We start from the raw sequence: 256429 nt of genomic DNA, 5'->3' as shown, positions 1-256429 counted from the left end.
GTTTTAAACTCACCTTCCACTTGACCTGGCTTGACCTTTGAGACTATAATTCGTGGTGCTTTACATATTTAGTCAAGTACTGAGCTCATGGGCGTGGCGCATTTATAATCTAAGCAACGAAATATCCCACACGTGATGAGCCTAAATAGAGCGGCATTCCACATATTTACAGGGTGAATGTCCCCGTCTCCTTCCCTTCACAGCCCGAAGATGCTCCATTGAAAGCCTCCATTGACAGCGCCGGGAAGCTTTTCGAGCACATCTGTGCTATCTTTTAGCTGAAATGAGCGTTTTCTGGAAGTAAATGGGTCGTCTTCGACTTGTGCTTTCATCTATGGCTCACGGGAGTCTAATCTTGAAGGAGCCGTTCCTCTAAAACACAGCTGGCTATCAAGATTAAAAACAGAGCCGCTTTAAAAGGAAGGATGAATGCGCCGGCATGCCAACTGCCGCCAGTAAAATGGCGATGTTGAAAAAATATCATGGATGGATTACCCATTCTGAAGCTAGTAAATGACTAGACGTCTTTCCAAAACCAGATGAGGGATATTTTAATGCAATTTATATGAAGTAGGAAATTTTCTTGAAATAAATGAAAATAAAGAAATGCTGCAAGTGAAATTCATTAAAAATATATATTTAACTTGCCCACAGTAATAAAAAACTATGGAAACTGATGAACAATCACTGAAAATTAATAAAACGAAAACGTCTCCGGATCCCGATGAGAACGACCGCTGAGTGCTACTCCCTTATCGTCCGCAGACCGATTAACGTGGAGGCATTATCGTTCAATTCCTGGCCTAACGACTCACCTAACTCTCCAGTTCCACGGATAGTATTTTTGGAGCGATTGCCACCGGTCATCACCCCATCAGCGGCCTATTATTTCGTGTCGATCACCGGTCACTGCCACTATAGTTCAGTTATGTGCCGGCACGGTTCGCAGGGGATTGTGGTATCATCCTCCAGCCACTGCGGGACTGGTCCGGTCCAGGCTGGTCCGGTCCGGGCCGGGCCACTTTTAGTCCAGACACGGCCCGAGTATCGGTCAGAGCTCAGCGTCCACGTCTAGACGACTAATGGAGTGTAACGCGCCACTTCGATCGGCCGCTGCGGCATAACCACGAGTTTAAAAACGACCACCGGCGGTGCACTAACTTTGGATGGTGGAAGTATATCAAACGCATGCGAAATGGCACCACTAAACAGCGTCCGAGAAATGTGGCAAATTTTGATAAATAGCTACATATTTCCTCATTCATTAACCCGCGACCGCCTGGGGGGGGGGGTCGGATCCGACCCCCCCCTCCGTTTTTCTTGAATAACTCATGAACCACCTTCGCTATCTACTTGAAACTTGGCATACCTTCTCCCCCATCAATTTGACGTCTCCTGTGCAATTTTTAAGAAAAAAATTCCAATTTTTTTTTAGATATATCGATTTTAGTGATGTAACTACATGGCGTTTTTAGTAAAAAAATGGTAAATGTTTAAAAAATCGCCAAAAATCAGGGTTTAAAGCAAATTGCAAATTAAGGACATGAAAAGACGCAGCTCAACGAGTTCTTTAAAATGGCTATCTCGGATTTTCCATAAAATGCGTTTTTCACCCCTAAAAATTCAAAAAATATATTTTTTGGAAAACAGCTAATAAAATCCAAAATTTTAGGAATTTCCAAAAAAACGGACTATATGTTGTAGAGCTCTATTAGAACATTAGATGCTCCAAATTTCAACTTTCTATCTTGATTTTTGACCCCAAATTGTAAAAAATAGCTCCAACATGTATAGGGCATGGTGACGTCATAAGCATTTTCGTGAATTAGAGGTACTTCTGAACATTGCATGTGAAAACAAATGGCACCACTAGATTCCTGGGACAAAGCTCGTCTAGAAAAATGCATTTTTATGTCAAAAATAAAAAGTTGAAAAATTGACCTTTTTTCTCAGCCCTCGTATAGTATAAACGATTTTTTATGCTTTCAATGCACACTTATCACCAGCACAGTGACTTGGGGTCACATATAACCATTACCATCGGATTCGGCGTGAAAAATAAGCCATAAAACATGTGTCGCACGCCCATGTAGCAGAAATTGAAAACCGTGACCTTTCGTGACCTGACCTGACCTTGACCCGTACTTAGTATGACCCCTATACACACATGGTACCTTCACTAGGCCTTTGAGGTCATTTTTGGTGAGTTTCGAGCAGCAGCTATCGATTCCGCTGTCCGTAAGCCTAATCATGCAAAACCCCTGAATTTGACCTTTGACCTGACCTTGACCCGGAAGTTGACCTCAATCTTAAAATCTTAAGAGTGCTTTGGGAAGGTCTCGTAGAGACCTTTCGAACGCCGCCTCGCGGGGCTCGATACGACCATTGGTTCTCGAGATAACAGGGGGGGGGGTCGGATCCGACCCCCCCCCCCCCCGGCTGTCGTGGGTACGGAAATAGCCCAGGCGGTGCCGGGTTAAGCACAAGAAATGGGTCATAATGTATAACTCGTGTCTAAATATATCTCAGATCCGGATATTCAAAGCCGCCAGAGACGTTTCAACATATGCACTGTTCAGCATATGTATGGAAAATGACCTGCAGTGGCTTATCTGTCGTTGTAAGGTGTCCATGTATCGTGGAAAAATTAGATTACATTGACGTCTGCAACGCTAAAATGACACGTTGGCGACGGGTGTGTCCTATGAATATGCATACAGACATGAAACGTGACACTGACGTCCAATTTGAAATGTCAATACTCTCTAATTTGACTTATAATTTGTCTTCACAATTTAGCCTTACATGCGAGGCTTAATAAAGAAGGACTGGCTTACTTCGTATTTCAAACGAATTAACCCAAATACAATGTGGTTACGGAGCGAGCGAAGCGAGCGGAGTCTTACGTAGAATAACGGAAATTTCTGAGTATGAGCGGCCGGCCGGCCGGCCGTGGTCACGCTTTTACGAGGCTTATATCTCAGCAACCACTTGACCGATTTACATGCGGTAATTTTTGTGGGGTAGCTTCATTCCTTCTACCAAGTATTGGACTATTCCCGATGCATGTGGGTGACCCCTTATGCACGTGCCACGTGCAAAACGAAGAGGTGTCACTTTTGTAATTGTTGCAATATCTCGGTAACTACTTGGCCGATTGCGCTGAAAGTTGGCATGTAGGTAGGCACCCACTAGGCACTGCATATCCATGTGCCAGAGTTGGGGTGCTGCTGCACGTGCGCACGTGCAGGGGTCGTTTCCAGATCTCGAGAACGGCTCGACCGATGGCGCTCAAATTTGGTACATGGTTAGGGACCGGTTAGTAGGGTGCCGTGCAAAAGTCAGTTGGGACCCATTTTGCACGTGCGCACGTGCAGGGTGCCGCTTCCAGATCTCGAGAACGGCTGGGCCGATTGTGCTCAAATTTGGCACATCGCTAGAGACCGGTTAGTAGGGTGCCGTGCACAAGTCAGCTGGAGGTACCCCCTCGAAATTTCGCACGTGCAAGGCTCACCCTCTCGCTCGCTCCGTTAGTCGCCCCAAAAGGCGCTATACTGGTCGTAACATGACTGACCATCATTCCTGCCTTCAAACAAAAGTTACAATAAAAGCCCTACTTAGAGAAACTTCAGCTTTACCAAGCCTATAAGAACTGCAAGGTTCAATCTTTGTATCTCTCTCTCTCTCTCTCTCTCTCTCTCTCTCTCTCTCTCTCTCTCTCTCTCTCTCTCTCTCTCTCTCTCTCTCTCTCTCTCTCTCTCTCTCTCTCTCTCTCTCTCTCTCTCTCTCTCTCTCTCTCTCTCTCTCGCCCTACAAGCACTCGTAGTAAGCTTTTAAGTTGTCGTTGATGAGCCTGCTCTACTGCAGCTACACCCCATCGACAGTCATAAGCCGAATAACTCGGTTCGTGCAGGGTTACAGTCGCAACTAGCAAGTACCGCGCGACAACACTCGATTCACGGAGGGGTACAGTAGAGGGAGAGAGAACAAGGGCGGCGCCACCGTGGGGGCAGTGGGGGCAGACTGCCCCCACTGGCAGGAGGCCGTGGGGGCAAGACTATGTTTTTGCCCCCACAAAATTTGGCTGATGTTGAAAAGGGAACGGAAGACCAGTGCAACATTCATGATAAGCGGTTATAATAGTACGCCTGTTTTTGACGGTCCCCGTATCAAGTGCATCAGCAAAACGTTCGTTCTCGGACCGTCTGTCGCATATCTCCTACTCCCACTCATTCTCCTACTCATGTTCATTCACCGTGATTGACTCCCGACAAATCATCGGCGTCACTTGCTGACTGTGTGTCCAGTTAGCGATGGACATTGGGTACAGACTGGTTGGCCTCAATCACCCTTAATCGTCGAGAATGGTCACGTGCTGACTAAATACCAAGACGTACCCGTATCGGAGACCTCTATGTTGCGGCGTTAGCCGTCTCTGTAGGAAGCGGGCTCTCTAGCAAAAGCTATTTTGTCTACAGAAATTAGTTACTGTGGAGCATATTGCTACCAGCCATGGCAACCACGTAAGCTCAGTTACGAACCAATTCCAGCGTGCCTTTAAGCAAGAGAGCCTATAAACGTAACATTTAGGTGAAAACGAACTTATGGGACACCCATCTCACGTGCTTTCAAGCATTTTTGGGATGTTTCGGTTGGTTTCAGGTTCAGTCCGAGCTCAGTCTGGGTTTCGGTGGTTTTGCCCGGTGTGTGCCCTCAGCTCCGTTCATCCAATTCTGGCCCAAGGCAACGCAAGAGCGCTGCCGGCATCTAGTACCTAATTAAGACATGTTTTCCCATCATTTAAATGAATGCTTAGAGCAAAATGGATGCCAGAATCGTGATCAGTGGCTACGAAATCATCACAAAGGACTTTTCATGTGTCAAAGTCAACCAAAGGTCATTCGAGGTCACATGAGTACCATAATAATTTTGAATGGCAACATCTAGGGGCAAGTTGCTCATGGATTTTGCAGATTGGCGTATCAGACAACAGTCGGGTCACCTCAAGCTTGCCCCCACTGGCGAAAATTCGTGGCGCCGCCACTGAGAGAGAAAGAGAGAGAAAGAGAGAGAGAGAGAGAAAGAGGGAGAGAGGGAGAGAGGGAGAGAGAGAGAGAGAGAAAGTGAGAGATCTTAGAAATATTGCTTGCGCCTTTTGCTCAGGCATGTTTGTTTGATAATTTATCAATTGCAAATATGCCAAAAAGTAACGTGCCGTTCATTAAACTTGGCGCACCAACATACCAAGACATTGTTCAAAATCTTCTATCCACAAGGCGGTCCGTGACCAGGTTTTCAGAGTCTCGGCGAAATTGGCCGCAATTCCGTGGAGCGCTGACACCTGAGAGGCTCTCTGTCGCTCGGAGCTGTCCGGGGCGACAGTCCGGTCCACGGGAGAAGTCTCCGCTGACCGCCCACACGCGGTGGTCAGCGACGGCCGCCACCACGCAGACCAGCCCCGCCAACATCCATTCGTCTTTGGCCGGCGATATTGCGTTCGTGTCAGCTGCGTCGGCAGTTCCGCACTCTCAGATCGTAGTTTGGTGCGCGCTCTCCCTCCCCAGCGGTCACGATATCGATATGTTCTGTCGAGCTGTGGAGGGGGAGCGGCAGAAAGTGTGGCATTTGGTTTGTGGCATGGTTTGTTTGGTCTAGTTTTCAAGTGCTGACAGTACATGAAATAAAGAAGCATCATTGCACCATGAAAATGTTCGTTTAAGAAGGCACATCGCCTCAAGTCTGGCAAAGTAGAACAAATAGTTCATAATTTCGAGATTTATTTCTGCTTCGGTGCTGCAGACAGTGGATGACCTAGAAAGCATGGCAGCCACGCAATGTTTTCCGGACGTCTTTAATGGCTAATGCAGTTCTGCAGTAGCGTGTTTTTCAGCAGTTCCGCAGCAATATCAGTACTATGTTGTCGATATCGGCGACTTGGTGAACACGGAGGTGCGACAGTCAGCCACGGACTTTTTCATTTACGGTCGGTGGGAAACAGTTGGGAACATGTATGTTTGTCTGTTGATTATACAAAAGAAAGCCGTTATAACGGAAAACCATTTAAGTCATCAATTGCACGCTTTGATCCAAGAGCACTCAAAACATGACATCAGGGCATCGTTTGTAAAATGATTAGGTTTGACTGAGCTACATAACTTGAGTCAAATTAATGACAATAATTGTGACATCTTTTTCTGCTTGTTCTATATTTGGGTCACATACATAACAACAACTCGTATAGTCTGAGGCACATGACTATTGGCTAATGATGACACATTTTAAGCACATGATGCATGCCTAACATATACAAGCACTCTTTACCGGCCTTACGATCGATACAACCATCAGTCTAAAGGGAGCAACTTTGAAGGCATGCGCTTGCCGGAACACTTACCGCTAGCATCACTGGTAACTATACTAACAACTAACTAAAAGGAAGCGATGTAGCACAAAATACTGCTGTGGGTAGCGCGGCGCCCGGCTACACTCATAAACTACGCTTTCCCTCGCCATTCATCTCCCTCGCTCTCCTCATTCAGTGCAATGATTCCCGTCTCACCCACTTTGGCTGGCCAAACCTTTTCATTTTCTCTCCCGTCCTCATGGATGCTCTACACAGCATTGTCCTTTTTAGCTGCCTTTTCATCTGCTCTGGAAATCACCAACTTATAAGCATTGTCACTTTTCCCTTTGGTTGGTCCCTGCGCTCACTCTCCTGCTCCTTGCACTCTTCCCTAGCTCCGTCAGATTTTCCTACTTCGTTGCAGCCCTCTCTCCGCGCACCACTTTCTACTTCGCCAACTCCACTTCTTTGTTTCTCATGTTCTTCACACAAGCTCTAGCCAGCATTCTCACCTCTCGCGCCCCTTTCATTGTCCTGCTGCTAATTGCGTATCTGCTCTGCCGATCCTTATCATCCTTTCCCTTCCCTTCCCTAATCTCTCTGTCCTTCTCTTTCTGTCCAGTTCTGATAGTGTTCGCCTCAGTAGGCCCTTCGGGGCAGGACCCGTGGTCCCAGGTAGGCTCTGTTGGTGTAGCTTCCGGAGGGCTCCACAAAACTGGCTCTGTTGGACACCTCAGTCACCTGAAACAAAACAGACATGGGCTCTGTAACATCCATATATCGCCATGCGGTGTGGAAACTGGATGTGGCTCCACTGCTCCGTTACCCGTGAAATTCAGCCTCTTCACTGCAGAATGTGCATCGAATCCGATTTAAACCGAAGCCTGCCCATTTTTCGACAACATAGCTCAATGGATTCTTCTGTGATTCCGATTTTTTGTTTACTCATTTCGGTTCACGAAAGGAGACAATAGATCGGTACAATATTACTACGCCTGTACTTTCCAGCCTATCCACTATGTAGGTAGGAACTACATGGGGGCCAAGGCCGCGAGGGAAGGTCGCGGCAGACCTCCTCCGCACCTAGCAGGGGGAGGGAGGGGGAGGGGACTGCGGGCCGCCGCCCTGCCATGTCACATGCATCCATACCAAGGCGGTGCGGGTGCATGTAATATGCAATAACTTCGGCCATCTGCGGGTGCCACCAGCCGTTTAGGGGACAGATTTAGACCCGATGCTACGCAAATTTGACAGCTGACACTACTGATAACAACGGACATGCAAAACGTTTACCTTGGCATTTATCATACTCCCTGGATTACAATTCGAATGAACAGCGAAAGCTTGAATTATAAAAAGACGCCCAACGTACGTACAATCAAATAAGCATACCTATGTCTTTAAAAAATCAAAGTCAGTTACCTGATATGAATTGAGGCGAATAAGGATTAAAGGGACCCTCCCACCTTAACATTAGTTTTCAGTTGAGATAGCCAAATTGGTGGCCATGGCCTGAAAATACCGGTTTGGGCATTCACAACATCGAAAAATGCTTTAATTCGGAGATATGGAATTTCAAACTTGCAGTTTTCGGATTCTAAGGGGCTAATGCATTGGTATGCCCCCTTAGAATTTGTGACGTCAGCGGAGATCTAACGATTTTTAAATCTTTTACTAAAACGTTTGGCAGCACGCGGTGGTATATGCTGCTTTGCGCGCAACAAATGCCGCACTTTCAAATAAAGTCGCTAGGAACAGCGGAGATCCCAAAAAGTAAACAAAAGTAAAAGTCTAATATCTTGAAAACCGGTGAATATTTTTCGATGAAATTTGGTACATATTCATTTTTGCTCTTTCTGAACCGAGCGACATCACTTTCATGCCAATTCATTAACTTTTTTGAAGGTGGGAGGGTCCCTTTAATATTTTTATATTTAAGGTTCATCCCTCGCCCATATAGGGGGGGAGTCGAACGGACCCCCCCATGGTTTTTCGCGAATAACTCGCGTAAAAAGCGGCCGATCGCGACGAAACTTTCAGTACCCTCGCGTTCATCAATTTAACACCTACCCTGAAAATTTCATGACCCTGACCCAAATGAACTTTGACCTGTGATCTACTTTTCGAGACCATGTTTGGCTGGAATCGCGATTCGGCGTATGTCGGCTCGCATTAGCCGCGCGTTTGCAGTCTTTTCGTGGTTTCAAGCGTTCAAACATGTGATATGATGTTGCCCCCATGCATTAGGGTGGGTGTCAAGGTCACCTGAAGGTCAGGTCAGGTCATTGACCTTTGATGACCTCGGTTCACTTTTTCGAGTTTTACATGTTTCTAGGCCAGTTTTTGGAGCTGAATTCGAATTTAGCAACCATATGAACATTTACGAAGTAGTTTTGGTGCCTCCGTAACATGTTACGAAGCTGTCTGAGGCGGTTGCCACCTACTACGAATACCCTTACTGGTTGACCTGACCTGACCTGACCTGACCTGACCTGACCTGACCTGGCCTAAATACATGAATACATCATCTGTGATCAAAACTAACATGATATTCGTGATCAGCACCCCGAAAAACCCCATAGCAGCCACACTTTACGACGTTCTAACAGGTCCCGATTTTCCCGCCTTTGGGGTCATTGACCTGACCTGCAAGGTCAACCAATGACCTAGGACCTTAAAATTTTGGGTATCATCGGCTTCCTCTCGTCACGGGCAACACGCTCGTTTTTTCTGCGAAGCTCTAGCTCGATCAGAGGGGAAACGGCAAGGGGGGTGTCCAACGGACCCCCCCCCCCTCCTTATACGTTCGCGGCTGGAAAAACACCAATACGGGCGAGGGTTAATATGCCGTCGCATCGAGCTTACTGATCTCAAATAGTATGGCCATGTATGGCTCCGCTCACGAATACAAAGTAAAGGAGCACACAGACAGGCTATATGTACGGTTCTCCAGGGTATTAGTCGTTGGTCGCTCGGCGAGCGGGAGGGCAACCAGTTCCGCCCCTGTATCGCCTGACCCCTTGCTCCGCCCAGTTACGCACGAGCGTACTCCACGCCGCGTAGTAGCGTGGGGAGGGGAGGGTTAGAATGGTGGCATGTGTAGAGGCTAGAACCGGTTTCCACCGCCATGCCACCGCCCAGCGACATGGAGCGGGGTCAGTGACCAGGGCGCAGGGAAAGGTCAGAGGTCAGCTTTAACGTAGAGCTTTGTGTCTCCCTCCCCTCCGTGTGTAACGACCGCACGACAGCGGCCGGCCGCCGATCAGGCTTGACATGTCAAGGTCACCCGCAGTCAACGGACTCAGAGGGTTGGTCGAGTGCGAGTCCGTGGCTGACGACAGTCTCGACCATGTGCTATGGTGCCGATACACTAGCGTGGGTAATAAGTTTGTGTTCAGTGCATATGGCTGCTGGGGCGTGTCCTCTTGATATGATGCTTTGTAACGTGTATGATACGCTTAAAACCTCGCTGGCAGTGGCCGAGAGGAGAGGGGGGGGGGGGGGGGGGAGGCGGTTGCCGCCTCCACATGTTTATTTTTGTTGATAGCTGCGAGAGCTGAAATTTGGCAAGCCTGACGTTTGATTCAAGCTGAATTTTTATGACAGCAGCTGTATTTTCACCCTCGCCCATATTGGTGTTTTGCCAGCGTCTATCGTAAAGAGGGGGAGGAGGGTCCGTTGGACCCCTTTGCCGTTCAGCCCCTAATCGAGCTAGAGCTTCGCGGAAAAAGAGCGTGTTGCCCGTGACGAGAGGAGGCCGATGATACCCAATTTTAACCCTCGCCGGCACAGGGGGGGGGGGGGGGTTGATGTAACCCCCCTAAGGTTTTTCGCAAATAACTCGCGTAAAAAGCGGCCGATCGCGACGAAACTTTAGGTGTTCTCGCATTGATCAATTTTACACCTACCCTTAAAATTTCATGACCCTGACCCAAATGACCTTTGACCTGTGACCTCTTTTCCGAGACCATGTTTGGCCGGAATCGCGATTCGGCGTATGTCGGCTCGCATTAGCCGCGCGTTTGCAAGCTTTTCGTGGTTTCAAACGTTCAAACATGTGATTTGGTGTTGCTCCCATACATTAGGGTGGGTTTCAAGGTCAGCTGAAGGTCAGGTCAGGTCATTGACCTTTGGTGACCTCGGGTGACCTCGGTTCACTTTTTCGAGTTTTACATGCTTCTAGGCTAGTTTTTTGAGCTGAATTCGAATTTAGCAACCATTTGAACATTTACGAAGTAGTTTTGGTGCCTTCGTAACATGTTACGAAGCTGTCAGAGGCGGTTGACACGTATTACGAATACCCGTCACAACCCCTACCGGTTGACCTGACCTGACCTGACCCGACCTGGTCTAAATGCTTAAAGACATCATCTCTGATCAAAACTAATACGATATTCGTGATCAGCACCCCGGAAAACCACATAGCAGCCACACTTAACGACTTTCTAACAGGTCCCGATTTTCCCGGTTTTTGGGTCATTGACCTGACCTGGAAGGTCACCCGATGACCTAGGACCTTAAAATTGGGTATCATCGGCTTCCTCTCGTGACGGGCAACACGCCCGTTTTTTTCCGCGAAGCTCTAGCTCGATCAGGGGTCAAACGCGAGGGGGGGGGTCGTACCAACCCAAGTTGGCTACTTGTGCTGTCGAAGGACGCAAAATGGCCTGTGCCGGCGAGGGTTAAGGTCCTAGGTCATTGGTTGACAGGTCAATATAACTCAAAAGTCGGGGAATCGGGACCTGTTAGAGCTTCGTAAAGTGAAGCTGTTAGGGTTTTGCGGGGTGCTGATCACGAAATTCAAGTTAGTTTTGATCACAGATGATGTTTTCGTGCATTTAGGCCAGGTCGGCTCAGGTCAGGTCAGGTCACATCTTACGAGTGAGCCAAAACTACTTCTTAACCCTCGCCCTGGCAGGGGGGGGGGGTCGATGCGACCCCCCCCTAAGGTTTTTCGAGGATAGCGTAAAAGCGGCGGCGCGCAGCGCCGCCAAATTTGGCACAGCCTATGGGGCAACCTTTTTACATATGACCTGAAAATTTCAGGTCCGGGTGACCTTGGGTCAGGTCACCAGGTCAGAAAAACCGGTACAAGGTCATGGTCAAATTTCAATTTTCTTTTTGCACCTGTCCAACTCACAATTTTGCACTGATTTCCTTCAAACTTTCAGGATGTGCTAAGGTCACCGAGTTGTATAACATATATTTCGGGTTTTTTGAGGTCACTGACCTGAGGTCAGATAGAGGTCATAACGTCGTAATGTTAAGCCTATGGGAAAATACTAAATTCGGAAAATACTGGAGATATCCGCTTCGTTCTATCACTTTTGTGCTTTGAAACCACAGTACTTAACAGCAGGTCACTTGGTGCTTCTTTGTTTGGTGTACTTATCCATGGGTCAGGTCAAATGAGGTCAACTGAGGTCAAATGACGTTTTTGCCAATAACTTGGCACACAATGACGCTAGAGCTTAAAAAATGGTATCATTGTGTTCCTGGTGATCAGCCGAATCGAATGATATGCGATATGATGCAATTTAGTTAACTTTAACTTAATTTATTAATTTAAGTTTACTTAAAATTTAAGAAAAACTTAAAGTACACTTAAGCAATCTAAAAAGTATATCATTCGACGCGCCTTGACGTGCTGAGTTCACTGGTGCTTTTCGTTTTGCTCTATCTTAATTAGATCAAAAGTTATAAGCGAAAAACTTTTGACCTGTTTTTAGCGAAATTTTTACATTTATACCCCCCAAAACCCCCCTAAATATTGACCTAGAGCAACCAAATTTGCACAGGGGCGAGAACTCCAGGGGGCCCACCTACCTACCAAATTTGGTGTTTCTAGGTGCCATAGGAGCCAATCGCGAGGGGGGGGGGGTCGCATCGACCCCCCCCCTGCCAGGCCGTGTTATGAAAAATGCCCTGCCAGGGCGAGGGTTAAACGTTCAAACGGTTTCTAAATGCGAAATCAACTCCATAATCTACCCTAGAAACATGTAGAACTCGAAAGAGTGAACAAAGGTCATCAAAGGTCAGTGACCTGACTGATCTTCACGTGACCTTGATACCCACTAGAATCCATGCGATCAACATCCTTTCACATGTTTGATCGCTTAAAGCCACAAAAAGACAAATAAAACGCGTTCTACTCGAAATACGCCAAAACGCGATTCCGGCCAAACATGGTCTCGGAAAACAGGTCACAAAGGTCTTTTGAGTCAGGGTCATGCAAATTATTGGGTAGGCGTAATATTGAATAACTCGAGGGTACTGAAAGTTTCGCCGCAATCAGCCGCTTTTTGCGCGAGTTATTTGCGAAAAACTGAGGGTAGGAGGTCTGTCCGACACCCTCCTACAACTGCGAAGGTTAAGGTCAGGCCGTTGACCAATGGCGTCAAAAGTGAACCTCTGTAAGGCCCCAAAATGTCGCGACGTCGCAGCACCCTTCGTGCCAGGGGACTTTTCAACGGGGAATGAAGCTTATATGATCTAGTACTATCTCCCAGAGGCCTCACAACTTGTATGTAGCTATCTCGTATTTTTCTTAAGAGTCACCTGAAGTCAGGTCGGTCACGCAACCTCACGATTATTAATCAATTGGGAAATATGAAAACTGTTATTTTGGTGCCGGGAGCCATCTAAAGCTGTCTCAAGCGCATGAATTCGCGATTTTATACAATTTTTGCAAGCCCCAGCATTCAATTTTCCATTCTTAAAGTTAGGCGACTTCATTTATGACGTCACTAAAGTCACAGGAGATTTCACCAAAAAGTCCCGATCAAATTGAGCTGGCGAGTCTGGAAGCCACCAGACACCAGTGCAAGTGGACTTGTAAGGACCTACCGCATCGAAGAAGCGATATGACCTCCTTGAGTCAGCCTCGTGGCCTGAGGGGCTCTGCCCTGACATGACCTAAGGTAAACACCTTAAATTGACCTCAACAAAAACAAAGCGTAAACTATTCGACGCGTTTGAGCATGCAAAACTCTTGGCTCTGTAACCACTTAAGGTGAAGTTGTTTACCAAAAACCGATCCCGCGACTTGGAGCACTTATACTGACTTCAGAGTTTATCGGTGGACCTGAGATATTCAACTCGGGTACCAGTTGCTGCATCTCATACGACGCACGCGCTCAGTTTTATCCGCAAGGCGCTAGCTCAATTAGGGGCAAAAAGACGGAGAGGGGTCGTAATCGCCCCCCCCCCTCGGCCGGGGTATATGCAGAAAACCCAAAATTCCGTTGAAGGTTAAGCACTGAAGTGATATATTATGATGCAAGAAGGTATAGGTAAAAACAAGTATGCACACGAGCGGATGTGAATTAAACTGTGTTTGAGGTATGCCTTTTTTATTATACATTCGATTTGCTCTAGTTGTTGGTAAGAACAGATACAACCAAGAATAGCGCCCCTGAAGAAAAGGTGGCGCACCGGACGGGTGCGATTTTAAGGTCCAAGGTCAGTCGGGGACCTCTAAGTTCGGATCAAGCGCTGCATGTTAGGGTTAAAACTTAATAAAAAAAAAAATAGGAGCAAACAAGCATCCCAATTTTGGCAGCATCGTCATGCTTTGTCACGGCACTCATCCACTCCTTCGGCCGAAATATTAGTTCCTTTTTGTATGAGTTCTGGCATAATCCCGCACATTATGCTGCATGTTGTTTGCCATGAAAAAAGCATGTTCAGCTACGTTCTACGCAGTACGCACTAGCCTAACCACCATCCCATCATCCACCAATAGCCACCATCCCGTTCTGTGATCCGTTCCACCCCACACGAATCAGCCGAGATACTAGTCAGTCGGGCTAGCGCTATCCTCCCCTCCCTTCCTTGACTGCACAGCGCTAAAACCCAGAGCCGAGACTTCCCGAGCGCGACCTCTGACCCCACGCGGTCCGAAGGGTCGGCCGATGCCTAAGGGCGCGCCGCGCGCCGGCCACCCGGATAGCCTCTGCCGAGTCTCCCTTCCATACACCGTTTACTACGCGCTCGATTCATTCATGATTCTGTGTTTCCGCGTCCCTCTCGCTAGGTGGCACCATGGATGTCATAGGCGATCCCAGGAAGATTGCGGCCAGAATACCCCAAACGGCAGAAAATGAGGTTTTTGGTGGATATCTCGGAAAGTATTTGGCATACAACGATGAAATTTCACAGTCTCGTGGTAAATGTGCATACACATAATCCGGGTTGATACTTATGCATTTAAACATTATATAGGACCAGATATGTCCGAAAAAGCAAAACCAACAAGGCTTTTACTGGAGAGCCGTACATATATGTAACATCCATTGTTCTGTTTTGCGTCCAATGCTATCTCCTAGCCTGTCCTCACTCCTCTCGTCTCCCAACCCGTACCTTCACCGGAGAGTTGGGGTTGGCGCGTGGGATGGACGGCGGCCCATCCCTGTCCAGTCCCGGCGAATGGAACAGCACAGCAGCGTCCTCCTGGGTGCCGAAACTGAGAGCCGCCTGGCTCTGTGGACCTCCTACCAGAGTGGCCACCGTCTGCAGAGGCGGGGCCGGGTGCCGCTCCGTGGCAAACTGCGCCAGGCTCACCTGGGTCTGGCAGGGAAACGGCACAGGTCAGGGGGAGATGTGGACATCAGGGGGTGAGCGGGGGTCAGGGAGCAGCAGGGATGATGCAGGGCTTTGTGCGGTGGCTGCTTTTGTGATACTAGAAGTTGACGAATTGACGATTGAACGTTTTATTTTTAGCTAACTAAATAGCTAACGTTTTATTTAACTACCTATGTTGCTGTCACTCTAGAACTTCAGGAATAACAAAGAAATCGACCCATCTTAATCAGCACTGTAGACAAACGCACCGGAATCAAACTCATTGAGCATTGCGATAACAGTGATGCGAAACTTGACCCTAAAAACGGACCACCACCAAGCAGATGCGCCATATCATAAGGCTTCACGCAATCCACGTCCCAGATAGCGTGTATAAATAGACCCGGACGTGGACGGCTCGGCGTCGATGGGCTGATGAATTAAGTCGGCCGGTCATTATCAGCCACATATCTCGGTGATAAAGAGCCGATCTAATGAACTGACCCGGCGCATGAGTGCTTCGCATATGAGGGTAGAAATGACCGACTGAATTGAGTGCTCGGTGATTGGGTTATGGGTATCCTCTAAGAGTTGTGCGTAGATAAAACGCATTGATGAAACATTCCATGGGACGACTCGTACATGGACATGGATTTGGTATTGGCGCAATTCTGATATAGGGGAGAGTGGGGCAATGGCGGACGGTGGGTAATGCCGGCCACCCATCTCTAGTGAGTACTTTGTCCATCACTAATCAGCTGATGTTGTTTACATTTCAGTTGAGCGCCATTCTAGCACGTGGTGCAAGTTTTGTCACGGTAGCTCCATTATTTTCATTTTTATAGCGTTAAATGTGTTTTTCGTATCTGATTTTTAATTTTTGTTGCATCTATTTGCTGACTGTGAAATGTGTTAACGCATTTTCAGAAGTGCTGCTTTGCAATGACCTTCAATTAAGCCTTTCTTAGGCGACTGCTGGATGTGAGGCGTTTGCGGCGCAATGCTTTTGACTGCTGCCTGCTTTGTTAAAATAAAGCTGACCTCGGGGTAATACCGGACACGTGTCCGGAATGACTCCACGCGGTTTTGTTTGCGACTTCTCTCGTTAAAGCTCAACGTTTCGGGTTGCTGTGTTTACGGCTGTGTTAGTTTGCTTGCTGTGTTAACGGTTGTGTTAGTTTGCTGCTCTGTTGGCGCCGCGCTGTTGTGTTGCAGCGAGTGCAGTGTTGTGTTGCAGTGCAGTGTACTGTTAACTGCTGAATACAGTTGTCGTTTCTTAATTCTCACTTAAATTTCCATCGAAAGAACGGTTTAAGGATGAATACCAGTGACGATATTTCGACTTTTGTGCTATTGCACTTAGTGGCCGGCATTGCCCCTCGCTTTTTTGCACCTCCATTTTTCACCACATTTTTGCGTAGGCTCTGAATCTGTCATCAGTGATCTGAGATACTAAAACTGGGTGCTATCTGAAAGCCTATTCCTTTGGCTATAACCACAGTCAAAATCACCATAAAATAGCTTCAAATAGCTAAGCTATTGAGCAAAATGCTTATGGTGTCGCCATTGCCCCACTCTCCCCTAAATCAGTAAATAAATTTCTGTAAATATCCAAGAACGTGACGCGGCTGAAAGGTTTACCGTACCGAGACTGATAAATGATTTATCGTAACAGTGCGAATTATAACATAACATGCCATCATTCTGAGCATCACCCTTCGCTGCAGCATTTAATTAACTACCTACTAACTTTTCCCGAGCCCTCCTTCCTTGACCGACTGATCGACGGCGGCATTTAACCGGGAGACGGTCGAGGAGCGGACCCCACGTCAGGGCCCATCCCCTGCCAATTCACCAGCCGCCGCCTTCGGACACACTCCGCCGCCAGCTCCTGTTCACACCTATTAGCGCTGTGTGTGAGATCAATGTCACCCTCCCGCGGGCGGCATCAACACCTGCTGGGGCCGGACGGCGATAGGGGGAGATTTAAGGACGGTTGGGTTAGTCTGGGTCGATTGGTGAAGGTCAGGCATGACCAGTCCGCGGGCTTGCGCTGGTTGATTTGGCTTGAGATGTGCCCTGCCACCACTGCATTAGGTGCCAATACAGAAGCGCTTTATCCTGACTCAGCCCGCAGATCCATTTCAGAGAACGGAGACGAATACGCCGCTAACGAAGCCGACTTTATTTTCGACCGAGACCAGAAAAAGGCCTGGAATCTTCTGTCTTTCTCGCCTTTCCCATCAAATGTCTCTATCATGTCTTCATCCCTCATTCCTTCCCTGCTCTGTCCTTCTTCGACCCGCTTCCCATCCCTCTCCCCTTTCTTCCCATTCCCTCTTTCTCCCTTGCCCTGACACTATCCTCGTTCGTCTCACCCTCTCCCTAGTCCTACCTTCTCCCTCCTCGTTCCTCACTCCTGACCCTCTCTCCTAACACTCACCAGGTAGACTGCCACCAGTGTTCCGATCAGGTATCCCACCAGCAGGTCCGCCCAGCGCACTTGGAACGCATTCAGGCTGCCGATGCCGGGAGTGACCCCTCCCAGCAGGCTCAGGAAGACCAGCAGCGGCCGGGGAGTGACCAGCCGCCTGAATGACGTCATCCGGTGCATGTAGGCGGCCAGAAAGACGCCACAGAAGGCTGCTAGTGCGCCGTGCTCAGAGGGGAAGCTCTGGAGCGCGTCTGTGAGCGCCCGTGGCCCCGCCTGGCAGATGGTCTCCGAGGGCAGGAACATAGCCGAGGTGTTTAGGTGGTCGGTGTAGATGTCGCCACCGCAGGCGATGTAGAGGGCGGTGGCGTTCGGCTGACAGGCCGCGAGGAAATGTGGCCGAGGCACGGCGAACATGTATTTCAGCGTGAAGACGAGCACCGTAGTCAGAAAGTAGCCGAACAACAGCGTACCTGGAAAGGGAGATCCACTGTCAGGAACCGAAAAGAAAAGAGCTGATCTACGACCAAATGAATCGAAACAATCGACAACATAACAAAATATGATTTTTATTTAACCTCGCTCGGTCGAAAAGCACCATGAGGAAAGCAGTCAACTCTCAGCATTGTCAGACACCTTCTCATGGGATGTTCTACCAATGGACCAGGACTAATGACGTCATTCATTTTTATGGCAATCATGGGGTCTTTGATATTACACCCCGGACCGAAATGCCTTAACTATCGTTGTTCTTTTTATCATATCGGTAACCATACCACTTTAGATTAAAAAGCGATAGGTAGGTAAATGGCGCGGAGTGGTCACGCGTTATCAATGCAGCTTGGTCATTGATGCGTTTATGATAAAACTTTTTAGAACATACGACTGCCCGAGAAATTGACATACAAACCGCTCACATTTTGCCAAACTACAAGAGCTCCGAACATTGGACCAAAGACGTTCTGAAAAACATTGGTAAAACGTTGGTTCTTATCTAATTAATCATGTTATTGCATTCTACACTAAAATGCAATTGCAGCCTTGTGGTTCGATATGGGTTGTGGTATTTTATTACGTCAAAAACAAACATTGCGCATGTAACCTGGCCAAATACCACGACCTTGACCTATGTATGCTTCACTGACTGCTGCTGCTTTAGTTTGACACTCAAGTGGACAATCCCGGCCAAGTTTGTGACAAAGATACACAGTGCACCAAGTTTTTTTATATTGGCTAGCCTCTATATTTTGCATTTGACCTCACCATGACACTGGCCAAAATTCAACTTTTGATGGCATTTCTAATATGACAAAAGCACTCCGCTAAATGCCCGTCGCCCGTCCTCAGTATCCTGTTGTTATGTGAGTCGGCGCACATTAACATCCGGGCACTCAGTCGCCACTCCACATCTGAACATGGCCTTCAGACGAGCCGACTCGCGTCTCCACTCAAGTCCAGCGTCTGCCCTCCCACTCCTCTGATAATCACCTCAAACGAATACCGCTCCGGTATGTCGGAGCTTTAGGCCGTCTGCTGTCGGCCTGCTCTCAAAACAGGACACACGTGTAATCTGAACAATGACAAACACTCCCTCTGATATCCGTATCCGAAGTTGTGTGGGACGGGTGTGGGTGGACTTACGAGTTTGTTTCGAGCTTTGATGTAGCCTCTCCCTGCCTACGATCGAAAATTGAGCCAATCTTCGCGGGAAGGTGTGGGTGGACTGCTCATTGTTTTCCGGTGTGTGATATTTCCGCTTGGATAAGTGCACCCACTTTGCAATTGTTGAACGATGGTCCGTATCGAAATCGCAATGCGCTTATGTGTTTACTTGCGACTTAGCCAATCATAAATCATGACTCTAAACGACCTTACAGTGTCGCAAGATAAATCACGAACGAAGCTTCACCTTGCGCTGCGGTTCTGCATGCCTTTGATGCCAGCATCCTCATCAGTTAGACACGTGCTTATTCAGCACACGCACATAACAATATATGGAAGAATAAGACAGGTAGGTACTCCATATTCTGATATTATCAAAGGTCAGGTCAGCAGTAAAGGTCCAGGCACCGCCATGGTCAGAGGTCAGTTGTGTTTTGTTAATTTCAAATGGATATACAGTTAGCGCCTCGTTTCATCAAATTGTTCTTCCATGCTACTTGCCATTACGTAATACGATACGAACATAAAGCTTGTCTTGTAGCATAATTAAAAATCAACAAGACCTGGTGAGGAGAAACTGAAGTTTGAATCAATTATCAAACTGTAACCTTTCAACATCGCTCTGCTGAATCGCTAGGTGTTTCCAAAACAATTTGTAAACGCAGCGCTGCCTTCTCTTACCTACGATTCGGATGACGCGCCGCGTGAAAAAGTGGAATGTCCAGTTGGGACAGGCGGCCACAATCGCCTTCTTGCTACCTTGGTAGAAGAACCAGTGAATTATCTCGAAGAATATAACCTGTAGATATAAGGTAGCATCATGTCAAAACACAGATTTAAGTCATTTTATTAGTAGGTCTATACGCTGACATAAAAACAAATATAACCCATTTAGCTACGGTACGAGATTTAAGCATACGAGTGAATAACATTAGGTACATATGTACTACGGATAATCTGAGATCGAAATATCTCAACGAGATAAATTATCCGCACAATATGCAAAAACAGCGAACAAAGATCATAATTAGTTAGTGCTTTCAACTGAACGTAGATCAGGAAGTATAATTAGAATATATGACCTTCTCCTCGGAACGTAAATCAATAAAAAAAGCACATTTTTTGCCAAAATCGCTTGTTTTAGCAGTCCCTTATGTGATAATCGTGGCTGATAGTCAAAGGCTCATCGCCAATACATGAGATAAGCTCATCGTCCAACCGTTAGTATTTAACTTACTATGAGAGTAGGTATGAAGAAGCAGGCGGTATAGAGGCCTGGGTCGGTCATACTAAGTGGTAGACCTTTCGTGTCCTGGTAATATGGATAGGAGATCCACTGGATATCTGTGCATGGCAGTGGATACCGGCGATCTTTGAAGTTGTCCAAGTATCTGTGAAAAATAGTTTGGTCATATTACGTCTTTTTATACTGTGCAGTGTGCAGTGTGCATGGTAAATCAACAGCCCCTGGAACTGAACGCCTGATAGGTAATCATGAAAGCACATAACGTCTCTTCCATTCTCTCTCTCTCTCTCTCTCTCTCTCTCTCTCTCTCTCTCTCTCTCTCTCTCTCTCTCTCTCTCTCTCTCTCTCTCTCTCTCTCTCTCTCTCTCTCTCTCTCTCTCTCTCTCTCTCTCCCTCTCTCTCCCTCTCTCTCTCTCCCTCTCTCTCTCTCTCTCTCTCTCTCTCTGTCTCTCTTTATATCTACATCTCTCTACCGCTCTTTATTCAATCTCTTTTTCTCCTTTGGAATTTCATGTTGTGCCGAGACATAAAATGCTACTCTTAAAGTATGTGCATCGAAACGGCACCTGTTCGACAGCACTACGAAGTCCCACAACGCGTCGTACAAATCGTTGGAACACCATGACGTCTTTGTTGCTACGTCATGAGGAAATTTCCTAGGGCCGGCACAACGCAGTGCAGCGCGGCTCAATGCTAAGTGACGTAAGAAAAACAAATCCCAGTTGGTATCGGACACTCGTAAACGAAATCCTTTGTTGGAAGAGCTGTCACTCACTTGAGATAGTAGAAGATGACTGCTAGACAGCCTGTGACGACTGTCTCCAGCAGAAACAGCGGCACCAGCAGGTTGTTAGACTCGTACTCTCCCATCCTTAGAGATGGAGGTGAGCCTGCTTCACAGCAGGAGTGTCTGGAATGGACGAGCGGAAAGCATGGCTGAGAGATGTATAATGGTTTCGCGGTATTTATTCGCAACATGAAACAACAAGGGCAATACATCAAAACAGTGACCTCCTTCGATGTGAACCTTTTCTGGAGAAGTGTATAATTATGCGACGAAAGTGACAATGAAAAGACAAAGATGAGTGCCCTACATACAGCGATCAACAAAATATGTCCCAGCAAACATGCCCACATGGTTCCCATATGGGGCCCACATGGGCCCCCCACCTCTTCCATATGGGTCCCACATGGGAATGGCAGTGGGTGACACGTGGGACCCATATGGGCCAGCCCACGTAGGCCCCATATGGGACCCACGCGGCGCCCACATGGGACCCATATGGGTAGCCCATCTGTAGCCCATGTCCCACGTCGGCCCATCTGGCCCATGTTCACCCCATATGGGACCCACATGGGATGCCCATCTCCAGCCCACATGCGTTTGGCCCATCTGGCCCATTTTTATCCCATATGGGGCCCATATGGGTAGCCCATCTGTAGCCCATGTCCCACGTGGGCCCATCTGGCCCATGTTCACCCCATATGGGACCCATGTGGGCATGTTTGCTGGGGTGTGGGGCTGCACTAATAACATTTATTTCGAGCCTGTAAAATACTGACCTTTTTGTAAAGAAAATCATTTATAACGGGGCAACTTTGAATCAACCTATGACACTTTATGATACCGTTGCCTATTACTTACATAATTCCATTTAAAACGGCCCCATTTCTAGATGCTTAGCTCTACGGAAAAACAAAACAAAGTGCACGACAAAAATAGCATTGAGCAAATTGCTTTGAAGTGCCATGACAGAGGGTTCATTGTGCCGTATCCGCCTGTGCATATATAGAACATGAGGGCGACTATCTCAGTGCCTGTCGATCGATACAAATCGACACTTCAGGTCCTTGAACCGACCCCACCCAGCCCTCCATTGATAGATGGGTCGTGCGATGGTCCGGTAGCTGACCACAGTAGCCGATCTGAGTTTGGTCAGTATCGCAAATAAGGTATCGCACGGGGATATCAGGTGTACCCTTCGGTCACATATTCCTGACGTAACTCTCCTGAGGAGATTGCAGTGAGTGTCTTACCACAGAGTGAATCAGAGCATCGTGACGATTCATTGAAGATTACCCGACAACAAATTACCAAAATCATTCATTTTTACTCTTATGGCACACTTAAAACCAAGATATTTTTAATGGTATAAACTGCAGTGCATATATGTCATATTTGGTCTCATATTTCAGAGTTTATCGTTTTCACTAAGGTCAACATTCCATATAAGCCTAGAAACAAAAGTAATAAAGTTTGATATGGACGGTGCTTGCGCTTCCTGATGCTTGGCGCGCATTGCACAGTTATAGGCTGCAACATTTAACCACCATTCCAACTTATGCAAAGCTAATATTGCGTCCTTGAACAAACCAACTTCAGTATTTCGAAAAAAAATACCGCTATTCAGCAGCGCCACCGAGGTCGAACTGAAACTGCCATATCGCGCAGAGACCCGCGTATTGCAGCAAGAGCCCTGACCGTGACGCGTTGACATGTCCGCGTCGGGGCAATCCGCATCCGGATCGGTCACGACCCGTGAAGCCCGCGGAGGCCCGTGACGCCTGCCCGTGACGCTTTGGGAGCGAGCTGGACAGGTGGCGAAACAGCAGGGTGAACGGTGCTCCTATAAACGGACGGCTGAGCTGGTGGATGGCAGAGCAGTTGTGGACAGCGCAGAGTGCAGTGGCAGCTAGCAGTGTGCGCTACCTGAGCTACATATATCCCAGAGTGGTGTGTGACTCAGTAGTGACAAAGAACAGTACCAGCAGCCGCCATGTCGCCAGTTCAGGTGTGTGTCTGCGCTCTGCTGGTCAGCGCTGCTGCAGGACAGCAGCACAGCTCTACCGGCTCCCGGCTGGCCAGCTGGGCCCGGGACATAGCCGAGAGTCCGGAGCTGGGACCCACGGTGGAGAAGGCGCTCTCCCGGGCGCTGGGTGTGCCCCAGCCGCGGCTGGCCGGACTCGGCACCGCTCTGCAGGGGCTGCTCGTGTCCCTCACCCCGGGTGGCCTTCAGGCCAGCATGGCCGCCATAGCGCCTGCGATCGCCACGGCTGCCTTCGTCATCGCCGTCATCACCCTCTTCAAAGTGTCTATCCTCTACAACAAAATCGGACTGAACCCGTTCGAGACGCTCTTCGACATCTTCGGTCTCGGCCTGATCAAGCACGACCTGGTCTCCGAGTACGACGGTCGTTACGAGCCGACTGAGTACGTCCATCACGTGCCGGAGTACGACTACGGCTACAGCCAGCACGGCAGCAGCTACGGCCACCACGACCTACACGGTGACGTGGTCGGCTACGCCCGCAGCCACGACCAGAGCGTCCACCATTCCGGACATGAGAGCCGGCACCGCGCGCCCACTAAGACAGTCAGCTTCAGCCACGACAGCAAGCACGGCGACAGCTTCAACCATGACAGCAAACACGGAGACAGCTTCAGCCACGACAGCAAGCATGGTGACAGCTTCAGCCATGGAAGTCAGTACGTCGAAACGACCTCCAAGCCCGGTCGCGTACTTTTTAGCTAAATGAGGAGCGGTATTCAAAGTAATGTTTTCTTCGGCTATTAAAAATCTTATTACCATAACATGTGGGGTGGTCGAGCTGCATTGACATTACAACTGCACTATTCATTTGTAAATATTTTGTGAGGACAAACGGGTTCGATGGTAGTGCAACGTTTCGATGGTAGTGCTCTACAACTTATGGTGTGCATGCCTAAACGGCTAAGTCATAGTTCACTTGGAATACCGATCAGGACTCGAGTTGTTGAGTTCTAGCGACTCATGGATTTGAAATTGTCACATTTTAAGCTGAAACTAATGAGCAGCTTACGTTCCAAGGGCTCATGACCATGACATGAGTCGGTAAAACATATGGGTACCATGTATGTAACCGTACAATGTATGTGAGTACCTAAGCTTGTCTTTCACCGCGTACTGTGCGATGGGCAATGTGCATGCATGTTTGAATACTGCAGTGTAATACAAAGAAAGTAAACAACCTGCAGGATTATTGCAACAAGTAATGTTCACAACACAACGGCTAATGTTAAAAACGCAACAAAACCTGGCATCTGTGCGAATGCGAAGACCTTGTCCAGACAGGCATTCCATTACACCGCGAGCTCCAAAAATGCGTGGCGACCTTCGTGCTTTCGCCGAGGGGCGGGTGGGGACAATACACTGATTACGGTAACTGTACGCACCTCGTATGCCTGGGCTTCACGGCGAGTGACCAATAATGACCATGCAACTGCAGGCTGCCAGTGATGTTACGCCAAAGCTGCATGGATCAGGGGGCAGAGTGCAGACAGGTGATATTGCATAATTCATAACCGTGTTGAAATTAGCTAACACGTCAAAACGTAGCCGTTCGCAACAACAGCGATAAACATCTTCGTTAGTGGCCATTTGCATTTGGTGACTCCATTCGCCATTGTTTTATGTAAAGTGCATGAGGTAACACGTACATGTCGAAAGCATTGCAGATATCACTCTCTCGGTATAACACTTGTGTATTGTATTTCCATGCTGCAGAAATGAATGTATGCGTTGAACGGTGATATGTCATATGATTGCATATAGTTAGGTAGGCATTCGGTAACGGTCAACCCAGCAGAAGAAGCAGAATGCCATGAAAAAATGCCGATAGTAGAAAGTAACTGCTAGTTTCAAAGCTGGAGGGTTCAAACCATATTCTGAAGCTGTATAATTCATCGATCCACATCGAAATCGAGTTCAGAGTCTTAGAGATATGTAAGTGCTGTTTTATGCTTGCGTGACATAACGTCTTCATGCAAACACCGCAAGTTGTGACGGACGTGACGATAACGGTTAAATGCGTCCTCATTAAAATTGATCACATTCCACCAGTTTCATCCTCGGCGCTAAATCTCACCTCGCTCGATTTGTTTTCACACATCAAGACGGTCCACTTCAGGTAGTGCGGAACTGTCGCGGCGGTAACGATCGAGACCCGACAGAGCAGAGATTGCCGCCATAAACAGCGCTTCCATATCGCACACCGAGCTCCAATGGCCCCTCGCAGATACGTACAGACGCCGCACTGCGTAAAGCCCGGATTACATGGCAATAAAACTTCGTTAAAGGTCTCATGTTCTCACACTGACGCGGTCTGTACGGTGTCTATCTATGTATTCAGCAAGTTTAGTACACAAACATGGATAATGAGTCAAATGCGCTTAGATGCTTTCTCAAACACGGGCCGAGATAAGATAGTTTTGTGATATACGATGAATGAACAATGAACTTGCTTCGGAGATGGAACAATTCCTCGACCCTGAACACCGGATCTAGCGAAAATTGTCCCCAAGTCACATGGCTGTTTAGTGAGGGGGCGTATTGGAGCGTTGCGTCGTTGACCTTTGTTGCAAATCATGTGATAGCCTGCATCCGATTACATAAATTTTCATATTATAATTGCGAGAGTGAAAAAGGAAACGAATCCCGATTCTGGATTCTTAATCAATCCTCAGTCCTGCATGAACTGCCTTTAACCGCACCTGTCGCGGCGGAAGGGGCAGCGGCTACTGCAGAACGCTATCTTTCAAGAGTTCGGTTGGTCAGATCCGCGTGTAAGCCATTGGAACAGAGTGCCGTTGACACAGGTTGGACAGGGCCACGACACGGTATTCAAGTGGCAATCGATATCAGTGCACTCTTTCGGACAGTACGCCGGGCGAATGGCTGTGGGGTCTGCCTGACTACTGAGTAGCGGACCACTTGGGGACTGGGAATTGAGATGTGGACTGCAAGTGCAGAGCCGTCGAGATAACTGAGTTAGACGGACTTAGAGGACTGAGTTAGACGAGTAGTTAGAAGGCTAGTGGGTAGTTTTGTCGTCCTGGTAACTAAAGAATATCGCATCTAGTTAAACCTTTCCTAACTCCTTGGATTTCTAATGCTTATTGACATATCCTTATATCATATCTTGCATACTTAGTTGCATGCATCGATTACATAACTAGGTATCTAATTCATGCACATGCAAACGTACTAGCCGGCTGAGAGGAGGGCGAGTGCAAGAACCCTTGGCATTTCGCTCCTAATAAAGCCAGAGTTTCGCTATAGTAAACAAGCGTCTCTAACATAGCGACACACAGCGAATGGTAACGAATCATGACAGGCGGTGCAAATATCGCAGAACAACCGACCAACTGCACGCCTCGCGGAAACAAAGCGTGTATGCCGTTACGAGACGCAGCGACTTGCACCTGGTTTTCTATGTAGTTGCAGACCAACCACTTACCTATACATATGAGGTAAGATCAACCTTTTTCAGGTTGGGGTCCAATTTTTGGTAAACAGTTTGCCAAATATGGTTGCAGAGCCGCATGCATATCGTAGCCGTGATTCTCAGGCACGTCAAATATCTTACGTTTTGTTTGGGAAAGGTCAGTAAAAGGTGATGACCTCAGGTCAAAGTCAGGTAAAAGCTGTTCAGGTTACGAAGCTGGTCGAAAAAAATCATATTGCGTGTCTGTCAATTTGGCTGGTCGTTTCGAGTCTATTGACGGCTTTCTCGACTCGCTTGCTCAATCTGATCGGAATGCATAACAAAAAAGTCCGATGGCTTCAAATTACCCTAGTGACGTTGCATGTACCTAATGTGTAAGTTCCTAACGCTAAAATGGAAAAGCTAAACATCAGATCATGTAACGAGTGCATGGAATCACCATTCCATGTGGTTAAAAAGTATCCAATCAAGTTAATTCTTGGCAAAATAACAGTTTCCATGTTTCCCCTAATTGACTTAGTCATATGTTCAGGTCACGTGGCTCACTACCTCCTGCAAGCTTCATCTTGCTGCGGAGGATTCGCTAGCACTTCGAGTTTGCGTCGAATCTGCGACATTTCTTTGTTGCAACGTGCAGAGGCTCATTTATAACGTTGTATAGGTCAGTGACCTGACTTGACTTAAAACTTCAGTTGGAGTCACAAGATCTAGCTGATATCAAAGGTCAGGTATACCAGCTTTCAGCTTTGAGGCGCTTATGGGCCTGAGCACTCGTTAAAACACCATAAGTAGGTGGCAACAACCCTCCTCGGCCGGCGAGGACTAACGACATCACCCTAATTTTCAGTTTTCCCGGCAAGCAGCTATGTAGGAACTCTCTTGCAATGGTCTAAGGCAGCCGATTAACTAGTGTCGTAAACGGGTAACAATAGCCTCTACAATTCTATCCGCCATTCATTTACGTGACACACCTATATTTCATGGTTTGAATCGACATTTGGTCCTGAGCCTGCAACATGTCTCTTAGTGTATTCAGAGTAAAAATCGGTACAGAGTTATGCGACACCGGTCGCTCACCTCGATCCAAGAAGTGTTGCTGTCGTTCCCTTCCTGCCGCCACCGGCGTCGTTCGATCAGAGCACACCTCTGTCACTCTCACCACCGGGCCACCACTCTGCTCACCCTCCCTGAGACGCCTGCTCGCGGCTGACTGGCTGCCCACCGTGACGATCTGAACCGTCACCCTCATCGGGTCCTATCTGAACAATGCCGGTGCGTCAGTATCGGCCTCTTTCGGACCGCCCCCGCCGCCCGGCCGAGCAGACATGGAGGCCGCCGCTGCCGCTGACGCCGAAACGCACGCCAATCACACGGGCTTCTATCAGAGACGAGATAATCCGCTCAGATAGCTGGCGCAGCTCGGCTCAAACGCGGCGCGCGCTGCGCCATTGCACGCCGCAGAGTAAGAGTGCAGCGCGCGCGGTGTGCATGCGCTATGCTAATCCGGCCATGAGTTTCGAATCGAGCCGGAGATGTCAGTAGCATATATCAAGAGTAGACGCATCCGGTTCGACAATGTGCTTACGTCTCTTGGCTGCCGTTTGGTGCGCAGGAGAAATATGATGTCGGCCGTTGACCTCCCTCTAACCGCTAAATTGCAATGTTGCTTCAAAGGACACTTGTGATTCGACAAGTCGACAAGTGTCAATTGTGATTGTGTAGTAGGCCTCTTTCAATTTTCCATAATGAAATGCAATCAGCACTGATTGCTGCGAAGTGTTTTGGCCGTGGACATTCCGCATTCTCTTCATTGATTCATTATCACTTATGGTAGTGAGGAACACTAAAAAGAACTGATAGCTAAAGATTAGGTACCATTTGTTTGACTTTAAACTTGTTCTGGGGAACGTATGTCTTTCTTAAGTGTGTTTTACGGGATCAAACATGAATTGGTGCACTTACCGAATGACTGATGACAAGGGCAGAAATCAGCGATGCAGAATAACACGGCATATTACGAACATTACATGCCATGGGAGTTACATAATTGCTCTTGAGTTCAATGGCAACTAAAGAAATATCTCCATCTTACGCAGGACATATTTTCTCATTTCTTTTTTTCATGCCATTATGGGGTTGATCCCGGAGGAGGAGGAAACAGTTTTTCCACTGGTTGGAGCCATGGCGGGCCATCTGCCGTCTCACGCCAGTCGATTGGCTGACCTACCTGCGGGGCGGCCCCCAAAAGCTGACTTCTGCCAATCCGAATCGGTGTGGAGAGAAAAAAAAACTGTACGACGAGTGCTGAGCCTGCCGTAGAAAAACGCTGGAAACATTGCTGCGGTCCTGTCAAATTAAAACTAACAAGTAACAACTACCCTCGAAATATATAATAGACAAATACATAAGGTTGGCGCCAAGCGAAGTGGACGCGGGGATCAGCTTCAATAGAAAGAGACACGATTGGTGTCAACCATTGGCAAAAGGGCATTGCAGTCTCTCATTGTCCTTGCATAAGCCTATACGTGCTGTTTTGCTCTTATCTGGGGGATAAAGACTCAAGATGCAGCTGACAGAGCATAGACAGTACTATCGCCTAAACACACATCCGCTCTTCAGCTATCGGTCAGTATTCTTGGAGACCAATTCAGCTAGAGGCTAGAGTGTTCCGGCCGGCTGTCATGCAAGCGTCAACTCACAAATCACTCGGTTGTCGAGCCGCAGCGCACTTCACGCACATGTTGAACTTGGTATGTCCGCTTTGCAGTGAGCGATATAGGTGTGACCGACCCCCACCGGACACGATTTGGTAGCCGAGGTCTGTGACGTCAGCCGGGCGTGAAGTTTTCCCTTCACCATAGGCTTCACACACAAACCGGCCGAAGTTCATGCCAGGATAGCCCCGCTTGAAAGTGCAAAAATGATTAAATTTTGCCCTCAATAGATTCATTGCTTCATTTTATAACTAAAAACGTCCGTTATTAGGACTCAATGAAGGTAAAAAGTACTCAAAATCGAAGTTCAAGAAGATGCTGTCCGAGCACAATCTGGTAACATCACGTGACCTCTTTTAACCCGCGCCCTGCTGGGGGGGGGGTGTTTGAACACCCCCCCTTGTGGTTTTTCGCGAATATCTCAAAAACGGCGGCGCGGAGCGCCGCCGTTTTTGGTATACCTTATCACACATCAATTCTACACATGTTGTGAAAATTTCAGACCAAGGTCATTCAAGGTCAGGTCACCAGGTCACTTGAAGTGACCTCACCTCATAAAAACTTTCAATGTCTGTCATAGCTACACCGAGTGACCGATCGCTTTGAAACTTTCAGCGATTGCTAAGAGCAATAGCATGTACAAAATGTATATCTCAGAATTTTGATATCGATGACCTAAGGTCAGGTCAATTTTGCGACCTCCCCATTATAAGTCAATGGGAGAAAATTGAAATGCGCCTCTTTTGGATGAAAGACATTATAAACACTCCCAAACACCGAATTACAAGTGGTTTAGACACACTGAACTTGAAAATGGTGTCCGTGACCCTTGTTTATGCCCTGAGGTCATCTTAGGTCACGAATGGTATCTATCAGTTTTTCGCAAATAACTTTTGATAGAGGCATGCTAGAGCGATGAAAACGCCTTAGATGTGTTCAGCTCGACGATACGGATCGACTGATATGCAACATGACCCTTTCCGGTCAGGTCATGACCTTGACCTGAGGTCAAATTTTCAAGTTGACCTTTCAAGGTCAAGTTATAGTTCATTCGATGCGTCTTGACGAGAGGAACACGATGCCGGTAACAGTAAGCTCGTACAAGGCTTGGGTCAAAAGTTATTGCAGAAAAACTGTTTTCGAAAAAATCGGCTATTTTTGCAGTTTTTGCCCCCTGCAGGCAAAACCGTTGACGTTAGGTCAAATCTGAGAAAATTATTCAGAAAGGGCGTTAATAGGGCTATCGAATGCGCTTTTCCGCGGCGCTGTAGCTCTATTGGTTCCCGAGTTATGCGTTGGCTTCTTGGAAATTTTCGACATTCGACCTGGAAATCGGCGAAATTTTGCCTTCAATGACCTCTGGTGACCTGACCTTTGACCTGACCAAAAAATTGACCGAAGTGATTTCGTCATTATTTTTTACGCTCTTTCGAACGCCGCCTTCCGCGTATCGCTACGTGGCCCAGAAGCCGAGTTACAAGGGGGGGTGTTCAAACACCCCCCCCCCCCAGCAGGGCGTGGAAATCCAGGACCCCCAGCAGGGCGCGGGTTAAGCAAAATGTATATAATTCAAGGATGTTATTACACGATTGCTGCCTAAAACATCATAAATAATACGCTTGTAACATTTATTGCTTCTGTTTAAGTCATAACATTGCGAAACGCAAAGTTTATCATGGAAGTCACGTGACCAAAGGTATAGCAGGGGTTGGGACAAGCACTCAAAGGATTTCAAGTTTTTTAATTAAGTTATATAAGTTTCATGATGAATTTGATAGAATGTATTTTTTCCGAATGAAATACAAATTTTCGTATGTAAAATATTTTTCTTATGGGCGAAATTCTCCATATAAGAAATGTCAGTGACGTCACCAGGGCTTTACGTGGGCTTTACTCAAAACATCGGACCTACCTGTTTCTTATAGGTATCTTGGGTGTGACATTCCACACATCTACGCTACGGAGAATCGTTCTAGGAAGTACAGATAGATGAGCGCAGAATTTTCAGTACATTAATGCCATGTGATTGTTGATGAAATGTTTGCAGAAAGGAAGGTCAATTGAGACGAGCACGATTGTTAGATGTACGAGCATACACGGAAATGCATTTGGCTTTTCATGTGCGTCATCCAAAGACGATATCCTGTCTCCAGAATATCGAGTTCGAGAAGCCGCGATGGGTTGATGTGTGAATTACTAACTCAAGCTCTTGATCACCGATGACCTCGGGGGTAAAGTCACACATCCAAATGTTGGGTTCCCTTTCCTGAATATCGTCAGAACTCAGAAAATGGATGAATGCATATGTAATCGTGTATGTAAGATAGAATAAAAATTCTGTCACAATCCTTTTGTCGTAATTTCACTGTCCAGACGCGTTGAATGACATGCTGCCAAAATAGTTATGGGCGATTGCTTCGCACACATTTTTAAATAACTAACGTAAACATCACCAACAGCAATGACTAATTTGGTATTTGCAGTTTTGCTTAATAAGATATTTGCTAACTGCATGTCAAGTTTCTGATAGCGATGACGAGCATATACAAACAGCTTGTAGCATGAGGAATTATTTATGAGTGTTTGTCTTTCATGTAGCATGTTGTGAAGGCAGACCAAAGATACCTACTTATTCAGTAATTACGTTGAATGGATACCTACACTCTACAGTGTATTATCATGAGCCAACCATTCCCTTCAGCTGGATGTCTGTCAGACGCCAATTCAATACACCATTTGCAGTGCATTACGCTAATGAATACCAGCGGCATTGGCAGCACTGTGCTGCGCAAACCCGCCCCGGTGAAATATCGCAACGCTGTTTGCAGTGTCCCCACCAGTCCATTAATGGCGTTGACTGAAGTCAGCTACAACAGCAGCAGTGCTCACCCTCGTTTCGAGCGATCGACTTGCTGACATCCAGGTAACGCCTGTCTGTGTCAGTTCGTGGTGGGCGACTGCTGTCCCTGCAGGGCGTGTTCAGTCGGCTCAGAACCTAATGAATAGCAGGTGTTCGGTGAGGTGAACATTCAGTATTTTGATCTTGCTTGCATTCGAAGCTGTATATTCTATTCAGTTAATTATTTAGATGTATAATTGAAGCAACTTATAACATCTAGATGTTTCAAGATATCGAGGACAATTGTTGAACACCCGTGTGCGAGAACAGCCAACAGTTGACAACTCGACTTCCTCGACGAAAGTCACAGGCCAGAGAAGACTTCTAAAACCTCAAGGTACGACTTCCGTCACCGCCAGCGATGGCACGCGGCATCCACCGTCTGCTGATGCACCACATCCTGATGGTCGGCGGGTGGCTGACGCTGACGGGGTTCCTGGTGCGCCGCCCTCCCGTCTGGCTGTGGGCACTGCGCACCGTACCGATGCTCTTCCACCTCCTGACAGCACTGGGAGCCGTCAACCTGCTCGTCCACCTTCCCAGCAAGGTGCGGGTGGTGTACGGTTTGGCCGTGTACGGGTTCTTCGTCCAGACGGCAGTCGCCCTGGTGGTGCTGCTTTTCGGACGAAGTGAGCTGGACACGCTGGAGAGGCAGCTGGAGGGGCTGGAGAAGATGGCCACCTGTAACTCCCCGGTGCTGCACCGCAAGATTTTGACCAGGATCGCGCTGTTTGTCACCCTTGCCGCTATCAGTTGCGGGCTGTGGATCAGCTTTCCGCTGGTTGTCGGCGAGTTCAGGCACGGTAACTACCATATTCAGGTTGAGCTGCCGCTGGCTCTGCAGACACAGACGGGCTACTGGTACTGCTTGGCGTTCCAGGTCGTCACCGTGGTGCTCGGCACCATCCTGGCTCTGACCTTCGACTGCTGCTTCTTCACCTGGCTGAACACGGTCGCCTTTCATCTCTGCACCATTAGGAATATGGTTCAGGCATTAAACTCATCACAGGGGTTGACAGACACTCCCAAAGTCAAAGTCAACTCTTCGCCATTGATGACGATCGCTGCCAAGACAACCTCGTGGAGTCTCAACTCAGTGCTAGACGAGAAGGAAGAGAGTCCGAATCAAGAGCTTCAAGACCTCCAGGACAACAATCGACGAGAAAAAACAGGCTAACCTGGACCAACTCTTTGTGGGAAACGCGTCCATTGAATTAGAAAAGGCAGTGGAAACATGTGATTCAACCGAGACCCTCAGGCTCATCGACGGTTACTACAGCCAGATCGCATCTCTCGCCAACAGTATCAACCGTCTGTGCGGCCTGCCGGTGCTGATCACCCACGCCGCAACCATGACCGTGGTCCTGTTCGGCGTCTACGCCTCGATCCTGCTGGCCTCGGAGCCCTCAAAGCCCGGCCGCGGCACCCAGATCACGGGATTCGCAGTGTTCATCTTCATCTTTGTTCTACGCATCATATTTGTGTCGTTCGACGGAGGTGAGATCACGGAGCACTGGGAGGAACTTTCGGCATCACTGGCCGCCATGGAGTGGCTTCACCTGCCGCCAGAGGCCAAACAGCGCAGGAAGGCCCTCTTGCAGAAGACGGCGCAGCCCCTCTGCATCAGCGCCGCCGGCGTGTTCAACATCAACAAGATCAACGTGCTGAACATCTTCAGCTTCGTGCTCACCTATCTGGTAGTCATGGTGCAGTAGAAGAGTGACAAAAGCTACAAAAACATCTCCGTCGGATCATCTCTAGACCTGTCAGTGCTATACCTGTATGTGTTAGCTGAAAGGCAGTGTCGTCTCTGACTTCTGTGTAGTTCCCTAGCAGCACGCGCGCGTGGCAAACGTCGGGTCCCCCGTTTCCAGACCCGGGCCGCGGCCGTGGCGGCGTCCCGGCACAGCATCCACGCAAACAGCACCACATATGTAGTCTAGCGTTGTTTTAATTAACACTGTTCTCAGTCAGATTCACTCGGTCATTAGGTTAAGCGAAAATGGTTTCTTTCTAGTGGATGGTACTTGTAGGAATGTCATCCCCGTTCCATCCTTCTCAAAGACATGTTAGCAGTAAACTTGAAGATATCGACACCTTTTTTTGAACCCCACATTTGTTCTCCCGTGAAGTTCAGACAAGTTGTTAAGAAACCTTCAAAAAAGGTACAGTCACTCGATTTTTCTCAAATTTGTCTGTCTTGGCAGATCAAGCAATGCCAGAGGCAGCTTACGAACACACAAATTTGATCAGGATCAGACGATTGGACACTTCTAAAAAGAGATCTTTCGTGCTTCTCGGAAATTCACCGGAGAACAGATGTGGGGTTTAAAAAAAGGTGTCGATATAGGCAACCTGTATAGGCACCTATCATTTAACTCTACAGTTTTCTCCGGTGTCACAGGCAACTTTAAGACGCCAGTGTCAATAAATGCGGGAATTAGATTACCCGTTGGCTCATCAGGGTCACCCATGTCCAAGAGCTGTTCGCGCGGAACTCTTCTCCACATCGTGGTCCACTAGGATAGTGCTTGTGGATTTGCTGAACGTTCAATCACTCCAATCGTTAAGGCGGAATCAAAGAATAGGTACAATGTAATCCGCTTAACCCTCGCCGGCACGGGGGGGGGGGTTGATGCAACCCCCATGAGGTTTTTCACGAATAACTCGAGTAAAAAGCGGCCGATCGCAACGAAACTTTCAATATCCTCGCATTGATCAATTGTACACCTGCCCAAAAAATTTCATGACCCTGACCCAAATAATATTTGACCTGTGACCTCTTTTCCGAGACCATGTTTGGCCGGAATCGCGATTCGGCGTATGTCGGCTCGCATTAGCCGCGCGTTTGCAAGCTTTTCGTGGTTTCAAATGTTCAAACATGTGATTTGATGTTGCTCCCATGCATTAGGGTGGGTGTCAAGGTCACCTGAAGGTCAGGTCAGGTCATTGACCTTTGGTGACCTCGGTTCACTTTTTCGAGTTTTACATGTTTCTAGGCTAGTTTTTGGAACTGAATTCGAATTTAGCAACCATTTAAACATTTACGAAGTAGTTTTGGTGCCTTCGTAACATGTTACGAAGCTCTCAGAGGCGGATGACAGGCATTACGAATACCCGTCACGACCCTTACCGGTTGACCTGACCTGACCTGACCTGACCTGACCCGACCCGACCTGGTCTAAACGCTTAACGACATCATCTGTGATCAAAACTAACACGATATTCGTGATCAGCACCCCGGAAAACCCCTTAGCAGCCACGCTTTACGACTTTCTAACAGGTGCCGATATTCCCGATTTTTGGGTCATTGACCTGACCTGGAAGGTCAACCGATGACCTAGGACCTTAAAATTGGGTATCATTGGCTTCCTCTCGTGACGGGAAGCACGCTCGTTTTTTTCCGCGAAGCTCTAGCTCCATCAGGGGCCAAACGCGAGGGGGGGACGTACCAACTTGTGCCGTCGAAGGACTCAAAATGGCCTGTGCCGGCGAGGGTTAAAGCTAGATCCAATTTCTTTGCATAAGTGGACTACAAATAACACGTAGCTATCAAACTGCTATCTCAAGTTCTCAAAATTTTGAAATTTTTGAAAAATATGTTTTTACAATTACGTACAAAAACATATATTTTTTGATTTTGTAAAAAAAAAATGATTTTTCGCAAAACCAGGAATACATGTGATAGAACACACACTGATAAACTACTCTAGCAATTTTTAGCCCAATATCTTAGCCAAGTTATTTGCATTACTGGCAAAATTTTATTATTATATATTTTTCAAAACCATTTTTAAGTACATTTTTTTGACATCGCACAGCAATATAAATGGCACCACCGTGCTCCTGAGCTCAAACTGCATCTGATAGGCACATTTTTTGTTAAAAAAATCATTTTTCAAAATTTGACCTTTTCTGACCTGAAATATGACCTGACCTCAGGTAAATTCAGCTGAAAATGACCTTAGATGACCCAGACGACATTATGTTTGAAATATACGTGTAAAATGGACCATAAAACACGCGTCACGTGACCAATACATGATATACAAATTTCGTGACCTAGGATGACCTTGCCTTGACCTGAAAAATTCGAAGTAAAAGTTCGGTACCCTCAGGGTAATTAAGGCATATATCAAGGAGTGCGTAAACAAAAAATGAGCCTGATCGGACTTGTCAGTCGGCGGCCAGAGCCTAAATTGTAAACAAGCAAAAATGTCGATACTTTTTCTTTGAGCTAATCTGTGACGTCATCAGTGACCTTGTGGTTAATGAAAATAGCTTTCGCTCGACAGTTTTCCAGGGCTATCAGACGCTGTTTGAATTTTGACGATCGGCCCAGTAGTTTCGGAAATAGGAGGGGGGGGGGCTCTGGAGAGCCCCCCCCCCCCCTCAGTCACTCGCGTTATGGAAAATACTCCAGTCATTCGCGGGTCAATGAAAATGGCTACTCCGGTTAATAAAGTCATCGCTTAATCAATCCAAAATGTCGTGTTACCAAGGCGGATGTTACTGTAATAACTCATATCTCCCGGTCCCCAGGAGCCCGGATATTAGCATGGTGTTGCGTTCTATCGAAGCAGACTCATTTCTGTTTCGCTGTTGTCGATTTTGTGTGACCTGTGCCCCGCGTAGTGCGACTGAACGTTCCCCTCACTCCTAGGCCGTAGGCGTGGACAAAGTACACAACGTAGCCCTCCTTAAAGGGACCCTCCCACCTTCAAAAAAGTTTATGAATTGGCATGAAAGTGATGTCGCTCGGTTCAGAAAGAGCGAAAACGAATATCTACCAAATTTCACCGAAAAATATTCACCGGTTTTCAAGATATTATACTTTTACTTTTGTTTACTTTTTGGGATCTCCGCTGTTCCTAGCGACTTTATGTGGAAGCAATAGTTTGGCAGCTGAAAGTGCGGCACTTGTTGCGCGCAAAGCAGCATATACCACCGCGTGCTACAAAACGTTTTAGTCAAACATTTAAAAATCGCTAGATATCTGCGCTGACGTCACACATTCAGAGGGGTATTCCTATGCATTAGCCCCTCTGAATCAAAATGCTGCAATTTTGAAATTCAATATTTCCGATTTAAGGCATTTCTCGATGTTGTGAGTGCCGAAACCGGTAATTGTGAGCCAGGGACCCCATTTTGGCTATCTCAACTCAAATCTAATGTTAAGGTGGGAGGGTCCCTTTAAAGTAGGCTAGACACTACGAAGAAATAGGGCTAATTTTATTTAATTGATAATTAACCCTCGCCGGACCTATTGGTTTTCTACATACGCGCCGGCCGAGGGGGGTGGCGGGTACGACCCCACTCACCGTTTCGCCCCTGGTGGAGCTAGCGCGTCGCGGAAAAAACGAGCGTGTGCACAGTTACGAGACGCAGAGATTGGTACCCGAATTTAAGGTCCTAGGTCAACCGGTGACCTCTGAGGTCAGGTCAAGTGCCCCAAGGTAGGTACGGTTCAGTTTTTGGTGAATAACTTCGCAAAAAACGGCCGCAGAGCCGCGATTTTGGCAGCATCGTGTTCGCCTCGCTCAGGCGCGTCGAATAATATACTTTTTGTTCGGGTCAGGTCAACTTGGGCTGTTGACCTCAGGTCAAGGTCAGGCCAGCACCCCCAGGTCACGAAGTTGGTCGAAAGAGGTCATGTCGCATATCATTCGATTTGGCAGGTCTTCCTGAGTCCATTGGAGGCTTTCCCGACTCGCTAGCTCAATATGATCAAGAGTTATTGACGAAAAACTAATATGACCTTGATGACGTCATAAATGACGTCACGCAAGGTCAACATTGCAAAAGTGACGCATCTAACCTTGCAAGGAGTGCATCAAATCACGATTCTGTGTGCTTGAGATAGTTGGAGATCGTTCGCGGCGCCAGAATAGCATTTTTTTATTTTTCCCCATTGACTTATAATGGTGAGGTCACGAAAATGACCTGACCTCATATGACCTTTAGGAAAAATCCGAGATATACAAGTTGTGAGACGCATAATGTATACTAGATCCTGCAAGTTTCATTTCCCTGTGACATCTCCTCTGGCAGTGAGGGCGTTGCGAAGTTGCGACATCTGAAGACCGTGCAGAGGTTCACTTATGACGTCATAGGTCAGTGACCTGATCTGACTCAAAAATGTGGTTGGTGTCAAAATATTCGGCTTGAATCAAAGGTCAGGTATGCCAAGTTTCAGTTCTCTATCGCCAGCGTGTTCAGAGCTATCGCGAAAAAACCCTAGGGGGGGGGGCGGCACCCGCCCCCCCTCGGCCGGCGAGGGTTAACTAACAATTTCATAAAGGGGTTAGTATTAAATATCAATTATTTTATTAATCTAATTGATTCTGATATAGAAACGACTGGATCTCCAGCGTACATTTTTTGTGCTTGCGAAAACATGCATCATGTTGGGGATGTCGGCCCCAAAGCGTTTTCTTGTGATCGTTTCTGTGAACAATTAAAACACATTTTTGGTACAACAAAGGATTCCCATGAAGGCCTTTATCATGAAACATTTGGTAGAAATGGCAAAATTGATGGTATGCATACAGCAGTGCAGACAAAAAATAAACAACTAAGTCGCCCGTGTGAGTGTACACTGTCACTGTTCAAACATCCCACCATGCACGAAAGTGTCAAACTCCGAACTGTTCGTGTCGATTATCGAGTTCTGACCTCAATGGCCTCGGCAAACCTCCATAAATGTCTGCTCAACAAAATGTATTCGCAGCGCGGGCACTAGACACTCGTGCAAACGGAAACAAGGCCAAAGGCGACACAGAACCGGGTACAGCCGCGCGACGACATACAATGACGCCACTCCGACATCACACTCGATCCCGACAGTGACGCTCTGACGTCACACCATCAGACACCCCATGAGACGCGGATACGACACCAGAATGGGGTCCGCCGCGCCGCCTCGGCGGCTGCCGTCCCATGGACTCTCACACACACGCTTATACTCCCGATACTTCGTCATGGCTGCGCAGTGGAGAGGACAGTGCTAACGCTGCACCGTTCCTCGGTTACCAATCGGAGGGATAAGTCGTTGTCGGATATGCAGCATTTTAGGGCGATCGTGAGCACTGGACCATGTTTGCACCAACACAAGATAAACATGATCCGGTGAAAAGACCGATTTGGAACAATAATTCGATAATCGTAATTAACGTACAGAGTACCGAACTTGTCGAACTTTTCCTTCCTGTTACAGACTGAGCTGAATCCATAGGCAGCCGTTACCTACGATTACGGTTGCGAAGAACGTTCACAAATGTAGGCATAGACTGCCGACCGCGACGTGCTTTGTTCCCTGGGTAAGACAAGTATCCATAAGGTCTCATAAACTGCAGATGTTTCATTGAAATTCACGGGGGGCCAGAGCATACATCGCCATCGTCCACATCGTCACACACATCGTCACGTTTCACCGCATTCTACATGTGCAGACTATCGCCCTGTGCAGGCTAGGTGGCGCGTGCTCGCGACTGCTGCAGTGCTGTCGGTGAAGGCTGACGGTGGTGCAGGGATTTGGTGCAAATGTTGGTGTTGCTGCTACTGGTGCTGTTGCTCGGTGCTGTTGCCCGGTGCTGGTGTTGGTGCTTTGGGTTTGGTGTCCTAAAATATCGGTACAAAATAGCGAACGTTTTCTCGGTGTATGATCGTCATCACATTTCAGTGAGAATAAGCCACTTTCTGGTAAAATAAGGATGCTTTTAGGTTCAATATTTCGGTAAAAATGATGCACATTCGACTTTCGAGCAGATGCTACATCAAGATCAGGCACACAACACCCCAGCAACTCTTTCAATACTTCTGGATGAATCGTTTCTCACATTCCCATCGCTTGGTATTCGTACTGTCTTTACAAAATGAGTAAATAATGACTTAACTTTTAACGACTTCACTCAGCAATCACACAAACCCTCAAAACAATGAACGGTCATTCCATTATCATATGCAATGCACCCATGGTCCTGAAGACATGACGAGAACGTTCATTGGATAAAAACAGATGTTTCTCTATCTCATGTTTTAAACTCGTCCTTATTTTTATCGAGCACCGAATAAGCGTTAGGGTAAACCATCCAGATGAACCAGACATGCAGAACAAACAGCTTTCGCATCGTCGAAAACGTTATTGCTTTCCAACTCGTCCCTGGCAGAAACAAGCATTACGTTGTTAGAATTGATTTGAATGTAATGGAAATCAGATGGAATAGTAACCTTTTGCTCATAACTAATGTACCTAAGCCAAAAACAAATCCAAAATATATTTTCGGTGCTGGACCTTCTTTAGTGGAATCAATTCCACTGAAGAAGGTCCAGCACCGAAAACATATTTTGGATTTGTTTTTGGCTTACATTAGTTATGAGCAAAAGGTTACTATTCCATCTGATTTCCATTATAATCATAATCATGCTCAAAAAAACGTTTCACACCATTCAATCATTGATTTGAATGTCACGAATGTTTCACCAAGCATGGTGGAATTGTTGATAACTGTCTATATGCACTTGTCTCTGTTGCCAAACTGCAGTGAGTAGCACTGAAACCCTGAGTTGTGGTATAGTGGCAGGCACATGCAAGCTGTTTGATTTAGTTCAGGTCTGGTGTTCTATAACTTAGAAAATGCAACCGAAGAGTGTGAAAATGATATGCGTTCGTGTCCTGCGTAAAAATGAATAGAAGAGACACGGTTGTGGCTCGTTGGCGCTTCGAATCGACTGATTCATCGCATCTAACATGCATTACATGCATTCACTCACATTGGAACTGACCTTCCAAATACGCACATTGTCATGGCTCACTGAACTCCCCATTGACAGCATATCAATCACCCCAAGGAGATTCGTTTCGTCTCCCACGTAACTTGTCTAACCGGTGGGGCCTCGGACCGTACCGCTGCACACTGGTCGGAAACGCTCCAGCGAGAGGCCAGCGGCCTTTCCGCAAAAGTTTTTTGCTTGTTATTCCACAACTAGTGAAGCAAACTTCATAAAACTTTGCATACCTTCTCTGTCATATGTAAGCTATCATTTGGATGTCAAGCACTAAATATATGACGTGAATCTGTTAAGTTATGACGTCATAATTGAGTATAATACAGGATCTAGCACCACTTTAAGTCAACAAGGGAAATTGGGAGCTGCTATTCGGGCACCGGGAATGGTTTCATGCACTCCTTGCAAGGTCCAGTGCTTAACTTTAGCATTGTTGACTTTGCGTGACGTCATTTATGACGTCACTAAGGCCATGTAAGTTTTTCGTCAATAACTCCTGATCAGATGGAGCTAGAGAGTCGGGAAAGCCACCATTGGACTCAGGAAGACCTGCCGAATCGAATGATATGCGATATGACCTCCTTCAACCATTTTCGTGACCTGAGGGGCTCCGATATGACCTTGACCCGAGGTTAACACCTTAAGTTGAGTTCACCCGAACACCAAGTATAGCATTCAACGCGCCTGAGCTAGACAAACACGATGATGCCAAAATCGCGGCAGTGCGACCATTTTTGGCAAAGTAATTAACCTAAAACCGAGCCCGTGCCTTGTGGCACTTACCTGACCTAAGAGGTCACTGGCTGACCTAAGACCTTAAAATCGGTAGTACCTAATTTTTGCGTCTTATAACGGCACACAAGCTTGTTTTTTCCGCGAGGCTCTAGCTCAATTAGAGGCGAAACGGCGAGGGAGTTGTACCAACCCTCCCCGGTCAATGTAGAAAACCAATCGGTCCGGCCAGGGTTAAATACCGGAATTGTGATCTAATGTTAAAAGACGGCCCAAGGTAACCCGACGTCAGTGACAGGTGTCCTATATTTGCAGCGTCTTATATTCACGAAGGTTTCAATTTCCACTTTCTTCAGCCGAGTGATGGTTGTCAATAGCAAGGCTCTCTAAATGCAAGCCGTAATCGCCACGCAAAATGTGGAAGGCTTTTGATGTCAATACATACATAAATGCATACATAAAACGCGCTTTTCACAATTCATAAACTCAAGCGCATCTGTTTTTAATGTCCAGTCAACTACGCATGGATGCGTGCAGGCCACACAGGTCAGCGTAAGCCGGGCGCGGCGGCCGAGCCGAAACTGGGGCGGGGCGGGCGGTAATCGGGTAGGAATAGCGGCTCCTGCAAATTTTGCGCAAATATGCGCAGTTAGCTTTTATGTTGCCCTGGTGTAAATTTAAATTCTACTTCATCTCACAAAAAATCAGAGTGGAACTAGATGGGACTACCTGTTGTTTCCTTACCTAAACTTTGCAGTTATATTCCAGAATCACTGTAGGAGAGCCTTCATAAAAAGCTATAGTACATCTTAGTTAGGGAAAAAGTATACCAAAAATTTTGCACTGACCAGTCGGCAACTTCATAACGAACATTTTGATGCATAATATGTGGGATTTCAATTTGGTGTCTATCAGCAATAAGACTTTGAATATCCGGCTCAAGAAACCTCTTGCTCCGCGTCAGTTTCCGAGTTCTGGGATACCCCATCTTCGGGGGCTGATTACAGCTATTTTTGGTCACCCGGATTAGTTTTTTTGGCCTAAGTATAATAATTTGATCATTTTCAAATCGATCTATATAAAAAATAATCCGAAACTCCGGAATCGCCCGTGGCCTCTCGTGAGGGCGTTTCCGACCAGTGTGCGCTGGTGCCCCTCCCATGGCACAGCCGTCACGGCAACGACAAGAGCGCCACCTACCCAACTAACCATGCATACGCCGCGACACACACCAACATTGGCTAAAGTTCACTCCACAGAGAGCGCAGTCCTAGAATTTAGCCATTTTTGACTGCGCAATCTCCGCGTACAGGCCACCGACATGGTGAACTACCTGTCAACGGCACAGATTAACATATGACATATCGACGAACGACCTTGGGCCACTACCAGCACAACGTCCTCGGCTACCGGGAGGAGACACTGACAGCCCGCACGCCGGAAGACATCAACACTGACCGCTAACACTAGCTAAGCCATGGCGTCGCTTGGACGCTAGATGTCTCTGATGTGCTCGACCAGATTGTATAGAGGGCGCTGAACTTGCCGGTACCGTCGTAGGACGGCAGCGCGTGCCGCCGAAAACATGGCCGCCGACGAGAGAGAAGACGTGTGTGTGTGTCATGTTATCACTGGTTCTCGGGAAGCACAACCAGGACCTTCTGCAGGAGACGAGTGAAGGCTCCTGAAAAGGTGGTGACAATGTTAGCGATATCTAAATATACAACTTGATTAGTGCGATTTCTCAATTTTACTCTTGGGCACGGGTAATAGGCGCCTGGAGATGAACTTTCGTCCAGGCCATTACGCGTAACAATGTGCTACCATTAGCAAAAAAAACAACACACTTGACCATAAAGATGTAACTTCAGCAAAACATACTAAGGTACGTTCATAGAATTCCAAGCACAGAAATGCGATAAAACACCTCCAGCACCTAATAGAAGTCATAGCTACTGCGCTCGTAGACCTTATTACTATCCCTGAATACCCCATGCACGTCCAGGCCCCCATACGGTAGTATCAAAGGTTCCAAATTTATTTGGGCTTCCATTCGCTTCTACTTTCACTTTGACATAAAAGCATAACTTTACGTTTGCCCCGTGCATTAAAGTGTTTCTTTTTAATTAAAGCATGAATAAAAAACAGAAGCGAGTTTTCAGAATGAAGGCATGAGAAACATTTGATTCATTCGCAAATCGTATTCAAACTTGGCGTAAAATGACTACCGCAAAATAGTTTAGCTTGTTTTCGAAACGCTCTGCAAATACGAAGTGGAAACTAAATGTGTTCTTTCTGGAACCGTCCCCTAGTATAAGTATACACCGGCATTGCCCAATGCAATCAAGCCCCGTAACGCTCAAAGCACGTGCTGGACAGTGGACATCAGTGTTCAGGCAGCATTGATAACACTACCGATCATCAGCGATTTTCTCACTCCAGCTGCTCCAGGCCATCCATACAGAGACATGACTAATTGAAATAACGAGCAAAAAAACATTGACAAACCATTTATATCCTGAATAAAAGCTTGAAATATAACCCATCTCGTATCTAGATTACTAGGGAAATGACGCTCCTTCAGATACATTTATCGTTTGACAACAAAAGAAGTAGTTTTGAACAATTACTTATTACTTATTAACTAATAACAAAGTAATAGGAGTAAAGCAGAAGTTTTCTACAGAAGCGGTAATCGATTTTGTGCATTTCATTTATCAATAAAGCTGTCTGCATCTCAGCTATCTCGCACGTCCACCTTCCCTATCGACCTACACCGATGGGCGGCTCTCCCCAGCGCGCGGCCGGTCGGATGACCGCGGGTCAAACAGTGTGTCTGCTATTCCTCCCCGACCACCATCATTAGCTTCTGAACCTGACGCGTGGCCGCCGCTAGAAGAGAGGGAGACACAGAGGACGGGCACACACGTCAGCAAGCGGCGCACCCAGGTGCAGTTCCGAGCCCCACCCATAGCGGGGCGGGGCAGAGGGGCGGGTGGTGCGCGTGCGGGTGCCGCTAGTGACCCAGGCGCGGCAGGGAGATAGGGAGAGCGGGAGATAAAACAGGCATGGTGTCATGGAAAAAGGAGCTTGTAGGTACGAATTTCAGGCATAACAGAAAGCATAAATGAAGAATATTTATTTTACTCCTTTTTAAGAAAAATGAATGCCGATATGTATAGGTAATCATCGGTCTGTAAAACGCTTTCCGACCGGGGGAATGTGAGAGCTTACCATAAAATATAAAGTAGGTAAATGGTGAGAACTGCTTATCTTTCACCAGTAACAACAAAATAATATCACAATGAGTTTGATCACGAAAGGCGGAAGCATATCACGAGAGAAATTGATGTAATTGTTTTAAATGAAAATATGCTGAAAAATATGTGGAGCCATGGAAGTAGGTATATTGGATCGGGTAGGTCACAAGAGAAAGACAAAGAGTGAGCAGGAACAGTCAATGTGGGCAACCCCAATTAGGCACACATCTCAGAGCAGTATATATACAGGCACGCGGTTAGATGAAAGCAGGCAGCATTCCTCACTAAATATTAACTACTTCTGCAGGGGAAAGGGCATCAAATAAGAATGCAAGGCCATGGTCCCGAGTGATAAAAATTAACAGAGATTTGTGGCGAACACACGGTTTTCCTTGTGGGAACATGTATTCTTCATTACATTGGCAAGATTGTTGTTTGGGCGGAAAGAACAAACAGCGCTGCAATTTTGACAAACATATGTTTTCAGTAGCCTTATCAGCATGTTGCCTATTTTTTTTAACCCAAAATACAGTGATGATTGCAATTTACACTAGTAAATTTAATGCCTCGAAATATCACATTTCAATGGTTTCAATAACACCAGCCCAGTCAACTACACCCGTTGCATTAGTAAGTTAGAGGTTAGTTCAGCCCGCCGTTCCGTGCCCGCTGTGGTTCCGGCCAGGCCCCATCCCCCACTGCGGGGCGGGGGGATGGGACGCCCCTCCGCTCGGGCGGGCCGGGCCATGCCTCGGACACCTCTCACACCTGACTTATAGAAGCGAGGCTCGGTCAGAAGGGTTCTCTCCGAGTCGACACGACGTCGATTCGAACCTAAGACCGCATCGGGCCGTTAGTAAGAACGGAACGGGGAACAGAACAGCCGGGAAGAACGCTAGAGACAAAACAGCTCGGCCGGCACAGCCCGACAGCTCACAGCGTGGCACAGACAGAAGAAGGAGTTAAAATAATGACAAGTATAAGAGGTATCGAAGGCGCGATGCTAACAGAGCAAACGAAGAAATTGGTGGGTTGAAAGCAGCTAAGATTAAACAAAGCGTTATGAGGAAATATAATTTTGATGTTAGTGCAACATCGAGGGTATCTGCCATAAAGCAGTGTCACAGGGCATAGACAGGCATGCTAAGGCGGTCAAAAACGAACACAACAAATAGGCGGCAAAACAAACACATATACAAACACAGCAATTTAGCAATCGACGTCATCAGTAATCTAAGCGAACATCACAACAGAGAAAGCAAAGTTTCTAAAATATAATAGAAACGCTCCCAAGTAAAGAAAGGCTGCAATGCTGAATAAAATAAAACCCAATTGAGCTGCGGACAGCCGAGCACGAGACAGGGCGTTCTTACCGATTGACTTGTTGATAACTGCTGGCTTCTTCTTCCACGCAATGCACACTAGGTAGACGGGCACGCCGCTCAAAATGATGATGAGGCCGAACCCTGAAGCAAAACAGGACAAGTAAAAGAGGTCAGAGGAATCATTTAAGCCACTTCGGCACTAAAGGAGGGAGATGATTCATAACATAGGTACCAACACTCTTTGCTAATAACCAATGACACTCTCTGTATAGCGCTACGAGAGGTATTTTCACTGTGGTGAAGAAATAATGAGTGAAATATGTCAAGATAACAAATTATCTTTTTATACAAATCGACAGCACAATTTAACGTCGTCGGGTACCGGCGATGGCTCGTGACGAGCCCAAAGCTGACCGCTGCCAGATGCCTTGCCGACTTTGATTTCGGTGGCGTAAACCAAGGCGTCTGCCATCACTCAACAGGCCGGACGCTGTCAACCGACCGTGATAACATTCTCAAGATCACGAGAGCCGAGCCCTTTGCGGCAACGGAAAGATTCCAGCATGCATTTACACCTCATCCGACCGTGCGTGTGCTGTGCATTTGATCTGGGATAACCTCGCGATTCATTCAGTCGGCTTCAATTATATAATTCGCACAGATTTGCCCTCTCGCATAGTCTGGGCTCACACTAGGAGGCGAGCGGGAGGCTTTCCTCATATTATCACCTTCCATGGCGCTACCCATTCGATCGTTTTTATTTCGTAAGTGTAGATATGTGAAGATGCAGTGAAATGTTATCCCCGAGGTGTTGGGAAAGATGGAAGAGGGATGGGGTGATAAGTTTTTGGTAGTCTCTTAGCGGCTGACGGCTGCGGAGTGTGAAACAATCCGACATTGGTTGATCGGAGTGGCCTCTTGGCCGATAAGCGGAATTCGTCAGTCTGGCAGAATAGCATTTTCTCAACTTCTGCAACTTCTGAACTTTACCAACTGCTGATCGAAAACAGTTCGCCAAAGTGCTGCCCTATATCCAACCGCTCTGAACAACAAAATCTCCTCATGGCCCCACCAAAGGTCTGCGATTGCCTTTCATTTTTTTCTTTTTTACGGGCGCCCTAACGCTCTTCCGTCGTCCTTCGGCTACCCCCGTTCCATCCCGCTCCATTCCGAGTTGCTGATGGCATTGCCGTGTTCGCTCTTCTGCAGGCGGTCGGAGTTGACGGAATTGTGCAGTGGGCTCACAATAGGCCAATGACGGCCGCAACGCAGCCCGCCGACGAATGTCAAAGGCAGCCAGCGACGGCTGATGAATAGGGAGGCAGACGTACAGGAACCCAGAGAAAGACCGCACCGAAACAGAATGCAACTCTACCGGAACTCTGCAATGGGGCCCTCAAAATAGCAGGCCAATGTTGAAAGTTGAGTTTGGGGTTCTCAGGACATCTTAAAATTCCTGTTGAAGATATTTTCCCTTTCAAAAATTGCTAGGAAATTATCAAACTAACTCAGAACTTCCTAGAAGCATCTGCGTGACTTAACATGACTTCTCTTGTGCAGGAAATAAGATTAGTAAGATTAGTAAGATTCGTTGTGCTTCAAATTTCAAACTGTGAAAAGACACGTCCGCTTGCTTCCGCTGTAGCTGTAGCTTGTGCATATATTCCTCTTTAGCCTAAAGTGTCGGCGGCGGAACAAATGACGTCCATCATCCCTCGGACGCGGCACATCCGTCAGAGCACTTCATTACAGCGTGGACTCATCTCAGGCTGACCGCACCGCCAGCCACACAGGATAGTGTTGTTTGCCGTAATGAGTTCTGGCGCTACTGAGAGTCCACGACCCCGTCAGGCGTCAGCAACAGTACACCCAAACTCGTCAACAAGCCACAAGAAGGCACAACAGGGCCTGTTCTTCCTGCGGATAGTGTTATATCCTCCATCTCGCTACCGAGTCTTTACACGAGAGTTTCACCAGACCAACCAAATCTAACTGCTCGCCCAAAACTGCTTTATCAAGCAACAGCATTTGTCTCCCGCAACCTCGCCTAACGCCCACTACCCACTTATCCTGAGGGCTCCTGCTGTCAGCACTCAAGCGCCGACTAAATCACGGAGAACTGGATGGTAAAGAGGGTCGGGCGACTTTAAGCAAACCATGAAGAAAGGTCATGAGGTCACTGTGAAGTGGTATATTGTGACCCAGGGCGGAGGCCGTTAGTTAGAAGCAGATAGTAAAAGCGAGTGGCCGTCAACCCTGTATGAATTGTAAAAGCTGGCCTTTATGGACACGCTGAACAAATGAGAACCTATGGGGAACCATACGAATATTGGCATAGCACTTCCTAACTGGGTACCAATAACTCAGTTCTTCGATTTAAGGATAAATGCATAGTTGCACAATGTGTATGCATAAATGCTCGCATATACGATGGGAAGCTTCCAGATAATACGAACACTGACAAACTGCACGCAATCAATCAGTAATAGCTGAAAATGCGACTATCATTTAAAACGTTTCCAATATTGATTTCCAATACACGATATCGACGGTAGCTGTTTTATGCGAAAGACCAAATCAATTAGATTATTTGTCGTTTTTTAATCACTCCTCGTTTGGCGTTCACTCGATCCACTCGATACCGCTGGGGGGCCTCGGCGAGCTTTGGTCATAGATCGGTCCCTGAGCGACCATGTGGGCCGACCAGTATTGGCTGACTGCCACGGCACTACGGGGCACGGCAGGTCGATTGAAGACCGTCATACGAGGCGGAATCAAGTCCCGAGCATGATCACGCTGTTGACAGGGTCAACGCAAGGTTTACCGATTGATAACATCATGGTATTCGATAAGAGTGCGTCAACGCATACTAACTAATATCATGACCGTGGTCAACAGGTTCATTGAACCCCCAGCGGTCCCCATGGCCTTGATGCTGCAACCCACCTGTCTCAACGGGCTTGGCGATCATCGGCATGATAGTGATGAAGATGGTGGCGATGATGTAGATGATGGGCCAGAAGAGGTTGACGCGGATGGGTCTGACCAGGTTGGGCTGCGTCCAGCGCAGCACGGGCAGACAGAGCACGCCAGCGCCAATGCTCAGCTGTGGGTGCGGAGAAAGAAACAGCCATAACAAGTGCGGTTAGTCGAGGAATACGCATTGCGATAGAGGAGCACCTTGTTTTCTGGGTCGTGAGACAGAGATAAAGATCGCACTTTTGAGTGGGGATCATCTTGGCCTTACAAAACAGCACGATAGATGGGTGAATGCTGATACATGGTGTAATGTCCTCATTGCATGGTAACTAATGTCACCAGCATGAGCAAACAATGATGTAAAACACTGCAATAATTAGAAATGTGCTTTTGGAAAGCATCTTACCCATGTCGCGAAACCGACGTAGTTGATGAGGGCGAAAATATCAGATGACGTCAGGTATACGAGCGAGAGCAGAGCCTGACGACAGGAAATTCATGTCAAATATTTCATCACTAACATGCTCCCTGCAGGGGCAAACCATGAACAAATTGGCACTAAGATACATATACAAAACGTCCTCTGGTGAAATTCTTCCGCAATACTCACACCCCCAAACGGAAATTGAGCAATAATGCCAAGGTCGTTTCCTCACATCCATTGGACTGAACGACCCCACAACATTGGATTTCGCCATATTGCTGGTAGCCTGTCGTCTGCCATAGTGTCTCAAAGTGCCGTCCTAGTACTACTTACTGCAATGCTGACACATTGACGCCCCCAAACGTCCCAATGCCCCCCCTTGCCGCCCCAGAGTCATTTCAGTAGAGCCGGCAAGCTATCTCTGGGGTTCACGCGACACGTATACGATAGGACAAACACGCGCTTCATTGCCACACTCGGCAAATGTCAAGCGATGCCCGTCAGTTTTGGCCAAACAGGGCGCACCCGAAGGAATAACAACGTGCCACGGGTAAGGCGATACGGGTGAAATCTGCATTGGTATACTGTCTGAATGCATACGTGCTTCCAGAATCCAGAGCGGCAATCCCATCTAAAACTTTGTCCTAAAAAGATTTTACATTTTAACAAAAAAAAAGTATCTAAACCATTGTTGCATATCATTTGTATTGTGTTTTACTCCCCGAAGCAGGTTCGAAACCCCCAGCCGCCCGAAGTTTAGTAGCCACTCACCACGAATAGGACAGCGGGGGCCGGGGTCAGCCGGTTGACCTGGATCATGGTCAGAATCTCTGGCATCTGGCCCTCGCGAGCTCCGGCATAGAACAATCTGTCAAAGAGAAATAAACTGATCAGTGTCTGTCGCTGTAAAGTGTTGGGTAACGCACACCACTCCCTGACAGCAATAAATCGGTACTCCCAATAGTCGACATGTATACCATATGGTATGCGGACATAACTTCATTAACACATTTCAACGCATGGATTTGATTGCATCATGTCATTGCAGCAGCCAATGGAAACTTTTTTTTTTGAAATGTTGCATTATCATGAACTTTGAAACGTTGTTTTCTGGGAAATAAACATTCATATTATGCGACATGCGGCATTAACCCGCGAGTTGCTGGGGGGGGGGGGGCGTTAAACGCCCCCAGTTTTTTTCGCCAGGCCATAGCATAAAAACGGCGCGCCGCAGGCGCGCCAAAATTTGGGTACCTGTAGAGAATTGATTGAAGTTTAACGTGAGATGATGTTTTTCGTACTCCAGCGTAAATGGGTAGCTATACGGCTTCCACGGTTGACAGTGATGACATCAGTCATCTTTTGCAAGCTCGTTAAAGATTTGGGCTGTACGGGGATTCGAACCCCGGGCCTAAATCTTTCGAGAACCCCGAACCCCGAATCCCCGTACAGCCCAAATCTTTAACGAGCTTGCAAAAGATGACTGATGTCATCACTGTCAACCGTGGAAGCCGTATGGCTACCCATCTACGCTGGAGTACGAAAAACATCATCTCACGCTCTCAGTCCCAGCGGATAAAAACAACACCTAAGAATGATTGAAGTTTATTGTGACAAAGTTTCAAAAAAATCGGTCGGAAAATTTTTGAGATATCGAGGTTTTAGTGACGTCATGATTTCTGAGTTTTCCACCAAAAATAGCGTATGTTCAAAAAATCATATAAAATCACAAAATAGATATATAGACATGCCGTAAACTACATTAGACTGCCAATTTCATGATCAATCAAATGGCTATCTTCGATTATTGATTATCGTTCCGCATGTTCCATAATCTTGAACTGAATCTTGGCAATTTCTCGTGACTACTTCACGACCATGATACAAGCATTTCTTAAATTGAACTTTTTGAGCCAAACACGTACACATATGATAAAATGAATGTCACCATCGTGTTCTAAGCCCCAAATTACCTATAAAACATGTGTGACAGGCTGCGAATATCAGTTTTGGTTTTCGGGGATATGTGCCTACCCGGTTGACCTGACCTTGACCCTGACCTATGCTTGACTGACCCCTACATGGAGCTGACACTCTTGTATGCCTTATATGGTGGATTGTGCACCGTTTTGACAGAGTTTATGACGTGAGGCGCCCATTGCGAAGTCCTGAAGTCCATGCTACTGAAAGCCCGATTTCAGGTGTTTGACCTGACCTTGACCCGACCTGTGACCTCAAAATTCAACTTTAAAGTACTCATCTGAAGCGTCTCGTCTAGAGTTGCAAAGTTTCCCCCAAAGGCTGCTACCGGCACCGCCCCGCCCCACAAATTTTTTTGGGGATACCGGCATGCTACCACGCCCAAAGCAAAAACACCACCAAATTACCGGCATACTAAAAAACCTGCATTATTGATTCCAGTTTACCCCTACAAGAGATGCCACATTTTCCTCTTAGTGTCCAAAGTTTGAATCATATGCTAATAATTTTTTTGTGCAAAACCAAAAATACCGGCATGCTACCGGCAAGACATGCCAGATACCACAAAAAAACCTGCGGTAGTGAAAAATTACCGGCATGCCGGTAATGCGGTAGGGAAACTTTGCAACTCTAGTCTCGTCGCGTTCTTTCGTTTGCCGCCTAGTGCGTTTCGCTGCGCCTATTGGTTCTCGAGTTATCGGCTGGGGGCGTTTAACGCCCCCCCCCCCCCCCCAGCAAACGGTGGGTGGCGAAATACCCCAGCAACTGCCGGGTTAACGCAGAAATTAGCGAAGTAGCCGATATTATTTGACTGGAGAAAACCCCGAATAAATACCGGTTTCAGTGTGTTTCTCTGTCCGTTCGGCCTCAGTCTCATATCGGGTTATTGAGTAAGACACCGTCTATGTCTATAGCCTCCACCGAATGCGCAAGAAATTATTCTCACCTCGAGCTGGTCAGTAGGATGCCGTTCTCACTTCCAGCTAATAAGCAGGATACCGTTCTCACTTCCAGCTAATAAGCAGGATACCGTTCTTACCTCGAGCTACCGTTCTCACCTCGAGCTGGTGAGCAGGATAATGTTCTCACCTTGGTGTGCCATTCTCACCTCGAGCTACCGTTCTCACCTGGAGCTGGTGAGCAGGATACCGTTGAGGCCTCCGAAGGTGGACATGGCCACAAACATCGGAATTATCCACGCCATGTAGCCGTAGTGCACCTGAGCGAAACTCTGTGAAACAAACGAATAAACGAATGATTAATGATGTGCAAAAATGAGCATGTGTGCATACATAGACCACTATATATCAATGCATACATACATAGACCTAAATATGTAGTGGTCTATGGTGCATAGAATACGGTATTTTGCTATTGGGCATTTATATTCGCCAGAACATGTTCGGGAGAGTCGTTATTTAGAAAGTCAAAGTCATACATATGAAACGCAAGAAGTGTTCATCGACCAAATCGGAGTATTTGCGAATTGCCTTTTTTCGTGTCATTGATTAGATACCGTTTAGATTCAAAATGCGCAAGATTCTCTGTCAAGTCGAAATCCTATAAAAATGGTAAGATAAACGGTGAGAAAATGAATCAAATGTATCTTCTTTTAACTTTTTTTTTAGTTACGACCGAAAAATCTAAAATGGCTACCTCACCCCTTGAAGCCATTATCGTCCTAGGTGGTGACAGCGCCTCTCCGATGGGAATTCCTGTCCCCACTCAACCATAATACTATCAATCTTGTCGGCTTGTCGTGTCAAAGCGCGTCTGGAAGGCGTCCTGCGGCTGTCACACCCGTCACACGCGTCACAAGATGGCGCCGCCGGACCGCTGCTCCCTCGGTACCCCTCCCCCTCCCCTCCGCGGAGATGGGGGCGGAGGCGCGTGCCCCGTGTTTATGACTGCCCGTTCGGGCTCAATCATCCGGCAAAGCTGGGCATAAATAAGGAGTGTCGAGAAATGCAATGCATTCCATGCTCTTATAACGGGGAATGCGGTTTATTTTAGAAGGCTGGCTGAGAGAAGTTCAATATGCAGTTGACCACACACACTGTAACCACACTGAGCTAAAAATAAGAAGGATTGCATTAAACATTTACAATTTTGTCATTAATCGGGTTAGTTGAGTGCAGAAAAGTATATCTGCTACAAACAATCTGATTAAACATTCGGTTGGTGAAGTATGTCGCACATAGAAGTTATAAACAACAAGCAATGATTCTGTCTCAGCACTACACAGCACAACGAACCCTTTAGCATTTTCTCATTTGCTAGAAGCAATTGTATTGTCCTAAAGTCATCAGGTCGCATTGTTGCGACCGAGCGACGTGGCGTGCCATTCCCGTCGCACCGATTTCATATTTCCAGTCGAGTGGGCGTGGAAATCGGTCGTTGGGGGGAGTGACTCCCGCCGATGAAGGCCTCTGGTTTACCCTCCCTTCCCAGCCCCGCCTAGCGATGACAGTGGTCAATTGTGGGGCGAGGTCAGCGTTTCGCACCTCCGTACACATTTACATACAGCTCGCAGCTACCCGGAACATGCTCCCTCGGAATAGTGAGGCGCGGGAACAGAGCTCTTTAGACCCGTCAGTTCATTGTCATGTTAAATGATATACACCAGTATAGCGCCTTTTGGGGCGACTAACGGAGCGAGCAAGGGGGTGAGTATTGCACGTGCAAAATTTCGAGGGGGCACCTCCAACTGACTTTAGCACGGCACCCTACTGACCGGTTTCTAGCGATGTGCCGAATTTGAGCACAATCGGCCCAGTCGTTCTCGAGATCTGGGAGCGGCACCCTGCACGTGCGCACGTGCAACATGGGTCCCAACTGACTTGTGCACGGCACCCTACTAACCGGTCCCAAACTGTGTACCAAATTTGAGCGCAATCGGTCGAGCCGTTCTCGAGATCTGGAAACGACCCCTGCACGTGCGCACGTGCAGCAGCACCCCAACTCTGGCACATGGATATGCAGTGCCTAGTGGGTGCCTACCTACATGCCAACTTTGAGCGCAATCGGCCAAGTAGTTACCGAGATATTGCAACAATTGCAAAACTGACACCTCTTCGTTTTGCACGTGGCACGTGCATAAGGGGTCACCCACATGCATCGGGAATAGTCCAATACTTGGTAGAAGGAATGAAGCTACCGTACAAAAATTACCGCGTGTAAATCGGTCAAGTGGTTGCTGAGATATAAGCCTCGCAAAAGCGTCCGCACGGCCGGCCGGCCGGCCGGCCGGCCGCTCATACTAAGAAATTTCCGTTAATCTAAGGAAAGACTACGCTCGCTTCGCTCGCTCCGTAATTACCAGTATAACGCCTTTTGGGGCGACTAACGGAGCGAGCGAGAGGGTGGGCCTTGCACGTGCGAAATTGCGAGGGGGTACCTCCAACTGACTTGTGCACGGCACCCTACTAACTGGTCTCTAGCGATGTGCCAAATTTGGGCACAATCGGCCCAGCCGTTCTCGAGATCTGGAAGCGGCACCCTGCACGTGCGCACGTGCAAAATGGGTCCCAACTGACTTGTGCACGGCACCCTACTAACCGGTCCCTAACCGTGTACCAAATTTGAGCGCAATCGGTCCAGCCGTTCTCGAGATCTGGAATCGACCCCTGCACGTGCGCACGTGCAGCAGCACCCCAACTCTGGCACATGGATATGCATTGCCTAGTGGGTGCCTACCTACATGCCAACTTTCAGCGCAATCGGCCAAGTAGTTACCGAGATATTGCAACAATTACAAAAGTGACACTACTTCGTTTTGCACGTGGCACGTGCATAAGGGGTCACCCACATGCATCGGAAATAGTCCAATACTTGGTAGAAGGAATGAAGCTACCCTACAAAAATTACCGCGTGTAAATCGGTCAAGTGGTTGCTGAGATATAAGCCTCGCAAAAGCGTGACCACGGCCGGCCGGCCGGCCGGCCGCTCATACTCAGAAATTTCTGTTAATCTAAGGAAAGACTACGCTCGCTTCGCTCGCTCCGTAAACACAGGAAACTCGGAGAGATTTTAGATATTTCAGGATGCCCAAAATATCATTGGTGGTGTTCGAATCATGAATATGGTCTTTTTCACACACAGCAGGCATACGTGTATTGGTATCCATCGATGGAATGTAAAATACAGGGTACCTATAGACACAAAGTGTGATTAACTTTCATCAGACCTTTCTGAGGCAGACGTCTGCACATATGCAAAAATTTCCTTTGCCCTTCTCTCTTGCAGCTGCAGCCTTCGATTAGCCCGCGCCCGGCTGGGGGTCCTGGATTTCCACGCCCTGCTGGGGGGGGGGGGGGGTATTTGAACACCCCCCCTTGTAACTCGGCTCCTGGGCCACGTAGCGATACGCGGAAGGCGGCGCTCGAAAGAGCGTCAAAAATAATGACGAAATTACTTCGTTCAATTTTTGGGTCAGGTCAAAGGTCAGGTCACCAGAGGTCATTGAAGGCAAAATTTCGCTGATTTCGAGGTCGAATGTCGAAAATTTCCAAGAAGCCAACCAGGGCCTCGGCTAACATGTTAACTGGTGGGCCAAATGGCCCACCAGTGACCCGAAATGGCCCACCAGCCTCAAAGATTTGGCCCACCAGTAATTTTCCGAAAAATCGAAGTTTTCACATTTTTCACTTTTCAAATTTAAATAGCAGATCATTTCGTACATTTTCAGGCTGTAAAGTACCCATCGGTGAAACATATTCTTGTGAAAAAACTTCAACCTATTGTTTGCAATATCCTCTTGGGTGGACTATAGTACCCACAACTTTAAAAAAAATCCACCACCTACGTCTTTGCTGTATGATTTTTACTTCGATTTCCATGTGACGTCACAGTGCTTCCGTGTCCGGTGGTGTCCGGTGTGCTCAACCGGACACCACCGGATATGGAACGGATATTAACGGATGACAAACGGACATCACCGGACGCTGACAGTTCTCGTCCGTTTCTCGTCCGTTGGTCCAATCCGGTGAAGTGTGACCGAGGCTTTAAATTTTATGCAATAATCGTGAAAGACGTCTGCCTCTGTCAATTACAGATATGTAGTGTCGGCGGCTTCCAGCCGATCGAGGTCTGCGAAAGTTCTTGCAAGCTTTCCGATCGATCGAGTGGTTGCAGTCACATAAGCATCTGCTGCAGACAGTGGCGTAGCCAGAGATCAGCGAAAGGGGGGGGGGGGCCATGGTGCTCGAGGGGGCGACTTTTTCCCTTGAGAGGGGCGCCATTGTCAGCTAGTGACAGGGGTGTCAGGCTAAAATGTAACGTCATGTTCATGCATGATTTACTATAGGTGTTGCAAAATACATAAGAACCAGCTTTCGCTGATTTTCATTAAGTCCAATTAATGCAATTTGCAGCCTGGTGTTTTTTTTATCAAAAAACCTTGATCTAGATGAATTTTTAGCATGATATAGGAAACGAGCTCAGGCTACGGACATTTTATTCTCAAAATACGCATCCATGCGAATTCGAAACGGTAAAATAACTATACGTTGATCGATAGGCAGAATCTTTATTCTTTGCAAAAAAAAAGAAAAAAATATACGGGCTCACTCACTGATCCGAAGTGACCTGTGGGCTGCAGCCTGTGGTCGACCGGGGTTGCCGTGTTTAGAATATCAGAGCGCACGTATGTAGGATACACGCTGCGACTTATTGCCTAAATTGGAATCAAGGAAAGACTTGAACAATTAAGACCAGTATAGCGCCTTTTGGGGCGACTAACGGAGCGAGCGAGAGGGTGAGCCTTGCACGTGCGAAATTTCGAGGGGGTACCTCCAACTGACTTGTGCACGGCACCCTACTGACCGGTTTCTAGCGATGTGCCAAATTTGAGCACAATCGGCCCAGCCGTTCTCGAGATCTGGGAGCGGCACCCTGCACGTGCGCACGTGCAAAATGGGTCCCGACTGGCTTTTGCACGGCACCCTACTAACCGGTCCCTAACTGTGTACCAAATTTGAGCGCAATCGGTCCAGCCGTTCTCGAGATCTGGAAACGACCCCTGCACGTGCGCACGTGCAGCAGCACCCCAACTCTGGCACATGGATATGCAGTGCCTAGTGGGTGCCTACCTACATGCCAACTTTCAGCGCAATCGGCCAAGTAGTTACCGAAATATTGCAACAATTGCAAAACTGACACCTCTTCGTTTTGCACGTGGCACGTGCATAAGGGGTCACCCACATGCATCGGGAATAGTCCAATACTTGGTAGAAGGAATGAAGCTACCCTATAAAAATTACCGCGTGTAAATCGGTCAAGTGGTTGCTGAGATATAAGCCTCGCAAAAGCGTCCGCACGGCCGGCCGGCCGGCCGGCCGGCCGGCCGGCCGGCCGCTCATACTCAGAAATTTCCGTTATTCTACGTAAGACTCCGCTCGCTTCGCTCGCTCCGTAACCACGAGATCCACCATGAGATCCCAACTCATTGTCATACCAGCAGCGACTGCAGTCAGAGGCGACCGAACGCTGACATACGTTCTGGATTTTTTCTCCACACATCCCCTTTACAATTCGATGTCTAGTGCGTGCAGCCCCTACTTCTGGACATGCATGACTGCCTCCAGTGACTGACTGCCACGCCTCCAGAGGGAAACAACTCCAAAAATAACAGTTTTTATTAAAATCGTTTTCTGCAATAGCTTTTGACTCAAGACAGTGACGACATTTATTTTGCCAGCATCGTATTCCTCTCGTCGAAACGCGTCGAATGAACTATACGTTGACCTTGAAACGTCATTTTGAAAATTTGACCTCAGGTCAAGATCATGACCTTGATGGACAGGGTCATGCTGCATATCACTCGATCCGTATCGTCGAGCTGAACACATCTGACGTGTTTTCACCGCTTTAGCAAGTCTCTATCAAAAGGTATAGCCAAAGAAATGCTGGTGACCGTTCATGACCTGAGATGACCTCAGGGGCACACAGAAGGGTCACAGGTGCATTTTATCGATTCAGTGTGTTATGTTTACCTATGTACCGATGTTTGAGAGGGTTTTGAACCACATTCGTCCAAAAGAGGCGCATTTTAATTTTCTCCAATTGACTTATACCTAATGGAGAAGTCGCAAAATTGACCTGACCTTAGGTCATGGATATCAAAAGTCCGAGATAAACATTTTATACATATTCTTAGTCTTATCAATCTCTGATAGTTTTAAAAGTGATCGTTCCGTCGGTGTGGCGTACGCTGGGGCGGCACCGCACTGCTAGGCGGGGGCGGCATCACAATAATGGGGGGGGGGGCAATGCGCTGGGGGCAGCACTTGCATTGAGGGTTTTTTTCTCATTTGGGCTGAAGATGACACTCAAGAATAAGAATGGATAATTTTCCACTCTCACATTTTGGGTGGCTAGAATTTTCCACTCAGACACCAAAGAGAAATCTGAAGTTTGGGACACTGTTCACCAAAAGCGTACATAACTTAGTTTTTTAGAAAAATATTAGGGTTGCACAGTGCGCTTGGGCTTTTGAGTCAATTCTTTTCCATGCGACACCAATAGCCTTAATGATCATTTTCAGAGATGTTGGGGCTGCTGCTACAACCCCCTTTTGGGGTTCCTGCTGCAACCCACTTTACTAAAGCTGCAATCGTGCTGTTCACAATTCCTCCCGATCCACCCGACAACGCCCGATCCCGTCCGACCGCTTCCGAATCTCCGACTAGTCGGCGAGCGATCCACTCAGGGCTCGCTGATTTTGAACATCCGACCGACCGTAAGTTATTGTCCAAAGTTTTATCTGCGTCAATATTTTGTGCATACTTGTGCGATTTTATGTGCACCGCCGGAGTATCACCACTGAGAGGGTTGTGGGTCCCTACTCTAGGTACTCTCTCCTCTCTCTGAAGAGTCGGGGGAGGGGTCGAGGCCCGTTTTTTTTACATTTTATATGCCATCCTGACGTTTTTTTTTTGCAGAATAAAGTGGTCGAAATCTGGGGAGAAATCGAAAATTGGGGGGGGGGGGCTTTGGCTACGAAGGTCAGTCCATGTCGCTGCCCAAGTGGCCCACCAGTCAAAATTCCTTAGCCGAGGCCCTGAAGCCAACGCATACCTCGGGAACTAATAGAGCTACAGCGCCGCAGAAAAGCGCATTCGATAGCCCTATTAACGCCCTTTCTGAGTAATTCTCTCAGATTTGACCTAACGTCAACGGTTTTGCCTGCAGGGGGCAAAAACTGCAAAAATAGCCGATTTTTTCGGAAACAGTTTTTCTGCAATAACTTTCACGGAGAAAATTTAAAACACTGCTAACGATGTAAGTGGTTAAACTGCATACCCACGGATGTTTTTGAAAGGTGTCAGATAACACTTATATGAGCGTCAAGATACACCATTGAACTATCCCTAAGGGTGTCCAGTTTCTGTACTGTGGTGTCATACACCCCAGACAAGGGTGCGTTTCGACTCCCCTCAGACACCCTATTTACACTTATAATGGTGTCACCAAGATAACACCCGTAGGGATACTGGGGGGAATAAGCGCTTGGGTGTGTGTTAAACTGCATACACACGGGTGTAATTTAAAGGTGTCACAACGCTTAAAACGGTGTCACCAAGTTGACACCCATAGGGATACTGGGGGGAATAATCGCCTGGGTGTGTGTTAAACTGCATACCCACGGGTGTAATTTAAAGGTGTCACAGCGCTGCTTACACTTATAACGGTGTCACCAAGTTGACACCCACAGGGAGCCCACAGGCTCCATATACTCCATGACACCCTGTGGGTGTCATGGAGTATATGGGCGGCTCCAGTGGCGCAGTTGGTACACGGAGAAAATCTAAAACAACGCAAATTTAAATTCAAAATTCCAAACAAGTCGCATGGAAACATGGTTTCATTAGGTTGCATGTGGTGGGATTCAATCGGATCTCAGATCCTGATTTTGGTTTGTTATAAGATGCAATGAGATCATAGATTCAGAGATTCAGGATACATTTTCTACGTGGGATACAATGGGATTATAGATCCAAGCTTGTCGTTTGCTTTAAGATCCACTGAGATCATGGATCAATCACTCGGATCCATGCACATGTCTACTACATACCAGCCCCCCTCCTCCCTCTTAAGTCCGTATCAGTTCAGTGTTCACCGAGGTCGCCGTAGGACGCTAGCTCTCTCTAGCCCTATTCACACACTTATTTATTTATTTATTTATTTATTTATTTAGCAGATCTTTGTGGATTCCAATATACAATTGGCTGGTTATTCCACAGCGTCATACAATGCAGGGCTGCCGTCAAATTAGATGAAAACACAGTGCATATTATACAGTACAATACAGTCACTACTAACTTCGTCATACAACACTGGATCAAAGACATTCTAAAAAGACATTCTACTGTTTGCTGAGATAAAAACTCTTGACTCGTTTCTTAACCCGCGACCGCCTGGGGGGGGGGTCGGATCCGACCCCCCCTCCGTTTTTCTTGAATAACTCATGAACCACTTTCGCTATCTACTTGAAACTTGGCATACCTTCTCCCCCATCAATTTGACGTCTCCTGTGCCATTTTTAAGAAAAAAAATCCAAATTTTTTTTAGATATATCGTTTTTAGTGATGTAACTACATGGCGTTTTTAGTCAAAAAGTGGTAAATGTTTAAAAAATCGCCAAAAAATCAGGGTTTAAAGCAAATTGCAAATTAAGGACATGAAAAGACGCAGCTCAACGAGTTCTTTAAAATGGCTATCTCGGATTTTCCATAAAATGCGTTTTTCACCCCTAAAAATTCAAAAAACTATATTTTTTGGAAAACAGCTAATAAAATCCAAAATTTTGGGAATTTCCAAAAAACCGGAAAATTTGTTGTAGAGCTCTATTAGAACATAAGATGCCCCAAATTTCAACTTTCTATCTTGATTTTTGACCCCCAAATTGTAAAAAATAGCTCCAACATGCATAGGGCATGGTGACGTCACAAGCATTTTCGTGAATTAGAGGCACTTCTGAACATCGCATATGAAAACAAATGGCACCACTAGATTCCTGGAACAAAGCTCATCTAGAAAAGTGCATTTTTATGTCAAAAATAAAAAGTTGAAAAATTGACCTTTTTTCTCAGCCCTTGTATAGTTGTAGCGAATTGATATATTTTCTAAGCAAACGCGCTCAACACATCACCCAATAATCCACATTACTTTCATTCACTTCACTCTTCACGAAAACTCTTCACAACCTCCAAATCGCCATCAATGCCCCAATAGGTCAGACCATCCTAACGCAAGATAATATCACACTCGCGTGCGGCGTATTACTAGGCACCGCCCAGCACAATAGTATTAACGATTTTGTATGCTTTCAATGCACACTTATCACCAGCACAGTGACTTGGGGTCACATATAACCATTACCATCGGATTCGGCGTGAAAAATAAGCCATAAAACATGTGTCGCACGCCCATGTAGCAGAAATTGAAAACCGTGACCTTTCGTGACCTGACCTGACTTTGACCCGTACTTAGTATGACCCCTATACGCACATGGTACCTTCACTAGGCCTTTGAGGTCATATTTGGTGAGTTTCGAGCAGCAGCTATCGATTCCGCTGTCCGTAAGCCTAATCATGCAAAACCCCTGAATTTGACCTTTGACCTGACCTTGACCCGAAAGTTGACCTCAATCTTAAAATCTTAAGAGTGCTTTGGGAAGGTCTCGTAGAGACCTTTCGAACGCCGCCTCGCGGGGCTCGATACGACCATTGGTTCTCGAGATAACAGGGGGGGGGGTCGGATCCGACCCCCCCAGGCTGTCGTGGGTACGGAAATAGCCCAGGCGGTGCCGGGTTAAAAGTACAGACGCTGCCGCAGTTGCGCATCCCTTTGTCAAGATCGTTCCATGCAGTCAGTGAGCGGACGGGCGTCGCCATACGCGTTCTTTCCAGTCGGGCGCGCGGCACATGGAGAAGATCGGCGGCGGTCGCCCTAGTGTGCCATTGCTAGCCAAGAATAGCTCACCTTTGCTAAAACTGGAGCTCTTCGAGTACCAAGACACCACTCACGATCACTTCTAACTCACTTGCACACACTAATACTCCCAACACACCGTAATCCCACCAGCGCCTCCGCCCGCAGTCGCGCACGTTTCAAACTAGTATGGCGGCCGGCCGCATGGAAGCCAACGGTTGAACATGGGCTACTAGGGCTGCATTATGTTCCCAATATTTTCCCGACGCGTTTTCTTTGAAGTATTATATATGAATTTATTTATTTATTATCGTGGATTTGTTTATTTGATGTAGTTGAAGCAAATCCATTAGAATATAAATGCAAACTCTGTACACCATACAGCACAGCAGCGCCATCTACCCAACTGCACCCATAGGGAATTTCAAGGGTGTCTGACACTGCAAAGACAGGCTGACGAAGAAAGACGAACGTCTTTCGAAAGCTCCCGTAACTAATAAACGAAGCTGGTAATTTGAATATTTTTATGCTAGAATGTCTCTGTCCCAGCTTAACAATAACATTTATAACTACATGAAGTACCGAGAGAATACGAACGGTGTTAGTCATCCCCGAAACACTGACACTATAAAAAATGGGTACATCCCAAGTCACCAAGTGTGCTTTTCAAGTGTCGTGTGACACCATAAACGGTGTTTAAGGGATGACATGGCACACTCAGTACACCTAACGGGTGTTATGTTTTCTCTGTAACACCAAAAAAGGTGTTGGATGGGAGTTGAGACACCTCGATTACACCCCAAGTGTGTTATTTCAAGTGTCATGTGACACCTTAAACGGTGTTCAAGCAATGTCATTACACCAATAACGGTGTTCAACGGGGTAATGACACTGCTATGAGTGTTGAATGGGAGTTACGACACCTCGATTACATCCCAGGTGTGCCAGGGCCTCGGCTAAGGAATTTTGACTACTGGGGCAAATCGTCAAAGTGTGTTGGCGCCCTGCTGGGGGGGGAGGGGGGGGGGGGTTGAACAACTGCGGTTTTTCCTGCGGTTTTTCGCGGATATCTAAAAAAACGGCGGCGCTCCATCATCCATCAATTTTACACGTGTTGTAAAAATTTCAGACCAAAGTCATTCAAGATCAGGTCACCAGGTCACTTCAAGTGACCTCACCTCATGAAATGTTTCCATGCATGCCGTAGCTACACTGAGTGACCGATCGCTTTGAAACTTTCAGCCATTGATAAGGGCAACAGCATGTACAAAATTTATATCTCGGAATTTTCATATCGGTGACCTAAGGTCAGCTCACTTTTGCGACCGATCTATTATAAGTCAATGGGAGAAATTCAAAACCACCTCTTTTGGACGAAAGTTATTCTAAACACTTTAAAACACTGTACGTGGCTTTGACACACTGAACATGAAAATAGCACCCGTGACCCTTTTTTATGCCCCTGAGGTCATCTCAGTTCACGAATGGTATCTAACAGTTTTTCGCGAATAACTTTTGAAAGAGGCATGCTAGAGCGATGAAAATGCCTTAGTTGTGTTTGGTTCGACGATGCAGATCGACTGATATGCAACATGACAATTTCCGGTCAGATCATGACTTGAACCTGAGGTCGAATTTTCAAGTTGACCTTCAAGGTCAAATTGTAGTTAATTTGATGCGTCTTGACGAGAGGAACACGATGTCGGATAAAAGAAAGCGCTTGCATTGGGCCTTGGCTCGTGCAAGGCATGAGTCAAAAGTTATTGCAGAAAAACTGTTCCCCAAAAATCGTCTTTTTAGTAGGTAGTTTTTGCCCCTTGCAGGCAAAACCGTTGACGTTGGGTCAAATCTAAGAGAAATAACCAGAAAGCATGCTAATATGGCTATCAAATGCGCTTTTCCGCGGTGCTGTAGCTCTAATTGGTTCCCGAGTTATGCGTCGGCATCTTGTAAACTGTCGATATTCGACCTGAAAATCGGCGAAATTTGGCCTTCACCATGACCTGACCTTTCACCTTACCAAAAAAGTGGCTGAAGTAATTTCGTCATTATTTTTTACGCTCTTTCGAACGAAGATGGATTATGGGGTGTAAAAAGATATGCTTGCCAATGTACAGTCCACAGCAGAAGTAATGTGCGGTTTCAGTCATGGGTATGTTCTGCTTCTGAAGCTTAGGAACGATTAGTCAGACTACAATGAAACTTTGAATGTAGCTTATATGATCGTCACTCTTGCAGCTGCAATTTTAGCTATTGACATCTTCTTTTCGATCACTCCGCATTAAACAATCTCCAGTCAAAGCCAATCGTTGAGACTGGTAAAACCCTACATTACTTTAGCGGTGGGCTGTACGCCTATGTTTTTGGATGGAAATTGAGGGTGCAGCTGCACACCGTGCACTCCCTCCTCCGCCGCCCCTGATTTCTTGCCACAAACGTCTTCAACCGCTCCCGAATGAAAGAATGTACGTTAATATTGATATATTCTCATTTTGTGGAGGTTGGGCAAAGCCTGACCACTACTGGGGCATTCCTCAACTCTACTGGGGCATTTGCCCCAGTAGTTAACATGTTAGCCGAGGCCCTGAGGTGTGCTCTTTCAAGAGTCGTGTGACACCTTAAACGGTGTTTAAGTGATGACATGACACTTTCAATACACCCAGAGGGTGTTTTGTTTTCTCTTTGACACCAAAAGGAGTGTTGAATGGGAGCTACGACACTTCGAGTACACCCCAAGTGTGCTTTTCAAGTGTCGTGTGACACCTTAAACGGTGTTTAAGGGATGACATGGCACCCTCAGTACACCTAACGGGTGTTATGTTTTCTCTGTAACACCAAAAAAGGTGTTAGATGGGAGTTGAGACACCTCGATTACACCCCAAGTGTGTTATTTCAAGTGTCATGTGACACCTTAAACCGTGTTCAAGCAATGCCATTACACCAATAACGGTGTTGAACGGGGTAATGACACTGCTATTAGTGTCATGATACACCATTAATGGTGCTTAACACCCATAATACACTAATAAAACACCCGACCAGTGTTTTATATTTTTTCAGTGTTTTGACCCAAGCTACGTACGAGCTTACTTTTACCGGCATCGTGTTCCTCTCGTCAAGACGCATCGAATGAACTATAACTTGACCTTGAATGGTCAACTTGAAAATTTGACCTCAGGTCAAGGTCATGACCTGACCGGAAAGGATCATGTTGCATATCAGTCGATCCATATCGTCGAGCTGAACACATCTAAGGCGTTTTCATCGCTCTAGCATGCCTTTATCAAAAGTTATTTGCGAAAAACTGTTAGATACCATTCGTGACCTAAGATGACCTCAGGGCTTAAACAAGGGTCACGGACAACATTTTCATGTTCTGTGTGTCTAAACCACTTGTAATTCGGTGTTTGGGAGTGTTTATAATGTCTTTCGTCCAAAAGAGGCGCATTTCAATTTTCTCCCATTGACTTATAATGGGGAGGTCGCAAAATTGACCTGACCTTAGGTCATCGATATCAAAATTCTGAGATATACATTTTGTACATGCTATTGCTCTTAGCAATCGCTGAAAGTTTCAAAGCGATCGGTCACTCGGTGTAGCTATCACAGACATTGAAACTTTTTATGAGGTGAGGTCACTTCAAGTGACCTGGTGACCTGACCTTGAATGACCTTGGTCTGAAATTTTCACAACATGTGTAGAATTGATGTATGATAAGGTGTACCAAAAACGGCGGCGGTCCGCGCCGCTGTTTTAGAGATATTCGCAAAAAACCACAAGGGGGGTGTTCAAACCCCCCCCCCCCAGCAGGGCGCGGGTTAACCCGCGACCGCCTGGGGGGGGGGGTCGGATCCGACCCCCCCTCCGTTTTTCTTGAATAACTCATGAACCACTTTCGCTATCTACTTGAAACTTGGCATACCTCCTCCCCCATCAATTTGACGTCTCCTGTGCAATTTTTAAGAAAGAATTTCCAAAAAAAATTAGATATATCGATTTTAGTGATGTAACTACATGGCGTTTTTAAGGCCACTTCAACAACCATGTTGTTGGATCACCGCAAAATAAACAACCCAAACACACTTGCTCTAATGGTGAACACAACAAGTGACGACGCAAGTCACTGTCCTACCCAGGGCTGCGGAGTCGGAGTCGGAGTCGGAGTCGGAGTCGGTCGGAGTCGACAGTTTTGACCGGAGTCGGAGTCGGAGTCGGAGTCGATATTGGAAACCCCAGCCGGAGTCGGAGTCGGAGTCACCGAAAATCTGTCGACTCCGCAGCCCTGCCAGGTGTGCGGAGTCGGAGTATGGAGTTGGAGTCGATCGGAGTCGACATTTCTGCCCGGAGTCGGAGTCGGAGTCGGAGTTGGTTTTTGAAAGCCGGAGTCGGAGTCGGAGTCGGAGTCGCCGTAACTCCATCGACTCCGCAGCCCTGGTCCTACCGTTATGCAGACACGTATCATATTTCATAGACAAACAAACGCTTGCCGCTTAGCGAGGGCTACTTGGGTGGGTTATGACTAGAGTTGCAAAGTTTTCCCTATGGGCTGCTACCGGCACCGCCCCGCCCCACAAAAATTTTCTGGGATACCGGCATGCTACCACGCCCCAAGCAAAAACACCGCCAAATTACCGGCATACTAAAAAACCTGCATTCTTGATTCTGGCTTACCCCTACATGAGATGCCACATTTTGGCAATTTCAGTTACCGCTCCACCCAGCAGCCACCCATTGTCCAACCAAAACTCCAGCAGCCTGATTTTGGCTGAGTTGGCCCCACAAATACCACAATTTTGAAACTCAATTCCAGTTTACAGCTGTTAAAATATCAACTGTAATCAAAGAGGTATTGCCTACAAAAAGCCTACACACATTCATCAAAAAAGCAAGGTCAAAAAGAACTTGAATTACTGAAATGTGTTCCTGAAGACTGCACAGTGAGCAGCAATCACATTTACCACAAGCGTTCTTATTTTCCACATTACCCTAAAATGAACTATAGCTAGTCATAAATCACAATATAAAAAAAAAACTACAGATTTGGCCATGTTCCTAACTGAGGAGTGAGGAAGCGAGATCAACATCTGCTTTTTCCTATCCGCCATGGCTTGTTGGCTCGTGAGTAAGATACGAATCATGTAAAAATATGTGTTAATAACTCACTTGTCCTGAGAAGTCACCAAATAATATGTATAAAAACGATATAATATCCTCTCCCATCTCTAACGCGGGAACAAACACAAGGCTATAAAGGATCGAAACAGATGCGCCATAACACAGTTTTTAACCAGCTAATTAAAACCCTGCAAAAAAAAAGTTTTAGGACTGCAAACTACTGCCTCGTGAATGATTTTTTTTTTATAAAAATCATCCAACACGATATTAAAATCCAATAAAATCAACACTGTGAGTGTAATTCACTACAAGAAGATCCACTTCTCTTGAGTAATTCAACCAAAAGGGCATATGAATAAATATTACGTCATCAGCTTACATCCTTTTTTAGGGGACAGAGGATCTTAAAAGTCAATCCTTGGTTGCTTGATCAGCTGATCATATTGCGCCACTTTGTATTCATTTGGTCTGCATGTTGTGTTTTCTTGTAATGATAAGACAAAATGCCCAGTTTAATTCATTTTCATTTCATTTTGGGGCCGAAGCTAGGCTCAGGGCTTCCTAACACCTGCCTTTTCAGCTGGATTTTCAGTGTCAAATTCTTTGTAGCAGGGGCGTCGCCACGGATTTTTGAGTGGGGGGGTCGGGTTTCCGGTCTTCGTCTTGATGGGTAGGGGTGTTTTAGCCACACTCCCGGTTTTTTCGTGTGCCCGGAGAAAAACCTCGGCGCGCAGCGCCGCGAAAGCAGCGGTATATCTTATTGCACATCAATTTTGCATCGTGCATAAAAATCAAGCACAGGTCACCTGAGGTCAGGTCACAATGTCATGTCAAGTTCAGTTTTAATGCCTCTTAAAACTGCAATCTTGTCATTCCTATAGATTATCTCCTGACTCCTATAAGTCTGAAATTTGGTGTAATGAATGGGATTATAAGTGCCAACAGTGCATGGATCTGGGATTTTACATCTGAGAAGTGAAGGCAGGTCAAATAGGTATGTGACCTCACCAATCATGATAAGATATGGGAAAAAGCACGATGCCTTCTGCTTTGAAAGAATATGCTAAAAACGCTAGATACTTTTGTAGCCATGGCACCTTGTTCATTTTAGAGACAAGGTGCAGCTAATGACCAGTGGTGACTGGAATGGTCAGTGATTAGGTCATCAAAGGTCTCTAACACATTTTCGACAACAACTTTTAATGGAGACGTTGTAGAGCGATGACAGCACCTGGAGTGTGTTCAGCTCAGTAACACAGATCGATCCGTATGCAGCAGGTTCTTTTCTAGTCAGGTCATGACCTTTACATGATGTCAAGCTTTCTATTCAAGTTCAAATTGTAAGCTATGCGACGTGTTTGGACGAAACAAAAACGATGGTGATAACATGAATATCATTCACATTCACTGAATCATAGGTTGTTACATAACAAATGTTTCGGCAAAATCCGTCCGTTTAGCTGTTTGGACTCTATGGTACACAAGCCATAGACCCGAAGTCATATCTGAGGCGAAGTTGGCGAAAGAGCTTTAAAAAAGCTATCGAATACGCTTTCTGTGTTGCTGTAGGCTAGCTCTTATTCATATTTTACGGGTCGCTAAGGTAAAACGCTTACCAACGTAACGCTAAGGCATGCTTTCGGCCCCTGATCGAGGTAGAGCTTCGTGGAAGAGCGAGAATGCTGCCCGTGATGAGATAAAGCCAATGATGCCCAATTTCAAGGTCTTGGCCCGGTCATCTTAGGTCAACGCCCAAAAGTAGGAAAAATCTGGCCGCCTGCTAGAACTTAGTGAGCCGTAGCTGTTATCGGGGTCCCGAGTACGAGTTTGATGTAAGTCTTGAACAAAAATGATGACTCCATGCATTTTGGGTAGATCGGGTCGGGTCAGGTAAGGTCGACCAGCAGGCTTCCTGCCGGCCATCTAGAGTGGGTGACTGACAACCACCAACGATAGCTTCGTAATATGTTACATAATCACCACCATTTATCAAAACTACTTCAAACGGTTCAAACGGGCGCTAAACTCGAAATCAGCCCCAAAAACCACACTTGTAAGTGGAAGCAAATAAAACTCAAAAAGTTAACCAAGGTCATCCATATTCGAATCAGGGCATTTTTTTAGATTAGGTGTAAACTTCATTAACTCGAGGTCACTGGAAGTTTCGTTGCAATATACTCCTTTTTGCGCGTCTTATTAGGAAAGCCCCAGAGGGATCCACCATTGACCCCATTTCCCCTATGCAGGCAGGTCCGAGGGTAGCAGGGCTGAGGCTAGCCAGGTACCTCGTAGTTACTGATACGTCATCCGACGAATCGACTGCAACCATTATTTTGACAATCAGACGAACGCTTGGGTCAGTTTTGACGCGCTCGCTCATTTGAGGGATAAAAGGGGACTAGAATCATATTGTCATGCTGATGTTCTAGCCCACAGCTTATTGACCTATAAGCAATAGGGACTAGGGAGCTCTTGAAGCGATTCTGAATCTGACGTTGTATTTGTTGATGTTGATGACGCCAACTTCCCTGACATGATAGCTAAAAAAAAGCATACTCAGCATCGCCAAAAGTGGGGGGGTCGACCCCACCGGTTCTGACGAGTGGGGGGGTCGCGACCCCCCCGACCCCCCCGTCGGCGACGCCCCTGCTTTGTAGAGTATCTCAGACCACATCTCAGGACTCAAGGCCAGTTTCCAAACAATGTGTTTTGTGTTGTTTTGATTCTGCCTTTTGCCTAGGTAATGTTGCCATTAACATTAATTTATTTTATTATATTATACCTATTACCTACCATTAGACTTACTAATTGGTTGTGCTTTTGCAACATGAATGAGTATTCTTCCTTTGATAGACCACAGTAGATTCTTGAGTCTTGACAATTCTTATTAGAGCCAAACCTGTGAAATGCTGAGGTTCATGTGTACAATTACCCTTAGCAATGGAACTTCTACCACAAAATGTATTTTGCAGTGGCTAAGATTGCTGTTATTACAATTCAATAGCCTCTTAGTGTCCAAAGTTTGAATCATATGTTGATAATTTTTTTTTGTGCAAAATCAAAAATACCGGCATGCTACCGGCAGGATATGCCAAATACCACGAAAAAACCTGCGGTAGTGAAAAATTACCGGCATGCCGGTAGTGCGGTAGGGAAATTTTGCAACTCTAGTTATGACACAATAAACGATGGCGTGTTCCATTTCCACGAATTTTGTTTATGGGGCGTAGAGATCTGTCGCCTCTGTAAAACAGTCTCTGTGCCGCCTCTTAGCTCACTTATGAACACTTCCAATGCAGAGTGTGCACTGCAAACCAGAGTTTGTGGACCATTTGGCATTACCGTTGGTCAGTTATTACGGTCTATCGGATGATATGTATGTTTTTGTCTTACGACTGTATTTTGGACGGCCGAAGAAACCTGCTGCATTCTGATGAAAGCAGCTGTTTTTCTCTCGCACTGATGTAAGCAGCACAATCCACCATCGTAAAGTTGAACCTTCAATAAGGCATGCGATCAAAAATAAGCATCGTCCCAGTACAGAGCCATGGAGGCCGCTGCACTCCTAATGAAATAACGGTCTGCCCAGCTGGACCTCTGGCCTTGCATTGCCAATGAACCACACACCACCAAACCACCGTCCCACCGCGATGCTCCACCGCTCGGCACGGGTCCAATGAGATAGGATCGTCCCAGCCCACAGTCCACTCTCCACACCCCTCATCACCTTCATTACCATGCAGGCCACGCTGCCTGCTACAATGCACCACGTGCTCTGTACTCGTGGTTTCTCCCCCGAGGAAGGGGTCTTCACTCGGTTGTATGGGCCACATGGTGGGGTGCTGGGTCCGAACAATGCCCAGCCCAGGTCAGAAGGCAACGGGTGGGCAGGGTGGGCTCGGGTGGTGTAAATGGTTTTATGGTAGGTAGTGAAAATATGTTTGTCATTTATCAAACGATATTATTATCGTCTGAATTCCTGACAAAGGATTCTTGTGCAAAAGGGGTACGTTTAATAGGATGGTCCATTTATAAATGTGATGATCCATTCATGCAAGTAGTTGATGCGTCAGCCACGTAAGCCAATAGAAATTGATTTACCCACAGATCCCTGACTGAGCATCCCAAATTACGGCATAGGATACTACCTGACTATCTGGTGACGTTGAATGGAAAGCGGGATTCGTGATGCACGTCTTCAGCCGTCCATCGATCACTGGGCTGACGTCGATAATGGCCTAACGGTGGCAGCGATTGAAGTTTGGAAATCCATGGGGCAGCTCTCACAGCTAGGACGGGAAAATGAGCCAGAAATAAAAACAAAACTAAAAAAGGTGCTGTGTGTATCTAAATGAATGTCAGAGGTCGAGTACCGCGCATTATGGCAAAAATAGGGACGTTTTGGACCAAAATATAAGAAGAACCAGCCAATACAAATCTGCTTGCACTAAACCTGACCTTCTGTTTCGTTTGTACCAAACACCTAAGTCGTCTACGACCCAACAGTCCCTGACACGACCTCTGACAGCCAGCGACCTGGCACCGACAGATCAACACGATGACGCACCCAGAGGCTCTACTAAAACCGACCGAGCTGATCTGCATCATGGTGATACACCAGCAAGCACAATTCAGTTGTCCTGGCGGGGGGCCAGGGTGGGCCACAACGTCCGTCACCCGCCGCGTCCGAGTCACGTGAGGTCATCAGGGGTCACAAGGTCCGGACAAAACCCGACCGGGTACGGCGCATTCGACGCTGAGTCGCTGCCAATGCAGCAGTCGCCAGAGGTTACAAAAAATCCCCCGTCTGAGTTAGGAGAAGAGAGCCAGGGGCCGGCTTAATAAATCACTTAGCTGCGCAAAAACTCACACAAAAATCCTCTAAAAAGTTTCCAGAGCAAGAGGAAACCCTCAAAGAAATTTATTCTTACGATGGCATCTACCTCTGGTACCTATACACTCAAGTCATGACAGCGGCTCAGCATAGGTACAGGTAAGGTAAGGTAAGGTAAGGTACAGGTGTAGGTAAGTAATATGATAATATAACGGCTCAGCATGGGTAGTTAGTTAAAGGTAGTGTGCCAGCTTTCTTGGACCGTATGGAGTTAATGGCCCAGATAAGGAGAACCGGATTTTTAGAACTTATCCATACCTTCAAAACTCATGGAAACGTCTTAAATTCTTCAAATTTTGAGTACCCCAGTGCGAAATTCGCCCCGACGGGTTGTCGGTCGTACCCCAACCACATTTCACACCACTATGAACAATAAATGCACACACTGAAATCGCTATTACCGATATGCTCATCCAATCAAGTTTCGATAAACCCGTTCATCATCATCTCCTGCGGTTTCGAACACGCCTGTTAGGTGGCTTCTGATGCTCGTCGAGGTCGGAATTTCCAAATACGCGTGGTGCGTCGGGCCGCGCGCTCTGACTTCGGCCAAGAAAAATGCGTCAGCTGATCATTGTCATTTCTGCCACTTGCGTGTGGTGAAAGCGTATTTGGAATTTCCGACCTCGACGAGCGTCTGTGGTAGAAAACCACCACTTTGGTAGGGGAAACTACTGCTGTCTGCTACAATTTGCACTGCATGTCAAGCTATTGTAGCGACATCTATGCATATACATTTCCGACCTCGACGAAAATCTCGCGGCGCTTCGCGCCGACCCGCGCCGCCCATTCATACTGGAGACCAAAAGAGATTATGAGTTCAGAGTTGTGACAAATACCTAAAGCAACCACCAGTCACCACGTATGATATCATACGTGTTGGATTACAATGTTGGAACTCTACTTTTATCAATATTGTGAAATCAACATCGTGACAATAATGTTGTAGGTAGGTAGGGGAAGGTGGGGTAAGACGGCCCAGCGGGGCAAGACGGACCACCAGCCCTCCCGGCTGAACCGCTGCTGGTATCTACTGCTTTATGCACTCACTATGTTTGTTTTCCTTCGTAACAATGGCCACCTTGAGCTCATGCTGCTAGGATGCATAGCTTTTGAGTTATTGAGAAAAATGTTGTTTTTCGTCAAACCGATCTAATATAAGAGGTCTACGGGTGATTCAATTACGGCGCCTTTCTTGCATGATTAGTTTCTATTTTGCACTTAACTGTGAAGAACAAAGTTATAAACTTAGTTATAGTCACACTTTAGGAAAGGCAAGGTTTTGCAATGTTGGGCTATTTGACATATACGTCATGATAATGACATAATTTAGATTCGGGGCAAGACGGACCACTGTGGTCCATCTTACCCTGTGGTGGTCCATTGTACCCTGCATATGGAAAGTTCTTTTCCAAAACATTGACACAAGTTTAAGTAAGCTATTTTTTCAGGAAGAAGTCTTTGTTGCATGTGAGCCATGCATGCAAGTGCTCAGTTAGCATGCATTCATGCCAAACGACAATCAACACATATGTTCCTAGCTTTTAGCTGCACTTCCATCACACATGAGTAAAGAATAATGGCTCATTTTGTTATTTTACCATTCTGGTTACTTTTTCTTACAAGAATACAGAGCAGAAGTGTAACACACATGAACGGATAGCAGGCACTGCTGGGTGGTCCGTCTTACCCCACGTTTTTTCTTGTCTGAGTTTTTGACATGTCCCTCTTTAACAGCATCCACCACCTAGATGTCTTTAATTTGAAATTTAGTCTTTACACATATCAACAGAGGAAGGATTGAGCATTCCGAAGACTATAAATAATATGAATTACGAGAGCAGTGTAGCAATATATGCGGCCTCAAACCTTAGCTGGTCCGTCTTACCCCACCTTCCCCTATCAATGTTGAATCACAATGTTGAAATTTTACCTCTGTCGATATTGTGAACTCAACATTGGGACAATGTCGTATCGATGTTGAACTACAATGTTGAACTTCAACTAAGATTCGACAAAGCACAACCTAATATCAACGTGATATCAACGTTGAATCAATGTTGAATTCGTGTTGAAGCACCAATATTGACAATCAACCTGATTTCAACATATCTCGATGTTGTATCAATGTTGTGTGCTACTAGGGATGTATACATTAACAGTTAACTATCAGATTGACGGCATGTGCCAACAATTATACCCTGATAGAAGACCGGAGGCTCTGTATACCCGTGTAAAAAATGAATACTTCAGACGCGTACCGCGTAGGAATTCAGCCCAGTATCGTTGAACAGATAGTGCATCGGCCTGAAAAAGTACGGTAACGATACCTAATTTTGGGTTTTTAGTCGGCCGATCCGTCCCCCCTGTCGAAAATCTGTGGCGACGCCCCTGGCACGTAGGACAAAAGTACGTATCGCAAATGTTCGTACATATTACATACAGTATAAAGTACGCATGGACAAAACTACGTCAAGGACAAAAGTACGCATGTCAAAAGTACGTACAGTATAAAGCACGAATGGATAAAAGTACGTCAAGGACAAAAGTACGTATCGAAGAAGTACGTATAGGTGCATTTATAAGTACGCATGGACAAAGGTACGTCAAGGACAAAAGCACATATCGTAAAAGTGCGTACAGCATAAAGTACGTATGGACAAGAGTACGTCAAGGGCAAAAGTACGTATCGCAAAAGTACGTCGAGTATAAAGTACGTATGGAATAAGTACGTCAAGGACGGAAGTAGGCGTAGGTTACGCAGAGGTAGGTACGTACAGTCTGTCTTAAAAGTACCGCGCAAAGTGACGGTGGATCCATCAAGTCTGACCGATGAAGGACTGCCAAATTGGAGTCACCGAAGCAATGGACATCCTCGTCCATTCCCCAGCTCCATTGGTTCGGTGACTTTCAAATTATAGCAGGCCCTTCCTCGGTCAGGCTTGATGGATCCACCGTCACTTTGCGCGGTACTTCTAAGACAGACTGTACAGTCTGTCTTAAAAGTACCGCGCAAAGTGACGGTGGATCCATCATGCCTGCCCGAGGAAGGGCCTACTAAATTTAAGTCACTGAAGCAATTCGCATCCTCGTCCATTCCCTAGGTCAATTGGTTCGTTGACTTTCAAATTATAGCTGGCCCTACCTCAGTCAGGCTTGATGGATCCACCGTCACTTTGCGCGGTACTTTTAAGACAGACTGTACAGTACAAAGTACGTATACCTAGACAAAAGTAGCTACGTCAAGGAAGAAAATACGCATCGAAAAAGTACGTAAATTATAAAGTACGTATATCGCTAAGCATAGATGTCGCAATCGGTCGCAACTACAGCGAGACATGCAGTGCAAACGGTAGCAGACAGCAGTAGTTTCCCCTACCAAAGTGGTGGTTTTCTACCACAGACGTTCGTCGAGGTCGGAAATTCCAAATACGCGTGGTGAAATGGGGTCATAACTTATAAGACGGCTTTTTCATATCAATTATTTTACATAAAATCATATTTCAAACCATAAATAATGTTCGACAGCCAAATAAAAGAAACAATACCAATACGGGCTTACAGTTTAAGGCTCGACATTGTGTTGTCTACGATTAGACAGCTGATAACTCATTCCCGTACGTCGTATGGTAGTAACACTATAATGACCTTTGCTTATTGTCACAAGTGCGCCGCATTCGCGATTGTTGCCCGACGCCTGTTTGCAGGTGAGCCCACTACAGTTGTTATACATATCTAAAAACCGAAAAACTTTTAGGCGAAAAAGGCACTATTCCAGGCCCATTTTTGATTTTTTTTTGCGATATTAGGTAAAAACAGAAGCTTCTTATCCTAGGAAAAATAAAATGGGAAATCTTTCAAAGGTGGCACACTACCTTTAATATGAAGAACCGTGAAAGGCGAGGGCACTCACCACGGCGACAGCGTTGGAGGAGAGCACCTCCATGGGGCTGAGGGTGGTGTAGAAGGCGATGTTGGTCAGCACGTACACCAGCGTCACCAAGATGATGGAGATGGCGATGGCGCGCGGCAGGTTACTGACGGTGGAGAGAAACGGAGGTCAGACTAATGCGCGAAGACGTTCAGACGAAGACAATTAATTTCATTAGACATTTGCGCTTCAAACAAGTAATGATTGATCGCGTTACTTCTTCAGTTAGTGCCCCGTTCAACAGGTTTATTTACGAAGGAAAGAATGCATAAGCAGTTCCTCCAAATAAAGTGCGAACGGTTTTGTCCCGACATTTTCTTGGGACTGATGAATGTTTAATGAAATACCTAAGTATTAGACACTATCGCAAGCAATAGGCACGAAACATGCAGTGTTCTCGAACGAAGCTTACCGGACAGGATCCTTCAGCTCTTCAATGATGAAGTTCAGGTAGTTCCTGAAAACAAAAACAAAAATAGCGTTAGCACCGTTTAAGCAAACAAACATCAGCCAGAAAACGAATCATTTAATTAAATGAACTGGCCATTCAGGTACGTTATTGCTATCGGAAACAAATAGTTGCAATGTCATCTTAGTCTCGTCAGTTACATCGCAAGTCATAGTAGTCTGGAGTCTCAAATCCTCGTCAATCCCATGCATGGTTCTTATGCCTTCAGCCCTCCCGCCATCTTTTACCACCCTCGCCTTCCCTTGATTTATTCGTACTGCCTGCAGCCCGTCTCAGACCGGACCAAACCAGTGTGACCAGATCTGACCGGCTAACACGGGGAACACACTCAGGGCTGAAGAACCCGGAAGGGTTGGTTCCGTGCACAGCGGCGAGCTTCACGGTTGAGCTGGCCAGACGCCAACACAACACGCTCCGTGACTTGGTGACAGCCGGACAGCTTGGACCATGGATTTTCCGTGACCCCTGTCCTCTGGTCTCGGATCGCTGACCAGTGACAGCTCTACTGTCCTCATATCGTGTCGGTCCGGTGCTCTATAGGCGCTGCATTAGCTGTTCCACGGCATCGTTCGCTGGATTCTGCAGGACGGAAAGTTTTTGGCAAAATTATAGTAGCGCATTTTAGCTTAACCAAAATAATTGACGGTCAGTGGCGCAGCCAGGATTTCGTTTCGGGGGGGTCATCGCCCCCAAAGCGGGCCCCCTAGTGTGCGGGCCCCCCACTCATTTTTCAGAATCTCTCCATATTTCATACACATTCTGCTGAGCGGGCCCACTTTACCTGCACGATAACCCTGAGCGAGTATGAATCAGAAAATTTGGATAGAACAATAGCTCGGTAATCACCCGGTGTTCAATTTTTACGCAAATTGACCACAACAGAAATATGTTACTATGACGTATGAACTCGTATCTTTGGAGGCCGAAAAGTGCCCCTTCCGCAATATGCATAGCATATATGCAATCGGAACTGTTGCCTGATTCTGTCGGACAAGATTTAAGTAGGCTCATATGCCTGTCCTAAGCCATCTATTGGCTGCTGTAGGTAGTATGTAGATTATGCCATTATTATTCTTCATTACGTGAATTCGCTCACAAAAAGTTTTAACCCTCGCCGGCACAGGGGGGAGGGGTTGATGCACCCCCTAAGGTTTTTTTTTCGCGAATAACTCGCGTAAAAAGCAGCTGATCGCGACGTAACTTTCAGCACCCTCGCGTTGATCAATTGTACACCTACCTACCCTAAATATTTCATGACCCTGACCCAAATGACCTTTGACCTACTTTCCGAGACCATGTTTGGCCAGAATCGCGGTTCGGCGTATGCCGGTTCGCATTAGCCGCGCTTTTGCAGTCCTTTCGTGGTTTCAAGCGTTCAAACATGTGATTTGATGTTGCTCCCATGCATAAGGGTGATGTCAATTAGAGATGTCAATCGGATACCAACTTTTTGGTATACCGATACCAAACCGATACCAACTTGGTATTTGGTATTTCAATCGTAATGTGTTTGGTATTTTGTTGGTATCATAAACCCTCACTAATGTATATGAGACTAAGAAATCGGTAAAAAAGTTGGTATTTCCCTCATTTTCCCAAGTTGGTTTGGTTTCGGTATTTTCCCGTGGTTTTGGTTGGTATTTGGTTTGGTATCGGTATTCCGATTTTCCGTAATTGACATCACTAATGTCAATGTCACCTGAAGGTCAGGTCAGGTCAGGTCAGGTCAGGTCATTGACTTATGATGACCTCGGTACACTTTTTCAAGCAATGCATGTTTCTAGGCTAGTTTTTTTTAAGCTGAATTCGATTTTAGCAACCATTTGAACATTTAAGAAGTAGTTTTGGTGCCTTCGTAACATATTACGCAGCTGTCAGAGACGGTTGACACGTAGGTAGGTACTACGAATACCCGGCAGGACCCCTACTGGTTGACATGACCTGACCTGACCCGACCTGGCCTAAATGCATAAAGACATCATCTGTCATCAAAACTAACATAATACATGTTCGTGATCAGCACCCCGACAAAAAAACCTATAGCAGCCACATTTTATGACGTTCTAACAGGTCCCGATTTTCCCGACATTTGGGTCATTGACCTGACCTGGAAGGTCAACCAATGACCTAGGACCTTGGAATTGGGTATTATCGGCTTCCTCTCGTCACGGGCAACACGCTCGTTTTTTTCCGCGAAGCTCTAGCTCGATCATGGGCCAAACGCGAGGAAGGGGGTCGTACCCTCCCTCCCTTGTGCCGTCGAAGGACGCAAAATGGCCTGAGCCGGCGAGGGTTAACGCGCTCACATGGGTCATGTATTGCCTTGGGCCAGGTTTGTTGTGGTGTGGTGATGTGGTGACGTGGATTCTGTCTGTCACCGTGGTCCCGGCATTGTGTTACTTATCCCTGGGTAGGTACAGGCCAGACCGTTGCACCTACATAATGCGCTGAACTTTGCGCAACTTATAGAACAAGGATGGGGATTGGGGAACGTGCCTGTGAGGAATCTCAGCTCGATCGGGCCGGTGGTGAGCACATGGCGCGTGCTCAAAAAGTGCAAATTCGCGTCATAGAATTTACATGTATAAATCGGCTTGCAAAATTGGGCGAAAATGGCTAAATTTGCCCGACACGGGTTCGGTCCCTGTGCAGTATCTCGGTAACCTGGGTCCGATCGGCATGGGGAACACAGTATCGTATATGAGGATCGAACGGGCTATCGAATGGTGAGCGGTGCAGGGATGACACGCGCCACGTGCGCCCGTGAGGGCACTTATGCTTGAAAAATTGACGTTTGAGACGGATTTTGGACTTAATGCTATTTTCGGGTGACTGTCAGACGGAGCGGGTTCAAACAACGCCTGTTGGCAAGAGAAATGTACCGCCTCTCTAGGAAAATTTGTGAAAAGATAATTGATCAAAAACAATGTGGAACAAATCGCTGGAGAAAATGGTATTTGTTCATGACTTACTTAATTACACGACTTTTGCTGCATAACCTGATACGTTTGACAATTAAAAATGGCATCGTTGGAAAGAGCATTCAATTTTGTCCAAGATCCAATCATCGCTTTTGCAAGATGAGCAATAGTATTCTTAAAAATATAAATTTTTCAAACCTCTACATGGCAATTCATCTATGGTTCTCATTTTTCAATGACCTACGTCAACCTATGCTATAAAATACACTTGGCAAGTTCTATAGTAGACGTATGGTTATCAGACACGAGCACCTCGATGCGATGGATGTTTTTTCCCAAACCAAAATGTTTAGCCGTCAAAAGACAACCGACCGAAATGTATAAATGACCCACGGACACAAGACCAACCAAACGCCCACTGATCGAAAATATCCCTTATTCGCGTTGCGGAGCAAGCGGGTCACCCTAGCTGGCCTCATCCACCCGGGGGGCCCGGGCCCCATCCACAGGGGGCTGGTCCCCGTCCACACGAGGGCCCGGGCTCCGTCCACCCGGGACTCCGGGCCCCGTCCACCCGGGGCTCCGGGGCCCGTCCATCAGAGGGCCCGGGGCCCGTCCATCAGAGGGCCCGGGCCCCGTTCACCCGAGGGCCTGGGCCCCGTTCACCCGAGGACCCGGGCTCCGTCCACCCGGGGCTCCGTGGCCGTCCACCAGGGTCCCGGGTCCCGTTCTCCCGGGGGCCCGGGTCCAATCCACCCGGGGGTCCGGGCCCCGTCCACCCGGGCCCCGACCCTATCCACCCGGGGCCCGGGCCCCGTCCACCCGGGGCTCCGGGGCCCGTCCACCAGGGGCCCGGGCCCCGTTCTCCCGGGAGCCCGGGTCCAATCCACCCGGGGCCCGGGCCCCGTCCACCCGGGGCCAGACCCCATCCACCCGGGGCCCGGGCCCCGTTCTCCCGGGGACACGGCCCCATCCACCCGGGGGCCCGGGCCTCATTCACCCGAGGGCCCGGGCCCTATCCCCACGGGGGCCCGGGCCACGTCCACCTGGGCTCCGAGACCGGGCCCCGTTCTCCCGGGGGCCCGGGCCCCATCCACCCGGGGCCCCGGGCCCCATCCACCCAGGGGGCCCGGACCCATCCAACGGGGGGCCCGGGCCCCATCCACCGGGGCCCGGGCCCTATCCACCCGGGGGCCCGGACCCATCCAAGGTCTCTCTCTCTCTCTCTCTCTCTCTCTCTCTCTCTCTCTCTCTCTCTCTCTCTCTCTCTCTCCTCTCTCTCTCTCTCTCTCTCTCTCTCTCTCTCTCTCTCTCTCTCTCTCTCTCTCTCTCTCTCGATCGGGCCCCTGACAGAAATTTCGGGGGGGGTCAGCTGACCCTCTGACCCCCCCTGGCTGCGCCACTGTGACGGTGGCCTCAATTGCAGGTCAGACAGCGATTCTCAGCAGTCCATCTGTATAATAATATAATGTGTGATGAGGTTACCCATACCATTATCTCATTCAGAATAACCCCCAGGGATGGTCCCCGATGTCCGAGCGGGCGGCTCTAAGGAGATCCATTGCCGCACAATACTGGCGAGCCCTGGGGACGGGGCAGCCACAGCAGGCCGCCCACTCGCCCGATCCCCAGCGTCGCCGGACCATCGCCTCAGGCGAGATGATCAGGTCAGCGGCCACACTCGGGGACACCACGTGACCGCCATCGGCACCCTACAGTCGAACCACGTGACCGACCGGGGCTGGGCGGTGGGCCGGGGAGAGGTGTTTTGATGAGGGACCTCAGGGCGTTCCTACGCGGCGCGGGAACGACCCGGGAACGGCAAACAGCGCTGCTGTCGCAGCCATCGCCGCCAGAGCGCCACCACTGCCACGATCGACGCCGACGATGGTGGGGACTTCATGTGAGCAGTGAACCATCGGTAAATCGATCGACCCCAGCCGCTGGCTGTCCACACTTCACAGTCCACAGCAGGTCGTAATATCCTTCCGCGAAACGGCGATAGTTCGCTCCGGGTACGGCGCAGCACGCTCCTACGGCGTGGACGGACGGGGCGTAGCCCGAGAAACGCCTCTGGAGGTGGAATGATGGCGGAAGGGGTATCGTTTTACTACGGGCTGAGATCAGCTGGCCACTGCAATCATCAGTAGGGGGTTGGGTGGGGCGGGGAGGGACGGAGATAGTACAAACTACGAGCCGAGTCATCCATTTGGCACAGGATATAACGGTTGGAGAGAGGCGGAGTGCATGGAGTGGTTACGAGAAAGAGGAGAGAGGAGAGAGAGAGAGAGAGAGAGAGAGAGAGAGAGAGAGAGAGAGAGAGAGAGAGAGAGAGAGAGAGAGAGAGAGAGAGAGAGAGAGAGAGAGAGAGAGAGAGAGAGAGAGAGAGAGAGAGAGAGAGAGAGAGAGAGAGAAGAGAAAAAGAGAAACAAGGGAGAGAAACACTAGGTTGGGAATAAGACAATGTGGCGCAATAGGCCGAGAGGAAGACGGTCGCAGTGGGAACTGCGCAAAAAAGCGACGAAGATCGATGCGTGGAAAGTTGGCGAAGGCGAGCCGCTGGAAAATATGGAACGTGAAAAGACGTGAGTAGGGAAAGAAGAAAGGACGTACTAACCAGAACAATTTTTATGATCATGATATGGGTAGCTTGCAGGTAGATGCCGCTAAACGATAGATCAAAATAAAAATGATCAAAATAAAAGGTATACCATTTGGGTATGCTAAGAATTTGGATTCAAGCGCGTATGGAGCTGCTGTTTACGTGTAAAGAAGATCATCTTCCTTTCCCATTTTCAGACGTTATTCATCGTAAATTGGATCTACAATGGAAGCCTCAGAAGCGGCGTGGAACGCTCCTCGCAGTGAGCCAATTAGTGCTTGTTGTGCTTATGGAGCGACAGCCAATTCCCACTTCCGGCCAATCTATTTCAATTGGCGAGCCCTCATCCCGCCGACAACGCCCACTTTTAGCGCACAGCCGCCCCAGCTGGGCCGTCCGCGGTACCGTGCGTGAGCGGCAGCACCGCCACCGGCAGGGGAGTGTCAGGAGGGGTCGTTGGGGTCAAACTGGGTCATGTGGGAGGGTGGAGAGGGAGTGAGTTCCAACCGCAGCGAGGCAGAAACCGTGACTGGACTGGGCGGCGGGCCACGGGACGGGGTGGACGGGGTCACTGACCCCAGACAGCAGTCAGGGGGCAATCGGATGGCAGCTGGCCGTCACTGACAGACCGTGTCAGAGTCGAGAGGTGCCATCAGGACCGGTGGTATCTGGGGGTGACGGTCACAGACAACTCCGTTCCGACAACTGCGCGGAGGGAGCGGGTGGTAGCAGTTCCGAGGAAACGGTTTGTGACAGGCCAACGATTCGTGAATGGAAGGACGGTACGAGTGGTTTCCCGGAAGAGAGGTCTATCTTTGCGACTGCCTTAGTCCTAAAGCAGTGAAAAGGCCGGAACGGTAATTATGTAACATTTAGACCTTTAAAGGTAGTGTGCCAGCTTTCTTGGACCGTATGGAGTTAATGGCCCAGATAAGGAGAACCGGATTTTTAGAACTTATCCATACCTTCAAAACTCATGGAAACGTCTTAAATTCTTCAAATTTTGAGTACCCCAGTGCGAAATTCGCCCCGACGGGTTGTCGGTCGTACCCCAACCACATTTCACACCACTATGAACAATAAATGCACACACTGAAATCGCTATTACCGATATGCTCATCCAATCAAGTTTCGATAAACCCGTTCATCATCATCTCCTGCGGTTTCGAACACGCCTGTTAGGTGGCTTCTGATGCTCGTCGAGGTCGGAATTTCCAAATACGCGTGGTGCGTCGGGCCGCGCGCTCTGACTTCGGCCAAGAAAAATGCGTCAGCTGATCATTGTCATTTCTGCCACTTGCGTGTGGTGAAATGGGGTCATTACTTATAAGACGGCTTTTTCATATCAATTATTTTACATAAAATCATATTTCAAACCATAAATAATGTTCGACAGCCAAATAAAAGAAACAATACCAATACGGGCTTACAGTTTAAGGCTCGACATTGTGTTGTCTACGATTAGACAGCTGATAACTCATTCCCGTACGTCGTATGGTCGTAACACTATAATGACCTTTGCTTATTGTCACAAGTGCGCCGCATTCGCGATTGTTGCCCGACGCCTGTTTGCAGGTGAGCCCACTACAGTTGTTATACATATCTAAAAACCGAAAAACTTTTAGGCGAAAAAGGCACTATTCCAGGTCCATTTTTGATTTTTTTTGCGATATTATGTAAAAACAGAAGCTTCTTATCCTAGGAAAAATAAAATGGGAAATCTTTCAAAGGTGGCACACTACCTTTAATTCGGTTGAGTTGAATTTATTCGGTAATTTAATTGCTTGAGAGAAACAGGGGCGCGGGAACTACTTTCCGACTGGGGGGGCACACCATAATAGAGATTAACCTAGGGTACCCCCAAATCTAGTTTTCTCACCGGTTTTAGGCCACTTATTTTTCACCCCTCGGCTTTTTCAACAAAAAAAGAAAACATTTGCAAAAAAAGTGTGGTATTCCGTCTCAAAGCTGTGGGGGCACCGCCCCCACGGCCCCAGAGTTGGGGGGGCAAGCTGCCCCCACTGCCCCCCCGGCTCCCGCGCCTATGGAGAGAAAGGTGAAGATATAAAGAGGACGGGAATGACTATATCCTGCAGTGCAAATTGTGGCATACATGTTTTGCTGTAAACATTTTTTAACCCGCGCCCCCCTCCCGTTTTTCTGCAATAACTTCCAAACCACTTGACGTATCGACGCCAAACTTTCAGTTCCTTCGGCTGCATCAATTTGACACCTTGTGTCAAAATTTGAACTTCGTAGCTACCATAGGTCGGCCTGAAATGACGTCAGAGTGACGTCATGTTCGGCCGATTTCGACGCAAAACATTGAACCACGGCAATCGCTCCCAAAAGCTCAGTTTTTAAGCTAGATAAAGTTTCTTTGCATGAAGGGACTCAAAATTGACTGTGCTATCAAACTGCTATCTCAGATTTTGAAAATTTTGAAAATTTCGAAGATTTTATTAAGTAACATTCAAAATTTATATTTTATATTTTTTGCAAAAAGTTTTTGACTTTTCGAAAAAAAAACGAAATATATGTGACAGAACGCATGCTTATGACCAACTCTAGCAAGTTTTAGCGAAATATCTTCAAAAATGGCCAAGTTATACGCATTATTGCAAAAAATTCACAATTATTAATTTTTTAAATCAATTTTTCAGTACGTTTTTGACATCGTACACCAATATAAATAGCACCATCGTGTTCCTGAGCTCAAACTGCATCCAATGGACACTTTTTTTGTTGAAAAATTTTAACTTTAAAATTTGACCTTTTTTGATCTGAAAGTGACCTGACCTAAGCTAAATTCGATTCAAAATGACCTCGAATGACACAGACGACATCAAATTCGCAATATATGGCCTAAATGGACCATAAAACATGTGTCACGTGACCGACGCATGATATAATATTTCCGTGACCTGTGATGACCTGACCCTGACCTGAAAATCAAAGTACAAGTTTGGTACCCTCAAGGTATCTAGAGCATCTGTTCAAGAATGTGTAAACCAAAAATGAGCCTGATCTGACTTGTAAAACGGCGGCCAGAGCCCAAAATGTGAACAAGCCGAAATGCTAATAATTTTTACTTTGACCTGACCTGTGACGTCATCTGTGACCTCGAGGTCAATAAAATTAGGTTTCGCTCGACAGTTTTTCCAGGGCTATCAGACGCCGTTTGAATTTTGACGATCGGCCCAGTAGTTTCGGAGTTAGGAAGGGGGGCTATGGAGAGCCCCCCCCCCCCCCCCCCCCCCAGTAGGGTGTGTTATACGCAGACCCCAGTGGGGCGCGGGTTAAACATAAATTTGTCGCGATGCGAATGGAGCGTATCCGAAATACCATTGAACCAATATAATCTTAGGAATTTGTTGTTACTGTTGACTTAAAAAGTTCATATTTACAACCAAAATCTTATATTGAAAACGATCATAAGACAAATATTGGTTGGTCAGTGATCACACGATCAGGCTGAATAAAGCGCACCACGATAAAAATTAAACTACCATGACATTAATCACTGCTATAGAGTCAGTATCTCTCCCATCGTCATTAAAAACACATTAAATACCATCAAAGGCCGTTGTGTATACGTCAATTCGCACCCAAGGGCGAATTATGGCCGTATCTGTTTCCCGCACCCAGATAAACCATGTCAACACAGAACAGCACCGGCCAGTGAAACGACGCGCGACGGGAGCCAGACGCTCGTCGGGCGCCCTCCTTCGTCAGCAGCTGTCAAATGTGTCCCCCAAACGCACAGACAGGCGCTAATTGGGCCATCGGAGGCGGCGACAATGACACCTCACTGATGGACACGAGACCATGAACAATCCAAACTACATCGGCTGGGAGCTGGGACGGAGCGGAGGCACTATTTCCGGGACGGTCGCACCGACAGACCGACGGGACAGTAGGGAAAAGGGAGGCGCGTCGAGGAAGTCGATCAGAATCAGCGCCGACCGCCGAGCCATTGGGCATTGTTTCTATTAGTGGGAACTGAGCGGAACTGATGGAAGATGCCACACCGCAGAAAGCACGGAACGCACCCACGGTGACGCAACAGCCCGAGGGTAATCGCCGGCGCAATGTCAAGTCATGTTTGATTACCGTGTTTGTCATGTGCACGCTCCGGTGGGTAACGCTGCAATTAACTTTGAATGACGTTGACTTTCAGACGCTGACGCGTACAACGCTTGCCAAGAGCTTCGCATTTGCAGACACAAAAACAAAAACAACGCCACAGTTTCCAGAGTTACTACGCATCGCAACGTGTTCTGGAACAACCTCACGCGTTACAATCCATTAGCCAATTCACGACTCACTCACGACTACCGAGCATAAGGGTCAGGTTGGCTGAAATGGGACCTACTAACGCGACTGAAGGATGGACGCGCTACTCTAGTCACGGCGCGAGGCGCGACTCGTATCACGGTACAACACGAGGGAAGCACCACGGCGGGCTCCATTGCGTTTCAATTCGTCCGTGGTGTGTCATGAGACTGGCGGCGTTCCGGACGATGAGTTGACTGAGCTGCGACCACCGTGACACAGGGGTCACCGACGACATAAAAAGGCGCAGTGTGGGCTGCCCCAGGATGGCAGTTGGCCGTGGGCCAGGTCATGTGACCCAGAGGTCATGAGGCAGCTGTCAGATATCGTGAAGGACCTACGCGGTGGCCGTCGCGCTACAAAGAACCAGATGTCGCAGTCAAAGAAAGGGTTAGCATTGTTGTAATGCCGCGCTTTGCCAGCTGCGAGAAATAAGTGCATCACTGCAGGATTCATGGGATCCAGTTTTATGCTGTGTAATCTTACGATGAAATGCTTTTTAATTTGTTTATCGGCAATAATTTACAAAAGGTTGTAAATCCCCGTAAAACCCCGTGAGACCATGGAATTCGGCTCCATCCCCTACCTACCTGCACTCAAAACTTTTTTACTACCTCCTGGAGGATTCATTTTCATCAAACCAGCAAGATAAGAGTATCTTGAAAGGGTAACTCTTTGCTACCATTATGTGCATAGTAACGGTACGTAGTTAATATGAACTTATTCGCCAGCGAAGAGTATTATTACCATGTAAATATCAATATTACTCTCGCGATCCAGAACATCACGAAAACTCTTTCCTTCTGGGTATCGTGACTCGTGTACAGATAGTCGTTTCATGCGTGGATCTTGTTTACTCTCGTGAAGATGATATTTGAAATGGAATCACTCAGCCAATCAGAAACGAGATCGGCCGTTTGCGGTTTGAAGGCCGCGCGCATCTGTCAGTTTTCGGCCGTTGGTCTCCGAGAGCGGATGTGAGCAGTGTCGGTGCCGCGCGGCGTGGCCGTTGGTGATTGTGCTTGCGTGTTGTTCATCGCCTATAGAGCCTCTGTGGACATTTTATTGTAAGTACCGATGTGCTAGAGCATTGCATGCCGTTGAGTGGTGTTAATTTGACCTGGTTAACAGGACCCCGTGCACGGCCACGTGGCCTAGGTTGTGAGTACGTACATTAATTTTGTTGTGATGCTACAAGTTTATGCATTTTGTTGGTGACTTTGAAAAAGCCTTGCACTGTAGTGATCCAGTCTCATTATCTCACGCAGACGGGCGACCACCCAGGAACGCCGTCGCTCTCTTCAAATATTGTGCGCTGTGCCTTATCCAATATGAGGGCGCTGAATGTCTTGTATTCACATTCAAAGTGCATTCAAGTTGTATCGTGGTGTTTATTTACCGCTTGTGCATTGCTGAAGGCTTCGTATAGATTCGTATGCATAAGTGGAGAGTCTCACAATGTTCATTGCTGGTGTGCCCCTCGTATTGTTTGTACGGAAGCCAAATATACATTGTTGCTCTTGAAGCATGTTTTTTTTAGTTGGTGAGCAAATCCGGACGTTCAGAAGCTTCGTGAAGCTTCTGAAGCAAGCGTCTGTGAGTCTGTTACCATCCTCTTGGGGGGTTTACACTAAAGGAAAGAGTAAACATTACCATGTGACAAAGGGTAGGCCAGAAGAATATACTCTCTGTAGGAGGGTAAAGCACAGATTAGATGATGCGTTACTCCCTAGAAAAGGGCTCCGTTTAAGATTTACCCTTTCAAAGAGTGTAACCCAAAAAATGTTACACTCTAGACAAGAGTAAATCAAAAGAGGTAACCATTCAGAAGATGGTAAAAAACGTCTGTGTGTCATGTTACCCCTCCCTGGCGAGTTTACTCTTCATGAAAGAGTAAAATTTACCATCTGGAAGGTGGTAAAAAACGTCTGTGTGTCAAGCTACCATGCTATGGCGGGTTTACCCTTCAGGAAATGGTAAAAAAGTTTTCAGTGTGTTGACCTCAAAATGAATATGAATAAATGAAATGAATAAATGAATAAATGAATATCATTTAAAACATTGAAAATACCGAAAATACTGGATATATGGATATACTGATCTGAATCTTCTCGCGTGGTTTTACTCTAGCTTCTTGAGCAATGCAAATGTTCGTTGCAAACGGAGTTCTGGTCGATGATTAATACAGACTCCGCACGTAATGCGCACTTACTGCGCGTAAAAGCACATTAACTGGCTAATGTGTCTGGGCAAATTGTGTGCAATGTGCATCTCTCATATCAACTAACCCATTTGTCCCAAATGCGGAAACTATTACGATGATATGAAGCTCAGAGGTCGCCTGATTCCATCCCGTCTGACAGCGATGGCCATTGGCCATCTAAGCCCCCCCCCCCCCACCCCACAAATGAAATGGAGTGTCGCATACTATCTCTAGGCAAACGCCAGTCCAAGGGAAGCTCGAAATGACCCTAAGGAATTGGCCAAGCTACCGCACTGGCAAACGTCGCCGAACTTGGGAGATTTAACGAATAACGAAGTGAAAACTTCGGCGACACTAATGTTGCGTCTGTTTTGTTTAGAAGACGTCAAAATTAGAGAGTGAATCAATTGCTACAGTTTCAAAATAATATGTCGTATCAGCCTCAAGCTCGAGGGCAGAGGGAGGGGAAGGGGAGGGCAGAGCGGGGAGGGGTAGGGAGAGCGATGTCAGCAGCGGATCCGGTCTGACACTTGGCGGTGGGCGATATGCCAGCTGTATGTCACCCCGTGCCCCCCCCCCCTCCCCGCCGGTCGCCAGGACGACAGATCCGCCGACTGACCACTCGTGACCGACCCGAGCCCAGCAGCGTCATCGGTAGGACGTACCCCTGTCCCGTCAGCAAGAGAGAAGCTATAGTTAGAGAAGAGGAACACTCACCAGCCATTATATGCAAATAAGCCCGAGTAGAATGATAAAGCGATCTTGGTGACATCCGTCTGAGTATTGTCCCAGGTGAAGTTAGCAGTCTCTCCTGTGAAAGCGAAAAATACGTAAATTTCAGCCGAAGTCAAGCTGCTCGATACAAATAAAGTAGTGCACAAAAGTGCATTCTCATCTCGAGGCGATCAAACATCTGAGATCTGCAACAGGAAATATGATTAGCTTGAGAACACACTATACCTAACTGTAAAAAAGAGCAAGACACTTTTTTACTTAACCTACGGACTACGGTTAATAAATTTCCAACTTTCCGCAGCTGAGATGCAGCGGATCGAGTTAAACCCACTGTGCCGCCCTTGCTCGCCGCTTGTTGTTCCGACTGAATGTCATAGTGGACACTGAATGGATCAATACCGACGAGCAGTCTGTTCGGTTCAGGTGTTGGCCACCGAGCCTCAGTGACAATAATGGCGCATCAGCGCCACCGGCGCGCGCCACAGGTGTATCCAGCATGTCCGCTTCGGAGCAGCTTAGCGTGAAACAGTGAACCATTTTTGAGCAGTAATATGGAAAAAAATGTTTGTGCGCCATATGTGTTATGTAATGAATAATGTAATGAATCTGCGGTAAATGAATATTTGGTGGTCTAGAGCCCCATTTATTGGCCAGTTTCCAGGACCCAATGCCTTCAGTATTTCAGTTCAGTATTTCGAAACGTTCCTAAAGTAAGAGTCTCCACCGTTTTGCTCAAGCATGCCTTTCCTGGTATCAACACAGACGAAGCGAGACGGCAGCCCTCCATGCCCGAATTATTCGGCTGAAAAGTTTCGCAGTAAAAGACTGTAAACAAGAACACAATGCCAGTCTTTGAACTTTTAAAAGCCGCTCTTCAATGCACTTTACTTTTAATATTTACCTTTCAAATGGTGCCTACCAGTCTATTGATCGTGCATCAGCACACGGCCGTAATATTTTGCTAGGCTGATGCGCTGATTCACCCTCTCTCAAGGACATGTTAGAAAAGATAAAAATTACAAGACTCAGGGAGCATTCATCCTAATGACCTCACCAAGGGTCTCCACGATACTCCAAATGACCTCAGTGACCTTGCTGACGCCGAGCTGCTCGAAATCATCCCCTGTCGCCGTGACTTCAGTTAGACTCTGGACTGTCGGGGGGCACCCGTCTCCTCTGCTGTCCTCCGCCCTGACTCCACCCCCGCCCCGCCCCGCCCCCGGCGCGACCCGCCCCGGCACGCCCGCTGCACGGCCCCTGGGCGTGCACGGTCCGTTAGGTACGACCGCGCCGTGACCGGCCGCCGTGGACGCACCGCGCTGGACGTTCCCGAGTGAGTCAGCTCGGCGTCAGGTCGCCACTGCTGGACTAGACGCTCAGTGGCAGTGATGGACGGTTGTGAAGATTGGCAGGCGTTAGTGCAGTGTTTACCAGAGGGCCGTCGCCGGCCGATGCGGCACTGGCTCATGTGGAGCTGGACAATGGAGAGTGCTGACAGGATGTGCTGGTGACATTCACTGAGCCGTGAGGTGTGACAAATTGAAATGTGATTTTGGCTGGAGTGTGATACGACTGCATAAATAAAGATGACATGAATGACTTGCACTACGAAAATGGAAAGGTCATCATGCATTGCTAGCGCAGTGTGTTTCAAGACGAGATAGATCACTTCACATCATTAACCCTATTAGTGGCAGGGGGGGGGGGGTTGTTTTTATCCACCCCTCAGGTTTTTCGGCAATATCTCCGAAACCTCTGAAGCTACGATGCTGAAATTTTCTGACTTTTCCTAAAACTAATTTGGGCACATTCCCTGAAAATTTCAAGTTCATACCTTTACCAGGGGCGGCTCCAGAGCACTGGGAATTGGGGGGTCCTATTCGTGAAGCGAGTCATTTGGGCGAAGATCACGATGCTGCACCAGTTTTACGAACAGTGAATGAAAGGTATCATGTGATAACATATACAAAGTTATTGTGCATCCTCTTTTGACACGTTTTTGCTATAATAGGCGGATCCAGGCGTCCAAAAAGGGGGGTTATTTTTTACCTCCCAACATAGGTGCCCTGACACCGCCTATGCATGACCAATACAATTTTAGTCGTTCTCTCATAAGAAAATTGTAACATAACAAGACCATTGCCACCCTTTTTAGAAACAGTACCAACAAAAACCTTATTTACTATACTTTTTGTGTACCCCCAATCTCAATGATCTGTATCCGCCTATGATTTTTGAAAATGCATATTTTTAGGATCCATGTGAATTCCTGGTTCATTCTCTATCGATCAGCAAAAGTTGCGTTAAGATTGGTTCAGTAACCTGGCCGTGATAAACAGTCTAAAATGTATCTGAAATTTGCCCGTTTTAACCCCCTCTACCCCCTATTGACACTTTTTAATTTTTTTTAGAAATGTAGATCTCGTTGAGCCAAATCGAATGCCGTTTGAATTTTGAAAATCGGCCGGTTAGATCTCGAGATATCAAGGGGGGGTCGTAAACAGCCCCCCCCCCCTGCCACTAATATGGGGTAGCCAGGAGCCTGCCACTAACAGGGTTAATATGTCAATAACATAATTGCGAGGTAGAGCTTGTTGGTAAGCCTGAAACTGCTACTGAATAGATTGGCGACTACTTTTTTGCGTTGAAGCACGACTATCTCTTGAAAATGGGTAGGTGGCGAGGTCCCGTACAAATTACAAACTCGCAGTTTAACCAATGCTAACTAGTGTATCAAAATTTCCAGGTACATCGTAAAACGTTGCCCATTGGAGAATGATGGATCTCCGTTCCTTTTTTAGCCCGTTTGCCAACTAGAAACTCCCGAGGCGTACCCGAATAACAGTCGGTAGCATCGACTGCTTGATCGGTATGCCAAGACTTGCGACATTCATAACTCTCCAGTGACAAATCGTTCCACATTAAACCGCCGACTGTGTCCCCTGACCCTACTCCGTGATCATGTCCTTTCACCTTTGACCCCTCCATCCCAATGACCCGTGACTCCGTGATCCCGTGACCCCAGTGACCGCCACTGACCCAGAGCCAGCATGTAGATGCCGGTGATGATGATAATGACCAGGGCCAGCAGCTTGGCGAAGGTGAAGATGTCCTGCACGCGCGTAGCCCACGTCACGCTGTAGCAGTTGACGAACGTCAGCACGCCTGCGAAAAGAACAAAACATATGGTCAGAAAGTGCAGGGATTTACAACCCAATTGAGCACATGACTAATGGTATAAGGTGCTTTGCTCTTATTTGGGTTTGTAGTCGGAACTGAACCGTTTGCATAGTAGTTCTTTGTTGTGTCGTCTCAGACGCTAAGACACTGGCCGTTTAGTGCCGTTTCTTTTATTTCATAAGAATGCGTTGCATTGTTACACAGTTACTCATTGGCAAAATGGACGCATACTCATAACTTAGGTATACTTGTGAACAAGGTCACATATGCACCGAAAACAGCGCGACGTAACATCTCAAATGCAAAATATCCGTTGTTAATGGGATTAAGCGACATGTTTCATTCGAATTTCGAGCTGATGTTTCTCCGTAACATTGTGTGATAGAAGAAGCTCACTATTCGCAAATTCCTCTAGCAAGCTCATTTGTCCCCTCTGAGTCGCCGACAAAAAGTACGTGGAGCAGCAGGCTTCATCAACTGACATATTTACTCGCTCGAGACCAGCTGTGTTCGGCGTCAGTCGCCGCTGCTAACTGCTTGTTTTCGGGCGCGGGGAGCAGCTGCGTTCATCGCTACCCGGCTAACGGATCTCGGCTCCGCGCCCTGTTGACATCAGCGCGGCTTAGCGATGCTTTACGGTGTGACAGATGACCGACACCGACCCACAGTCCCCCTAAACACAGCCCGCGGGACTGCAGCGGTCGGAAGGCGGCACAGAGTCAACAGAGACTATTTCCCACGGGTCTCCTCTGTCGGGCCGTCTGCCGACCGGCGGGGGTGTCACTGTGTGCTCCGAGCTCGTATACTAGCGAGTAATGAACGTCGTGCGCGGAATAGTGGGCCGATGACGTCAGCACAGGCCGCGATAAGCTATGGCGATTGGTCACCAGCTGACGGAGCAGACCATTCCATCTGACTGCCGTGGGACGGCCGCCATCCTAACTGACCTCATGACAGAGTATTTCGTGTGTGATACGATCCCGGCGGGGTGAATTTGTTCGACGATATTTGAAAGAATCGCTTGACGTTATGTTTGGTGTTTACTTATTCAGCCTTGCTAGCAATCAAACGAGAAGTGTGAAATATTCCAGGGTGGAATAACATTGCAGATAAGAACATAATTATACAGCAGCTAGGATCAGACCTCTTGGAGGGACGTGTATTGCGCGAAAGCATGATAAACGGTCTCGCTCAACGTTCTTCGGAAATCGAGTCACGTTCAGTTTGTGCCGGAGAGAAAATCCACGTCCTGAAATTAAAGGTCATCGAGGGTCGTATTTACGTCAGCAGCTTCAATTACGGCTGCCATTTACAGCCGTACGTGACTTCTGAACCCGAAATTGATTAAATACTGCCAAATAAATCATGCTGCATATAAATAGCGGTTGTCGCATTCTAATCGTGAAATAACTACCTGAATTTAAGTTATCAATAGACAATAAATCAATAAGTCACTTGGAACAAAACTTGTTATTCCAGGCTGAATCCATGCATAAACATAAGCCAGCATTCAAAGCTATGCTCAACTGCAAGTATCACTTTATTTTAATTCAAAGTTCATTTAACAACGCCTCTTCATGAGAACCTCGACTACCAATATTTATTTCCACGGACAAATCGTCTACCATCATCCCAGGACACACGATCCATCGTTTCCCGATCTCACATAATACCGGTGGGCTCACCACGAACAGAGATTTCAGAGGATGACATCTACCATCACATAGGACATCTACTATGATGGATTCCTTGCCAGGCAGGCCATAAGTGATTCTCAAAACAACAAACTTCACTAATAGTATCCAAGTGACATCCTTTTTGTGTGTGACATTTTAATTAATTGGGGCTCTAACGAATTATGAGACAAATCGCAAAGTAAATCTGGATTACCTATAGAAACGCTACATGGCTAATTACTTTCCTAAAACAAAAAGTGTGCTGTGATTTGACTTCGTTTTATTTGACGAGTGTCATGGCCGGGTGACTGGCATGTGTACATAGACAAGTAAAAATGAAGTAATATGAATTGTGAATTATGAACGAACAACCTTTCCTCAACGAATACGAGTCGGTTGTCTCCGATTGAAGATCGATTCACTCGTATACGCCAAGCGAACACACACAAAACCCATTTTGCCCTAACAATGCCCGAATACGTCTGACCGCACTCATTTCCGTGGTCGCCAGGTCGCCGGCTGAAAAAAAAAACAGCTCATCGATCGAACGGTCCTTCGGCGTGCAGTCTATGGCGACGAGTTGTATTGAAAGGTAGTTGTTGCATTGGGGCCTGTGATATTACAAAATATATAATCAAAAAGCTCGGCATCCAGATTGTCATGCATATCAGGGAGAATCGTGCTTTGAAGCAGGGTGCAAAAGTTGACGCCGCCATAAACCTTCAGAGTGTGATGTAAAGGAGTGACGTGTAGGTCTCGTGCCTGAACGAAGGAACGGAACCTGCGTGTCGGCTCCGCGTTGTACGCCTCAGTTTTACACCGGGCGTCAGTGTTGCTGGCTGAATAACAATGAGCAGGACAACACAGACCCTCGGGAAGTAATGGCTGGGGAAGCTCTGATGAGCACATTCCGATGCGTGCCTGAACCTTCATAGATTTGTACGGCAGGGTAGCAAGCCACGACGAGGATGCTGAATACTTCTTGGTAACCTCATTAAAAAATAATAATAACATCTATTGCTATCAGAACAAAATCTTATGGGTAGCGAATATCACTCGAATTATTCCGCAGAAGTACCGGGTTAGCTATTCAGGCTTGTGCGAAAGCATTATTTCTATAGTCTTCTTCTTTATGACAATACCGAAGTGATTTCAGCCGAAAGGTGAACAAATTCAAGTTTCAACAAATATGGGCTTTATCCTTCTTGTTGCATCATATTCAGAATCATTTCCACATTTTTCCAACTCCACTTCGGCGCAGTTCCTGCTGCGTCGCGATCGTCGCAGAGACGCAGTTGTGATGACGTCACAGGGCTACGAGTGCGCGCGGAGGCGGCGACGAGGGTGGGGGCGGCGGCGGCGCGTCGGTCGATGGCCGTCGGCGGCGACGGCGGCGACGGCGGCAGCGCGAGCGCTCTATTTCTGGCGCAGACCACGTGGTCCCAACTGCGCCGGATTGGTCGCCGAGCGGGCGGTGCCTCCGGCGTCACGGGCTTCGGCGGCAAGGGGCCAACTGACCCCCACCCGCCCCCGCCCCCGCTGGCTGCCCTGGTCCCGGCCAGTTTCAGATGAAGAAGCTCCCCAGCCAGTCCACATGTCATTGATCATCCTGGACAATGCTGTCATAGCTTCCTACTGAAGAGGTGCGAGGAAAGAAAACGGGGAACATGAGGATTGAAAACAACTGTCTTGACTCATTTTTGTGCGTATAAAATATAAACAGCATGCAAAGAGCAGCAAACTAATTTTGAACGATTTGTTTGTGTTCTGCTCAGTGTTCATCCAATAGCGATATCGGCATCACCAATGTCACTGATCAATCAGTGCTGGAATTGTAATTCGATATTTCCGGGTCATGGGCGGCTGAGTAAGGGCAATATTGGCCGACGGCAGTGACAGCTCTCTCGCTGTGCCCAGAAAGTCGGATCGATTTCATCTGAGAGAGCTATTTGCACCCCGTGGCGAGCCAGATCGCCGACCGGGCAACAACCGACGCTCCGACTCCTCTGCCCACTGCTAAAAACCGTGACAGCCGCCTCCACCCACAAAAACGGCCGAGTCACAGGGGTGTATTTTTATCCGACGAGATGTAAGTCAGCCGGATGTCGGGGCGGGCCGGCCGGCCGCGTCGGCAGCTCTGCAGTAGACAGACAGACACCCGCGTAATGGGAAGGCTGTGGGTGGATACGCCCTCGCCCGTTGTCCCAGATAGCCGGAGAAACCGATGGGGCAGATATAGCCGCCAGTTGTCGACCAGTCAGTATACCGAGGTGAAGATAGGCGTGTCGGAGCAACTGTCTCAATAAGGTGGCGCCGGGGATATGGCGGAAATCAGCTGTCAGATCCTCAAATCGATTAACGATGGACAGTGTCCAGCAGTCTTGCTGCGGGCAGTAAAGCTTCTTCAGCGCTGCCCGCTCCGATGCAGAAGCACGAGACCAGCCCTCTCGGTCTTCAGCCGTCTTAGTGGGAAGCACGGGACCGGTCCCTCGGGCGCGAGGGCGTCACGTGCCGTGTAAATTTATCGGACCGGCCGCCGGCCTCATGTGTCATGTAAATTTATCTCTGGCAGCCGGGAAGCGATCAGCTCGAGAGAGTGTTTGTTCCCAGCCTCCTCCGCGGTACACGACGCTCGCATTCCGGACAGCTACGGAGGGCTGTGAAGCGTCGACCCGAGGTCATTCGTCTGTGCCGCCCCCGGCTGGAGAGGTCACACAACGGCACGAGCCACTGTGACAGTTCGGCCAACCGCGCGAGGCCCCCAGCGGCCGTCTTGGCATATGATACCGGAGGTGACGCGGCAGCGCCCGTTCCGGGTATCATCTTCAGCTCGTCTCGACGAGACCCGGCAACGTCTCGGGTCTCATGAGACGGCCTCCCCGACCTTCGTCTCGGAGCACCTCATGTCTGAATTTGGAACTGTCTATTTCGAATGCGTCAGGCGGTATTTAAAAGAAGACGATAGGTAAGAAGTCTGGCCAGGTCACATCACCGACTCATATCTATCCCACTTCAATATCAGTCTCTCAAATTTCATTCATCGGTCTTTTCTCATCAAGCTAGTCTTCATAGGCTATAAATTATCTTTATCTAGTGGTATTTCCTTTCGTTCTGCACTCCATTCGCAAACTATCAACCCTACACCATGGTCTCCCGTTGCCAGCCAGCCATGGATGTTGATTCCTTCACTGAACAGGATTGGCTGCTCCAACAGTGCATCGGCCAGGCTATTTTTACCCCTGCATGACTCGGCAAACCCAGTCCGGTAGTCGGTGCTGGGAGGGCGATCTTAACTTTAGCCGGCCGGCACGACACATAAAATTTCTAGTGCTATTTCACTACAACCACGCGGAAGCTTCTGAGGCAGCATTTTATCCACGAAGGCTCAGTGTGTGTAAGCGAGTAAATGTAAGTATGCCGAGGCCGAGGAATCCTTTAGAACGGTTGAAATGTCGAAATACTCACTGCGGAGTTCTAATGACGAATTTTCCGTAAGCCGTGATGTAGTTTATTCTGGCAGTAAGCAAGGCGTCAGACATTATTGCACAAGTGTATAACCGACGGGTTCGTTACGATAAAAACCGTCATAGAGTGTAAATTGTTTGCGCTTGGGGAGCAATAAGTTTGTGGCGGGAGATAAATGCATCAGGAATGTGTATATCAGTCTTCCTTGCTTGTAAATTAGCTGTGATGTAAAAATGTTAGCCATTAGTGTAATTGGTGTATGTTCTCTAAATTACCCAGTGCACTGCCCGCAAAATCTCGCTGGTGATTCTAAATAGTTAGGCTGCCTTATGATAAAACATATGTGTACACTGCTGAGTGCTGATGCATGCTGCTTAGGAATTAGGAACAAACGTTCTCAACAACAATGAAACAACTTCACGTTTAGCATCGTAAACAAGTTATTATTTATGAATGTTTCGATGCCGCGTGGTGCACACAGATTTTGTCATCGGAAAAAATGTCATGAGAAACAAAAGTATAGGAGAAGATAGGGAATACAGACTGATATTTACCCGTTGCTAGTTGTTACTTGTTGATTGCTTTACATAAATGTTTATCATCGGTCTGATGTTGAATACAGAAACGTATAGCCAGAAATGTGGAATTTTTACTTTCTGAACAAGGCAGCCTTGAAACAAATACCAAATTATCAATGTTGTACTATTTTAATTTCGTTTTCTTTCATTATTTGAGGGTTAATTCATCGACATGCAAGGCTGACGATAATCTTCTTTTGGCACTCGTGCAGTCACCAGCGTAACCATTCCCCAAATATCACCGTCAGCAACGCCACTGAATCTAAGCAGGCATGCTTCCAATTTTGCACGCTGCAAGGGACATGTGGCTGCCTTTCAACGAGCCTTTTATGCCACGCTACGTCAGCAGCCCATCAATCTGAACGTCCGCATTTATTCAGAACCATTCCTTCCCGATAAGTTACAAACTCGTGTCTGTGACCATTGGCCATGCTGTTCTTGCATGGTGCACAGCAGAGTCTGCTGTCTGGATCGTGTGGATCGGACGACCATATCGAGAAATCGTCTCCAAATTCTGAAGGGTGTCGAACCCATTGGCCGGTGGCACTGGCACACTCAAGGCCAGAGGTATGATGGAATGTATGTGCCCCGGGTCACCAGCATATCCTCACGCGATCATCACGAAATGCTGGCGGTAAAACACTAAATAAACGCGCAGGAGAAACATTCTGACAGCTGCTTTGAAGTTGAAGAAGAAGGGGCATTTCACCTATGGTTTAGAATTGTTTAAGTACTTCAAATTATATTTCATTCGGATTCCTACACAGTTTTTATCCTCGGTAGATCGTATCGCTTTTTCTCGATAAATGTGATCTGTGAAGAGCAGCTTTGACTACCCCTGAGCATTTACTGTGCCATCGCTGAAAACCACTTATTCTGCGGTCTTTTCCCTCCCAACTCCACACACCAATACCACTACCATTACCCCTATTCCCTCCCGCTGGCGATACTCACAGATGCTGACGGCAGCCAGGAGCGCAGCGCTGGTGTACGGCGGCTCGCAGGTCGGGTAGAACGGCTTCAGGGCGTAGACGGAGAACGTCAGAGCCACGACCGTCTGCGAGCACGGTCGGACGATCATGCACTCCACCCAGAGTCGCATGAACGCCAGGAAGGGGCCGAAGGTGTCCATAATGTAGGCGTAGTCGGCGCCAGACTTGTTGATCATGCAGCCGAGCTCGGCATAGCAGTAGGCGCCCACCATGGAGAAAACGCCCGAGGCTACCCAGACAACCAGCGAGAGATTGATGCTGCCCGTGTTCTCCAGCACGCCAGTCGGCGAGATGAAGATGCCGGAGCCGATGATGGAGCCCACGATGACCTGTGAGGAGAGAGGAAGGGAGGAGAGAAGGAGAGTTATAACAGGAGGCGTGAAAAACGATGGTTGACGATGTTTTGGCATAGAGAAGTTGGCGCTGCATGACCGTGATGCTGTACGTGCAATGTGGCAAACATTAGGTATGCACATAGTACACCTGAATAATAATAAAAAAAATAGTAAGATATTTTCCGTGTGTAGTTTTCCCTGGTAACCGTTTAAGGTGGTTACAGTAGAATCCACTAAATAAATCCACGTAGGTGACACGGCGTTTTGGATTTATTAAGCGGTGACTTTATCAACCGGAGTTGGTTATGCCTCTATAGAAAAATCCGAGAACAGCTGAAGTGGCCACAATAAGCGGCTGGATTTATTATCTGAGGATTTATTAAGCGGATTCTACTGTATAAAATGCATGAATATTGACGAATGACGGATTATATGAAAAAGATACTTAAGATAAAATGCTAACACTCAGATAAAATCTTTGCTATTTCTAGAAAAGTGTCTGTAGAAAAGGAATGATTGGTATAACCGGCAACCACTGTTGAGGGACAATACAAATATAATCTAAAAATGCAATACAGTTTTCATATTTATGAGACTGTGTCCTAGTAAGTTAAGAATTTAGTATCCTACCGAAACCAGTCGGTCAACTCCGGACATTTGTCTAAATAAGTCGGGTCTGGCCGACTGAGCATGACGGAGAATGCAGCGCCGGCAGTAGAATATAACACTAGATGGCAGCGCGTGACATTCATGGCAAGTTATGAGAACCTTCGGTCATAAAACATTTTTTAACGATTTGGATGCAATGTTTTGGCTCGTAATGGCAGCAAGGTGTAGAACCGAAAATGTATATTTCTTAGAATAAAGATCTGCTGAAGCAACTACTTGGAGTAAATATTACATTGTTTTCAATATAAGATCTTTTGGTGACTTCAATGTCGTTTTCGTTATTGCAGCCATTTCACACCGATCAGCGCCTAACATTTATACATAACTCGCAATCAGAATTATCCAAAATTATACTTCCTTCCTCTCCAAATATACTAATGCGTACCGATGTACAATTTTATAGCATAGTGCATTTATAAGCATGCAGGCTTCATTTCTTTTCACATATGATTGAATATATCTCTTTAGAAGATTGGGAAGACTGAAGAGAAAATAATCACATTCTGCCCTTTTCGGGGTCATACTTGAGCTAAATATAATCGAAAAAAATATTTGCGTGGTTCGTAGCTAGCGAAATAACGACATTTCATTGAAGATAATTCATCAACCGAGCACGAAACGGATATATGTAAAGAAGAAATGAGTTATGTCTATGTGAGTACAATGAAGCTCATCCTGGCCTGATGACAGGGTTTAGGTACATTCGGCTGACAATTGACGCCCGATGAGGGGAAGATGTGAGGTAAATCATGAACGTCAACAGCACCAATGTGGCGATGTCCGATATCTTTCGGTATCGCAAATATTTTTGCGCTTAATTATGTGCAATAAATATACGTTCAATTCCTATATATTGCTATGCAAAATATAAACTAAATTATGGCGAAACTACCGTTCATTTTCCCAAGCATCTTCCCTCGCTCAATCCACCCATAAGCCCCCATCCAACTCACCGTGATTCCATTGAGCAGACTCATCTTGGCCTGCAGCTTGACGCCCTTGCTGTCGTCATCCTTCTTGTCGGCGGCGCCGCCTCCTTCCCTGAGGGGCAGCGAGTCGTACTGGGATTCGGCCATGGTTGGCGGCCGTTCGGGGGAGAGACAGGTGCAGCTGACCCGGTCACCGACGCAGGCGACAGCCGGCCTCTGCTCTGTGCTAACGTCGGACCCGCGCCCCGCGCTCGACCCTCGGCGACTCCCGACGCGGACTGGGACGGTACCGACGCTGCTCGTGCCCCTCGTCGGCTTGGATCGATAGGGGGTGGTGACGTCATCGGATGACGACATACGCGCAGAGCGTCATCGGTCGGCCGGCGGGGGCGGTGATTGGTGGAGAGAGAACTGGTTGGGTCACCGGTCGGAGAGGGACAGTTATATGGAGAGAGGGGCAGAGAGGCGTGAGCTGGGAGCGTGGATGATGTGCTCGCTGCTCTGCATAATATGCGAATTGACCGATGCATAGTAAAGTAGTGATGGGAAGGCCGGAATGTGGTCCATGTATCACACCCGACCATCAGGTGAAGTGCGCTTGAGCGAACGTAACCGGTTACAACTGGAACTGTCTGGTTTGTCGCCCAATATGCGAAGAATTGCGCTTGCGTGACGCGCACGTATGAATTTGCATGAACTTTACAGAAAATAATCGATTAAATTTTCAGCATAACCTATCGAGCTACAACCGAAATGTGAGTATGGGTACGCGTTTGTTATCATATCGACCCTATCCCATCCAACGCAGCAATCACTCGCGAGGGGGGAGAGGGAGGGGATGGCCACACAAGCGGTCGGTTGTCGCCTGTGACGGCCCACGCCGGCCTAGCCGACAAACAGATGGGCATGAAGGGTGGGAGAGGGGAGGGTATGAGCAGGTGGGAGTTATCAACGGGAACACCTGGGGCTTTCCGGACGGTGCTGTTTGCAGTGTATGACAACATACGCTCACACAAGCATGGGACCAACTACCAGCCGTAAAAAACGGTACGTGCCGAGTCCTCTCATTTCTCAGGCTCAGCGTGCCGGAATTTTATGGAATGGAGAAGGCAGCCGGCTACTTGAATAGAACTCTCCGCAGTAGACGAAAAAGTCCATGGCGGCACATTGAAATACTAGTTTAGCACGGTGTCAGATCAGGTTCAATCCAGTTCGAGTCTCAGTAGCTTGCCAATACTAATGGCAGTACCTTCCCCTCACAGTCACACCCAGTGTGTCAGATGACCTTCCCTCCCCTCCCCGTGAGGATGCTGACCTAGCCAAATCATGACCGCGCCCCCGACCACGTGTTTGGACGTTCCCCTGGACGTGCGGCACTGCCGCCGACAGGAATCGACCAATGACGGCTGCCCGGGGGGGGGGGGGGGTCAGGTGATGACTGCGCCGGCGCCGAGTCTTGCCAGCTCCTGCTCGGACTTTCGTCATCTTTACATCAGACCGCGGTACGACGTAAATGCAGAGACAGCAGCTGCTACGACGGTTGGTTGCAGGAAACGGCAGGATCGTAATCGAACGCCGAAGTCCCACCGTCGCGGCGGGGTGAAAGGGGCGTTCAGTTCACCGTCCCATGAGAGGGGCGGGGCAGAACCGGTCCGTGATTGTGCAGAGGCGGAGTATGTACAGGGCGTGCACTCACTGTAATACGGATGGGCGAGATAGGAACGGTCACCGACTGTGCAGTTTACAGGGCTGCTCGGTCAGTCGATATGGATCGATGGGCCCTAGTGCGGTTCCTGCTGGCTGTTCACCCACATGGTTTCGCCTACCCCGGTCGAGCCCCACGTGGTAATGATTCGGCGAAGGCAGTCGCATACCCCAAGTTTGTCCAAGTGTGGAGATATTTGTGCTCGCCGAGACGAAACATGTCGCGTTGCATCTGAACCGATTCGGTTATGGACCGCGGAAAGCTTCGAACATGGGTCATCTCATGGATAGCTTGTTCGTAGTACGGTGGTGATGCAAGAAATGTCGCACGGACTTCGGTAGACGGATAAGCCAGACAGACCTGGAAATAACCAGTGAGCCTTTGGCACGTGACACTTTCAGCGGTGGTCAGCTGTTGGATGGAAGAGAGGGCCTCAGCGCGTGACATGCTCCTGTTATGACACTGGCACGGCCATCGGTGGGGGGAGAGGCGAGGGATGAAGTTAAGTCCGTAGAACATGAGGCATGAGTCGATATCGTTCATATCTACTGGCTTGTAAGGCGTGATGCTGAAAGCAGTGCAGTGCAGTGCATTTACGTTACACGGTCCTCCAGTGCGGATGGGAGAAGATGGGCGTCTGTAAGGCATAGGTTGCGATAAGAGGGGATTGTGAAAGCTACTCGATAAGAAAAAAACTTATCATTTACAGCCGGAATGCACAGCGCCGCACCGAATCTGGAGGCACATCGCAGACGGTTAGCACTTATCTACCGTGTGTGAGAATCTACGTACTTACATACATAATCAATGCACGCAAGCTTACAGCTCTACTAGGCGCGGACTCACTTTGCAAGGTCTTCTTTTTCCATCTCACCCACTCGGCGAAGCTCTCGCAAAGGGCTCACAAAGCCAGAGCTGACAGCCTCCCGATGCCACACGTTAGAGTTGCACACACGCCCAGCCCGTTCGGCCGTCCCGGCACAAACCAGCACTCGCGGCCGTTTGCGCCTCGTCTGGACCCTCCACCACCAGAGGACTGACCCGGGACAGCCTCGGGCGAGGTCAGGTCACCGACTGGGACCGTCCACCGTCTGTGCCCCACTGCTGGCGGTCTCCGAGCCCGACAACGAGGCGAAATACCGCCAGTGTCTGGGCACGGGCCAAAGGTGTGGCAAGTGACGAATATTCTATACGTGCCCACTAGCGGAGCTCAGAACATATTCATTGAACGTGCCTCTGAACTGCAGAACACGTCCTGTGTACTCGATGTTTGTGTTGGGTGTTTTAAATGACTTAGCTATGAATCAGCTGTTGTTGCTTTTATTCCTGCCTAGAGCATTCGTATCTTCTGATTAACCCTCTATCTCAGATAAACACTCCACTTTAATCTGCAAGAGAAATGACTGCCCATTACAAGCGCACTTCCGCCCGACGCTCAATACGAAATCCCGAATCCGTCTGTAATGCAAATTACTCGCTCAGGTATTTGCAAGACCTGCGACTTCGGGCATGTAACCAATCCTTTCCGATTTTCAAAAGATACGTTTAATGAACACGAAGCATATACATAACGACTCTGTATTGCAGAATCACACAAATTCTGTACTCCGTAACACTCAGTTCACACGAGTAAAAAAGTGACGGAAACAGGCGCCAGCATCAGCTGCACTTGCCATAATAACACGTTGAAACAAACCAGACTTGCTGCGGTCACCAGCACCGCAAACCCACAACTGAAACGCAGATCCTTGTCCATCCCGCGGTACCAACGCATATCCGCACTTCTAGTCGCACATTCCGATAATGCACTTGCGCCACCTCGCCTTTGGCGAAACGCTGAGCGTGGTGAAGATCTGAGTAAACCTGACACAAAACCCACGGTGAGACGCCTCTTCCGGACTAGATTAATGATCGTAACGGTTTGAGCAAACGTGCCCACATCCAGTCTAAGAATGAAATGTAGGTGCAAACGCAACAAAAATGCATTGATAATGCATACCTGGCTTCCGTCAACTCGTTCGAAGGCAGCATGAACCGCGATGAACGAGTACGGAGATCAAAAAGGTAACAAATTCAAAACCATCCTGATTATGAACACTAAACGTACCAACAAGAAAACGTGAACTCTAGAAACCACATCCCTGATAACAAATCATATCACAACTCACCACAGCCGCTTGGTCCCGTGAAACGATTCTTCTGCCGCTACATCAACGCGTGGTGCTGCCTGCCACCACGGCATCTTGACTCTGAGAGGTGACCTCATCTACATCCGCTCCAGGGGCTCGTAGCCCAGTAGCTCGAAGTAGGTGTCGAAGACGATCTGCGCCGCCTTCAGCAGGTGGATGCGCACGTGCAGCGTGTCCATCAGGTGCTCCAGAGGCGGCTGGGGGAGAGAAAATCGATATGTGAACGAAGCTCGGATCCCAGGTAGCATAGGACACTAGTGACATTCGTGGCATTTGTGCGAATGCCAACGTTTTGATAATTCAAAAATGAGTTAGAGCATATTTATGCCAACAAATTTGACACAATACAACTAATTTGTGTAACGATCAGTTAGCTTCTAGCAAGATTCTCAATGACAACGCTAAAACACGACATTCGGACATCACATACCGACGGCGCCGAGTTCTCTCTCGTCTGCCTCCGCCGCTCACCGTAAGAACGTGGGTACGACTGTAGTAGCGACTGAAGGTGTGACTGAGAGCCTCCAGACCAGAGCAGAGGCGATGCAGGGCCGGTCGGCCGGCCAGCGACGCCTCGGCACACGCCTGGACGAGGCCGGGGAACGGCAGTAGGTGGCGCCACACCAGCTCCCACTCGTCCTGGGGAAGGAGAAGGGAGGTTAGTGTGGGGGGGGGGGGGAGGTGGCAGATAACGGCGTCACCGCTGTCATACATCCTAGTAGAGGGAAGGGGGCTTCAGGAGAGAACAACAGGAGGCAAGCAGTGCAGTGAGTCACCAAATGCTAGGCATTAACTTTAGATAAGACAGCAAAAGACCAAGGTAAGTAGTAAGTACAAACTAGCAGCGAAGTCTGTCAAGAGTTGAGTCTCGGGTTTCGAGCATCTCAGCGGGCTCTCACGGTCACACAGTAAAGAGACAATGCTTCCATCTCACCCCGTCTACTGAGGAGGACCAGTAGGGCCGTCTCCCAGCGCCTCACCTCCGTGCTGAGAGCGCTGAACTTGTGTCCGAGCTGCGCCACCGGGGGCAGCGGCGGGTACTCGCCGGCCGCCACGCGCTCCTCAAAGCCTGCCAGCAGCGCGCGCAGCCGAGCGCCGTTATAGAGCGCGAACAGGGCTCCGTCGGCTGGTCGCTCGCCACAGACCGGACCGGTGGCCACCCGGCACGGAGAGCCCACGGACACCTGGAGCAGCTGGTGGGCCACAGAGGCGGCGGCTAGCCGGGCGGCGCGCTCCGGCGAGCAGCCCCGCTCCCGGCTCCGGCCGGCCGACAGCAGCGCCGCGCAACGCCGTCTGGCGGGTGAGGGAGAAACAGTGGTTAGGAGAGGCGCCACGCACACGGACATTTCAATAGCCACACCACACTGCTCCATAAAGAAAATCAACTCTTGTGTAATTTTGGCTTCAACTTAGAGGTCATTCATGATACCAAAAATCCATACAGTCAGCACAATCAACACTAACACCAACGTTGGATATCGGTAGGAAACCTCCCAGGACGTAATTGGTCAGGTCACCATTTGTCCCCACAAGGGTCCCCACTGCCTGGCAGAGCGCCGCCGGCTCTGTTCCCCGTCTCACCTGCGCAGCTCGGCGGCAGTCAGCTCTAGCTCCTTCCTGCCCGTCTCCGCGCTGACCACCGGCTCCACCACCAGCCGCGCCGCTCTCCTCTTCTCCTCCCCTCTCTCCGTCTGTACGCCACTCCCGTCACCATCACCCCTCTCTCCGGACAACGGCAGCCGCGGGTGGGCCGTCACACAAACTAGAGGAGCACCGTCGGAGGCCGGCGGACAGTCGCCGTCCGAGTGGGTGACGTCATATCCCGCCCAGCGCAGCAGTCGGTCGGTGACGTCACGCGCGATCAGCTGTCGCTCGGCTGTGAGGGTGACGTCCGGGCCGCCCGGGGGCAGATTCAGGTCCAGATGCAACGTGACCGGCTGTGGGGAGAGGGGGAGAGGGAGAAAGAGAAGGGGTAGAGTTATAGTGAATGTGACGAATGTGATATCTAGGTTCTGACAAGGCAGAGTGACATATTGTAGTGAATGTCTCATATAAGTATCTAACACCAAAACTAATAGATCTTATCACTTTCCAGCAACACATGATATCTTAAAATGATAACTTATCAAACTGCTGCCATCATAACACTCAGTGACAACAAATATGAAACAAGCATACACATGAGGGAGAATGAAAGCGGTGAACAAATTCATGAATACAGATATCATCAAAATTGAAGGAAAATGTGTAAGCACAGACCTGTCTTCTTCTTTTATCTGATGGAAGCATGGCAACAGTCTGAATTGCTCCAATGGACACACCAAGCCTTGCCATGGTCAGCATGATCCTTTTGGACTCCCTCTCAGCCGATTCTATTTGGTATCTCCAGTCTCTGGATACCTTGGGTAGAAGCTCACATAGCTGAAATAAATAATGAGAAAAAGTGAATGCCCATTGTTTTAGTTGACATGAAAATATCCAAATAAACAGATAACTAAGAGATTATAAAAACAATCAATGGTACTGAACATACCACTACATCAAGAACATTCTTCACATCAACATACATCATTCATACATCAAAAAGCTGAAAGTTGCATCTGTTAAAATAAGTCCAAAACAACCCAGTGGAACACCAACTCTTAAGCAGTTCTTATCCTACCTGGTCCAGATCATCTTCAGATATCTGTGGAGACCCAACAAATGGCACAAACATCAGACTCAGGTCCCATTTCCCAGGTAGGTGCCGTTTCTGAGCCACATCCACCACAGTCTGTGCTTGGAGACCCTCTGATGTGATGAAACCATCCACAAACTCTTTCAGCTCACTCTTCCAGTGGTCCCAAGATAGTATCTCCATTCTGAGTAGGTAGATGCTAATTTTGTCTGTAAGAAGTAGATGAACAGTGAACACAGCATCAAACCATGACACCAGACACGCAGCTGATAAAAATTAACAAGCTGTACAATATGTATCTTTTTTCTAAATAAAATTACTAAATACAATTATACTGCAAAGATATGTGGATAACTGGTTCAGTTGTTTCTATGGGCTAGACCCACAGACTTCTCTATATATAGAGAAGTCTGTGGCTAGACTCATAGAGGTTAGACAGCTCATTTGTTTCAGTGGGAAGGTTATAATTATCAGAGGAAATCAAATCACAAGTCATGCTCCTTTTTGTACTGCTCTCCACAGTACAAAAAGCTACCATTGCCCAAGATGAAGAGTCTTGAAAAATCCTGGCACTGGCAGATGTGATGATGTCTTCGGGGTATCGCCTTAGCATCGGCACCCCTTGAGAGCCCCTGGGTTTTGGGTTTGTCCAGGCATGGTCTGGGGTACTGTGAGTGGATACATACAGGAAGGAGTGTGCCAGCTGTCGTCCTTGCTTTTTCGACCATTATCTTCTGTCTGGCTCGCCATAGTTGGTACAGCCACTCCTTCCTTCTTACCATCTCCCCAGATCAAATATGGTGCACTTGGGGCATTTATTTCCTCCGCATTGTGAAAAGTTATAGCAATTCAATATATGATGTTTTCCTCGCATCTCGACAACTCAACAATTCTAATAAATCTTAAAAAACTTAAAAAACAGCAGCATACAATGTAGTGTTACTGATATCCAAGAAGTGCTGGAAAATAAGACGGTACCCCAAGCCCAAACCAAAACCAAAACTTTCAACCTTTCTGTCAGAGAGTGAGGCATCAGCAACCATTTCAACTTAGATTGTCATGAATATGGTCCCTAGGAATAGATTGCTGACCACATTCTGGGCCCTGGGCCCAATCTTACCCATGCCGTAGATAGGATTTGGCAGCACTGGCCGGAGTTTACACACTAAAGGCGGCCGCACACTAGGCCATTCGGCGGGCGACATTCCGCAAAAACGCAATTCCGTGGCGACATCAGGCCCATGTCGTCCCCTATCTCTCTGCGTGTCCACTAACACGAATGACGTCACGCATGTGGGCGGAGCTATGGGCGGAGCCTAACGCACGCGGCAGTCCAAGCCGCCATATTTGAATTTATATTTTAATAGAATCTTGCCGATATTTTGGGTGAAGTCAATTTATATGGATAGCTTGGTGACAGTTAAGCTATACGAATAATAATTTATTATGGATGTGCGTATATTCAGCTTGGAATTGCAATTAAAGTTCCGCACCGCATAGATTCGAACTCGGGACCTTTGGAATACTGCGCGGGCACGCTAACCACTACACTACCGCGACCGCGCGGCGGCCGGCGGCAGGGAGGCTGCGGAGACATGGGGGGACATTTTACGCTTTTGTGAAAAAAGCAAAAGATTTAGCGAAAAACACGTAATAGATAACTTGCAGAAAATTGTCTGCTCTTTCAGATAAGATACTTAGGTTTGATATATCTTGTGCAGACTTCATTCTACAGTGCTTCGAAAATCGCTCATTTACATGGGGATTGAACGGGGCTTCGAGACTTGACTCCAAATGACGTCACGAGCTGACGTCACGAAAAGGTAGAATCGCCGGACGACCCTACCTGGTATATAGGGCCTTGGGCGACATTACGCTTTCGTGGACGCCGAATCAGCTGCCGAAACGACAAAATTATCAGCCGACCGCTGCCAGCTAGCTGTCCGCGGGTAGAGTGCGCATGCGCGCGAACAGCCGCGGAGTTGCGGAAAAAGCTGGACCGGTTCGGCCCCCTCCCAACAGATATGGCAGCCCGAGCTAGTCTTGGGATACAAAGCATACTAGGTCCATAGACTGCAATGATAAATTGGTGATTTTTAGGACGGTTTACTGGAAAATTCTTGACAGAAACTGGGAAAGTCGAGATCCTATCTTGTTGGAAATTTCATGTTCTTTTGTCGCTTTTGGAAGCGTATTTACAAATTGCAACCGAGCTCCGCCGTGGGGTAAGGTGGGCAGGGGTTTTCGCACTACGGCTGCGGTTGAACTACCGTCTGTGGTAGAAACTTCAGGGCGATGGCGCGTTTCATACGAAATGTGGCGCAATGTTTGTTTGCTTCTGAACTTGTACTGTTATTGCTGTGAATTCTTGAGGTGGGAGTGTTTCAATAACAATTTGTGGATTATTTGAGTTTCTTTATATAAACATAGAATAGTATTATGAAACATTGTGTGGAAACTGCAAATACTGATATGATCAATTACTTAGCTTGGGAATTGATACACATTTTGTTGAGATTTGTCTGACAAATTGAAATGGTACGTAACAAACCTCAAGCATATCATGATCTGAAGCTGTTGCAACAAATCAAAATTGCTTTGTTGGAAAGACTGGAGCATGGTTCAAGATGATGTGTAAAAATTCAAGATTTGTGGGAAAGCTTGTGACTGTAGAACGGAAACAGATCTATATGATGGCTCAATCAAACATGGAAATGGACGACAAAAGTAGAGTTTCAACATTCAGCATGTGAGAATAACTTCAGAAATTCAAAATTCTTGTAGTATTGCATTCTTCTTATGTACAGTTATAGGTTTTGTTAGGGTATTTGAAATTCATTGTGTCAGTTGAGATATATAGGGCCTGTTCCAGCGCCTCCAGAAACCTCCAGAAAGCTCCAGAAAGCTCTAGAATCCTCCAGAGAGCGTTCCAGCGCCTCCAGAAAGCTCCAGAAAGCTCTCGCCAAAGCTCCAGAAACCTCCAGTAGCCTCCAGAGAGTTGAGAGGTCCAAATTTCTCTGGAGGCTCTGGTCTACAATTATGGCGCACATGTGACAATCATGAATGTAAACAAAGGACTTTTGACTGATTATTTTACAACTTGAATGCAAATAAAATTACATTGCTATAATTTTGTTAATCTTTCTTAATAAAATTGAAAACAAATTTTGCGTTTCAAGAGAGAGCAATCGTCATTCTTTTGGTATATGTGATGCCAATCTCCAGAATTCTCCAGATTGCGTTCCAGCGCCTCCAGTAAAACCTCTGGTAGAGCCTCCAGTCAAGAATTTCTACTGGAGGCGCTGGAACAGGCCCATAGATGGATTGCGGACAAATTTTAGAATCATTGCATGGAAGCTAGGTATAAGGTACTTGTTCGGTAGAAAGGTATTGATGATTGCCATGAGAAGGTTTTTTATGATTTAATATATGGTCGTTGTTGTGCCTACAAAAATGCAAGCTTACTAGCAACTAGTTTCTGAATCAAATCGAAAGTATTTGCCATGAATGTAAATATGTACCTGCAAAGTATGTCAATAAATTTGTGTGATGTTGACCAGAGAGCTTTATCATCTGGGCATTTATGTCGCTTCTTCCATTAGGTGTTAAGCATAGTAATTACGGATGAACTTTGTGCTAATACCTATCTTCAATGCACAATGTATGTAGCATGTCTACAACCCTCACTGGTCCTAGCTATAGACATTTGGCACCAGCAAGACCAAGAGCATGAACTTCACAGTTGCTCAACCTTTTGTCATGTACCACCAGTCACTTTTTTACTTAGGTGCACATAGCAGTGCACACAACAATGTGCAGAGGGCCTACACAAAAACAACATGATTAGTGTGCACTATGCACAGGATTGTACCCTGATTATTTGAATATTTTGATAACTCAACAGTCAACAGTCAGGAGTAATTATTGAATATCACATTTATTATACATCACTTGTCAAACAAGAGCATGATGACACACATTTTGACAAGCAATCATGGTAGTATTTCAATAAGTTGGACAGTCATCTCCCTGGGCGTCATTTTTCCAGGAAGGTACACTCGGGGGCAGATTGATGTTCCACCACTCCCTACCCATCGGGCTCCCATGGCTCAGCACTGGCTGCTGCCAGTGGCAGCATGTGGCAGCACTGGCACTGGCAGGCAGTGCTGAGCAGTGCTGAGGGCAGGCAACACTGGCAGCAGCCAGTGCTGAGCCATGGGAGCCCGATAGGTAGGGAGTGTTGGAACATCAACCTGCCCTCGAGTGTACCTCTGCACTCTGCAGGTGTTGTGGTAGGCTAGGTTGAACTGGGTCAAGTTAGGCGAAGTAAGGTGGTCAGGACCCGGTCGGACCGTAAGGCCTGGTCAGGTTGATTTTAATCTTTCATTCTAATTTGACATAACCTATTGGCTATAACCTATGTTTTTGCTCCAGCCTGAATTTCATTAGGTAATGAGTTAATTTTGCTTTGTTTTTATCTGTCTTGTTTTGTGTTTTTGTCCCTTATATTTTGCCCCATAGGCAAGGGTGGAGCTTTTCCAGGGAAGGTGGTGGAGCATGATTGGAGGCGCTCAACCAGACGGCATAGGAGGGCACGGTTTCTGAACGCGCACTGATGCCTGATTCAAGCCACGCTGTCTTCATGCGTGGCGGCGCGCTACTTAAAAGTCCCTAAAAGAACGGGAAGTGATGCCGATAGAACCTTCAATCATTCTGGGCTAACGCTTATGACTTGGAAAAAGTCGCGATCCCAATTCAATCGAAAACCTGTGGGCTCTTGTTCAGCAGGCTGCAGGAGGTGTATGAAGCGCCACCCGCCATAAGCACTGCTCAACCGCAGGCACAGGTTTAGACGGCGTTGGTCCGCATCAAAGCCAGTGTGCTGGAGAATCCATTGGCTGAAATGCTCCAGAACATTCGCCACTGTGTGGGTTCCTCATTTCCTCTCTGACTGTCCTTTGAAACCACTCCAAAGATATGCAGAAACCAACGAGGTGAGTAAATTGTGTTTTTATGAAAGGTGGCTACAAGCTCAGTTAAAAGAAAAAGTACCAGATTGTTTTGCTTTTACAGCGGGAAGAAAGGTGTCTGGATAATTTCGTTACACCTGCTGTGATGTTCAAATGGTTGCTAAATTCGAAATCAGCTCCAAAAACTAGCCTAGAAACATGTAAAACTCGAAAAAGTGAACCGAGGTCATCAAAGGTCATTGAGCTGACCTGACCTTCAGGTGACCTTGACACCCACCCTAATGCATGGGACCAGCATCATATCACATGTTTCAACGCTTGAAACCACGTGAAAACTGCAACCGCGCGGCTAATGCGAGCCGACATACGCCGAATCGCGATTCGGGCCAAACATGGTCTCGAGAAATAGGTTACAGGTCAAAGGTCATTTGGGTCAGGGTCATGAAATTTTCAGGGTAGGTGTAAAATTGATAAAATCGGGGGTATTGAAAGTTTCGTCGCGATCGGACGGTTTTTACGCGAGTTACTCACGAAAAACCGATAAAGCGCACCCAAAAAGGCAGAAATAGGCACATGCGATATCCTATACTGCGAAAAAAGGTGCATCATTTTCGAACGTCGCCGACAAATTGTAATTACCCTAAGCTCAGGCAGATGTATAGTAGAAAATCCCCCAAGTGAAATACACTACGGCGGAAATAAAATACCCTACGGCGGAGCTCGGTTGCAATTTGTAAATACGCCTTTTGGAAGTGTTTTTTGATTTGGGACTGCTAAATCGTGTTCCCAAGAGACAGAAGGTAACCATGTTTTACATTGAGTCAATGGCAGAATTCTGATCTACTACGCTCAATTTATTTGTCATCTTGTACGAAATAACTAACTGTATTGCACTTTTGAAAAGTTCATAAGTAGCTCAATGTTTTGTCTGTGGACTACTTTTCGATTGCATGCGAGGAAATGATGTTCCCAAGCCTTTGAAAATAGGCATATGCCTCAGCAGCGGGTTCGAATCCCAGCGCGATCAATGTTTTTGTGTATGTAATGGGTGGGAGAAACGCAGGCAAACGAAATATTTGAGAAATGGGAGGCAAACGAAATAAGGGCTACGAAGCAGGGCTGCGGAGTCGATGGATTTTCGGCGACTCCGACTCCGACTCCGACTCCGGCTTTCAAAAACCAGCTCCGACTCCGACTCCGACTCCGGGCAGAATTGTCGACTCCGACCGACTCCAACTCCCGACTCCGACTCCGCAGACCTAGCAGGGCTGCGGAGTCGACAGATTTTCGGTGACTCCGACTCCGATTCCGGCTCGGGTTTCTAAAATCGACTCCGACTCCGACTCCGACTCCGGTCACAACTGTCGACTCCGACCGACTCCGACTCCGACTCCGACTCCGACTCTGCAGCCCTGCTACGAAGTCTATGGATTTTCAGTGACTCCGACTCCGACTCCGGCTTTCAAAAACCAGCTCCGACTCTAATTCCAACTCCGGACAGAACTGTCGACTCCGACCAGGGGTGGAGATCTGTCAAAATGTCAGGGGGGGGGGGGCCAGGCCGGGCAGATGGAGGCGGGCTGGATGCAGTACCATTGACTTACATAGCAGTAAGTCGTTTTCAGGGGGGTCCTGACCCCCCCCCCCCGAGATCTCCACCTCTGACTCCGACCGACTTTACAGCCCTGCCCGGTCTGTGGAGTCGCTAGATTTTTGGTGACTAGCGACTCCGACTCCAGCTCCAGTTTCCAAAATCGACTCCGACTCCGGCCATAGCTGTCGACTCCTACCGACTCCGACTCCGCAGCCCTAAAAGTTATATATCCTGCTTTCGAATGGTTCATCTCTAGAACGGGTTCAATTAATATTTTGTGCGCCCGCCTACGACATCCTGTAAAACGCGAATTCACAACGGGTGGAGCTGACGATCACCCCCACTAGAGGATTAACTTCTATGGAACCTAGAAACGCCAAATGTTCGGCATTGGTGACAACCCTTATGTTGTTACCTCCGTGTTAGATTGACGACTATCCCTATCAATTTTCTCTTTTATTATAACTACAACATTTAATGTACTACAGGTCACCAATCAATGTTTCGCTTAGGTAGCTTTTTGGCGCCCGGCATACACCTTAACATGGTCACAAAGGTATGTAGCTTTAAAACATTATGCATTGACTTCACAAAATAACAATGGATTCTCAAACTGTGCCGGAATCGTAGCTCAAACTACTAGTTAGGTCCCTCAAACGATATGGGTTTTCAATTTGCATGGACACCTCCGATAAGTATCAGCACGTTTTTATGCCCGTGAAAACATTTTGCCTCCTCTTGATCCTGAATCAGTGTCATAAACGGCATACACACGCTCAAAACGTCCCCCATCTTCAGACCTGAACCGTCAACCACGATATCGGCACCTCTCCGGTTAGATGCCATAGGATACTCAAGAAACGCGATATGTCGCTCATAAACCATAATCCAAAATCACGGGGTCGGGAACTCTGTGATATTTTCCTCATTTGCACATTCGCACAATCATTAACGGCCGAGGACACCCATTCATTTACACTTAGGTACATTTATCATCACGAAGGATCGAGGACACCCACATATATAGGTGCATCTATAAGTGGGCGATGATGTCGAATCAATGAGTGCATTTAGCAAAGAAGAAGACAAATGACATCGCTAAGACAAATGCTACAGCAGGAGCAACACGCATTGGCACTCATTAGAGCTAACGGACACGTCCGAGATCATTGGCAGTAGCAAATACAGCCTTTAGCAACACATGCTTCAGGAAACCTTTACCACAAGAATAAGATGTGAAATTCCACACCAGAAACGTTAACAGCCCGACGTGACATCAAGTAGCGCCATGAACCAAACAATACGTTCTATTAAACAGACGATCACAGTCATCGCACTCACACAATGACGCTCACCATCTCCCGCAAGTCCACGCCCTTAGGACGGCACATACTGGCGACGCTTCCTTCCCTCCCGTTGCGCGTCCGAGCTCACTCGGGCTCGGTGCTTAGTGTTCAGCCTCTGCAGCTCTATGAAAGTCCGCACGCGCGCGAAGACCCGGCGGACTTGAGGCGACGTCGCGTACCGGAACTTGGACTCCAGAACCGCCTCGAAGTCGCGAACCACTCCGGGCCTTCGGCTGAGACCGTCCGGCTCCATACAGTGGTGCACAGAGAAGGCGGCGTCCATCTGGTCAAAGACGTCCATGAAGTCAGCCGTGGGCACGGTCAGCCCGCCCAAGCTTTTCAGCCGCGTCCACAGGGCTCCCATCGGCTCGTCCTGTTCAGCGCCGGAGGACGCCGCTGCCGCTCCGTCTTCGGCCGACCGCTTCCGCGACACGTAGCCTGCGACGTATACCTTAGCGCTATCTCTGGCCGACACGCCCGTCTCCAGATCTCTGGCGCCGGTGACTGCTCCGGAGGCGGGCGGTGCGGCGGCTGGCGCGGGAACCGACCTGAGCAGCTCCTCCATTTCGGCCAGTTCCGCTTCGAGGTTGTCATCGGCTTCCGGCTGGTGTTGGCTCGGAGCGAACTCCCGCAGGTCGGCGGCCATCTCGTCATCCAGGGCAGACTGACTCAGCTCCTGCTCTAGTGGCGCCAGCTGCGCCAGCCAGTCGGGGTCCCGGTCGTCCGCCTCCTCTCCGCTGCTAGGCACCGCCGGGGCAGGCGCAGTCGGACCGGCGCCGCTCAGCGGTCGTACTCCGCGCTGGATGGCGAACAGCAGCGTGAGGAGGCGCAGCCTGGAGCGTACTTCGGTCGGCGTCGGGTTGAGGTTCGACCCGCCGCCGCTGCGCACCATTCCGAAGAATCCCTCGAGTCTGTCCTGACTCAGCCGGCGCGTTAGAAGATAGGTCTGCTCTCCGAACTTGGCCTTCAGGTCCTGGAGCAGGCCACGGACTGAGGACACGGAGAGGATGATCCCCTTCTGGAAGGGGAGGAGGGCATCCTTCCGCGGACACACTCGCAGTTCCCGGGCCTCCTTCTCCAGCGCAGTCAAGGCGGACTCCTGCTCAGTGGTGCCGCTGTAGCCTCGCCGCAGGGGCTTGACGTCCTTGGGGTGGATGGCGTTCAGGACATCCATGCCCGAGTCCAGGACGCGCAGTGCACGCACCTCCTCCCGCCGTCCGAGGTGACGCTCGATGGCCAGAGCGACGGTGGCGCTCAGCAGCTCCATGGCCGGGCGCACCTTCTGTCGGGCCATGTTCTTCACCTGCAAAAAAAAAAGTTTATGCCAATCATTCCTTCATCATTATTTTAGGTGAAAATGAAACGACGAAATTGAACTATTGCGTAAAACGGCTTTTATTAGATGTTTTAGACATTCTGACTTCACATATCTACTCATCCACCAGAAATAATTCAATTAAATTAGCCCGCGCCGTGTTGGTGGCCTGACTTTTCCGTGTCATGCTCGGGGGGTCACGCCCCCCCCCCCATCTAACTGGGCTCCTGGGCCACGTAGCGACACGCAGTAAGCGGCAATCGAAGGAGCGTCAAAAATATTGGCCAAAATGCTCGGTCATTTTTAAGGTCAGGTCACTAGAGGTCATCAAAGGTCAAATTGTCTAATTCAACAATTTTCGAAACACTAGACGGCTAACTCGGGAACCAACAGAGCTATAGCGCCGCGGAAAAGCGCATTCGAAAGCTCGTTCAACGTTCTTTCGCCGCCATGTCCTCAGATTTGACCTCAGGTCAACGGTTTAGCCTAAAGAGGGCAAAAACTCTAAATATAGACGTTTTCACGAACAAAGTTTTTCGGTAAAACTTTTGACTCCAGAGAGTCAGACATTTCTTTTGCCAGCATCGTGTTCCCCTCGTCGAGACGGGTCGAATGAACAGTTGACCTTGAAAGGTCATTTTGAAAAGTTGACCTCAGGTTAACGGCATGACCTGACCGGAAAAGTTCACGTTGCATATCAGTCGATCCGTATCGTCGAGCTGAACACATCTGACGTTTTTGACCGCTCTAGCACGTCTTTATCAAAAGTTATTGTCGAAAAACTGCTGGTGACCTTTCATGACCTGAGATGACCTCAGGAGCATTCAGAGGGGTCATAGGTATTAGGTGCAAGTTCCCGATTCAGTGTGTCACGTTTACCTCTGAACTGATGCAGAGTTTGTTGATGTCTACATGGTAACTCAAGCGTGCTAGTAGCGGCCGTGAAACACCGCCCTGGCGTTGAGAGCCGGGTTCGAGTCACTACGGGCGCTCACATTTGTTTCTAATTGGTAATATGACCTGTGGTCAGTGGCAGTGGTCGCGTTACAGGCCAGATAAAGTCGGTGAGCGGGGTGGGCCGCGTTCAGCTCCAATATTCGACTGTAAATTGTGCCGTTGACACGAAATTTTCCGATCGGGTGGTCATGATCTGCGCACAAGCACTGCTTATCGAGGCTTATGATCTCAGAAATCTATTCATTCAAAAACGTCTGACTAACTTTATGAAAAAGCATCTTGGCCATGCCGACTGAATATTTGATCTCAGGTCACACATTGTAGTGTAGATTTTCTCACCTGAACATGGGTTGCCAGATGCACCTTGTGGGCGACGCGGTACTCGGCCGATGCGCCGTTGATGGCCACCATCTCCTCCATCAGGGCCTTGTCGAGGAGACCTCCTTGGCTGGTGCGGATGCCGTGGTCCAGGAGGTTGTTACGCACCCTCTTCATGATGTGTGGAGGGTCTGCCAGGACCCACACCCTCCTGAAAACATGAAAACCATGCATCATTAGTGAACTGCAAGGCAACAAGGTTTAAAGCATACACGACAAATAGCAGGCGCGTCATGCGTGTATCGCATAATCCAGTCGATACTTACTTTAACTTCTATATAAACGCAGTGCAATCGGTGTACATTAAAGAAACAAACTTTCCTTCACTAGCTCTGCAAAACAATCATGCATAATAAAGTCTTGCAGAGATAATTGCTCATAAAAACAGAAGTGACACATATACATATATGTGGGGGGGGGGGGGGGGGGATAGGTGCATACAAGATAACTAAGATCTGACACTTATTGTAACAAAAACTGTCATTAAAATGAATCCACTTAACAACATTGACACCAAAATGGCTGATTCCAAAGCGTTGACAACAGTCTCAAACAGTGTGACAGTGCAAGGCACAAAACCACTAGTCAGAAGGCAAAGCCCTTTGAACATAGCAATGATCGCAGCACGTATAGCAGCCAGGAGGCAGAACCAAAGAACCTAAGCTCACCCCCCCCCCCCCCCCCAATCTGCAAACTTAGTATTTAGTAAGCATCTTGCATGTAACAGCTTAGATCCATGAAAATACATATGCTCACCTGTTGGAGTCTCCAGGGTTCAGGAACCAGGAGCGTCCATCATGTGAGACACCCAGAGCCTTCCAGACTCCGAGGTTTGAGCCACCCATGTCGCTCACAGTGGCCACGACTTCAGCACCTGCAGCCTCGATGCCCTGGATGAGGCTGAGGAGCGTGGCGACAGTGACTGCAGAGTCAAACTGGAACAGCACTGGCACCTGCCACTTGGAGAAGATGCCCGCTACCAGGAACTGTTGCAGGCGCCGGTGCGGTCCCAGGACCTGATCCAGTTGCTGATCATAGCAGGCCACTTTCCGAATGTCCATTTCATCATACATCACGACGCACTGGCGTTCCTGTCGTGTCAGGTTTTGCACCATCTTGGCCAACAGCTCCAGCTGTGTGGCAGAGCTGTCCGGCTGCAGGACAAAGGTGGCCAGGTAGCGCTGCAGGGTTGACAGTGCTGGCAGCGGGTAGCCATTGCCGCGGAGCCACTCATACTGTCGGCGGGACAGGTTGACGCGGTGCCGCAGTGCCTCATGTAACGAGTCCTCTGTCCATGGACAAGGTCTCGTCCCAGTGATGAGATGTTCCCCCTGTGAAAAAATGACTGAATGTGATCTCCTGTAATTGACATTTTTATAAGCTTACAAAGATGGTTTGGTTGTCTAAGTGCCTAGGCTAGGTGCATGCTAAGCAGATAAAGGATTATAATTGGACGGTAAAAAACAACAATAACAATGACAATGTCATTAACCCGCGCCGGGCCGGTGCTCCACGACTTCCGCGTCGGGCCGGGGGGGGGTGTCTGAACACCCCCCCCCCCGTCTAACTCAGCTCCTGGGCCATGTAGCGACACGCGGTAAGCGGCATTCGATAGAGCGTAAAAAATATGACGGAAACACTAAGGTCATTTTTTGGGTCAGGTCAAAGGTGAGGTCGCCAGAGGTCATCAAAGGTCAAATGTAGGCAATTTCAACAATTTGCCAACGGCTAACTCGGGAACCAATGGAGCTACAGTGCCGCGGAAAAGCGCATTCGATAGCCCTTTTACAGACCCTTCTGAGTATTGTTCTCAGTTTTGACCTCAGGTCAAACAGTTTAGCCTACAGAGGGCAAAAACTGTAAAAATAGACGAAAACTGTTTTCGGCAATAACTTTTGACTCAAGAGTGCCACGACATGGTAGCATCGTGTTTCTCTCGTTGAGACGCGTCGAATGAGCCATTTGTTGACCTTGAAAGGTCATTTTGAAATTTGACCTCAGGTCAAGGTCATGACCTGACCGAAAAGGGTCATGTTGCATATCAGTCGATCCATATCGTCGAGCTGAATACATCTGACATGTTTTCATCGCTCTAGCGCGTCTTTATCAAAAGTTATAGCAAAAAAAAAACTGCTGGTGACCGTTCATGACCTGAGATGACCTCAGGGTCACACAGAGGGGTCACAGGTGCTTTTTTCGATTCAGTGTGTCATGTTTACCCATGAACCGATGTTTGAGGGTTTTGAACACCATTCGTCCAAAATAGGCGCATTTCAATTTTCTCCCATTGACTTATAATGGAGAGGTCACAAAATTGACCTGACCTTAGGTCACTGATATCAAAATTCCGAGATATACATTTTGTACATACTGTTACTCTTATCAATCGCTGAAAGTTTCAAGGCGATCGTTCGGTCGGTGTAGCTATGACGAGGATTGCAACTTTTTCTGAGGTGAGGTCACTAGACATGACCTGACCTATTTACAAAAAAAAAACCGCAGGGGGGGGGTGTTCAAACACCCCTCCCCCTGACCCGGCACAGGTTAAGGTTCATAGTTAATAGTTAATACTAAATGGTGTGTATTATTTCTAGCTCTCGTGCATGTCTGTGCAGAACAAACAGGAACCATGTATCTTGACTACCTAGGTACTAAGTTGCACAAAGTCCAAGGATTTAGACAATAGACACACCACTTAGCATTCTACTAAGCACTTATTTTCTCTGTTTCCAAAACTTAACAATCATGACAAACATTTTCTACATGCTACCTATAGGTAAGACTTCAGTTTTTTTTTTTTTTTTTATTTCAATTTTAGTCCGAACCTTTTGCTAGGAAGGATTCACAAGGACAGAGCCACCGCTAAGCGAAGCTTGTTGCGGTGACCCTGCCCTCTACCCTCCGATCGCGCAATTCCAGTTCTATGGCAGAATTTAGAGTCCAAAGTTTAACGTGCGCACATAGCCGCGCACGGCCGGTCCCCTCGCTGACTTCGTCTGGTTACGGCCTGCCACCAACCGCAACCATACCTGTCAGGTGGCCCATAAATGTCAAGCGCCCGTCGCGCTTCGAACCCGGACTGTTGTAACCGGGAACGCGTGCTCTCACCACGCGGAGTCCAACGCTCCACCAACTGAGCTACGGGACCAGTTATCTATTACTGCTATTTTACTCCACCTGTATACAGGCCACACTTGCCAGTGGGAGGTTATGATTGACATTGAGCAACAAGAGACAAGGTTTAGCAGTTATTTCTGTTACAGACATGACTCAAAACAAGGATATACAAGAGAAAAGCAAATAGACATGTTCCAAATGAGTAAAAATGAACTTCAAGCCAGCTCACCTGCTGTTCCGTGAACAGTCCAGTTTTGATGGCCGAACGAGAGGCCTCCTTGGCCAGGGTCAGGTCATGAAGCTTGTCTTGGATGGCAAGAAGCTGCTGCTGAAGTTCCTTCTTCTCATTTTGCAAGATGGTCTTCTCTGCCTCCAGGGCATCCTTCTCTGCCTGCAGCTTTGTGCAGCCATGACACTCGATGACTCTGAAACCAAACATTGCCAATGTAAATTACCTTCTATTGACTATCCTAGTCTCACGGATAAATGCATGAAATCAACAGCAGCCAATATGGATATATGCCGAACATTTTTCATTATTGCTAGTTGCTACTAACTATAATGATATTAGGTAACTTCCCTGATTTCAGACATAACTTTATCCCATATGGCCTCAAGTTCAAGTTCATGCAATACTATGGTCATCATTGGCATTGTGTCCTCTTTCTAGTTTCTGGTCCTCGCATTTTATTCTCTGGGTGGGTTAACACGGTCCAGCATTAAGCCTTTTGAGTTTTGGGACCCACACAAAGTTGAACCTTTTACCACCAGGACCAGAAAGAGTTAACCATTCCAACACTGACTCCAGAGCACAAAACATAGCTTGGCACTTTCATATTAAACCACTACACTACACTACACTACCACTACACTACGAGTTTAAAATACAACAAAGAAAAAGGCATAGGATTAAAAGAATAGGTAGGTACCTAGGTAGGTACCAAGTCAGGTTCCAATAGGATTTATAAGTACAATTTCTTGAGTAAAATGAGGACTTCAAATCATTACCTGGACTTAGTCAAGTCCCTGGTGCGTGCAGGAGGCTGGATCGAGGAACATGCCGGAATCATGATTGATGGAATGGCGCCTGGAAGAAGGTTTCTCTTGCGAGACTTGGACAGACATTCCGAGAAGTCGGATGGAGCGAAATGGGCTGAACATACACGAGGATCGGCATGATCTGCGAGCTCTGAATCAGCCCTCTTGATGGCGTGCCACCACTGGAGGGCCAGCTTGTGGTCCTTTGGGAAGGAGAAATACCTCGTGCCCTCGGGATTTAACTTGCGTGCAGCCGTACCATTGTGACAGGCTGGAACGGCACAGCCTGGCATCTCCGCAATGGAAATTGAAATACCGAAAACTTGAGATAAAACACTTACTGGAACGAAGCTGAAAATCTGATGAAAATATTTAATAACTAGCCAAATCACTCAAGTACCAGCCAAATACACGAACAGCAGCAGTGCTGCCAGATGGAGAAGGCTGTAATCCTTCATATCAGTTACAAAAATCCTCCAGATTCCTCCAAATCCTATTGGTAGATATAGAAAGGCGGTCTTGGACGCTGCGGGGGGCTATACCCCCAAAAAAGTTTCACCAAATTCTAAAAACTCATCGGATTTCGAATCTTTTCGCACTGCTGTGCAGTTTAAAAGATACTTTTTCTCATAAAAGTTGTTGAGTTTTCGTTTTATCTTAAAAAAAACGAAAATTTTCGTCTATTTCGGGCGCTGCAGGGGGGCCGGGGGCATTTGCCCAAAATGTCCCCCTTAGATCCGCCAGTAGTTTGGTACCCTCCGTAGATTCATATAGCTACAGACTGAGTGAGACATTCTGCAGTCTCACGGTGATAAAGGACGTGATATATCCTAACGGGTAGGGTGACGCTGGGCAGGAAAATGCGTTTTTAGTCTTGAATGTGTTATATTTTTCCTTGAAATTGAATATAATAATCGGGCGACAAATCCTCCAGATTTTCCTCCAGAATCAAAAATCCTCCAAAAGCGAAATTTGTCCGCAAATAGAGTTAAAAATCCTCCAGATTTGCGGAAATCCTCCAAATCTGGCAGCACTGAACAGCAGGCGAAATTTGACCGAAAATGTCCGTTGCTAGGCAAACAATTCGAAATTGACTCAGATGCGCAACTTCTGAATCCTGCCAGCTTGTCACCATATCGAATATACTACTGGAATTTGATACCAGAATCTTCGCTTCCAACTAGGGCCAAAGTTTTTATTTAAAATTATCGTATTATTCCAATCAAAAGAAAAAAGCGAGATATACGTTCTCTAAATTTAAAAAAATTGTAATGTAGATATTAATCCTTAATTACAATAATTTGTATAACTGGAGATCATGCATACTAAACTTGGACATACCCCCTAATTCAATATACCCTGGACCGGTTCAGCTTTTTCCGCGGCGACGCCGCGGACACCCGAAATTGTGGAACTTGAAACTCACCAACTATTGATGGAGCAGCCGAGAAATAGACTTCACTTGATAAAAAATCGTAGCGGCACTTCTTTCCCCATATTAAATGGTTTTTATACACTTCATTGGTTATTCCAATAATGGGTTACTATGTGCCTCTCCACAATTGTCTTTAGGTTTCTTGCATTTGTCGACAAACACCGTTGTTTACATTAATCACGAGCTTTATTTTTTTGCAACTTCCTCCAAAAATTATGTCAAATTAATAGATATTCAAAACTTTATTGTACAGAAATATAGCATAATCGCATTAAATAAGCAAATATTGTATTTGCTTAAATGTATTTAGTTTGCATTCGTTTATATTTATCATAAAATGTTTCACATAAAGTTCCTGAAAATACTAAGTAGAAAATCGCACCGCCGAATGGTCCTGTAAACTGCTGAAAACAAGCGGAAAGCCGCTGTAGGAATGTCGCCCGCGACATTCCGCTTTTGCGGAATCTCGCCCGCCGAATGGCCCAGTGTGCGGCCGCCTTAACCCGGTTTACATAGGGTTTGTTGCAAGCTTATCTCCGTCCGTGATGTTGCAAAAGATGCCAATGGTGCTTAAAGGAAAAGTGCCACCTTCGTGAAATATGAAGATATCGTTGCTTTTCATTTTGACATTATTATTTTTCATGTTCTTTTTAAATCTGGTGCCAGAAGTGCATAATTCGCAAAAAAGTATGTCAAACTATTTAACATATTGGTACTTTGTTTGTACTCTCTACCGCACCTTCTGTATGATGTCATAGCGATGACATCACACTCAAGCCAATCAGCCTTCAGAAGACAGACTCGTCGGCTTGTGTCAGATTAGCTGATTGGTTTAAGCTGAGCTGATTGGAGCTGATTGGTTAAAAACCAAAGCCTCGCCGCGGGTGGCTGTATTACAGGATAAGAACGCATTCCTGGGATAAGGACGCATTCCTGGCATATTTTCTTTTAAAATTGCCGATACCTACGAATGGAGGCCGAAATCGGCCGTAAGGTGGGACACTCTCGGGGTTTTCGGACACGGGCTACAAGATGGCCATCTCAGTTTCAAATCCCATGTTAAAGGTGACCCTTTTCCTTTAACAATTTACAAAATGATCCCCTCTAAATATTTGAAGACCACTGCATCGAAATTATCGCCAAATTAACAAGCTAGAGCCTCGTCAAAAATGCTATGTAAACCGGGTTACTGTTATCAAAGCTGAGCAAATGAATAAGTGAATTTGGAACTTGGAAGATGGAGAGTTCTGAATGTTACCAAATGACGTGAATGTGCATTCAAATTTCACTGCATTTCAATTTGGTAAGATTGGACCCAGTGCCCAATCTCAATCTTACCAATGCTGTAAATTAAATGAAATTGAAATTGAAATGGGATCGGTAATCTAGGCCATAGGCCCTTGGGGCAAGGAACTTGCACCAATGTCAGGTCGGATTGACCCACTCTCAGATTTGAATCAAAATGTCAGTTTCGACAGAATTGAACTCTAATTGCCTTAAAAACCTTGCAGACGCACACCAGTCACAAATTTCGATTCAACTTTTGAGCAACTTTTGAAATTTGAGCGCTCCCGCCTCCCACTCTCGATGCCGGTGGTAGCGCATTTGAAAAAAACTGCGCCATAACCGCCGGCATCAAGAATATCGTAGTTATTCATTTTCCCCCTAGATGTCACGGCCAGAAACGCCTGAATGTATGCTGTGCCGGAGTACCCAGAGCAAAAACGGAAACAACTTGAGCGCAGCTCATGACCGTCTCGTCAGTCGTAAGAGCTACATTGCCTGACCGATTGCCTTGAAGCTTTCAGTGTCTTCTTGATGAGGGTGACACAAAATGTACAAAACTTTTATCTTAGATTTTTGATATCGGTAGCAGAGGCCCACAGGTCAAGTCAGGTCAATTTTACCTCTCCATTAGGTAAAAATCAAAAGTCAATGGAGGAGTAGGTAACCCGCACCCCGTTGGGCTATTGGTGGACCCTACCAACTGTTGGAGCGAGGGGACGTTTCAATCCCCCTCAGATCTCGGAAAGTTACCGACCGACTTTAATACAAACGGCGTTCGATAGCGCCACCAGGGAACTATCTTGTGACCAAGTTTCGTTGACCTAGGCGCAACCGATGACGTCACAGGCCAGGTCAAAAGGTCGCATTTTTTCACTTATCACCGACCCTCTAAGGAACTATGCGTTCAGTGGCGGAACCAGGGGGGGGGGGGCATGGGGCCAACCCCCTTGGGCCTCCCGGGGGCACCATCACGGCGGATTTTTTTTTCATTCATCACGGAGGTCACCGAGACGGAAGCTTCAACCCAGTGAGGTCTCCTAAGGAGACACCATCCAGTAGAAGATCTATCGGAATAGGGTACCGTTTTCGGGGTCTCCCGGAGGCCCATTTCTGTCCATCGCCTCGGGTGGGGCTATTTCCATCCCGAGGTCCGCGGGGGCACACCATCTTGTGTTCTCCGGGAGCACTATCCCGATTTCTCCCTCCGTGGGCACCATCCCAACTAGGTCGGAGGGGCACCATCTCAAGGGTCGGGGGCACCATCGCGAGGTTTGAGGGCAGAGGGGGAACCATCCTGAAGTCTGTCTCCGTTCCAAGTTTCCAGGGGCACCATTCCGAAATCCGAGGTCTGAAGGAGCATTCTCCCCGGGTCTGAGGGGGCACCATCCCGAAAAGTAAGTGGCCGAAATCCGTGGATTTTTTTAGGAGGGGGGGGGGGGCATCAAATGCCAGGGGGCACCACAATACCGTAAGTGCCCCCCCCCCCCCTTGACGAAATCCTGGATCCGCCACTGAATGCGTTACGGTGTTATATATAAGATCGGATAAAATGCATGTTATCGAACATCATCGATCCAGAGTTGGTCGTCTAATACACATGCTGCTTAGGAGGTCACTGATTCCAGGTCAGGTCGCAGAGGTCAGGTCACAAAGGGTCACAATATGGACCCAACTATACTAGGGTCGTGTGATGCATGTTTTATGGCCAATTTTACATTTCAAATTCAATTGTGTTGGTTACACGACCATCAGGGCCGGGTTAGACAACGTTCTGGTGGAGGTCAGGTCAAGGTCAGGTGAAAAGGTCAAATTTCAAAGCTCATATTTTGCAAAAAAGGTGTAAGGCCTCATTACGTCCTACGACTTTCAAAGGCCTCCGTCATCTACTGCAGCTCTGACACGGTGACAAAGTTGCAAAAAAGGATTTGAGGTTGGGTCATTCGAAGTGACCTGGTGACCTGACCTTGAAAGGTAGAACGTTAAAACTTGCACATCAGGTGTAAAATTGATGAGGGAAAAGGCATGCCCAATATCGTGGAGTTAAGCGCCGCGGTTTTCCTCTATTCACGAAAAACCTCAGGGGGGGAGGGGTGATTAACCGCCTTTCCCATTAGTGCGCAAGTTAACGTCATACATTTTTAGCCGTTTTTTCACCATAACTTTGCCAAAAATCGAGTTATCGAGCTCAAGTTTGGCATGGCAGACCAGTAGTTCCACAAGATATAGGCCGTTATTTATGTTTTGAGGGTATTACATCCAAAAACATATCATTTTTGAGTTTTGAAGGTCAAAATCCAAAATTTGACACATCCGCGGTAGCAGTTTTGTAGCCTTGTGTTGAATCTACACGTTTTCTATCGTTTTTTTTTTATTTGAAACATTTTATCTGTCTCCAAAACCGTGGGCGTGACAGTTCTTCCCGCAAAACCTTTTTTGGGTCGAAAATGGCGGCACATGACGTCACTCTGACGTCATTTGCGGCCAACCAATCATATAGGCTTCGGAAAAATATTTGATCACAAGGTGTAAAATTAATGCCCGAAGGCTCCTAAAACTTTCGTGGCGATACCTACTATACTTTGGGAGATATCGACTGAAAAGGACAGGGGGCTGACCCCCCCCCCCTCAGCGAGGCGCGATTTAACCCTCGCCCTGGCAAGTCCAAATCGACCCTCCACCAGTATTTGAAGACTATCTTGAAGCTGAAGCTGCTCAGCTTCAGGATGCAGACTTGGCCTACCGTGGTCCAGAAGTGCAGGCAGCTGGATTTCGCCAAGACCCACAAAAACTGGACCATTCAGGACTGGAGATGCGTCCTTTTCAGTGACAAGGTGCCCTTTGTGGTCTCTAAGCCCCTAACTGCCAGAACGATCGAAATGTGGGCCAACGGCAGCTCTGAGGAGTCCGCTGTCGAGACGGTGAAACGTCTGCTGAAGAATCTCATTTGGAGCATGATGAGCTACAGAGGCGCTCTGAGCTTCACGAGGTGCCTCGGGGACAGACCGTGATATTACTATGTCAACGAGGTGCTGAAGAAGACAGATGCTGACAGCCACAAAGATGCTGAGGGGAAAGGTAAATGGTTCAAAAACCAGACTCAAACTTTTGTCGGACATGTCCAGGGCCATTTTCCAGCAAGAAAGGGCTCCAGCTTATCACGCCAGGAAGACCCAGGACTGGTGCCGAGCGAGGCTCCCAGGCCTCTGGGAGAATGGGACATGGTCTGGAAACAGCTTGGACCTGTCCCCGATCCAAATTATCTGGACGATCGTCAGAAAAGAGCTGAGCAAGCTTCCACGGGCTAGCTCAGAGAAGAGGCTGTTTCAGAAGATATAAGCGGCATGGCGTTCGGTTTCAAAGGAGAGACTCTTGACAACCTGAAACGTGACACGCTAGAGTGCAATAGGCCGTGTATGCAACTGAATGGGGACTATGACAACATATAAGCCGTGAAATAAATTCGAACACTATAAGTTATTGAGGATAGAACAACCGCGCATCAATTTCGGGACACCCTGTACATAAAGAGCTACCTATCAAATGCGCTCCTCCGCGACGCTATAGTTTCCCCCCCCCCGGCCCCCAGAGATGTAAGCCGATTTGTTTGAAAAGTGCCGGAATAGGCGAAATGTATGTAACCTTTGCTGACCTCTGGTGACATGACGTTAGAATTGCCCGTAGGGAGCTAATGATTTTTGACCTTCAGTTTCGATCACCTCGCCTACCGTGTGTCGCTCCGTGGTCCAGCCGGCTGCCAAGTCAGACGGCGTGTTCAACCCTCCAGCCCGGCGAATTCGTAGTAACGAGCACACCGGGGCGGCGAAGATGTGACCTAGGAACGTCGATGACCTTTGCAGATCCCAAATAACCCTAATCATCATTATTAGCTTGTTTACATATGAAATGAAAGCGAATCGCGCTACTGCAAGTAGGCGCACCACAGAAGGTGCAGTGTGACTGGCAGGAGATGAAAATCCTACGCCTCATGAAAGGTCTAATGTTCAACCACGTCCAGCTCCAATACAATCAAACACAAGATAAGCATGTATTGTTACAATATCGACACCTCACGCACTGGGAAGCAGCACATTTGTAGCGGTCCTCTCAATGTCTCTTGCTGCCCGACTCAGTCGCAACGGTTGCATTCCTTCACACGCCGTGCGAGCGACCGTCAATACGTGACACGACAGGCAACAATAGCGCACGGGGAGACGAGCAAGTCCCAGCCGTCATACCTTAGCGCCGGGCTTTCTGTAAACTGTCGCACACACCGCGGCCTAAAGCCACCAAAACATATCACTGAACGGCGGCCAGCCCGCGACAGTAGCCATCCAATGACACCCGCTGGGGTCGAGCACAAAGGGAGACAAACCCTCACGAGATTTCTGTCTATGGTGAGCGCGGTACCTCACCAATGTCCGTTAGACAATGAGAAGCCCTGGATCCAGTTTTGATTACCGATATTCAGATCGTGGAACTCTGGATACACCTCCGGCCGGCCGGTCGCTGCTCATCAGCTGTGAGTACGCATGCATTGCACAGTTTGCTGATCGGGCCCCTTGCATCCGCACCCTTTTCACAATAGTCGGAGCCGCCAACACCTAGTCGGCTCACCAACTGCCGGCGGATACACTACCGCCTATCGCTGGCCTAATGCTACCTGCTCTACTCCAGACAGGCGCAGCCCACACAGCCCCGAACGCGGCCGGCCGCCCGATCGAGTAGGGAACGCGGCAGCGTCCGGGGCTCCGGGGCAGAACCCTGTGTCATCATCACATGTTTGCACTTGGTAAGCGTTGTTGCATTGAAGAGCCGGCGAACGATGCCGCTCCCGTGAGCCTAGAACTGACGTCCGCCGAGTGAACGTGGCAGCACAATGGACCCCTCCCCTTCTCCTGAGGGTTGAAAATCCACATTGGTGCAGACATGGAGGGCCAAAGATCACACCGATTAGAAGGGCGAATCATTGACAGAGCTAACGGTGCCCAATGATTTTATCAGAGTGACGTGCTGGTTTCACAAAATATGCTTTGAAAATGTGAACGTTGACCAGAACGGGACCAAAATCAAGCATTCGTGCAAGCGTCTACACAAAATATCAGTCAGAGGTAGTGTGTATGAGACGGTGGTACTATATCCCGCGCCCCAGTGGCGGTCTCAGCCAACTTCGCCCTAGTGGGGGGGGGGGGGGGCATATGTTACCACCCACCTCTAACTCAAAAACTAAGAGGGATAGAAAGACGCGGTAAAAAGCAGTCGATAGCTCTCAATGCGTACGTTTGAAAGTATTTCGGTCATTTTTCACCTTTGAGCAATATTGGGGTCACCAGAGGTCATCAAAGGTCAAAATTTGCCAATTGTCACTATATTTTTCAGAAAACATGCCGCTATCTCAGGAACTATGGTAGCTAGAAAAACGCATGGAACAGCAAACGATAGCTTTTGAGCTCTTCTTTTGAAAAGGTCATTATCAATATTGACCTCAGGTCAACGGTTTAGCCTCCAGAGGGCAAAAACTCCAAAAATAGCTGTTCTTACGAAAAGTGTTTTTCGACAATAACTTTTGACTACAAAAAGCCACGGCATTTCAATTGCCAGAATCGTGTTCCCCTCGCCGAGACGCGTCGAATGAACTATAATTTGACCTTGAAAGGTCAACTTGAAAATTTGACCTCAGGTCAAGGTCATGACCTGACCGGAAAAGGTCATGTTGCATATCAGTCGATGCGTCTCAACAAGACAAACACAATGAGACCATCCCCAGCGTTCTATCTCTTTCCAATCGCGAGTTATTGGCAAAAAACTGTTTGTAGCTCAAGTGACCTCAGATGACCTGTCTAGAGGCTATCAGCAAAAATGACACGTTGGTCATCACGAGTGGACTAAATCATTGTGATTCTGAAATATTTGGACTGTTCCCATGCGTACACACGGATCTAGAGGCATTTTCATTTTTCTCCATTGCCTTATAATGGTAAGGTCACGCCACTGACCTGACCTTAGGTCACGGATATGAAAAATCCGAGATATACAAATTGTAGGCGCCCATAACATCATGCAATCCACCAAGTTTGAAACCTCTCTGACAAACACTGCAGGCTGGACATGATTGCAAACTTTTTTTTAGGCTTGGTCAGTTAACTTGACCTGGTGACCTGACCTGACATGACCTGGGGTCAAAAATTTCACACATTGTCCAAAATTGATGTACAAAAAGCTACCCCAAGCGGCGCGGCGCTACGCGCCGCGCTTTTTTATTTACACGCGAAAAACGCGACAGGGTGGTAACATATGCCCCCCCCCCACTGGGGCGAAGGATATTCAACAGAAGTTCAACACTACCGGTAGTGTTGCTCCGTGTGCCGCTCCAAGGGGTCAATGGACAATGAGTCATGATTATCTACCATCAATATTTGGCGAGTGACGGAACGGATCTTAGTAACTTTACCTTCCTGTGATCCGTCTACAATTTTCTTGTTTAATTAGCACGAAAGGCAGCCTTACATATTTTCAATAAATTCAAAACGGCGACGAAAATCAAAATAACACATTTTCATTTTACGAATTGACAACATGCGAAGTACAAATAGCAGACCCGTCATGACTATGAATTGAATGTTGAGTTCAATGACCACTTCTGGAAATTATCAAGAACGAAGGAGGGCCGCGCATATGACGGTCTGGATTGACATTCGGTAAATAACACATCGCAGCTTGCCATAGTTGGAAAGAGAGAGAGGGCAAAGCGGGGCACATCTTCCCAATATCTTTAAATGGTGTGCAAAGATAACAGATGTGATAGGTATAAGCGATAGTATAAGAGTGCCCTGAAGTAAACTAGAGTCAACATCCTATGGAAGTCTCACGAGTCTCGACTGACCCACTGACTCGAACGGCGGCGCGCCTCGGCGCCTGTCATGCTACCTGACTACCGTCGTGACCTCTGAGTGACGTTCACCTGAGTTATAGCCAGGATGCGCCTCTAAACCTGTCCAACTATCGTACATCGTCACAGCCCACGTCATCATCCACGGCACAGCGACATCATATGACGTCACCACGTCATGCGATACCACCAAGACATCACATGATGTCTCACACCACAATATTATCACTTACTACTAGGACAATTAGCACCACACTGACGTAACGTAGAGTCACTGATTTCGCGCGGCTGACACACATAACATCACTTTGACATCATGTTATGACGTTTCATGATTTCAAATAAGATTTTCACAGCGTGCCTATGGCATATACCGCGCCTTCTCGACTGACGCAACCCTGGCAACATGCGTTACCCCACATCCAGTGGTTCTGTCACTACCAGCCGCAAACTGACCCATCCCTGCCCCAACAGTCGCATGCCTTGCAATGGCACAATGCACACATACACAAACATACATGCGCACAAACGCAGTGCACAACCAAAATACAATACCACGCCGACGTACATACCTCCATGACTTTCGATGATACAGTGGCAAACTGCCGATAAAATGACTGCACTAGCTTCTGAGCAGTGTTAACGTACGGCCCAATCCACCGCGTTGGGCAGAAATGCCGACAGATCTATATATGAGCCCAAATCCCTTAATGACTGCTGTGGGGCGCCTCCCAGCGGCGACAATTGGCCAACCATGACATATGGAAGAGCAGCGCGGAGCTCGCGGACGTCACCTGGACTTTAAGCTCGCGATGGAACTTCCGTTAGCGTAGAGAATATATCGAGCGCTACGAGTGAGCGCCACTGGCTGTGGCCGGCTGCGGGAACCAGCCGCCAGAGCCGACCGGTGAAGATTATGAACACTGGGTGGCTGACTGACACCCCTATCGATTAACACATGACTCTCTCATCAGTCTATGACGACCCCAACCCCAGTCTTTGTACTTGATAGAACGGCTCTGACTAGACGCACCGGACGGCGCGGTGCGGACCGCTCCGTGACGGTCGCTCACACATCAGTCGTGTCCGCGTGACGGTGACCGGGACGGCCGTGACGGCCGTTATGCGCCGCGTGACGGCCGAACGGGCTGGAGGGCACGGTCCAGCCTCCGCCTCCCGTCGGTGCCGAGCCGTTTACAAGCCTCTCGGACTCGGCGATATCGGCCAGCTCGTGAGAGGTGGCTCGCTGAAACAGCGCCTGCGGCCGGCCGTTCATCAACAGACTGTGCTTGCGACTCGAGTTGAGGTCGACCTCGTGCGTGTTCTGACCGTCGAGTTGGACCACCGACAGCGGAGCGTCCAGACACGGCGAGATGAGCCGAGGGTAGGAGGCGAACCGCTCCACCACCTCCTTGGCCTCCGGCCGCTTCTCGGGAGAGTAGGACCAGCAGGAGAGCAGCAGCTCGGCGCTGGGAACACGACGAGGAATACCGGTCAGACGAGCCCAGCGCCCGACGATATCGGAACACACATAGCGGCAGTTTGCGTAAAGAAATCAGACTTCTCTACAACGTTAACGACTGCATTGACATCGTACACATTTCATTGTCATTCATTGTCATTTTTCATTGTTAATATGGCTCAATGTTATTCAGACAGTGCAATTTCAAAAAAGCAAAATAACGTTACTACATTCTCACTACCCGACATCAGTCTGTGCATCGTACTGCCTCATCTTCCGACCCCATCCGTCCTACACCCCCCTCAGTCCCCTCCCCACCTCTCAGCAGTACTCACAGCTCGCCTTTGACGCCGTGCGGCACGGCCACGTGACTGCCGTGTCGCACATGGTCCACCACCTCTGCGTTCGAGAGTCCCTGGAACGGGATGCTGCCAAACGTAATTATCTCAAAGAGCAGCACGCCGAACGACCACACGTCCGAAGCCGGCGTGAAGAGGCCGTCACCCAGAGACTCTGGAGCCATCCAGCGCACGGGCAGCATACCTGTCGGAGACGGCACCGGGGTCAGAACAGTCAGCAAACAGAGGACAAACTTAGCTTAAACAGAGGCCAAACTGTGGACATATGCGCCACTGAGGTAACTGAATATGCAAGAGGTCATTGATAATCGTTTTCACCTAACATGCAACAGCTGCTATCGTTTTATTGTCGCCTGAAGGCTTTACCATAGCTCCGCTGTAGTGTAGTCAATGTTTCCCTCACTTACCTTTACGATTAAACCGATAGTAGTCATTCTCGCACATGGAGCGCGTCATTCCGAAGTCGGCCAACTTGACTGTGTGCTGGGCGTTGACCAGGCAGTTCCGACACGCGATATCCCTGACGACGGGAAAAAACAATAACAAACAGTGAGCGTTCGACGAACTGGTAAACAGAACAGAGAACCGACCTGAATAAAAGTTGTTAACATATAGACCTTTACTAAATGCAATTGACTCGAGGCATGGAATGGCCAATGTATGCAGCGGATATGCCTCTCGATGTGAAATAAATAAATAGATCATGCCTAAGACAGATATATTTACGTTGGACAACGATTATTATCGGTAATAGTTCGCGATTCATCTTCCATGACCCGGAGTATCCAGCCGCGAAGTTCGCCCATCCGTGCTATGCGGTACAGCATACCACTTCAGGCAAGTCATACTAGTGACATCTAGCGTCAGATAAACAAGTACATCTGAATGTGATATGGGCACAGCGCAACTGCAGAAGTTAACGATCTATCTAGCTACCGGCAATTCGCAACGCATTCGGAAACCGAATTGATAGTCACCTCCCGCATTGATGGTTCCATCCCTCCCGGGGGCCCTGAATGGTAGGTTTAGCTAGCCGTGAAGCCTCCAAGAGGTTCTGCTCTTACCTGTGCACGTATTTGCGCTCAGCCAAGTAAGCGAGCGCACAGGCCACATCTCGTGCCATAGATGTCAACTTTTTGCTGGATACTTCATTATTTTCGTCCATAAACTGTTTGTCGATGACATGACCACGTCGGGCGAGCAGGAAATTCTTCAGGTCACCTGAAAAGAAACACATATGGGGAACATCACAAGGCAGAAAAATGATCGTTGTGGACAAAATTCAAAGCATCTATCCCTTACCTATCGGCTTCAAATGTCCCCGGAAACCGGACCTCCTCTGACGTCACGCCAAACCCCGTGACGTCACCGCACAAACAGACGGGCCACCGATGCGTCTCGGAGCGATCCGCCGGATCAGGCGGTCCGCGGGCGCAGCGCGCCGCCCCATTTGGACGAGCTTAGCCCGTGCCAGCCGGCGCTAAGGCGCTTAATCGAAGCCCTCAGCCCTGTCCGCCCCCACCCCGCCCCCGTACCTAATCGTTCGTGATTGCCGACCGGAGCACTGTGCGACGCAGACAACACGACGCGACTGAGCCTTCATCCTCCAAATCCCCTAGGACATCGCAGAACCTCCACCGATACTTAAAAACTTTAACATTGACGGCAAAGGTCAGTGAATAACAACGTTATTGCTGCCCATTGTTTCCCGCTAAACAGTACGTACGGAGAACAGAAAGACGCACTGACAATTAGATACTTATTTACAAGTGATGACAACAAGCTGTTCTCGTGAAAAAAAAAACTGTAAAATAATCGTATGAGTGTCCCTTCAGCATCCGAGGCGGCAGCTTACCGTACAGCATGTACTCCATCACCGTCAGGATCGGCTCCGAGCGTGTACACACGCCCAGCAGCTGCACGATGTTCTTGTGGTTGAACTGCTTCATCATCTCTGCCTCGCTGAGGAAGTTCAGCTTCTCCTCCAGTGTACAGTTATGCTTCAGCGTCTTGACGGCCACCGAACGCTGTGGGACTTAAATAGTCAACGGTAGGTAGATCCGAGCATGGCAAGTCGTGTCTGGTTAACTGAGTTATAAAAAAAAAATATAAACCCTCGCCCGCACATGCCACTTTCCTATCCTAGAACGCACATGGGGGGGGGGGGGGGGGATTGCCACCCTCGCGCCATTTCGTTCCTGTTGGAGATAGAGCTTCGCGGTAAAGACCAAAAAGATTCTTTGGGAAGAGACGAATCCAATGATACACAGTTTTACCTTCTCGGGTCAGTCATTGACCTTCCAGGTCAGGTCAAACTAAAAAATGTTGCTGTTTTGGGTCACCGTTGGATATCAAGTGCGCTGCTTAGCATATACCGATGACGATGCTGTTTTCTGGTGCCAAGCCAGCTAGAACCTCTTTGTCACACTACCCGACCAGATTTTTGCTGCTGAGGTCATTTCAGGTCAAGTTAGGTCAAGGTCAATTATATGTGTTTGTATGTCTGTGACTCTGTGTATACTGATGTGTGCACCGATTGTTTTTGTGTCCATATTACATGAAACCATAATCTGAGAAGCTTTTACCAAAAATGCAGTCAAAAAACTTCACAAAAAGTAAATTCAGCTTGCCTAAAACGCAATTACCTTAGATGACCTAGGTTGACCTTGACCCTGACCTTGACACCTGTACATCGTCGAACAACATGTTCCATGATAGGTGGGAGGTAAGACTGGCAAAAAAGGCCGAAATCAAGGTGTCAAAAGCTCACAAGACCCACGCAAGATATTGGATATTTGTCATTTGGGTCATGACATGACCTGAAGAACAAGGTCATATCTCCGAAAGCAAAAACCACACAAACTTCAAAATTTTCAGTGGACATCAAAAAAGGATAGATAAACAGCTATACGAAAACTCAGCCTTCCAGCTCTAAAAATGTTGAGTGTAGAGCAGAAAACTACCTGGGGGGGGGGGGGGGGTGGCAACTGGCAACCACGCCCCCATGTGCGGGCGAGGGTTAAATGCAATATCACTGCGCAGCATTACTGTAATTACATACCGAGGCAGAAAAGAGCGATTGACGTTTGATATATGCTATTTCCCTTCAGCATCCGGTCAATTTACTCTGGTCAATATCCTCATTATTATAATCTTCATATACAGCTCACTCGGAAAGCACCGAAGATTTCCTGCTCTGCTCACCAGTTCCATCTCGACCTCCTGGCCGCCACGTTTTTTGTCCGGGCCGCGGTAGGACCTGTCCTTGGGCAGGGTGGCCTCTCCGCCGTAGACCGTGCCGAACGCACCCTTTCCCAGTTGGCGGTTCATCACCACGTTATCCCGACTGATCTCCCATCCGTCCAGTCTCAACTCCATCTTGTTGGTCAGTCCCATCTCCCTGAGACGAAGCATCTTCTTGTCGTACCTGGGAAACCAGATAGGCCACGCTGAGTTGGATAGTTGGATAGTTGGACAGTGGAAGAGCGATGGAGAACGGCGATACAATCGGTAGATACCAGTGAAAAGATACGAAGGATTACCTGCTGCTTTGGGAACCTCTTTCAATAGTTATCAAATAAAATTGGTATACCGTTAATTCACATACTTAGAGCAACCCATAAATGACAGTGCAGTAGCGACTAAATGCGTGTTATCAAAAAATAATCCACGAGCCTTAAAAACTATCAATTCATCAAGCTGCATATATCGGCGTTCAACGGCACACACCTGCGTTTATAGAAGAGAACACAGCAGATAAGCATCAACAGCACGAACAGCAGCACAATGCTATTGACGATGATCATGGCGTTCTCGCAGGTGGTGCCGAGGAGGTCAGCGAGCGGCTGGAGATCGCACGGGTCTGAGGAGCCGTCCACGGGGCGGCTGCCGTCCGACGTCAGCCACCGGATCTTGCGCTCGTCCAGCCGCAGTCTGAGATAAGAGAGGGGGGGGGGTACTCCTCAGAGCTAGGCAGAGGGCATGCAGCTGTGCAACACGTGAATACGCGTGTTACAAAATGCGAACTGTTCGCGTTACAAGCAGTGCTATTCTGTATGTTCACCTCGTGCCTCTTCAACTGTGACGTAAACAGCCATATTTAGCCGTGGTTCATGAGATAGGTTTTAACGAGACTGACCACAGTTTCCTGTCGTGAATCCATTTTAGGCCGTGATTTTTAGATGCTCGGCCGGGACAAAGAGTCGTTTTCCGTTCCACTCACAGCACTGGTTATCTCGCCCCAGATCCAGGCTAAATTGGATCGAGGGGTAGGAGTAGACCGGATGTCCCGATATTGAGGCCATCCTACACAGCGCGGGGGCAGGCAGCGGAATACGGGAGCGGCGTCCCACGCTCATCTGGACTGTCACCTACACACTGTCACCACCAAGGATGACACCATATGTGACTGAAAGATAAATGTCACTGCAGTTCCGTTCACCAGTTCGTCCGCCGTCCACCGACTAACGTCTACGACTCTACACTCTACACCGTCCGTCGTCCGCAGTCTACTATCCGCCGTCCACTGTCCAGTGTCCAGTGTCTACCTTTCCCGTCTACCGTCCACCGTCCATTGTTTACAAATGGCCGTCCATCATGCAATGAGAACAACATAAAATGTCCAGTTTCCATTGTCTACCGTTCATCGCTCATCGTTTAATGTCAATCATTAACCAGTATAGCGCCTTTTGGGGCGACTAACGGAGCGAGCGAGGGGGTGAGTCTTGCACGTGCGAAATTTCGAGGGGGTACCTCCAACTGACTTGTGCACGGCACCCTACTGACCGGTTTCTAGCAATGTGCCAAATTTGAGCACAATCGGCCCAGCCGTTCTCGAGATCTGGGAGCGGCACCCTGCACGTGCGCACGTGCAAAATGGGTCCCAACTGACTTGTGCACGGCACCCTACTAACTGGTCCCTAACTGTGTACCAAATTTGAGCGCCATCGGTCCAGCCGTTCTCGAGATCTGGAAACGACCCCTGCACGTGCGCACGTGCAGCAGCACCCCAACTCTGGCACATGGATATGCAGTGCCTAGTGGGTGCCTACCTACATGCCAACTTTCAGCGCAATCGGCCAAGTAGTTACCGAGATATTGCAACAATTACAAAAGTGACACCTCTTCGTTTTGCACGTGGCACGTGCATAAGGGGTCACCCACATGCATCGGGAATAGTCCAATACTTGGTAGAAGGAATGAAGCTACCCTACAAAAATTACCGCATGTAAATCGGTCAAGTGGTTGCTGAGATATAAGCCTCGCAAAAGCGTCCGCACGGCCGGCCGGCCGGCCGGCCGGCCGGCCGGCCGGCCGCTCATACTCAGAAATTTCCGTTATTCTACGTAAGACTCCGCTCGCTTCGCTCGCTCCGTAATCATCTATCGTCCACCGTCGTCCACCGTCCACTGCCCACCATCAACCGTCCACAGCCCACCATCATTCGTCCACCGCCCACTGCCGGCCGCCACGCAACATCACATATCATCAGTTATGCATGAGACACCCGAAAACGGTTCTGCCGAGTCGTGTAAATGCTAATGGCGCCGGGCCGCGGTGGTCGGGTGAAATCGCTCGCCTCTTTGTGTGGCACCCGCCATGGGGAGAGCGAGAGAGGGACGGACTTAAGGCAGAGTAAGAGTGAGGGAGGAACGATGATGAAATATCAGAGTGGTCCAGAAAAACAGTTCGAGAAATGTTCCAATTTTGAATATTTGAGTGGAAGAGCTCCTAACGGTGACGATTTGGATGGGGTTAATGGAATGAAAGCTTTAAGAAACTTTGCGAAACTCTGCGTGCCTCAGAATTCCCCCATTCAGACCAGCGAGGTCGTCATTTTGTGCCAGTGACGTCACTCACATGCCTCCGTCACCACTGTCGACGTCCGGCTCGAAGTGTCCGACGACGTGGTACTCTCCGCGCAGCCACTGCTTCACCAGGATGATGGAGATGCGGGACGGTCCCACGAACTGGATGTTGCCCGACACGCCGTTGAAGTTGGTCGCCTTCAGAATCTCGACAAAACGTCTGGAGGAACATACCCCGGGCTGTCAGGAAACGTATGCATAACAGTTAGATTTCCATGTATGTATTCACAAATGCATACGGGACAATTGTATACCTTTTCAAAGTCGCTGACCGTTAGAAACACAAATTAACTTAGTAACATTTACATTTTAGAATTAACCCTCGCCCGCACATGCCATTTTCCCATCCTAGAACGCACATGGGGGGGGGGGGGTGGTTGCCACCCCCCGCGCCATTTCGTTCCTGTTGGAGATAGAGCTTAGCGGTAAAGACCAAAAAGATTCTTTGGGAAGAGACGAATCCAATGATACCCAGTTTTACCTTCTCAGGTCAGTCATTGACCTTCCAGGTCAGGTCAAACTAAAAAATGTTGCTATTTTGGGTCAACGTTGGATATCAAGTGCGCTGCTTACCATATACCAATGACGATGCTGTTTTCTGGTGCCAAGCCAGCTAGAACCTCTTTGTCACACTACCCGACCAGATTTTTGCTGCTGAGGTCATGTCAGGTCAAGTTAGGTCAAGGTTAATAATATGTGTTTGTATGTCTGTGTGTGTCTGTGTGTATACTTATGTGTGCACCGATTGTTTTTGTGTCCATATTACATGAAATCATGATCTGAGAAGCTTTTAACAAAAATGTAGTAAAAAAACTTGACAAAAAGTAATTTCCGCTTAACTAAAACGTAATTATCTTAGATGACCTAGGTTGACCTTGACCTTGACATCTGTACATCGTCGAACAACATGTTCCATGATAGTTGGGAGGTAAGACTGGCAAAAAAGGCCGAAATCAAGGTGTCAAAAGCTCACAAGGCCCATAGCCAGCGCAAGATGTTGAGAATTGGCCATTTGGGTCATGACATGACCTGAAAAACAAGGTCATATCTCCGAAACAAAAAATCACAGAAACTTGAAATTTTCAGTGGACATCAAGAAAGGATAGAGGAGCAGCTATACGAAAAATCAGCCTTATAGCTCTAAAAATGTTGAGTGCAGAGCAGAAAGACTACCTGGGGGGTGGCAACCACCCCCCCCCCCCCATGTGCGGGCGAGGGTTAAAGAAAAATGAACAATTAAAGGATTCAAAGCAATAACTAAGCCTCAGCTAAAAGCTACACCCCGGACGCTCCAGGCGCTGAGAACTCACGCTGTAGTGGGCCCCGTGTGGAAGTTCTGAAAACTGGAAGGTTTCTCCGACAGCAGCTTGTCCAGAGCCAGGGCGTACGTCCAGACGGCGTCGTAGGCGTACCCGGCGTAGTCAGACTCTTCTACGGCGTACTCCTGACGGAGGGAATTTCATTGTATTGTATTGTACTATATTGTATTGAATATCACGTCGTATTTCTTGCAGTCATTCTCAGAGAGTAGTGTATTGTAAAAGACAAAATGTATTGTATGTACAAAATGTACAAAATGTCATTGTATTGTATTGTAAAAGACAAAACCAAATTACTGCAGCAGCCAATCCAATAATAGCACATGCGGCGTTCATAATGCAGAGACATACGTATGTACTACGGTGGCCATTCTAATCAAAATGTGTGACGTCACTACCCTGTGACGTCACTGTCCACCCTGGGCTCACCTCCTCACACTGCACACTGTAGTTGTGTCGCCACTGTTTGACCGTGATGCCCTCCTGCATAATCTCCGTGTCGTTGGCAAAGTAGGCGTGAGAAAGAGTCAGGTGACCCTCCAGTGCCTGAGGGTAGAGGTCAAAAGTCAGAGAGGAGACAGTCTAGACGGCCAAAGCAGGTGCTCGGCTTCAAACTGCCCATCGGCTAAAAAATGACGGCAGCGATCGTGACACTAGGTAGTGATGACGCGTGAGATATATGAGTGCATGTTGATAAGAAACATACATTGATTCGTCATAACATCTCAGCTGCACGACATATTGTAAAGATCGCTGTAAAATCATGCATTGTAAACTGACCTGCATGAGTTCTTCTGGCTTGCACTTGCTGTGATCCCCATCGGTGCTATCAGTGCTATTTACCAGATACCACTCTGACGAGAACCACTCTGGCAAAAACCACACGTAACCCTGAAAACCGAGGCAAAATGATAGGTCTCAGGTATCCCAATAGGTGCAATCAACATGGCATCCAAGACATTTATTGCAACCATTCGTGTTACTTTGCTTCGCGAGAAACTATCATGTGCGCAGAGACGCACCAGCATAAGTATCGTGATAGGTCTTCTTTCTACATAACTACTTCACAGTATCCCATTGCGGGAGACGAGGCGGAACATTCCATCTGCCTCGCATTAGTCTCGTACTGTCAAACTCGTCTGGAAGCCCACCAGATACGCTGGTGGTGGCTAGAGGCTAGACCAGTGAGCTCGGGACCAGCGAGAACGACACCTGATTCGCGCTACTGGGTACTGCACAGGTACGAGCAACTGGTCATTAGTCGCTAGTGAGAGAGCTGTGTGTATCGGTTTAGGACATGGTATCTTATACGAGGCATGTTGAACGGCTCAGGCTGTGGCATTAGCTCCCTGCTGATACCCACCTGCCTGGCGGTCATGTTCTTCAGGTAGGCCTCGCACATGATGGCGCGCGCAGCTACTTCGTAAGCCTCGGCGATAATGATCCGGGCGTTCTTCTCACGGAGGTCTGTCAGGTACTGAGGACAGAAAGGCAGGGATTGCGGTGAGAAGGCCTGTCATGTATTGCGGGCAGGTCTATCAGGTACTGAGGACAGAAAGCCACGGATTGCGGTGAGATGGTCAGTCATGTATTGCGGGCAGGTCTGTCAGATACTGAGGACAGAACGTCAGGGATTGCGGTGAGAAGGCTAGTCGTGTACGTGTTGTGAGCAGGTCAATCAGGTATTGCGATGAAAAGGTTCGTTAGTTACCGTGCGATGTGAATTTATTGGCCAGAACAAAAGGTCAGTCATGTATTTGCTGCGGTAAAGACTGTAATGTCAGGTACTGCTATGAACGGAGGGAAATAAAAGAAGCAATGTGTGGAGAGTAAACGCCTAATAGTATGTGTAAATCCGGTGAACTAGAATATGAAATACCGAAAGCATTTCATCTAGAGGGCAAAAATAAGGCTGTTAAACAAGAGTCATCACACGGAGGTACGTGGGAAAGATACATATTACCAAATACGGAATGGAAAGGCTACGCAATAATCAAATTACCTACATTCTAATTTAACGGACCCATTGAGCGGCACATGCAAGCCAATTGGTTACAAATACACCAAGGAGGTCGACCTCTGTACCACGGCAGAGAGAGAGACACGAGGCACGGCGGACCGTAGCCAGGAGACGGTCGGCCGTGCATTCAGTCCCGTAATCAGCCCAAGTGGCACTTCTGGTGCATGGTGCCAGCACGACTGATTGTATCAGACCAGTTCCGAGACTGCGACAGCGCAGAATAAATTCGATCAGCGGAAACGGGCCGCGGCAGAAACGGCGCATCGGTGACGGTGCGTCACATCCGGCCGGTGGTCCCTGAGAGGGGGGGGGGGGGGGGGGAGAGCCACTGCCCACCATCGGAGGCTCAGAGGAGAGGCGTTAGCGAAGCCTAAGGTAAAGGGAGGGAGCCCCACTGTCTAGTCTGCGGCTTACGTAATAAAAAGGACGACAGAAATGCTTTTGATTCTTCAACACAGAAGTTGGAAGCGAAAACAATCGTAAATATCGGCAAGCTTCTCTAGCACTCAGTTTGATTCAACCCAGAGTTCAATCGCGGATATGGAGCAAGTCCATCGAATCCAGCCGCATCCCACACGGTGTCGGCGCGACATCCGCCGACACCTTATCTCGAGTAAAAAACCAGAACCGAAAGTTGATGGCCCGTTGGTCCAACATGCAGCGTGGTACGACCGACTGAACCAACATTTCGCGACCATCGGCTCCACTGTGGCGGACGGGCTGGCGGCGTCGGACACCGGGGAGAGGCTCCACCCGCGGCCGCCACGAGTCTGCAGCGGAGCGTTCGCCCCGCGGCCGGCGACCCTGCCCGAGCTCTCCGCGGCCCTGCAGCGCATGGGGTCATCCAAAGCGAGTGGAGCTGACGGTGTAACCATCAGCATGCTCCGAATGACGTTCAGTGTTGTCGGGCCACACATCTTGAATGTGATCAACAGCTCCATCGTGCGTTGCGAGCTACCGCCATCATGGCAGACCGCCGTCGTTGTTCCACTGCACAAGGGTGGTGACGTGCATGAACCGAACAATTATCGACCCATCTCGATATTGTCTGTGATGGCGAAGCTTTGTGAACGTGTTGTGTGCTCACAGCTCATGGAGTATCTCATTAGCCATTGTATTTTGTGCCCCGAACAATATGGTTTCCGCCCCGGTCTCTCCACCGAGGCGGCCCTGCTCGATACTGTCACTTACGTCACGAACAATATCGATGGTGGACGCGTGACGTCACTCGTCACAGCTGACACCTCAAAGGCCTTTGACAGTGTCGAGCATGGCCGTCTCCTGGAGAAGCTGGGGTGGTATGGGATCGACCAGCGCTGGTTCCGTGCCTGGCTTGGCGACCGGACTCAGTCGGTCAGGGGCGGATCAAGCGAGCTGCCCGTGACGCACGGAGTCGTACAGGGGTCTATTTTGGGCCCGATTCTTTACCTGCTCTACACGAACGATTTGCCACAGCACGTGCCCCACGGTAAAACAGTGATGTATGCGGATGACGCACAGTTCCTAGATTCAGACACTCCACAAAATCTCTCAGACTTAAAGAAACGCGTAGAAAGCAACCTTTCGGTCACACTGGACTGGTTCACCCAAAACAGGCTAAAAATAAATCCCTCAAAAACAGAGATGATGACTCTCAAATCTCGGCGTTTGAACACTGACCAAGACTTCCACATCCGTTTTGGAAACACCGACATCTCTCCTGTTCAACATGTCAAAATTCTGGGCGTCACCGTGGACACTGCGCTGACCTGGGACAAGCACATATCGAGTATCCTACGGCGGTGCTATGGCGTGCTGATCGGACTGGCCCGGATACGACGTCGCATGCCGCGCGAAACAAGGCGGCTGCTTGTAGAGTCACTTGTGTTCCCTCTTATCAGGTACTGTGTGTCTGTGTGGGGGAGCAGCACGGTCACTGAGCAGAGACGCGTGCAGAGATGCATCAACTTCGGTGTCCGTATAGTCATGGGCTTGAGCCGGCGCGATCGAGTAACTTCGCCACTCAGGGAGCTGGGCTGGCTCAAAGTGGATGAAATGATACGAGAACGCGATCTGCACGTCATGTATAACCTGCTGCACAGCGATAGTGCACCCGACCCGATCCGCTGTCACGTCGCGCGCCGTGCCGATGTCTCCAGCCGCGGCACGAGAGCAGCCAGTGACGGACAGCTGCAAACACCGCGACTGCGAACAGAGTTTGCGAGACGATCATTTGTGTGTCGCGCGACTCGAGCGTGGAACGGCCTGCCTGTGCAAGTGAGATGCGCGCCCAGTTACCTTGCATTTAAGAAAAGAATGCGGAAAGAGATCACAAGACATAACACTCGAGTTTAGCATCTTATGGCCTAGCTGCAATACCGTCAGTGTCATTATTTTTCGTGTTTTATGTACTGTTTTAAATTTGAGGGATGTGTACTTGGATATTTTTTATGTACTTTAATCTTGAGCTTGACGTGGAAAACTGAAAACCCATGTACTTATGGATGTTTCCGAAATATATGAGTATGAGTATGAGTATAATACTGGATGCCCTTTATTTCCGGCGCCGCGGCTGTGGCCGTTGGGCGATACAGCCGGCGGCACAGTGTCCCACGTCGCCATCGCCTGTTGCGCATCGGCAGCCTACCCTATAATCGGCGGTCAATGGCGACAGCCGGCTACGACGCAGTAGCGACGAGACGACGCAGTTCGAACGGCCGTTAGCTAATTATAAGCATCCCTGATCCGTGCTTCTGGGAAGTGCCCAATAGTCTATGGGATTTACATTGCTCCTTTTCAGCCGATAACTATGGAAAATGAAAATGTGGTGCTGATTAAGCGCATGGACAACCACCATGCCCCAGAGATTCGTATCCTTATATACTTTCTTCGAAGATGGGACATGCCTAACAGTTTTGAGTGTAGTTGAGTAAATGCAGTGTTCGGAAAACTGATTCGTCTCCACCACCACATAAAATAATCGTTCAGCTGCTTTTGATATTGCTTACAGAGCACAAATAAGAATAAGTCAGAAGGCAAGTAAATACCGCCTTTGACAGGACATTTTATGCCGTCTTAACCAATCAGCCAAACAGTTTGGACAAATCTCTTCATATTTCATTTCTTCAATTGATTAGATCTAAAAGACTGTGATGAGGGGAAGCCCCGTCTAAGACCCCGTCTAACTAGTCAACAGAAGAAAATACAGTGGCTCAACGTAAAACGGAAAAAGAATAGACAGGCGAGTCGAGCAATTTTCTCACCGGCGCCATTGTTTTGGTGTCTCGGGGGAACTTCCTGTTGACGATGAAGGAGATCTTGGACTCCTGCAGCATGTCGTGCATCAGACTGATGTACTCTGAGTATTTCTGACCGTCCTCGGTCAGCGCTGCGATCCGGTGCCACTTCATCTGCCGGAGCAGCTGCTTGTAGACGAACCTGTGGATGGCAGCGGTGCACACTGCAGGTTAGATCGCGGCACAGATGCGGCGGAACACACGGTATATCCCCGGACAAATATCGGCACACCATGGGACACACGCAAACATTTCCAACCAAGCTGAAATACGTGTCATACCCACGAACAAACTTCTGCACGTGCCGCGACACACATCACATTCACGGTCAAATCTGGATATATAGGTGTCAGAAGAACATACGCCTCATCTCCGGTGTAAAGTATCGGGATAAGGCAAACAGAAACCCATGGTTACAATAATCCCGAGTCATAAATGTCTTAAAGTTTCCACATAGCGTATCTAACGGCGCTTGTCGGCCAGGAAACCTTTCCTCAACGCCACAGACTTTACCTACCAGAGCAGGTTGCGGTTACCTTTCTGATCAGGACAGCACGACATTGAAATACCTCCTCCAGCGTCACCATTCACCGTGAATACACAACCTTCAATTCTGTTACGTCACGGCACTCAGATAGCTGGTATAACGTCGAGCTATTTCGCTGAATCTCGTACAATTTTGACAGTCTCCTGCACCCAGCCAGCCCTGCAGAGCCTGACAGCTAGCGAGGCCCAGCCAGCTACCAGCGGGCGGTCTCAGCAGATGGGTTTACAGAGCGTGGGAGCGGGTAGACAGAGGGATAGAGTGACATCAGCATGCAGCACCGGGTCTGGAAGGTTCGGGAACAAATAGCGTCGTACCCGGCCGCCGATGATTGGAAGCAGGCCGCTATTGACGAGCGAAGGGGAAAAACATTGTGCGTGCAGAGATCGTGGTATGCGATCTCTATGTTTCATTTAAAGGCGCTACGCTTCCTTTTCCCACAATACAAAGGTTTTTAGTGTTTATTTTGTTTGAAATTTTTGTTTTAGTATGATACCTATGAAAGCGCTTTATGCTATGACCTAGCGCAAAAAAGCCATTAGTCAATAAGGTTAGAAACAGAAAATTTGTTTTTGAACATGCTACCTACCTCGATAGTCTTTAAGTCTGACTTGAGCTGTCCATTGGTGATAACTGTTGCCATCAGGCTACCCTTCCTTTCACTCCGCCACCACGTGCCGCCCGTCTCACCTGAACTGTTTGTTTTCGCCGATAGTGCGGAAGAAGTAGGGGTACTGGCTGCGGTTAGAGAAGAGCACGCCCTCGGCGCTGTATGAGATCACCACCACGTTATAGTGACGCGACACGCCCACTATGGGCTCCACCGTGTCAGAGCAGGCGGGACCTGTCGGGACGGAGAGAGGGGCGGCTGTTAGCACTAGGTAGTGGATGTTCGGCTGGTCCGGGCAGTCTGTTGGGCTGCGAAACTACCGAAACATGGTTGGGTGGGGTAACGAACGAGAACTAAGCAGGGTGATTGAGGTAATGTAAAGGGGAAATCTGAGCATCGTACGAATCATGGAACAAGTCACGAATCACGGCTGGATGGTAGATGAAGGGGAATTGAACGGCATCACTGCTATATATGTACCAATTAAATGGATCCCTTATGCATTGGCGATTATGAATTATTAATTTAGCATCGGCCTAAAATACACCTGCGTTGACCCCCAAAACATCGACCAAGACTTATTGGCTGAGGCAACATTTCTGCCTACTCCTCAGTTGCTTTTCCACTTCCTCTTCGCCACTCACCAAGGATGCCGGCCATCTGATTGTGGTCCGGCATGCGCACGTAGTTGATGAAGCTCTTCATGACCATGTCGGTGCTGCACTGGCCGTCCTCGGACTTCAGCGAGAGGTCGTAGTCGCGCAGAACCGTGACGTTCTTGTTCACAGCGCGCACTGCCATCATGGCCGCTGTGAAAACAGGGGCCAGGGGGACATGGCGTTCAACGTCAATCGTGGCACATATGACTGGATAGTGGACTGCACACCTGTTTTGTGGATTAGTTTTTAACTGGACGTGGGTAAGCAAAATCTTAAGTTCATACATTTTTTACCATCAGATTCATAGTGCAAACGACGCAATGAAAAATTGTTTGAACATCACATAACACATACTTGAGCGTAGACGATTCAAGCATCAAATAGGTAAAACGACTACAATTAATGCATCCATGGCTGCCGAATGCAGCACCATCCAACACATCAGCCCCGTATGGCACGTAGGACATATGTACGGGGTGTGACACCTACCCGGTATGACCCCCTTGGCCTTGTAGTTCATGCCGTTGATGGGGAATATGCCTCCGATGAGTATTTTCGGCCGTCGTGTGATCCGCCATCCCCTCCAGAGGTCAGTGTTTTTAGTGAGCCAGTTGCAGGCTGCATCCCGCAGCTGCGAGTGGTTACTGCCAGTGACTGCGTGCTGCCAGTGGTGCAGCATCGCCGACTGGCTCAGCTTCAACATGTCGATGTACTCCTCCTGCGTCAAGTGGAACTCGTGCAGCGCCTACCGGGGGAGGGGAGGGGGGGGGGCGGTGTAAGGGATATTGCGGAGATGATGGATAGCCATACATGTCTCTTGGTTGTTTCTTCGTAAAGCGAGGGTCATGACTGCATTATGTTTGTTTTGTTTTGTTTGTTTTGTTGGGTAAGGCCCTTCCGGTCTGACAAGACCATTGCAGAGCCAGAACGATGATAGGAATTAGGGGGAGACATTGGTCTGGGCAGGCACCCTAGTGAGTCACCGGAACTGAGCCTGTCCCGGAGGACAGGCCGACCCCCCCCCCCCCCAGATACTCACTGTACCCGGCTACGGGTGTGCTCCCTTGGGAGCAACGGTGCCGCTCCAAGGGAGCAGCCCGCAAGAGATAAAGGCGCCTGTCCAGCCCGCAGTGGGAGTTGCGGCGTGGAGGAGAAGGATTTCAGTATCCTGAGGATGGAAACGACGGAACGGAGACTGGGTTATGACACTTCGATACCATACATATCCGTCAAATGTCAAGCTCATTGCGTATAGTTTGCATACATTTTCGTTTATCTGCCTCTTTGCTGGCATGAGATTCTGAGATCTTTAAAAAAAACAAAAACACAAGTAGCACATTCATAAGTTTCTCTCTTCCTCTTTCTTTACTTTCCTATCTCTCTATACCTCCTTCCTCCTCATCGTACCTTCTCCGCCATGGTAGCGCCATCTCTGAGTCGGATCCATGCCATTTTTCTCAGGAATCGACTGCCGAAGGCGTTTTCAGCTGGGAATGCCACCTCCACATAGTTGGCGTGTAGCGTCAGTAAACTCGGTGAGTAGTGCACGAACAGAACCGGCCTGAGGGGAGCACATTTCGTCAGTTCACGCACACACGCACACGCACACGCACACTGATGGGTCAGGTGGTACACAACTGGTGTTGAAGGTCAAGGCCGAACAGGTGCCGCCCCATCTGTGTAGGTACAGTCTTGGAGTGGAAGTTTTATCGGCTGTACGAGCGCAGTTATATGACGTTATCCAAACGGTTTAGATCAGTGAAATATGTGAATCGTTAGTTTAATATGTAATCGAAAATCCGTTTCATTGCCTCCAATTTATGATAAATGCCAGCACTGCCAGAGAGCAGCCAGATGTGTAGGCATTTGACGGAACTCAGTATAAGCAGCGATATACGTCATACGTCATTCATTTCATCCCGGGTAGATGATAATAAATGTACCAAAGTATAAGTAACAGTAGTGGCGCCATCAATGATAAAGATCATCTTAGATACAAAGTTCTACTCACTAAGCTAAACAGTGCAAGCGACCAACCATAAACGTTGTAAAACCCGCCTTAGCTGATCGAAGATCTAGGATCTTAGATCTGATCTATCAAGACATCTTTGCCTGTGTGACCCTGCCACCTGACCTGCCCTGACCTGTGACCTTTGTGCCACACCTTGTTCGTGAATTCCTCACCTTTCAGCAGCTGTTCGGCGGCTGACCACACTGGCCAAATGGCGACCCACCCAGAACACACGCACGTGGAGCCGGAACACGGTGATCTGTTCAATGATGTGGCCCACCTCGCCTGTGCGCATTCACAGCCAAAATGCGTCAGACGGATGTGTGGGAGTCAGCACGCACCAGACATAGCATGGCGGGTTTCGGCAATCAGCTTTAGGCTCTGGTAATGACAAACGCCAGTCAATATAACCATTGCAGTGAAACTTGATCAAAAATATGATGTTGCAAATGCCGCTCTTGCACCGTTTAAACACATGCCAAAGTCACCAGCAATAAAACGTTAACCGCTGTAATAGCGCAATGATACAAATAAAATTGCGGAATTAATAAACATCGTGACCAACGGAGCAATATCAAGTTCAGCATATTCTTTTGGGCTCCCAGTCATGGGACTGAAGCATCGTGAACAAACTTACCCGAGTTGGACGCCAGAAGAACGGCGCAGTGAACGCCTCGGCACCACGGAGGGATGAACATGCCGTCTTCGCACACAGGATGCTCACAGTTATACCTGGGGCGGAGACGACATGTGGTGAGAACGTGACGGGGAGAGAGAGAGAGAGAGAGAGAGAGAGAGAGAGAGAGAGAGAGAGAGAGAGAGAGAGAGAGAGAGAGAGAGAGGGAAGGAGGGAGAGAGAGGGAGAGAGAGAGCGAGAGAGATAGATAGATAGAGAGAGAGCGAGAGAGAGAGAGAGAGAGGGAGAGGGAGAGGTAGAGAGAGAGAGAGAGAGAGAGAGAGAGAGAGAGAGAGAGAGAGAGAGAGAGAGAGAGAGAGAGAGGGAGAGAGAGAGAGGAGGGAGAGAGAAAGAGAGAGAGAGAGAGAGAGAGAGAGAGAGAGAGAGAGAGAGAGAGAGAGAGAGAGAGAGAGAGAGAGAGAGAGGGGGGAGAGAGAGATTTGAATGAAACGCATGTACCGCTTCACAAAAAAATGTCGGAGCCAGTTAGCGCACTGCTGCACAATTTAAGACAATGCCATTTAAACGAGCTCCATTCTCAGAAACTGCCAGACGCACTATCAGACATCACCATTACACCCATTGAACAGATGAAGCTGAGCATTGTTGGCACAAGTGAATACCAAGAATGAAGCCATGGCAGGAATGTAACCTTTGTTGTACGGGATACAACAAAGGCGCAGTCTGCAGGGATTCACAGATTACGGAGCAATGTTATGTTCATTGACTGATGCTGTATGCGCGACGCAGGTATAGGCCGAGTGTAATAACCCCACCCATCACGGGAACGGTATAACGAAGAGCGCAAGGGCCCACTGATCTGACTTCGATTTCGAAACAGAATGGTAGGAAGAAACTCATATGACGCAACTTATCATACGGCTACACACCAAACCATAAAACATATTCGCTGACGGCATGTATCGATTTCGTCGTGCAAAGCCTACGCACTATATTCTAGTCCATCCCAGTGTGCATACCCTCAAACAATTATCAGTTGTACATGCTTGAGCTCAATTAACCACAATATTGCAATGACAGGTATCGACAGAATTCGCGCCAGCCCTAACCCACCTTCCCGTCTCGGGGTCTACGAGGTTCTGTCGCAGCTCGGCCACCTCTGCGGTGGTGTAGTTGAACGTCTTCACAGCGTCCGGCCTCAGGAAGGCCCGCCAGTGGTCGAGGACCTCGTCACTAGAGTTGGCTACCAATTCCTGGAAGAACCAGCCGATCCTGCGGCAGGCCAGTGTGTCAGTTGGAAAGGAGAGTAGAGCAGAGGAGAGGAGAGGGAAGGGAGGCTACCAACCCTTGGAGGGACCAGCCGACCCTGTGGCCCACCGGCAGAGTAGGGCCTCAGTTGGAGAGGAGAAGGGTTAGATGGGGAATCCATTAAAGGAAAAGGGCCACCTTTAACATGGGGATTGAAACTGAGATAGCCATCTTGTAGCCCGTGTCCGAAAACCTACATGTTTACCTCCTTACGGCCGATTTCGGCCTCCATTCGTAGTTATCGGCAATTTTAAAAGAAAATACGCCAGGAATGCGTCCTTATCCCAGGAATGCGTTCTTATCCGACAATACAGCCACCCGCGGCGAGGCTTTGGTTTTTTACCAATCAGCTCCAGCCAGCTCAGCTTTAACCAATCAGCTTATCTGACACAATCCGACGAGTCTGTCTTCTGAACGCTGATTGGCTTGAGTGTGACGTCATATCTATGCTAGCATACAGTAGGTGCCGTAGAGAGTATCAACATAGTACCAATATGTTAAATAGTTTTAAATACTTTTTCGCGAATTGTGCACTTCTGGCACCAGTTTTGAAAAGAAAATGAAAAATAATAATGTCAAAATGAAAAACAACGATATCTTCATATTTCACGAAGGTGGCCCTTTTCCTTTAAGGAAGGGAGACCGACCACTTTTCCCAAATCACCAAGTAAGCGACACCCGGAACTGAAGGATTTACAGTAGGTATAAAAACATTCGTCTGAATGAACTGACTAGTAACTTTTATGTGTGTACTCGTATACAAAATATTATTCCTATCAAATGTGCTAAGGCCTAAGGCAAATCACATGTCCATTGTGCATGTGACGTTTGATAAGCTACCGTGCCACCAGCCACATTCAATAAAATCCACCGAAGCTCTATTTGGACAAGCTCAGAGGGTTATATCATCACGCCGTGGTACTAGCGTGTAGCCAGAATTCTCGAGCTGATAAATCCCCGGGAGAACTTCAAACAACGTCTCAGTCTACACAACACGACCAATAAGGCTATCAAAGTCGAGAAGAATGGCATATTATCATAAGCATGGTCCATTGAAGTCAGTATTACTTCATCGATTACATCACAGCCCAGTCCATTTGTGTCCCTGTTCGAACTTCGAACCGTTCAAGCTGCCCACCCCGCCAATCACACGTCTGCTGCAACAAGCAATCTTAGCACTGTCTGCCATCTCGTCTTGTGACATGACCTATAAGTTATAACGCAACTTGTCACATAAACATGCCGTAACCCGCGACTAATCCGTGATGTGACCTGACCTGTGAGCCGTGACGTGACCTGACGGCGACTGACCTGGTGACGGCGCCCAGCGGGCCGGCGTACATGACGTTATACATCAGAGTAATATCCTGTTCGTGTTCGTAGCCGGGTAGCGTCCACACCTCGAGGTTGATGGTGGCCTCGGGTTCGATCACGGCTTCTTCTCCGTCTTGTTCGTGCAGGTACAGAGGACCCAGATCCACGCACCTGCCGTACGGGGGGGGGGGGGGGCATGAGAGGAGTTGCAGGCGTGTGACAGATGTGTGAGATGGGATATAACGAGGGGCATACTCCGTAATGGGAACACAACAATGGTGTGCCAAAGGTCAAAGGTGTGATACGGACACTGGGCAGCACAGAGAAATAGGAGTGATGTAACACAGGTAAAGGGCACATGTAAAGTGCATTGGAACTTATGCTTGTCGCAGAGACGATACAATAACAGCTGACTCATTTGTGGCAGGATGGTGGACCGCCTCACGGGCAAGTTTCCATGTTGCTGTGACGTTTCTTTAACTCTAAGTTAGCAATATTCCTATTACAAAAAGTCAAGCTAGCCAAACAAGTCAAGCTACCAACCTCAATTAGGTATACGGACACTTCGAATTATGTCTGACGGTACGACACCACAGCAGATCAGGCCGCAGCGCACATACTGACCTGGGACAGTCGGAGAGTGTGCGGATATAGGTGGTCATGTTGTACGTGTCTCGCACGTTCACCAGCTCGACCCGCTCGTAGCCGAGCGCCTCCTCCAGGAACAGTTTGAATATCCAGGCGGTGAGCTGCGACTCGGGCCGGTCGGAGACCTGCAGTTTCATGGCGATCTCGCGCTCCTCCCAGTGCATGTGACGCGCAGGAGGAACTGCCGGCAGACGAGAGAAAGATGGCTAAGATGGCTAAGATGGTTGGGAACATGGCTAGGTGAGTCCATTGTCTATCGTGTGAAAGGGGCGGGGGCTTTATTGACAAGACGTAAATGGTATCGATATAAATCTATGGATGTTCGCTTATGTATTTCGGACGGGTATCGGTTGCCTGCATTATTCGTTCCGCACGATCTATGCGCCATATCACCATTCACCCTCATATCCTGGCAATACATACTGTTTTGGTTGGGTTATCAGCCATTCACTGAGTCCAGGCTGCGACGCATTCGCGGAATGAAGCACGCTCTTTTCTGCAGCGCCAGCTAAGCAAATGTGAGCGTCAATGCGAGGTGATTGCATAGGATCAATGTAGATCACATCACTCATCGATGTGGTTATGCATTTTGTATGCCCATGGCATTTCATCAGGATTCGAACGATATGCCCTGCGATTCACAATAAATTAATTATCGAGTGTTTCTTTCAAACATCAAACATATAACTAATCGATCCAAGAAACATGTCAGCTGAGCTCACGTTACGCACGCAGGCGAGAAGTAAGTGGTTTTGAACTATTTGCAGGTTGGCACTAAGTTGAATAGCGGCATGAAAAATACGCAGCTGTGGATCTACATTCACCTTCAGTGTGCTTAAAGGTTCAAAATGCTCCGTTAGGAGGAAAAATTCTGAGTCTTACGGCGACCTATATTCATGCATTAGGTCATAGCCGAAACTAATGCCGTCCAAGCCAACAGTCACTTACATGAGCATAAATGACCTTGTAATAACATTAGGCATGACAAGCAGCTATATTCCACGCAATACGGGCGATCTCCGGCTCACGTACACATATATCACTGTCACGGATATATATCAGTCACCCCTCGGTCGCCGAGCCGGACGGTTCGCTCCGCGCGGGTCCGGTACCTGTCAGCCGTCAGTGAGGCCAGCCTATGGCCGAGTGACCGGCTCCGTTACCGCCGGGCGGCGGCGGCCCTTTGTTCGAGAACAGTGCAGTGAAAAGTGCAGTTTGTGAAAAAGAGTCATGCGATGGTGCCATGGTACACCCATGCTGCTTGGCTCGTGAGCTGAGTGATAAACACTTGCGACGGTCCGTTGATCTGTGTCGCTATGCTCTCAGACAGTGACGAATTCAACACTGATTGTGCCGCGTCAGACGTTGAGTGCATCGAGAGACGAAACGACAAACCCTCAATCAGACAAGCTTCTGTGCCTGAAATGATGAAGCGAGTCGCAGCTAACAAGCGCCGTGCACCCAGTCGCGGCTCCCAGTCGCCGCGGGACTCGACCTCGCCCGGGGCTAAGCGGCCGGCCGCGGAGGGTGTGGAGCTCAGCGAGAGGGCACTGGCTACAATCCAGACTATGATTGACGGTGCGGTCGCTAAAGTCGCTTCTTTGTACGAGCCGCAAATACAACACTTGCAGATGCGACTGGAACAAGTAGAGGGAGAACTGATGGATCGCGACGTCGAGATCCGTCGCCTCAGGGAGCAGCTAGAAGCCCGCGACAGCGCCTTCGAACATCTAACCCAGCGGGTTGAAAGCATGGACGTTAATCGACGACTGTCGTCCCTGATCCTTACGTGCGATGATTTTCGGCGCCGCGACGACCATGAGGACATCGAAGAACTTGTGGTCGAAGTTATCAGAAAACGGCTGCCGAGCATCAAACTGGTCACGGCGGATATTCAAGTCGCACATCGACTGTCGGCGAAAAATAAAGTGATTGTCAAGTTCCTGAAACGTCGCTTGCGAGATGACATTTATGAGAGCCGCTTTTCGCTGTTCGGCCGCGGGGGCTCGGCGCCTGGTGCACGCCGTGACAGTCTGGCCCCCCTCTACATTACGGAGAGCCTCACGCCGACCAGAACCGCTCTGTACCAGGAGCTCCTTCGTGCCAGGCGGCCGGAGAACGGCCAGCTGGTCGCCTCAGTTTTCAGCCGCCGCGGAGTTGTCTGGTGCCGCAGGGAGAGGGGCGGCGGTAACATCAGCGTCCCCGACGAGCAGCACCTGCGGCGCATCCTCGGAGGGGCTCGATTCCCGCCCCCTCCGCCCCCCGATTCGGGGCTCTCTCTATCGCCTGGATAAAAATAGGCCCCGCCCATCCCAATCAGCTGCTGCATGACGAGTTGATGACGACAACCACTACTTACCAGCAACCAATCTAGGGATAGCGTACGTGACAGTAATGGTGCAGCGGTTGCAAAATATTACATTGTTATTCAAACGGTTTTTGCTTTTAGGGCCTTGTTAGATGAGGATGAGGTTAGATTAGATGAGGTGTTGATGAAGGCAGGTATTTTTTTTAAATATTTTTTTGACAATTTTTTGCCCTTGTTTTACTTAAGCTGAACCCGGGACCACCTGAAGTCTAAACCTTATTTTATATAACATGTCAATGCTGATGCTGTCTTGAAATGTGAAATTTAGACAATGGTTATAGGAATAATGAATAGCAATTTCACCAACAACATTTTAATCTCTAGGAAGTGCAATTAAAATTAAAATCACTGTCTGCCACACTGCTCCATCCTGGTCATGCAACCAACGTTCATGGGTGGTGTTTCACGGCAGAGCACGCACTGCAGTGCTCAGCACTGCAGTGCGCTGCGTGTGTCAGAGCATTGGGTTTCCATGGCAGTGTCAACAAACTTCACTGTGACGCTAAGCTATGACAGCATCCCAGAACGCTAGCACGCTGCGGTACCAGCACCAGCAGCATGCTAGCAGTATTTGAACTCAAACCTCTGTTCTTGGTACGGTTTTTCAGAACCTCTCACTCTGTTCCAAACGCGATTGATCATAAACTAAGAGATCACATGCAACGTCATTTGAGTGATGCTATGGTATGCCATAGCTACCAGTGCACACAGTGTCTGGATGGTGAAACAGGGCCATTATTAATCACATTTGCTTTGCTTTGTTTCAGCAGAAACCTGTCTGCACATGGGAGGAGCTCAACAAAAGCCCATCAAGTTCATGCATGGCAGTGGATCTCAACAGGAGAAAACCAGAAAGAACATGGATGCTTGTAGATTGCAGTTGTACACTGCTGTTATCACCTGATGTGCGTGGCTGGCATTGCTCCTGGCAAGAACCACCTGCAAGTGATGAGAATGAGATGGTGCCTCAGTCGTTGAGTGTGCTGCAGTGTGAGAGGCGCCCTGATCTCTACTTTGTGATAGGTTTCCATTGGAGGTTCAACTGAGAAGTGAGAACTGACTGTGACCATGCTTGAGCATGCCAGTGGAGCTTTACATGCTTAGGGCAGCTTTTGAACAGATGCTGACCATGGCATGTCCCATCCAGTTATCACGTGCACAGAATGGTGGGGGGAGGGCAACTCTGGGCTCTTGAGTCAGCCCTACTGCACAGGGGGTACAGATGGCCGCTTACGTTTGGTGTGTCCTGCACTGCATTATCAAGCCCAGTCTGCGCCACAGGCAATGGGTCGGGCTGCACTATATTAAAGGCAGACTATCTTGCAAAGGAGGCTGGCATCCTCTCCCATAATGACACACCAATTGGCAATCATCGCTGCGATGATCACGAGGGTGTCCGCTTATCTAACATGGTGAGGTGGAGAGCCAGTTCAAGCTGGCCTGAGGGATGGTTTTACTTCATCTGAGGCCCCCTTTCCCCGCCTGCCAGGTCCGGTCAAACGACCGCTTCACAGTGAACGACTTGCAGTGGATGCCGTCCCACAGCGCAACGAGCTCGCCGACCAGAGGCGGCGGCCAAGAGGCGGCCGCGCTCCCCCAGTCGACGGTCCCGGTGGACGTCGGCGACGCCCACCGCGCGACCATCAGATCGGCTCGCGACAGCGCCGTCGCCGACTGACCGCATGACTGGTATCTGTTCTTGATGTGGGACCGACTGCCACCGCCGGTCGCGGAAGGGCATCGCTCATCGGCCATCGACGTCCGCCAGCTTCGCGTGGGTCACTGTTCGGGCTGCCACCAATACACCGAATCGGATGGAACCCTGTCGGCGAATGCCGGCGGTGCCCCGACATCGACTGCGCGGCGGCCAGTGCATCGCGTGCCGGGAGGAGGCTGGCACCCCCGATCGGTCATTGGTCACAAACCGTGTCCCAGCTCATGACTGCATCCAGCGCAGCTCTGTGAGATGTTCTGCAGCTGCTGCAGTCTGCCGCGTGTGTTAGTGAAAGAAGAATGAACATGAGAAAACCTCAAAACTTTATGCCTATTCGCAATTGACCAGTATTGGAATAAGTTTGGATTTTGAGAATTTGTGTCCCTGTGCTTGTGCCTGTGTGGAAAGGCATGCTTTACGGTGTACCATCTCAATGTCAAATCCCGGCTGCGCTGTGCGGATTTGTGCGGCTGCTGACAGGCCACCTGGGTGCCAACGTATGTGCGAATCCGCGAATACGTTGTGTTTCGTCAGTCAGTATCGTTCTGAAAATATTGACTGCAATAGGCTATATAGCGTATGACGGTTCAGCCCAGCAGTAATAACTGACCATTGATTGGGCGAATTTTGTGTGGTGGTTCGCTAATACATAACCTAAAGAGTGTTTTGCCGGAATCGTTTAGTAGCAGAACTGACCGGAATATAAGTAGAATGCAATGGTTTGAATCGTTAATTTGTTGAAACGATTGTTCTCTGAGACCACTGTGTAACTTTTGACCTGAGAATCACCAATTATAACGACAATGGGGAAGCAGTAGGCTGTACTGTAGAGTGTAGGCAACACTATATAGTTGGCACACATACGGAAGCACACGACTTACGCAGTGGACATCTGCATCATGCATGTTAAGGTTTACTGGGAAGAGTGAGAAATTAGTCAGAATATAACTGACTAAGGAAAATAGGCGATATTTCCTATTGAGCTGGGGCGGAGAGGGGGAGGGGACGTGTGGTCAGCTATGCCAATAATTCATTCTCTTTATGCAGCTGTGTAAAAGGGCGTCCGTTTTTGGGTGAGACCTTCCCCATCGGCCATTTCCAAGTTAAATCGTGGTGGAGAGTCTGGAGACCTCAGCCTCGGTAGTCGGCACCCTGCGCGCTGCGCCACCTTGCGAAACATAAAGCAGCAGTCCTGACATCTACAGGCGTGACTTTTCATGAAAGCGCGGATGTGTTCGCGCTTATGCGAAAAAAATGCTTCCGAGTATGGTTGATAATGAGATTAATTGTTGTCATTTATTTATTAATTCATTGGCAAAAGTACCCTAATAAATCGGTAAAATAGCTTGAACTGTATCGTATTTCCTTGGGAAAAAATGACGAACTCATCCTAAGACATCCAGATTATTGGATGCGTTCGTCAGTTGTAAGTAGTTCAAGTTTTTGGGAAAATTTGCTTGTGGAAAATCATAATATTTCAAAGATATGCCTATTTTTGAATAATTTATGCATTCATCTGCATTGAAAAATGATTGTAAAGCAAAAGTGCAAAAGATAATTGTCAATTTATTTTCTCAAATCACAATTTACGAACGCACAAAACTCCAGCTTTTAATTTAGTGCGTGTGCGAATTGCGGTCAAGAAAAAATATTTAAATTGTCTATATTCCTCTTAAAACAATGAAGGATGAATGAGGAAAACGCTGTTTTGAACAATTGTATATTTATTTTTTCTTAATTAAGCAAAAGTACAAAATTTTCAACTTTTATTACATTTGCTCTCACAAAATCCATCACTTTTTAGCATGACGTCATGTCAGCCAAATTTACTAGCGCCATCTCTGGAGAGCATCTTTCGAAACCTCCAGACGATAGAGAGAGCCCGATTCGGCCTCGGCGGGTCGCGTGCCGGCCGGTCGCTCCGGCGGGCCGCGCGCTGGTGCCGGTGGCGGGGGCGCCGTGACCTCGTTGGAGCCGGCGCCGCGCGGGGGCGGGGGGCATGCCGTGCGTGCGCCGGCGGCGGCTTCGGCTGCTGCGTCTGCTCCGGCCGCTTCGACTGCCTCATCTGTTCCGGAGGCCGCGGTCGCTCCGGCGGCGCCGTCTGTTCCGGCTGCCGCGGTCGCTCCGGCTGCTGCCCCGTCCCCGCCCGCGTCTGGTGCGGTGCGGTCGTCCGCCGCGGTCTCCGCGTCGGTGTCGGCGCCGACCGATGAGAGCGGGTAGACACTCGGCTTCCCTGTCGCGTCGGTGGACCTATGTGAAACTCGGTAAGCCCTATGAATTGCGTCAGGTCTCGCTGACGTCGCGATCGCAGACCGGTCGTCGTTGCCAGTTGCGTGAGGTATATATAGAGTTCCGCCTTGCTTCGTTATCCTTTTTAACCGTGCGGTGTGTTGATTGGTTTTCTTAATAGAGTTAAGATGCGTAATGTTTCGTGTACCTACCAAGTTTTTTTTCTTTTGAGTGGTCTAAGGTAAAAAGCTGCAGTACAGCGGCAGGTTTTGGTCCAGTATCGAGCGGTTCGGGTTGCAGGTCTTTGCTAGCGGCTGTTAATAAGTGAGAGGGACAGCTGACTACGAGTATGTAGAATACCGCAGCTCGGTCGTACTGACTCCGTCAATATCGTGTATTAGGCAACGTGCGTGTTCCGGTCGCACATAGCAGCACCCCGTCGGCTGACCGGCCGCTCGCCGCCCGGGGGTACACTCCGACAGGCTCGGTGTATGGGTGCGCCTGTTCAGTTCGGGGCGCCAGATGAGGGGTTTTTGGTTGGGGTGGGAAGTGTTTACTTGTTTTACTGTGAACTGGATTCAGAGTGTCAGGACGGGATAATTTTCATCAGAAAAGCTAATGCCTATAAGCCACGGAGGCGCATATTGACCGAAAACATGAAGTGTTCAATCAGATGCTGCAATGATCTAGAACTTCAGTTGCATCGGCTACTGTGCCGTTGCGGAGATGTTGCGAACTTGATAGGATTGAGCATGGGATACCTTATGCCGTTGAAGGTCAGCTTAAGATTCATTTTTTGGAAGTTCATAGTTCACCTGTGTAATGGAAGAAGATAGACAAAGCCTTCTTAATTTGTCCATTGTTACATTTAATGTTCGCGGTCTTCGGGACCGCATAAAGAGAAGATCAATTTTCCGGCATCTCAGAATTGCATATTCGAAAAACATCATTGTGTTACAGGAGACGCATTCAAGACCAAGTATGGAATTTGGATGGAAAACTGAATGGAAGGGCAAAATGATATTTTCTCACGGTTCTGAATCGGGCCAGGCCGGTGTTGCCATATTGTTTCCTCCCGGATTCGCATTTAACGTTAATGCGAGTCAGATAGACGATAAAGGTCGATTCGCGGTCGCCGAAATCGTGTTACGGGATTGTAATGTGCCAATCATTGGTGTCTATGGACCAGCCAATGACAACCAAGACCATAAATGTAAATTTCTTGACACGGTCAGAGAGCTGCTACTGTGCTATAACAGCCACAAGGTACTTTTGGCAGGTGACTTTAATATAAAGCTTGATCCACTGGATACGGATAGTACAGCGTTCAAAAAATCACGAGCCTCTACAAAGCTGCGCGACATAATAGATGAGTTTTCACTTCAGGATTGCTGGCGAGCTCAGCATCCAGCAAGCAGACAGCATACATGGCGACGAGTGACACCGCTACAGCAGTCACGCATCGATTACATATTCGTTGGCTCTAGCTTAGTACAGTATAACTCGGTTAAGGCCAAGATTGAAGCGGGGCTGCTTAGTGACCATAATTTCGTCGTGTTGAGCATTGATATGTCAGTCGAGCCACGTGGACCCGGAATATGGAGATTTAATAACAACCTATTGAAAGATGACATTTATGTTAGATCAGTAAAAGATGAGATAAGAAAAGCCGTTAATAAGATAGGAGAATATGATGACGATATGCATAAGGGTATTTTAGTGGAAATGATGCTTAGTAGAATCAGAGTAATTTCAATTAAGCGTAGCAGAACATTAGCTCGCGAGATAAGAAAGGAAGAGAACGCAATTTATAACAAATTATGTGACTTAGATGCCAAATTGGCGCAGGCACCATGTGAGCAGGTGAGAAGTGAATATGTAAGTACACGCAGCCGATTGGAAGAGATTAAACAAGAAAGGGGAAAATCGGCTATTATTGCTTCACGAGCAAAGTGGATAGAAGAGGGCGAAAAGTCAACAAAGTACTTTACTCGAATGGTGGAACAACGAGCCGCGCAAAAGAATATCACCGCGATTAAGGAGATAGACGGTAGCACAGTTAGGGGCAATAAAGCAATCTTAAATGCATGCGCCGATTATTACAGAAATCTTTACGAGTCAAAATCATTAGGACGCGATAAGTATAGTTATTTTGTACCTGATAACAACGCAGAACGGCTGTCTGAGGTAGAAAAGCTAGCATGTGAGGGACCGATCACAAAAGAAGAAGGAAGAGTTGCCCTATCAAAAATGGCATTGAATAAAGCCTCAGGAATATCGGGGTTTTCTGCAGAATTTTTCGCCCTGTTCTGGGATGATCTAGGTGAGCTTTTGACTGATTATGTAAATGAGGCGCGAAGCCAGGGAATGTTTTTTATAGCCCATCGCATAGGCGGCGGAACGGGGGGGGGGGCACCGGGGCACCGTGCCCCCCCTTGAATTCTGCAAGGGGGGCACCAATAGCAAGGTGCCCCCCCTTAAATTTGATGTATTAGTACCAGGAGCGGATTCGGGAAAACTCCAAGGGAAGGGTCATGAATCGAAGTGGTGCCCCTACCTATACCCAAAATGAAAACCTCAACGGATTTCGGCCACTTAATTTTGGTGGTGCCCTATTTTCAGTTTTCTATTTTCTTTATTTTTGGTTAGTCGTGTGATGACTGGTGCCCCTGCTAGGCCGCTGGTGCCCCTGGAAAGATTGTGGTACCTACCTACCCTACCCTGCCCCCTGACAAGCCCACGGTGGGCCCTGCACATGACTTAGGTGCCCATGGGCCCTGACAGGCCCGTGGTGCCCCTGACAGGCCTGTGGTGTCCTTGCTAGGCCTGTGGTGTCCCTGGGCCTTGGCAGGTCTGTGGTGCCCCTGGCGAGCCTGTGGTGCCCCTGTTAGAACGCAGGTGCCCTTGACAGGTTTGTGGTGCCCCTGACAATCCTAAAGTGCCAACGACAGGCTTGTGGTGCCCTTGACAGGCCCATGGTGCCCTTGCGAGGCTGGTGGTTCCCCTGCGAAGCCGATAGTACCCCTGGCAGGCCTCTGTTGCCCCTGGCAGGTCTGTGGTGCCTCTGGAAGACCTGTAGTGCTTTTGCTAGGTCGATGGTGCTCCTGACAGGCCTGTGGTGCCACTGACAGGCTCGTGGTGCCCATGCTAGGCCTGTGGTACCCCTGGCGGGCCTGTGGTGCCCCTGTCGGCTGTCAGGCCTGTGGTGCTCCTGGCAGGCATGTGGTGACCCCAGGCCCAATGTCATGACCCATGTGACCTCCCCCCTGGGATTCGCCACTGATTAGTACTGCAATGGCTTCTTGGTAATTTGATACATGTAGGATTAACCCTCGCCAGGCGAGGGCCTTTTCCATAATTAGAAACGACAAATTTACAGGGTAGGTGGGTCCATGGGAGATCTCGCCCCTGGGAAAGTTTGGTGACTCTAAGTCAATATTTAGGGAGTTTTGGGGTATGAATGCAAAAATTTTGCTTAAACATGTTAAAAGTTTTTCGCTTATAACTTTTTACCTAGCAAAGATAGAGCAAAAATAAAAGCACCAGTGAACTCAGGACGTCAGAGCGCATCGAATGGTATACTTTGTTACCAATTTTAGTGAACTTTGGAATTCAGTTGCCGCTAAGCTAGTCCAATTTTCCCCTGACCTTGTACCGGTTTTTCTGACCTGGTGACCTGACCTGAAAAGACTGGGACTTCAAATTTTCAGGAAAGGTGCGAAAATGTTGCCCCAGAGGGTATGCCAAATTTGGCGGCGCTACGCGCCGCCGTTTTTACGTTATTTGCGAAACACTTTAGGGGGGTTGCATCAACCCCCCTCGTCGGGCGAGGGTTAATGGAATTTATCAAACGAGAATAAGGAAGAGACAAACACATAGGTACTTGAGGATCAGCTTAAAGTTAACCACACATATGGGGGTGTTCTGCCATTTTCGTTTAGTAAAAAAAAAAGAAAAAAAAAATAAAAAATCATCGTGTCAGGGCTGTGACGAAAAATAAGTGGCCTAAATCCGATGAGAAAACAGGATTTGGGGGTACCATAGGTTTGGCCCCTTGAGCTGGTGCCCCCCCCCTTGTCTCAAATCGTTCCGCCGCCTATGGCCCATCGTAGAGGTGTTTTAACGTTAATCCCCAAAAAAGGTGACCAAAGAATGTTGGAAAACAAAAGGCCAATCTGCTTACTTGATGTTATTTATAAACTGGTGGCAAAAGTGATTGCGTTAAGAATTGAAAAAGTGATAGATAAACTGATCAATAAAAGTCAAACTGGCTTCCTAAAAGGCAGATATATCGGTGAAAATCTAAGGCTGGTGTCAGATGTTATAGAATATTGCAAAATAGACGACGTAGATGGAATTCTACTTGCATTAGATTACAAAAATGCTTTCGATTCGATCGAACACGATTTTTTGCAATTCACACTCGAAAGCTTTAACTTTGGACCAAACTTGCGATCTTGGATTACGCTGCTGTACACGGGTGCTCAGCTCACAGTTTCCAATAATGGATATACTTCTGACTGGTTCCCGTGTACCAGAGGGACGTTTCAAGGCTCGCCTCTCAGCGGGTTGTTGTTCATCCTCTCGGTGGAGTTGTTAGCGATTAAGATACGGTCCATGCAGAATATTCAGGGCATTGTGATCAGTGGTCAAGAAGTTAAACTCAGTCAATATGCTGACGACAGTACTTTGTTTCTCCGCAACAAAGATTCTGTCGAGCAGGCCTTAGACGTCATAAAAGTATTCCAACAGGCATCTGGACTTGAACTTAACATCCACAAAACAAAGCTCATGTGGCTCGGTAAACGGTCGAACGCTTTCGAATCCATTCATGCCATTGAAGCTGTGCCAAAAATCAAAATTCTGGGAGTTTGGTTCTGTGCGTCAGGCCCGTGTGGCGCTGACAACATTGCACCAATCACCATTAAAGTAAAGCGTATATTAAATTCATGGTCGCAACGTAGTTTGACGATTAAAGGTCGAATCGTGGTGTCAAAAACCCTGCTAGCTTCCCAGATCGTCTTCTTGTCGATGTGTGCCACTATTCAAAAGGCAGATTTGGACGAACTTCAGAGACTGCTCATGAATTTTCTTTGGAGAGGCAGACCCCCGAAAGTGGCCAAAGCTACATTAGTGCAAACGATTAGAAATGGTGGTCTAAACGCTGTAGATATTTTTTGTTTCTACACAGCTTTACAATTATCCTGGATTAAAAGAATGGCGTTCTGTTCCGAATCCCCATGGCGGATTATTTTACAACGCCGTTTAGGGGAATTCAATATAACTGACCTTCTTAAGAGCAACAACGCCAAATCATATTTAAGAGAACTGAAAGTTCCTCAATTCTATAAAGACATAATATCAATATTCCATAACATAAATACGTCACCAGTAAACAATGCCGTTCAAGCCCGACTGCAAAATCTCTGGCACAACGATAAAATTAAGGTGAACAACAGACACACATTCAACAAAGCCCTGTACGGTTGTGGAATACGATACGTTGACGACTTAGTTGGCGATAACGGCGAGTTTTTGAACTACGCGCAGATTCTAAGAAAGTTCCCACGATTAAATGTAGACTTTCTCACCATTAACTCTTTGAGAAGGTCAATCCCAAAGGAATGGAAAGACATGATTAAAGGTAACCCACTTAGTGTGGCCACGTCGGAGGACAAAGAAAACATTTTCTTTCTAGGTAGTAATTCGTCTAAAGTCATGTTGGAACACTGCAGAAGTCATCACTATTATAAGAGACTGATCGACAAACATCAACCTAGAGCGGAAATTAAATGGACGGAAGAAGGTGCACGCGTTGCTAACTGGAGTAAAATTTACATGATCCCATATAATTGTACAAAATCTACTAGATTACAGTCACTTCATTATAGGATTATTCATCGGTACATTCCCACCAGGAAATTCCTATGTACGAGGGGGATAGCTGGTAGCCCACTCTGTTTGAAATGTTTCGCCGTGGACACATTACAACACTTTTTCTGCGACTGCGAAGACGTTGAAAACCTTTGGGTGATAATCGTTGGTGCTTTAAAACGTTCCTTTAATCTTTCTGATCGTCAAACATCTAGCGAAAATATGTTACTTGGAATATGTGATGCGCCTTCTGTTGTTAACCTTATAATTCTCCTGTGTAAGAATTATATAATAAATTGCAAACTAGGGCAACATGTAGGTGATAATATAGATATTGAAACATTCAAACACATCCTCAAACAAGAATTCAAAGCAGAGATGTTGATCGAAAAGAAAAATAATGTCGTAGAAGATGTAATTAAGAAGTGGCATAAGGTATTTGATGCTGAGGGGAATTGTGTATTGTTCTGACACGCGTGAACTTATAACCCGGTCCCTTGTACCGGGCTGCACCGATTAGGCGCGATTGCGCGAAATGCGTAACGAGCGAGCATCGCCTCGTGCGATCCGTGGCCCCCGCCCTACCCCATCCGGGCTAACCCGTGCCCGGCCCCCTGCATATGCAGGGCAGGCCGGGCCGCCGGCCCGTCGCGCGGACCGCCTGTGGCCCGCGCTTGGCGGGCCGGTGGTCAGGGGGCGCCGCCTCGCGTGGGTAGACGCACGTAGGTGCGAGGCGGCGCGGGCGGGGGCCAACAGCCCCGTCCCAGCCCAGTGCGGGACGGGCTGAGGCATACCCGGACGTACCTGTAATGTCATTGTCTATTATCTACATAGGTGTGTCTATTGCCAACTGCTTTTGTGTGTACTCAGTGTTAAGTTGTGGACTCATTCTAAGTGTCAATCTGTGTGTGCGACGTGTGTTGTGTCTTCTTTATGTGTAAATAAATTATTCTGCCAGAAAAAAAAAATATCACTGTCACGGGCGGCTGCTCCGCGACAGGTGGCACTGTCTCGTGGGTGTTAGCCACCCACGAGACAATTTTCCGGAGGCTGCCCCCGCGAGACACTTTTCCGGCCGCATGTAACGCCCCGATGCAATTGAACAGTTTCATGAGATGTGATCACTGCTTGCATCTGAGCAAACCCATCAATATGAATGGAAGAGACCAGAATCAGATGATGTCAGGCCACCCTGCAGCTCTGCTGCCTTCTGTTGCGAAAAGCTGTACATCCGCGCCAGGCCAGGCCAGGGATAATTGAGCGAAAAGGAAGAAGTGAGCATTATTCGTAGACTGAGAGCAAAGATGCACTACACATTATAGACAGTTCAACTGCTGAGCCGTGAATGTGACGGCTGACAGGGTGACATCCGGTAATCGATTATTGTAACGGCAGCAGTACATAGGTTACATGAGCAAAGGCACGCAACGAGCAAGCATTTGCGACAAGCTGGCTAAACATATGGGCATCGTGGTCCTTATATATGTAGAATGTTGTAGTTTTGATCTCTTGATACAACTTCTCAAAATAAATAAAGACCTATAAGGCACATTTTCAGCACTGTCATGCTTCTTTGAACTCATACGTTATTTATACACACGGTCGGTTTCGAGGCACACCTTTTATCAAGGTGAACTAACCATTCCAGACACGACCCGCGAGGTCGCCCAGTGGAAACACAAAAAGGCTGCAGTTCTGCTGTCAAATCCTGGCCCACTGAGCTAAGGAGTAGCGAGGAATAGTTTTGCCAGGAAAAAAAACAACAAAAACAGATTGTTGTGCAATGACACTTGCTTTCACATTAAAAATGGCAATAAATGATTTGCTGTTTTTCATTAGCTAAACGATAATTGTTAGATAATAATAGTTATTATGAACTGAAGTGATCACACTATATTGTTTTAATATGCATTGTTTGTTCTTATACTGTAATGCATAACATTTTTATCAAAATATCAGCTTCCGTATGAAATCAAAATTTTATTAGGCATTACAACAGATCACGAGCAAAGATATGTTTTAAAATTGACGTAATATATGTACATATGTACAGCCCTCAGCAGACTGCGTGGTAGCCGGTAGGTATTCTTTTTTTCGACAAAACCGATAATAGCTCAAAGGCTATGCTATCAGTCGATCGGAACTCATTGCACATAGATGCGCCATGCTCCACTCCTTCGATTAGGTCTATCACTAAACAAACTATACGCCTTGTGTGGCAACAAAATGCAAAAGTTTGTTTTGGGGGCAAATATAAACTTTTGGGTTTTGTTGCCGAACTAGATGGAAAATGAATACGGTGATGATGCCAACCTAAGGTACGGAGTCTCACGCGTCTTACTGTTACGATTTCCGAGTGACCGATAGCATGGTATTCGCGTTATTCTCGTTATTGTCGAAAAAAGAAAACCTACCACGCAGTTTGCAGGGGCTGTACTCTGTAGACCTAAGAGGGCAGTACGGACACTGGGAAGGTACAAATAAATGATCAAAGTCACGCATAACCTGCAGTGCATATGCCTTTGAGTTACCCGATAATTAAGTAGTGACTAGGCCGCAATTAATGCCTGCATATCCAACACATCATTGCCCGCATTCCCATCAGCCGTCCATGCAAATGCTATGTCGATCACCGACCTACGTGCTCGGTAGTCAGAGCCGATATATCGTGTTTCGTGGTTACCATCTTGTTGATAGCATAATTTAACAAACAACAACTCCATAATGATAGACAATTTTAAGACGACTTTGAGGAAAAGAGATTAAAATTGCTGTCTATACGCAGAAATGTATTCTGAAATATAAACCAGAATTAAACGATTACCAGTGACCGCCGTTTATCAGCTACCACTGCGCAGTCGGAAGTATACCTGTTGTGATCCATAACAGTACCCCGCAGACCGCAATCCCCGCCTGCACAGCCCGACTAACCCGGAGGTGGGCCGGTCATTTATCAGCCCGGGGCGGTCTGCTGCGGTCATCGGGGACCACCGACACGGGGTCAGATCGGGGTCAGATCGGGGTCGCCCAGTCGCCGGCGCAGGCTGCTGATTGCTGAATCCTCTTCCCCCGCTCGGGTGGGCCCCGCTCTCAACCCACGATCAGTACCAGAAGGGACACACTCGTGGGCCCCCTCTCAAAGCCCGGGTCACCTCTATACAGTAGGTACCAAAAGGACGGAACAGTCTAGTCTCCTTATACTCCACTAACCTTTCTCACTACCCATGGGTTGACGAAATCAGAGCAGCGCGGAAGCCGTGGGCCCCGATTACCGCCCACACGGCTCTGACTCCTGACCAGTATGGTTCTTGGTTTGGCTCGCATTAAACGCCAGCGAGCGGTATTGGCAGCCGGCAGGCGACCATCAACAGCGACGAATGTGACGCACTTTGGCGAGTCTTGCAGTGTCGAACGCGTACCATTTGTTACCAAAAGTAGTCCCGTCCTGTTGCAAGCTAGCAGAGAGCGCTCTAAGACAGTACCATTAGAGGCGTGGACCCAGGAGACAGCCACTCTTGACATACAATGCCACTGAAGTGCAAAGTAGCGTTGAGACCGCATTAAATTGTTCTTCGATAGTTAATGGCCTCCGTGGCATGTGGCTTGTTGGTTGACCTATTCCCTTTCCTGTCTCCGAGCCTTGCAGCACACAGACAACAGTGAGCGCAGAGGTGACAGCGAAGCCAACTACTAGGTGGTGGTCCAGCAGCCTGTGACAAACGACATGGCCGAAGCCGGGAATCCGGACAGTGTGGCGGATAATTGGGTCTATCGATGGAGGAGGGAGGGGAAAGAGGAGGAGGACGGTTGTTGAGGAGAAGGACGGTTGTTGAGAAGGAGGACGGTTGGCGAAGAGGACGGTTGTTAGTGGAGATCACAGAGCAAGGCCAGGAGTGAAGGAGTGAGAGAGAGTGTGAGAGAGAGAGAGAGAGAGAGAGAGAGAGAGAGAGAGAGAGAGAGAGAGAGAGAGAGAGAGAGAGAGAGAGAGAGAGAGAGAGAGAGAGAGAGAGAGAGAGAGAGAGAGAGAGTGAGAGAGCGGCGACAGTGAAGAACGGTGAGGCAGCCATGGACCGTGAGAGACAACTACCACGGCCACGGAAAGGTTTGGGACGCCGGACCCAGCACGTGCTGGTGAGGGGATCAGATCAGACCCACCCACTGGGTAGTAGACCCATCAACACGGAAGGACCACGATCGGTGCCCACAAAGGATGTCATTTTTTCTTTCCCACAAACCAGTGTCATTGATAATGAACCGTTGAATCATGAGATTATTGAGATCGGAAATGCCACAGCGTGTACACCTGCAATAAGTATCCCGTGTCCGTTGAACAAGAAAGGTTAAATATTTTCTAAGAGTTCATTCTCATTGAGAAACGAAATATAACGACACTTTTCAGCTCAGTTTATGTAACATAGCATTCTCCTCCTGCAACGTACTGCGCATATTCTTACCAGAACTCCGCATTCATACAGTCCTACGACGCCAGACATGTTTCAATTACGCCACAAGCCTTCTCGGATGGGGAGGGGCACTCCATTAGTGCACAGTACTGCACATTTCTGCGCCGCGGGTCAGTTGGGAATGGGGAGGGGAGGGGCAGGGGTGGACGAGGGGCAGTCCAGACCATAACATCCGGTCGACCCCTCCCCCTTGCCCCAGGGTCAGTCTCAGCTGCGCGAGGGGCGTCTTCCATCGAGTCACAACTATAAATCGTGGTCCATCAATAGGTACCACACAAACATCATGAGTGTTATAGTGACAAACGCACAGCGACATCAAATCTGCAGCGGTGCGCGACGGAGCCAAGTCGCTCCGACAGCTCTGGACAAGCCCGCAGCATAATGATCCGCCGCCTGCAGCTCGTGCTACCGACACGACCTCGAAGATCCCAGCCGACCATCAAAGAGTGTTTATCAAATCCCAGAGGCGTCTCTAGCGAACATGAGGTGGGGTCGACATGATACTTATAATGTCGACGTCATGCTCACGAAGGCAATGTGATCTTCGAATTGTTTATTACGACGCAGAAAGCTGATACTTTATGGACTATTAGGGAAATCATACTGCAGTCGGGGTTTTATAACTCAATTTAAAATCTTTCCATCCGACGGACAGACGTCAGGGCCGTTTCCGAGCTGTTTCTTGTTTCGCCATAAGAACTAACGACGTCAGATGCAGGAGCCAATGATACAGCAGTGATTGTTGGCTTTCGGAAACGTCATTATCACAGCTCTCCGTTCCAACTGCGGAGATGAAATGGCGTCGCCGCCGAACGAAGACGGAGGCGAAGCACGGCGCAAACGAGCAGCCAGGGGCAACATTTTACGGAACGCTACTGTAGTTGATCCCGTTCCAGTGGACCACCATCACGTGACACGCAACCCACCGATATTCTGAATAATAAATGATCATTCACTCATCAATCGCCAATTTATTTATAGCGTGATCCGTTTTCGGCGTCAACTCCACTTCGACCTCGTATGAATATCGGTTATTAGGGAATCGTCTGTTCTATGTCGCTCGCAATTCCTGAGCAGCTTGTTGTGACCATCATTGGCACGAAATATGTTTTGAATCATTTGCTGGGTGACTTCTGACACACAGACCACCGTAGCTGTTCCGTGAAATCTGGCCAAGCTTAGCGTGGTTTGCACGCTTGAAATCGTGGTACTTCAGCTAATCAACGGAGCATATCATGATTTCACACGCATTCATTTCGAATATCACCTCATATTGAAATCAGTCTTTTACAAGTTACATTTTTGGCTAGCAACTATTGCAATTTTTCAGTGAATTTTGGGGACTTCTCCACCATTGTCGGTCAGCAGCGGTCTGTCCGCCGCCGGCCGCCGTGTCGCGGCTCTCAGCAGAGGCGTCCGGCGCGCCGACCAAGCATTCGACCATAAACACAACTGGCAGCGGCGGGTGGGGCCGACGCGGCGCGCGGGGCTCCGTACGGGGGTCGCACGCGCGCCGCACGACCCGGCGACCTTCGAGCGCGGCGTCTGCGCGGGCCGGCCGGCGGCTGCCCCACGCGCTGACGCGACGGCTCGGCCGAACCGCTGCCGACACACCTCGACAAGTGTCGACAAAGGTCCGGCCAGCCGCCGCCGACGGCAGGGCGTGGGCGACGCACGTCTGTCCGATCGGCGGGGCTCTGTCAGGTGAGCCGGTTGGACGCATTTAGTGTACCTACGCAAGCCGAGGATATAACCAATTTTGCATATAAGCCTTTATGCAAAATTGGATTGTGACTTGTGAGACAAGGTAACCACCAAACCAGAGTCTTATTTGGGGTGGTCGTGCGTTGCATTCTGTTTTCCTCAATCAGCGGCGTATTTAGAAAATCGCGAAGGGGGGGGCCAAGGGTTTGGAGGGCGCCACCTCACCCAAGGAGGGCGCCATACGGTCGCGAGATAAAAAAATCGCTCAATGGGGGTTGGGGGGTTGGGAGGCGTTTTTTACCATGCCACCAGTTTTTTTTTTTTGCGTAACCTCGTATAGGTCGTGCTGCATTGATTTTGCATCGTGTGTATTCATTATACTCCAGGTCACAAAAGGTCAAGTGTTCTTGAAATGCTGCGCCGAAGGCGCGCGAAATTTTTGAAAACAACCTTTTCCTCCGCTTTTTAGGCACGCCTTTTATACGATCACTGTTCAAAGCTCCTCTCGCTCTTTTACCAAATTTGAAGGTGTAAAAAATACCTAAGGTTTGGTCGGGCCGCTGCCACACAAACTGTACAGAAAGCTTGGCTCATGGGTGTCGATGTATAAAAGTTTATTGGCGGTGGCATATCTACGCACCAGATCACCGTATCGGATTGATACCGGAGCGCGAGATGCGTAAACATCATCCAAATTACCTCAGACCAGCCTTCATAGCCTTCTCACAGATGCATACACACAGTGTACCCACATAACCAGTTTCAATCACCGAAACTTCAGATGCCTGCTGTTGCGCCCGAACCTGTTGACAATACTTAATCGTAATCCATATAGATGCCATGATGCACGTAAAGTAGGATCAATCCGTTAAGACCAAAGACGTGTTTTATGCATCGTAGAGCGTAGATAGTTTTGGTAGGTATAGATACTTCATTCATTGTGCTGAATGCACGTTCATTTGTGGCAGTTTTCACAGGCAAGACATCAACTATGTGCAATAGAACGACTAAGTTGAAAAACATGCCAAAGGAGTAAATAAATGATAGGAGGGCAGCGATCAACGGATGTTGCCAATAGGTAGAAGGGCTGCGATCCACAGGAGGGCACTAATAGGTAGAAGAGCCCCGATCAACATCCCGAGTTTCGACAGTAGGGCACCGATAGGTAGGAAGTTGGCGAGCAGCAGGAGGGCGCCAATGGATAGAAGGGCAGCGATCAACAGGAGGGCACCAATAGGTAGGAGGGCGCCGATCAACAATCAACAGGAGGGCGCCACCAGGTAAGAGGGTGGCGAGGAACAGGAGAGCACCAATAGGAGGGTGGCGATCAACAAGAGGTCGCCAATAGGTGGGAGGGCGGTCATCAACTGGAAGTCGCCAATGAGCGGAAGGGTGACGATTAAAATGGGGGTGGCAATGGTGAGGAGGGCGCCTTTGCTCAAGAGGATGACACGAACAGGAGGGCGTCTGTGCGGAGGGCGCTGGTCAACAGGAAGGTGCCAGTGGATAGGAGGGCGGTGATCAACAGGAGGGTGCCAGTGGTTAGGAGGGCGGCGATCTACACGAGGGCCCCAATAGGAGAAGGGCCCCGATTAACATTCAACAGGAAGGACTAGGGAACCAATAGGTAGGAGGGCGGCACTGAACAAGAGGGTGCCAAAAGGGAGAAAGGCGGCCTTCAAAATTTCACATGAGGGCTCAATAGGTAGGAGAGCGCCAATAATTATGAGGACGCCGATCAGCAGAAGGGCGGCAATGTGTAGCAGGGTGGCGACCTACAGGAGGGCGCCTTCGGGTGAGAGGGCGTTTATTTACAGGACAGCGGCTTACATAGGCGACCACCGTTACGCTTAGAGAGCTACAGCCTACAAATGTGGTTGGAGGGCGCCCGAGGGAGCCCTCCAACCGTATTTGGAGGGCGTATTTGGAATGGGCGTCCTCCGAGGGCGCCCTCCATCCGTATTTTCCCTGTAAACACATTCGCGATTGGAGGGCGCCCTCCAGTCGCGATTGTTTTTCGATTCGATTATATCACAATTGCATTTGCGATTGGAGGGCGCCTTCGGCGCCCTCCAATCGCAAAGGGCGCCTTCGGCGCCCAAGGGGGGGGCCATGGCCCAGTGGCCCCCCCCCTGCCTACGCCCCTGTCCTCAATGGTGACCTCTGGTCAAGTGACTGACCGCGACTTCTACCTGAGTCATGCAAGAGTATGGCACAGATAAGACGCATGAGTATGCAGTTCAGCGTCTGAATGGCGCGCACGCAGGCCACTGCCTTTCGTGCCGTGCCGGCCTATCATATAAGGGAAAGATCCAGACCTATGACGCACGTTACACCTGTGACGCCTATGAGTTTGACGATCAAAAGTCCGGCCAGTGATGCTTCTGGGGTAACATTATTGCCGATTTATTAATAGAAACATTTATAAGCTTGCAATAACATCGAGGTTATTGTTTTATGGACTATGCTGAGTGGTTGAACAATCCGTTGAATCTCTCGACATGTAACTGAAAAAATGCATTCAATAAAACTTCGATAGAGATGGTCTCCTTACGTATAAAGTGACTATTTAGTAATTACTAATTACATACATAGTTGCAAGATATTTTGATGTGCATGAGCAAAGTGCAGTCCCCAACTCATAACCTACTGGTAAGGTGCAAAGTTACAAGATTCAAATCATTTTGACAGAAATGAACAAAATGCATTCCTGGGCACATGGCACCGTCTAGTGCTACTCTATGCCTTCTACTTGGACAAATATGCTGACAAAAAAGAGCCTTTTTGTGTCGGATAGTGCAGCAATGAGACGATCAAAAGTTATGAGTCATCTGCGGGCGCTACATGAGCCATAGGGTACAACCAGCATACAGCACTCGTTGCACATCGATACATGCGAACATCTTATGCCCTGAGCCGTGCACCGTAAGTGCATTTGCACTGACCATGCATTCCCAGTAAAATATGCAGGCGGCGTATCATTTGCAAAACCATCAAGGGGTCCCCAGCTACCAGTGCGATTATGATGATGACCACTTGGGGCTCAGGGCGTTCGGACTGTGGAGGTCATCGGTGCATGCAGCTGCAAGTGCCAGAGAAGCAATAATGCGGCAATAATTAGTAGTTAATTTGCATGCACTAGGACTCCAAAATGCGGCCCGTCCATTTCGCTTGGTGTCGGATGCCTAAGGACAGGTGGCTCGCTGCGACAACACCTACAGGTGGGGACATTCTCTTGGCACGTCAAAGGTCAACTGACGCCAGCGGTCTGCCGCTGCTGCACCGGCCGCGGGAGCCGGGTGCCGCTGCGAGTGCCGGCCAGTGGAATCGGCGACCTTTCGACCGGCGCCGCCCGTCAGAGCCCCGGTGTTTACCCTGTAGCACGCTGCTGCAGCCGCGCCGATGGCGTAAAAACGGCGCCGCGGTCTGACCTCGCAAAGCCCGTCCATTAAACGGTATTCAGAATCCATACAGCACCTCGCGGCTGTCGAACGCGACGATATGGCTGACGCATTACGAGGGCGAGCGTCACGCACCATATGTGCGACGCGACGCACGTGGTAAAATGTGACGTAAGTACGTGACCTGCGTGACGCAGTATCGCCGCATTAGTAATATGCGTCATCGTACTCTTCAGTCACACTTCCTAGAATAAGCGAGCGGGTTGGAACACCGGTTCAGCTGCTCAACCGGGGTCCTACGTCTCCGGCGGTCGTCGCCCGAAGAAGCCCCTAATATCGCCTGACTGCGACACATGCCGCCACACCCGCCAGACGTCTCCCCTCCTCCTCCTCCCCCAGACGTCTCGGTTTTACGATAACAGGAGCGGGCACCGCTCTGTAAATCACTGCTACACGAGGCGGCGGCGCCCCGTGTCACCGTAGTGCCCAGTGGCACCCCGTGTCCCGAGTGACGAGCTCTGCGACCCGGCCGACGAGCCCCGTGACCCGCCATAAACGACCGGCAGGGGTCGATAGGGCACAAAGACGCTGCTCCGTCCGGCCGTCCGGCCGTCACGGCACCGCCCCCGGGGCGAGCGGGGCTCTGCGAGGAGCGGGGCTCTATTTTTTTTTTCTCTCTCTCTCTCTCTCTCTCTCTCTCTCTCTCTCTCTCTCTCTCTCTCTCTCTCTCTCTCTCTCTCTCTCTCTCTCTCTCTCTCGCTGTGTCTTTCTCTTTTTCCTCTTTCTCTTTCTCGTTCTCTTTCTCAGTTACTCTTGCCGTCATCATCGCTCGCTTACGAAGAACAAGAAGATCAGGATAAAAAACACGTGAATTAAGACGATGCTTTAGGATTATGCGTACCAAACTGCATCGCAAATACGACAAAAGTGACAAAAGCTGCGCGCAAAGGAAGTTCATAATAACAACCGCATACAATGGCGACACCAATAAATATTGGATACCTACTGCGCATGCAATGGTAGCAAAAGTCTCCAAGGGAAGCAATATTTGGAAACACACCTCACCTCGGAATTCGGTCGGTATATACGAGTAAACGCGTCGATTAAAAACATAACATATGCTGGCCTGGACCTCATCTTCCTTACGGTGCCCCCTGTCCAGTGGCGGCACCCCAGTCTAAAGAAACTGGCAGGACCTCAGCCTCCTTGCGGTGCCCCCCGCCCAGCCGCGGTGCCCCCGTCCACTGACCTTCGATGTTGGTGAGGCAGCGGCCGTGCGAAGACCGCATCACGGGCTCCACGCTGTGCGCCTCAGCTCCTGCGGCGCTCTGAGCCACCAGGAGCAGGATGAGGAGCGGCGTCAGGGGTCCCCACACGGTCAGCATGGCGAGTGGAGGTCAGAGCTGGAAGCAGAGACGACCACCTGCAACAGAGGGCAGCAGTCAGAGGTCAGTCGATCAGAGGTTAGCAGTCAGAGGTCAGTAGTCAGAGGTCAGCCGGTCAGAGGTGAGCAGTCAGGAGGATGGTCATCTGCACTCAGTTACATCCAAATCCTTCATTTAGGCAGCCACCCTGGTTAATTTTTGGGAGTTTGTTGAAGACAAAGAAAACAAGCATAGACCAAAGCTTAAAACAAAAAGCAATACATGGCGGTAAATAATTCTACTATGAAGTGAAGAATAAATATAGTAAGTACCAATAAACAAGAAAGAAAAAAATCGTTTCACGATTCATTTCACAACAACGAAGTCTCAGTGCCACATCACAAAAAAAAAACGCAGGCTATAGTTAGAAGCGAGTTTTCAAATAAGTCCGAGCCTACAAAAAATATAGTCTCAGTATACCTCAAACCTCAGCCGGTATCAGCGCAACTATGAGCCAACCAGCTAACTACGTGGGCTTTTAGTGTCCTGGGACGGCCTAAGTAGTCATCTCGATTGAGACACGTCTAGAGTAGGCCACCTGTGCTCATAGCACACCGCTCAGTTATCAGGTGGCAAATCAGTCCGTAACACGCAAAATTGTCTGCAGGTATTTCGTCTCCAAACCTTACGAAACCCCTACCGAATTGATGTGGGAAATGCCAGACACAATGCATTCTGAAAGACACCAAACCAATCTCGATAGGTCGCGGTTGCAGGGTTGAAATTGGGTGTCTCCGCGGCAGACATTCGTTGACATATGTCCACGGTGGTGCAACCGCGACATGAAGCACGCGTGGTGCTCTCAGACGACCGGAGAGGAGACTGATGCAACTTCCGCTCCCGTTACATTATCAGAGATCGGGTAATTTCCAGGACCCGGGACAGTTAATTTCTTCTCGTTCCGGCTAATTTACGATAAATAAAGAGCAAGTCACAAGCGGATCAGATCAACAATTGGACTGTCCTCAAGAAAAGCAAAATGTTCTGCGGCTATGTACGTCTAATAAATAGGAACTGAGTAGACACAAAGTGCGAGGAAGGTTCGTTCAAAACATTTACGCACATCGCATTTTCAATAACTAAAACATATGGGGCGTGGCACAAACACACACCATATAACCACTGAGAAATTGCAAATCTTTAAGTAAGCGTCATACCGTCTTCTGCCTAGATCGATCGACATTTTTACCAAAATTTTTGGGATACCAAATTGAGCGGTTAAAGTTTCAGCACGGTGATCCGTATTAACTTGTACGCCGAATGCCCATTACACAAAAGCTAAGGGCAACAATCTCCTAATCTCCCTAACCAGGCGAGGGGTCAATCAATATACTCCTTTATACGACTGTCCTATTGAAAGCACCGTTCATTGACGTTCTCCCCGAGATCAGTCACATTTCGAGCTCACTGCACTCACACTCTGAGCAGCCGGGCGCGCCAAAACAAACTGGGACCCGATTCATCACGCAGGCGCGTCTATTTCCGTACCAACGACCTGTGTCTGGCCTCCCCCAAACATTCCTGGGAGTGGTTGAATGCCTCCCCGAACCCTCCGCACCGGGAGGTGCAGTGGGTTCGCGTCGAGGAAGGGACCGCGCCTCACTGCCTTCAGAAGGAACTACAAATAAGGACTGTGCAATTGTTGTGTCGGAACTGTGTATTTATTGACCTTCTTCTTCCATTTCTAGAGCTTCCAACAAGCAGATGCGAAAAACTTCCGGTTAAGCTTTGTTCTATGTGTGCACGTATAATAATGTGCTATAGGTCAACGGTTAACGTCGGCTAGCATCCTGCCGTGGCCATTTCTTTCTCGTGACTCTAGATAGTTCCGGTGCCGTACCCGACACTCATGCTCCCTAGCCCCGCCATCGCTCATCCCTGTCACCCACATCAGCCACTTCACTACGACCACAGAACGATTCACAGTTCACCGAGCACAGAGCCGAAAACAGAAAGCAACATAAAACCCACATTCCTGTTGCCCACATCACCGACGTCACTTTACGAACATATAGCCGATTCACACAGACGGACCAAAACCGAGCTAGCCAACGGCGCCACCAGCGTCACGGTGTTCCTACAGCACCGGTGCTGGCATGTTCACCAGCTGACCAGAGCAGAGAGCGTGACATCGGGGGAACAGCGGCATACCATCGGCTGGTATTTGGTCCAGAAAAGACCTGGTGACCGCTGGACACTCATTCAACATGCCCAGTTGGCCGCCCGACACTGCGAAAAGATGATGAAAGTCCCTGCACTGTACTTACAGTAACTAAACAATGAGAGCCATGTATTTAATTATTAAATCAAAGGCCTTCTAAAGCTCATGCCCTGGAGGCTAAATCATGTTAGCATGAGCCAGAAAACGACTATGTTTGTCTATTTCTGTGCAAAACTGCGATTACAGAGGCACGTGGTGCTCAAAAGAGGGCTAAAGGGCGATGTTAGCTGGCTTGAAATGGATGGATCTCGCAATATACCCCGGGGTGGTAGGCAAAATTTCAGCTTGAAATGCGTTTCTAATTATATCCAAGACCGCGAAGCATCCAGTACATATAGTTATGACTTATGATACTATAGAGAACGCAGAACATGTTATTGCTATAGTGGGACGCATTCATCATTTGTTATCACTGTTGCTAGAAATGGGACGGTCAAAACCATGGAACTAAAATACGACTGATTATATATCTAAGGCCAGTTTTACCAAAAAATACCAGCCGGCCGCCGAAATAAAATATCCAGCCGAAAAAATAGACGCCACACAGCCACGAGTTTCACCAACAAAAAATTCCAGCCGACTTCGGACGGAAATTATTTGTCGCCGGTAGTCAGCTGATATTCTGTTACGATATCAAATTACGATATGTCAAGGAGATTAAGAAATCATTTAAAGCATGTTTTCAATCAAATTGAAGCGTGATTTCTAATGCAAATGCTATATACATTTCGAAATATTATAATCGTAAATTATTACATTATTTTCAAGAGTAATAACAACAAAGTAGAGCATTATAAACTTTCATATCTATATTAACATTCTGGTGCCCAGCAAAAGCCAATCAATACAAAACTACCAAATTGTAAACGTAGGTACGTCATTCATAAAGGTGACGTAAGGAAGCTTGCATTTAAGGCAAATTTAAGATGGATCTTTTTTCCTGTCAGCCTATTATATTAATTTTTACAATACCTTCAACTTGTTATGTACCTTTTTGTCTGTTTTTAGTCGCACCTTGTAGAAAATCATCGTGTAGACCGAGAACGCAATGTGTGGACCTCCAGCTATGAGGTGGGGACTAGATGAGACCCACTCCAGTGGCAGCGGAACACTTTCAATTAAGGGGACGCTGCCGACTTTTGGTCCCATTCTTTCCATGCAACGCCCATAGGGCTAATATTAAAATGTCAAAATCAAAGGGGGGCACGGTGCCCCGGTGCCCTACCCGTTCCGCCGCCTATGAGTCCCGCTCCCGACAGATCCGGGAGCCGCACCTCTTTCCTAGCTTTCAAAAGAGCGGCAAATAAGCGGTCAGCATTGCTCCCAGAGACGCCACCTGCAGCTGGACGGACGACGGACAGTTCCGCTGCCGAGCGATTGAAGTTGAACTGCGGTGCTACGAGGCAGCTTCGCGTGCACTGCATTAGCACCTTCTAGCGGGAGTAAGAGGGCTAACGAACTCGCCAAGGCCTAGCCTATATATGTAAAGCATTGTGCAAAGGCGAGTGTCTTACCTTAGGAAAATACCTACCCAGATTAACTGCTGCAGCGCGGTCATTGCAGGGCTGAGGGTACGTCGTTCGCTCCGCTTCGGCGAGGTGGAGGTCAGACTGCCCGGCTAGGTGGTTTTAGCCGATATGCAGGCCCCGTTTGCCGGGCCCGGTCGAGCAGAAGGAACGCCACACAGCAAAGAATATTTGCTCCAGGCCCGCTACACTGGTCCGGCTCGTAAGTCGTAACAAATTAACAATACCTGCGCTAGCGTCGTCGACCGTCGTTCGACTGCGCCCAGTACCGCTCAGTGGAGAGTCCTGCCGAACTCCTCTGCGTGTGCCCAGATCATTCGTTGCGCGCGGACACAATCGTCCGACGGAGACCGCTGTGCATTATGATCGGGTGGTCACCACCTTGGTCGCCGGCTTTCACACCCAGCCGAGCCGTCTGGCTACGCCCCAAATGATCGTCTAAGCCTTTCGATTGGTCTAATATCGAAATGTTTGGGAGTTAGGACATGTTAAATCCGTGTTCATGAACAAACATACATTATGCAACTAAAACGCTTTACTTACTTTAACTTTTCTAGGCTGATGACAAGGCATACATCTATTTCATTGCAATATTTCTAAAATGTAAATAAATCATGAGCAATGAGCATAAAAAACAACAGCGATCCACTAGAAGCTAGTGTGGAAATCCACTGACGTAGGTCGCCTCGTACTGGCGCAGCTCGTAGCTCGTCCAGCAGCGCCAGCGTCTCCCGCACCCGGCCGCTCGCCTGCACCATCAGCCGCTGGAAATTGCTGCGCTGCCGCTCCAACATTAGCTTGACCGCCTGGCCGGCCCGGCGGATGCGCGCCGTCCGACGCACGCAGTGTACGTCTTCAACCGCGCCGGGATGTCGTACGACACGACCGCGTCCACGGCGTCCACGTCAATACCGCGCGCTATAGCCTCGAGCACACCAGCGCGGCCATCTCAGCTAGCGCGCGCCGCCGCCGGCACGCCGGCACTACCCCACAGAACTCAGTCACGCGCGCGCCCAGCACAGACAGCGGTAGCTCCAGCTGGTGCGCCACCTCGTTCCAGTTGACCAACACGAGCGAGCGTCGCCAGTCGGGCTGTCGGAACAAATGGTGCATCAGCAGCGGCTTCAGCGGCTGCGGCGCCACCACGTTGAACGACTCGCTCAGCTCGGCCGGCGTGGTGAACCTGCCGACGAACTGACCGGGCAGTGCGACGGCGGCGGCCGCCGTTCCGACCACCAGCAGTCGCGGCTGGAACAGCGACATTCGCTCCAGCTTCTCCGGCCTCCGGGTTCTGTGACAGGGTGGCCAAGAATGGCAGCTTCTGAAGCGGCAGGTGAGGCGCGCAGACGGCGGCGGCCGTCAGCCGGCCGGCGATGCAGGGCGGCGGGCCGTGGCCGCCGCCACCCGCTCCACCGCTTTCAGCCAGCCCGTCTCGGCCATCTCGATCACCCGGTCGGCTTCGTCGATCACCAGGTAGCGCAGGTGCGGTAGCGAGAAGCCCTCGGCGCTGGTTATGTGATCCATCAGCCAGCCGGGAGTGCTCACCACGATCAGCCAGGGAGGCCGGGCCGCGCGGCCCCACCGCCACCAGTTGGCGCCCCCTCGTGCCACTGTGTCTCCACCCAGCAGCTGGACGCAGAGCGGCGTGTCGGCGTCGTACTGGCGGAACACGGCGGGCACCGAGCGGCCGGCCGGCGCCGAGACTCAGAGGTCGGCCGGTGGCAGTGGCGACTCTGCGGCCGCCAGCAGCTCGGGCAGCACGGTCACCTGCACCAGGAACACCTGTTCGATGCCCTCGGCGGCCAGCCGGGCGCGCAGCTCGGGGCAGAGCGCCGGCAGATTGGCCGGCGCCGGCCGCCGGTCGCCAATCGGCTGCAGGTGCGCCAGCCAGTCGGGCAGCGCACGCGGTGCACGGTCTGTCGGCTCGAGCGCTCCACCTCGTCCAGCACGGTGAAGTCGTCAGCGGCGGCGTCTCCGTCCGACTCGGAGGTGTCCTCACTGTCGTTATTGGCGACGGCGGCTGCCGCTGAGCGCTCAGTCAGGTCGGCCATCACAGCAACACTCGCCGATGATTGGCGTCATCGAAACCGTCGGACGATGGTGGATTCATCACCGTTTTTGCAGCAGAGACTGGAAAAACCTCAGCAATAAACAAGGAAAACCTTACAACATGCCACAGCCTGCAATTGTGCATATTGTTATTATATTTCTCACATGACAGAAAATATTGGCTGCTTTAATCTAGGAACTGGCATGAAAAACATAAGCTAAAATCAAGCTACGTGAATTATTATTGTATTTCAACATGAGAATGGGAAAAAATCCTTGTCACTGTCAACATGACCAGTGTAACGGATGGGCTGCATGAACATTTCGGCGCATGATCTGAAAACTCTGTGAGCAGAAATTTCAGCGCTGAGGTGAACAAATAACATTTCGGCCGCAATTTGCCTGGTGCCTCCACAATTTTGCAAAACTAACTCACAATACTTACAGCCAGTTTTAACATGATCCCTGCATGACTCATGCATGCAAGATACACATGCATTCAATATCAGCACAGTGCACACACAACAGTTATGGATTCATTTACATTTTACAACATTACTATTATTTTCTTTTCCTTCAATATTGGCAGCATGACTTGCTGAGCTCAGTGGCACAATCTTATGACAGCAAGTTTGTTCGGGTTCGCAACCATGCAAACTTTGCACGTTTGGCTTCAAAAACAAGCCTTTATACATTTCTTTCATGCTATTCAATTTCTTTTTTTAAATTTACTGTCATTGATCTTGAAAATCTTGCCATTTTGGTCTTAGCCATGTCAATTGCACCTTCCCTATTCCGCACAGCTCAAGTAAGTTCCACCCAAAAGTAGTAGGTAGTGGTATCAGTAGTTGGCACCTTGCATTGTCAAATGTAGCTGAATATGTGAAAACAGTGACATATTTATTTAAAATCTTGAGTCCAATGAGCCTACCCTCTCTGCCTCTCCTTCCAGCATTTGTTCAAGCACCTTCAATTTTCGAAAATGATCTTCCATCATTATTTTCCACTTCCGTGCGACTCGCACGAGCAATGAACTTGTAAGCTGACCACTAGTTAATAATGTGCTATCATCTTGCTGTTGGGTGCTTGTAGCAAAAAGATAATATAAACGAAAAAACTAACACCACAACACCAAACACCAGTCTTGTTGGTTTCTTTTGGTCCTGCCTGGTGACAAAGGCTCTTTCTTTACGCAATATCATCAATATTCCTCTTCTAATCTTGAAGCCCAGATGCTTTACAAATTGGCCATGAATGATACTAAATTATTATATCAACTGGGAAGCGCAAATCACGATAATTAGTAACAAATGAGGCCAATTGTTCCAACACGACATCAAAAAAATAGACGGGGTCGCCCGTCTATTTTTTGGGCTGTTTTTCTACAAATAATGGCGCAAAATAACACTCCATTAATGCCGCATTTGCCGTTGGTGAAACTCACTGGCTATTTTTCTGGCTGATATTTTTTCACGCCGGCGGATATTTTTTCGCCTGGTTGGTGAAACTCGTCGGCTGGTTTTTGACAGAAAAATTGCGCCGGGCTGCTATTTTTCTGTTGGTAAAACTGGCCTCTAGTCCAGTTTTTTATAAATAAAAAGTCATACTTATGCTGATATAGTGTAGATGCTTATCACCACCTATCCGCTCTGCAGTGGCGGATCCAGGGGGGGGGGCAAAATGGGCATTTGCCCCTCCCAAACGGCATAATTTTAACATTACGCCTATGGACATGGCATGGAAAGAATCGATAAATTGTTATGGCTTGCCCCCCCCCCCCCCAAAAAAAAACTCTGAGCTGCAGATCCGCCTCTGCCGCTTTGTGATACTGAATCTGCGTCCCCAACATTTACATGCATCAATTGCAAATCTGGTGGAACTGTAAAACTCAAGTAACTGGACCTGTGAGCCGGGGAATTCTACGTTCATCATCACAACATTGATCGCTATTTACTATTTTCACATACCTGTCCACGAAGAGGCCATGCCAGCTCACACGGTTTTCAATGTCCACCTTCCACCACTCGGCAGAGGACCTGCAACAGAGACTAAGGTTAGTCGCAGATTCACGTATGTATAAATGTGGAGAAACACCGCCATTGGTTATAATCAGATTACAGAGCGAGGGACAAGGGTGGGATGATAGAAGGCAGATTTCTTAAAAAATGGTTCTTAGGAGGGAGGAGAAGGGTGACGTTGGGTACAAGGTCGTACTATGGCGAACTGAAAACTTCGACTGCCTAAGGCGGTGCGGGTGAGTGTACCGGTCGACTTCCGTGACGTATGGCCGTTTCAGTAGATTTACGAGGGAGGTACGGGGGTGAATGGGGGTCGGCGGGACCGCGCGGTCCCCTTTCACCCTCCTTCGACGCGACACGGTCGATCGCCCGACTCAGACTGGCGTCTAGAACCACCAGACGTCTAGACGGCATAACGACATTCTACCTGCATACACTCCCAGCCCATTCGCCAAACCATTTCCGACTTTACGAGAGAACTTATATAACTACTCACGATAACACCGAAGTTATTAAAACTCATCTATGGACACTGACAGGTGCAGCGTGCCACACCCACCGCAAATGTGTTATGACAGATGTATCGAATATGTTCTGCACACGTGCCCACAGCGGTTGACTTTCAGCCCACGCAGGTCCCACACATGAATGATGACTGCGGTCCGTCCCACGAGGCCAGCTTTATTCCGCGGGGGACATCATCATACTCGAATCACGAACGAGTGGCCTGTGATCCAACTTCACGTGGTCCATTCAGGCTGAGAAGCAGCTACCCACTGCCCATCCATACGATTAGAGGCGACACCCAGCGAGTCGCCCGTATACCGGCATGCATATTGCATAATTTGCTAACTCACTGGGAATTTCAGGGCCCGCGGTCTGCATTGCGGTTTTGGGTGGGATTGCTAACACTTAAAGCAGATGAGTGTGGCAACGGATTGTCGGTTCGAAGAAGTCTGGCTAGAGGGTCGTTTTATGGAATAACACAGCTATCGATTTATGGAAGCCTGTAATTATTGTCATGCATGAATAACTGTGAGTAGCATTGTACGGCTTTAATGCAGCGTTCCCAGCGAAATCCGAACACACAGGCACAGCCAATCCATTTACTTTACGAATTGAGTTATGACGTCCGTGCAGCCCAAGTGCAGAACCAGGAAATATAAATCAAAATAAAACGTCTGCAGGATGGCAGTAAGCACACGGTGATGAAGTAGGTAACGAGAATCACTTGTCAAGTGATTCACTAATTGCCCAGCATATCCAGCGGAAATACGCGACAATCCGCTATGCGGGTCTCGTACTGGCTACCGCCATGGTTATCAGAAGACCCGCAGCGCCGGTGCCGAGTCCCCACCCCGCCCCCCTCCCTCCCTCCCCAGCGGAAGACCATGTGAACGTGACGTCAGACCAGCGAGGGCCGTTGTCCGAAGAAGTCCGCTCGGACCACTATCCTTCCGACTCTACTTCCCGGCTCGGGCCAAATCCGGTGTCCTGTTCCTGTGCCCCCCCCCCCCGTCGGAAGCTCTATACGTAGTCCACGTAAGGACTTCGAAGTAACGTTACTTCCACGCATTGACATTCTTGTTTATCCCAATTGATAAATCTTATACACATAAATGCTTTAACCGAAACTAAATGAAATCTGATTTTAATGCTGCAAAGTTTTGAAGGCCATTTGCACTCGAACTTAAACTCGTACGAACTTTATATGTTGTAATAATATGCATGAAAGTGCAATGCTTTGCAAAATATTACAAACCCATACCTACCTATACACGTAATTTCGGGTAAATCATGAGACGATTATATGTAGATGAAAGATATGGTTAGAGATCAATATGTCAAACACTGCATTAAACGTAACGACAGAGGAGAAATGAGGAGACCACCATAAAATGTCTCAAAACAATACCAGCCGCGGATTGACGCACGCAGTTCCAAGGCAGACCAGCACCTTCGGGTGACATACAGACCGGCGCATCGGTAGCCGAATAATACGACAGAACTTGTGCACCACCGTTGGTCAGATTGGCTCCCTGACGGGTTACCGGCGGGTTACCGGACGGTTACCAGCCCGGTAATGAGGTGTCTCTGGAGCAGACAGAGGCGGGCCTCCGCCGACTACCTCTGCCAGCGGCAGAGAATCCGGTGTCTATCGACTACACGGACGGGTGAGCCGAGTCAATTGCCTGTCCTCCCCACTCCGGAAAGTCGGTCGGTTCGGCAGCCCTGCGGATTAGGCCTCACCATGGGCGAGGTGAGCTTTCACTTAGTAGAGAGGTGTGTACTTACTGCACACATCGAACTGGAATGGGCTACACGAGTACTGGGACCTGGAACGGCTTATAGGTAGCAATGAACCTCCGGATGTAACCACGCTATTGGACACTGCTATACATAGATAACCATCTGTAGTTTATAGTTATGTGTGGCTCTGTGTGACCGGCTGAGACGCCGTGTGGCCCAGACGCGCCTGGGGGACGCCGTCTAGCCGACACTGACAAATGTGTCCAAGGGGGGTGTCCTGTTACATATGTGGCGACGGGGGCGCCGAGTCGCGGTGGCAGCGGCGCCGGGTCGTGCGAGAGGGTTGGCAGTGTGGTTGGAACGGTCGCAGGAGAAGCACCCAATACACTCGACTACAAGCTATTTCGGCGCCATGCCTAAAGTGAAGGCATCTGCGAGTGCTAGTGCTGGTGTGACGCCGACGGCAGCGGAGTCCGGCGGAAGGGCCACGTTTGACCCTCGGCTAATACCCGAGTTCAGTGGCGAAGGGACCGGTGCGGACATAGTGGAATGGTTCACCCGTGCCGAGGTGTTGAGCAAGCACCATGGGGTGAATCTGGCGCTCGTGCTGCCAGCACGGCTGACTGGCGGCGCCTTCGCGGTCTGGCTGCAGATGCCAGAGGAGAACCGCCGCTCCGTGGACAGCGTGAAGGACGCGCTGTATGACGCCTTCGCAATGGACCCGCTGGCGGCCTACGACGCGTATGCCAGCCGCCGTCTGCAGCCCGGCGAGTCGGCCGACGTATATCTGGCGGACCTGCGCCGTTTGGCCACGCTGTACGGAGGTGTATCAGAAAAGGCCCTCGCGTGTGCCTTCATCGCTGGACTGCCGGACAACGTCCGCAGCGCGATTCGGGCCGGCACCCGAGCGGAGGCGCTGGACCTGGCCAGCATTCTGACGAGGGCGCGGGCAGTGCTCAGCGACGAGCGCACCTCCACGGTGGCGGCGGCGACCCGTGAGCGGGCCGACGGAACGAGCCGCCGTAAACCGATGGAGCGCAGAGCCAGCCGCCCCCCGCCGCGCTGTTGGGTATGTGACCAGGTGGGTCACATCGCAAGAAGGTGCCCAAACGATCGGGAGACCGCGTCAGTGCCAGCGCCGTCTCCAGATCAGTAGTGCGCACACTCCCTGTCGTGTGGCTCAGTGTGAACGGGCGTAAGTGCCGCGCTCTGGTGGACACGGGCTGCACGGACACGCTTGTCTACGCTGGAGCCTGTTCGGACTGGTCGACGCGCCCGGTCAACATGATGACCGTGAACGGTGGGACGCTGCGCTGTGCGGGCACCGCTGAAATCACGGTGCAGCACCAGGAGAACCGGGCGAGCCTGACGGCCCTGGTTGTGCCCGATCGGCCGCTGGGCATGGATGTGGTGCTCGGCATGTCGGGCATCATGGCACTAGGTGGAGTGTGCGTAAAGATGCCCAACAGTGTGCAATTTGGTGCAACATTAGGGCCGGTAGCGGCAGCGGCGGTGGTGCCGACAGTGGTGACGGGGGCGGTGCCGGCTGTGGAAGCAGCGGCGCCGGCGGTGACGGCGGTGGCGCCGACGGTGGTGACAGGAGCGGCGCCAGCAGCGACGGCGGCGGTGGCGGTGCCGCCGCTGGTGACAGGGGCGAAGCCAGCTGCTGGGACAGCGGCGCTGGCGGAGGCGGCGCCCCCAGCAGCGGCGGTGACGGTGGCGGTGGCGACGCCAGCTGTGAGGAGGGCGGCGCCGCAGGTCGTGGGAAAAGCGGCCGCAGCGCAGAGAGAGACGGCGGCGGCAGGGCCGGTGACAAATGGGGCAGTGGTGGCGGCTAATGCCAAGGCCGCGGCAGGGACGGCGCCCGTTACGGGGGCGGGTCCGGTGAGAGGGGCGGCGCCGGCCGCCAGTGTGGACCGTGGGGACCTGTCAGTGGACGCCGTGGATTTTACGGCCCGGTTTTCAGCGGATAGCGGAGAGTGGACGGTGGCCTGGAAATGGACAGATGGAGAGTGTCCGGACCGCCTTCACAACACTGTCGCTCAGTACAAAGTGCCGGACGCGGCACGACCAGCCTATGACGAGGAGCTGGAACTGTGGGTTCGAGAGGGGTGGCTGCAGCCATATGACGAGCGAGCGGACGGCCCAGCGCGCGGCCTGATACCGCTGATGGCGGTGGAACAGCCAAACAAGGACAAGGTTCGGCCAGTGCTGGATTACCGTGAGCTGAACAGGCACGTCACCGCTCATACAGCAGACGCAGAGGTGTGCGCAGAGCAACTCCGTCGCTGGCGGCGGCACGGCTCACGCTTGGCAGTGCTCGATTTGAGAAAGGCCTACATGCAGCTCCGGCTGGACAGACGGCTTTGGCCATACCACACCGTACGAGTGCGTGGTCAGCTTCACTGTCTGAGGCGCATGTCTTATGGGCTGAATGTAGCTCCGAACATCATGAAATCTGTGGTGCGGACTATACTTGAGCAGAACGAGGCGGTCAGCCGGGGCGTTCTCCCGTACGTTGACGACCTTCTTGTGAATGAGGACGTCATCTCCGCGGAGCAGGTTGCAGAGCACTTCTCCCGGTACGGCCTTGTCTGCAAGCCACCGCAGCGCCCGGCTGACGGCGCTCGAATGCTGGGGCTGCAGGTGAGCTGTTCGCGCTCGGGAGAGCTACAGTGGCGCCGGGACAACGCCGTCGGCGCACCGCCAGAGGTGATGACACGCAGGGCGCTGTTTGCGTGGTGCGGCCAGCTGGTCTCCCACCTCCCAGTGGCCGGCTGGCTGCGTCCAGCAGCAGCCTGGCTAAAGAGACGGGCTAATGCTCTCAGCCAGGGCTGGGATGACCCCATCAATGACCAGAACCTGCGTGCCCAAGTCAGCCAAGTGGCTGAAAGGGTGGCCTTCAATGACCCGGCCCGTGGCCCCTGGAGGCTGACGGGTGAAAAGCTGACCGTGTGGACAGACGCCAGCAGCCTCGCCTCGGGCGTGGTCCTGGAGGACCCGGAAGGCGGCGTAGTGGAGGACGGGAGCTGGCTGCGGCCGGAGACAAAGGCAGCCATGCATATAAATATGGCTGAGCTGGACGCGGCGCTCAGCGGCGTCAACATGGCGATCGCGTGGGGGATCAAAGTCATCGATCTCCGCACGGACTCAGCAACTGTACATAAGTGGGTCAGTGACGCGCTGAGCGGCCGGTCGCGCCTTCGGACAAAAGCTCACGCCGAGATGCTGATTCGCCGGCGTGTGGACATCATTCGGGAGCTGGTGACTGAATTCCAACTGACAATCACGATCGAGCTCGTCAAAACGGATGAAAACCCAGCGGACGTGATGACACGCGTGCCCAAGGAATGGCTTCGAGCCTGCAGGGCAGAGGAGGAGACAGCAACGGTGACAGGCGCGGTGCCGGTGGCGGCTGCAGTGGCGCCGGACGGAGAGTCCACACACCCCGACACGGCTGCAAGAATTCGAGCGGTGCACGAGAACATTGGACACCAGGGTGTCAGGCGCACGCTCTGGTATTTGCGGCGTGACGGTGAGCGGTGGGCCACTAAGCCAGCGGTGCGCGCAGTGATTCGGACGTGTGACGTGTGCCAGTCAATTGACCCGGCACCGACCCGCTGGCGACACGGGTCACTGGGCGTTCAACTGACCTGGGAGCGTCTCGCCATCGACGTCACACACTACCGTGGCGATCACTATCTGACCGTGGTCGACTGTGGTCCGTCCCGCTATGGAATATGGCGGCGACTGCGCCGGTCAGACGCGGCCGAGATCACTGCTCATCTCGAAACCGTCTTCCTGGAGCACGGGGCGCCGGCAGAACTGCTTCTGGATAACGCCACTGAGTTCCGCGGTCACCGCATGGCAGCGTTCGCGGCGAGGTGGGGCGTGACCCTGCGGTTCAGGGCGGTGCACGAGGCAGGTGGGAACGGCATCGTGGAGCGTCATCACCGGACGATCAAAGTGATGTCAGCCCGCAAAGGATGTACCATCGCGGAATCACTTCACCGCTACAACATGACGCCCCGAGATGGCTCGCAGCCTGAGAGCGCTCCCGCCGCCGGCGTGTTCCGTCGTGTCGGGCGTGACCTGCCGGTGACCGGCGCCGGCGGACACGATGACCGGCCGCCGCCGGCTCTCCCTGCAGACTCTGAGCGGGGAGCCGGCTTTAGGGAGGGCGACCTGGTGTGGGTGCGGCGCCGCGGGCCTGCGACTCGCTGTACTGACGTTTCCCGGCCTGGCACCGTCACACGCATCGTGACCGACCAGCTTATCGAAGTTGACGGTGCTCCGTGGCACGTTAGGTGCGTGCGCCACCGGCACACGGGACAGCCGACGGCGGCCGATCCCCCGATCGAGGACGACAGTGAGCCGGCTATGTTGCTTGGTGCGTCAGAGCATTCATCGGCGGTCGGTGAGACTGATCCCTCTGTAGAGGTGGAGCTGCCGCAGCCGACCTCTGAGGAGCCACCGGCTCAGAACAGTACTGAACCGCGACGTAGTGCAAGAGTGGGGGCTCCGCCAGAACGCTTCGGTGTACTAGTACCGAATAATATCGGCTAACTGCTGTAATGTGTTTCGTCTTTCGTGTTGATTGTGTCGTATTTCGTGTGTTAAGTGTCTGATGTAGTGCATTGTGTCATATTGCGTGTGTACGTGGAGATGTGTGATCTTAAAGATCAGGGGGACGTGTAGTTTATAGTTATGTGTGGCTCTGTGTGACCGGCTGAGACGCCGTGTGGCCCAGACGCGCCTGGGGGACGCCGTCTAGCCGACACTGACAAATGTGTCCAAGGGGGGTGTCCTGTTACATATGTGGCGACGGGGGCGCCGAGTCGCGGTGGCAGCGGCGCCGGGTCGTGCGAGAGGGTTGGCAGTGTGGTTGGAACGGTCGCAGGAGAAGCACCCAATACACTCGACTACACCATCCTTTCACAATTCACATTTCATTATAGTCCAACCTGGGCCTGCCAAATACCTAAAAATAGGCCAGTAAATATTATGCAACACTGCATAAAGTTATCCCAAATACACCGAAAACATCATTTCTTGTGTTAGTAACGTGCAAACACAAAACAGAACCACATTATCGTCCTGCATCTCTGCCCAAGGGTCTGTGGTAACGCGCGCCGACGGCATTGAATACAACGAATAACACTGATAAGCTGCGGTTTGCCATCAAAAGTTCCCATTACACCGCTGACGAGCTTTCAGACACGCTAGTCTAATTGATAGCTGCACTGTGACCGACCTTTAAGTGCCATCACTAAGAGCAATTACCGGTTAAGTAAAGGTAGTCTGTAATTTGGGCGGTCGTTACGCTGGCACAAGATGAACATGACGCACGCAAATTCTGCGACACATATATTCAGATTGGAAAGTCCAATGACAAGGTAGGCTTGATGGATTTTAACCGAATTTACTATAGTATATAACTAATCGGTGATGTATCTGTGACCAGGATACGCTCCCTGTCCTTGCCTCCCTCATCCTTCATGGTGCTTAAAAACGACGAAATTACACATGGAATATTCAAAGCGTCTTGGTCACAACTCACAAACTCTACCTCCGTCACAATGGGACACGTGTATCGGTTCTGTTTATATAGGCCACGACGCCGTGACCCTAATTGGAACATCAAATCTCATTTTATCGGAAATTTGAACGGGGACACGCCCGCCTCGTCGGCCCGCTCATGCATGTCAAGTGCCGCTCCTGCATGGCATTACCGCATTCAGCCTGTTGAGCGCCTCGGTGCGGCCGGAAGTGCTGGTCTCGGCCAGACAGAAACAAAATAAAGGTATCAAATGCAAACATTTTCGTCGAATACAGATTCAGACCATATGAGAAGTGAAAGAAAAATTGTCTAAAAAATGATAGCCTCTCGTCATGCTGAACTGTGCCATTTGCTCCACCCATTCCTCCTCGGTTAACAGAATGAGGCCATGCAAGTACCTCGTGATCCTGAAGCAGTCGTTCTTACCCCCAGAAGTCTTTCTAAGGGACAGGGGGTGACCATTGACCAGCATATGCCCAGTTTCTGTTCCGTGACGCCTCAGTCCTGCTAAATCAGAACGTGGATTTAAATATTCGCCGAAAAACTGCGAGTCTGCCACTGCATTTGTCATCTCTTCTTTACCTAATCATGAACAATTTCAACGATGGAACAAGTACAGCAAGGGCCAGCGCATTCATTAATCTCTCACCTAATCGTTTACGTCGTTAGACGCTCCAAAGTTTGTGCTAATTTTCATCAACCCACTAAACTGCGATACAGCCGTAAAGCGCCTATGCCTGTTCGCAGCACATCCCAACACAAGCGCATATGTTGGCATTCCAACACGCACCTGAGACGTTCCATCACGCCACACACCATAAGACCCATGGACCCTTTCACTACGTACTTAAAGGTCGACAGACTTGGACGACTTGACAGCCGAAGCAACTCGCAAGAAGACAGCCCAAGTGTCACTCGTCCCCCTCCCCTTCCCGGCCACAAACTGTGAATGAGGTCAACGCTCAAACGTAAACAGGAAAGGGCGCAGGGACGCAGCACGGTCCGTCGTCTCCGCAGGCGATGTCGAGAAGAGAGGGGGCGGATCATTTCCTTTTGCAACGCCGCCGACGGACAGCCCAAAGGTCACCAGACCGCAATCAGAATAATGACTTTCTGTGACGGCTTGCGATAAACTTAGACATGAGGTATAGAGTAGGGCTTGGTGTATTACAGCCCAGAGGAGAAAAACAAAGCCGTAAATGCTCAGTGGCATTGCCAAGAGCATGTCATTCAGAAGAGAGATAACATACCTAAGCAGGAACATGATATCATGTGTGACCGCCAAAACTGTCCTGTCGCCCGTCTCACGAGCAGGGTGGCGGGCGGCCGGTGGGTCAGCCGAGCGGGCTGCCGCGCCGTCCCCCCCCCCCGCCCCAGTGGGGGTGTTTTGCGCGCACCTGTGTGTGCCGGACCTGACCCCTCTCGCGGCGACGCCCGTCGATAGCTTTGTTCACGGGGAACGTGGTCGGCGCGGCGGGCCCGGTTACGTTTGTTTAGCGCGCTGCGTCCGTCCCGGCGGCCGCTGGCGCGCTGCGTCGCGCCCTATCTCTTTCTTTATCTCCGGTTCGTCGCGTCCAGTTTGTTTGCCTAATACCGTTTGCTTTGCTCCCTCGCTGTCTCCCCTGTGCGTGACCCCATTGCCAGTCGTATTTAAACCTGCGGTAAACACCTCCCTCGCTCTGTTCTCTCTCAGTCTTCGCGCCGTGCGGTTGTTTCGCTCCGCTCGGCTCAGCCTCCACGCAGTGTGGTGGTTCTTTGCCGGATCTTGCTCTTTGCAATACAGACTGTGAAATCAGTGCAGTGGTGTGACAAAGGAAGTGATCACCGAGAGCGAGGAGTGAGAGAATCAAGATAGCGGCACAGTATACATTCCAGTTACACTTCACTTCACTTACACTTCAAACGCAGAATTACCCTCCTCCCTATACCTCGCCCGATCGTGCCATCACGGTCTCTATTCCTCACCTCTGTTCACGCCATCGTGGACTCTGTCCTTACTAGCCCCTGTTGCGCCAGCGCGACTCTTTAACCTTCCCTCGTGTCACGCCATCGTGGCCTCTATCCTTATATCTCTTAAAGGTAGGTCGGCACAGCCCAAACCTCGCCCGATCGTGCCATCACGGTCTCTATTCCTCCCCTCCGTCCACGCCATCGTGGACTCTGTCCTTACTAGCCCTTGTTGCGCCAGCGTGACTCTTTAACCTTCCCCGTGTCACGCCATCGTGGCCTCTATCCTTATCTCTTTTAAAGGTAGGCCGGCACAGCCCCAACCTCGCCCGATCGTGCCATCACGGTCTCTATTCCTCACCTCTGTTCACGCCATCGTGGACTCTGTCCTACGAACCCCCGTTGCGCCAGCGCGACTCTTTAACCTCCCCTCGAGTCACGCCATCGTGGCCTCTATCCCTACTCATCCTTGTACCTGTTATGAGGGTCTGCGTTTCAGTCACCTAAATGCCATGGACCAGTAGCCAAGCCCAGTCACACAGAAACAAGATACAGTCCACTATAGAGCGCTCGTGACGCACAGGCACAAACGTCACCGAGTCGGCGCCGGCTGCTGCGTCTGCGACATTTAACTGGTCCTCCGGGCCGGATAGAACCCGCATCATGTCAGAAACAGAAGGTACAGATCAGCCCGGCGCAGTTGAGCGAGAAGAGAGCGTCCAGGAAGAAGCTCGCCAAGAAGCAGCCAGTGAAAACTTGAAACTGCTGCGCCGGAAACGGGGGCAAAAGTTGGCAGCATTCTCACGGGCGTGTCACCGAACGGAAGCGATCATCGCAGCCCGTGGGAGTCGGTCTCGCCTGGAAGGTTTGTTGGAAACCATTGACTCGACCCTGGAAGGTGTCATCGCAGCAAATGAAGCTTTAGAAGCCTGTCTGACATCTCAAACTGAAAGGGATGAGGCAGAAGCGTATTGCGCAAAAGCTGAGCACGACAGACAGGAAATTGGGGAAAGAATCACTCAGCACCTTGCTGAGCGCAAAGATGAGGCGCCATCAGAAGCCGGCTCTCATGTATCTGCCGCCCAAAGAAGCAACACAAGTGACGCTTCGAAAGCTTTGCAAGTTGAAGCAGAAGTCGCTGCAAAGTTGAAGTCTTTACGTCTACAGCAGCTGAAGCGCAAGCAAGAAGAGGAGCGGCTTCAAGAGAAGCAAGAAGAGGAGAGACGGCGCCAAGAAAAGGAAGCTCAGAGGAGAAGACAGCTACAAGACGCTGAAGATGAAGCTGAAGCCGCCCAGCTAGAAGCCAACCTGCGCAAAGAGCTCAGCGATGACCTCCAAATAGAAAGAAGAAATGATTTTGAGGATGAACTGTTTGGAGGCAAAGAGGTAGTGATCGGGAGCCGTCAGCTTGAAGTGCAACCAGTACGTGAAGGAGCGATCGCCGGAACGGCCCGTCGAGTGGGAGCGCGTCTTGAAGAGCCAGATGAAAGATCGGAATCACGCAAGGTGGGAAACGCGACGTCATGGATACAAGGACTGCAAGGCCCGCAGCAGGCGCCGCGCACAGATGGAGCGGCCGCGTTTTCTGCCTTCACAAAGAGTATTCCAAGACTAACTCTCCCTACCTTCACCGGAAAGGCATCAGAATGGCCGAGGTGGGTTGGGTTATTCAAGGCGCTGGTCCATGACCAACCATCCCTCTCCGACACTGAGAAAATCGCCCACCTACAATCATCTGTGAGTGGCCTGGCACAGCAGACCATATCTGGCATGCTATACGACGGAAATCTCTACCACCAAGCTCTAAAGGCGCTTGAAGAGCGTTTCGGCCAAGACGATGACATCATTAGGCACAACCTCAAAAGCATCTTCGACGCTCCGGACCCACTTGAAGACGACGCAGAATCGCTGGAAAGGTTTCAAGCAACCGTACACTGTGCAGTTACCATTCTTCAGAACACAGGAGCGGACGCAGACCTGAACAGCAGCGATAGCCTGCAGCGAACAGTGGAGAAATTACCAAGAGAGCTGAGGCGCGAGTGGGGCAAGTTCTCTTTGGAGCTAAAACCTGGAAAACCGTCGCTATTGGATGTAGATGCGTGGCTGCAGACTCAAGTCAAGATAAGCAGAAGCTGCCCAAAAGGAAAACAGAGCTCTGAAGAAGCCAGCCGTAAGCACAGGAAGGAGAGCGCCGTTGAGACTGTCAGCAGACAGGCCTTTACCACGGCTGCGAGGCCCATCCAGAAACAGGAATGTTCTCTCTGCGGAGAACATCACAATCTGGATCAGTGCAAGCTGTTCACTGCAAAATCTCCCGACGACCGGTTGAAGCACGTGTTTGGTGAGCAACGATGTTTCCGGTGCCTGAAGAAGGGCCATCGCGTGAAAGACTGCCGGAAGGCAAAACGTTGTGGGAAGAACGGCTGCAAGTACCGGCACCACGCTCTCCTCCACGGCGGCCAGCCAGTCAGGCCTCAGCCACCCGAAGTGTCAACCGCGGAAACGGAGAGAAAGACTGGTGAAGCAGTTTCGAGGACACGTCTCGCAACCAAGCAGAAGAGGGTCGTGACAGCCTCGGGACACCATCAAGAGGACAAAGGCAATGTTACGCTGCTGCAAGTAGTCTCAGTCCGAGTCTTTGGAAGGACAGGGACCAGAGACACGCTGGCTCTACTAGACCCTGGCGCCCAAACATCCCTATGCAGTCAGAAATTAGCAGACAAGCTGGGCATCTCAGGCGAGCCGCAGGAACTATGCATGCAGACGATTCAAGGTACCGGAAAGGGGCAAGTGGCCAGGAAGCTGGTAATGGAAGTGCAAGGTCTGTCCCCTGAGGCCAGCGAGAAGCGGATAACATTATCCGAGGTGTGGGCCGTACCGAAGATGAACATCTCTGCGCCACGAATCAGCGAACGGCACCGACAAACATGGCGTCATCTGGAGAACCTAGATGTGCCAGACTGCTCCAAAGGCGGAGTGCAGCTGCTTCTGGGTGCCAATGTTCTCGAAGCTGTGATCCAGCACGAGGTGAGAGCTGGACCACCAGGGCAGCCAGTCGCCATCCGAACCGACTTCGGCTGGGCCCTTACGGGGGCGGTGCATGCCCTCGTCCAAAAGTCCGCGCAACAGACAGCATCAGCGGCAGCAGCAGCACCGGGGCCGGTGCATGCCCTCGTCCCAAAGTCTCCGCGACAGGCAGCAGCAGCACCGGGGGCGGTGCATGCCCTCGTCCCAGCCACGCAACAGACGGAGGGGCATCAAGAGCGTACTCGCCGGAGATCCAGCGCTCCTCGCCGACTCCAACACACTGCCGGCTACGCGACCGCTCGCCCGCATGACCCAGGTGTTCCCGGGACCAGATCGAAGAGTCCGTTCTGTCCAGATCAAGACAGCGGGAGGATAAGCGGGTAGATGGTCGTCGCCCAGATCGCGGTGATGGGAGAACAGTGAGCAAGTGCTGTGAACAGTAATGTAAATATGTGTAAATATGTGGGAACTGCCGATTTCTCGCCCGGTCCGGACTCCGCCCCGTCGAGGCCTTCTACCAGCCGATATATCAGTGGCGGTACAGAGTTCAGTGTTCTCATAGAGTCGAACACGGGGGGCGGGATGTGACCGCCAAAACTGTCCTGTCGCCCGTCTCACGAGCAGGGTGGCGGGCGGCCGGTGGGTCAGCCGAGCGGGCTGCCGCGCCGTCCCCCCCCCCCCCGCCCCAGTGGGGGTGTTTTGCGCGCACCTGTGTGTGCCGGACCTGACCCCTCTCGCGGCGACGCCCGTCGATAGCTTTGTTCACGGGGAACGTGGTCGGCGCGGCGGGCCCGGTTACGTTTGTTTAGCGCGCTGCGTCCGTCCCGGCGGCCGCTGGCGCGCTGCGTCGCGCCCTATCTCTTTCTTTATCTCCGGTTCGTCGCGTCCAGTTTGTTTGCCTAATACCGTTTGCTTTGCTCCCTCGCTGTCTCCCCTGTGCGTGACCCCATTGCCAGTCGTATTTAAACCTGCGGTAAACACCTCCCTCGCTCTGTTCTCTCTCAGTCTTCGCGCCGTGCGGTTGTTTCGCTCCGCTCGGCTCAGCCTCCACGCAGTGTGGTGGTTCTTTGCCGGATCTTGCTCTTTGCAATACAGACTGTGAAATCAGTGCAGTGGTGTGACAAAGGAAGTGATCACCGAGAGCGAGGAGTGAGAGAATCAAGATAGCGGCACAGTATACATTCCAGTTACACTTCACTTCACTTACACTTCAAACGCAGAATTACCCTCCTCCCTATACCTCGCCCGATCGTGCCATCACGGTCTCTATTCCTCACCTCTGTTCACGCCATCGTGGACTCTGTCCTTACTAGCCCCTGTTGCGCCAGCGCGACTCTTTAACCTTCCCTCGTGTCACGCCATCGTGGCCTCTATCCTTATATCTCTTAAAGGTAGGTCGGCACAGCCCAAACCTCGCCCGATCGTGCCATCACGGTCTCTATTCCTCCCCTCCGTCCACGCCATCGTGGACTCTGTCCTTACTAGCCCTTGTTGCGCCAGCGCGACTCTTTAACCTTCCCCGTGTCACGCCATCGTGGCCTCTATCCTTATCTCTTTTAAAGGTAGGCCGGCACAGCCCCAACCTCGCCCGATCGTGCCATCACGGTCTCTATTCCTCACCTCTGTTCACGCCATCGTGGACTCTGTCCTACGAACCCCCGTTGCGCCAGCGCGACTCTTTAACCTCCCCTCGAGTCACGCCATCGTGGCCTCTATCCCTACTCATCCTTGTACCTGTTATGAGGGTCTGCGTTTCAGTCACCTAAATGCCATGGACCAGTAGCCAAGCCCAGTCACACAGAAACAAGATACAGTCCACTATAGAGCGCTCGTGACGCACAGGCACAAACGTCACCGAGTCGGCGCCGGCTGCTGCGTCTGCGACATCATGTTTGCGAGAATAATACATTTCATTTTCATTTATTCATTTCATTTAGGTATACCTTGCCAGTTATCATGAAAGTAGCGGTACTCTAAATAAAGCAGTAAAACATCCATTGTGCATATTCGTATACCTACCAAGGAAGTCAAGATAAAACAAATCACACACGCATGTAGAACAAACTGCACGGTATTGGCCACAAATGTCTGTCACTTCAAGGCCACAAAAGAACAATCCATCAGTAAATGATTACGTGACTTCTTGCAATATTATTGTTGCAGGCACTTTAGAAAATCAGTCATTTTGTAAAATGCCTAGGCATTTTGCAAAATGCCTGATTTTCCAGGCTTTTTGCAAAAAGCCTAGGCATTTTACAAAATGACTGACTCTCCAGTCATTTTGCAAAATGCCTAGGCATTTTACAAAATACCTAGCCATTTTACAAAATGACTGAGCAGCGTGTTGTAGATACGAGTACCTAATTATATACGTTTTGGTAGCGTGTAGGTGGACCGAGGAGTCCAGCATTATGACCAGAGGAGTCCAGCAGTGGGAAGTCCATACCTACCTCTATTTTGAGAAGTGCAGGCCCGCGACATTTCCAACCCCCACGTCAGCGACGTTGCTGGATTTAAAATGATCGATCTGGAGCGTCAACAAACGACTGGCCCTATGCCGGCCTGTATCTGTAAAACTATTAGAGGTCGCGAGGATTCGATCCCACACACTTAGGCGTTAGTGTCTTCTGAAACCAACGCTCTCGTCCTACGCCAAGCGACCTGATGATTCTCCCGATGTGGAGCTTGATATTTTTAACTGGGACCATGCAAGTAGGTACTCAAAGCTGTCAAACAAAGACACAATCAAACAAAGACTACACTCATTCGTTTACATGTAATTACGGAGCGAGCGAAGCGAGCGGAGTCTTTACTTAGATTAACGGAAATTTCTGAGTATGAGCACGGAATATATAGTCTACGACATGGAATGGACAAGATCGAGATTTCCTGTAACTGCCGAGTTTTTGGCGACCTGATGATTTAGTCGTGCGGATTCGCTGTGGTTACTTCCTTTACGAGGATGAAAGTATAGTTGCCAGACCTATAACTAATAGGGGAAGGTGGGGCATAACGGGGTACCGGGGCAATATGAGAAGGTGCATTTTATTCTAATCAGATGCTGCTGTCTGGAATCACTTCTGACAATTTAAACTTCGCTCGTTTGCCGCCCTTTTCCGATGGACGCTGGCGGGAGGCGGCGTTGCTGAGGATGGTGGGTAAGGTTTTTTCATGGTACTGATGTATTTTTCAACATCCGTTTGGTAACTTCCTAGGTGAAAATCCGTTCGAGTAGGTTTGTCATAGTCAGTGAAAGCAATGACTCTCGTCCTAGCCAACCTTTCGCTGCGATAGAAAGTTGCCGGCTGTTTTGATAAACATGAACGATCCTGCTCTATTGCCAATGTCCTTCGGGGGTTAAAACGGGTTTCCGGTAGAGGCGATATAGGGTGGTGAATTTTACCACATTTTACCACATTTACCCCATTTACGTGCCCAGAAGTGCTTTTTTGTTACAGTTAAAACTAGTTGCCTTTATTGGCCCACTCACGTTTCATAAATGCATTTAGAGGAGGGGTTGTGTTAAACGTTTCAAACGTTGTCATAATGTTTCTTCATTGTAAGTAGGTACACAGGCACCGTGTATGTGCCTAATACATATTTTTGCCGAGATAAACTCTTTCATTTTCAGTAGCTTGGATCTTGGTTTAAGCGGCGAGTGCACAGGAACGTGCACCCAGCAGCCTGACACAAGTCCCAGATTTTCACCACGCCTTTTATCGTTTAAGTCGCAGTCCTCGAATGGAGTCGATGCTGGCGCCGCCACCGACCGTCCACCGCTGCAGCCAGGCGTCGCTCTCCTGAAGAAACTGCATGTGTTCCGCCGTTGCTGGATGGAGGCTGGATATCGCGCGTCGCTTTGAGCAGGGGTCGAACCGGGCGGAAGAGTTTAGCACATCGAGCAGGTCGTTGAGGCGCAGCAGGAGAGTAGCAGTCGGGAGTGCAGTGCGCGGGAGCTTGCCGTGGGTCGCATGCAATGTGATTGCTGCTGTTACTGTCCGGCTCATCACCTGTAGGGCATAGCTGACTTTCATTTTTCAAAGCTGTTTGGCCTGATGTGTTTCTGGCTTAGTTTTGGAGCAGCCCGTGGGGAAGAAGCGCATTCCAGTGCGTAGAGTGTTTCAAAATGACTCCAAGAGGCTACTTCACCGTCTACTTCAATATCGTATTTCATTAATGCATTTCGTATGCATTTGAAGATGTGAGGCACGTCATACAGAGCAGCAACCTCGTGCCCGTCCACGGTGAACAAGCCGGTTTCCGCAGCTCCGAGCAGTCTGTAGGTCGCCTGGTTGTTCTTTGACATGTCACAAGTTGTAGCTAGCACAGTGAATCCCGCTGTTGTTAGACGTTGGACACACTGTGTTAACAGCTGCTGCTGCACAACGGCCTTGGTCGTTCCGGAACTCAGAAAGAAACCGATGGGCTGTTTCCAGCGTTTGGTGACACTGACGCCCCGCACCATCATGACCAAGGTGTGGTCGGCGCAGGCATTGGCGCGGCAGAGAGAGCCATGATCAGCGAAGCCCTCGATGACATCATCACCCCGTTGGTAGGCCAACCTTGGTTTCAGCTGCATTTCGTCGAACGAAATGATGCACAGTTTGTCCTTGGCACTTGCTCCGGCGAACTTCTCTTTTATGAGAGCCAAGATAGCGTCATGAAAGCCAGGTCGCATCTGTATTTTTCCATCTTCCTCCGCAGAGTTCGAGGATGGGGAAGGACGTGCCGTTTTTGTAGGAACCGATACGCCCTGGGACCAAGGTCATATATAGCCTGGGACCCTGAAAGTGGAGCGCGAGTGCTCGCACTTCCTCATCTTCATCAAATTTTAGACGAATTTCATCGAATTTCATTTAATTTTAGACCAATGTTAAAACTGTAATGCAATGAATATGTATAAATGCTCCCGTAACAATGTGTGCTAAAAGTTTCCAATAAAATATACGGTTACCATTTCAAAGTCACAGTCACAACTTGGCCCTTGAAGACGAATCATTCGACGATTGTTAAGAAAAAATGTATGAAATATTGAAATGTTAAGAAAATATATGAAAATGTAAACCCACGTGGAAAAAAATTCATCCGCATCCTCCGGATCTCCGGATATTCATCCGGCAAAATCCTTGATTTTTGGTTACACACGTGGCAATGCTAATCGAAGCTCCTGTCCATTCCATGTCGTAGACTATATATTCCGTGGTATGAGCGGCCGGCCGGCCGGCCGGCCGGCCGGCCGGCCGGCCGTGCGGACGCTTTTGCGAGGCTTATATCTCAGCAACCACTTGACCGATTTACACGCGGTAATTTTTGTAGGGTAGCTTCATTCCTTCTACCAAGTATTGGACTATTCCCGATGCATGTGGGTGACCCCTTATGCACGTGCCACGTGCAAAACGAAGAGGTGTCAGTTTTGTAATTGTTGCAATATCTCGGTAACTACTTGGCCGATTGCGCTCAAAGTTGGCATGTAGGTAGGCACCCACTAGGCACTGCATATCCATGTGCCAGAGTTGGGGTGCTGCTGCACGTGCGCACGTGCAGGGGTCGTTTCCAGATCTCGAGAACGGCTGGACCGATGGCGCTCAAATTTGGTACACGGTTAGGGACCAGTTAGTAGGGTGCCGTGCACAAGTCAGTTGGGACCCATTTTGCACGTGCGCACGTGCAGGTGCCGCTCCCAGATCTCGAGAACGGCTGGGCCGATTGTGCTCAAATTTGGCACATCGCTAGAAACCGGTCAGTAGGGTGCCGTGCACAAGTCAGTTGGAGGTACCCCCTCGAAATTTCGCACGTGCAAGACTCACCCCCTCGCTCGCTCCGTTAGTCGCCCCAAAAGGCGCTATACTGGTTGTACATCAACCGGGCCTGCCTATTGACTAGGGCCGGTCTCCGGCTGGTTTTGTTAGGTCTAGTTTCAGGCAGAACATGAACGGCGTTGATGTACTTGGGAGTTTTTACAGCGTTAACTAAACAATGCTTTAAGCTACAGCCGAGTCTGCAACTCAACCTGGTCGTTACTCAGCATTGTCGTCATCACAGAGCTTCAAATCGATCAGCTACAGGCTGAACACGTACCTACTACCTAAAGGGTATAGGAAGACGTCCAAAAACTGTTGGCCATAGTATCTGTAGTGGGATCTACGTTCCATGCTGGTCAGGCATTTTGCAAAATGCCTAGTCATTTTGTAAAATGGCTAGCCATTTTGAAAAAAGCCTGGTTGCGTTCAGTCATTTTTCAAACAGTACAAAATGACTGATTTTCTAAAGTGCCTGCAACATTATCACCACTCAGTTGCAATAACTGGTAACTTCATTCAGTCGTAGACAGATACAATGAGATCACTTCACACACTCAATGTGGGATCTGCACCGCTTCATTTATCTCCAACCACCAGGAAGCTAGCTCCCCGCCCCATAACCCAATTCCCTTCATCAGCGATTGTCAGTGGCACTACTCGCAGCCGTCTTGGAGTAACGCTCCAAGCTAGCCACATAATCACGGTTCCAATTAGAGTGCGATCGAGTAGACAGAACAGGCGCCGAGGGCTCGTCAAAGGTATCTGGAGTGTAAAATCGTGATAGACGGCTACTGCCTACTCGTAACAGAGCGTGTACGAAAGTGTAGCACGCATGCGCAAGTAATTCATGCGTGCGTGCGTGCGAGCATTTGAGTGTGACCAATTGCACCTTTTCTTGTGCTAACCCTACCCGCTTGCTAACGCTCAAAAATGGTACATACGTTGACTGAGCAATGAGCAATGAGCAATGAGCAATGAGCAATGTGTTATAGCTTAAAAAATCCCATAATGGCCTGAGTCAGGTGCTGCTGCGCTGCCCCCTAACCGATCCCCTTCCCGTTAGATCCATCACCCTGACCATCGACCTAACGGTCGATCGGTCACCGCTTGAGCACACGCGCCCAACGTATGTACAACGAATCCGGGTTTGTCACGGCGCGAATAATTCATAGCTGGTCTTATCAAAACGCGCGCGCGTGCGTTTAAAGTCAGGGAGTGACGACCTATTGCGATGTGCGTCGTGGTGAACATTGCCTTGTCAATGGGCGGGTCAAGCACATGCTTCGTTACAGTTGAACTATCGTATTAAGCTAACATGAAAGTTCACTTTGCAGCAGCGCCGTTATCTAACCAACTAGAAAGGTATTTTTAGGCAGAGCACACATAATTAACATACTGTCATATTATCAAATAATACACACCATCACAAGTTTCAGCCGGAAATAAGAATGTAGCTGTACTATAATAAATGAGCGTGAATCATTACAACTTTTTGAGAAATATTTGGTTAGTGCGCGAATTATGTGTGAACGACGCGAGACTTTCCGTCAAAGCAAATCAGGCTTTTCGCTCGAAGGAAGATCTCGCCTCTCACCCTCATTCCCGTGTCGCGTAATACGACAGGACGTATAACGCCGTTTTAACTGCCGAGGAGAGGACAACGCTACCGCGCCTAGCTCAGGAAATCAGCAATGATGAACCGCTTCCTCGGTGTCGAAGTCGCAGTGCGCAATATGAACAAACAGACTGCAACGCTGAAAAGCTGGGACAGAGCTGGATGCGGTAAGAAAAGGTCTGAATATAGGAGCTACAGATAAAAACAAAACTGGTCAGTTGGGTAGATGAATTAGAGATTAGTAGAATAAGTTGAACCAGCTGGAAATAGGATTTCGAATCAATTTCTTTATAGGCACGAGAGAAGTTCGATATTACATGCAAGAATATGAGCTAGATAACGATGGAATAAGGACACAAGCTAAATAAAAGCTATGGATGTAGATGCCTGTAGGAAGCTAGATATTAATATGCAGACAGAAACCTAACTAAAAAGCAGCTTCTGGTAAAGAAAGACATCGGTCGATGGTTCACTTACATTTACGAGCCACAAATACGCGGATCCATCCTGTGACCATTTGTTCGCTACACACAGAAAAATATTAACACCGTTAGCGGTGTAATTGCACAGTACATATCTGAGCACTTGAGGAAAGTTAATTTAGTCCCTTCCCCGCTTAAATTACTCGCGCTTCTAAATCAACACCAGGAAGAAGGTAATAGAACACTGTTAGGAGGGTTGGGTGTTTTGCTACATGTAGTAAAACACCCAACCCTCCTAACAGTGTTCTATTACCTTCTTCCTGGTGTTCATTTAGAAGCGCGAGTAATTTAAGCGGGGAAGGGACTAAATTAACTTTCCTCAAGTGCTCAGATATGTACTGTGCAATTACACCGCTAACGGTGTCAATATTTTTCTGTGTGTACGCAAATGCTGAAATTACTTCCAACTCACTTGATGAGCCACTTCCTAAAACCAAAATACCATAAGTGCCTCGAAACAGCACTACGCTCCACAAATAGGTATGCCGTTTTCTCCTATGATTACCGAAATTACATATTATAAAAAATAGTTTGATCTGATGATTTCCAAATGGTCACATTGATTGCCAAACAAAAACCAATTGCAATTGACTGCATAGTAAGTTTACATAACATTCCATCAAATCATTGAAACAGGTTGTTACGTAATAAGACGTGGGCTCATTACTTATGGTGAAGTCCTATGTACCGTTATAAGTACCCAATACCCATTATACGTGCCAGTTTCTTATGATAAAGCTAATTATGCACATAAATCCAAGTCAACCATACACACATCATGTTACAATACAACATCGGAAGTACGCCTGTTTAGCTGTCACGTGTCACACGTGTGTCCCTCGTCCGGCATGTTTCAAACGCCGGCGGGAGCGATAAGATACGAACCGTCAACACGTTGTGCCGGCTACCACTGCCATTGTCACCTGCCGTTCACAAAACGTGTCGAAACCTCTGTAGGAGGTGTGCCGAGCGGCTGGAGCCGCTTACAGATGGCCCGATAGACCACATGGGTGCAGCCCCTGGCAGAATATATACAGTAGTAAACACCGGGAAACGGGCACAAGCGGTTGAGTACCTATATAATAGAGACCCCGCGGAGGTCGAGCTGAGGGGTGGGGGTGGGGTACGCGCCGCCACGCCGCCGCGTTTGATGGGCGGCACTTGAATCAAAATGGCAATCACGGCACATGACTCGGCGGAAGTGACTGTCATGGAGCGAAACACTTGTGTTGTGATTGACGGGTACAAGTGTTCATGATAAATACGTTTTCATTCATGTATCCAAGGCAACTACAATCACATGGCAGACTAGGATCCGCCACTGGCTATCGCTACGCTCTACTTTGATTTTTTTATATCTACGACGCTTGTTTTTAAACACCGATACTAATGGCATTACGCGGGGAATTTGATGTATTTCATCAATGAAGATGAGACTCTTGACTTACATCGTCTGGGCTCAGACTTTGGAGCTCTGCGACCTTGACGATGGCCGGCAGTTCAAGGCCGGTCAGCCGACCCGAGCCTGGCCCGGAGTATTGATTGGTCTCGGGCGGGGGCGGCGGCGGGGGCGGGGGCGGGGGCGGGGGCGGCAGCGCGGCAGAGATGTTGCAGGAAAAGAGCTGCAGTGTGTCGAGAAGGAAGAAAGCCGATAGAAGCGCCATCGGGGCCTTGGAGGCTGGTGATTGGATTTGGCGACCGGTGAAGGCGGTGTGGCGGGCAGTGGCGCGGCGGCGGGCGGCGGACAGGGACGGCCTGGGGGGGGGGGGGGGGCAGCGACAGCCTCCGGCGGTTGCAGATCGATGCGGCTTGGCCGGGGCAGGGTGACGCCCGGCCGGTCGGTCAAGCTCGCGCTGGGGTGAAGGTGCTTCAGTCAGTACTAGCCGCTACTTACAGCGGCCAGTGAGGGAGCCACTCATACTTCAAAGCCTCGTATCTTGAGAGTGAAACGGAATTATGCTGAAATCACTTCAGCATGCACACATAACGGGAAAATAGAACGGGAAAGCAAGAGATAGCAACTAATTCCTGCCCCTCACCAAGTCAGATGAGCACCACAAACCTGGAGAATACGGGACCCAAATAGCTCCCCCCCCCCTGCCAGACGAGGGCCCGTGTCGTGTCCGTGTCAGACCGTGCCGCTGAGCAGCGCTCGGCCAGGTCGACGACTGCATTGTCCGTCGGCGCGGCCTTGGCGACAGCCGCGGTCAACGGCACGACAAAAGGGGATCCAGTTACGATGCAGCCGCATTGGCGTTCGACGACGTCACCTGACCTTGACCGGGCACCGATCGGGGGCACTGGGGCATCGCCGGACGTCACCGCTGGCTTCGACTTCGTCCCATAAATTCATGGCGATAAATTCTGCTCGAGTAACTCGGTGGACAGCGAAACAGACTATCAGGTTAGCGGGATTTAGAAACTGAAACAAATCAGATAGGGTGATCTTTGTCAAATGCTCGAAAACACGAAAAATATAGCGATCATTAATTTGAACAGGCGTGTTCTTTGCAATAAATAAGTGTATTTAGTGTAATGCATATAATAACTTAATATTCTGTTGGAGCTAAAAATCACAAAACAATGAGACAGGACAGCACTCATGGCTATCGCGCTGAACGATATAACGGCGCATTTGCCCTCACCAGCGTTTCTCATCTTGATGATCATATGTCTGTAAAGCATTCCCATAAATAGACGACATGCGCATTCCTTCCCGCAGTCTTACTGACCCGTGGGCCGTGGTTACATAACACCTGCTTCACGAGCCAGCCGCGCCTAGTTTGGAGCATGAATAAGTCAGTCGGCGGTACGGGTTTCGAATAGGTACGCTAATCTACTCATGAGGCGACACTGCAATGTCCCGAGTTCCCTTTGAACTCTGGCTGAGTTCTTTTACTTTTAGTACAGGTCGGTGACCAGCATACCGGTTATTATGGCGGCAGAGGCGAGAATAGCCCGCTCGTTTGTGGAGCCCTAGGGGAAGGCTATAATTTGATATAATTCATAGTGCGACAGTTATTCAAAGCTGAACACCCCCGGCACCAGCAACGTCGCTTTCGTCGGTCATCCCATAACGATTATTACATTCACAAAGCCACTTGACAACGGCATCACAAAAGATACAAGAACAAGATAAAGTTACAGCCGGTCTGGGGCACACAAATGTAAGTTAATAAAAATATAAATGTCGCTCAATCAGTGTTATTGGCAGACTTTTTGATCAAACTCTCTCAGCTCGGTTCATGTTTGTTTCATTTGTTTATGGATGTCACAAAAGGCGCATAGCCCAACAGTATCTTTCGGCAACATCCTTCGGAAAGGAACGCGTTGACATCAATCGAATATGCAGATACACTGACTTGTCGCGGCTCTGTGAGCATTAATATTATAAAGGTAAGGAAAGCATGTTCGCCGCAGGGTTATTGCTAATTCCGCACATTATACATCGCAAATAATCGCCGCTCTTCAGAGATCATCTTATCCCGTACAATCCTGTTCCACTCTTTAGTCTATAGGTGCTATAATACGGACATATAGCAGAATAACAGCCGGCATCTTTGCACTCCAGCCGCTCTATAGAATGCCACGTATTGCCCCGTTGGCGTATTAGCACCTCGCATTCAATTTGATAGAATTTAAATATTTACTGAGTCATCGAGATCACGGACAATGGCTTGTCGCCAGCTGTCGTACAAACAAGTATCCTATACACACCGCGGACTAGCGGCGGCGCAAACAACACCAGGCGCCAGCATCATAGAGACCGAAAAATGTGATAATGTTATAAGAGGAACTAAGCAAATTATTTGCTAGCCTATAATTATCTTTCATTCGCAGGTCATTCGCAAGGTGAAGTCAAATCAGGTGATGTTTTTTGGGGGATGGGTGGTCGCAGGGGTCCGACTTCCTTACGATTTTACTTCCGTAATGCAGTCTAATGCATAAAGGTGTGGATTTTGAGGTTGCAATCCCCCCCCCCCCATCCCCAAACCGTGGCGGAGTAGGTACCTGGCTAGCTGAACTGTTTGCATTGAGAGAAACGATAAAAACTAAATAAACAAACTCACATTAGTAAGCAAGGCGAACTTAATACAATAGGAGTGACGTCCAGCACAATACAAATCGAAAATCTCGTGTTTCCTGCGGCAGGCTTCGTACAGCAAATCAATCAACCAAACCGAGTGAGATCCCCATCGCACCGCACCAAATCTTCTAATTCAGTAAAGTCACGGCCATTACCGAATAAATCCTTTGGATTAAACTTGAAACCGAGGTATGTATGGCGTCATTCACCCTGCCCACTCGCTCCATTAACGTATTGATGCCTCAGGCAGAGTCTCGCCATCCGGTCTATCCGATATACCGCGTGGTCGGTGGAAACTATCCGGTATACCGCGTGGTCGGTGGAAACTATCCGGTATAGCGCGTGGTCGGTGGAAACTATCCGGTATACCGCGTGGTCGGTGGAAACTATCCGGTATACCGCGTGGTCAGTGGAAACTATCCGGTATACCGCGTGGTCAGTGGAAACTATCCGGTATAGCGCGTGGTCGGTAGAAACTATCCGGTATAGCGCGTGGTCGGTGGAAACTATCCGGTATAGCGCGTGGTCGGTGGAAACTATCCGGTATACCGCGTGGTCGGTGGAAACTATCCGGTATAGCGCGTGGTCGGTGGAAACTATCCGGTATAGCGCGTGGTCGGTGGAAGTTCGCCGATCGCGCCGCACCGATCCGCCCCCCCCCCCCCCCACGATGACTCTGACTCTGTTTGACCCGGTGACCCGGGATGTTCGCCGCGGGCTGAGTCAGAGCCGGTGGCTCTACTCCCGAACCGTGCCAGCTGGACGCGGCGTCCACTGTCTGCCCCCCGTCCCCCCTCCCGTCCCTCCCGGGGCCGAAATTGGCAGTCACGCTGGTCGCCATCGACTCCCAGAGGAGAGGAGCCCCACCAATCCAACGGCGCACTGCCCCAGAGCGGGCACCGGCCCCAAAACATGGCCCCGCAGCCAGGTCGGGACTCTGACAGCCAGCAGAAGCCAGTCAGCCGGAGGCCGAACTGGGTGAAAGGAAATAGGGGGACTGGGCCTGATTGAGGGGCCACCAGCATTGAGGCACTACATTGTCCACGTGGAGGCAAGGACGAGGCATGATACTGCATGTCAGTTTGTTTCATTTCTTCCAGTTATTCCTGATATTGGAAGAAAGAATCATCAAACCATAACTCAGTCCAAGCGACCAGACATGGGCACCAGGACTGCTCGATAATTGTGCATTAGACATTTCAAATCTTAGCAAACACTTGCCAAATACAGCTAATGTTTATCAACATTCCGCACGATTTTTCGAGAGTTTATAGGACAGTGGCCGGTACAGGCGCCGACACAGCCGTAAACACTTCATAGTTCACACTGTGCTCCAGAACCATGCCAGTAATGCGACTGAATTCGCCATTGCCAGCAACCTGTACAACATTTATGCATAGGGATAACGACCAGCAGCTTAGGCAGCTGAGCTGTAAGATAATAAAAACCCAGAACCAAGCTTAGAAGCTTAGAATCGAGCTTGGATCCGAGCAGCTGTTACAGAAAAACAGCGAGTCTCCATCTATCTTATTGAAATAAAAATTATGCTGGTTTTCTAGCTAAAAATATGCACGGCGCTCCAAACGGTATTATCACAGACAATTGCCGAGCCTTTCTCCGTGCACAAAGGAAGCGCCAACTCGACAAGCTAAAACATGGTCCACTTCAACGGTGTGCTGGCCTGCACCTTTCTCTCGGGTTTTCTCCCTGAGCGGGCCCCACCGGCGTCGCAGAAAAGGGGCTCTAATCACCACCGGGCGGCCGGGGGTCAGCTCTGACTCAGCCGGCGGCGGCGCCGGCGGTGACGCGGGGCGGCTGTGCGGACGCGGTCGGCCGCCACACACGGTCCCTCGCGCGTACTACGCAGTTAGCGGCCCCGACGACTTTTTTCTCCAGCTAGTGTGCGAACGGAGCGCGGCGGCGGCGGAGTGGCCGGCTGGCTGTCCGAGCCAGGGAGGCGCTACATACACAGGCGCTGTGTCAGAAAATCCATACGAGGGGCCTATCGAGGGGAGTGGGAAGAGTACTAGAGGGTACGTAGAGTATGGGAGGAGTGCGGTGGTCGCGCCTGCACCGCCACGCAGACCACCAGCCTACGCCGCCGAGTGCCCACCCGGCCGGGCCTCTGAGACCAAACAGTCGCCGGCGACGCTGCGTCGGAGCGCTCCGTAATCAAGACGCCCGGGCCATGGAGCGGCGTTGGCTCGGCCTCTGCACACAGCCCGGGGCGTCGGCTGAGGACCCCGATCCGGCACCAATCGTGCCGACCTGGCCCGGCGGCGGCGGCTGAGCGGAGGTGGCCGCCGCGCCGCCAGGCTGGCAGCGGTGGCGAGCTGGCACGGCCGGGCATACCAGCTGCCGCCCGACCGGGCACACTATGTCAGTGTGACGTCAAACACCACTGCGCACTGTCGCACTGGGCTGGGGCCGGCACGGGACCCGGGCCAGTCGCCACCAGACACAGCCGAGCGCGCCGGGAGGGGTGGTCTGTCCGCAGGAGGGGGCCGGGGCTGCTCTGAGAGACGAGAGCACGTCACATTAGTGCAGACAGGCGGTGGGCTGGCCCGTGCGACGCCACACAGCCGGGAAATGGCGGAGACACCCCCTGTGTGACCAAACATGGCTGGCTGGCCGCCCACATCCCGTGACCGTCTCAGAAACTGGCGTCAACCCGACCACGTCACGTCTGACGTCATTGAGGGGAGGAAAGGGGGACTAGCTGGAAGTAATAGGCCTGCAGAAAAGACCTTATGTTTAAGACCTCGACATGCGGCAGCGCGGAGAGTTCATATACCCCCACATTCACCAAAATTTCAAAGGAATGTGGGGACTCATTCCGGGAGCCAGTTCTGTCTTCAACTCTTGTTATTGAATATGATTTGACAAAAAGGCCTAACTGTTGTAAGTCGTCTTATATATAACTGTAATTCTTCACATGCTTACATGGCGGCTTAGCTGTTTGTCACATTTTCTTTCAGCTTCCAAAGCTGCTCAACCGTCTCACACAACAACACTAATATCAACCCAAACACCACGCAGGCGGCTAACACGAACTGCAACGCAGGAGTCCAAAATGCAGCGGCCTTGCGGATTTGCCGCTAGAACCGGTTCACAAAGAGGCGTCAACAGTTAAAGGGACTATCCCACCTTCGAAAAAATCCCGTTTAGGATTCGGAAATGTTACTTAGGGCACTGTGACGAATTCTGCAAGTTTTTACGCGTTTTCATTGTATACTTTTTGAAATATTGCGACTTTTGTATTTCATCGTGACGTCATTTAGATCGGATCTGTGACGTAATGAAGGATTTACTTCATGCCAATGAAGGGGGAAATTTGGCAGCAAATATATTTGCTTTCAAATATGACGCGGCTCATACAATAACAAAAGTGTCTCTGATTGGGTATTTTGTAGTTGGTGGTATGATAGTCAATGTAAGTATGTTTGACTTCCTGCATATAAAATTCAAATACTAACATCACAATTCACATAGGAAAGGAACATATTTTCACCATAACTTTTAAAAAATTTGTGTCAATTTAGAATACAATTAAAGTGAACAAGTGTGAAATTTGAAAGAAAATAACCAACATTCCTGACCTAACCTTACCTACTTTCCTAAAAAGTTTGTAATACCCTTAATACCAATCTAAAACCCCCATGCCAGATGTCTACAACATACAAACCTTTCAACCAGCCTACTACAGTACCTAACACCTCACAACCTATTCCATTCTGAACCTATTGATTGGGATTTTTGTATACTTTTATACTCATCGCATCCTAGCTTGCTATTATAGCAAACATGCAGGTATTGAAAGAAATGTTTTGTTTTTCCTTCTTAGCTGTTGAAATTTCTTGAATGCCAACACAACACAACACACCATGCGCACATGACAGAGGTCTCCGTCACTGCGGAGGGAAGATCGCAATGCTGCTTGCAGGCTGTTGACAGAAAGTGATCAGTAAGTTATGACCCTATGCATAATGCTACAATTATTTCTTTTGTATATAGGGAGTTGGTCAGAGATTGAACATGTCTCAGCATCATATATTTGAATGCTGATAATTATGTATACGAGCATTGACCAATCAATTGAAACTATAAAAGTAGATAAGTGCTTAACAAAATGGATTGGTGAAGATTAGATTGCCTATATAAAGCATGCAATGTTGACTTCATAACATACTGCATAAAAATGTAGTCTGTTCCATATTATGTTTGCGCCTATGGTCAAAGCTGCTTCTTCAATTTGCTTCTTCGTTCAATCTAGGGATGTAGCCAAGGGAGTGGCCACGGCTGTCATGGTCTACCCCAAAGGCGAGAAATTAAATAGAATAAAATAAAGATAAATAAAAACAGCTGTACCATACCCCCAAAAATAGTGGGCCAAATCCGAGTTTTCCTTTTTGGAGGAAAGATCTTGATAAAGATATCTTGATAAAGATATCTATGATCGCACTTAGCGAGCAAGGATCACAACAAGGCCGCTATACACAGTGACCCTCGTTAGCTGTATTTTGGCGCTATACACCTCACTAAAGAACCCGCCTCGGAGCGAAAACTACTTCACAAGGAAATGTACTCCTGCATGCCGCGCCTGAAATATGTCATTGAGTCCACTAGATGATCGTCGAGTCATTGAGTTTACCTTAGAAGCTTGTAATCATGCAGCTACAAGCGATGCTCATTTTCATGGCCTTTAAATCACCGCCCGTTGGAATTCTACCGTACGACCTCGCCGAACACAACGGTGATTCAGCATATTGGCTATGCCGTGCGGAGCCGTGTGGTATCACCCCTCCCCCTGCCCCCTCCCCGCCAGACGATACTCAAGGTCACGGGCGGGGAGGGACGAGGGCGGAGGGGCGGGTCACAACAGAGGCTCGCCGCCACCCGTGTTTGGTCACGTAGATGACGGAAAACTAGCCAGACGAGGAACTAATCGGGAAGGAGATGGGGGTGAGTGAAACCAACGACGTGCTAATAGGTTCGCCACGGAGCCAAGTGGCCAGTCTCAGCCGGAGAATGGGGATCAACGCTGAACTCTATTCATGATTTGTTTATCGAAAGTCCGGGCCGGAAGAGAAGCACACCACCCGTTGTCGTTCCATTCCGTTCCCTCCAGTCCCATCTCACAGTGACAGTGATGCAAATGGGGTTCACGAGTGGCCATAAATACCAAAAAGTCAAGTTTACCAAACCGAGTAAATCGCTATATGGCTAGTCAAAGAAATGTTTGGCGCATCTGAAATCACATAGTTTTCATATTTTTGTCAAAACCGGCCTCGTGTATGATTGTTAGAAGTCGTGACATTTTCTATGTCGTAAAATGACTGTCAGATACTCGCAACTTCAAACGCCGCTAGCGTGCGTTCATTTCATATAAATGACAAAAATTATACATGGCAATGATTTCTGAAGCCTGCTGCTTCTCATGCCGGGTCACAAAAAGCCCCATCTTTTTTAGTTTGGCGGTGATCTAGTCATTTGTCATCATGTTGCAAGCGCAGTTTTTTACTAAGAAATATTTGCTTTCGTTTCACCTACAGCAGTTTACACAGTTTGTGCCCCTTAGTGCATCATACAATATCATTCCCTAACCATTTCTGAGTCACACCGTGAAAAATTAAGGCGCTAGCACAGGGCAGACCGGCGCTATTGAAGTTTTTGTACGGCGCGGTCGGGTGTCGCGGTCGGGGCGGATTGCTTTCATCGCGGATCGCAATTTCGACAGACGTTTAACTTTGAACTGCTATAAGTAGGTCAAATATTGACCTTAAGTCAAAAGTAATATGCTCACTCGCGAGATCTTGTCAAGAGCAATCCGTTGGTTTTTGTCACGAGGCGCTAGGACACTTTGTTTAGGAACAGCAGAGGGATGCACCGACGAACCCCCGCTGAGGCCGTCCGCCCGCGGCGCGGTCGCCCGGGCTGCCAACCGCGCCGCAGCACCCGACCGCAACGGACGAAAACTTTAGTAGCGCCGGTCAGCCCTGTGCTAGCGCCTTCATTCTTTCACAGTGCGGCTCAGAAATGATTAGGGAATGCTATGGTATGGTGCACTAACGGGCACACACTGTGTAAACTGCTCTAGGTGAAACGAAAGCAAATATTTCTTAGTAAAAAACTGCGATTGGAACATGATGACAAATAGTTAGATCAACGCCAAACCAAAAGAGATACGGCTATTTGTGACACTGCATTAGAAGCAGCAGACCTTGGGGATTATTGCCATGTATAATTTTTGTCATTTGTATGAAATGGACGCACGCTAACGGCGTTTGAAGTTGCGAGTATCTGACAGTCATTTTACGACATAGAAAATGTTACAACTTCTGACAATCATACACGAGGCCGGTTTTGACAAAAACATGAAAATCATGTTTTTTTCAGACACCCCAAACATTTGCCTGACTGGCCATATTACGATTTATTCGATTAGGTGAACTTGTAATTTGGGCCTTTTCGGTATTTATGGCCACTCGTGAACCCCATTTGCATCACTGTGCATCTATCGCTCCCACCTGATGTTGTTAATCGTTCTGCGTCGACAAATCCAAACGGGAGCAGGACATTGCGGTATCAGCGTTCTCACATTGGGCGAGGCGCCGAAAAACGGGCCAGGTCAGTGCCTCTTTTGCGGCGCTTACCATTAGCCACATACGCCACCGTCCACCGTCTACCATCTACCGTCCACCGTCCACAATCCACCGTCCACCGACCACCGGCGTGGCCGGTCCTACAAAGCACGTCATTCTTGCAGGATCATGCGTAGCAGACCGATGAAATCGCAAGCAGGGGAGGGGATTAGCCGAAACAACCCGCTTCGCCACGCGGGAACTCGGTACACAAAGAATTCAGTCGCCCCCTCCCCCTCCCCTCCCCCACGTCCGGCAGCGCAAGGCCAGCTCACTACGCAGCGCGCGACGTTCGTTTTTTGGCGCCACAACGGGGCCAACTTCAACTCACAACTGACAAGACGCCAGGCCGAGGGACGAGTGACGCCGGGTTCTAAGTAAGCCATGGGATGTGCTATTGGATGAAAAGGGTGTCTTGCTGTTGGAAGAGATGTGTCATGGATGTGTCTTGTCTCTTGAGGGATCGCAAAATTGTTGGGAGTTTTCACGAATTGCCTTTTGGGCGAATGGAAGATCGGCAGGAGTGGTTAAGTGTGCGGAGAAACAACTAGAAAGCGTTACTCAAATATTTTGTCAACTAGCATGTCGCAGGCTATAAATACTATACAGTCCCCTGCTCCGTTATGTGTCAACGTGCGCCGGCCAACGGGTTACTGATCAGCAGAGTGATCTATAAATAATCCGGCACGGTAGACCGCGCATCTTATGGGAAGGCATGATCGCTGGGCTGAGGAAGGGGAGGGTGGAAGAAGTGGGCACCCGTCGCCGACAAACCAGAAACTCCCAGTTATCAGGCCGGGGAGAAATTGTAAAAATACCTCGCAGGGGGTAGGTAGGTAAGGCGAAAGCATATAGAGAGACGGGAGACCAATAGAAGAAGCGAAAAGAGAAGAGAAGGGGTGCGATTTTCGAGTGACAGTAACCTAAGCTATAAGTGACAGTAACGGTTATACCACTGTGACGTGACGGTCACGCGAAACCCTCATCCCTCCCGACAGGGGGGGGGGGGGGGGCTGCTTACCTTGGTCGCCGGCGGGGCCAACGAACGACCTTGGCTGGGGGCCAGCCACGACGAAACACGCTCGATAGCAGGGAGCACCGGTGGAGACGCGGCGAGATGACAGCTGGGCACACCGAACGCGGCGCGGTGCGAGACCGGTCACAGGTCAGAGGGGGAGCACACCACGCGTCACGGGTCACGGGTCACGGCCACGAGTTACGGGTCACACGAGTCACAGGTCAGCAGACCACCGGTCCCAGGTCACTAAAGCACAGGCCACCGGTCAGTGAGAGCACGATTACCTGTCACCAGGACCAAACCTCCGTCAGTTGTCCCACTAGCTTGGACAAGAAGTCACTTTCACTGGAATGGTCTGTCGGCTGAGCGCGCACTCAAAGCACCGCCACTCCGAGAGAGCAGGTTCCACCGAGGTAGGTCGGTTTCCCTGAGTGCACAGTAAGCGTACAGCCGACGTACAGCGGCAGTGGACGCGCTACAGCAGGACAGAGCTGTGTCAACTGTCCCCACTGGCCGCTCCGCACCCCACCTCACCATCGACGCGCCAAAACTGCCGTCGCGTCGGGACCCGCCCCCAGCCGCCAGCAGTCGGCGCGCGCTCCGACCGAAAATATTGGCGGCGTCTTATGTTCGCGAGAGGGACCGAGAGTGGTCACGGCGCGAACAAACCTAGATTCAAACGCAAAACATTGAGGGAAATCGCATATCTAATTTATTTTAAAAGACAGTACCATGACTCATCGGGCCACCATTCACCAATGCGTTCTTTTCTTATGTTTTGTGGTGAGCAGCCGCCAACAGCTGATGAGACAGCGACATTCTCATGCGTCATAAAATGCCAAATGACCATCGACCGATAATGAATGAATTGTTAATGCCTATGCACACCATGCACATTGCATAACTATGACCGGGACACACTAGTCTAGATCGTTTTCTAGGTAAACTTGGATTGCGGACACTTGGGCAGCACACCCCATGCATGATGTTGATCAAGACAGCCCATATTCAGCCCAGATTCAGCCCGGATTCAGCCCAGATTCGGGACACCTCTGATCAAGCTGAAACTCGCACACAATGTAGGCCATGACATGCCCAATCCACAGTCCAAGTCATTCGGTGGCACTCCCAGCCGTTTGACCTACAGAGGTCAGCAAAGGTCACGTGGCCCAAATTTGCACAGCAGATTGTGGCCCACCCAGTAGAGCTAGAGCGCTAAAAATGGCACCAATCGACTCGCCAGCATCTAATCTTACTTTCCAAGCACTCATTTGACCTCTCAAGGTCATGCGATGACCTAAGGTCATTTGTGGGCTATGTCGAAAATACACTTGCACAGCAGTTTTCGAGTAGATGAATTGACCGAATTCCAAATCAAAGCACATCATCAGGTAGCCCATAGGCCGTAGTAACTTTCCTTAAAAACCGTTTTCGATATGTGACCCCGTTTGACCTCGGCAGGTCAAAATGTGCAAATAAACGACACTCAATACGTCGCAGCCCGGATTCAGCCCAGATTCGGGACACCTCCGATCAAGCTGAAACTCGCACACAATGTAGGCCATGACATGCCCAATCCACAGTCCAAGTCATTCGGTGGCACTCCCAGCCGTTTGACCTACAGAAGTCAGCAAAGGTCACGTGGCCCAAATTTGCACAGCAGATTGTGGCCCACCCAGTAGAGCTAGAGCGCTAAAAATGGCACCAATCGACTCGCCAGCATCTAATCTTACTTTCCCGGCACTCATTTGACCTCTCAAGGTCATGCGATGACCTAAGGTCATTTGTGGGCTATGTCGAAAATACACTTGCACAGCAGTTTTCGAGTAGATGGATTGACCGAATTCCAAATCAAAGCACATCATCGGGTAGCCCATAGGCCGTAGTAACTTTCCTTAAAAACCGCTTTTCGATATGTGACCCCGTTTGGCCTCGGCAGGTCAAAATGTGCAAATAAACGACACTCAATATGTCGCAGCCCGGATTCAGCCCAGATTCGGGACACCTCCGATCAAGCTGAAACTCGCACACAATGTAGGCCATGACATGCCAAATCCACAGTCCAAGTCATTCGGTGGCACTCTCAGCCGTTTGACCTACAGAGGTCAGCAAAGGTCACGTGGCCCAAATTTGCACAGCAGATTGTGGCCCACCCAGTAGAGCTAGAGCGCTAAAAATGGCACCAATCGACTCGCCAGCATCTAATCTTACTTTCCCAATACTCATTTGACCTCTCAAGGTCATGCGATGACCTAAGGTCATTTGTGGGCTATGTCGAAAATACACTTGCACAGCAGTTTTCGAGTAGATGGATTGACCGAATTCCAAATCAAAGCACATCATCGGGTAGCCCATAGGCCGTAGTAACTTTCCTTAAAAACCGCTTTTCGATATGTGACCCCGTTTGGCCTCGGCAGGTCAAAATGTGCAAATAAACGACACTCAATATGTCGCAGCCCGGATTCAGCCCAGATTCGGGACACCTCCGATCAAGCTGAAACTCGCACACAATGTAGGCCATGACATGCCAAATCCACAGTCCAAGTCATTCGGTGGCACTCTCAGCCGTTTGACCTACAGAGGTCAGCAAAGGTCACGTGGCCCAAATTTGCACAGCAGATTGTGGCCCACCCAGTAGAGCTAGAGCGCTAAAAATGGCACCAATCGACTCGCCAGCATCTAATCTTACTTTCCCAATACTCATTTGACCTCTCAAGGTCATGCGATGACCTAAGGTCATTTGTGGGCTATGTCGAAAATACATTTGCACAGCAGTTTTCGAGTAGATGGATTGACCGAATTCCAAATCAAAGTACATCGGGTAGCCCATAGGCCGTAGTAACTTTCCTTAAAAACCGATTTTCGATATGTGACCCCGTTTGACCTCGGCAGGTCAAAATGTGCAAATAAACGACACTCAATACGTCGCAGCCCGGATTCAGCCAAGATTCGGGACACCTCCGATCAAGCTGAAACTCGCACACAATGTAGGCCATGACATGCCCAATCCCCAGTCCAAGTCATTCGGTGGCACTCCCAGCCGTTTGACCTACAGAGGTCAGCAAAGGTCACGTGGCCCAAATTTGCACAGCAGATTGTGGCCCACCCAGTAGAGCTAGAGCGCTAAAAATGGCACCAATCGACTCGCCAGCATCTAATCTTACTTTCCCAGCACTCATTTGACCTCTCAAGGTCATGCGATGACCTAAGGTCATTTGTGGGCTATGTCGAAAATACACTTGCACAGCAGTTTTCGAGTAGATGGATTGACCGAATTCCAAATCAAAGCACATCATCAGGTAGCCCATAGGCCGTAGTAACTTTCCTTAAAAAACCGTTTTCGATATGTGACCCCGTTTGACCTCGGCAGGTCAAAATGTGCAAATAAACGACACTCAATACGTCGCAGCCCGGATTCAGCCCAGATTCGGGACACCTCCGATCAAGCTGAAACTCGCACACAATGTAGGCCATGACATGCCCAATCCACAGTCCAAGTCATTCGGTGGCACTCCCAGCCGTTTGACCTACAGAAGTCAGCAAAGGTCACGTGGCCCAAATTTGCACAGCAGATTGTGGCCCACCCAGTAGAGCTAGAACGCTAAAAATGGCACCAATCGACTCGCCAGCATCAAATCTTACTTTCCCGGCACTCATTTGACCTCTCAAGGTCATGCGATGACCTAAGGTCATTTGTGGGCTATGTCGAAAATACACTTGCACAGCAGTTTTCGAGTAGATGGATTGACCGAATTCCAAATCAAAGCACATCATCGGGTAGCCCATAGGCCGTAGTAACTTTCTTTAAAAACCGCTTTTCGATATGTGACCCCGTTTGACCTCGGCAGGTCAAAATGTGCAAAAAACGACACTCAATACGTCGCAGCCCGGGTTCAGCCCAGATTCGGGACACCTCCGATCAAGCTGAAACTCGCACACAATGTAGGCCATGACAAGCCCAATCCACAGTCCAAGTCATTCGGTGGCACTCCCAGCCGTTTGACCTACAGAGGTCAGCAAAGGTCACGTGGCCCAAATTTGCACAGCAGATTGTGGCCCACCCAGTAGAGCTAGAGCGCTAAAAATGGCACCAATCGACTCGCCAGCATCTAATCTTACTTTCCCAATACTCATTTGACCTCTCTCAAGGTCATGCGATGACCTAAGGTCATTTGTGGGCTATGTCGAAAATACACTTGCACAGCAGTTTTCGAGTAGATGAATTGACCGAATTCCAAATCAAAGCACATCATCAGGTAGCCCATAGGCCGTAGTAACTTTCCTTAAAAACCGTTTTCGATATGTGACCCCGTTTGACCTCGGCAGGTCAAAATGTGCAAATAAACGACACTCAATACGTCGCAGCCCGGATTCAGCCCCGATTCGGGACACCTCCGATCAAGCTGAAACTCGCACACAATGTAGGCCATGACATGCCCAATCCACAGTCCAAGTCATTCGGTGGCACTCCCAGCCGTTTGACCTACAGAAGTCAGCAAAGGTCAAGTGGCCCAAATTTGCACAGCAGATTGTGGCCCACCCAGTAGAGCTAGAGCGCTAAAAATGGCACCAATCGACTCGCCAGCATCTAATCTTACTTTCCCAATAGGCTCATTTGACCTCTCAAGGTCATGCGATGACCTAAGGTCATTTGTGGGGTATGTCGAAAATACACTTGCACAGCAGTTTTCGAGTAGATGGATTGACCGAATTCCAAATCAAAGCATATCATCGGGTAGCCCATTGGCCGTAGTAACTTTCCTTAAAAACCGTTTTCGATATGTGACCCCGTTTGACCTCGGCAGGTCAAAATGTGCAAATAAACGACACTCAATACGACGCAGCCCGGATTCAGCCCAGATTCGGGACACCTCCGATCAAGCTGAAACTCGCACACAATGTAGGCCATGACATGCCCAATCCACAGTCCAAGTCATTCGGTGGCACTCCCAGCCGTTTGACCTTCAGAGGTCAGCAAAGGTCACGTGGCCCAAATTTGCACAGCAGATTGTGGCCCACCCAGTAGAGCTAGAGCGCTAAAAATGGCACCAATCGACTCGCCAGCATCTAATCTTACTTTCCCAATAGGCTCATTTGACCTCTCAAGGTCATGCGATGACCTAAGGTCATTTGTGGGGTATGTCGAAAATACACTTGCACAGCAGTTTTCGAGTAGATGGATTGACCGAATTCCAAATCAAAGCATATCATCGGGTAGCCCATAGGCCGTAGTAACTTTCCTTAAAAACCGTTTTCGATATGTGACCCCGTTTGACCTCGGCAGGTCAAAATGTGCAAATAAACGACACTCAATACGACGCAGCCCGGATTCAGCCCAGATTCGGGACACCTCTGATCAAGCTAAAACTCGCACACAATGTAGGCCATGACATGCCCAATCCACAGTCCAAGTCATTCGGTGGCACTCTCAGCCGTTTGACCTACAGAGGTCAGCAAAGGTCACGTGGCCCAAATTTGCACAGCAGATTGTGGCCCACCCAGTAGAGCTAGAGCGCTAAAAATGGCACCAATCGACTCGCCAGCATCTAATCTTACTTTCCCAATACTCATTTGACCTCTCAAGGTCATGCGATGACCTAAGGTCATTTGTGGGCTATGTCGAAAATACACTTGCACAGCAGTTTTCGAGTAGATGAATTGACCGAATTCCAAATCAAAGCACATCATCGGGTAGTTCATAGGCCGTAGTAACTTTCCTTAAAAACCGCTTTTCGATATGTGACCCCGTTTGACCTCGGCAGGTCAAAATGTGCAAATAAACGACACTCCATACGTCGCAGCCCGGATTCAGCCCAGATTCGGGACACCTCTGATCAAGCTGAAACTCGCACATAATGTATGCCATGACATGCCCAATCTACAGTCCAAGTCATTCGGTGGCACTCCCAGCCGTTTGACCTACAGAGGTCAGCAAAGGTCACGTGGCCCAAATTTGCACAGCAGATTGTGGCCCACCCAGTAGAGCTAGAGCGCTAAAAATGGCACCAATCGACTCGCCAGCATCTAATCTTACTTTCTCAACACTCATTTGACCTCTCAAGGTCATGCGATGACCTAAGGTCATTTGTGGGCTATGTCGAAAATACACTTGCACAGCAGTTTTCGAGTAGATGGATTGACCGAATTCCAAATCAAAGTACATCATCGGGTAGCCCATAGGCCGTAGTAACTTTCCTTAAAAACCGTTTTCGATATGTGACCCCGTTTGACCTCGGCAGGTCAAAATGTGCAAATAAACGACTCTCAATACGTCGCAGCCCGGATTCAGCCCAGATTCGGGACACCTCCGATCAAGCTGAAACTCGCACACAATGTAGGCCATGACATGCCCAATCCACAGTCCAAGTCATTCGGTGGCACTCCCAGCCGTTTGACCTACAGAGGTCAGCAAAGGTCACGTGGCCCAAATTTTCACAGCAGATTGTGGCCCACCCAGTAGAGCTAGAGCGCTAAAAATGGCACCAATCGACTCGCCAGCATCTAATCTTACTTTCCCAACACTCATTTGACATCTCAAGGTCATGTGATGACTTAAGGTCATTTGTGGGCTATGTCGAAAATACACTTACACGGCCTATGGGCTACTAATACACGGCCTATGGGCCGTGTATGATGTGATGATGTGCTTTGATTTGGAATTCGGTCAATCCATCTACTCGAAAACTGCTGTGCAAGTGTATTTTCGACATAGCCCACAAATGACCTTAGGTCATCGCATGACCTTGAGAGGTCAAATGAGTGTTGGGAAAGTAAGATTAGATGCTGGCGAGTCGATTGGTGCCATTTTTAGCGCTCTAGCTCTACTGGGTGGGCCACAATCTGCTGTGCAAATTTGGGCAACGTGACCTTTGCTGACCTTTCTAGGTCAAACGGCTGGGAGTGCCACCGAATGACTGGGACTATGGATTGGGCATGTCATGGCCTACATTGTGTGCGAGTTTCAGCTTGATCGGAGGTGTCCCGAATCTGGGCTGAATCCGGGCTGCGACGTATTTAGAGTCGTTTATTTGCACATTTTGACTTGCCGAGGTCAAACGGGGTCACATATCGAAAAGCGGTTTTCAAGGAAAGTTACTACGGCCTATAGGCTACCCGATGATGTGCTTTGATTTGGAATTCGGTCAATCCATCTACTCGAAAACTGCTGTGCAAGTGTATTTTCGACATAGCCCACAAATGACCTTAGGTCATCGCATGACCTTGAGAGGTCAAATGAGTGCCGGGAAAGTAAGATTAGATGCTGGCGAGTCGATTGGTGCCATTTTTAGCGCTCTAGCTCTACTGGGTGGGCCACAATCTGCTGTGCAAATTTGGGCCACGTGACCTTTGCTGACCTCTGTAGGTCAAACGGCTGGGAGTGCCACCCAATGTCTTGGACTGTGGATTGGGCATGTCATGGCCTACATTGTGTGCGAGTGTCAGCTTGATCGGAGGCGTCCCGAATCCAGGCTGAATCCGGGCTTCGACGTATTGAGTGTCGTTTATTTGCACATTTTGACCTGCCGAGGTCAAACGGGGTCACCTATCGAAAAGCGGTTTTTAAGGAAAGTTACTACGGCCTATGGGCTACCAGATGATGTGCTTTGATTTGGAATTCGGTCAATCCATCTACTCGAAAACTGCTGTGCAAGTGTATTTTCGACATAGCCCACAAATGACCATAGGTCATCGCATGACCTTGAAAGGTCAAATGAGTGTTGGGAAAGTAAGATTAGATGCTGGCGAGTCGATTGGTGCCATTTTTATCGCTCTAGCTCTACTGGGTGGGCCACAATCTGCTGTGTCAATTTGGGCCACTTGACATTTGCTGACCTCTGTAGGTCAAACGGCTGGGAGTGCCACCGAATGACTTGGACTGTGGATTGGGCATGTCATGTCCTACATTGTGTGCAAGTTTCAGCTTGATCGGAGGTGTCCCGAATCTGGGCTGAATTCGGGCTTCGACGTATTGAGTGTCGTTTATTTGCACATTTTGACCTGCCGAGGTCAAACGGGGTCACATATCGAAAAGCGGTTTTTAAGGAAAGTTACTACGACCTATGGGCTACCCGATGATGTGCTTTGATATGGAATTCGGTCAATCTATCTACTCGAAAACTGCTGTACAAGTGTATTTTCGACATAGCCCACAAATGACCTTAGGTCATCGCATGACCTTGAGAGGTCAAATGAGTGTTGGGAAAGTAAGATTAGATGCTGGCGAGTCGATTGGTGCCATTTTTAGCGCTCTAGCTCTACTGGGTGGGCAACAATCTGCTGTGCAAATTTGGGCCACGTGACTTTTGCTGACCTCTCTAGGTCAAACGGCTGGGAGTGCCACCGAATGACTTGGACTGTGGATTGGGCATGTCATGGCCTACATTGTGTGGGAGTTTCAGCTTGATCGGAGGTGTCCCGAATCTGGGCTGAATCCGGGCTTCGACGTATTGAGTGTCGTTTATTTGCACATTTTGACCTGCCGAGGTCAAACGGGGTCACATATCGAAAAGCGGTTTTTAAGGAAAGTTACTACGGCCTATGGGCTACCAGATGATGTGCTTTGATTTGGAATTCGGTCAATCCATCTACTCGAAAACTGCTGTGCAAGTGTATTTTCGACATAGCCCACAAATGACCTTAGGTCATCGCATGACCTTGAGAGGTCAAATGAGTGTTGGGAAGTAAGATTAGATGCTGGCGAGTCGATTGGTGCCATTTTAGCGCTCTAGCTCTACTGGGTGGGCCACAATCTGCTGTGCAAATTTGGGCCACGTGACCTTTGCTGACCTCTGTAGGTCAAACGGCTGGGAGTGCCACCGAATGACTTGGACTGTGGATTGGGCATGTCATGGCCTACATTGTGTGCGAGTTTCAGCTTGATCAGAGGTGTCCCGAATCTGGGCTGAATCCGGGCTTCGACGTATTGAGTGTCGTTTATTTGCACATTTTGACCTGCCGAGGTCAAACGGGGTCACATATCGAAAAGCGGTTTTCAAGGAAAGTTACTACGGCCTATGGGCTACCAGATGATGTGCTTTGATTTGGAATTCGGTCAATCCATCTACTCGAAAACTGCTGTGCAAGTGTATTTTCGACATAGCCCACAAATGACCTTAGGTCATCGCATGACCTTGAGAGGTCAAATGAGTGCCGGGAAAGTAAGATTAGATGCTGGCGAGTCGATTGGTGCCATTTTTAGCGCTCTAGCTTTACTGGGTGGGCCACAATCTGCTGTGCAAATTTGGGCCACGTGACCTTTGCTGACCTCTGTAGGTCAAACGGCTGGGAGTGCCACCGAATGACTTGGACTGTGGATTGGGCATGTCATGGCCTACATTGTGTGCGAGTTTCAGCTTGATCGGAGGTGTCCCGAATCTGGGCTGAATCCGGGCTGCGACGTATTGAGTGTCGTTTATTTGCACATTTTGACCTGCCGAGGTCAAACGGGGTAACATATCGAAAAGCGGTTTTTAAGGAAAGTTACTACGGCCTATGGGCTACCCGATGATGTGCTTTGATTTGGAATTCGGTCAATCCATCTACTCGAAAACTGCTGTGCAAATGTATTTTCGACATAGCCCACAAATGACCTTAGGTCATCGCATGACCTTGAGAGGTCAAATGAGTGTTGGGAAAGTAAGAATAGATGCTGGCGAGTCGATTGGTGCCATTTTTAGCGCTCTAGCTCTACTGGGTGGGCCAAAATCTGCTGTGCAAATTTGGGCTACGTGACCTTTGCTGACCTCTCTAGGTCAAACGGCTGGGAGTGCCACCGAATGACTTGTACTGTGGATTGGGCATGTCATGGCCTACATTGTGTGCGAGTTTCAGCTTGATCGGAGGTGTCCCGAATCTGGGCTGAATCCGGGCTGAATCTGGGCTGAATATGGGCTGTCTTGACGGACATCCCATGCATGCGGCTATGCTTAATGCTGTCATATATTGCGGGCTGCATCCAGTTCTCACGGTGTCAAATATTTCGAGAGACGCCATGAGAGTCTTCAGAAAAGGTATAGGTTAATAAATTTGAAAGTCTATTTCAAAAGTTCCTTTATCAATGAAATATAATCCGCACCGTAGTAACGGAAGGGACTATTCACCACCTTCTTCAAGGTTTTACCCGAACCAATAAAATATACCTATATATGGTACATCTTTTACACACAGGCTGTTTGAGTTCTAGACCCATGTTATCCAGGTTCAGTGCAACTGGTAAGGTCAAATGAAGCCACCTCAAAGAAAAGGTAAATGTTCCCCAATCCCCATGGCTTCACTTACTGAAAGATTGCTGACAGATTATAATCTGTCACCGTATACGTCACCGTCACCGGATACGGTGACGGAGACAGAATAGAGGCAACCCACATTCAAAACCAAAGTCTCAGAGATTGATGTCAGTGACAGTGACCTAGGGTCAGGTCAATTGATCAATTGATCAATCAGGTCAATTGCTGACGTGGCTGAGAGCGAGCCACACATTCTCTGCTACACCGAGACAAACCTTCGGAATGCCACACCGAACAGGCTGATAACCGTACCGGGATACAGCGAGAAGATTCACCGCTCAGACCGGAAACTAGGAAGAAAGAAATGCGGCGGAGGAGTGACAATTCTGACCAAAGACACCATCAAAGCCGAGACCCTACTGAAAACATCTGAACTTAACGATTCTCACATGGACACCGTTTGGGTCAAAATCAAACTGGACAAACATCGCTCCGCTGTGGTTGCTTGCATCTATCGCTCACCGGCTTCTACTGTGACTCAAAACGAAAGAGACTTCGATGAGCTAGAGAGACAGATGACAGAAATCATTCAGCGGTGTATGCCATCTCTGATGATTATCGGCGGTGACTTCAATGCAGACATCGAGACAAATCCAGCGGGAGCTCAGCAGCTGGATCGACTGGTCAACAGCTTTGGCATGCAACTGTTGGTTCATGAGCCCACATTCTACCGTGGTGAGACAGCGACCAGGCTAGACAACATCATTCTGTATTCAAGATCCAGAAATGAACCTTTCGCAGAGTGCAACGTGGAAATATGCGATTACACTGCACATCATCGTAAACTGCTCGGTAAAATCAGCGTTCCTCGCTACCGGCAACCACGAGCTGTGTACCGCACACAGAGGGACTGGAGGCGGCTCGATACGACACAGTTCCGTGCAGATCTTGACGCCATCAACTGGGTACAGAGAGTTCCCAGGTCGGATTCCTGTGAGATCCAGTGGGACAAATTCGTCCACGCAGTTGAGTCCGTCCTCAATCATCATGCCCCTATGAAAATGGTTAAAGTACGGAATCCAGCGCCTCCACCGATCTCAGATGACACCCGTGACCTGATCATCCAACGTCGACAAGCCATCGCTGCCGATGACAAGGAGAGGTACGCATCTCTAAACTCCCAAGTGAAGCGCGCTATCAGACGGGACTACCGTAGCGACATCTCTCGGCGAGTCGAAGAAGCTCCGTCATCGGGCCTCTGGCGGCAGCTACGTGCAGTTATTGCGCCGAAGCGCGGCGCTCCGGCCCGGCCTGAGAACTTGTCAGCAGATGACCTCAACTCATACTTCACCACCGTGGGAGAGGAAACACACCAGGCCGTCATCCGGACGTTCCAGGAGTCTGGGAGACGTCCTCTGGCTGCCCGTCTCCCTCGCGTCCACTCTGACGCATTGCGACTCACCCCGATCACTCTGGAGGAGCTGAGACGCATCATATACTCTCTGCCACAGAGGTGGAACTTTTTGTTTTTCATTGGGGTTGTAGTTTGCCGGAGCCCAGGGTATACCCCCACCAAAATCCGAAAAGTCCCCGGATTCGGCCCACTATTTTTCGGGAGGGGCCCACATTTTCATTTACAAAAAAAAGTGGTCCATCTCCAGGGAGAGACGGCTGACCAGGAGCAGGTGTCGTCCCTCCATTGGCTATGTTCCTGGTTGTAGGTACTCGGGTATCGCCACTACGGTCGTGGGTGGCGATTCGGAAACGGTAGGTAAACGCCCAAAATCACAGTCCCTATGAATACTTGTTTCTTTCCACATTTGACACAAACATTACTCGGTATTGGAGCAAGGCTCTTCCCTGTAACAATTTAAGCCACTCGTGGCAATTGACAACGAAGACCTAAACAGGAATACGTTATTTTTAGACTAAACAACTTAAAACGAGTCCATCTTTGTATATTAATGCCACTGTCGTCTGGAATACGTCTATTACGGAAACGGGTAGTAGAAACCGGAATAGTGACTGATCAGACATGAGATATTTTGCAACGAGGACAACATACCGAACACAATGCCGCAAAGGAACCTAAATAGTCTCAACCTGAGGAAATTAAATAATAAATGCCACAGCCTTTTCATATCACCGAATACTTCAATTTATAACTAGATGATCTTTTTTCAACGAGCAAATGTATTATGCATTGTTTGGCGAATCGTAAACAAAACGCATACTCTTCACAGCCACGATGGCTAGGAACACATAACGGCTTGTCTGTCTGCCCCTGAGACACTGAACGTACACCGATTTTCAGCTAGATATCGAAAGACCCCGCCGTTTACCGTTAACATATTAATTGGCCATTAATTTGTTAACGGTGCAAAATACCACCCCAAAGAGGTACATTTTTCGGAATAAGCCCATCGAGGAGGCCCTGTACACCGATTTTCAGCCAAATCGAAAGACCCCGTCGTTTCCCGTTAAAATGTTGATTGGCCGTTTACTCGTTAACGGTGCAAAATACCACCCCAAAGAGGTACATTTTTGGAATCAGCACATCGAGGAGGCTCTGTACACCGATTTTCAGCTAAATCGAAAGACCTCGCCGTTTCCCGTTAAAATGTTAATTGGTCTTTAACTCGTTAACGGTGCAAAATACCACCTCAAAGAGGCATATTTTCGGAATCAGCGCATCGAGGAGGCCCTGGATACCGATTTTCAGCCAAATCGAAAGACCCCGAAATATATTGTGCGTTCTGTGGTCGTTGACACGCAATATTATGGTCAGATTATGGTGATAGAATGCTACATAGGGGGAAGGCTTAGGTTAGGTTAATTTATTTCTGAAGCTTACTGTTTTGTGTCAAACTTTTCATCTATGCTTATCTATTTGATAAGCACAGCCCACAGGTATGAAATATTTAGTGAGAAAACCCAAAAGCAGTTTTAGTATCATGTGACCTTTCCTCGTAAAATATATAATATTTTACGAGGAAAGGTCACATGATACTAAAACTGCTTTTACTAATGTTCCTCGCACAAGCGCTCAACAACATAAAACATAGAAAACCCAAAAGTACAGTCCACAGCAGAAGTAATGTGCGGTTTCAGTCGTAGGTATGTTCTGCTTCTGAAGCTTAGGAACGGTTAACCAGACTACAATGAAACTTTGAATGAAGCTTATATGTATCGTCACCCTTGCAGCTGCAACTTAAGCTATTGACATCTTCTTTTCGATCACTCCGCATTAAACAATCGCCAGTCAAAGCCAACCGTTGAGATTGGTAAAACCCTACATTACTTTAGCGGTGGGCTGTACATCCAGGGGGGGGGGCAAATGGGCATTTGCCCCCCCCCCCAAACGGCATAATTTTAACATTACGCCTATGGACGAGGCATAGAAAGAATCGATAAATTGTTATGGTTTGCCCCCCCCAAAAAAAAAACTCTGAGCTGGATCCGCCACTGCAAAAGCATGATGAATGTTATGATTTTTTTTTTGCTTCACACTTTCATTTCATTTTTTGGAACACTTTCAATATTCACTTAGTATGCTTAAGAAGTGTGAAGTGATTAACTTTCATATCTAATCATGCTCACTGTCTCAGCGGAATAATATGTTCTTAAACAGAGCACTTTCAATGTTTTTAGCATCTGGAATTCAAAAAGATGTCCTGATTTATTGATATCTTCACTTTCTTGATATATTTCAATTATCTGCTTCTGTATGATACATATTTTGTTCATTTTCATGTGTTTTCGGCTGATTCTTAGTTTTCCAATGTTGGGGTTGTAGTTTTGACATTGGGGTTGTACTTTTAAAAATTGGGGTTGTAGCTACAACCACCACAGTATATAAAGTTCCGCATGTGCTCTGCCAGACAAATCATCGCTCGCTGATGGTGCCATCGACATCAGGGTGCTGAAGCTGAGCTTTCCCGTTGTTGGACGGATCTTGCTGCAAATAATCAACAAGAGCATCGTGTCGGAGTCGGTACCAGACAGCTGGAAGACCGCAGTCGTCATACCGCTGCACAAAAAAGGTGACCTGAGCACTGTAGGAAATTTCAGACCCATCACCAACGTTCCTGTTATCAGTAAGATTGTCGAAAAGGTCGTCTGCCGTCAAGTTGATGGCTATCTAAACCGAAACCATCTGTATAGCCTGGAGCAGCATGGATTCAGACAAAAGCACAGCACCGCTACAGCACTCGTCAGTGTGAACGACAGCTTGTTGGAAGCAGCAGACAGGGGCGACATCAGCATCCTGACGCTGATTGATCTCAGCCGCGCGTTTGATGTTGTGGACCATCAAACCCTGCTGAATCAACTTCAACTGCTTCAGATAGACCCGGGCTGGTTTCGGAGCTATCTCACCGGACACAAGCAGTGTGTTCAAGTGCCAGGAGGGGAGAGATCGACGCTGCTCCCCATCAACATCGGCATCTTCCAGGGATCCTGCCTGGGACCGATGTTATACAACATCGCCTCCATCGGCGCCGCCTGCTACGTGCCGTCCGAGGTGAATGGCAGTTTGGTCAGGATGGCCAGGTATGCCGATGACACCCAGCTGGTCGTCTCAGGACCCAAGGAGAGGCTGCCAGAGATCCAGACTGCACTGGAGGGTGTCCTGGACACTCTGGCCACCTACTTTCTCCAGAACGGCATGAAGATAAACGCTGCAAAAACCGAGATGATGGTCGCCGGAGGCCGATCGGCGCTACAGGCTGCCGAGAGGGATCCGGTCCGAGTGCAGTTCCTAGGAGAGACTCTGCAACCGGTGTCAACTGTTAAAAATCTAGGTGTAATCTTTGATAGCCGACTGACCTTTGAACCACACATTGATTATATCGTCACCAAATGTTTAGGCGTTCTTGTCGGCCTGATGCACGCCAGGCATGTGCTTCCTCCAAGTGTACTTCCGACTATACTGGACGCCTTAGTCATGTCACATGTGCGCTATTGTAGTCAGGTATTCGGCTGTGCCAGCAAAACGAGCTTAAAGCGACTGCAGAAAGTGCAAAACTTTGCTGCCAGAGTGATATCTGGCAGACGGAAGTATGATCATGTGTCCGACGTGATTAGGAATTTGGAGTGGCTCCCCGTCAGTGCGTTGATTGACATAAACGACGTATGTCTGCTACACGGGGTGATTAGCAGGGGTGAGCCTGAGGTACTGCGACAGGACATATCGTACAATAGAGATGTTTCCGAGCGCCAGACTAGGCAGTCCGGTCATTTACATGTACCGCGTGTTCGAACCAGCCTTGGCCAAAGAACTTTTAAGCAGCGAGCGTGTAAACTGTACAACGAACATGTTATAGGAACGGAGCTTCAGGTCATGTCTGGTCCGCGCTTTAAGAAAGGTATTAAAAGTCACCTAGTCAGCTAGATGGATAGGCGACCATACAAACATTTTAGCTGTGCTTTTAGTTTTAGCGTGCTTTTATACTTTTGCAGGTTTAACTGTTTATGTGTCTTTTTAACGCGCTTACTGTTTTGACGAGGGCTCGGAATAGCCACCTTGAGTGGAAGAGTGCCGATGATGTAAAATACAATACAATTGCATGGCCTCAAACAATGAAAAAATAAACAGGTGATAAACATATCAAATATCAGATATCAGGTACACGGTGTCCCGGAATTATTGCGCTGTTGGTAGGGCCTGTTATGTTGTCCCCCACCCCCCTGAGTGATTAATGAATGTAATTGTCCTAACGTCAAGTCAAGTGTCCTGAAGTAGGATTTGATTTTCGGAAAATAATTTCGCCACTAATGGTGGCAGAGCCGCGATTGTGGCACCACCGTGCTCGTCGTGGCCAGGTGCGTCGAATAATATAATTTGTGTGTTGGGCTAAGTCACTTTAGGATATTGACCTCAGGTCAAGGTCAGGTCAAAGCCATTCGAGTAGGTAGGTACTAAATCTGCCTGGAGGATATCATACTGCATATCATTCGATGTGGCAGTTCTTTTTGCGTAAATTGATGGCTCAACCGACTCGCCATAACTCTATATTGGATCGGGAATTATTCGCGACAAACTCCGATTGCACCAAGTAACCTACTTAACGTTTTACATGATGTCAATCGTCATGCAAGGTCCGAAATGCACAATTTTAGTTTTAACGTTGCAAGAGTCATTAAAAATCACGATTCAATGTGCTTGCGGTAAGATTGGCGCCTTCCTCACACATAAAACATGCCTGCAACCGTTTGTGCCACTGCATGAGACTAATACCGCGAATATCAGAAATGATGACTTGTACAATGTATATGAACGTTCATGAGCCTTCATGAACTGTCCGTAAACAGAGAATTGTTTGTGAACATGTAACCTTAAATGAGTGAATTCGTTAACTATAAACAGGGGCGTCGCCACGGCTCCCCAACTTGTACGGACACATTATTATTATTATTATTATTTTTCGATTCACCCGACAACCACAAACAAGTGGGCATTACGACGGGAACTGACAAAAGCACGGATAACGCAGTCTCGCACCGCTCGCACATATCATACAAGATTGTTAACATTTGCAATTCACACTTATGCACAACTTCACAATAGGTATACACATTCGAATAAGACGCATCGCAGTGCTACATTCCTAACCGCTTAATTCGCCAGCATCCGCTTTACTTTTAAGGTATTTGCTAAACTCGGCGATAGAGCATTGTCGTAAATGTGGAGGTAACCCATTCCATATCTTACAACCGTGATACGATAAGGATGCTTTTTTGTATTCGGTTTTAGGGATGACAAGGTCCAAATTGCCACATTGCCTCGTCATTCGCTCAGATCGTTTCATTTTAAAAAGCGATGAAATAGCATTTGGAGTATTTTCTGGGAATAGAAGACTTTTTCGAATAATTTTCAGCACAGCCATATTATGCTCGGCCCCAACATCACCATGCCAAGCTAATCTCTGTGATTCACGGCCAGCAATACGCCGCGCAAATTTTATGATTTTCCCTATTCTTTTCCGTTGCGTTGCATTGCAACTTCCCCAGACAGATATGCAAAAACGAACGTGGGGGAGGACTAAAGCATTGATAAGAAGCACAATCGTTCTTAGGGGCATAATGTGGCGAAGATGACCAAGACGAATCAACATGCCTATCGATTTCCCCACAACGGTGCTAACATGTCGATCCCATGATAGAGACTGGTCGAGCGTAACGCCTAAACTTACGATGGATGAACTGATCGCAATGCTGGTATCAAATATATTGATGCTCTTAATACTCATGCGTCTTAAGCTTGCTTTGGAGCCAAAGAGGATTACTTTTGATTTACTAACATTAAGGGCCAGCCGATTTCGAGAAAACCATTCAGCTAATATTTGAAGGACTGCTCGAAGGCGGGAGATCATGTCATTCACGTCTTTGGGTGAGCCGGAAACCACGATCTGGGTGTCATCAGCATATTGAATAATTGTACATGACTCGGGTACAGCAGTTGGCAAATCGTTAACAAATAAATTAAAGAGCATAGGGCCCAAAACACTGCCCTGGGGCACGCCGGACAGAACGTCGCGTTTCTCATCACAGCCCCTAACAAACTGTTTTCTAGCGTCTAAATAGTTCTTAAACCATGGATGGTCAATGCCATAGTGACACAGTTTGTCTAAGAGTAAGTTATGATTAACAGAATCAAAAGCTTTGCTTAAATCGAGAGATGCCAAAAGGCATACGTCACCCTTGTCGAGCGAAGATCTTATTGATTCCGTTAGGGTAATGAGTGCATGATCTACTGAGTGGTGTGGTCGGAAACCAAACTGGTTGTCTGCCAACACACAACATTCATTTAGATAAGATCTAAGCTGGAGAGAAATAAGACCTTCAAGGATCTTGGACACAACACATAACAGGGATATGGGCCTGTAATTTGATGCCAATGCTTGGTCACCCTTGCCTTTATATATAGGTACAATTTCTGCGACTTTCCAGTACGAAGGTATAACGCCTTCAGCGATTGAAGCGTTAAAAACATGGAGAAGTGGTCTCGCAAAACTACCAACAAATGATTTGTAAAAAGATGCAGGCAGGCCATCCACACCAGCTGCTGTGTGACCTTTTAAGGAATAAACCACTTGTCGAAGTTCAGCATATGTAGCTGCACGAAGCGTAAATTTAGTGGACAACACTCTTGGAATACAACCATTCACGGCGTAAAGACTGGCTGTGCTGTGATTATTCATTTGCGTCTCAGTTCCCACTGAACTGAAAAACTCATTGAAGGATCGTGCCGTGCTACTACCTAAAGGCTGGCTGTTTTTGGATTTGCCTAGTGTAGAATTTACGAGACTCCATATGTCCCTGCTCGATTTTTTCATTCTAATACATGACTCAAATTTTGAACGCCGCTCGAAAGCTATGACACGCCGCACTTGGCGCCGCATGCTTTTATATAAAGTCAGGTCGGATGAAGCTTTAGATCGTCGAAAAGTGTGCAACTGTGCAGCTGTTGAGCGAATCAAGCTTTTGGCTTCACGGGAGATTCCAAAACCCGACTTATGCCTTAGTGTTTTGGTTACAACCGGAGCATATCGGTCAATAACAGGAAGGACCAAATCCAGCCAGCTCTGCCAAGCGTCATCTGGATTCTCACTTTCTAGTACAGGAGACCAAGAAATATTACACAGTTCATTCCTAAATACAGAATGGTCAATACCTTCCCACCTACGAAAAGTTATTGTTTTTGGTTTAACACGGGATCTAGCCACCGATACTTTAACGGTCACAAAATTATGATCTGAAACAATGCAATCATCTGAGCTGCACGATACAACTATAGCTGGGTCACTGACTAAAACAACATCAAGGAGTGTTGAGGAGCTGGGGGTGATCCGTGTAGCTTCACACACACATTGATACATGCCTACATTGCTAATCATATTGAGCAATGACTTAGCATGTGGAAGATTAGGTCTCAGGAGATCACAGTTCAGGTCTCCACATAAAATCACCTGCTTGCCAGCATACAAAAATGATTTAACTGAATGTTCCAATATTTTAAGGTCAGATTTGAGCTCGTTGTAAATGGGTGGCCTATACACACAGCCTATCACTACAGAACGATTATGCCCGCACTGAATGCTAATCCAGATCAGTTCGAGGCGACTCTCCGAAGGAATAGTTGGTCCAACAAGTTTCGAACATGCAAGGTCACTTCGGCAATAAATAGCTACTCCGCCACCTCTCTTTCTCTGGCGATCAAGTCTACTAGCCAATACCAAGCCGTTGATTGGCACATCAGGCTCGCCCCTTCTTAGCCAGGTCTCCGTAAAACACATTACGTCAACATTACGTCCAGTAACGTAACTGGAGATGAGATCAGAGGAAGGTGACAATGATCGCACGTTGAGATTCCCAACAGTTATTCCGCATTTCGATGACCTTTTGTGGCAAGTGGGTACACTTTGAAGTGATGATAGCTGGCACATTAAGCTGCCCGTAGCGGGGATGTGGCCACATGCATCATTCAGTCTAAAAAACCCAAAACTTCACTTGCAAGCAGTTGCCAAGTGTTTCTGGAACCTGCTCTGTTTAAGTTTAGTCGAGATTTGTCCAAGCCTTGGAAGTCGCTTTCATTTTGTCTCCGGCGTAAGTCGATGAAGCGGATACCCTCACTCTCACAGAGACACGCAAGTTGATCATTCAGATCTTTCCGTGTCGTAGCATGAAACTTTTCCGGCATGGATGGGTCTTGGGGGATTGAGCAAATGACAATCTCCCTTACCTTCTTGATGAGCTTCGCAGATTTGATGAGCTCTGCTATACAGTCCAGGGTATACTCGACGCTGTAAGAGGACAGGTCATTGCCGCCGACATGCAGAACAAGGTCCGTTTTGAGCGCCCTGCACGAGGCGACTGCTCCATGAACAGCACCTAGAATGGCGCGCACAGTACCTCCTCGGAGACTCCTAAACACCACGTGATTACCTAGAAGGAATTCTTCTCTTGCGGCACAAGCGATTCGACGCACGTTCTGACAGCCAAGCATCACTGCTCCGATGGCTGTAGCAGTGTCGCTCTTGGTACGTCTGCGTCTTTTAGGAGATGTTGCGGTTGTCCAACGTCCATTGTTCGAGGGACACGTCAATGAAGGAGAAGAGTTTCCCGGTAAAACACGTTCAGTCGTCTTATCATGAGACTCGGCGCATGTGTAGGAAGCCTGAGATTTTGGCGTAACTATTATTCGTTTGGATGCAGAGCAGCTATCCGTTGGCGCTTGAGCAGATGACGACGTGCCTGGACGTGCAGCATCCGTGACCGCTTGCGACAGCTCTTCCACTTTGCATGAGAGACGATCAATTTGCAGTTGTGTTAAGCGAATAGCCTCCATAACATCCATGAGCGTGACCCCCGAGAATGATGGGCCCGGTGGACTGTGTTCTCCTGAGGCAGGGCCAGGATTCAGCTCTACTCCTCCTATTACTAGTAAAGTCATAATGAGGGCCAGTCCTAAAGCGTTAGCATCGTGATGCAGGCCGCCTTTAAAACGGAGTCGGCTGTTCCCACGGATGAAAAACATCCCTACTCGGACTCGGTAGGTTTGTGGGTCAATCATATTCAGACAGTGACTCACGTGCTTTGTTCCAAATTCTGGCTTTTTTCGCTGATCGAGTCTTAATGATTTCTTCTTGTCGATAAATACGCCGTGATTTGCAACGCTTGCAACTGCAATATCTGTATAAACAACGTCACGTTCTTTTCGTAAGAAATTGGCAGGGATTAACTCTCAGGAAAATTGGGCTCTTACCAAAATTCACGAAAATATGACATATGAAAACAATGATTTCTTCTCCTTCACATCATTATTCAAGTTCAAGTGGCGGCCTCTGATGTAGAATTGAATAAGCTATCAAAGTGATACACTTTTATGCAACAACACTCACGAAAACCACTACTATGCTGCGTCAAAATCGGAGCGCCGCAATGAGGTGCGATCAGCTGGCGCTCAGCCGACGAAAGAGCTGGCGCTCCATTCCGTCGGTTATCTCACTCGTCAGAAGTGTTAACTCCATCAACAATATTGTTATCTCACCACAGTCTACCAAACGTTCTGCGTTTTGCATGGTGTATTCAACGAGAAATATAAAACAATCACAAGGCCCGCTAGCCTCCCTCCCCGTTCATAATACTTGGTTGAACACTCAACCAAAAGCATAAAAAAGGACAACAAGTAGTTATTAATCGCTCATAAGACATAAAGCAATTAGCAAACAATCGTTTATAAGGAACTTCACTCTGGTGAATGGGAGCTTTGGAGGCGTCTGGCTCCTCCACTCACACACACATCTGCAGTAGGTGGTCGGCCAGCTTTCGGCGCAGTTTCCGTATATGTAAGTATACCTACTTAATTACCAGTATAGCGCCTTTTGGGGCGACTAACGGAGCGAGCGAGGGGGTGAGTCTTGCACGTGCGAAATTTCGAGGGGGTACCTCCAACTGACTTGTGCACGGCACCCTACTGACCGGTTTCTAGCGATGTGCCAAATTTGAGCACAATCGGCCAAGCCGTTCTCGAGATCTGGGAGCGGCACCCTGCACGTGCGCACGTGCAAAATGGGTCCCAACTGACTTATGCACGGGCTAAGAGGGCTAGAAAGACGCGGTAAAAAGCAGTCGATAGCTCTCGATACGTACGTTTGAAAGTATTTCAGTCATTTTTCATCTTAGAGCAATATTGGGGTCACCAGGGGTCATCAAAGGTCAAAATTTGCGAATTGTCATTATATTTTTCAAAAAACATGCCATTATCTCAGGAACTAGGTATGCTAGCTAGAAAAATGCTTGGAAAAGCAATCGATAGCTTTTAAACTCTATTTAGTAAGGTCATCATCAAAAATGACCTGAGGTCAACGGTTTAGCCTCCAGAGGGCAAAAACTCCAAAAATAGCTGTTTTTACGAAAAGTGTTTTTCGACAATAACTTTTTACTAAAAAAGCCATGACATTTATATTGCCAGAATGTGTTCCGCTCGCCGAGACGCGTCGAATGAACTGTAATTTGACCTTGAAAGATCAACTTGAAAATTTGACCTCAGGTTAACCCGCGCCCGGCTGGGGGTCCTGGATTTCCACGCCCTGCTGGGGGGGGGGGGGGTTTCTGAACACCCCCCTTCTAACTCGGCTCCTGGGCCACGTAGCGATACGCGGAAGGCGGCGTTCGAAAGAGCGTCAAAAATAATGACGAAATCACTTTGGTCAATTCTTTGGTCAGGTCAAAGGTCAGGTCACCGGAGGTCATTGAAGGCAAAATTTCGCCGATTTCAAGGTCGAATGTCGACAATTTCCAAGATGCCAACGCATAACTCGGGAACCAATAGAGCTACAGCGCCGCGGAAAAGCGCATTCGATAGCCCTATTAGCGCCCTTTCTGAGTAATTCTCTCAGATTTGACCTAACGTCAACGGTTTTGCCTGCAGGGGGCAAAAACTGCAAAAATAGCCGATTTTTTCGGAAACAGTTTTTCTGCAATAACTTTTGACCCAGGCCTTGCACGAGCTTACTTTTACCGTAATCGTGTTCCTCTCGTCAAGACGCATCGAATGAACTATAACTTGACCTTGAAAGGTCAACTTGAAAATTTGACCTCAGGTCAAGGTCATGACCTGACCTGAAAGGGTCATGTTGCATATCAGTCGATCCGTATCGTCGAGCTGAACACATCTAATGCGTTTTCATCGCTCTAGCATGCCTCTATCAAAAGTTATTTGCGAAAAACTGTTAGATACCATTCGTGACCTAAGATGACCTCAGGACATAAACAGGGGTCACGGACACCATTTTCATGTTCAGTGTGTCTAAACCACAGTGTAATTCAGTGTTTGGGAGTGTTTATAATGTCTTTCGTCCAAAAGAGGCGCATTTCAATTTTCTCCCATTGACTTGTAATGGGGAGGTCGCAAAATTGACCTGACCTTAGGTCATCGATATCAAAATTCTGAGATATACATTTTGTACGTGCTATTGCTCTTAGCAATCACTGAAAGTTTCAAAGCGATCGGTCACTCGGTGTAGCTATGACAGACATTGAAACTTTTTATGAGGTGAGGTCACTTCAAGTGACCTGGTGACCTGACCTTGAATGACCTTGGTCTGAAATTTTCACAACATGTGTAGAATTCATGTATGATAAGGTGTACCAAAAACGGCGGATCTCCGCGCCGCCGTTTTTGAGATATTCGCGAAAAACCACAAGGGGGGTATTCAAACACCCCCCCCCAGCAGGGCGTGGGTTAAGGTCATGACCTGACCGGAATAGGTCATGTTGCATATCAGTCGATGCGTCTTGGCATGATAAACACAATGAGACCATCTCCAGCGTTCTATCTCTTTCCAATCGAGAGTTATTGGCAAAAATTTGTTTGTAGACTCAAATGACCTGGAATGACCTTTCTAGAGGCTATCAGCAAAAAGACACCCTGGTCGTCACGGGTGGTCCAAATCATTGTGATTCTGAAATAGTTGGACTGTTCCTATGCGTACACACGGATTTAGAGGCATTTTCGTTTTTCTCCATTGACTTATAATGGAAATGTTACGCCACTGACCTGACCTTAGGTCACAGATATAAAAAATCCGAGATATAAAAATTGTAGGCGCCCATAACATCATGCAACCCACCAAGTTTAAAACCTCTCTGACAAACACTGCAGGCTTGGCATGATTGCAAACTTTTTTAGGCTTGGTCAGTTAACTTGACCTGGTGACCTCAGATCTGACCTGACATGACCTGGGGTCAAAAATTTCACACATTGTCCAAAATTGATGTACAAAAAGCTACTCCAAGCGGTTCACACGCAAAAAACGCGACAGGATGCCCCCCCCCCCCCACTAGGGCGAAGGCTAGCTGTCGAAGATAACAAATAAATAAATATAATGAATAGTAGGTACAGATAAAGCCTAGCCTACTGTACTCAGTGGCGTCGGAACACCTTCGGGGGGGGGGGGGGCACTGCCGACTTTTGGTCAAATTCTTTCCATGGAGCGCCCATAGGCCCCAGTGCCTTCCCTGTTCCGCCGCCTACGACTGTACTCATACTTGTAGGGTTGTGCTTTGGCGGCCCAAATTCCATTAGGGTGCAAGATTCTCTTGCTTTTGTTATTATTTGATTGGCACGAAGCATCGGTGACTTATGAGGTATATGCATGGTATATATGCATTGCAGGACCTGCAGAGCGGACAGCGAACATCCAGGTGTCTAGCGAACACCTGGTGTTAGCTAAACAATGTTGTTGTCCTGTGTATGAAAGAATTGATAACACTTGTAAGCATAGGCGTCGTCGGTTGGGGGGGGGGGGGGGCAAAATAAACTTTTGTGTTAAATCTTGCCTTTCCCCAGTCGTTACTCACTCGTTTTACATATCATTCGACCCGCAAAGGTGCGAGGGATCCGATGGTGACAAAGTTTTCCTTCTAGCTACGACATGTAATTTCTGCAAAAAATCGAAATTTTGAAATTTCTGGACAAAAACGACCGGTAGAATTACAGTGGATGCAATTACAGACACACTGCAGGGGACCCCTGTGTGGACGCTCGTCGCTCATGATCATCACCCAGAAAAAGGTGAAAACGCTCCATTTAATCGGATCACCCTTCCAAAACCTCCATTCACGCATGCATGCAGAGGCCTTACATGAAATGCACAGGTCTTATCCCAGCCGCCGGTTGCAGCTAAGTTGGGAATTCGGCGGAGATTAAATGTCGGAAGTGTGAATCAGAAGTACTTCATCTTTGCTCCAGTGAGAGGAAGTGTTTTGTTCACTCGACTGTGAACAAAAAGTTTCTCGTTTTTCGTGTGAAGGGAGGCGAAACGCGTGTGAAACGCGAACAAAAAATGTTTAACGGAACCAAAAGTTACGCACGGCATAGCGGCAAGGAATCCCTTAGAGATAGGCTTAGGAGTTAGGACTTCCAGGCCATTTCAGGCCACTCAGGGTCAGTGTTGACTCTCAGAAGCCTTCTTAGGATCCCGGAGGTCGGGGTGGGTCACCCCAAATATTTACGTGTATGTGGTGCTTTAGGGCTTTCCGAGCCCAAGGTGGGCCCTCGCCCCTCAGAAGCTGCAGTGTGGGCGCGGGCGCTAAGAGACTGGGCCCAGGGTGAGCCTGGAGCCCTCGGATAACAGTGTAAACCATCGGGGTCTGTGTCGAATCCCTAATGACCCTACGTATAGGGACATAAGAAGCATGTGTTGCGGCGCTCAGAGGGACACACGAGTTCTGACCCCTCAGATGCCGCCTTGGGGTTAGCAAAGTCTGTCGCCTCAAAAGTTCGGCTGAACTATCAGAGGCCAGTTAAGGTTCTCATAAATTTTCGAAGGCATCCTCAAAGATTCGTGCATGGCCCTTCAGAGGTCTACGTATGTATAAGGTCCTCAAAGATCCCTGTATGGGCCCTCATAGAACATGGACACCAGTTGGACTATCAGAGGCCGGTTTGGGCCCTCTGAAAGCTTCTTAGAGCTCAGTGGAGATCCTTAGGGAGTCTTTGTGAAAAGCAAGCTCATGAGCCTTGCGGCACTTGAACGGTATTCGAGCCTGTCGCAGACATTTGACGCGAGTTGAGAAAGGCCCCGAAGATTTCGTGTCACGCTTTGAACGAAAATTATGTGTAAGCACTCCAAAACTTATGAAAATAAGCTATAAAATGTAATAAAAACCAACTAGGAACAGGGAATGAATCACAGCATTGACATTTCCGAGTCTGGAGTCGGAGTCTTGAAGATTTTGGTGACTGCGAGTGCGGCTCCGACTCTGGTTTGGCTGCTCCAACGAGTCTGACCTCACAGGCATAGAAAGGTACCCCCATTTTTCCCGACTCCAAAATCTCATCGGATCTCTATCGATCTCAGGGGGTGAACAGTCCGAGGTTGGGGGCCGCTTACCCCCCGTGGCGACGCTAATGCTTGTAATAAACTACTTGGTTCCGTTTAGGATCGCGGATTCGCGATGCAGTCACCAGCTGACCAGCGCTCATAGCCGTCTACTGCTGCCCTCTACAATACCAGCACATCTACAATACCTAGGCGGCAGCACACATGTACGGTAATCAAGTCTAATCGAGCAGCTCAATGAAACTTAGATTTATGCGTATAGGGGAAGATGGGGAATAAGATGGGGACTGGTATGCAACATGCCCTTTTCCGGTCAGGCCATGACCTTGACCTGAGGTCAAATTTTTAAGTTGACCTTTCAAGGTCAAATTATAATTCATTCGACGCGTATCGACGAGAGGAACACGACACTGGCAAAAGTAATGTCATGGCTCTTTTGAGTCAAAAGTTATTGCCGAAAAAACGCTTTTCGTAAAAACGGCTATTTTTGGAGTTCTTGCCCTCTGGAGGCTAAACCGTTAACCAGTAACCTGAGGTCAAATCTGAGAACATCACTCAGAAAGGTCTGTAAAAGGGCTATTGAATGCGCTTTTCCGCGGTGCTGTAGCTCTACCGGTTCCCGAGATAGCCGTCGGCAGTTTCCAAAATGTTGAAATAGTCAACATTTTACCTTTGGTGACCTCTGGTGACCTGACCTTTGACCTGAACCAAAAAATGACCGAAGTGTTTTCGTCCTTATTTTGGACGTTCTTTCGATTGCCGCTTACCGCTTGTCGCTACGTGGCCCAGGAGCCGAGTTAGAAGGGGGGGGGGGGTGTTCAGACACCCCCGGCCCGGCGCGGAATCTCGGAGCACCGGACCGGCGCGGGTTAACACGTGGTGGTATACACTGCTTTGCGCGCAACGTCTGCCGCACGTCGAGGCTGCCAGAATATTGCTTCCAAATAAGTCTTTAGGAACAGCGGAGATCCCAAAAAGTAAGCAAAAGTAAAAGCCATGAAAATCAGTGAATATTTTTCGGTGAAATTTGGTAGATATTCATTTTTGATCTTTTCGAGCCAAGGGACATCACTTTTATGCCAATTCATTAACTTTTTTGAAGGTGGGAGGGTCCTTTTAACGTAGTCCGGAGATTCCACCAGTAATATGGTTAATTAGACCATTATGTTGATCATTAGTCGATCGTCACGTTTTCGTGCAATGCTTTTGTTGTAGCTGAGGGTAGTTTGTAAAATACAGTGTGGCGCCGATAAATGAAGACAATATGTGCTCCATACAAAACATTAATTTTTTGACAAAAGTCAGTACATTGGATGGAAGCTTGGGACTGGGGTGACTAATGGCGACCTGTCGAGCACAATTTACTCGATGAATCCCCCCTATACCATGTGATTTGCTTGTGCTTCTTACTTGGGGATTGCACAAAAAGGACAGTCCTAAAGTAAATACATCAATGGCATTGGGCGGTTGCAGATACCACCTAACCTAACCTAACCTAACATAGATTTGCAGATTGACATTCGGCAAATTTACATTTCAACTAATCAACATTTCGGCACATTTACATTTCGACTAATCGACATTTCGGCAAACTGCCATTTCGGCAGATTGACATTTCGGCAAATTGACATTTCGGCAAATTGACATTTCGGCAAATTGACATTTCGGCAAATCTACCTTTCGGCAAATTTACAATTCGACTAATTGACATTTCGACTAATTTACATTTCGACTAATCGACATTTCGGCAAATTTACATTTCGGCTAATAAGCATTTCGGCAAATTGGCATTAAAAAAGGCATGTCGGCAAATGGCATTTCGACTTTTTGACACGTCGGCAAAAAGCACATCGGCAAAACGACATTCGGCGAAATGCATTCGGCAAAATAACATTCGGCAAATCACCTTTCGGCAATTTGTCCGGACACCAGCCAACCAGCCAAGTGTGTAACAAACTTGCCGTAACCTGCATATTTCACATCAGGGTTAGACTCATCAAGTCACTGTCATTTTTTTTCAATTGTTCCTTATCCGGGAATGCGGATGCACGACATGTGATAGAACACGCCAATGAATGGCTGCACCATTGCAGACGTGAAACCTTATGAGGCATACGCTGCCGGATATCAAATTTATTTGTTTATTTATGCATGATTTTACAGCATGCTGACGGTGCTGTGCTGAAGTATACTGATGTCATTAACTCTTGCTTACAGACTGACCAGACATCGTCTCGTTATCCAGCAAACAAGTTTCTTGTTGCGTATGATGTTACATGTTGCGGCATCATGATACACTGCGATGTGCAGGCAGACGCCGCGCTAACGACATCCACACCAACGTTTGAAAGGATTAGGACTAGGGAAACCCGGGCTGCTCCATGAACTCAATGACACGGATTCAGATGTCATACTCAATAGAGCTTGCGAGCAAAGTTGTGAGATGTATAGGCAGCCAAGAAGGGAATAAAGCTTTGGTGATAAAATGTTTGCACCATAGGCGGCGGAACGGGGAGGGCACGGGGGCACCGTGCCCCCTTTGATTTTGACATTTTAACCCTCGCCCGTAAACGGTGTTTTGCCACCTTCGCCCATGCAGGGGGGGTTGGTGCGACCCCCCCTGGCGTTTGAAAACGAAGCGTCGTAGAGCTTAGCGGAAAAGACCAACGGATTGCTCTCAACGAGATCTCGCGATTGGTGGTATATTTTTTGGTCCTAGGTCAACATTTGACCTACTTATGACCGGTCAAATGTCAAATTTTCGGAAAAATCTAGCTTTTCAGATTTCCGCGCCGATTGCGGCAAAACGGTAAGAGATATCGACTTGAAACCTTCACTATCGGGATCCTTGATCAATTCTCTATCGTTTGGTGTGTATTTCGATGTCATAACTCTAAAGATGATGCGTTGGGAGCATCGGAAGTCTGCAAGGTCATTTGTGCATTGAGTCACGTCAGGCGTGTGACGTCACTGACCTGACACTGACCCAAAATGAACTACAAGAAACAACCGACGATGCCTGAAATGGATAGCAAATTCGAATTCAGGGCATCAAAATACCCCGAAAAGGCATACCTACAAGTGCAAGAAGTCATTACAGGTCAACCGAGGTCACTGACCTGACCTTGACCTTTAGTAACCTTGAAAAGGTCAACGGACATTGTGCCAATGTCAAATCAGCCAGTTATGATTCTAAAACAATCCATCAGTGTGTCAGGTCAGTCGGCATTTATACCAATGTGAAGCAATCTCCAATTTAGCGTAAATCTGGCCGGAGGTTGTTCCCTTTATGACGTCATAACTCCGTGACCTGACATGACCTTGACAAAAAAAACAAGGATGCCCCATAGGGTACTGAAAATTTGAGCAGGCTATCTTAAACGGTTCGGCGTGTAGCTAAGAAAAAGCTCAGGGGGGAGGGGGGTTGCACCACCCCCCCCCCTACATGGGCGAGGGTTAACATTAGCCCTATAGGCGTTGCATGGACACGGAAGGGGTCAAAAGTCGGCAGTGCCCCCTCTTCATTGAAGGTGTTCCGCCGCTACTGGTTTGCACTGTTATAAAGCAAATATAGCGACAAGTGCCGCATTATTCTAAGGCCACAAGTCAACTGGTGGCCTCTGAGGTAAGGTCAACGTCCCCTGCCTTCTTGGCATGGGCACGCTTTTTGGGGAGTATCTTTGTCTAAAAAGGTCGCAGAGCTGTGATATTGGCACCGCGTTCGCTATTATAGGTACTCAGGATCGTCGAGTAAGATACATTTACCTAGTTTAGAAAAGGTCAAGTTATGGTGTTGATCTTAGGTCAAGGTCAGGTCAAAGCCGCTTAGCCCACGAAGCTGGTTTGAAAAGGTTTTATCATTCTGTTCGCCATGTCTTTTAAGTTCATTGATGGCCTCCTGAATCGAAAGTTGATTGTCAGGGCTGACAATCATTATTTATGGAATCATTTTTATCCATAGCTCTATGCGATAAAAATAGAAAACCAAAGCCAGGGGACTATAGAAAAGGGTATGCTCATTTGTGAATACGGGTCTGTATACCCTTGATCACGCTATCAAGATTCACCGTTCAAACCGGGTCAAGTTTTTGTGAACCGCGGCCATGTGCTTGATGGAGGCCAATAAACAATGCCTGTTTATTTGTTCAATAAACAAACTTATTGGCAGGCAACAGTTACATGTGAGTATATCCGACTTCAGAACTGCATAATTGTAGATTTATATGTGATTACAGCCGACATCAGAACTGCATAATTGTAGACGGCATTACGCTCATTATGGCGGCTGATTATTGACGCCATTTTCACTCCGGACAGTTTAACAGGATGCGGACGCCATGCCAGCTGAATGCTTCCTTTCGGCTCTGGTATGTGCATTATTGGTTGATATTTATTTCCCTTCTCATTCGGAAGAGAACACCGACAGTGTGGAGCCGGATTAGCACAATGATGGTAAAGGTATCCGGTCAGGCTTGTAACCATGTAGCTTTGAGCTCACAACGTGATCAAAGACATTTAACGAAGCTGAAACGGCCATGAACACTGCAACTCCACAACAACTAGCTGCATGGCTTTAACATTGTTCCACTGTGGAATGGCTTCTAACAAGCAAGCAACATGCGGAAATCACGAACTAGGAAAATTGAATCTGGATAAAGCAACTAAGGGTGACAGACAAACTTTGGATCGTTAGATCTATTTCATTTCCGAAGATGTCAAATTGAATGCGAGCAAAGGTATATTGGAGGTTTGGCGTTCCCTTCAATGAGTGTTGAGAACTATTATAATGTTCGTTGGGGAGGGGGAGAAGGGGGTAAAAGCACCCCCGAGCCTGTGTGGATTTCTGTATGCATTTTACATCCACAAGGCCTCCGGACCGTGATTCGGTCTGCCCCATGTATACTACTGGGTTTGTTGACCCATTTCGTCAACGCCTCGAGTTCGCAGCTTTGGGTTCACCGTTTGCCGTACCCTGCGATGACCCTCACTGGTCGTCTGAAGCCTCTTACATAACACACGGAGACAGCCCGATGACGCGCCACTGCCATACGGACCGGGGGCCTCTCGTCTCCTGCCGCCCGCTCAAAGCAGCACGTTCGTTCTTAGCCGGTAGATGCACTCACAGTTGTCACTTTGAACATCCGCCAGCGGCGACCACAGCGCGTGACTTGTCTTGCCGAGCAGCGGCACACCCACAGTCGCGTCGGCACAGAGCATTTCAAACGCGACAGTGATTGGACGTGATTTACTTCGATGCTGATAAAGACTGGTGGTTTTGCTTTGTTTTTAATCCGCGCCGAGGTGAAGTGTCCGCGTGTGCAAACCATCGCTGCCGGCCTGGAAAATCTTATGGGTCCCTGCAGTTAGTTTTTTTTTTCGTGATGGAGTGAAACAAAGGAAACATTTTAAAAAGTCACACACGAAACCCCAGAAAAGTTGGATATCGCTTCCAAAGTAAGACTACGATCATCATATGTCACCGATCATATGACTTTGACTTCTTTCATGTCGTATCATAAATTGAGGTCTTTTTATCACAAGGCACAAACCCACGAACTGGCGTCTCTTTCCTTAACCCGGCAGGCGGTGGGCCTACCAGCCACCTTCCGCGCGGTGGGGGGGGGGGGGGGCACTTTTTTGCCCCCCCCGTATCTCCGAAACTACTGGACGGATCCGGAAAATTCAAACGGCGTTCGATAGCCCTGTCGAATTTGTTGAGGGAAACCAAATTTCATTGACCTCGGGGTCACCGATGACGTCACAGGTCAGGTCAAAGATAAAATGTTTCACCGTTCACGGGGCTTCAAGGGAAAGCGCTATAACACCGAGTAAAACGCATTTTGTCGAAAATCAGCGATAAGGCGTCAGTTGTCTAGTACATATGTTGCTATTAGAGGTCACTGGTCATACCAGGTCAGGTCACAGGTCAGGTCACCAAAGGTCACCAAGGGTCACCACATGAGCCCAACTTTACTAGGGTTATGCGTTGCATGTTTTATAGCTAGTTTTTCATTTCCAACTCAATGGTGTTGATTATAAGACCATCAGATACGGTTTAGGTCACTTTCTGGTGGAGGTCAGGTCAAGGTCAGGTCAAAAAAGGTCAAATTTCAAAGTTGATATTTTTGCATAAAATGGGTATCGATTCGATGCAGCTCGTCACGGGGAGTCTAATGGTGGTCTTTGTTTTGCGCTACGAGGTCTAGAATTGCTAAAAATTAAGTTTGAAAATTTGACGTCATCAATTTTGAACAGTTTTTTCGCTATAACTTGGCCAAAAAAAGAGATATCGATCTCAAATTTGGTATGTAGATAGAAGGCGGTAGGGGCTATCACATATATTCCGGTTTTTTCGAAATTCAAAAAACTTTTTGGATTTTTTGGCTATTATATTCAAAAAATCTATTTTTTGATTTTTTGGGGTCAAAATCCAAAAAATTCGAAAAACCGAAATAGCAGTTTTGTAGCCCTTTTGATTCCACACCTTTTATGTCTGAAACATTTTTCTGTATCTCCAAAGCTGTAGGCCTGACAGCTCTTCCCGCGAAACCTTTTTTTGGGTCGAAAATGGCAAAAATGACGTCACTCTGACGTCATTAGCGGCCAACCTATCATAGCCTTTGGAAAAATTTTTGGTCACCATGTGCGCTAGCTGCTCCCGGGAGGGTACTGAAAGTTTGGTGACGATCGGCGCAGCGGTTCTCGAGATATATCGAAAAAACTAAAGGGGGGGCAAAAAATTGCCCCCCCCCCCACCGCCTGGAAGGTTAACCATTCAGGGCGTGAGTTGAGCTGGAGGGATTAAATGTAAGCACATTTTACTTGAGATATTCCGAAGAAGATTGCTAGTTATGTGACTGGAAAAGGCGGCACGATAGCAGCAGCATCCATACATAATCTTTTACCTTTTTTAAGGTGGGACAGTCACTTTAACGACAAAACAGGAAAGCTAATGCTGTCGTTCTTAGGCTAACACAGTTTTGAAAGAGCATGTTCTTGGCAATACATTTGGTAGGTAAAGCTTTTTTAACCCGCGCACCGACGGGGGGGCGGATATCCGCCCCCCCCCTGAGGTTTTTCGCGAATAGCGGGAAAACCGCGGCGCGTAGCGCCGCGAAATTTGGTATGACTATTTCCTCATCAATTTTACACATGATGTGCAAGTTTGAACCTCCTAACTTGTAAGGTCAGGTCACCAGGTCACTTTGAATGACCCAGCCTCAAGTCACTTTTTTGCAACTTTGTCACCGTGCCAGAGCTACAGTAGATGTCGGAGGCCTTTGAAAGTCGCAGGATGTTATTAGGACATTAGTAGCTACATTTTGTATGTCTCGGAATTTTGATATCGGTGACCTAAGGTCAGGCCAATTTCGCGACCTCCCCATTATAAGTCAATGGGGGAAAAATCAACTCCCTGTTTTTACCATTAAAACGGGTCGGAATGGCCCCATATACCATACGTGACTTTATATAGGGGAGAGTGGGGCAAAGCGGCCACCCGGGGCAAAGCGGCCATCCATCGTTTTAGCCCTCCACAGCTGGCGTCAGTTCCAATTTATGATTTCCAATTATACTTCTCTTTGCGGTCGTCCGAATGAGCCAGACCGGGGTTTCAGGCCCATCGCCATTGTTCTGTGAAACACGGAAAAGCATTTCTTGCCAGGTTACCAATTATGTTTACAATTTTTAAATGTTATTTTATTCCATAACCGTTTGGAATTTTTATAAGCGTTTTTGTCCATGCATTGCGTGGTTATCGTACATGCCTTCTACCAATTTTAATGCTTTTTACCCCACTAATAGCTGAGCTGGAATATTTTTGTCTCGGACGGTATGCGCGGGGCAAAGCGGCCGGGGCAAAGTGGCCAGCCCCCAATTGGCCATAAGTTGTTTCCATCTGGATAAAAACATTATTTATATTCAAATGTGTTGTCATGCATTCATCTTGGCCACTTTTCGGTTACATGAGTTACCAAATTATGCAATTAAATGTTTTTCCAAGAAAATTCTTTCTTTGTTTGGCAATAGGTGGGAAGATAACAAAGTAAACATCCATCTTCCCTTAAACCTTGTCACCATCAAATACCCTAGTCGTGCATGAGGCAACTATTCTGTTTCTCATATCGGGACTTGAGAAGTCGCCAGTGGCCGCTTTGCCTCAGGGATGGGGCAAAGTGGCCAATATGCTATAGGTTTAAAGTTTTGTCAATATCTCCCATATGTGAACGCCTTTGGAAATGAAACGCAGTTGGAATAAAAGACAATTTAATAGGGATCACATTGTTATAGAAAGAATCTTTCCAAGTTTAAAAATCAAGCGTCGGCATCGTTAGAAACGTTAGGGTGGCCGCTTTGCCCCACTCTCCCCTACGATCAATCTTCACTACCTTGAGCTTGTTTTGCTGTTGGGCAGCTGTAAGGTCATGTGACGTCATCAAAGGTCATCAAAGGTTTTTTGCCAATAACTCCGTACAGGAACAAGATACAGCCGCGCGGATGGTCTCATTGTGTTCAGCTCGTCAAGACGCATCGAATGATATACATGATGACCTCGAGGTCACGTGACCTGAGGTCAACCTTTGACCTTGACCTTTCGAGGTCAACATATATATCATTCGATGCGGATTGACGAGAGGATCACGATGATGCCCTTTGATTGTTTCTATCTTGGCTAGTTCGAAAGTTATTCGAGAAAAACACTCTCCATATCTAGCGCTGCCATTTTGACTTTTTTGACCCCTGTGACGTCATCTTTGACCTGACCTGAAAATGACCTTAGTAAAATTTGTAGACCTTGTCCGTGCGTATTCGATGCCGTTTACCGCTTGCCGCTATGTTGCTTCGTTTTCGAGATCTCAGGGGGGGGCGGTCATCCGCCCCCCCCCCCGTCGGTGCGAAGTTGGCGCAGACCCCCGTCGGTGCGCGGGTTAAAAGACCACGTTAAGCCCCGGTCCCACTAGGCGATGCGACCACTTACGACCGCCCACGATCGGTGGTCGGCAAAAGGTTGTCGCAATTCTTCAAGAGCTCGTAAGATTGGATGTTGATATGAACGACTTGTCTTCAGACGTCGCGAGGTCATTTTGGTCGCCAAGAGGTTTTTGATGATGCACTAAAAACCTCCTGGCGACCGATTTGGTCGCAAAGAGTTCGCGAGAAACCGCAACAAGTATTTCATTGTTCGCTAGTAGGAGGGCGAGTATCGCACGACAGGTTTCGGTGGTCGCGGGCCTAGTCGGGAGCGGTCGGCGGTCGTATGCAAGTCGCCGATAATCGCACGACGTTCTTCCCAACATCAGCAACCAGTTGCGAGACCACCAAGGTTCGATCGCCGAGCAATCGCACGATGGTGGCCGATTGCACGGCACTAGTCGGAAATTAGTCGACGACAGTGGTACGGACATCTCAGATCTCATACCGACCCTTATCACACGGCCGCGAACATATGTAGTGCTCTCACTTTGAGATCAGCCGTAGACGATGAAGGGGATGCGTAAAAAAATCGTCCATTTTCAGTAGATTTTCAAATAAAAACAGCGCAATAAGAAATAAGAAATGATGCACCGCCTACTATATAGTGCCTCTCACGAGTCGGAGGTGGGATCCGACCCAAAAATACCGACCATTCCAGGCGGCCCAGCTCCAGAACATGAGGGACACGACACGTAAGGTGACCGAGAAAAAGAAAATTGCTGAACAGTTGACTCTGGAAAAGAACGAGATCTTAACCATCGCCCGCGCCGGACATATTGGTTTTCTTCTACGCGCCGGCGAAGGGGGGGGGGCGGGTACGACCCCCCTCCCCGTTTCGCCTCTGATGGAGCTAGCGCGTCTCAGGAAAAACAAGCGTGTGCGCCGTTACGAGATACAGTTATTGACACCCGATTATAAGGTCTTAGGTCAACCGGTGACATCTTACGTCAGGTCAAGTGCCAAAGTTATGGGTTCAGTTTTTGATGAATAACTTGGCTAAAAGAGACCGCCCACCGTTCCATGCTTCTATCCTCAGGATACGGAAATCCTTCTCCACGCCGCAACCCCCTCCGGGCTGGACAGGCAACTTTTATATCTCATGCGGGCTGCTCCCTTGGAGCGGCACCGCTGCTCCCGAGGGAGCGCACCCCGTAGCCGGGTGCAGTGAGTGCCTTGGGGCTGGGTGGCCTGTCCTCTGGACGGGCTCAGCCCCGGCGACTCACTAAGGTGCCTGCCCAGACCAATGTCTCCCCCTACATCCTATCATCCTCCCGGCTCTGAAATGGTCTCATTGGACCGAAAGGGCCTAACCCAACAAAACAAAACAAAACAATCAAGAGGCCGCAAAGCCGCGATTTTAACATCACCGTGTTCGCCTTGTTGAGACTTGTCGAATGATATACTTTTTGTTGGGGTTGAACTCAGGTCACGGTCAGGCCAGGGCTTACAGGTCACGAAGTTTGTCGAATGAGGTCATGTCGCATATCTTTTAATTTGGTAGGTCTTTTAAGTCCATTGGTGGTTCTCCCGACTCGCTAGTTCAATTGGATCGGGAGTTATTGACGAAAAACTAATATGGCCCTAGTGACGTCATTAACAATGCAAAAGTGACGCATCAAACTTGCAAAGAGTGCATGAAATCACGATTTGATATGCTTGGGGTTGGGATAGCTTAAGATCTTTCCCAGTGTCAAAATAGCAGTTTTTATTTTCCCCCATTGACTTGAAATGGTGAGGTCACGTAACCGACCTTTCGTCATGTGACCTTTAGGAAAAATTTGAGATGTACAAGTTGTGAGACCTAGGCTCTACTACGTCCTGTAAGGAGCTTTCCTTGTGAAAGCTCCTCTGGCACTGAGAGCGTTGCGAAGTTGCGACCTCTGAAGATCGTGCAGAGGTTCACTTCTGACGCCATAGGTCAATGACCTGACCTGACCCGAAAATGCGGCTGGTGTCAAAATACCTATAACCTGCCGATTTTCAAAATTCGAATGGCATTCGATTCCCTCAACGTGATCTACATTTTGAAGAATGGAAGTCCAAAAAACGCAAAAAGGTAGGAGGGGGATAGAAACTACACATTTCAGATGCTTTTTCAACTCCTCACCATGGCCATGTTTTTCAACCAATTTTGACGCAACTGCTGCCGATCGATGCAGGATGAATCAGAATTTGACATGTATTGCAAAAATATGCATTTCGAAAATTAATAGCCGGATTCCTACAGGTTATGAAATTTGGAGGCACATTAAATACATAATCAATCGGATGTTTTGTTGGTGCTGTCACCAAAACGGGCTGGCAAATTAATAATCTCATTATGATACAAAACGTGTGATAAAATGCCTAAATTAGATTGAATATTCATAGGCGGCATCAGGGCACCGAAGGTGGGAGGTGACATTGACCTTCTCTCCTTTTCCCTGGAACCACATACGATCCGTTTCTTGTTCGCTTCTAAAGCTGTTATACCTACAAATAATGTTGATATACCTACATAATGAATAATTACAGTTATAATGCATCAGCATCGTGATCGTTAATTAAATGACTCGCTTCACGAATAGGACCTCCCGATTCCCCATGCTCTGGAACCTCCCCTGATAAAGATATCAACTTAAAATTTTCAGGAAAAGTGCCCAGCTTAGTTTTAAGAAAAGTAAGAAAATTTCGGCATCCTGGCTCCAGTCGTTTTGAAGATATTTCCGAAAAGCCTCGGGGATGGATGCAAACAGCCCCCCCCCCATTGCCACTAATATGGTTAGCGGAACATCCGCTCTTTACCAATCGTGCGGCAATCGGCGATAGGTCTTGAACAGATCTTCAGTCGTCAGCGGCCAGTCGTTACCTATCGCATGACGTACTCACGGCTGTCACCGAGTTTCGCACGTCATTCGTGCGACTCATGTCCCAATTTTTTCTTGGTTCGGCAAACTTCGTACGATGGTCTGCCACCGCTTGTGCGATTAGTCGTACGATGATTGCCGACCCTTTATATATGTGACCGTAATTGCGATGGATCTGCAGCATTCGGTGATGGTCGGCGGTGGTCGGCAATGATTTGGGTCGTAGGCGGTCGTAAGTGGTCGCAACGCCTAGTGGGACCAGGGCTTAGGAAGAACTTTAATACATGACCTACGCAATATAAGTATAATTGTACACCGTACATCATGCATAGTGCGGTACATACATACTTGATTAGTGAAACACATGGGCGTGTTTTCATAACGTTTCAGCAGCCATTGCTGATCGGAACACTTTACAGTAGTTTTCCGATTTCATTAATAGATATTCACATATGTACCATGGGCTGCATGAGAGCTGAGAGTTTATTTTATCAAAGCACGTCATCTCTCTGAGGAGGAGCACGTTCAACTCATTTTTCAAATAAGGGGCGAATACGTACATTTTACCACTGTGCTTCTTATTGGAGAGGTCAACGGGTACTTACATGACTGAGTTCCTG

The 256429-nt window shown here is 48.6% G+C and overlaps 4 protein-coding genes across 20 annotated transcripts; all 4 read right to left on the bottom strand.

The window, feature by feature from the left end:
- Nucleotides 1-5808: 5808 nt before the first annotated feature.
- On the bottom strand, nt 5809-27835 carry LOC122392509 (phospholipid phosphatase-related protein type 5-like). The gene is made up of 7 exons (XM_043387435.1): nt 27586-27835; nt 21020-21154; nt 20236-20389; nt 19680-19797; nt 17349-17809; nt 14705-14911; nt 5809-7084 (listed from the first exon to the last, which is right to left on the bottom strand). The coding sequence occupies exons 2-7, from the start codon at nt 21112-21114 to the stop codon at nt 6983-6985; spliced, it is 1137 nt and encodes a 378-aa protein (XP_043243370.1). The 5' UTR covers nt 21115-21154; nt 27586-27835; the 3' UTR covers nt 5809-6982.
- A 14034-nt stretch (nt 27836-41869) lies between these two features.
- On the bottom strand, nt 41870-104377 carry LOC122392515 (Y+L amino acid transporter 2-like). Of its 5 annotated transcripts, none has more exons than XR_006258530.1 (14): nt 104122-104377; nt 101595-101682; nt 99600-99966; nt 92786-92911; nt 89729-89822; nt 76894-76938; nt 76464-76587; nt 52736-52839; nt 50400-50496; nt 49611-49685; nt 49172-49331; nt 46274-46366; nt 44416-44532; nt 41870-43324 (listed from the first exon to the last, which is right to left on the bottom strand). XR_006258530.1 is itself a non-coding variant. In XM_043387455.1 (14 exons), the coding sequence occupies exons 1-14, from the start codon at nt 104142-104144 to the stop codon at nt 43269-43271; spliced, it is 1518 nt and encodes a 505-aa protein (XP_043243390.1). In that variant the 5' UTR covers nt 104145-104278; the 3' UTR covers nt 42663-43268. The 5 variants fall into 5 exon arrangements, 3 of the variants coding, with proteins under 3 accessions (XP_043243390.1, XP_043243389.1, XP_043243391.1); XM_043387455.1 differs by lacking the exon at nt 44416-44532 and adding an exon at nt 45669-45734 and having other exon boundaries at nt 42663-43324; nt 104122-104278; XR_006258529.1 differs by lacking the exon at nt 104122-104377 and having other exon boundaries at nt 101595-101849.
- Nucleotides 104378-104839: 462 nt separating this feature from the next.
- LOC122392514 lies at nt 104840-125818 on the bottom strand. Of its 13 annotated transcripts, none has more exons than XM_043387450.1 (7): nt 125796-125818; nt 108127-108350; nt 107724-107885; nt 107046-107401; nt 106445-106757; nt 105936-106103; nt 104840-105661 (listed from the first exon to the last, which is right to left on the bottom strand). In XM_043387450.1, exons 2-7 carry the CDS (start codon nt 108322-108324, stop codon nt 105542-105544), a joined length of 1317 nt encoding a protein of 438 aa, XP_043243385.1. In that variant the 5' UTR covers nt 108325-108350; nt 125796-125818; the 3' UTR covers nt 104840-105541. The 13 variants fall into 13 exon arrangements, with proteins under 13 accessions (XP_043243385.1, XP_043243383.1, XP_043243378.1 ...); XM_043387448.1 differs by lacking the exon at nt 125796-125818 and adding an exon at nt 125710-125750; XM_043387443.1 differs by lacking the exon at nt 125796-125818 and adding an exon at nt 124283-124498.
- A 3791-nt stretch (nt 125819-129609) lies between these two features.
- LOC122392510 (receptor-type guanylate cyclase gcy-5-like) lies at nt 129610-218471 on the bottom strand. The gene is made up of 26 exons (XM_043387436.1): nt 217920-218471; nt 185438-185506; nt 177500-177673; nt 154474-154678; nt 153847-154020; nt 152341-152499; nt 151228-151322; nt 150764-150875; nt 149987-150140; nt 149069-149324; nt 148565-148729; nt 148001-148154; nt 146734-146908; nt 142835-142948; nt 142252-142362; nt 141901-142017; nt 141463-141596; nt 140145-140312; nt 138015-138218; nt 137490-137712; nt 136141-136312; nt 135350-135506; nt 134693-134805; nt 134262-134469; nt 131900-133933; nt 129610-130715 (listed from the first exon to the last, which is right to left on the bottom strand). Exons 3-25 carry the CDS (start codon nt 177633-177635, stop codon nt 133534-133536), a joined length of 3906 nt encoding a protein of 1301 aa, XP_043243371.1. The 5' UTR covers nt 177636-177673; nt 185438-185506; nt 217920-218471; the 3' UTR covers nt 129610-130715; nt 131900-133533.
- Between the last annotated feature and the right edge of the window lie 37958 nt (nt 218472-256429).

This window comes from Amphibalanus amphitrite, unplaced genomic scaffold, assembly GCF_019059575.1.
Source record: "Amphibalanus amphitrite isolate SeventyFive unplaced genomic scaffold, NRLGWU_Aamphi_draft 000489F_arrow, whole genome shotgun sequence".
Classification (NCBI taxonomy): domain Eukaryota; kingdom Metazoa; phylum Arthropoda; class Thecostraca; order Balanomorpha; family Balanidae; genus Amphibalanus; species Amphibalanus amphitrite.
Note: the sequence above shows the minus strand (reverse complement) of the source record. Positions and strands in the feature narration are given on the sequence as shown.

Excerpts from the sequence above, each read along its gene's own strand:
- LOC122392509 (XM_043387435.1), bottom strand. The coding sequence starts at position 21,114 with ATGGGAGAGTACGAGTCTAACAACCTGCTGGTGCCGCTGTTTCTGCTG. Across the intron at positions 19,798-20,235 it reads TCTTCATACCTACTCTCATA|GTTATATTCTTCGAGATAAT; the intron begins GTAAGTTAAATA and ends TTATATCTACAG. Across the intron at positions 17,810-19,679 it reads GCGCGTCATCCGAATCGTAG|GTACGCTGTTGTTCGGCTAC; the intron begins GTAAGAGAAGGC and ends CTCCCTTTCCAG.
- LOC122392515 (XM_043387454.1), bottom strand. The coding sequence starts at position 101,717 with ATGGCCGAATCCCAGTACGACTCGCTGCCCCTCAGGGAAGGAGGCGGC. Across the intron at positions 99,967-101,594 it reads GTCTGCTCAATGGAATCACG|GTCATCGTGGGCTCCATCAT; the intron begins GTGAGTTGGATG and ends CTCTCCTCACAG. Across the intron at positions 45,735-46,273 it reads AGTTATCAACAAGTCAATCG|GTTCGAATCGACGTCGTGTC; the intron begins GTAAGAACGCCC and ends ATGCGGTCTTAG.
- LOC122392514 (XM_043387453.1), bottom strand. The coding sequence starts at position 109,174 with ATGCCTCACTCTCTGACAGAAAGGTTGAAAGTTTTGGTTTTGGTTTGG. Across the intron at positions 107,886-108,126 it reads CTGAAGATGATCTGGACCAG|CTATGTGAGCTTCTACCCAA; the intron begins GTAGGATAAGAA and ends TATTTATTTCAG. Across the intron at positions 106,104-106,444 it reads TCAGCGCTCTCAGCACGGAG|GACGAGTGGGAGCTGGTGTG; the intron begins GTGAGGCGCTGG and ends CTCCTTCCCCAG.
- LOC122392510 (XM_043387436.1), bottom strand. The coding sequence starts at position 177,635 with ATGCTGACCGTGTGGGGACCCCTGACGCCGCTCCTCATCCTGCTCCTG. Across the intron at positions 149,325-149,986 it reads GCGCTACCATGGCGGAGAAG|GCGCTGCACGAGTTCCACTT; the intron begins GTACGATGAGGA and ends CTCCCCCGGTAG. Across the intron at positions 142,363-142,834 it reads AGAACATGACCGCCAGGCAG|GGTTACGTGTGGTTTTTGCC; the intron begins GTGGGTATCAGC and ends CTCGGTTTTCAG.